Source organism: Lagenorhynchus albirostris, chromosome 13, assembly GCF_949774975.1.
Source record: "Lagenorhynchus albirostris chromosome 13, mLagAlb1.1, whole genome shotgun sequence".
NCBI lineage: Eukaryota > Metazoa > Chordata > Mammalia > Artiodactyla > Delphinidae > Lagenorhynchus > Lagenorhynchus albirostris.
Genome location: NC_083107.1, coordinates 50,614,839 through 50,903,196, shown reverse-complemented (window position 1 = coordinate 50,903,196; position 288,358 = coordinate 50,614,839). Strand labels below are relative to the sequence as shown.

Genomic DNA, 288,358 nt, shown 5'->3' with positions numbered 1-288,358 from the left:
GTTGGAGGGATTAAGGATGTCCACGTGTCTGGATCCCCACTGCTTTCTGGAATAGTCCTCACTCTCAGTTATCTGTGGGAATGAGGGGAGGGTGGGGAGAGGGATGAGGAAGGACAGGCCACCAACATGCAGAGAAACGTCATACCCAGTCTCGATCAGTTCAGCTTTCCTCTGAACCACATGTTGATCCTGATTGTTCCCCATCCTTTACATTAATGCTTTGAATTTTGGGTGGAGACAAAGAAGACAAAACACAAGGACCCAGGTCATAACCAGTGTGTGTACCACACCCAATAACCCAGAGGAGCCTAGTTCCATGTGTCGGCAGTGCCTGACGCAGCAGGCTGCCTTCCTACTCAAGACCTTCCTTGGCCTGATGACTCCCCTAGCCTCTGGGGTGAGGGCGAGGCCAGGTACCAGGAACTGGTGCAAATTTCTTTATGAGTCTCATCTGTAGGAGAGGAGGTTTTGCAACAAGGCCCCCCAGTGAGTTGAAGCCACCTGTGTGTCTGTGAGCAACCTGAAGGCAGTGGGCAGTGGGCAACTCCTCTGGCTTCCCAGAATGCCCTGTCCAGCACCGGGGCAGAGCAGCCAGGGCGGCTTGGGGTCTGAGCAGCACAGCCTCCAAGCCCTGGTCCAGGGGCTTAGCGGCCAAGGATACAGGAACAAAGAGGACCATCCTCTGGACCTGCTCAAGCTAAGGGTCCCAGGGCCCCTTTATGTGCCCTTGAAAATGTACTTTAATATCTAAAGTCCTATTCTCTTATTTAAAAAATTATTTTTTTAATTTCTCCTGGTTCTCCTCCCAACTTTATTTTTCCCAAATCAATTTTAATACTATTTTGGCCAAATTTAAAACACTGATTAGAGTGACACTGAATTAGATTTATTTAGGGAAAGATTTTCACTTTTACAAAATTGAGTCTTTCTATTCAAGAGTATGGGCATGTTTTGCCATTTAAATAAAGCCTTGCTATCCAAGGACTTTTAAAAACTCCACATTGGCTCTGTATTACCTCCCTTGAAGGCTCATTGCCAAAGGTCCTATAGACTGTTTCTCACCAAGGCGGTAATGCGTTACTTCATCCTTGGCACTGAGGTGAATTACACTCTAAAGAGAGCTTCCTGGGTGCCTTAACTGAAACCAAAGGCAATGGGACAAACGGCCACCTCAAGGTGTCTTGGCTCTGTGACCTCTAACAGAGATCCCCTCAGTTTGGATCCACTCGACACACAATCCCTACTCCAAGGCCAACAAAACTAAAACACCCCACACTTTCACCTGGTCAATGGTGAGCACCTCTGGGTCCCAGGAAGGAGACCTAAGGGAAAAAAGGCCCCTTCCTTTAAACCCAGGGTTGGTGGTTAACTTGTGAACAGGTGTTAGTACAGACTCTCCCCCCACTCACACTTTTCTTCAGTAACCCCTCTGTAGGGCCAGCTTCACGAGGGCGACCTTGTTGTTGCCCAGGGGCTGGTGGTTAGATGGACCCTGCGCTTGACTTAAGGCTATCCTGTCACAATCTTGGAATTCTTAATCATTTTGAATAAGGGACCCCACATTTCCACGTTGCACTGGCCCCAGAAGTTACATAACTTGTCCTGCTCCTCTGCAACACTTGCAGGCTCAGAGACGGTCAGGACCAGCCCAGGTCACACTTGGAGGTGGCTGGCATTCGAGCACAGGCCAGTCCAGGTGCTAAGCTGGGCCCCCGGGGCCAGGCTCTGTGTCCGGTCGCAGGCAAGTCCTCACTCCCACCTGTATATAGGCCTGGCTGATGGACTTTTAAGGGACACATCACAGGGGACTCGACGCTTCCTTCCTGGGCTCCTCCTCCCTGCCCGCCTCCCAGGGTCCGGGCTCTAACAGCCCACTTAGATAATCCTCGGCAAAACTTGCTGGCTGTCATCTGGACTGCTTCAGGCACGGGCCTGCTCAGTATTTCCAGAGTTTAGACCCCAGGAGCGAGTGAGCAGTCTGCGTTCTCTCTCCAGACTTCTGCCTCTCTCAAGACCTCCTGGGAGTCTGGGTCAGCAGGAGAGAGCACTTCCAGACCATTAGCAGGAGCACATCCGGTCTCCTGGGCCAGAGGAAGCCACTGCAGTGGGAAAGAGAAGGTCCAGAGCTCCTGGGACATAATCCATGAGGGTTACTCAGCCACCAGTCAGTGCAGCTGGGAAGGAGGATGAGGTGGGGCTCCAGCCTGGAAAGCTCGGGGTCACATGTGCCTGGGAACCCTAGGATCTCCCCTCCTTCAGATCCCTCAGCCAGGAGGATGGAGCTAGCTTGGGCAATGAAGGAGTCAGGGTACCACTGGGAGGGAAGAGGCTCAGGGAACTCCCCATGGACATGCACTTTTGAAGGAAGCCTTTCTTCCTGAGGCCCAGCCATGAGGATTCTGGCAGCAAGAGAAGGATTCGATTGTAACCTCCCAACTGGAGAGGTGGAAGGAAAATGTTTAAGTGTTTATTTAACTCCATCTCTCCATTTACACATTCATCCCTTCATTAATTTAGCACTTATGTGAATGCTTATTTAGGGATCAGTTGTGCCAAGTGCTATGAGGACTATCGACTCACACGGTGGAAAGAAGGCAAGAGTACTCTCTGGGGTCCCTTTTATAAGAGCACGAATTCCATGCATGAGGGCTCTATACTCATGACCCGCTTAATACTTCCCAAAGACCCCACCTCCTAATACCATCACATTGGGGGGTCAGGATGTCAACATATGAATTTGGGGGCAGACACAAACATTTCATAACAGATTATAAGCTCTGTGGGGTGGGGACCATGTCTGTCTTGCTCACTGCTGTATCCTCAGCCCTTGCCCAGAGGGTGGCACATAACTGGGGCTCAGTAAATACTTCTGGAATGAATGGATGAGAGATCTGACTGCTATTTGGAAGCTCTATAAGAATTCAGAGAACATCTATGTGGGCTGGAAGAGCTGGTGTTGACTTCATAGATGAGACATAAACACAGAAAAAGTTAAATAACGACACAAGACGACAGTACAATAAAGACGACAAGGCAGTATGTGACACACGTCAGGCAAACAGTGCAAATACTGTGCGTTAAAGCAAGGAGAGTGTATCAGCTATGTTTTTGTCAGCAAGTAACAAAAAACCTCAACTCAGACTGTCCTCAACTGCAAGGGGATTTATTACCCTTCATAGCGCAGGTTCAGAGGAAGGGCAGGCTCAGAGTGTTGACACCGCAGCTCACGGAGTCCTTTCCCTCCTGCTCTGCCATCCTCGAGTGGGCTTCATCCTCATGTTGGGTGGCAGGATGTCCACAGCAATTCTAGACATGGAAACATCCTACTGAAGCAGGACAAACTGTCTCTTCCCATGTCTCTTTCCCAGGAGCTTTCCAGCAATTTCTCCCTGCATCTCACTGGCCAGAGCTGGGCCACATGCCCAATCCCAGGCTGACTATTGGTGAGGGGAGTAGGATTCTGTGACGAGCACAGACCAGCCACAATCCGCTCTTGGAGCTGGGATGGGATAACTGTCCACTGAGTTTAAATGGAGGAGTAAATATCCCATAGAAATTAGAATCTGTTAGACATGAATAAATGGGAAGATGAATGTCGGCTAAAAATCAACAGTATCCACTGCAGCCCACCCCTTTGTATATCTAACATCTACTCGCACCATACAAAGAGGTCCCCCTGTGCCGAAATTGTCTAAAAAAGGCTTGATGGAGGAAATAAGATTAAGTTACGTCTTTACAAAAAAGGTAGGACTTGTACAGGTGGAGAACGGGCAACAAGAAATGCGAAGCTGGAGGTGAGAATTAGCCAAGATTGCACCCAGAAAATGCCCCCCCAAGAGACCAAGAGCTACTTAAACCCAGGCAATTCTGTGTAATGGAAAGAGCTGGACTTTGGTGGCAGAAAGGCTTAGGTTCACATTTTGGCTCTGCTACTTGAGTTTCTTAACGTCTTGGAATCTCCATTTCCCCCAGTGACGTAGGACTGGAGGGTCTGCCTCCCTGGAATGTGATCAGGATCACACCAGACTGTTCAGGACAGAATCTTGCACACAGAAAGTGCCCACCACATGTTTTTCTCCTACCTTCTCCTTCCTTGGAAAGGAAGGCTGTTCTAGAGAACACTGAGTTGCCAACACAAACTTCAGTCCTACTGTGAAACAGAGGCACCAGCCTGTGCTCTGATGCCAAGAATTGAAGCATGAGTTTTCACTTCTCACTTTAGTCTTAGATGAATGTTGGGCCTCTTCTCGCCTTCTTTATTTCTAACCCTTGGGCCCTTGTGGTATAAAATTTGACTGCAAAAATCCAGATGAGAAGCAGAGGACCTTATCTAGAGCCACGGAGGCAGAGATGGAAAGAAGGGTCCATCTAAGTGCCTTGGTTAACAAAGGATCTAGCTAAGGGCCTGACTGCCCAAGGAGGTTAGAGCTGTGCTTCAGGACCATTGGGGCCATCACACACCCACGAGAGAATCAGAGAATGTTGTAGACGCTCTTATCAGAGAAATGTACATATGTAAAAAGATTATTGTACATATATTATTACATATTATTGCATATAATTTCCACAGGTTCTGGGACACTCTAAAGTATCTCTTTAAACCCCAGAATGAGAAGTCCTGCATTAGTGAGTTTGTTTGGGATGGTCCAGGCCTGGTTTCTGCAAGCAAATGGGAGAAGAACTGGCTTTGCACCAGTATAATCCCACAGAGTGACCTGCAGCTTCAGGATGGGGACGCCGCTGCTGGCTCCTTTGTTCCTGGCTCCACACTCACACTGGCCTGAGCACAGTCTGGGGGATGGACTGTGCACCCGCCGACCCTTAGGGAGGGTTCGGGTGATGCTGACACTCTTGCTGACTTAAGAGAAACCAGCTCAATGTGTTTTGGATGACGGGTTCTTTGTCCTGAGAGTGATGATCACCTCCCTAAGAGCTCTTAAGAATACAGGGACAAAGAGGCAAAGCCGAAAAGACAAAGACGCAGATAGATAGATCAAAAATGGCACGGAGATTTCAGAACAAAAGCAAAAAACCATCGGGAGAGCTGCCTCGGAACTTGTCATTGTGGCGGCGGGGGAGGGGTAGCTAATCAGAGCCGGGGTCCGGGAAGGGGCAGGTGCGGGGTTTAGGGCTGCGGATCTGGACACCGTGAGCAGCACTTACGTAAGACTGAGAAAACATCGGTTGTCCGGATCAGAGAATGGGGGAGGGGTGCCTTCCGGAGTTTAAGAGGAGGCTGAAGCCGTCCCCGGCCTCCCACCGTTGGCGCCGCCTCTGCGGCTCCAGCTCTGCAGCCCCGCGGTCTACAGAGGCCCAAGGACGCCGGCCGCCCTGGCCGAGGGTTAGCTGCTGCGAAGATGGCAGCCGGGCCCCTAAATGGACCTCCCCAGGAGCCCAACTCGATCGGCTGCCTGCATTATTAATGCATTATGTCATCCTTCCTTGCACTCGCTCTCAGCTGCGGAAATTTTATAGAGCAGTATTATTAATTGAAGCAATTAGTGCGGGGGATATCAGCACAGCTACGTCAGAGGGCTGCGGACGTGCAAGGCCAGGATCTCTCCCTCCCTCTCTTTGTGCCCCGCTCTCCCTCTCTCCCACCTCCTCCCTGTGCCTCCCCAGCCCCTCCTCCCTTGTTTCTACCCGCCCCCACCTTCTTCTCTCCTGCTCTTCCAGTTCTCTCTCAATATCCCTCTGGGGAGACTCAGGGTACCCACCACCCTTCCCAGGCTGCAATCATTTCATCTCCAACCAGCACAGGCAGGCAGACAATGACAGCATCACCGTGGCTGACTCCTGGCCTAGTTGAATTAGGATGGAAGACCATCCCTCATGGTTCTTATCTTGGCTCAGAGCCCCTAGTGGGGGTGGCGGGTGGCAGGTAGAAAAAGGAGGGGCTCACTACCTGTCAGACCCATTCATTCATTCATTCATTTTTCCTCTGTGGGTACCCAGCCTTATAGTAGGTGCTGTGGGAAATAAAGAGGAGATAACAGAGCTTAGGCCCCGGAACTGAGGTTGTAACCAGAGAGACCAGACTGGCCACTGAAACAGAGCAAAATAGGGTGCAGCACAGGGTCTCAAGGGAGTGATCCCCGACGGGTTGATTGCCCAGCCCCGTGAAACACCCGCTGTGGCCCAGGAAGTGAGAAGTAAGGCCTAGGAAAGCAAAGGAGCCCTGAGAGGTGAGGAAAGCGAGCTACCGGCAGGCTGCAGGAGGGTGGGAGCAGATGCAACTGCAGCAGAAGGAAGGAAGGAAGGAAGGAAGGTGCAGGCTGAGCAGGTTCAGGGCAGAGCTTGGGAGGGACTCCAAGCTGTGCTCCCTGCCCCCACCGCCCACCCCCCCCCCCCCCCCCACCGCCCTATGATACTGAAGCTCTCACCAGCGGAGGCCGAGACCTAGAAGCAACTGGAAAACCTGGCCAGGGGCCAGGACACCAGGATACCAGGGCCCACACCCCAGATCCTTTCATCAGGAATCAGAGACACCTGAGAGGCCACAGGCTCAGGTTCCCTGTAAAATAAACAGATACCAGGATGGAAACATACAAGATGAACATTCACCCTCTGCCCCTCCCCACTCTCCCTGCTCCCCTCCAGGCTCATGGGAACAGGTGCACCTTGTGTTACCGAGAGAGACCTCCTTGGAAATCTGGGGGCAAGTGGTCTGCTTGGATATATTAAGTTTTAGTGGGAGAATGCTCTTAGCTTTTAAACTTGTTTTCTTATGGAAACTTTCAAGCATACACAGTGAGAGAAGAGACTAATGAACCTTCATATTAATATAGCTCAGCTTCAAAAATGATCACCTCATGGTCGGTCTTCTATCCACCTTCCCCCAACTTTTGCAGGGCAGGAGCACGCACTTTAAGGTAACATGCTCTTGTAAAAAGTGGTCTGCTCATTTTTCTTCTTTTTTTTTCTTTATTAAAAACAAATGCACGCATGCCCTCTCTGACAGACAGATTTTCATATACAGTGCTTATTTAAATGTGAGAAAAGGATCTATCATGGGTTAAACTCTCCCAGTGTGCCTGGGCAGGGGTAGGGTGTTAATTGTTTACTCCTCCCAACAGCTGGAGAAGTAGAGATAATTAAACGGTGAGAGGACCTTCACACACAGTAAATTACAGAGGCCCACAGGGTCCAAGACCCCTGCTGCTACCTTCTACTGCCCCCTATCTCCTTACTCTCCAAGGGCACCCCTGGAGAGGCTAAGGCCAAAATGGGGGGGGAAAAAGAAAGTTGTTGGGGAGTGAGGATATTGATGGCTACCCCTGTGATCTGACCTCAGTTCCCTGAGCTCTGTTTACTCCTTTTCCTGGCCTGGTGGTGCCCACTCCCCACCTTCCAGGACCCTCGTGCTGACCACTTTTACCCCATACCTCTACTGAGACCTATTCCAAGGAAAGGGGCTCAGATTAGTGAGTGAACTATAGTATCACCTACATCAGGGCTGCCCAACAGACTTTCTATGACGATGGAAATGTTCTATTCTGTGCTGTCCAATATGGCAACCACAAGCTACATGTGGTTGTTAAGCACTTGAAATGTGGCCCTACGTGGAAGGTCTTGAAGAAGGCAGGATTTTGTCCTCGGGGTGGTAGGAAATTTTAGGAGGTATCTGAGCAAAGGAATGTTTTATGGGAACAGGAAGGCTTTATGGTTTTATGTGCTTACTGGTTTGATTGCTACCGTTGACCCATCATGGCCTTCCAGGTGATGGACCCTGGTCTAAGCTCACGCACAATCTCATTTAATTCTCAAATACAGCCCTCTGAGGTTGATGTTTTACAGATGGAGAAACTGAAGCTCAGTTATGGTAAGTGTCATGTGATTACTGAGTGGCAGAAGACATGAACCCAAGTCTGTCTGATTCTGAAGCCTCAGAGCACTATGCAGCGCTGACTTTAAGAAAATTCAGCTGCCATCAGGACGTGAAAATGGACTGGAATAGGAGAGAGATGAAGTGCTCAGAAACAGCACCGGCACTCAGAGCGGCTAAGTGAATCCTTGCTCACTTAAATTGAATTGAGTGAAGGTTCTGGAAAGTCTTTAATCCCAACCAGGCTGCCAGGAACTAAATATGGCCCAGGCCTCTAAGAAACCAGTTTTCACCTGGCAAGCTGGGGCTCCACAGCCCTTATAGGCTCTCACACAATTACTGTCCATTAGAGAGGCTAACAAGAGAAGCCACTTGGCGGGCCTGTTCCTGGGGGCTGTGGCCAAGCCTAGGACCGCCTGAAGGGGACAGGTGTGAAGACTTGCTGTGTGAAGGTGGCATTTCCGCTGGCCCTATCCTAGGGCCCTGCCAGTCCCCAGGTCCTTTCCAGGGATATCTGAGCTAACCTCCCCAGCTGGGAAGAGGGCCCTGGACCAGGGGCCTGTAAGGCCCAAAGGCAAGGTCAAACGCAGAGATTCAGAGTTCAGGGAAGCAGGATCAAGAGGCTCTGATCTCCAGAAAATCACTTTAAGTGAAATTTGTCTTCACACCCTGGTTCAGCCCTGAGTCTTCTCCCAGCCCACCCTCAACCAGAACTTCAGTTTCTCATACCCCCGAGGTCCTCTTTTCAGAAAACTTTCTGCAAAACACATTTATCCTAAGATGTTAGGACATTATAATCATCTATTCCCCTTACAGGAAAGTTGTTCCATGGTGGAATTCCAGGTCCTCAGTTTGGGAGGATGGAATTTGAGTTAAGGTCTAACCTGTTTGTAGACAAGACCAGTCTGGCTGATATGGAAGCAACTGGGAGAGAGTTTCTGAGAAAACAAGTAGGCATAACTAGGCACATCAAATTAGATGAGGTAACTCCTTCAGTCTGCAAGTATTTCCTGAACGCCCCATCATATTCCAGGAGCTGAGAGGCAAACAGAACAGTGAAAGAGACAGCAGGTGAAAGAGCTTTGGACTTGGTGACAGAAGACATACCTGAGTTTTGAATTCGAGCTCTACCACTGATGAGCTGTGTGATCTTAAACAAATGGTTGGCTTCTCTGAGTCTCATTTCCAGTTTTCTTTGATTTGGTAGACAGAGCCGAGAGGTTAAGAGCTTAAGCTTTGGCAATAGACAGACGTAGGTTTGAATCCTAGTGTTGTCACTCACTGGTGGTGGGCCTTGGGAAAATTCCTTGATCTCTCTATGCCTCAGCTTCCTCATCTGGAAAATGGGGACAGCAGTTATACATTTCCTGGTTGTTGTAAGAATTAAATATAATAATAAATGTACAGTGCTTCATATACTGTCTCAGATAGAATCTCAATATGTTAATTATTATTATATTCATTGCGTGTTGCCCCAGGATTAGGTGCCAGACGAGGAGGAACAGGAAATGCTGGGAAACTGGGGGATGGATATCAGAAATGAAGCTGGGTCAGTGGGAGGATGAAGCCAAACAGAGATGGCCCAGGCTCAGGACCCAGGCAAACTTACTCCGAGTTGTGCGATCATGCACAAAGGTGATGGCTGAAGGTGGGGGTGGGGGCTGAAATCCCACCTAAACCCCACTCCCTAAACAAGCTTCGCCTGTGCTGGCAGCATCCTGCACAGGGCCAGGCAGGCAGTAGGACAAGACCTGCTCTAAGGGGTGGGAGCAGGCCAGCCTCTGGGAAAGGCAGAGGCAGAAGGAAGGCAGTCTCACAGCTGAAGGAGTCTGGTGGCAGCAGCTGGTGTTCCAGGGACAGGACTCAGCTGCAAAGACCTTGCATGAGAGGGAAGGGCACAACTCAGTTCCCAGAGCCTTTCAGGGCTGGTAGGAAACCAAGGCAGGTATTCACGCAAGGGGCTACACAAACATGATGGTCAGCAGGCACAAAGCAAATGGCTCTGATGATGGAACAGACTGCAAGGTCAGGCCGGGCCCGGGCACAAGGTTGACTCTCTCCTGGGTCACAGAGGATGAGCGACTGGGGCCTGAGTTTGCTGCTACTGATGATGCAATGGGCAGCTGTTGATGCTGGAGGGGGCAGGCTGTGGGGACAGGGAGCTGGGCAGATCTATACAAATTTTTTTCCAAACCCTTTGGCAATCGAATGCTCTTCACGATCTGTGAGGCTATGTGGTAGGATTTACCTCTTTCAGGAAGGGTGGCCTCCCTAATGAAATGGTGTTAGGAGCAGGGGGATATTCCTCTGCTCAGGAATATTGCCCTTATGGTTCTCTGTGCCAGTGTAATCTCTTTGGATAAAGTCAAAGGTCACAAGCTCAGAAGCTACAGGAGCCAGGCAGTGGCATAAATGGGAGAAGGAGATCAGACATAACGATAGGGAGCAGTAGGGAGTGGTAGGGACTGTGGCAAACCAGCAAGCGGATGTTTTAGTGAAGGTTTAAGGAAAGTAGCAGGTGCTCAGCACAACCAACTCTTGCCCAGTGGGAATATATGACCAGCACTTTCAGTTCTTCCAATTTTCCAAAAGAAGCCAGATTTTCCAAAAGAAGCCAATTTTCCAAAAGAATCCGCACACGTGGCCTCTGGTTTGGGAATTCCTCTCTCCAGGATCCCCTGGAGATGCAGCCCCCTCTGAGAGAGGTCTCACATTGGGTCCCTAATCTCTCCAGGAGGGAGTGCTACTTCAATGCACTCTTTCTTTCTCGCCCCTAGTGTGCTCCTTCTTCCTTTCCCCCTGTCAGAGATCACGGGGTAGTAAAGGAGGCGGGACTCGCCCCCTGAGCTTTGGCATTTGTTTTATTATACATTATGGTCAGGGTTACAGGCTCTGTCTCCCAGAGGTCCTTCCCCAACTTCTACCCCCTCCCCCAACTTCCAATTAGGAAGAGGGTTTGAGACCAGACTGCAGGCCTGTGCCGGGAGCTCTCTGGAGAATGCAAGAGAAATGCAAGATGAAGTCTTTCGGTCTGGCTGCTAAGAGGAGACACACGTAGAACACCACAGAAAGTCTCCATTGTTCCTTCCTTCCTTCCTTCCACGGGCATTGACTGGGCCCCAATTGTGTGGCCTGTAACCCACTGGGGAGAAAAGACTTTGACTCCACCATGCTAAAGCTGTAAGCATCTTTTTGGATCATCTACTTATGGTTAATCTGGAGTTTTCAATCTCTCTCCCTCTCTCTTTCTCTTTCAGCAGCATTTTAGAAGCCTGGTCCATTAATCAGGTTAAGGTGGGTTCTCTGATCAAAGCGGGTAGGGGAAATCCTGAAGTTCCTGTCCACTTGGTTTTCCTCCCCACCACCCAACCTCCCACCCCCAACCCCCAACGTCCAGCCTTCTGTGAAGTCTCTGAAAAACCCTCCTGAGAAAAACAGTTTGAAAAATCATTAATCCAGTCCAACCCCTGAAAATCCCAGTTTTGGAAACTGAGACTCTGAGAGGTTAAATTACTTGCCCAAGGTCATACAACTGCACCCGCTGATTGCACGCAGGTCTCTTTCTTTGGCCACCGTCCCATAGTAGTGTAAACTCAAAGTCTCCAGAAAGGGAAGGTAATTGGTGGGAAAGCTGGAAGGCAGACAGCTCATCATGGGCCTGCTCCCCTGTCAGGGAGGCAGGAAACTTGAGTGGAGGCCCTGCTGGGTGGTTGAGGGGGCAGAGGGTCAAGCAGGTGTTAAATTCCAGAAGCCTAGAGATAAGCAGTGTGAGGCCAGTGGAAAACTGGGATGGGGCTAGGATCAGGTTTGATGTAGAGGAAAGGCCTAGGGGGCAGGCTTTGGGTGGAGGTAGAGTTGGAAGATTGGGTTTTTTTCCCTCTCAGTTCACCCAGTTGAACCTGCTGATGGACCCCAAGCGTTTTCAACTTTGAAAGCACAACAGAAGGCTGCAAAGCCCAGGCAGACAGGCAGGCACACAGTCGAGTGAAAGTGGTGTATTAAGTAAGCCTTAGGGCGGCAGCTGGGTTGCATTAAAAATGAATCAAGAGGGCCTTCCCTGGTGGCGCAGTGGTTATGAGTCCGCCTGCCGATGTAGGGGACACGGGTTCGTGCCCCGGTCCGGGAAGATCCCACATGCCGCGGAGTGGCTGGGCCCGTGAGCCATGGCGGCTGAGCCTGCGCGTCCGGGGCCTGTGCTCCATGGCGGGAGGGGCCACGGCAGTGAGAGGCCCGCGTAACGCCAAAAAAAAAAAAAAAAAGAATCAAGATAATGTTTGAATGAAAACAAGAATGGAGTGCTGGGGAAAAGATGCTCTGAGGGCTCCCTATGGCCAGGGCTGGGCAAGGTTCCAAAGCAGGGCCAGGTCAGCCCCAGAAGCCAACTGGTGGCTCCCAGTGCAAACGAGACAGGAAAGGTGGAGGTAGGCTTGGAGAATGCCCCTTCCTGGGAGCTCCTGGGGACTTTCATTCTCTTACCCACAAAATGGACACAACCATCTCCACTCAGCCTTCATATTGGAGGCTGTTGTGAGAAGCAAATGACATCAAGTTGAGACCCACTGAAGGCTTTTACGAAGGCTAGGGTCGCGACTATACATGCCATCAGAGGTGGCGAAATGTGTGCAGTGACCCTGGAGTAAAATTAGCAGGGGTAGAGACTGGAGAGTGCTTGCCCTGCCCGAAGGCTTTCAGATGAAAGATTCTAAAGCCACATTCTGGCCAAATGAAATGCACCTGCCCCGCACCCTGTCCCCGGCATGCACTCCCTGAACTAAGGTTTTAACAGATGATTGCTTAAGGTCTGAGCCTCCCAGTGGGACATATATTCTAGAGAGTCCTCAAGAACTGCCCTGTCCCTGATAATAGCCACTAGCCCCATGTGGCAATTTACATTTAGATTCCAATTAATTAACATAAAAAATTTAGTCAATCACGCTAGCCAAATTTCAAGTGCTCCATAGCTACATGGAGCTAGTGGCTACCGAACTGGACAGCGCAGATATAGAACATTTTCATCAGCACAGCAAGTTCTGTGGGTCAGGGCTGCTCTAGGACTATAATCGGTGGAATGATAGGTATTGCAGAGGGAGGTTTCTTCCCTGGGGCTTCTCAATATAATACATCACATATTGGCTTCTTACTCAGCCTAAATTCAAGGTTAATCCTGGAGCCCTTCACTGCTTTCCCACTTCCTTTAAGCCCCAGGCTTTGTTAACTCACTAACTCCTAAGAGTGAAATCTTCATGCTCATTTTGCATCCGCTTAGGACACAAGGTCTACTGGGAGAGGGCAAGGGCGACAACTGCTGTTTTCCTCTTCTAGCCAGAGATCTTCTGAGGTTACCATGTCTTCCACTACATTAATGATTAAGAGCAGGAGTTTCTGAACCCTAAGGGAGATGGCAAGAATGACAGAACTGAGGGAGACATTCTGGGCCAGTTAGGACTGAATGGTACCCAAACAGCCTGGTGGATGTGGCCACCTGCTCTCCTACCAGGGAGGTAGGATAGCAAAGTCGTGACGAGCACATCCCAGCTCCTCCACTTACTAGCTGTGTGACTTGGCCTTTATATACGCTCTGAGTCTGTTTTTTCATGGATAAAATAGAAATGGTACTTACCTCAGAGGGCATTTTAAGGATTAAATGAGTTAATGGAAGGAAGGCACTTAGAACAGTATCTGGCCTGGAGTAAGCATTAGTAGTAGTAGTATTTGATTATTTGTATCATGGCCTTGACTGAGGTTATGAATAAGGCAAGTTCACATACTCAGTGCACTGGTATCCTCCCAACCCTCCCCACACACCTGCTAGATTTTTCCATCATGGCGCCTGTTGAATGCTTAATTACTTGTTTCTTCAATTTTAAGAGCCACTGCTGGGCCCCATCACCAAGGACTTACCCTGCCTTTGCCCCACCGTAGAGCTCCCTTGGTTTTTCCAACACTGCCTCTCCAGCACTCTGACTACTGCCCAGGCCAAGCAGTAGGCTGCCTCCCAGGCCCCAGGGCTCCTTCGGGAGAGCAGCACAGGCTTGTCCTTATGCATGGCAGTCGAGGGTTGGTCCTGAAGGTCCACGTGATCCAAAACCAGTGCATCCAGACACGGGTACCTCAAAAGGAGAGCAAGTGAAGCCAAAGACAGGTTGAGTCAATCAGATTCCTTCTCTCCAGAATTTGAATAAAGGAAGACCCAAAGACTGCACAGCTTGTTAGCAAGAAAGGCTGATGTTGGGGACTTCCCTGGTGGCACAGTGGTTAGAATCCGCCTGCCAATGCAGGGGACACGGGTTCGAGTCCTGGTCCGGGAAGATCCCACATGCCGTGGAGCAACTAAGCCCGTGAGCCACAACTACTGAGCCAGTGTGCCACAGCTACTGAAACCTGTGCGCCTAGAGCCCGTGCTCCGCAACAAGAGAAGCCATCGCGATGAGAAGCGTGTGCCACGATGAGAAGCCTGCGCACCACAACGAAGAGTAGCCCCCCACTCAACGCAACTAGAGAAAGCCCATGCACAGCAAAGAAGACCCAACGTAACCAAAATAAATAAATAAATAATTTTTAAAAAAGGCTGAAAAATGAGGGGACCACAGAAGTCCACGATGGTCAAATGAGAGCTGAGGGGAAGGGGCAACAAAAATTCCGTATGCAGGAAGAGAACCACACAGGACTCTGGGCTGGGAAAAGAAGATCTCTGGCTAGAAGAGGAAAACAGCAGTTGTCACCCTGTGCTCCACATGTGCTTCCTTGGCACTTGTCCAGAAATGTTGCTTCTTTTGCCTTCTTCTTCACTAGAAGCCTGGAAGGGACATGGAGTAACTATTAGCACAAAGGCTCCGTAAGCACCTTTAGGATGTGCTAGAACCACTAATAGAAAAAAGCAGCCACCATCAAAATAAACAATTTCTGGGTCAAAAATGTCAGTGCAAACACAGCACAGAGCACCCTCAACTGCCCAGCAGCTCCTTTCTGGTGGGCAGATGAGTGTCTGGACCCAGGGCCCATCAGAGTGATGACTGCTTTCTCCTCCTGGCTCGAGGGTGTCCCTCCATCCAAGAGAATTGGCTTCCTAGGTAAAGAGGCCACGCTTCAGTCAAGGGTCTGCCAATGTGATTTTTTTTGTAATATCCTCTGTATCTTTATTTTTTTATTGTTTTTTTTTTGCCAATGTGATTTGATGAACTCACAGTAGAGCAGTTCTCACCCAAAAAGACTCTTTGGATGAAAAGAGATGAGTCAGGGCTTCCCTGGTGGTGCAGTGGTTGAGAGTCCGCCTGCCGATGCAAGGGACAGGGGTTCGTGCCCAGGGGTTCGATCCCACATGCCGCAGAGCGGCTGGGCCCGTGAGCCATGGCCGCTGAGCCTGCGCGTCCGGAACCTGTGCTCCGCAACGGGAGGGGCCACAGCAGTGAGAGGCCCGTGTACCACAAAAAAAGAAAAAAAAAAGAGAGAGATGAGTCAACCCAGGTGGCAATGTTAACTCCTTGAGCAAGTCCATTTACCTTTCCGGGACGCAGGGAACTTGTCCGCAGAAGAGGAGGAGAGAATATGGAGTAGATGCATATCTGGGGCTCCTTGCATTTTATTCATTGATCCCAGGGACCCTCAAAAGACACATCTCCTACTTTAGCCTATCAGCCCTTGGCCTTCCTAGCAAGCTAATCACCTATTAAACAAACCACAGAAATCCTGCTCTTTCTTGTTTGTCTCCCCCTTTCCTTCCTCTGTCATAAGAAAGGTCTGTGTTGGGGATCCTCAGCTGGGCTGTAGGGTAAGAACAGTTAATGGGTAGAAGCGGTGACAGGGTCCCACTGAGCAGTGAGGCCTGGCGTCAGCCTTAGTTGTTATGTTGACACCCCACTTACATGGAAAACTGGGTGAGGCAGCCTGGCATGTTGTAGGTACCTCTGGGAAAACTGCGAAAGGAAAATTTTAAACACACACCCATAACAACCACCACTTCCTAGGCAGTCAGCGCCTCCTCTGCTTGTGAAAAGGAGCCTGGCCCTGTTTTGGGGGTGGAGGGGTGTGGGGAGAGTGTTAGGCCCTACCTACCTGGGCCCTGAGGCTCTGGGAACGCAGAGGCCATTTTCATCCAGCCTTCAGAAGTTTCCTTTTGTGGCATCGCGGGGATAAAAATATTCCTCCCTGAAGGTGCAACCGCGGCACAGCAGATGTCCCTGACTGAGCACTTGGGAAGGAGCTATTAAAAGGAATGTAATTAGGTTGTCATCCTGGGGCCTCCGAGCCAGGCTTCCGAACGCCATCTTTGTTGAAAGTTTTCCAGACGTCAAATATTTGCGGAACCCGATTTACCAAGAAGGTTGTCCTACACAATAGGACTGAGCGCAGCAAAAGCAAAATGACACGTCCGGTCAACGTTGGCCTCAGGCCCTAAGACTCCTTTGTCTGTGTCTTTTGCCCATTTTGGGTCCTGGCCTCTCTCCCTAATTTCCTCTCCCTTCCTCCACACACATAGCCTCCCATCACAATTTGCTCTTAGGAAAGGCTCTCTCAGTCGTTTACCCCTTAGCATGAATGAGGGTAACCCTCTGAGCACTTCTTCCCTCTCCAGGAACTTGGGATTCATGCCTGAGCTCTGTACACTTCAGGGAACAGAAGGCTTTGTCTCCTTTTGTAAAAGGGATGTGAGGCACTGGAGCCATGGTGGGGGGAGTGCCTTCCTAGTGACCCTGCAGTTGTGTCACAGGCAGCTACCTACTAGTCTGTGTCTGGACCCAGTCCTGATTCCAAGCTCCTTTCTTCCTTGGAGTCTGTTGTAATCAGTCCCCTCTGTTCTGCTTTTTTATCCTGCAGGTTCATCTCCCCATCCGTCTTCTTGGCCATTCATCTATCTACGCATCCGACAGTTATTGAGAGGAGCTGTGCTGGGTGGGAAAGAGAGGGGTGAGCACAGCACCCACGAGCCTTGTCATCATGGAGGGAGACAGCATAGAATCAGAAAGACATTCATCAGATAATTCCAGAAATAAGTGGAAACAAAGGAGAAGGAAGTCCATGGTGCTGTGAGGATGTGTTAGAGAGGAAACTGAGCTGTCAGGGACAGCGTGTGTGTGTGTGTGTGTGTGTGTGTGTGTGTGTGTGTGTGTGTGTGTGTGTGTGTGTGTGTGTGTGTGTGTGTGTGTGTGTGTGTGTGTGTGTGTGTGTGTGTGTGTGTTGAGGGGGATATGTGTTATGTGCTTGGTAATTGGTTCCTTCAATTGGAACAGCTTGTGCAAAGGCCCTGGCTGAGCCTGAGAGGAAATAACACAATTTTCACGAGATCTTTCTCCTACTGGACTTCAGGAAACATCAGGGATTGTGGTTATAAAATTTTAAAAGCAGGAAGAAGGAAGGAGAATCTGAAACCGGTTTCTGAAATCCTCTGCCGTAAACAAATTTCTTATAGGGAGTTGAGAGATGGCTCTACAAACAAACAGATTTTCTTTGGTGGCAAAGAGAGCTGGCCCTGACCTCCTCCTCCTCCCAGAGGCCTTTCCTGATATTTCAGCCAGCTTTTTACCCTTTAGCAATATATCACGGTATTTCCCCAGGTCAAGAAGTACTATTTTACAATAGGATTGTTAATGGCCACCTAATACTCCAGAGTAGAGAAAGCCACAGTTTGACTCAATGAAGCCCCTGTTGTTGGACATTTAGCTTGTTTCTAATGCTTTGCAACCCTAAGTAACTCTTCTATGAATGAACATGCTTGTATATCAACTTTGCCCATTCCTTGGACTTTTGCTCAGGATAAATTTTGCTACATAGTAACAAATAAGGGCCAGTTTTACTAAACACAAGTTTTCTTAACTGCTGAGCCTGTATACCTGATATACAGGTATACATATACGTAGTGCTCTTCCCACTCTGCAGGGATCCTGCTGGGTCCTCATCCATCCACTAAATTTGCAAGAAGGGATGGGAGGAGTCTCAGCAGGAAAGAACCTGAGTGGACAGTGGCTAAGGGCTGTGTGTGGGGGGGGATGATCAAGGGCTCAATCACCACTTACCTCTTTCTCCACCTGTTCTTCCCCAACGTAATGGACCCAGTTTGTCTATGCTGGTGGAGGGCTCTGCCCTGATGCTCAGCACTCCACCTGCGTAGACAGAGCCTGAGAGTGGGAGGGGCTAGGACCTCTAGCAGGGAGCTCTCTGCAGGAACTTTCTCCAGAAAGCTCTCAGCCCCGAGAAGAATTGTGGGGCTACATGGAACATATGCCAAAAGAGAGAGTCCCTGGCGGAGACAAGGCTGAGAAACAGGATACCAATCTGTGGTTTAGAGTTCGTTACAGATGTGTTGTGTAAATCACCTAATCTCTCTAGGCCTCTGTTTCTCCATCCATCACATGGAAGTAATCCTCTTTTATCCCTACTTGACCAGGATGATGCAAAGATGAAGTAAATGAATATATATCTACTTAAAATGAGCTACTGATCATGAAAGTATATGGGAATACACAGGCAGAAAAGAAACCAAGATTGAATAAAGCCATAGAGTATAAGTGGGCTTTGTGTTTTATCCCCAGGGCCTAGAACTGTGCCTGGCATATAATAGGCACTCAGTACCTATTTGTAAAATGAATGAAGAAACACATAAACATATACTCCATCCTAGACACATGCTAAGTGCTTCATAGGCATTTTCCCACTTAGCCCTCACAAACAGCTCTTTACCATGGAGGTATAAAATACTCCCATTTTGCAGATATAAAAGCTGAGGCTCAGACTGGTTAAGTAACTGCCAAGCATCATACAGCTAGTGTTTGACAGGATTTAAATTTAAATGTAAGTTCCTCTGATGCCATTCTCTCAACTCTTCCCACCTCTGTTATATGTTGCAGGAGAAAACTTGCTGTGATGTGTGCTCATGTCACTGTGCATTAAATGAGATAGTACTTGTTGAAAGCTGCAGCACCTGGCATGCAGTTAGTGCTCTACGAATATATTATAATACTCTACTCATTAATTTCTATTTTTTATCACTGCATTGTAAGCACCTCAAAGGCAGGGGTTATTCCTCTCCACAAGCAGGACAGAGTAGTTGCCTAACATACCAATTAACTAAAGCATTATTTTTGAATATCATAATGTGGAAGCAGGATTGTTTCCATTAAGGCAGGGCTTTGTGCTTTGTGGACAAAGCTAATCTGACCATGACTTTAATGGGAAGCCAGAGCAGGCCATGACTGTCCAGTGGCCTGGAAACCTGGTGGTCAATAAGGAAATGGGTAGAATCAGACACCAAGGAAAAGAACAGTAACCGTCAAACGGAACTCCCCCTCTGCCCCTCCATTGACACCAGGCGACCATTCTAACAGCCTCTGGCCCCACCCCTAGGGCCTGCAATCTGATAGGCTCAGCAAAGCAGAGGTGGGTGGGGCCTTGGAGAGACTCTGACCCAATCATCTGGCTCCACACTTGCTGCCTGGGACTAGGTGGTACAGGAGGTGACTGGACCCCGCAAGAGAAGTCAGGGGTCCTGGAAAACTTCCCTCCCCCCCAACCCAGAGACAATGCAGGAAAAGAGACTTAGTCTTTCAGTCTTTGGCTTTGCACTTTACTAGCACTGAGCCTCAGTGCCTTCATCTACAAAATGGAATAGTAATTCCTTTTCCATAGGGTTGTAACAATTAAATAAAATATAACATGGAAAATTGCTTAACATAGGTACCTAATTCATTTCAAGTGCTCAAAAAAAATCAGTTGCCTCTGGATACCAATGTGCCTGAGGGCAGGAACTATATTTGAATCACGGCTTGCCTGGGTGCCCTAGTACTTTTAATTGTTCATACAATGTTGAAGAATGAATGCCTGAATGGCTGGAATCCTCCATTCATGCTTCATCCCATCTGGTTAGCTTTGCCTGTTTTTAGTCTCTCAAAAAATCTCTAGAAGATTTAACACGTTAATTGTTTCCCCCACTCCCAGGAGGGCCTGGGTACAACATGAAGGCCTGGGTACCTGGGGAGGAAAAGGGGCACTTTCATAACAAAGACAACTTCATGGTGTGACTAGCCCCTCCCTGGCTGCTTGCACCCTCATTTTGGACCTTCTTGCTCCAGGATGCTAGGACAGTGGCTTTGACCCACTGCGGGCTATATGAAGGATATTAAAGATACATCAGGCTGACAGTGAGGATTTCAGAGGGGCTGAGTTGCCCTTAGGGGTGGAGTGCTGTGTTCCAGTTAGAATTAAGGAATGAACAATTTAGATGAGTGGTTAGAATTGGGGCATTAAGATTAGAGTTTGGAAGTCAACTGGAGTTAGGGTTTGGTTATTAGTTACCATTGAATTTCTGAATGAGAAATGGAGAGTTGCTAGTAGCCAGATATGGTGGGGGCCGTCTCTTTGTTCTAAAATTTAAAATGTTCGATTCCAAGGACCTGCCTCCTTCATTATGGGGAGCCAGAAATTTCTCTCTTCTGACTGGCTCCTCAACAGGCCTGAGTGTACCTGCAGACTGAGCAGGTTAAGCACCTACTACATCTCAGGTGTGTCGTCTAGCATATATGGTCCCCAAAGTGTCCAGGACACAGACCCCTATAATGAAGCTGAGGAGACCAGGATGTGAATGATCTGGTCTAGACCCACCCCTGCCATAGCCCAGTGACTTTGGAGGAAACGTAAATCTCCTAGCCTCACTTTTTCCATCTGGCAAATGGATGTAACCTCAGAGGTCTGTTTGGAAAACCTCAAGTGATCGTGGAGGAAGAACTTTGAAGTGAACATGCTCTCTGGCAGAGTAAGCTGTTCCAAAATGAACTATAAAGCAAAGTCTGGGTAACTTACCCTCAGGAAAGGCTGAAGATCCTCCTTCCCTCCATGAAATTCCAGGTTTTCCAGCCCTTGCCACACTCAACCAGTCTTTCCCAAGACCATTTCCGGCAGGGACTTATGCCTCTGAACAGGAACTGACAAAGAAGCAACTCACACCAAAAACTTTCCAGGCTCCTAGTCCTCCCCAACACACACACGCACGCACGCACGCACACACGCACACCAGCCAGCTCTGGGGCTGCAGTATGTATGACGAATCCTATGAGACACACGGATAAAGTGAGGACTCGACAAATATTTATCACATGAACGAATGAATGAATGAATGAGGGTGTGGGTGAGTAAGTGGCTGCATGAATGAGCAGACACACCCTTAGAGAATGAGATGGCTTCCTAATCCAGGATACTGAGTGCGCTCAAAGAATGTCATTTGGGGCTTTCCTAGTGAGCGCTCCACGACGGAGCCATACCCTCTTCTTTTCCTCGAGCCCCATATGTCTTATTTTCTCCCCAACTTCATTGTGGGGGACTATGTCCTAGACTCCTTTGGGACCAAATATGCTAGACTCAATATGTGGTATATAGTAGTTGCCCAATAAATGTGTGATGAACTGAAGTGGAAGATAAATAAGACTTGGACCCTTACACTTACACCCTCTCTCACTTACAATTTAGTGAGAGAGAAAATATAGGCATATAAGTACTATATGACAAAGCATCACAGGTAACTGGGACCAAAAAAGAGCCAAGGAGTATATGCTATAGGTCAGAGCTGAGAAAACTTACTATGGGTTGAAAAAGCAAGGGAATGCTTCATGAAGGAAGGGAATGAGGTTTAAAGGCTACACCCTGAAGGAAGAGAAAGATTCAGAGGCAAGGGAGAAGGTGACGCTGATAGGGGCAAAGGGCTGTGCCCAGGAGGAAGGCCAGTTCAGAAAACCTGAGTAGATATAGTGTAGCCGGACAGCAGATTCAAGCAGAAGAGTGCGGCATGTGCCACAAGTAGGTGGTGGCGACTGTAGGAGAAGGGATTTGGATCCGGAAGCTAGTGAGGGCGTTTGAGCAGTGGAAGAAGTGCAAGGAATGCTGTGAGGCGTGGAAAGATGATCTGGAGGAGACAGACAGGTAAGCAGCAAGGTGAGCTGCCAACCCTGCTGGGAGGTAACGTGCCAGCACAGGACTGGCCAGAGCCGAGTCTTGGGCAGAGAGACCACTTTCCGTTTCTTTCTTTCATTCATTCAGATATTGATTGCCCCCTAGCAGGCCCCGCACAGGTAAACAGAGCAGATGCCTTCCCGCCTTTCCCGGGCCTGGGTCTCCACTCTCGGCCCCCACCCGTGTGCCCAGCCCCAAGGCTTGGGGCCATACGGGCCAAGGGCGAGGGCTGGGTGTGGAGGTGCAATTGGCTCTGACCTCTCACCTGCAGCTTCTTTCCACGAAACCTCTAACCCCCACGGTCCGGGGTCCCAGGCCCACGTCCTCCTGATCATGCCCCACCCTGACCACCGCCGTCCCCCACCGGCCACACCTGAAAGGGAAGGAATTGCGGGAACGGGGGTTGGCCTGTGGACGAGGCAGCGCCACCAGAATACGGGCTGAGGCCGCGGGCCGGGGCAGGGGGCCGAGGGACGGCCTAGGAAGGCGCTTCCCGCAAACGGCCACACACGCCCAGAGGCTGGGTGGGGCCGTGAGGCGGTGGGGCGCGCAGCCGGCCGGGCGGGAGGAGGGGCGGGGGACGGGGAGCGGGGCTCCGGACGCGCCGAGCGGGTCCTCTGCGCCCCCTGCCGAGCGCCGGCCTCCACTGCACGTGCCGCCGCCGCCGCCGCCGCCCCTGCGCGCCAGGAGCGGGACCCGGCGGCGGGCACGCCCCGGGAACCCCGCCGCCGACTCCTGACCCCTCCCTACCGGTCCGCGGTCTCCGCGTTCCTCCCTGGGAGAAGGGAGGTGGGAATTGGAGGCTTTTTTGTAATGGAAATACAGGCGCTCGCGGAAGTCCCCTGGCCTAGAGCACTTTAGGAGCCGGCCTTACCAGGTGCTTGAAATTCCACCATTAGAGATACCATTCTTTGGAGGGGTGGAGTGGTGACGTCTTCAACTTTTATTGGATATTTTAACGGTGAGGACTTACCAGATATGCCTGGGAAGGGGCTTGGAAGGAGTAGGTAGGCAAAGTCGTTCATTCCTTCTCTCAGTCAAGCTTTTATTAGAGGTCATTTGCCAGGGCCATCCTGAAGGTAACTCAGAGCCAACAGTCATACTGTGGCAGTGCTGGGTTGTGAAAGGCTAGTTTCTCCTGTCACGTTTTGCCTTTTATTAATCACTGGATAATTGAGCCCCCCTACTCCGGGAAGTCTGCCTTGACTTTTGGGGTGTATGGTTACAGGCAAAGTCAGTATCTGTCAGTTTAGCAGGCCAGGTTCTCTGTTTATTTCCCACGAGTTCTGTCTGGTCTCTCCAGGCTCATTCGGTGACCAGGGACAGAAAATCCTCGTCAGCTGGGGCACTTCTCTAAGGGACAAGAATCAAAATATAGAGTACAAGGAGCCAACGCTCCCATTTCCTGTCCAATCAGGGATAAGCCCATGCTCTCCTCAAGAGCCATTTGCATCTGGTCCCACATTCCATATGACCTTCGTGAGCACCCAGCCTGGACAGTCTGTTCTCCAAAGAGAGCCAGGAAGTCACATAAGATCATGAATGCTCCTAAATTTAAGTTAGATCGCCTCTCTTCTCAAATCCCTGACATGGCTACCCGGCTCACTTGGAGTAAAAACTGAAGCTTCTACCTTGGCATGAAGGGTCAAAGTGCTCTGGCCCCTCTCCCACTGCTCTCCTATCGCTCACTCCTGTGACCATATCAGTCCCCTAACTGCTGTCCCTTGAATTCAACAGAGACACTTCCACCTCAGACTCTGGCACTTGCTGTTCCCTCTACCTGGAATGCTGTTTCCCCAGGTGCCCACGTGACCCACTCCCTCCCCTCCTTCAGGTCTATATTTAAATGCCACCTTATGGAGAGGGGCTTTCCCTGACCGTCCTGTCTGAAATAACACCATCATCCTCTGTGCCCTTAGCCCCCTCGATTTTTCTTCTAGCACTTATCACAACCTGACATGTTACTTATGTCTGCTTATTTGTATGTTGTCTGTCTTCCCAACAAGAATGTAAGCTCCAACGAGAACAGAGAACTTTATCCGTTTGTTCCTCATCCAGCACCTAGAAAACAGCCTGGCACACAGTCAGTGCTCAATAAATTTGTGAAATGACTGAATGAGTGTGTCAGGCACTAAGCCAAGTACGGGTACAGGCCATGAATAAGCCTGGGCTCTTGCCCTTGAAGAACAGATGGGCAGACAGGCAAATAATTACAAACCAGAGTGATGAGTATTCCATCCAAGTACAGATGTATGTAAAGTACACTCGAAGGCTCAAGGAAGGAAATAATTCACTCTGCCTGGAAATCAGAGGAAAGCACAAGGATGACATCATCGGGTGGAGGAGAGAGGGAAAAGGCATTCCAAGCCGAGAGAAGAGCGAGAGCAAAGGCAGAGGTGTGAAAATACGAGCTAGAGCAAAGGCAGAGGTGTGAAAATATTTCACTAGTTTGCGGGGGCGTAGCAAGTAGGCTGGCCTGGCTGGAATGCAGGATGCAAGGCAGGTGTGGCAGGGGATAAGTTTGGAAAGACAGATTGAGGATGTATTATTAAGGGCTTGTTAGAATGATGATGATTGACTCTCTAAATTTCAGAACCGTGCCAGGCCTGTGGGGACATTTCAGGGCAAAGAGCTTACTTCTAACCTCAGACAGGGCACCACAGGAACAGCCACGTCCTGCTGCTGGGAAAGGCCTGGGAACACAGTGGGGGTCTCCCCGGGGCCTCAGGCTAGGCTCTGAGGATCCATGGGAGCGATCTGGCAGCACTGCTTGCCTTCCTGTTTCTGATCTAAACAGGACCCTCAGTAAGGACTGTGCCCAGCTCCATGGAGCCCAAGAGTCCTGGGCTACATCACCAAGAGTCCAAGTTTCAAAATGTCCTTATTTTCCAATCTGACTCAAAAGGGTGGGGAGTGGAAAAATTATAGACAGCAGCCATCAAGGGACATTGGCTTAATATAACTGGTGACCTGGGAAACGAGAGAGGCAGAAAATAATTTCCCTCTCAGACTGAGGAGCAGAGAGGGCCTCTTACAGCTCACTCAAAATAAAGACTTTTCCATCAAGCAGAGGGAGAGCATTTGTGTGTTTGCAGGACAAGAAGATTCTTTTCTTTGGCTTCCTCCTTGGTTATGTTGTTCCTCCCCCCCCCACCCATCCCCTTCTCCTGCCGTCTCCGCCCTCAATCCTTCTCTCCTGACTTTTCCTTTCTTTTTCTCTTTTCCCGTGTCCTTCCACCCTGCCCACTTCCCTGCTCTCCTCTCCTCCCCTCCCTCCCTATTCCTTTAACTTAAGCAGGAGACAGCTATTTAAAACTGTTGAGGGATAATTATTTTAAATGGAAAACCATGACTCTTATGCAAATATAAAATGAACACGTGGCTTCTACTTCATTTAACTAATTAATTAATGAGGGAACCAGTAAGATGTTACAGTCAGTTCACAGAATCCAAAACACAGACCCATTTATATAGACAATCAAGGATGGGGGAGGGAACTTGCTAACTGATGCGGAGCTGGCATCTTCGTTTGCATTCCTATGAACAGGATCTTGTGCCTCTGCTGCAGCCCTCCATAAGTTAACATCCATCTCTACAGGGATGCAACATCATGAATGACAATAAAAGGCGCAGATCCCCATAGAATCAGACAACTCAGGAAGGGTCCTCTAGTCTAGACAACAGTCTAGACAACCCCTGACATTCCATTGAAAGGATGCCCAAGGACCTTTGCCCATTTCAAAGTCTTTCACCATTTTTCTTGACAAGACCTCAGAAGAGTACAGGAAAGAGAGGTGGGAGCTGGTTAATTTTCACAAGACTCCAAACTGGTCTCTGTTTAAGGGTGGAAATTGATTCTGGCCCTGGGGCTCAGGACCAGGGCAGAGGGGGGATGAGAAGAATGGTTGCCTGGCCCTGAGAAAAGCTGTGGGTGATGGGGCAGGTGACTGTTGGCCAACACTTCATAAACCTTCATTCCCTTCCTCCTGCCATCAACCTCAAACCTTGGAGACACAGGGAAGTTAAGGGCAAGGGTGGGGCAAATCCACCCCACATGAGGCCAGACCAGTGGAAGTAGTACTGGGCATGAAGGTGGCCATGGGCCTCCTCCGAGTCAGTCCCACTAATGTCCCTGCCATTTGGGTCTTCCCCTAGATGACAGCTTTCAGGACCACCTCACCAGGCTTTCGGGTGCATCTCCTGGGGTCTGTAGCAGTCGCTACACGGCTCATACCTTTGCACTGATCCTATTGCCCACTCCCAGACCTCACCCAAGTTCCCCCTGTCTCTTCCCAGATGTGGCCTTCCTGGACCTCTCTGTCATTATGCAGAGAACGACCAGGGACATGTCCAAGATGCACCTTCTAATGAGATATGTGAGCTTGGGAGCATGAAGCCGCCAGCGAACGTTCCCTGGAGGCCACTGGGTGAGCTGCTTGGCAGATGCTGGGGTGACGGTTGAGGAGGGGATGAGAGAGGGTGGCATTTGCAAAGAAGATGTGATCCCTGCTCTCAGAGAATTTCTAATCTAGCTTGGGAGGCCAAGTACCAAAGAAGCCCCAACAGCTGGTAGCCAGGGGCAGTGTGTGTGGAGAGAGGGATGTTGGGGGCAGGGAGGGAGGCTAGGGAAGCTCTGACCACAGAACCATCCCTAGAGCAGGACAAGGAGACCATCCCTCACCAGCAGAGTTCCTGCAGAATCCCTCATCCCCATGAAAGAAAGGCAGCTACCTTGCTTACCTGTACCCGGAACGGGTGTCTTCACAGCCATATACATAGGGCCTCATCCCCATCCCCCATTTCTTCTTTCCCACCCTTCCAGAAGAAAGAACTGTTTGGCCTGAAGGTAGAAACACCAGGTGGGTAATCAAATGATTAAAAGCATTTCTAGGATACAGAGGTAAGGCAGGTGATGAAACCTGTTCCACCAAACTCAGGGCCTTGAGGCAGGCTTTGAACCAGGTGGAAGACACCCAGGTTTAGTTCTTCTGGCTACTCAGGTAGCAGTGTGATTCAGAGCCAATAATTTCTCAGCTCATCTATCACCAAGGGGGTTGGACCCCCTAATTGATTGATTGACAATTAAATATTTTTATTGTGGCAAAATATTCATACTATAAAAATTTCCATTTTAACCTTCTTTTTTGTGTGTGTGGTATGCGGGCCTCTCACTGTTGTGGCCTCTCCCACTGCAGAGCACAGGCTCCGGACGAGCAGGCTCAGCGGCCATGGCTCACGGGCCCAGCCGCTCCGCGGCATGTGGGATCTTCCCGGACCGGGGCACGAACCCGTGTCCCCTGCATTGGCAGGCGGACTCTCAACCACTGCGCCACCAGGGAAGCCCAATTTTAACCATTTTTAAGTGTACAGTTCAGTAGCATTAAGTACTTCTACATTGCTGTGCAACCATCACCACAATCCATCTCTAGAATTTTTTCATCATCCCAAACGGAAATTCCATAACCATTTAAACAGTAACTCCTGGTTACTCCCCTCCCCCGACTCCCTAATAACCACTTCTCTACTCTGTCACTACATATTTGACTACTCTGGGGACTTCATCTAAGTGAAATCATACAATATTTGTCCTTTTGTGTTTGGCTTATTTCACACAACATAATGTTTTCAAGGTTCATCCATGTTGTAGCATGTGTCAGCGTTTCATTCCTTTGTAAGGCTGAATACAATTCCATTGCATGTATATACCACATCTTCTTTATCCATTCATCTATAAGTGGACACTTGGGTTGCTTCCAAATTCTGGCTATTGTGAATAATGCTACTATGAACATGGGTGTACAAATATCTCTTCCAGTTCCTGCTCTCGATTTTTATATATATATATATATATATATATATATATATATATATATATATATACCCCAAAGTGGAATTGCTGGTTGATAATTCTATGTTTGATTTTTTTGAGGACCCACCGTAGTGTTTTCCATAGTGGCTGCTCCATTGCTACATTCCCAAAGGTTCCAATTTTTCCACATCTGCACCAAAACTTGTTTTCTGGTTTTTTCTGACAATAGCCATCCTAAAGGGTGTGAAGTAGTATCTCATTGTAGTTTTGATTTGCATTTCCCTAATGATTAGTGATGTTAAATATCTTTTCATGTGCTTATTGGCCATTTGTATATCTTCTTTGGAGAAATATCTATTCTGGTCCTTTGCCCATTTTTGCATTGGGTTGTTTTGGTTTTGGTTATTACGGTTTAGGAGTTCTTTCTATATTCTGGATATTAATAACTTATTAAATATATGATGTGCAAATATTTTCTCCCATTCTGTGGGTTGCTTTTCAGTCTCTGTTGATGGTTTCCTTTGGTCCACAAAAGTTTTTAATTTTGATGAAGTCCAAATTGTCTATTTTTTATTTTGTTGCCTATGTCTTTGCTGTCCTATTCAAGAAATCATTGCCAAATCCAGTCTTAAAGCTTTTCACTTACGTTTTCTTCTAAGAGTTTTATAGTTCTAGCTCTTATGTTTACATTTAGTCCATTTTGAGTTAATTTCATTTATGGTCTTAGATAAAGGCCCAACTTCATTCTTTTGCTTGTGGAATCCAGTTTCCCCAGCACCATTTGCTCAATCCCTGATGTCTAAGATCCTGTATCAGTTAGGAATTTTGTTTAGCTTCAAGAAATAGAAGCTGCAGTAGCTTAAACACAGACATTTTTATTATTTCACATAGGAGAAGTCCATGGGTAGGCTGTGCTCAGCTACTGAGAAGGTTCCATGGGGATCTAGGCTTCTTCTATCTTTCTATTCCACCATGCATGACTCCCATTCTAGGTCCACTATGGCTGCTGGAACTCCAGCCAATGTCTGTGAGTTCCAGGCAGCAGGAAGGAGGAAGAGGGAGGGATAAATGAGTACCACTTCCTTTAAGGAGCCTAAGTCCTGAACAATTCCTTAAAATCTCATTGGCCAGGTCTTTTTTTTTCCCTCCAAAAGAGCAAAGTTTATTTCTCTGGTCACATTCCTTATAATGATGTACATTGCTACCAACTTCATTTCTTTGTTCTTTCTGTCTGTGTTCATTATAACAATGTGCCTATATTGCTTATTATGTTTCAGGCATTCATCTTGACATTTATGAATATTCTGCTTAATCGTCATAATAATTCTATAAGGGTAGGTACTATTATTTTTCCACTGTGTCGTTGGCCAGATCTTAATCACGCAGCTGCAAAGGAGTCTGGGAAATACAGACTTTTCTCTGGGTACAGTGCCATCTCAAATAAAATCAGGACACTCTTACCAAGGAAAAAAGGGAGAAGGAATGCTGGCTTAAATATTTAGAAGCCTCTGCTTTGGGCACCTCATCCATCTGTAATTCTGTGGCAATTTGTCTCTTGGAGAAGAAAATGAGAAAATGGTTGCAAAGTGCTCAACAAAATGCTTTGCTCAGGCTGTGTACTCAAAACATGCTAGCTGGGGCTTCTCTGATGGTGCAGTGGTTAAGAATCCACCTGCCAATGCAGGGGACACAGGTTCGATCCCTGGTCGGGGGAGATCCCACCTGCTGCAGAGCAACTAAGCCCGTGCTCCACAACCACTGAGCCTGTGCTCTAGAGCCCGCAAGCCACAACTACTGAGCCCATGAGCCACAACCACTGAAGCCCGCGTGCCTAGAGCCCATGCTCTGCAACAAGAGAAGCCACCGCAATGAGAAGCCCGCGCACCGCAACGAAGAGTAGCCCCTGCTCGCCGCAACTAGAGAAAGCCCGCGTGCAGCAACAAAGACCCAACGCAGACAAAAATAAATAAGTAAATTTATTTTTTTTTAAATGCTAACTATTATTTTCTTTTATTATTCTCTGATCTCAGGCCTTTCCAATATCTGTGCAGAACAGACAGTTCTCTGCTTTGGAGGTGAAAACTGCCCCCCAGGTATCTTCCGCACCAATGCCTTGAATATACCATTAGTGCTCTAAGTCTCTGTTTCTCTATTTAGGCCTTATTTTCAATCAAAAGGGGGTGAAGTAGGAGGGGCACAGGTAGCCTAAGGAATGACACACTCAGCCACTCTCAGCCTCTGTCTGTCTGATGCTTTTTTGCCAGGCTGCTGGCTGGGATCTGGGCTCCAGGGGAATTTGAGTCAGGAGGGGAGGGTCGTACACAGCCCAGAGGATACCAGATGAGTGTGACACTGTGGTGAGGATGAAAAGTGTAGGAAAGGGGCTGGATGGCTGCCTTTATATATGTGCAGAGGTGAGGGCATTTAAAGGTGGTGGAGGACGTGCTTTGCCCCTCTCTGCTGCTCCTGGGCTTATGTGGACACACTGTCAGGCACAGCCCGGTTAATCCCAGTGAAACAGGACAGGATGGGAAGGCCTGGAATCTGAACCAAAACCACCCTTCAGGTGTGTGGAGGTGCTGCAGAACCCAGAGAGAGTGCCAGAAGATGTAGCCAAGCCCAGACAGGGGTCGGCAGTATGGTTACAGAGACCTGAGTTCATTCAGGCCGTCTCCAGAGTGATTGGTCAGAGAGAGGAGGCCGCAGACAGCGCCATGCTGGGCTGCAAAAGTCCCTCCTGGGAAGACTGTTCGGACCTCTATCCTTGGGGCAAGGTGTCAGCAGGTACACACCGCCAGGGAGAGGAGTGCAGCTGGAGCTGGCCACGTCAGAAACTGGGCCACACGGGGCCCATTTAGTAGCAGAAGAGGGGACCAAAGTCAACTCCAGGAGCTGTGATACTCAGAGCATTGGATCACAGTATGGCCAGACTCCCACCAGTCAGGGCAGACACAGGCCTCAGAACTGGGGCAGGGTCCTGGAAGCCTCCTACTGGGCCAAGGGCCAACCCTTTACCTTGTGGATCATGGGAAGGTCCCGGGGGCTGTGGCACAGGGGCTGGGGGGCTGGGTTGGCAGAGGGCACTCAGGGGATCTGTGGCTGCAGTTCGTTACTCACTGATATTAACATATTTCAGTAGTTTAACCACTGGTACAACTGAAACCATTTATGAATCAGCCTTGACCCCAAGGGGACAATAAGTATTGACTTTCCTACAGTTTAGGGTCAGCGGGATGGACTTGCTCAGAGCTGAAAGAACAGTGGGCTCCTTCCACACACTCAGGCGCACACTCACCCCATTTTATTGGACCCCTCAGTGTAGGGGTCCTGGGTGGACCTTCGGATTTCTGTCTTGGCTGAATCAGCGCTCTGACTTGGGCCCAGGGACAGGTGTGCAGGTACCTGGGGCTGGTATTTGCTGGAGATACGTGAGCCAGAGGCAAGCAAAGGCCAGATTCTGAGGTAAGGTCAGCCGCCTGCAGGGTCAGCTTCCGGGGAGAAGACAGCACGAACAGGAACTGGGACAGAGCCAACAGCAGGGGACAGGCACCAGGGCCCGGGGACCTCCTGGTGGTGTGCAGGGGGTGACGCCTATGGCCACGTCTGGGGTGAGGGAGCTGTTTAGGCCTGACCTCCTGTTGGTGCTGCCAGACCCCAGGGGAGAGCTAGGAAGAGGCCACAAGAGTCCGTGCTGGCCAGGTCAAAGGCAACCCGTTCCGCTCAGTGGTGAGCAAACACGGCACTCCCCAGTTAGAAGCATAAATAGCTGTCAGACAGGGTCAATGGAAGCATGTTCTGGACGGATGATTGGGTGACCGTCAGGAATAACTTCAGGAAGACTTAGATTCCAGGGGACATGGTGGAAAGAGAATCTACATGGGACACAGGGGCTCCAGTTTCCTCTCTAAGCTCTGCCATTAACAGGCTGTGTGACCTCAGGTGAGTCACTGCCCAGCTCAGGGCCACATTTCCTCTACCCGCAAAATGAGGGCTCCAGCTTTGACCTCGCAAGGATCTCAGGGGGAGAGATCATGATCAGAGGAAGAGCCAACCCTGAGTGAGTTGAGGACCAGCCAGGGACTGCTCAGAGTATATCACAGTGGGATTTAGCTTCGCCATCTGGGAAGACTCCTGAAATTCCCAATCCAGAAAATGCAGGGGGGCAAATGTTGTTCGAAACTTGGCCTGCTTCCAGTGATGCTCAGATCTCAGACACACATCAAGTCCAGAAGCAAGAGGCAGGACTTCCCTGGTGGTGCAGTGGTTGAGAGTCCGCCTGCTGATGCAGGGGATACGGGTTCGTGCCCTGGTTCGGGAAGATCCCACATGCCGCGGAGCGGCTGGGCCCGTGAGCCATGGCCGCTGAGCCTGCGCGTCTGGAGCCTGTGCTCCGCAACGGGAGAGGCCACAACAGTGAGAGGCCCGCGTACCGCAAAAAAAAAAAACAAAAACAGAAGGAAGAGGCAGAATTATCTTGAAACCAAAGGAGCTTCAGCCTCCTCCACTTGCAAGGGCCCCTTTCAAGATCTTGGAGAGGCCCAGGCCATATGTTCACATTTTTTCCCTTACGGAGCATATCCCCAAATTGTATAAGGTTTAAGCCCCACAAAACCTGGCCCCAGCCCTGTCAGTTGCCCTGGGATTTGGAGCCATTATTATGGCAGGTGGAGCACGCTGACAAGCACCCATTCTAATCAGATGGGCAAGGCTCAGCAGCAGACAGCAGGCGGCCACACCCGTGGTGGCTTGACGTGACTTATTCACCTGTGTCTGACAAAAAAAAAAAAAAAAAAAACCATACACACCTATCCCACTTTCACCTTCATTATCACATTCAATCTTCCCCACAAGCCTGACCAGTCTTATCACCTGTGATTTAGATGATGAAACTGAGGCTCAGAGAAGCTAAGTTTGCAAGGCTGGCTGGAGACAGAAGCAGGATGCAAACCCAGGACTTTCTTAGGACCAGTCCAGGGCTCTTCAGTTTTCCGATTCAGGACCAGACACAGTCGTCCTAAAGCATAGCATAAAGACATTCACCCCAAATCTGCCTGGAGAGACTGCCAGTGGCACAGACATCTCCACCTTGGTTCTGGGGACAAAGGAGGCACACGTGGGGATAAAGAACATAACATGACTTAGAATCATAGGACCACAACCGTTCAAGAACTTCGGGAACGAGAGGGTTTTTCGATTTTCCCCTTATTTTCTTCCTGAACTTTGCATTCCTACTCAAAACACAAGTCATTTGGATCAGCTATATTTATACTAAATATAAACACAAATGTTCAAACATGGCAGTAATTCAGTTGGCAATAGTTTCTCTACAATATCAAGCCTGCAAACAACTAGAGGTTTAGGGGCCCAACATAAACACACACACACACAAGCACACACATGCCTCCCTGTGACAACTCGAGTCTCTCAAAGCCACACACCACATCAATAAAAGACAAAAACCACATGATCATCTCAATAGATGCAGAAAAAGCATTTGATAAAATTCAACATCCATCATGATAAAAACCCTTACAAAAGTGGATATAGAAGGAACATATCTCAACATAATGAAAGCTATTTATGACAAACCCACAGCCAATATAATACTCAATAGTGAAAAGCTGAAAGTCTTCCCACTAAAGTCTGGAACAAGATAAGGATGCCCACTCTCACCACTTATATTCAACATAGTATTGGAAGACATAGCCACAGCAATCAGACAAGAAAAAGAAATAAAAGATATTCAAATTGGTACGGAAGAGGTAAAATTGTCATTATAGGCAGATGACATGATACTATATATAGAAAACCCTAAAGACTCCACACCAAAACTACTAGAACTGATAGATGAATTCAGCAAGGGAGCAGGACAAGACTAACATACAGAACTCAGTTGCATTTCTTTACACTAACAATGAAATATCAGAAAGGGAATGTAAACGAACAATCCCTTTTAAAATCACATTTAAAAAAAAAAAAAAAAATCACATTTAAAAAAAGGAAAATACTTATGAATAAATCTCACCAAGAAGATGAAAGACTTTTATCCTGAGAACTACAAAACGTTAGTAAAGGAAACTGAAGATGATTCAAAGAAATGGAAAGATATCTCCTCCTCAAACCACAACTTTGTGGGAGAGGGAGGTCCAGCCTCCACCCCACATGTGAGCCAGATCTTTAGACTTGGTTTGGTCTAGTGCAACATCCCCACCCAGGAAACCTCATGACAAAACCCACCAACCAGAACAGCTGGCAAGGAAAACAGCTGCAGAGAGAGCTGCCCAGATCCCTCCAGTTGCTTTATTCTAATGAGGCCACCTGGGACCCCAGCCTAAATAGGGCCCAGTCTCAGGGGCACTTGAGAAACTATGCATGTGACCCCTCTAGGGCAGGATTCCAAACCTAGGGAGCTTGCCGAGGAGCAGTTTGTAGGAACCGTGCTGACCTTTTTGACCTCACCTCAGAAGGTGGTGTCTACATTCTCAACCCAGAGCACCCCAGCAGACTGGGATTCATTGGAAGGCAGCTTTGAATGTTCCTACAACTTTCTGGCTTTAAAAAGGGAACCCCTCTCCATTCTCCTGTAATTTGGCAAAATGGGATCTCTTCCAGCCCCCTTATATATTCCAATCCAGTTCTTTCTTTTTTTCTGATAGGTGAGTCTAAACCCTTCCTACACTATTCCTCAGTGGATTTTCCTCCCTCTGTCTAATCCCTGCTCATTCCTCTGGCTCTTCTGCCAACAGGTGCAATCTGCTCTTTTGAGGTGTCACAGCCAGGATTTAGGGTTGTGTTGAGAGACATAGAGGGAAATTCCCAGCTAATTCCATTGAAATGGCCCTTTATCTTATGGCTTATGTAGCAGTCAGCCTCCAAGGTGACCATACAATGGCTCTGCCCCTGACATTCACATCCTTGTATAGTCCCTTCCCACCATGGGCTGACCTGTGTGATCAACAGGGCATTGTGGACATGATGGAATGTAACTTCAGAAGCTAGGTCATAAAAGACGTTGCAGCCTTCACCTAGAATAACTACTAGAATAATTTGCCAGAGTTCCAAACAGTTCTCTGTCCTCTGTCCTCTGGGATCGCTTGCTCCGGCAGAAGCCAGCTGCTGTGTTGTGAGGACACTCAAGCTGCCCTATGGAGAAGTCCATGTGGTAATGAATTGAGGCTTTCTGCTAACAGCCAGCATGAACTTGCCACCCATGTGAGAGAGCCAGCGTGGAAGTGGATCCTCTAACCCCAATCATGGCTTCAGACAACTGCAGCCCTGACTGACATCTTGATCCTGCAACCTTATGAGAGACCCAGAGACAGAACTACCCAGCTATGCTACTCCCAAATTCCTGGCCAACAGAAAATGTGAGATAATAAGTGTTTACTGTTTATTATTATTATTATTATTAGTGTTTACTGTGTTAAATCAGTAAGTTTGGGGGTAATCTGTTACACAACATTAGATAACTAATACAATTAATAATATTATACACCAAAGCAAAAGGGGACAGAGTACAGAGGACTGCTTGGAACTCTGCCAAATTATGCTCGTTCTGGTGGGATGCCCAGGCCTCTGTGGTCCCAGTGATGGGCACGTGATCCCTGCTTGGCACATCGTACTCTGTCTCCTTGGCTCCTTTCTAACTGAAGCTTCTGGAAGTCTGAGTTGAACTTCTTTCTCTTGCAAATGAAAGAGACCTGAGATAAGAGGATCTCACATGGAGAAAAGCGGCACAAAGTAGAAAGATGAGGACAACGTTCAAGGGCTCTGTACTTCAGCTCAATCAAAGAGTAACAAGGAAAAAGTTCCTAGTAACTGGAATGTGCATTTCCTTAACTGTTTTTGGTATGAATTCCTATGCCTTACTCTTTTGAAGGGAGAGGGTGACACTATTTGCTTCCACCTATTTAATTAAATGGATCAAACTCAGTATTGGATTTTATGGAGCTGCATTTTTTTCTCCTACAATTAAGGAAAAGAGGAAAAAGTTTGTCTCCATGTTCTGCGTATGGAAATAGATAGCTAAGGGGGGCGGGGGCGCAAGAGTTGGAGAAAGTATGGTCCCTCTCTTTTAATAACTTACATCTAAATAGACAATCACCTCTACTGGGAAGAAATGCTACAATTGCTAGGGCACAAGGCACATGCCGTCACAGCTTCTGAAGTCAGCTGGCCAGACCTTCCAATCTGAGTCTGAAATAAACTCTGGCTGTAAACTTCTAGGGGAGGAACGCTGTAAAACCCACGCTTGCCAGCAACTTCTTAAATCAGTTGCCATTACCATGTTATTGAATGTTGAAAACCATGGTAGCATTCGAATATTTAGAAAACTGCAGCAGGAAACTCATGGTACTAGTGAATGGTTTTGATTTTTTTTTTTTTACAGTATTCCTTTTTCCTTTTTGAAAAACTTGAGATATAATTTACATACTATAAAACTCACCATTTAAAGTATACAATTCAGTGGTTTTTAGTACAACGTTGTGCGACCATCACCACGATCTAATTCCAGAACATTTTCATCACCCCCCAAAAAGCCCAGTAGCTCAAACTATGAGGTATAAAATAAGCTAGGATGTATTGTACAACACAGGGAATATTGCCAATATTTTATAATAACTATAAATGAAGTATAACCTTTTAAAAATTGTATATCACTATATTGTACACCTGTAACTTATATAATATTGTAATCAACTATACTTCAATTAAAAAAGAAGACAAATATAGGTATCTTACCTTTAACGTTGCATTTGTCCTAAATATTGGACTAAACCCAAAGAAGAGGTAGAAGACATCAAACAGCATTACTGATGCGATATCCAACTGTTGGAAGAACGCATTCACAATTATGTTGTGTTTCCATGCTTTTTTGGATGTGAATTAATTTATACCAATGTATGTATGTAAAACCTGACCAGTCACCATAAATTATTTGTTGTTTAATACAAAATTACGTTCAGTTAAATATGCACGGTGTCACTGAAAGTTGTATCAGCGCCATGAAAACAAGTATACTATTTCGTAGCCTGCTTCCAATGAATTTCATTTCCAACTGCATGCATCTGATCTCTCCTTAGGCACTGCATTTTCTGGGATTTTTGTTGAGCTGTCACATATATTTCAGAGATGGCATGGTTGCTAATGTTAAAATACATTTTAAACTTGGGGCTCTTGGACTGAAAATCAAATCCATTTTTTATTTTATTTGAAACCATTGGACATTCATTGCAGTGATATATTTTTATGTTTCAGTCAATTCTTCAGCGTTCAGGGCTGATTATATTGTTGGAGGTTCATCTAAGACACCTCAGTTCTTTCTACTGCTGTCTACTTTGGACCATATTGCTAACGATAAGCTGCTGTGAACGTGTCTGTCAGAGACTGTGCAGGCTAAGAGAGAGAAGAGGGAAGAAATCAGTCCCATTTACAATTAATCAGCAGCTCCAAGGGGAGAAGGTATTAAAAGTACTATTATAGGGCTTCCCTGGTGGCGCAGTGGTTGAGAGTCCGCCTGCCGATGCAGGGGACACGGGTTCGTGCCCCAGTCTGGGAAGATCCCACATGTCGCGGAGCGGCTGGGCCCGTGGGCCATGGCCGCTGAGCCTGTGCGTCCGGAGCCTGTGCTCTGCAAGGGGAGAGGCCACAACAGTGAGAGGCCCGCGTACTGCAAAAAAAAAAAAAAAAAAAGTACTATAATTTGTCATGTATTTAAATTATTCTGGCCTTCTATTACCCTGGTAATTGTGAAATGACAATGACACACTTGCATACTTTCCCAACTGCAATGATAACAATAAAAAATTCTTTTATGTAAAGAAAACAAAACCAAAAACCTGTACCTGCTAGAAGTCACTTCCATCCCTCCCTCCCTCCCCTCAGCCCCTGGCAACTGTTAATCTACCTTCTGTCTCTACAGATTTTTCTATTCTGGACATTTCATATAAATGGAATCATACAATATGTGGTGTTTTCTGACTGGCTCCTTTCATAGAACACGTTTTCAAGGTCCATCCACGTTGTAGGAGGGATTAGCACTTCGTTTCTTTTTGTTGCTGAACAAGATTTCCGTTACATGGATATACTACCTTGTGTTATCCGTTCATCAGCTGATGGACACTTGGGTTGTTTGCAGTGAACAGTTGAGGGAAGCCTGATCTACACTGAGTTCACAATGATTATAAATGGTATTTCCTGTCCCCTCTCTCCTTGCCATAGAACTCCCCCAGGAAGTGGTATACTCTGTTGCTGCAGTGCAGTGTTCAACACGTATATTGTGTTCTGTAAGCATGAAATCAGCTACATAGCTCTGCATTGATCACAGGAAGCCCCATGTCATGAAATTCCCCCACTGGGCATTTTTCTTGGTGTTCAGCCAGTGTAGCTATTATTGCAAGCCTACCCCAGTGAGCTTGTGAGAATTCCCTCCCAGCCCTGGGTCCTGCAGAGAAAGCCCTTGGCAACCTCCTGTTTCCAAACTTATTGATAGCAGATGTTTTGAACCCAGTTTTGAAAGCAAATGTTTTGAAAGCAAATGATTGCCCTGCCCCAGCATAGAGATGAAGTAGATGACCATCCTTGATTGGCTACATGTGGAGAGGAAGCAGAGTTGTGCGTGAGAAGGAGAGCAAAGATGATGACCAGGAAGGAGTTCTTTTAAGAAGCCACATTACTCATTCAGTCTGTAAGTATTCAGCCCTTCTGTGGTCCTGTCCCTGCACGAGGCACTGTTGGGGAGAGCACGTATCACTTCCTTTGAAAGACTTTATGACCTGGATAGGGAGGCTATGAAATATCGCAGTAAAAGATGACCAAGGGCTTCCCTGGTGGCGCAGTGGTTGAGAGTCTGCCTGCTAATGCAGGGGACACGGGTTCGAGCCTTGGTCTGGGAGGATCTCGCATGCCGCGGAGCAACTAGGCCTGTGAGCCACGGCTGCTGAGCCTGCACGTCTGGAGCCTGTGCTCCGCAACAACAGAGGCCGCGATAGTGAGAGGCCCGCGCACCGCGATGAGTGGCCGCCGCTTGCCACAACTAGAGAAAGCCCTCGCACAGAAACGAAGACCCAACACAGCCATAAATAAATAAATTAATTAATTTAAAAAAAAAGATGACCAAAAAGCCCCAGCTTCTATAATATAGACAGGAAAACTGCTTTGCGCACACACAGAAGTGAATACTATGCCAGCGAACCAAAAGTCTGAACCTTTGAAAGGGAAGATAACTGCTAATAAGAGAAGTATAAAGAAACTACAACTCTGCTTCATTTACTAGGTGATTATTAAGAAACTAGAAAAAGCTGGGTATGCCATTTATTAAGCTACTACCTCTCAGCTCCCCACCCAGCCTTTATACTCCACCTGTGATGCTGGCTGGGCTGTATACAAGCACTCTTCTTCTTAGCCATCTGCTCCTGATCGCCTCTACCAGTAGCGGGTAATTGCAGGCACCTGCAAGGCTGGAGCAGGGACATGGGATTTGCTCCTTCCTGTTTGCTACCTGTTCCTGACAGCGTCACCCCAGCAATGCATCTTCACCTGGCAGTGGCAGTTCCTTCCAAGGAGCAGCAGAGTCACCTTCATTGCACTCCCCTCAGAGGCACTGGCAGGGTTCGGACTGCAGCCCCTCCTCAGAGGCTAAGTTCCAGCTCCACAGAACCCCTCCTCCATGTTCTACGTTTTAGTAATCCCAACCTCTTTGCTCTGTCCCCTCAGCCCAGCGGTGGCAGGAGCTCCCCACAGTTCTTACATCTGTGATTAGTTGGTATTTTCTTTTTGCCTTGTCAGTTACCTTTTTACAACTAGTCAACAATGATTTATTCTGAACTCTGTTGAAATAAATGGGATGGTTTCCATCTCCCAATGACCTCTGAACCCTGACTGACAGAGTGGAACCAGAGAAGCTGAGACAGATGCTTTTGACCAGGGATGATAATTTGTCTAATCCATATAACCAGTATCAAAAAATTAGAAAGTCCAAATTAATTCGGCTTTCCAAAGAAAACAAAAAAAATAACCCCAAATCTTACCTAAAATGAGATGTACATTTACGTTACACTCCACATTGCGATAAAATCAGGATGAAGCATACAGCTGTTTTTAAACCAAATCAGTCTTATCTGTTCAAGGATTCACCTCTATTAAGGGTATTGGTGGGCTTCCCTGGTGGCGCAGTGGTTGAGAGTCCGCCTGCCGATGTAGGGGACATGGGTTCGTGCCCTGGTCCGGGAGGATCCCACATGCCGCGGAGCGGCTGGGCCCGTGAGCCATGGCCGCTGAGCCTGCGCATCCGGAGCCTGTGCTCCTCCCACGGCAGTGGGAGGCCCATGTACCGCAAAAAAAGAAAAAGAGTATTGGTGAATGTGGATCCAGGTATAATTCTGCATTCATGCATCAAATATTTAAAATACTTCATAGAAGTTTTCCTTAGTACTTTTTTTTTCTTAGTACTTTTTAAATGACTGTGTATTGACTATATTTTCTAATTTTCTGTATTAATATTCAAAATGCTTTGGCACTTGAGGCCTTGATCCTAGACAGACTGCCTCTCCCAGGACTAGCTAATTCCTAGAGAGCAAACACCCCCTCCTGCATTCACACCTTTGATATACAAATCAACCAGTCCAGAGCCCACACCCCCAACCATCTCTTTTATTCAATTGTCACACACCTAGTCAATATTATCCTGGCACTAAGTCACCTCAGGGTTAGATACCAGGCAACTAGGGACCACCTCTACAACCCAGAGCACACCAAAGTTGTTTATCTAATACTAAGCTTACTCAACATACCTACCCTGTTTCGCCCATTCCTTCCCATGAAAACCCCAATGAAGGCTCTGGGTCATGCTTCCTCCCTTCTGTCTCCTAATGGAGCCTGGGGCTTCCCCACCTGGCCCTGCATGTCATGCCCTGCCTCTAGCTTCTGTGAGTATAAACTTCTACCCATGACAATCATTGCCATGTTTGCCCGTCTTACCATACTTGATTGAAACAAAACCTCAGTGCATTTTTAGAACAGACTGCTAATTATTAGCTTGATACCTATTTGCATTTCTTTTCCTTCTCTTGAGATCCCTATAATGAGTACAAATGACAGATTCCTATCATCTGTTATCCCAGCTTCCCCTAATGAAGCCAACTACAGATATACAGGGCTACAATTACAAACAGATGGTCATAAATGGTCAATTCCTTTCCCTCTGTGGGGAGGGGCAAAGGTTTTTCTCATTTACAGATACACAAACAAGAACCACAAGTGTCAGTACTACAACTTCAGCCACGGGTCAAACACAAATACCAACACTGACACATATGCATTCAGGAAAAAACAAACAAAAATAAACTGCAGGTAAACAACCCTGAGAGTGCAGAGCTGGACAAAAAGAAAGCTGTAGGCTACTACCTTCTCCCCATCCACTCTGGGGATCTTTCATGGTTCCATCCCACAAAATTCCTTAAGCAAAGAAATGTTGACAGAAGCCTGCAAGCCCAGGTCTCTACTTCACCCTTCGAAGCTTCCACAGACTTTCCAGCACAAGCCATGGTACCACAGACCCTAACCCAGGCTTCTGTTAAGGAACCATTGGCTGAAACCGCCTGCCTTGGCCAGGCACGATGGTAACCACTTGCCTGAGTTGTCTCACACAGGAGGTCCTGATAAAGACCACGATGCTGCCACAGAAAACTAACCAGGAGAATTCCGGAGGGGCCAAAAGGAGGGAGGACATGTCAGCCCATAGTATGTCTTGTAAAACTAACCTGGAAGCATTCGGGAGGGGCCAAAAGGAGGAGGGAGAAGACCATATGTCCTGCCAACCTCCCAGAAACCCTCAGGAATCCAACTTGGCTGAGAGATGAACATGCCACCAGGAAGAACCGTGAGTCAGATGGCCAGAGACAACCCAGAAACTTACCCCATTACCATAAAGTCTGAGGCTGCGAGCCACGTGGCAGAGCAGGTCTCCTGGATTCCCTTACCCTGCTGCTCTCCGCCCGGTACCCCTTCCCGATAAAGTCTTTTGCTTTGTCAGTACGTGTCTCCTTGGACAATTCATTTCTGAGTGTTAGACAAGAGCCCATTTTTGGGCCCTGGGAGGGGTCCCCCTTCCTGCAACACTTCCAGTCTCTAAGCTGGAAGATAGGCGTTCAACGTCCAACCTCGTCTACCAGGCCTTTTCTCTGGTCAGCACTTCTGGGGCCCAGACCTTTCAGATTCTCCTCTGAGAGCCAATAACTAGGTCCTACAAGTTTCCAGTGGGCAGATACACATGACTTTGAAAACCACATTTTCTGTTTCTAATTTTTGAAAGACAGACATCTTAACCACAACAGACAGATAGGTACGATCATCAGACTTGGATGCATAAGAGCTATGAAAATGAGTCAAATACGCCTTATCCTGGCAAAAATTCACGGGTTGGTTAAAGCAACTCTGACACAAGAATGCTGGGGAGGAACAAAGGATCTCAAAATTATATTTTCTGTGGGTTCTTCATCTAGGGGCTGCTCTCTACTTTAGGGTGTTCTTGGGAGGCAATAGGACCTCCCAAAACTGTGAAATTGTTAAAATAACAATAACAATCAATTGTTCGTCAAATGCAGTTATATTTCTTCAGAGAATCTGCTGACCCTCAGCTGGGCCTATTAGGGCATATTCTCATATGATATTAAAGGTCACACAAATATCTCTCTGCTTTATTTCCAAGTTTTGTATTATTTTTTCCTGAACAAAACTTCCTTTCTGGAGAGTAGAAGCAGCAACCACAAGGAAAAGCAAGTTCAAGTGCTGGATTTTCTGGATCCTCAGAAATGAGAAAATATTAGCAGAAACATTAATAACATAGATGCTAAAAGTGTTCACAGGCTTTGAGTTCAAAATTCCACCTCTAAGAGCTTATTCTGTGGAAGTATTCAGAGCTACTTGTGCCTGAAACTTCATGCCCAAAGATGTTTATCTCAGTGCCTTTGACCATAAAGAAAAACTGGGGACAGCCTAAAGGGTTCACTGGTGATGTGTAGTAGAAGGCTTCGACTCCTTCAACGGGTTCAATTTTATCCTGACCCCACTCCTTACCGACTGACTACGTGCCCTCAACTCCTAGCATTTACTTCCTGGTCTATAAAGTCAGGACTAACAATGGTCAGGCTTGGATTACCCAATATACAGATATGTTCAGGCACTGGTAAAGCAGGGGCACCAGAGACAATGCTTTCGAAAAAATGTCATGTTTGATAGAAAGGGGAAAAAAACACTCAAATACTCAGAATAGGAAATGTACACTTTCGTACACTGATTTTGTGTTTTGTTTTTTAGTTTATGAATAATCTTTAGTTAGGTTATCTTAGGCTCAGATTTTGGGGGTCTGCGAATTAAACTGACAAAAGATAGATTAGCAAGAGAAAAGATGGATTTTAATCACGTTTGAATGGGAGTTCACAAAGAAGTGTGGTTCAAAGAAGCAATTAGAATTTGGGGCTTATATACCATCTGTCAATGAAAAAATTAATCAGTCGATCTAAGAAAGAAATGGAAAATTTTATTTGAGCCAAACTGAGAATTATAACCCAGGTACAGCCTCTCAGAAAGCTCTGAGAACTGCTCCACCCATTAGAGGTCGAAGCACAGTTATATACTTTTTTGAGATAGAGGACCGTGCCCTAAATGACATATTATTGACGGTTTATACAATCCAGAGCTACATGTCCAAGAGTAGTGGGTCATGGGTCATGTGGCCCCTTACAAGATTAAGAAGGTTATCCCCTAAAAAATATTGACTCTTGATGAGATTAAGAAGGGATGTTATATATACACTACCAAATGTAAAATAGATAGCTAGCAGGAAGCAGCCACATAGCACAGGGAGATCAGCTCGGTGGTTTGTGACCACCTAGAGGGTTGGGATAGGGAGGGTGGGAGGGAGGGAGACGCAAGAGGGAGGGAATGTGGGGATATATGTATACGTATAGCTGATTCACTTTGTTATACAGCAGAAACTAACACAACAATGTAAAGCAATTATACTCCAATAAAGATGTTAAAAAAAAACACTTTTAGGGCTTCCCTGGTGGCACAGTGGTTGAGAATCTGCCTGCCAATGCAGGGGACACGGGTTCGAGCCCTGGTCTGGGAAGATCCCACATGCCGCGGAGCAACTGGGCCCGTGAGCCATGGCCGCTGAGCCTGCGCGTCTGGAGCCTGTGCTCCGCAACAAGAGAGGCCGCGATGGTGAGAGGCCGGCGCACCGCGATGAAGAGTGGCCCCTGCTTGCCGCAACTAGAGAAAGCCCTCGCACAGTAAACGAAGACCCAACACAGCCAAAAATTTAAAAAAATTTAAAAATTAAAAAAAATTAAAAAATTAAAATAAAACACTTTTATACAGTAAAAAAATAAAAAATTTTAAAAATAAGAAGGAATGCTATTTCCTAAGGAGGTCTGGTTAATGCAGATGCACAGTATATACTACAGGGGAGGGAGGAGGCCCAAACGGGCAAAGAAAAATTGTATATTTAAATTTTTCTCGTCTTTATGAATTTTATTTCATCACATCTTAAGAGATGAAGGGGAGAGGAAGAAGGGCACCATATAAGAAAGATAAGTGGGCCCTTAAGGGTGGATGAGGGATACAATAGTTTTGTGACCATGTCTGTTTGGCCGTGGTGCTGACTTCTCTCAGATTAGAGTTGCTCTTAGAAAGGGGATTTATGACAATTGAGTTCTTTACAGTTCTTCTGGGAGGCTCTGCTTTTAGGCAGATAAGGGATTCAAGAACTCAAAATATTCCCCTTCTAACTCCAAAAAAAGTTTTATAACTTAGTTACAGAGGTTTAAAAGAGGACCCCATCCATCTTCTCATAGGCAGGCCTCCAGAGTCAGTGATTGGGTGTTACAGGGAAAATCTACTTCAGAATTTGGGAATGAGGAAACAAAGACTGTTCCAGATGTCGAACTGAAAACGCTGTGACTAATGGATCAGAGAACAGATGTCACCGAAAAGAGGCTCAGCTGGCCGGCAGGACTGGACTGCAACCTGATTAAGTATATTAACATATGGAAAGAAAGAGTCACTTGGAAGGAGGGCTGAGCTACTCCCCTACTGCTTGCCTTTAAAGCAGACTGCCCACAAATGTTTATGAATTTGAATTGGAACGGAAATACAATTTACCTCCATGTATTATCCATCAGATGCCAGACACCGTGCTAAAAGTCTTTAGTACATTATCTTATTTGAGTCTCATGATAGCTGAAGCCAAGATTATTAACCCATTTAACAACTGTAGAGAGATGCGAGTGTTGCCCAAGTGATACCTCCAAGCTGTCAGGTGGCAGAGCTAAGACCAGACCTCAGAATCCAAGCTCCTGTCTTCCACGCTGCCCTCGTCCAGTCTCCATCCCAGGTATCCTTCGCCTGGACCTCGAGTGGTTTGCTTGGATCCCCCCACCCAAACTTCTGCTCATTTTGACAGTGAACCAAAGAAGTGGGAAGTAAATTCAGCTTTCCTGCCCCCCATTTGGGTGACCCACAAGAACATAAATCTTGTAGGGTTTTTAACATCCAAGCTGCCTAAAACCTCAGACATGTCAAACCCGAGCATCGCTGTGGAAGAGAACCAGAAGGTCCCTGTCTGAGCCCTGATTCTGCAAGCGATTACCTGGGTGATATGAGACAAGTCGCTAAGCCTCTCTGGTCCTAATTTTCTCATTTTAAAATGAGAGCAGTAGACGTGCTCACGTCTGACCAGATCAGTATTATCATCCTGGGATTCTGTAGTTTGATAAAAGGGGTAAAAGTCTCCATAGAGGTAGAGGTTGCAAGGTGAGAGTCAGAATCCTCACTAAAGTGTTTCCAGTTCCAGTGATGGAGCTATTTTTAGATTTGATCTGGTTCTCTCATGCATGATACATGTCGTAGGATGGTTTTCTGGGTCAACCTTTCTCAAATAAACTGTCATGTAATCCATGACCGGGACAGTTGCCACGATACAGTAACAACTTTTCCCCACATTAGCACTGGCTGTTTTAAAATTGCTTTACCCCACTTACAGACCAGACTTCAAAGAACTGTGATGTAGGGGATCCAGTGTCTTGGTTTTGAAAGGGGTATCCTGGAGGGAGTGGTTCTAGTCTGTCATATGTGGAGTTTCTCCTCCAACCTTTATTCATGCATTCATTCAATAGTTTGTTTTTCTTGTGTGCCTACTTTGTGCCAGGAACTTAGAAAAGGATAGTGAGCAGAAATAGACAGAACCCCTACCACCAAGAAGCTTACACTGGGGGCGAAGACATTAATCAGATAATCATACAAATTTTAATTGTGACTGTAACATGTGCTACAAAGGAAAAGCACAGGATGCCCCGGAGGGCCTAAAACTGGGAGGTCAGAGAAGGCTTCCTCTGGGAGGTGCTGTTTGAACTGAGTTCTAAGGATGAGGAGTAGTTAATAGGTGGCAAGAGAAGGGAAAAGCATTCCTGGAAAAGGAAAGAGGTCTTTAGAAAGAGGAATTATGAGACTAAAAGGAAGCCTGTATAGTGGAGTACAGAGAAAAAGAGAGTGTCAGGGAGGAAAGACTCTTTGTCTACCCTCTTAGGATCTGTCATGGGGGGCTTGTGAACTAAACTAACAACCAGACAAAGAACAAGTTAGCAGGAGAAAAGAAACCACTCATATGCATGATGGAGATTACAAAAGAAATAGGTCAATAAATGGTTAAAGTTAGAGGCTTATGTTCCTAACTTAGTAGGGAAAAGGGAAGGGGAGAAAAGACCTCTATGGGAAATGGGTTTCTTTAGAAAAGACAAGGGTTTCTAGAAGAACAAATGGGATATAAAAAATGTTGTGATACCATACACAAAAATAAGCTCAAAATGGATTAAAGACCTAAATGTAAGGCCAGAAACTATCAAACTCTTAGAGGAAAACATAGGCAGGACACTCTATGACATAAATCACAGCAAGATCCTTTTTGACCCACCTCCTAGAGAAATGGAAATAAAAACAAAAATAAACAAATGGGACCTAATGAAACTTCAAAGCTTTTGCACAGCAAAGGAAACCATAAACAAGACCAAAAGACAATCCTCAGAATGGGAGAAAATATTTGCAGATGAAGCAACTGACAAAGGATTAATCTCCAAAATTTACAAGCAGCTCATGCAGCTCAATAACAAAAAACCAAACAACCCAATCCAAAAATGGGCAGAAGACCTAAAGAGACATTTCTCCAAAGAAGATATACAGACTGCCAACAAATAAATGAAAGAATGCTCAACATCATTGAACACTAGAGTAATGCAAATCAAAACTACAATGAGATATCATCTCACACCGGTCAGAATGGCCATCATCAAAAAATCTAGAAACAATAAATGCTGGAGAGGGTGTGGAGAAAAGGGAACACTCTTGCACTGCTGGTGGGAATGTGAATTGGTACAGCCACTATGGAGAACAGTAATGGAGGTTCCTTAAACAACTACAAATAGAACTACCATATGACCCAGCAATCCCACTACTGGGCATATACCCTGAGAAAACCATAATTCAAAAAGAGTCATGTACCAAAATGTTCATTGCAGCTCTATTTACAATAGCCAGGAGATGGAAGCAACCCAAGTGTCCATCATCGGATGAATGGATAAAGAAGATGTGGCAGATATATACAATGGAATATTACTCAGCCATAAAAAGAAACGAAATTGAGTTATTTGTAGTGAGGTGAATGGACCTAGAGTCTGTCATACAGAGTGAAGTAAGTCAGAAAGAGAAAGACAAATACCATATGCTAACACATATATATGGAACCTAAGCAAATAAAAAAAAAATGTCATGAAGAACCTAGGGGTAAGATGGGAATAAAGACACAGACCTACTAAAGAATGGACTTGAGGACATGAGGAGGGGGAAGGGTAAGCTGTGACAGAGTGAGAGAGTGGCATGGAAATATATACACTACCAAACGCAAAATAGATAGCTAGTGGGAAGCAGCCGCATAGCACAGGGAGATCAGCTCAGTGCTTTGTGACCACCTAGGGGGTGGGATAGGGAGGGTGGGAGGGAGGGAGACGCAAGAGGGAAGAGATATGGGAACATATGTATATGTATAACTGATTCACTTTGTTATAAAGCAGAAACTAACACACCATTGTAAGGCAATTATACTCCAATAAAGATGTTAAAAAAAAAAAGAGGTTGTGATAACGGTTGTTCATTCAGGTACAAGTGGTCTAACTTCTTCATGGTCATAAAACTCCCCCAGAGAGGGGATTATAGTAGGTTTACTCTTGGTCTCCTTCTTGGGAGTAAAGCCACCCTGAAGAAGGAATATGGGGCAGACTTATTTCCCAGAAGTTTCTGCTTTTAGTCAGAAAAGGGAAGCTCCGAGAAAGCTTCTTTCTACATCTGTTGAATCCCTAATGTCTTCACCTTAAAATAATCTTCATACCAACTCTGGGGTCCAAGCTGGGTCCCCACAGGAGACTGCTGCAAGGTTATGCCAGAGAGGTAGCAGGGGCTAGATAACACACAACAGGGTAGGCTATGTTAATTTCATCCTTTTCCTTGGAGCAGTGGGAAGAATTGAAGGATTATAAGCAGAGAAAACTACAGGATTAGATTTGCATTTGTTGAACTTGGGGTGCATTTAAGAACTCCAAGAATTGATGATGAATAGGCAGCTAGCTGTATGTACCAATTTGGAGCTCAGAGGAGAGCTCTAAAGACCTTTGTATGAGTCATCTACGTATAGATGGTAATTACAGACCAGTGTGTGGAGGAGATCACCTAAGGACAGAATGTATAGGAACATAATGTTCCTTCCCACCCCCCTGTAAACGAAAGAAAGAAAAAAGGTTAGGGGCGGGGGAAGGAGAGTGAGAGGAAGGAAGGAAGGAAAGGAAGAAGGAAGGAAGGAAGGAAGGAAAGAAAGAAAGAAAAGAAAGGGAAAGGAAAGGGAAGAAAAGAAAAAGGAAAAGTTGTAGGGAAAGAAGGCTAGGATGCAGGAAAGCAACCCATTTCTAGGTTTGCAGATAAGACCTCTGTGAAATTGTAACTAAATTATTACTATTACTTCATTGCAGCTTGGACCTTGGAGTTGTCTCTTTATCTGACAAATGGAATTAAAAATCTTTACTTCAGCTACTTTTAAATTTTTTTATTTTTTATTTTTTTGCGGTACGCGGGCCTCTCACTGTTGTGGCCTCTCCCATTGCAGAGCACAGGCTCCGGACGCGCAGGCTCAGCGGCCATGGCTCACGAGCCCAGCCGCTCCGCGGCATGTGGGATCCTCCCGGACTGGGGCACGAACCCGCGTCCCCTGCATCGGCAGGCAGACTCTCAACCACCGCGCCACCAGGGAAGCCCTACTTCAGCTACTTTTAAAGGGGCTGCTGGAACTCAGATGAATATGAAAAGTCTTCAAAGATACAAAGTATTATAATATTGCTATTGTTGCTGTTTTTCCTAATATTATTATCATATCATTGTTGGCTGAGAAGGGAAAAAAAGTGAAGCAGAGGAAAACAATTTATTGTAAGTTTACTTATATACTACACTGGGCCAGCCAATCTGCATTATTTTTTTTAATTTATTTATTTTATTTATTTATTATTTTTGGCTGCGCGTGGGCTTTCTCTAGTTGCAGCGAGCAGGGGCTACTCTTCGTTGCGGCGTGTGGAATTCTCACTGCAGTGGCTTCTCTTGTTGCGGAGCACCGGCTCTAGGCACACGGGCTTCAGTAGTTGTGGCTCGTGGGCTCTAGAGCACAGGCTCAGTAGTTGTGGCGCACGGGCTTAGTTGCTCCGCGGCATGCAGGATCTTCCTGGACCAGGGCTCGAACCTGTGTCCCCTGAATTGGCAGATGGATTCTTAACCACTGCGCCACCAGGGAAGCCCTCAATCTGCATTATTAATCCTCACTACAACCATAGCAAGGTAAGTACAATACCCCTTTTTATGGATGAGAAACTAAACTGAGGCTCAGCAAGGTAAAGAATTGCCTAAAATTTCATAGCTAGGACATAACAGAACTAAGATTCACACTCATATCTGACACCATTACCCATGCTTTTCCTTTTTAAAAATTTTTTCTCCCCTAGTTTGCAAACCATCCCCTCACTCCCAAACACACCTACCCCCACCACCCGGGACACACACACACAGATTTTTCAGCTCAAACAGTGTAATACAATCAAAGTAAGTATCGAATGTCACAGGGTCATAAGGTCCAGCCTGGGCCACTCCCCCAGCCTCCTCCAGAGGGGTAAAGCTGTTATTCTGACACTGAGGAAATGAAGAACAGGGTCACCCTGGGTCCCAGCTGCCTGCCATACAGTTTGACAAACAGTGTTACATTGTTTATCAACATATATATCATCACAGACTTTTTATATGAAGGATTGGCAGTTGTTTATCTAATCTAAAAGAGCTAGAAATTTATAAAATTCCCATCTCAGTGCCATGCTGATCAAATCCTATTACATCAAAGGTATTCCCAAACCTCAGCCAACCGTTTTTCCTTTAGTATAAGAACAACTCTCAATGGAACAGCAAGGAAAAATTTTGGACCGTATAGGTGGATAGTTATTCAACAAATATGCACTGAAAACCTTAAACACTATGGAGGATATATATATATATATATATATATATATATATATATATATATATATATATATATATATCTCCTGCCCTCAAAGAGCTTACACTCTATATATCATATAGCAGCCATCCTACTGGTCATTGCAAGTGAGAAACAGCTGCTCTCGCTTTAGTGACTAGGGAGGCTGAGGACAAATTCACAGGAGCAGAGCTGCTTGAGTTTTGAAGAAAAGGCAGGGTCCAGATGGGTTCATAGGGGAGCATTCCAGGCGGGGGGAACCACACCAACAAGGTACAAGGTTGGAACTAAGAAAGGGAGGGTTAGGGGGACTTCCCTCATGGTCCAGTAGTTAAGAATCTACCTTCCAGTGCAGGGGACGCAGGTTTGATCCCTGGTCAGGGAACTAAGATCCCACATTCCGCAGGGTAACTAAGCCCGCACGCAGCAACTACTGAGCCCTCACACTCTGAGCCCACGGCCCACAACTAGAGAGAAGCCAGTGTGCTGCAATGAAGATTCCATGTGCTGCAACTAAGACCCAACACAGCCACATAAATAGATAGATAAATAAATAAATAAATAAATATTTTTAAAAAAAGAAAGAAAGAAAAGGCAGTTAGGAATGGGGACAGGACCACCTGAGGGGAGCAGGAGTGCGTGGTGGGAGCCATGTCTGGACATGGAGGTGAGGGGCACACCACCACAGATGCATTGACTACTGAGTCAGCTTAACCCAGGGTTCCTCAGCCTTGGTACTGTTGATATTTTGGACCAGATTTTTCTTTCTGTGTAGGAGGTGAAGTTGGGGAGGATGGGAGCCTCCTGTGCATTGTAGGATGGTTAGCAGCACCTCTGGTTTCCACCCATTAGATACCAGTAGTACCCTCACCCCCCGTTGTCCCCTCCACTCACTTGTGACACACAAAAAATGTCTTCAGACATTGCCATATGTCCCTGGGGAACAAATCATTCACTAGGTTGAGAACTACTGAGTTAAGGCATTGTGATGGTGCACATGAGCTGTGTGTGGTATTTCTCAGAGTCAACACATTCTTCCATTCACCATCAGGGCTCCTGTCCTCAAGGTCGTGTGACGGCAACCTGCAGCCCATAGAGAATCTATCCCCCTGTTCGACTCTGGGATCCAGTTGTGGATGGTATCCTTGTTCACCAGCCCCTACTTCAACATGCCTAGAGAATGCCTCTAGGGGAGAAAGGACGGGTAAAAGGCAGAAAGCCAAGGTTAATAAGGGTGGCCTGGTATCCCAATGGAAATGAAACACCTAAAACAAAGATACTAGACAAAAACACATGAAAAGCTCTGAAGCAATTTAATATTAAGATCAAACCTCACACTCATCAGGGTGACTACTATCAAAAAAAAAAAGAAAGAAAAGAAAACAAGTGCTGGCAAGGATGTGGAGAAATTGGAACCCTTGTGCTGTTGGTAGGAATGCATAATGGTGCAGCCACTGTGGGAAACACTATGGAGGCTCCTCGGAAAATTTAAACTAGAGCTACCGTATCATCCAGCAATCCCACTAATGGGTATACACCCAAAAGCATTGAAAGCAGGGTCCTAAAGAGATATCTGTACACACGTGCTCATAACAGCATTATTCACATTAGCTAAAACATGGAAGCAGGGCTTCCCTGGTGGCGCAGTGGTTGAGAGTCCGCCTGCCGATGCAGGGGACACGGGTTCATGCCCCGGTCCGGGAAGATCCCACATGCCACGGAGCGGCTGGGCCCGTGAACCATGGCCGCTGAGCCTGAGCGTCCGGAGCCTGTGCTCTGCAACGGGAGAGGCCACAACAATGGGAGGCCCGAGTACCGCAAAAAAAACAAAAACAAAACGAACAAAAACCATGGAAGCAACCCAAGTGTTGATTGACCAATGAATGGATAAGGAAAATATGGTATATACCTACAATGGAATATTATTCAACCTTAAAAAGAAGGAAATTCTGCAGTATGCTACAACCTGGATGAACCTTGAGGACATTATGCTAAGTGAAATGAGACAGCCACAAAAAGATAGATACTGTATGACTTCACTTACATGAGGTATTTAGCGTAGTCAAAATCATAGAGACAGAAAGTAGAATGGTGGCTGCCAGGGGCTGGGGGGAGAGGGAAATGGGAAGTTATTTTTCAATGAGTATAGAGTTTCAGTTCTGTAAGATGGAAGAGTTATGGTGATGGACGGTGGTGATGGTTGCAAAACAATGTGAATAAATTTAATACCACTTAACTGTACACTTAAACATGGTAAAGATGGTACATATAATAGATAAGCAGCAAGGATTTACTGTATAGCGCAAGGAACTATATTCAATATCAATTTCCTATAATGGAAAATAATCTGAAATATATATATACTGTACACCTGAAACTAACCCAATATTGTAAATCAACTATACTTCAATTTCTAAAAGATGGTGGCGATGATCAATTTTATGCTATGTGTATTTTACCACAATAAAAAAAAGTGGAAAAAACTAACATCAAGAATGATGGGAAAATGTTCAATTTCCTTCTGAACACTGAGCTCTTTAGCAATAAAAGGACACATTGTGATTGTCCCAGAGTTGGGCAGTGAAATGCCATCCAATTAGACCTGGCATCAAGCCAACTAGAGCCCCTGATTAATGCCAGCTGGTTGCTTAGAGGTGGGTGTATTGTTTTCTTGCCCTCTGTGACAGGCAGGTTGTTGATAGGAGAACTCTGTGAAAATGTTTACCATTATTCTGCCTTTTCCAAATCAGAGTTTCTAGAACTCAAACTTTCCTCAGGGACTCTGACACGGGGAATGGAATGTCAAGGGCAGTGTAGGAACAGAGCTGGAGTGCAGCTGAGTGACCTCAGGGGGCCGAGTTCTCCATCTCCCACAGCCTTTCTGCAACTTGTTCCCTTCTGGTTTTGTTGGGAAAGAAAAGCTTGTAAAACAACTGTGGTGGAGCCCAGGGAAAATTTAGCAATTTCATTCTAGTACTGTTAGAATGAATATTTGAGAGACTAACTCTCCATTAAAATGATAGCTAGTATTTACAGAGTACAGGCACACCTCGCTTTTTGGAGCTTCGCAGATAATGCATTTTTTACAAATTGAAGGTTTGTGGCAACCCTGAGTCGAGCAAGTCTATCAGTGCCATTTTTGCAACAGCATTTGCTCACCTCATGTCTGTGTGTCACATTTTGGTAGTTCTCACAATATTTCCAACTTTCTCGTTATTCTTATATTTGTCATGGTGACCTGTGATCAGTGATCTTTTTTTTTTTGTTTTTGTTTTGTTTATTTTTGGCTGTGTTGGGTCTTCGTTTCTGTGTGAGGGCTTTCTCTAGCTGCGGCAAGCCACTCTTCATCGCGGTGCGCGTGCCTCTCACTATCGCGGCCTCTCTTCTTGCGGAGCACAGGCTCCAGACGCGCAGGCTCAGTAGTTGTGGCTCACGGGCCTAGTTACTCCGTGGCATGTGGGATCTTCCCAGACCAGGGCTCGAACCTGTGTACCCTGCATTGGCAGGCAGATTCTCAACCACTGCGCCATCAAGGAAGCCCAATCAGTGATCTTTGATGTTACTAGTGCAAAACGATTTGACTCACTGAAGTCTCAAATGATGGTTAGTATTTTTTTCCCATTGGTCATGAAATTTTTAAAAAATTTATTTTATTGAAGTATAGTTGATTTACAACGTTGTGTTAATTTCTGCCGTATGGCAAAATGACTCACTTATACGTATATACATTCTTTTTCATATCCGTTTCTATTATGGTTTATCACAGGATATTGAATATAGTTCCGTGTGCTATACAGTAGTACCTTGTTGTTTATCCATTCTATATACAATAGCTTGCATCTACTAATCCCAAACTCCCAATCCATCCCTCCCCACCCCACCCCCATTGGCAAGATGTTTAACATTTTTTACCAGTTAGGTATCTTTTTAATTGACGTACAGTTGATATACAATATTATATTAGTTTCAGGTGTACAGCATAGGGATTCGATATTTTTATCGATTATACTACACTTAAAGTTATCACAAAATACTGGCTATATTTTCCTGTACTGTACAATATATCCTTATTGCTTATCTATTTTATATATAGTAGTTTGTACCTCTTAATCCCATACCCCTAAGTATTTTTAAATTAAGGTATGTATGTTGCCTTTTTAGACATAATACTATTGCACACTTAATGTACTACAGTATAGTGTGCACATAATTTTTACATGCACCGTGAAACCAAAAAAAAAAATTCAGGTGACTCACTTTATTGTAATATTCGCTTTATTGTGGTGGTCTGGAACCAAACCCACAGTATCTCCGAGGTACGCCTGTATTTACCATCTGTAAAGGTGGTACCAGCCCAGCATGAGGAAGTTGAGGTTTGGAGATGATAAATGACCTACAAGGACACACAGATGGTAACTTGTACAGTGAGAATCTGAACCCAGTTCAAGTTCTGTGTCTCCTGGAACCCCCTGAAATTTCAAAAGACATTGATATTCAGCAGTCAGGCCTGTCTGCGTAGGAAGCTGACGCGTGTCTCCGACTGTCACAGAAAAACCTGTCTCCATTGATATGTGCTTTACATTAAGCCTGGGAAATGGCAACATCTTGTCTGAGTCCCCTACCTGACCGCTTTCACCTCGTAGCAACTGAGAACCCACCACTGTTCCCTTCCTGCTCTTAAAAAAAAAAAAAAAAAAGTTTCTTTTGGTTATTTATTCACTGTAAAAAATTAGAAAAATCCTGAAAAGCACAGGAGGCAAACTTTTTTTTTTTTTTTTAGGAGAAGGCAAACTTTAAAAAAAATCATCCATAATGACAAAACCTCGAGAAAATCCCCTTAAACAGCTTGACGTACTTCCTACATACAATGCATCTTTCAGAGGCCTGTTGATCCAGCCTCTGCGTGCGCTCCTGACTCCTGAGCGTTGGTAGTGTTCACAGGCAGGCCCAACCCAAGGAGCTGCTGACAGAAGGTCCAAGAAACGATAACCTAGCACACCCTACCTCATAGAAGTTTCTACCTTTACTCTCAGGGGTGAGGAGTTTTCCAAAGTGGCCCCCACAAAACTGAGTCCTGCTGACCTCAACTGACAGTCAGAATTCTGGAGACAACTTTTGGAGAAACTTGGAGAACTGATACTCAGAAATGGATACACCCTTTTTTCCCTGAACTTCTTATTCTGAGCGTAACGCTAATTCGGTTCAAATCTGAGCCTGGTACCTTTAGAAGGCAGGCACCCCACCCAGGCTAATATGGGGTATATAGTCACAGCCTTAGTAGTTATCCAGGTCATAAATCACCCGGTCCTTATCCCTCTATACTGTCCAATAGAAATATAATGCAAGCTGCATGCACAATTTAAAATGTTATAATGGTCACATAAAAAAGTAAAAAGGGGGACTTCCTTGGTCATCCAGTGGTTATGACTCCGCACTCCCAATGCAGGGGGCCTGGGTTCGATCCCTGGTCGGGGAACTAGATCCTGCACGCACGCTGCAACTAAGAGCCCGCGTGCCACCACTAAGACGTGGTGCAGCCAAAGAAATAAATAAATATTTTTTTAAAAAGGGAAAAAGGGGGCTTCCCTGGTGGCACAGTGGTTGAGAGTCCACCTGCTGTTGCAGGGGACGTGGGTTCGTGCCCCGGTCCAGGAGGATCCCACATGCCACGGAGCGGCTGGGCCCGTGAGCCATGGCCGCTCAGCCTGCACGTCCGGAGCCTGTGGAGGCCACAACAGTGAGAGGCCCGCGTACTGCAAAAAAAAAAAAAAAAAAAAAAATATATATATATATATATATCATTAATAATGTATTTTATATTCTTTTTTTGTGCTCAGCCTTCGACATCTGGTGTGTATTTTACCCTTAAATCACTTCTCAGTTTGCAGCAGTCACATTTCAAGGGCTCAGGAGCCTCAAGGGGCCAGTGGCTGCCATATTGGACAGCGTAGTTCCAGACCAACTTTAGCTCCATTCAGTGACCCGCAGCGGCCTCCCCGACCACATCCTCATTCTTGGGTCATTTCCCAGCTAGTCCTGAATGCTCCAAGGGTGGGAGAAATGAAGAAAGGGCCTTTTTGCACCCTGGAGAGGCCCTGCCCTCCATAGTAGGGGGCAGGAGACAAACTGATGAGAGTTTCTGCAGATCGGATGACGGTGGGTTCAGCATCATCTTCATATGTGAGCCCATATTGCCCTCAGGGAAGAAAGGAGAAGCAGAACCCACTCCCTTCTCAAAGCCCTCCCCAAGGCTTCCTACTGCAAACACAATAAAGTTTAAACTCTGTAGTCTCCCACCTGGCACTGATTTACCTACTCTCCAACTTTATTTCTCATGACTGCCCTATGGGACCTTAGCTCAAGCCAAGTCAAAGCAACCTGACACCCCACCAACATGCCCGGCATTTTCCTACCTCCACACCCTTGTGTATGCCGTATTTTCCCAGCTAGAATGTCCTCTCCTGCTGAATGAGGACCCAATTCTGAAGGCCCTATTCTCCATCTCTTCCCTGAAGCCTTCTTTAAGGCTTCTTTGTCCTCCTCTGATATCTACAGCACACTTATCAGCAATAACCAGGTCAGTGGTTCTATTTTAGGACGTGCCTTACTTACTTTTCACTTAAGGCTGTAAATACCTGAAGAGTTAGGGAGTCTTGGGTAATGATAATAATAAATGATGGTTAATGTCTACCGAGCATTTACTTTGTTTCAGTCACTGTACTAAGCATTTTACATTGAATCCTCACAACAATCCTGGAAAATTAGTCCCATTTTATAGGTGAGAAAACGGAGGCAAAGAGAGACACCTTATCCAGTCACAGAGCCAAGTGTGGCTTCAAAGCCAGGCAGTTTGAATGCAGAGCCTAATCACTTCCCAGCCAACCAATGCACTCGCCCGCCTCTCCTGCTGTGGTTGTTCCTTCCCTAACACGATGCTGTGAACTTGGTAGATAGTAAACACTCATTTAATTATACATCAACTACTTGGGGTTTTTCCAGAGCATCTAACAAAGTATTAGGCACATAATAGCGATATAACAGAGACTTAAAAATTAATGCTCTGAACCTGCTCAGCCACCAGGGGACCGGACATTGCTTGCACAGCCAGAGGGGCCCATTCCTCCGTCTCCTACCCCCTCCTCAGCACCTACGGCCTCAGGCTGTGCCCTCAAAGGCTGCCCTATAACTAGATGTCAGCTTTCTTCTCAGTCTGGGCGGCCTTGTGCAGCCGAAGATGCGGATCCGGAGAGTGGAGAGCAAAGACCATGCCCACGGAACACAAGGAAATCCTCCCCATTTTTATCAACCTTATCTGCTTACTTGGGGCTCTCATCTCTAAGAGATTTAATCCCCCCTCCTGGATCTAAAAGTCACATACCCATTCCCCAGGGAGCTGAGGTAATAAGAAAGCCCAACGTTTAGGATTACTCTTCGATAAGAGTCTTGTTTAAACAAGATCGCATATAAAAGCTGGGCTGATCTGCACACCCCTCTCTCCTTTCTTGCTCTCTTGCTTGGAAGATGGCAAGGTTGTGCAATCCGCTCCCCAGACCCACCGGGGCTCTGACAGACCTACTGCAAATTGCTTTCAAACACAACCTGTTTCCCAGCCCAGGGTGTCGTCCTCCGCTCCCCACGGCGCACCGGGCCGCAGCGCTCCGCCTCCCCGCTCCCTCCCTGAGAGTACCCGCTTGGGGCTCCCCTGGGGGCTGATCGCTTAGACCTTCTTTCTGGGCCCTTACTACTGGCACTTGCTAATTTACATTTTGAAACTAGGGCAAAGTTCGTGGGTGCTTGTCTTCCGCACCCTAGGAGTTGCCTAATCCCGTTTAGAAAAACACAGACAATAGCAACCTTGGGAAACTGCCCTCCGAAAATAGCACAGGCCCACAGTATTTTGGCAACACGTTTCTTTGTAGTGAGTCTCTGGCTTTGCCACGGTGGAAACACCCAGGGATTTAAATAGTAATGAGAAAAGGCCACTTGCGCCACTATTCGGTTTTGTGGTGGCAGGTTTTTTTATCCCCCCGACAAAGGGTCGGTGGTCTTTTTACTTTGTTTTGTTTAAACTGGAGGTGAAAGCGTTCACATCACGCGTTGAGGCCCTGGGGCCCTGCCCTTGAGCTGTGAGAGTCCCTTCCTTGCCCCCACTTTCAGTGCTCTAGCCCCTCTGTCTCAGCATTGTCCTCCCCCAGGTTCCCTTCTGAAGACCAGTCACACCAGCTGCAAAGTGGGGCTAACGCCACTGCAGCCTCAGGAGCTGGGAGCGTTGAACGAGGCGGCAAAGCTCCCGGCCTGGTGCCAAGCCTGCCTTGAGAGTCCACAGCATCTCGGCCACCCCCGCCGAGGCTGGGGTTGTGGCAGGAGGGCGTGGTGGCACGGTGGCAGGACTGGGGGACCCTCTTGGCCCTCCCCTCCATGCAGGTACACAGCAGGCTGGCCCAGCAGCTGGGTGGGGCCCTGGGGGCCTCAGGTGGAAGCAGCCCCCCTCTGATCCCCGTTTTCAGGATTCCAGGCCAGGCCTGGCAGCCCTTTGCACAGAACTTTTTGTACATTCCATGGCAACTGAAAGGGCTTTTGTTCCCACCCGGGAAGAACAAACGACAAAGGCAATTATGTGTCTCCTCCGCAGGCCGGCACAGCTTGGAAAGAGAAACTTCCTTCTCCAAGAAGCCGGCTCTACCTAAACGGCTGCAGCCTGCAGATGTGGTCACACAGCCTCGCAACTGGGGAGCTGGGTGGTCTGAGTTGCCATGGGTGTGGCAGGGGGTACATCACACGCACAGCACACACACTCACACACACACACAAACCCAGAAACCGCTCCTGGCCAGACTAGCAGGGTCGTGAGTCACAGATGGCCCAGCTGCAAGGGGCCTCGGGAGGGCATGCATAAACCAGGGGGCCCTATGACTTGTCACAGGTCACACTGTTCTTTCAGGCCTCACAGCCCATTCTCGGGAAGAACATTGGGCAGCATCAGAGAAAGATCTATAAAGTCTATCCTGGGGTCCCTTCAAACACATAGTTATTTATGGCCTATTTGAGAGGGTTGAAACTCCAGATAGCCCATGTGAGATCCATTACATGGAAGAACTAATTCTGACTGAGTGGGGGTGGATCTCTCCTTTTGCCATTTTCTCCCTTTTTATTTTCCCCTTTCTCCTGTAACAGCCATAACAGGGGAGTGAAGGTTTGGGAGGTTTTCAATTTTGTTTGTTAAAGGAAAAAGCTTTTCTTGTCAAATAAAATTATTATGCATCATTTTATTGCCCCCTTGAATGGAATCACCCAACTTGTTTTCCCTGCAGACGTGGCTGCCGGAATGTTCAGTGCTGAGTTTGGGGATCAGTTATGGTACTTAATTCATCCCAGGTGCATGTGGTACTCCTAACAGGTGTCTGCCCTGCTGTTTGCTTTTATGTTTTGTGTCTTGTTGTATCCCGAGTTTAAACATCAAAAACAATCTTCGTACTGTGCAAAAAACTTTCATCAACCTAGAGGGGTTGGTAAATTTCAGTGTTGTCTCTGGCTCTACCTGAGTGACCGACCAGTTCCAACTTGAGCAGGATGTCCCCTCTCTCTAGGCCTGATTTCCTCATTTCTGAAACACGAGGACTGACCTCTCTGTGTCTCTCAAGCTTGCCTGTTACAGAATCACCTGGGACTCTCATGCAGTTTCCCAGGCCCCTTCCCTGGATTAGACATGGGGGGAGGCTGGAATCTGTATCTTTAAATTAAGAATCCTAGTGGAGGGACTTCCCTGGAGGTCCAGTTAAGACTCTGCGCTTCCCACGCAGGCGCCATGGGTTCCTTCCGTGGCTGGGGAGATCCCGCATGCCAAAAATAAAAAAATAAATTTAAAAAAAAGGCACCCCAGTGGATTCTCATCTGCTGGCAAGTTTGGAAAACAGTGACACCAGATGATTGCTAAGGTTCAGCTCCAAGCTATGATCTATAAATTTAGATAAATAATTCTTTAGAAAGGTGAGGTATGATAATGATTTTGAAATATATTTACTGAATGTCATGTATTACGATCCTCAATTTTCATGTATATACACATGAGGGGCACACCTTGTATTTCCCTTTGCAAATAAAAACCCCACCCAGAGGCTGTTCCTCATGCAGCTTTCCTTTCCCTTGGATTTTTACAGGGGTCAGACCTCCCCATTCTTGCCCGAGGGGGCCGCTCTTCTTTTTAAATAATGAGCAGACTAATGTAAATGTGGTAGCTCTATTATTTTTCTAGTTGCTGTAGCAAATTATGTAGCAAAGACTCTTGCAGTCTTTGCAAGTACATTTTTTCTTTTCTTTTCTAAAACTTGTATCTGTTTTCCTTTGATGAACTACCATGTAGGTTGGCTCCATTATTACCTGTGTTCTAGAGATGAGAAGACTGAGGCACAGAGATGTTGAATGACATGTGACTGACATGAATTCACACAGGCAGTCTGCTCCAAACGCACCCTCCCCCATAACTTAGCCACTCAAGAGATAACAACATAAACCCTTCAACGCTTAAACTTCTGGTCTTTTTCCCTTACATGTGTATTTATTTTTACAGAATACGAATCAGCCTGCTTCCATCTCACTACATCTTCTTCAGCCCCATTTTTAGTGGCTGTGATCTTCCATCACCTGGAGGTCCATCACTCAGTGTTATCAGTCTTACATCTTTCAATTCTGCACACCTGTGTGTAGCCTTTCTCTGCAAAGCGCTGCTGTGTGAAGGACGAGAGATGAAAAAGCCAGGGTATCTCTCCTCCAGGAGCTCACCGGCTAGCGTGTGATGCTCAACCCAGGCTGCGAAGAGCTTTGAAAATACACCCAGCCACGCCGCCCCCTCTGACCAGCTACCTGACTCCCTGGAGCAGAGGCCTGGGCATCAGCGTTTTTAAAGCTCCCAGATGATTGCAGCGTCCAGTCAGGGCTGAGATCTCAGGGCCTGAGGACAGGGCCACTCCCACCAGATATGCTAACAGCTGCTCTCTCTGAAGCCCCCTTCCTGCCTCCTGGGCCTAGACTCCAGCTGCTTCCCTGGGTCTGCAGAATTAACCCTTTAGTTTCTGCACTTAGGCCTGGCTGACTTCAGCAGCAATAGCCACAGCCTCGGGGGCCTCCTCCCCACCGGGATCACCCTCTTCTTCCAGCTCTTCTCTCTGTGCCTTTAGGTGGAGAAAAGGGGTAGGATATTAGTAAGTGGTTCAGGAGAGACACCATAGGTCTGGGAATCAGAAGGCCTGGGCTTTAGTCCTCTCTTGGAGCCCATATGACTCTGGCCCAGTCACTTGACCTCTCTAGAAGATGGCAAAACTGTGAACTTGCTTCATCCAATACCTATAATCAGATGGGTCAGTTCCGCGTTTCAGGGAAATCCATAAACTTGTGACGTGACCACGGAAGCTGCCGGTCCGTACTGTGTCTTTGTACAAATTCAGGTGAATTCTGGATGTCAGCAGTCCCTCAGCTGCACACTCTTAAGCAAAGAACACCTTGAACAATTAAACCTGACCTGAAAGGAACTTACTTTAAATGAAATTTATCTGACAAAGAAAACACTGGACCTGGACCTTCGCTTGAGCTGAAATGAAGGGACTGCACATGGGAAAGGCTGGGGGAGACAGAGGAGGTTCCAGGAGCCTCTGCAGAAGCTCATGCAGCTTCAGATGACTTGTGAGCAAGGATGGGCCGGTCATGGGTCACGGGGCAGACCGCCAAGCGTGCCCACTCCCAGCGATCCAGCATGGCTGAGAGCTGGTTTGTAAACCACGCAACACAGGCTCCCTTGCCCACATTCACAGCTTTGCAAAGAGAGGGTATGAAATAAAAAAAGAAAATTAAACAGAATCATCGCAGATACAGATATTAACCTTCCTGAAATGGGGCAGAGCCCATCTGAACATCTGTGAAATTGGGCAACTTTGCTCTGAGATACTTCCGTCACTGTTTTGCTTTTTTCCCCCGTCTTTTGTGCTCACTGAACTTTTTTCCATGTCCAGTGCCCCTGGCTTCCTGCTTGCCATGCTCCCTCCCTCAATTATCCCACCCTCATCCCATTCCCAGGCTACCCTTCCTGTTAACTTGAAAAATTATTGGAGGGACTTCCCTGGTGGCTCAGTGGTTAAGAATCTGCCTTCAGTGCAGGGGACGCAGGTTCCATCCCTGTTCGGGGAACTAAGATCCCACATGCCGCAGGGCAGCTGAGCCCGCTTACCTCAACTAGAGAGCCTGTATGCCGCAAACTACAGAGCCCACGCACTCTGGAGCCTGCGTGCCACAACTAGAGAGAAGCCCACGGGCTGCAACCAAGACCCAACGCAGCCAAAAATAAATAAATAAAATATATTTTTTAAAAGGTATTGGAAAGACGACAGACTTTGCAATCATACAGATCTGGATTCAGTTCCCAGCGAACTGTGTGCACTTGGGTCAGATACAAAATCCACGCAAGCCTCAGCTTTCTCATCTATAAGATGGGGATAATGACACTTAGCTGATATAATAACACTTGGCTGATCAGGGTTGCTGTGATCATTATTTAAATTAAACAAAAATATACACAGAGTACCAGGCATGTAGTAGGTGCTCAATAAATGCAGATTCTACCATTTTTCTCTCTGCCCTCATTTATTTAAGTCCTAGTATAAATTTGAATCATATCTTCCTTTTCCTATGTGTCTGGATATTTACACTTTTTATTATTAAAAAACATCTTTTGTTACTACAACAGCAGTGCATGTTAATTTGCTAAAAACCCAGAGAAGCAAAAAGAAAACATAAAAAACACCACACCACCACCATCTGCACATTTACAATAGCAGCCACTTGAGCAATATAAGCAAGGCAGCTGCTAAGCCCATTTGAAAATTTAATCCTCACGACCCTATAAAATAGATGCTATCTAAATCTCCATTTAACAGATGATTAAACAGTCTCAGAGAGACCAGGTGTGCTGTCCAAGTTCACACAGCCAATAAAGAGCAGAGCTGGGACTTGCAAGGCTTTATTCCTTATTAAGAAACTTTCAGGTGGCAGAGAAGGTATTTGGGATCTGGGGAGCTTTTCAGGGACTCAGAAATCTCAGTTCTTCAGCAGCCTCCCACTCCGGAGTTCCTTGCCTGGTTCCGCTGTCCCTGGCCACACCCACCTGCCCACATGTGCGAGTTGCCATGGACGCTTCTTCTTTGCCAGCTGCAGCAGCCATGTCTTTGCATGTAACCCTTTTGGGGGTACTACAGAGCGTGGACAGAACTCTCGCTGGGAGGGCTGCTGACACAGAGCCAGAGGTCCTGCCCATCACTACCTTTCAGCGTAAACTTGGACAAGTCTCTTGAGAGTCCCCATCTCTTACAGTCAGTTTTTCCTGTGGCTCTAACGGAGGTAAAGTAGATAAGACCACCCAGATAGTTTAAATGCCATATAAAAGACAGTTTCTGAGATAACTGAAAGCAAAAATAATCTACATATAACGTCTTTACAATGTTCAAAGGGCATTTGATGAATTGAGATTGGGAGAAGCAGACCAACAAATATCAAAGTTGCCTTAGACATGGTATAGGAGTGGGCAAATGCATATTGATCAGAAAATTTACCTGACATGCAAACCCAGAACAGATAGGTTCAACGTGGCAGTGGATGGGGGGAGGCTGGAACCCTGAGGACGAGACTGAGATTGGGTGGAATCAGGCGAGTCTGGGCTGAGGAATCCCCATTTCTCATCTGATCCGGTGGGACCCTTCCTGGAAGAGGCTGAGTTCCATGATCCAGGTCAGCCTGGTTTAGAGAATTTCTGGAACCTAGGCTTTGTCTAAGGGTCATTTACATCCCTTTGAACTTCGGAATAAGAAGATTAAACTGAGAAATAGGAGGAGAGGGTGGGCTGAGCCTACCCTCGGATGCTCAGAACCCCAGCGGTGGGTCCTGCCGATGTCCGCGTCCGAGCATGGGCAGCCCAGCCAGTCCAATGTGCTCAAATCCAGTGACTTGTTGGTCAGACTCATGGCTTTCTTGGTCTAAAGCCCTGTGACTTTAGATGGCCAAAAAGGACATGAAAAGATGCTCAACATCACTAATTATTAGAGAAATGCAAATCAAAACTACAATGAGGTATCACCTTACACAGGTCAGAATGACCATCATCAAAAAATGTACAAATGATAAATGCTGGAGAGGGTGTGGGGAAAAGGGAACCCTCTTGCACTGTTGGTGGGAATGTAAATTGGTACAGCCACTATGGAGGTTCGTTTAAAAACTAAAAATAGAGCTACCATATAAGCCAGCAAACCCACTCCTGGGCATATATATGGAGAAAACCATAATCTGAAAAGATACATGCACCTCAGTGTTCATTGCATCACTATAGCCAGGGCATGGAAGCAATCCAAATGTCCATCGATTGATGAATGGATAAAGAAGATGTGGTACATATATACAATGGAATATTACTCAGCCACAAAAAAGAATGAAATAATGCCATTTGCAGCAATAGGGATGGACCTAGAGATGGTCATACTGAGTGAAGTAAGTCAGAGAAAGACAAATATAATATGATATCACTTATATATGAAATCTAAAAAAGTGGTACAGGGAATTCCCTTGTGGTCCAGTGGTTAGGACTCCTGGGTCTCACTGCTGAGGGCTGGGGTTCAATCCCTGGTCAGGGAACTAAGATCCCTCAAGCCGTGTGGCGTGACCAAAAAAAAGAAAAAAGGTACAAATGAACATATTTACAAAACAGAAATAGAGTCACAGATGTAGAAAACAAACTTATGGTTACCAAGGGGGAAAGGCGGGGGGAGGGATAAACTGGGAGATTGGGATTGACATATACACACTACTGTACATAAAATAGATAACCAATAAGGACGTACTGTATCGCACAGGGAACACTACTCAGTACTCTGTATTGACCTATATGGGGAAAGAATCTAAAAAAGAGTGGATATATGTATATACATAACTGATTCACTGTGCTGTACAGTAGAAACTAACACAACATTGTCAATCAACTATACTCCAATAAAAATTAATTAAAAAGAAACAAAGCCCTGTAGTTTTAAACCGTCAGCTTCTGCAACAGGAAGAAGAAAGTACTGTATTTCTTCTGGGCTTCAACAGGCTCTTAAAACAATGGTGTTTCTGTTTCAGACAATGATGCCCTGAAATAACCTGCCTGACCCTACAGCTTTGCACACACCCAGTCAAAAATTAATCGGCCAACTAGCATTCTTGGAGACGCCAGTAAAGACCTGGTGCTGTGTTGGGCCTGAGAAGATACTCAGAGGTTCACAACCCTACTCCTGCCCTCAAGGAGTTTAGCATCCAGATGGTGTTTGAATCACCTAGGAGCTCACCTTGGGCACAGGAGAAAAAACTGTACAGGAAATGCCTTCCTTAGCATCGGCTTGAGCAAAATACCACCCCTGATGACATTTGCCTGGGTCTGGAAATGTTTACCCAGGGATGGCCCTGTATGGAGCATTCATTATACATCTAAATTTGTCTTTGCAGGCTGCATTGTCCTTGCACGTTTCCCAGGGCTGAGAAAGGGAAGGCGAGGAATATTAATGAGTTGCTAGGCGAGTCAGCACTGTGGCAGCAGGTTTACAGGTGTCATTTCATCCCCACAACCACCTGGTGGGAAGTCTCATTGTTCCTGCTTGCATTGGGGAGACTGCAGCTCTGAGGGACACCGAGGTGCTTGGACTCAGGGGCTGGAGCTGAGGGTCCATGCTTGTGAGCGAGTCGGGGTGAGGGGGATTAAGAAAGGTTCCAGCTCATGAAGGAAAAACCCTGGGTTCTGGCTAAGGAATGGGCCTTTCTCCTGGAAGCTACAGGGGCCACTGAAGGACAGTAGTGAGAGAGGCATCTGATCAAATCTGCAGGAAAATTCTCTGGCAGCTGTGTGAGTGCTGGTGGGGCTAGAGGAAGAGGGATTGCAGAATGAGACCAGAAGAGAGGGCTCTGGAAGGGCAAATCTGTTTTCTCCCCCTCCCCAAGACACACGCAGAATAATGGTCTCTGGATTCAAATAAATCATTTTAATAACCCAATTTAAAATTTTACACCCCAGTCAGTGGTCCCTATGTTAATCCGGATAATCAAAATTGGCTAAATGGAATCAGCTGAGTGAGAGAAGTTTGTGCTGTGGGCAGCAGCCCTGGTAGGTGGCTGCTATGAGAACAAGCTTGACTGAGATTTGGCATCATGACCGAGGGAGTTCAGGTGGGTGTGAGGGGAGGGACGGGAAGGCCCTGGATTTTCGATTTGGGCAGGCTTGAGTTTGAATGCTGGCTCGACCATTGAAAAAGTCATTCAATCTCTCTGATACTGTTCACCTCTTTACCTTGTCTGTAAAATAGATTTCATCATCCCTCTCTTTCATGACTATGGAGTTAGAGCGTTCATAGTGCCTAGCACATCAGTGGTGCTCAGGAAATGCGAGGTAATGTCATCACTTTCACCTGGTTACTCCACTGGGGTCAGCTCCCGCCAACTTGGCTCTTCCCTGTGGAGCAACAGTGCCCCTTAGTGGCTAAATGGGGGAATGACAGGTCTGCCCAGTGCCAGGGCCCTGATCCTTCCCCACCCCATGTCCCACAGGTTAGAAGTCTCCTTAGTCCTACACTATCAGAGCTGACAACTCATGCCCACCCAGCACATGCCTCTCACGAGAGCCACCTTCTCATCCTGGCCAGCAAGTGACAGGCTCAGTTGTCCCCAGTACTGGAGGACCTCAAACCCAATGGGAACCGTGGGCTAGGAAGAAAACACAACACTGAGTAGCCTGGGAACAGTTTTCTAGACATGACCATGACCTCCAAGCCCTCCCACCCCACCCCCAAGAATTATGTGAGTTTTAAAGCAACATGCCAGCTTCACAGACAGGCAGCCCTCAGCAAAACAAGGAAGGAAGGAATTCATTCAACATGTAGCATAGAGGGCACCATCCAGGCCCCTGGCTCCAGACTGGGCTGCACATACAATGGCCAGCAAAAAACAAAAAACAAAAATTAAGCCCTGCCGTCAAGCAGCTGACTATTAAGTGAAGAAAGGACATTAACCAGACAATCACCCGGATACGTAATTATAGACTGTAACAGATATGAAGGAAAGGTTCAGGGTGCTGACTCCACCCAGGACAAGATATGTGTGTTCCTCGGTGCTGCCATGGGCCTCACAAGCATCCTGCTGGCCGAGGTGCTGCCCCTAGGCTCTGTGCACATAGCACACATTTAAATGTTCACAGCTTTTGAAGGTGGGCCCGTGTGGCTCTGGGCTGTCTACCCCTCCACCTGGTAGACAAGAGTCAGGGAAGTCGCCAAAGAATGAGTAGGCATTAATAAGTACTGTTGTTTGTTTGTTTGTTTTTTAAAAAGGGCATTCCCAGAAGCAGGAACAGCACGTTCAGAGTCCTGAGCTGGGATCTCATGCAGCATCTTTGGTGCACAGAAATCAAGAGCGATGGTGGTAACACTAGAGCAGTGGGCAGGAGCCAGGCACTGGGAGGCACTGGGAGCCATAGTCAGTAGTGTGGCCTTGACCAGAAGAACGGTGGAAAACCACATTCATTGCTCCTGCCTCCCTGCCACCCACCCACATACCCTGCCTGCCCCCGGGGACAAGCACCCTCTTGCTGCCCCCCTCCCCCCATCACTGCCCAAGGTACCTCCATCCAGTCTTTTCTGGACTCTATCCCTTTTCGCCTTCTCCCAGTAGCATCCTATCAAGCTGTGTCTGAGATTTGTTTTCCTTTCCTCCCCTCCTCCCTACTTTCCACAGTAAAATCCTATTAAATAAAAACTGACATTCAAAACCATACTCCCACTTCTAACTAAGCTGCAAGGGTTTCTTGCCAGCCGGTGTAACCAGCCCTATGGTAGCCTGGGCCTGGGGATGAAAGAGAATATATCCTCCTTCTTTACCCCAAAGGGACTTCGCGTCTTTTCCTGAAGCCAGAGACTGCCTCTCAGACAGAGGCACTCATATTCTGAGTCCTGTCAATGGAAACAACACTTATCAATCCTCTCTCTCTTTCTGAGTGTTCAGGTCCTCACACAGGAGTCACTCTGCTGGTCAGTCAGTTCATCTGGTTAATGGTTTGAGGTACACAAGCAAAGAACACTGGACCTGGAGTATAAAAACCTGGGTTTGGGGACTTCCCTGGTGGCACAGTGGTTAAGAATCCGCCTGCCAATGCAGGCGACACGGGTTCGAGCCCTGGTCCGGGAAGATCCCACATGCCATGGAGCAACTAAGCCCGTGCACACAACAACTGAGCCCACGCGCCTAGAGCCTGTGCTCTACAACAAGAGAAGCCACTGCCATGAGAAGCCTGTGCACTGCAACAAAGACCCAACACAGCCAAACATAAATCAATAAATTAATTAATTAAAAAAAATAAACAAAGCGTGGGTTTGTAACCTGGACCTGCCATTTTTTAACTGTGTGTCCTTAGACAAATTTCTTAACTTCTCTGGGCTTTGGTTTCTTCATTAATAAAGTAGCGGTTAATAAGACTTTCTCTGCCTACTTTGCCTACTTTATAAGGATCAAACGAGGCCCCACAGTGGTCCCAGATGAGGGTCCTGAGACACTTATCACCCATGGGGACGTTTTCACCAGACCACAGTGAGATGAGAAAAATAAGGAAAATGGAGGGAGGTTTTTACAAAGGGAGATTTATTCAACGTACAGGGTGGCCTGTATTCTGAGACTGTGTCCTTTACACTGAAATTACATTTACTTTTACTATTTTATGAAATGACTTTAGAAGATTTTTAAAATGTTTTTACATGACAAAATAAAAAATAACTACTCAATGTGAGGGGAGCTTACTGGTCTGTGAAACCCCAGATCCTCCTGAGTAAGGGAACCAGAAGGCCCTCTGCAACCCCAGGGACTGTCTTCCTTCACAACCCCACCACTTCTGGCCACAGCCTGGATCCTCGGCTTCTCATCTTGGCATTAAAAGCACAGATTCTGGAATCAGACTCTTAAGGTTTAACCACTGGCTATGCTGTCATTAAGCCGGGTATATCTTGGAGATGCTGCTCGTGGTCTCTGTGCTATAATGTGTGTCTTAACAGTGAAGAGTAAACCTGACTCATGTAGAACAGCATGTGGCACCAGGAGTACTCAGTGAATGCCAGCTGTGGTTCTTATATCATTTTCCTCCCAGCCCAGCTCACCAGCTCCCAGCTGCCTGTGTCATCTTAAGCCCTTATGCCCCCTGCTTCTCTTTCTCCATCTTCAAGGCCTTTTCAGATCTGCCTTTCGGGGCTAAGAAGCCATTGGCTTCTCTTGGAAAGTTCTTGGAAGGGAACCATACAGAAATGATCCTAATAAGCAGAAAGAAGAAGAGGGGCTTTACCTGCGCTTTTCTTTTTCACTTCAAAAATCTGCCCACTGACTCGCAAATGAGGAATTGCTTTCAGGTTCTCAGCAATTATTGGCCACAGCTAAGCCAGGGAGACAACTTGAAAGCCAAGAACCCGGGAGAATCACCTGTTGGTGGAGGCCAGGTTTTTTGGTTTGCTTGTTGTTATTTTCTTTAGTTTATTTATTTTTTATTTTTGGCTGCGTTGGGTCTTCGTTGCTGCACGCAGGCTTTCTCTAGGTGCAGCAAGTGGTGGCTACTCTTCCTTGTGGTGTGCGGACTTCTCATTGCGATGGCTTCTCTTGTTGCAAAGCACGGGCTGTAGGCGCGTAGGCTTCAATAGTTGTGGCTCGCGGGTTCTAGAGCGCAGGCTCAGTAGCTGTGGTGCACAGGCTTAGTTGCTCTGTGGCATGTGGGATCTTCCCGGACCAGGGCTGGAACCCATGTCCCCTGCATTTGGCAGGCAGATTCTTAACCACTGTGCCACCAGGGAAGCCCTGCTTGCTTTTTTTTTTTGAGAGGGGAACTTTTTCTACTTTAATATTCCTTCTTCGGGACCCAGACTCACAATCCCTCCCACTTGTGTCAGATACGTGCGCTCTCTGCCGTTTGCTAAGAAGACAGTGCTGCGCTGGTCTCTCTCGTGATTACAGAGCACAGGGAGCTGGACCGTGCACGTGTCCCGAAGGCTCTCCTTCCAGCTCGCACTCGCCCCTGGGTTAGCACAAGAAGACAATATGCTTAGCCCTGGGCTTCTAGAACAAGCTGAGAATGCCAGCTAGTTCCCACCTCCACTCTCCTGGGAGTCAGTGACTGACACCATCTGTAGAGACGGGCAGAGGTAATGTGCTTTTTCTCTTTCTTTTCAATTTTTAAAAATTGAGGTACAGTTGATTTACAGTATCGTGTTTGTTTCAGGTGTACAGCATAGTGATTCAGTATTTTTGCAGATTATATTCCATTATAGGTTACTATAGGATAATGGGTATACTTCCCTGTGCTGCACAGTAAGATCCTTGTTGCTTATCTATTTTACGTATAGTCGTTTGTATCTGTTAATACCATACCGCTAATTTGTCTCTCCCCACCTCCAATCCCCTTTGTGAACCACAAGTCTGTTTTCTATGTCTTTGAGTCTATTTCTGTTTTGTATATACATATGTTTGTATTATTTTTTTTAGATCCCACACATAAGTGGTATCATATAGTATTTGTCTTTCTCTGACTTATTTTACTAAGCATAATATTCTCTAGGTCATCCATGTTACTGCATAGGGCAGTATTTTATTCTTTTTTATGGCTGAGTAATATTCCATTGTGTGTGTGTGTGTGTGTGTGTGTGTGTGTGTGTGTGTGTGTGTGTGTGTATGACCTCTTTTTAATCCAATTGTCTGTCAATGGGCACTTGGGTTACTTCCACGTCTTGGCAACTGCAGTAAATAGTGCTGCTATGAACACTGGGGCACATGTATCTTTTTGAATTAGTGTTTTCATTTTTTTCCAGATATATGCCCAGGAGTGGGATTGCAGGATCATATGGTAACTCTAATTTTAGTTTTTTAAGGAACCTCCATACTGTTTTCCATAGTGGCTGTGCTAATTTACATTCTCACCAGTAGTGTAGGAGGGTTGCCTTTTCTCATGTGCTTTTGCTCTTGCTTATAGCTTGTGGTATCTGCATGATTGGAAGGTGGAAGTTTCTAAGCAAACGAGTTTCCATATTTCTTTTATACTTTGAATGATACAAATAATGGACTCCGGAGTGTTTTTGTTAGACTCCACTCTTTTCCCCCCTAAGCATCCTAAAAAGCATACAGAAGGTTTTGCCCTTCAGGGTTGCTTTAATCCAGGTCTGGCTCCCTTCATCTGTGGTTCCCTAGGTTCTACCCTCTTCCTGGGAGGAAATACCGGCACATTATGAGTCTCTGTTGATTTGTCTCCAAAAATCTCAAGCTATAATAATTCCAAGTTGCTCAGGGCACAGAGAGTGTGGCTGACATTTAATCAGAATGCCCCAGGGCATGCACGGAGTCCACACCCCACTGACTGCCCACTGACTCGCAAATGAGGAATTGCTTTCAGGTTCTCAGCAATTATTGGCCACATCAAGGCTCCCCTCATCACAGGGTCTTAATTGCTGTACGGTATGAATGTCTTCTAGACATCAGCATGAAAGCAGTGTGTGGGGAATTGTAGCAGACTGACCAGTCAAGGATCTGGACTGCCCAGAGCAGCCTCTGCAGTGGGATTCAGGAGCCGCCCTCCCCCCAGAGCCCTCAGGAGCTCTCTATGCCACAGATTTTTCCTGCTTAGCCTTTGCTTTCTGTTCTAAGGCCAACAACCCTACGGGGATTATAATTTGAGCCCATCACACATTTATGCCTTGTGGTTTTCCTTTGTTTGTTTTTTTCGTTCCTTTGTTTATCCAGCAATTTATTCAGCAAATATTTCTTCTCATTCATTATTCTCAGGTTGTCAGTGGCTACCTGTGTGACCCCCACCCCTAGAGAAGTTGATAAATCAGCTTTAATAAGGACACAGGAACTTCAGATGCCATATAGACAGAAACAGAAGGATGGTCCCTACCCTCTGCCACAGCCAGGGCCAGCTCCCTAACTGATGAATCCCGCTGCAAAGTGAAAATACAGGGTCCCTTGTTCAAAAAGCAGAGGAAAAGTGCCATTAAAGTCACTAAATATGAAACTTTTTTCTTTCTTCCATGGTCTCTCTCATCTTCTCATGGTGTTTCTTATTTGCTCTATAATGTTCTGCTTCTTCCTCGGACACAGGGATATTTGTAAAATGAGTGTAGACCCTCACAGGCACTGGGGTGGGGTGGGAGTGGCTGCCCCCTGATTGCTCCAGCTCTGGGATTCCTCCTCCAGCCACCAGACTGACATGCCCTGCCGTGGGTGGGAAAGCCCCAGAGGCTTAAATCTCTGTGCCAGGACATGCTTGGTACCTGGATCGGGGGTGGGTGAGAGGCTCACCTCTGCTGCTGCCTGTCAAATGCACTGTGGCACTGACAGCCCAGGGTAGAGAAGGCTGCCACTAAGCCCCTCCCCGAGGTACTGCAGGGCACACGTGCTCCACCGCAATTCTCCCTCTGCCTGTACCCAGGTGGAGGCAGCAGAGAGGAGGAAGCCAGACAGGACCCAGGGAGCCAGAGAGCAGGGAACAGACAGCCAAGGACCCGTCGCAGGGAGGCAGAGAGGCAGCAAGAAGCAGACCTTGCATGCATGAGGCTCCAAGCCCGGGCTCATTGGCGCATCAGACTTCACATGCAAAACATAAAATTCAAAGATAATGTCATTAAGAACGGTGAAAGTATTCTTAAAATTATCTTCTTTAATAATTCTTAAAGTGATTAAAGGTGAAAGCTTCAAGACAGTGGCCACAGAGCATTAACCCCAAGTGTGGGACCCCTTTGAGCCTGGAGCCCTTCTGAGCATGTGTTACTGTGACTGCAATGGTTACACACCCATGGCTACGGCTTTCAAGGCACACATCTTTCAGTTTGTGTTCTCAGCAAAGTCTCTTGCCCCACTTGCTCCTATCAGAGCTGAGATGGGTTCTGAGACTGGCATTAGGAGAGGCATGAAACTCCCCACTCTAATAATAAAACTTCAGCGACGGCCTGACGAGCTGTGGTCGAGCATCTTCACGCTCGGATCACTGCCACTTCCTCAGCTTCTTCCAGAGGCTAAACAGCACCTCAGGGTCTTGGGAGTTTGGGTTGTTTGTGTCACAAGTAATAACTTGCATTTATTTGCTTTTAGAAATTGGATATGCTTCCATTTGCCAGCCTTTGAAATCAGACCCCTGTTTCATGTTTCCCAGTGTGCTTTGAGAAAGCTCTATAAACCATACATACTTTCTGTTTTTCTCCCCAAGGTGAAAATTTTTTTTTTTTTCGGTACGCCGGCCTACACGTAGGCTCAGCGGCCATGGCTCACGGGCCCAGCTGCTCCGCGGCATGTGGGATCTTCCCAGACCGGGGCACGAACCCATGTCCCCCGCATCGGCAGGCGGACTCTCAACCACTGCGCCACCAGGGAAGCCCCCCAAGGTGAAATTTAACCCTAGTACTTAACGCCACTGATTACTGGAGAGCCCTGCTGGGAACATCTTTTCTTTTAGGCTCCATTTCTCAACCTAAGGGATTTGATGTATAGCATCCACTCTTCATTATGGAAAGTTCTGAAGAAAAGAAAAGCAGATTTTCAGTTAAACATTACAAAGAAATAGAAAATACTAGGGACGTTTTCACTGTGATTTCAGAATTGATTTGTGGGAAATTCCCAAGAATGAAAGAAAGCCCCTAAGCATGGAGGCTTAATACCCAAACATAACACCAGGCAAATGAGAGCATTTAAGTTGAGTTATTTAGTCATACAAGTATATCTGAATAAATCCCAAGTCTCTGCTGGGCCCCTTCTTCCTATGTCTGCACAGAAACTGGCACCAGCCGGAATGGAGCTGTGGCGGAGCGGAGAATCAGCAGTGCCTGTGCCCCAGTCAGTGGTGTAGCAGGAAAGTCCCTTCAAAGGGCTTAACTGGCCAAGAGGCTTTGTAGAGCCAGGAGCCAGCGAGAAGGGCACGGCGGACTCTCCCTGGTGCCCACAGCCCCAGACCATGTGTCTCTAGCCCCTGAGAGCACTGCCGAGGCTCTGAGGGAGGCTTTGGGAGGTGGCCAAGACCCTGCAATCAGGGGGGTGGGGTTTGGAGCCACTGTTGTTTGAACATTTATACCAATGTGACCTATTTTGCTAAGCACAGGCTGGAGAAGCTAGATATACCTGTTTAAATGCAAACCCAAAAAACACTAAGGGGTGATTTCTAAGGGGGCGTGGTGATGGGAAAACCATTCCACATTTGATTTCTCTCCCACCTCATGTGGAGGGTCAATGCATCAGTCTTCCCTAGATTGTGGGAAAAGGACTTGGGAGTCATCTTTGGGATTTTTTTGTTTTGTTTTGTTTTTTTGCGGTACTCGGGCCTCTCACTGTTTTGGCCTCTCCCGTTGCGGAGCACAGGCTCTGGACGCGCAGGTTCAGCGGCCATGGCTCACGGGCCCAGCCGCTCCGCGGCATGTGGGATCTTCCTGGACCGGGACACGAACCCATGTTCCCTGCATCGGCGGGCGGACTCTCAACCACTGCGCCACCAGGGAAGCCCTCATCTTTGGTTTTGATGAGCTATACCCACTGTAGCCAGCAGGGGGAGTACTACGTTTCAAAGGGGCAGTCTGAGAACTATTAAAGAATTTAGACGAAGAATTTGAGTCCCTTCCTCACTCCCCACCCCCCTCACATTCTTAGTTACTTGTGTAAAAGAAAAGGCCTTATTTTCTTCTGTTTCCCAGTTCTCGGAAACCTTAAAGAAATTCTGGAACGATTCTGTGGCTGTCATGAGGGAAAAAACTTTTCTTCGTTGGATGGCCTTGAGCAAAATTATACCATCCTACACACCTCCATCACCAACCCCCTGCCGTGCCAGGCCAGGGCGAACTGGACTTTCTTTGTCCCCTTCAATGTCATGTATACCCTCTCTTCTTTCTCCTCTCACAGTCATTTTCAGCTTGCTCTTTAGTTCTGTAATGCAAGTCTTAGCTCCCTGTTAAAAGGAATGTCAGGAGTCGGTGAGCAAGTGGGGAAAACATTTCAGGGGACAGAGAGCTTTCCCAGCACACCTGACGTCAATCATACCTTGAAGGCAGGTCAAGCTAAGTAGAGTCTGAATCTGAATCTCTGGTCCCTGAAGCACCTGCTGCTCTAACCTGAGGTCCTGCCTCCTAGCTCCGGACCCAGCTTTCCAGGGGGGTGACAGTCGTGGCTTCCAAACTCTTTCTTAATCATGTCTGTAACTAAACGTAATGTGTTCACATTGTAACAAGGGGAAAATACACAAAGGAATTAAAGTCTAAAAGTGGGAATCCTAGCTTTGGGCAGAGACATATTTAAGTGGAGGAGACCACCACATAGGTAGCTGCCTCTTCACCCCTCACTGAAGCCAACCTTGAATCTAACCAGATAATACAGGGCCAGACACACCCAGCCAGGTTTGGAAAGCCACCACCTCTGCCAAATACTGTCTCTTTCACAGAACCCCAGGTGATCTCATCGCGGAGGCTGCATTCCCTGTTGTCTGTTCTGAGCACAGAATCACCTCTGATAACCTTTGCAAGTGATCCTGAGCTCATTCTATCCAGAGCAGCTCCAGTATATTCCACACTGGGCTAAACTCTGAAGAGGGGACAGTCAAAGAACCCATGCCTTGTGAAGCTTTCCACCCCCTCCTCCCAGGAGCTACCTTCCCTCTCCATGTTTTTCTCCTGAACTTTTTTTTTTTTTTTTTTTGCGCGGTACACGGGCCTCTCACTGTTGTGGCCTCTCCTATTGCGGAGCACAGGCTCCAGACGCGCAGGCTCAGCGGCCATGGCTCACGGGCCCAGCCGCTCCGTGGCATGTGGGATCCTCCTGGACCAGGGCACGAACACGTGTCCCCTGCATCAGCAGACGGACTCTCAACCAGCGCGCCACCAGGGAAGCCCTGTCATGAACTTTTAATGGGCCACTTCAATAGTCCCAGTCCACTGAGCAACACTGCATGCTTGAAAGGGTGATCCCAGACTTTATGACACACTCCCATTCAAACTTCAGCTGTAATATTTACATCTGCACTGGCTCTCACCAAGGAGGTCAAAGCCATTTATGGACCTGTCTCATTAGGTCCCACAGCAGCCCTGAAGGCAGAAGAGCAGATTCATTCTATCTGGGAACAAACAGGCTGGAAGAAACTTGCAGGCCTTCTCTGGTATAAGAAAAGAGTTAATCATGGCCATCAATCTGTGCTTTGGAGAAACATTGTGAGTTGATAATTCTAGGGCCATTTTGTGAAACTTGCATGTGCAGGATGATAAGCCTCACTCAGGAGCCAATGTTTTCCTATCAAGTTAATGAGGCCAATTAGAACATTGTGAATTCTGTGGCAGGGGTCAGCATAAGGACCAAGGCTTAATAGCCTGCCTGGATGGCCATCCAGACATAAGCGTTGCAAGCCCTAGGGGATTAGTCTCAGGTTGAAAACAGAAATTAGGGCTTCCCTGGTGGCGCAGTGGTTGAGAGTCCGCCTGCCGGTGCAGGGGACATGGGTTCGTGCCCCGGTCCGGGAAGATCCCACATGCCGCGGAGCGGCTGGGCCCGTGAGCCATGGCCGCTGAGCCTGCGCGTCCGGAGCCTGTGCTCCGCAACGGGAGAGGCCACAACAGCTTAGAGGCCCGCGTACCGCAAAAAAAAAACAGAAATTAGAACAACCTAGACATTTTTATTAGAATGGCAATTCGTTCTACAGACACACGGGGAAAGGTAAGAACCCAGATGCGCGATGGCATATTTAGGGAAATGACAACAGGACAGTGTGTGGCCGGGAGACTGAGGGCAAGTGCAGTGTGAGAGGTGGCTGGAGAACCAGGTGGAGGCCAAACCGTACATACCCTGTGACTTTCAGACTTTCTAATGGTTCTCTAAAGAGTTTGAATAGGAAGGAGACCTAATTAGGTTTGCGTTTTGAAAGACTCTCTTGGCCTACGAGGAGAAGAATAAGTTAGACCAGAGTAGGTGCAGGGAAACCAGGCAGAGGACAGTCCCCTGTACCGGAAGGGTGGCACGGGAGGCAAAGAAAGTCGACGGATTTGGCAGCTCTGTAAGAGAGAACATCCTGAGGGAGATGCGGAGAGAAACGACTCGATACTAGAAATTGGATTTCCCGGCATAAACTTTGGCATCTCTTACAGTTCTACAGCCCTTGAGCGTCCAGGTATCAGGGAGGATAATAAAGGGGGACTCTAACACCTGAATTCTCAGATTCCTACTATGTGCCAGGCACTGCCTCAAGCTCTTGTAACCCATAGGTTAATATGGACTTTGAAATAAGAAGGGTTCCAGTTCTGCCTTTATCACGTATTTGACCGTGGACAATTTACTTAAACTTTCTCATCTATGTAATGGGGTTAATAATGTCTTTCATTCAGAGTTGTTGTGAAGTTCAAATATATGTGAGATACATAATATGAGTTACTTAGAGTGAGGCCCGGCACATACTAAACACTCTGCAAACGGCAGCTACTACTCTAAGCATGTATTATCTCATTTAATCTTCATATTATCTCTGCGATATACAAATCATTGGCTCTGTTCTATAGAAGAAGAAACTTGGGCTCAGAGAGGTTAAGTAATTTACCCAGAACTTTCACTTCTGGCCCACGGTGGAGTTACAGGAATCAGAATTACCCTCTCACTGTAAACAACCAGAAAACTAGACAAAAATATATAAGACAAATGTTGTTAGACATTGGACGACAGGCAGCACAAGTCTGTGATCCCTAAGAGAAGGAAACAAAGGAAGTGAGACCTACCATTGCCCTGGTTCTGCCTGGAGGCACATTCTAGACCATGGCACAGGGAGAGCCCAGTGGTCTTGCTGAGTTGAGGAGAGAATCAGAGTTCAGGGGCCGGGGATTGAGGGTAGCTGGAATTAGTGGGGCTGAATTCCAGGGAAGGTGGGGTTACAAAGGAGAAAGGGTTTGGGGATCCCCTTGAATCTTTGCTGAGCAGTAGGATATACATGAGGAGTGAAACTCCATGAAAACATGAACACACAGAAGAGAAATGGAAGATACTTTTAAAAAACCCAAATGGGGGACTTCCCTGGTGGTCCAGTGGTTAAGATTTTGCCTTCCAATTGCAGGGGGTGTGGGTTTGATCCCTGGTCAGGGAGCTAAGATCCCACATGCTTCGGGGGCCAAAAAAATCAAAACATAAAACAGAACAATATTGTAACAAATTCAAGACTTTAAAAGTGGTCCACATCAAAAAAATCTTTAAAAAAAACCAAAAACAAATGGAACTTCTAGAGATGGAACTAACAGTAGACTATATACTACAAAAGAAAAAAACAAACAAACAAGATTACTGAACTTGAGACACAGAAAAAGAAACCAGTGAAAGTGGAACAGAGGGAAAAAAAAGACTTTAAAAACTGAACAGAGCCTAAGTGATCTGTGGGACAATATCAAGTGATCTAACATAATTGGAGCCTCCCCAAAACAAGAGAAGGCACAAAAAAAAATTGAAGAAGGGAATCGCCATTGTAAATCAACTATACTCTAATATAAAATAAAATTTAAAAAACACTGCTATATATAAAACAGATAATCAACAAGGACCCACTGTAGAGCACAGAAACTCTACTCAATATTCTGTAATAACCTATGTGGGAAAAGAATCTGAAAAAGAATGGACATATGTATGTGTATAACTGATTCACTTTGCTGTACACCTGAAACTAACACAACATTGTAAATCAACTATAATATAAAATAAAATTTAAAAAAAAAGAATCACCAAAATGTTCCCAAGTTTGATACTATTTGAAGTAAAAAATAATAACAATGTCTTATGGGGTTTATAACATATGTCGAAGTAAAATGTGTGATCACACTAGCTTAAAGGATGGGAGAGAAGAAATGGAAATACTTTGTTGTGAGGTACTTACATTTTACATGGAGGTGTATAGTAACATTTGAAAGTATTCCAGGATACGTGGTTTAGCCAAGGTTGCACATATGGAACTGGGATTCAAATCATGGGTTCTAGCTGGCAAAGCCTCACATGGAGAGAGAAGATGGGAGAACAAACTCACATAGACTTAGAGCCATACATGCTCCAAGACAGAGTTTTACCAAAGGCTGTGGGAATTAAGCTCTTTTATCCCTGTAATGGGTAGAATTATGTCCCCTAAAAAGATACGTTCAAGTTCTAACCCCCCTGGACCTGTGAATGTGACCTTATTTGGAAATAGGGTTTTCACAGGTGTAAACAAGTTAAGATGAGGTCAGACTAGATTAGGGCGGGCCCTAAATCCAGTGACCGGTGTCCTTATAAAAAGAGGGAAATTTGGACATGCAGGGAAAATGCCATGTGACAGTGGAGGCAGAGAGTGGAGTGTTTACATCTATAAGCCAAGGAACACCAAGGGTTGCCAGCACTACAGAAGCTGGAGGAGGTCGGGAGGGACCCTCCCCTATGATCCTCAGAGGGAGCGTGGCCCTGCCCACACCTTGATTTTGGACTTCTAGCCTCCAGAACCACGAGAGAATATATTTCTATTTTTTTTCTTCTTTTTGAGTTGAAGTATAGTTGATTCGCAACGTTTCAGGTATATTATAAGATAGTGAATATGGTTCCCTGGGCTATACTGTAGGTCCTTGTTGATTATCTATATTATATATAGTAGTGTATATCTGCTAATCCCAAATTCCCAGTTTTTCCTTACCCCTCCCCTTCCCCTTGGTAACCACAAGTTTGTTTTCTGTCTGTGAGTCTATTTCTGTTTTGTAAATACGTATCATTTTTTTTAGATTCCACATATGTGATGTCATATGATATTTGTCTTTCTCTGCATTTCTATTATTTTAAGTCTCCAAGTTTGTGATACTTTGTACAGCAGCCCTAGGAAACTAATATAATCTCTAAAACTTTCTTTTCCCTGACGTCCCCAGTCTTTTTTTTTTAACATTAAAATTTTTTTTAAATACATTTTTTTTTTTTTTTTTTGCGGTATGCGGGCCTCTCACTGTTGTGGCCTCTCCTATTGCGGAGCACAGGCTCCGGACGTGCAGGCCCAGCAGCCATGGCTCACAAGCCCAGCCGCTCTGCGGCATGTGGGATCCTCCCAGACCGGGGCACGAACCTGGGTCCCCTGCATCGGCAGGTGGACTCTCAACCACTGTGCCACCAGGGAAGCCCCATTTTCTTTTTTTTTAATTAATTAATTAATTTATTTATTTTTGGCTGTGTTGGGTCTTTGTTGCTGTGCGTGGTCTTTGTTGCAGCGAGCGGGGCCATTCTTTGTTGCGGTGTGCGGGCTTCTCATTGTAGTGGCTTCTCTTGTTGTGGAGCACAGGCTCTAGGCGTGAGGGCTTCAGTAGTTGCAGCACATGGGCTCAGTAGTTGTGGCTCGCAGGCTCTACAGCACAGGCTCAGTAGTTGTGGCACACGGGCTTAGTTGCTCCGCGGCATGTGGGATCTTCCCAGACCAGGGCTCGAACCCGTGTCCCCTGCATTGGCAGGCAGATTCTAACCACTGTACCAGCAGGGAAGTCCAGTCCCCAGTCTTTATAAGCTTAAAAAGCTCTGCGGGCCCAGGTGTGAAGAGAATGCTGAAAGCAGGGCTCTAAGCTGACAAAATAAATCAGCCTTAGGATATAAGAGCCATGAAGGAGGGAACAGGTTGGACTGGTTTTCCCATAAAACTCAGTGACTTTAATCCCCACCAGGTCGAATTTTAAAGTTAACTGATTCAGTGAGTGGGCCTGAGCAGCTGTGTGTGAGGCCCTGTGCTAGGCCCACTGGGGAAAAGCAGGAGAAGTCACATGCCCTCTGTCTGTGAGGAGCTCTTTCTAACAGGACTCGTCTGAGTGCAAGGTGTAATGGAATCCATGAGTGATTAATCAAAGTGTGACTAACAGGCTGTAGAGGCTCCAAATCAAGAGAGTGATTCATTCCACCTGGAAGATGATCAGCCAGCCCCTCCTCAGAGGGGGAGGAGGGGGTGGAAGAGATGTCACCAAATAATGCCTGACTGTGGAGTCCACAGCCCAGAGGAGATACCAGTCTTATGAGGTGATCAGAGACCAACAGGGGAAAGCAAATCTGCCAGGAATGCTGGTGTTTTTCCGGGGAGTGTTTCACCACCAATTAGGTAGTGTTGTCCGCTCTGTGGAGAGGAATAAAGCTGTCCAGCCCCTGCTTGATCGGGGGCAATTCTTTGGGCTCTTAGAATCTTCTCTTCTTTTTCTACCTGGTTTTCCACTCAAAGTCAATGTTCCTCACCATCTTCTGCAGAGGACGAGGAAGGTGGCGAAGTGGAGAAGGTATGGGGGGATGTGCAACTGCTAATGAATGATCCCTTAACTACTACGTTTTCTTCGAGAGATGGTGGTGTAAGAAGGAGGGGACAGGCCCTTGTCTGACATTTGCAGTTTCCAGGGTGAAAATACAGCCTGCTTGTCCGAGCTCTATCCACACTGCCAATAAGTGACACTCCTTGGCCCCAGGTGGGCCTCTTCAGTAGCATGGCCCACAGGTCTGGAAAAGGGACCCAGAGAAGAGACCATGTCATCCTTGAAAGCAGACTTGACCGTTTTGAGAAAGGAATTTTGACATGCCAGAACGTGGTCCGGAAGCGAGGCGAAGGCTCCAGTGGGCATATTCCCTTGGCCCTGTTGGTCCCTTGTCCCATGGGAAGGGACATGGCTGGGATAGGCCTAGAGCAGGACCCTCTAAAGCCTAGGACCCCAAGCTGACTGACCCTTAGATTTATCTAAGGTAAAACTGGGCAGGAACACTCTTAAACTCAGCATGTACTGACATTAAGTTTCTTGGTTTTGTTCTGGTAGCTGGTTGAACTAACACCCATCATCACAATAGACTCTATGAAGAATTTCACTGAAGGTAACTTGTCTGAGGCAGTGGCTCTCAACTGGGGGCAATTTTGCCATCGAGGGACATTTGGCAATGTCAAGAGACATTTGGATTGTCACGTTTGGGGGATGCTACTGGCATCTAGTGGCTAGAGGCCAGGATGTTGCAAAATCTCCTACTACCCTACAATCCTACAGAACAGCCCCCCTGCAACAGTGATCCAGCTCCAAATATCAATAAGGCTGAGTGTTTGATAAAGTGAATTTTAATATCTTGAGCCTGTGCATTCGGACCTGCCTGCTGCAGGATGCTGCCGCGCCTGGAAAGTGTAAGATCACAGGCAGTCAGGGCTCCTAAAGAAGGACCCGGAGTGACTGCTTCCAGAAAAAAAAAAAATGGGTCAGTATCAGCAGAAAAGCAACTCGATGGCGCACTTGGAACTGTACTATCAGCCTCAACAAGTGCACTCGAGGCCCAGCAATTGGCCATGCCAAGCTCCCATGAGACCAACCAGTCCTGAACCACGGATCCCTCTTCTTTGTGCAACTTTGCAGCATTGCCCCCCACCCCCAATCCCCTTGTCTTTGGTCTTCACAGGAGCAGCTCTCATTCAACCAAATCTCCAAGGTTGAAACGAATTGGCTGAGTTTTCTTTACAGCTTAACACCATGCCCCACAGCGTCTACTTTTCCTTTATCAGACTCTACACCTCAGGACACAGACAGAATTTGGACTTAGGTCTGTGTGGTCAACAGAGCAACCAGTACTATCTCCCCAGAGCAGCCAGGAGTCTGGGAGAGATGCTTTGGGCAACATTTTATCAAATGTTTCTGTCTTCCCTCTTGCCCATAGCAGAAAGTGGTGGTCAGGACTGGTTGGGTTCTAAACTCCAAGCCCCCTTTACCCCTTCCCCAGGTTGATGACAACTTTTTAAGGTGAGAATACTGCAGCCATTTAATTCTTCTAGACATAAAATAATCAGTAGCTGTGTCCACTCTGAGCCTGTGAGCAGGATGGACCAAGGTCAATACCACTGCCTTGTCTGCACTGTAAGGCCTGGGATCCCAGCAGTTCTGGGGTCTAAAGGCTTTTCAGTTTCCTAAAACTTCCTCTATGTCCAGTAATATTTTTCTCTGAAAATTTCCCCAGTAATTAGCTAGGCGAAAAGGAAAAGGTGTACCTTTATTGACACTCAATTCTTTTTTTTTTTTTTTTTTTTTTGCGGTACACGGGCCTCTCACTGCTGTGGCCTCTCCCGTTGCAGCCCAATACTCAATTCTTGATTAGGAGGAATCCTCCCATTTTAGATATCACCAGCTTCCTCTTTTGTTCCACTGTTCTTCATTCATTCATAAATATTTATCTGACATCTCCCAGGTCCCTTAGCACAGGGGTGTACAGCGGTGAAGGGTCATTTTCCTGTATAAAATTACCCAGGCTGACTCTAAGATTTGACATCTCAGTCATGAAAAGGGGAAAAAGTTTTAATGAAATACGTGTCATGCAACTTCACCAGTGTAAAAACAACATCCCAGGGAGATAATTCTTTATACCTCAGTTATTTGGGTGATATATGAAGGTGACTTAAAAATAGTGATATCATCCTAGAAAGGGAAGGGAAGGATCCTGAGTGACTGGTTGTTTTTTAAAAGCACCTTGATCTCATGCATTTCCTACAAGTAAACAGGCGCCCATCTTTCAAGATCTGAGAACTACTAGCGAGTGGCAGTTTTATGCAGAAATAGAACTAAGCTTGCTTTCTGCAGTAAGGATAGATTAGCTTGATGTTGCTTTTTAAAAAAAGTTTCCACTGACCTTAAAAACACTGAAATCTACGAAATTGGATACTGGAGGGTGAGGGAATCCCAGGGTTGTGGACACAGAGCCACATCGACGAAAAAACAAAAGGAAAATGACAAAAGGGGGCTGCTGCCTGAAAGACTAGGAATCCTGGTCTCTGCAGGGATCCCAGGGGACTGCGAGGCACACGGCTCCATTTGTGCCACGTGACCCTTCTCTCAGCCTCCCCGGGGCCTGGAGACAAAGGAGACGGGAGGAGACTTGAGGACAAAGAGCTGTAGAAACCAGCCCTCGGGTGAGAGTTTCTGCCTTTGTTTTTGATCTCACCCCAAGGAAGTTAAAAATTAACCCAAGCTGGTAAGAGGACTCGAGTCTGTAAAGGCTGTGAGGATCCTTAAGGGTCCCTGCTCCTCCAGTCTGTTCGCCGTTCTGAGACCAGAGAGCGGACGAGAAAGACTTTCGTGACAAGCTCGAGCCTCGCCCCTCCCTTCCGGTCTCTCCTACCCTCAGGGTCTCCCCTCCCACCCGCCCGGGAGCTCTGAGCAAACCTCCGCTCCCTGCCACCATCTGAGCGCTTGTGCCTTACGTTCCCTGTGCCCCGGCCGACTGGTTACAGAAGAGAAACTGTGCAAATGAGTGTCAACCGAAAAGCCAAGTGGTGGGAAAGGAGATCTTTTATTTGTTATTTGATGTTGTTCAGAAAAATGCAAACATCATGATAATGAGGCCAGACTAGAACAGGTCGGGAAAGCGGGACTGAGATTCAGGTCCCTGCATGGACGTGGAATCCATTTCCTCTGGGTATGGTGAAACTATTTCCTCTAGCTTCAAATTGATGACGATATTCATTACTTGGAGTGTTTGTGAGTTTCTCCTCACTCTCTTCTCCCCCTGCCCCCTCCCGGCCGCCCCCCACCCACGCATACTGAGAGCAAGATGCAGTTTAGAAATCATATCTCTGTTGAACAGACTATGAAATTAAATTTTGGAGAAAAGGAATAAAAATCCCAGTTCTACAGCTCGATGTTGAGTTTATCTGCCTAGTCTTTTTATTAGTGGTTTTGTCTTGGGTTCCCATCTGCTCTCTTCCCCTCTGATTTATCTTCTGGCCGATGGAGAGGAATCTTGGAGTTGCAGGCTCTTCTAATCCTTTTCCAATCTTAGAGTGAGGATGTCCATTGATGAGGTCAGGTTCTCGAAAGCGGCCCGGTAGGCAGATATAAGGAAACGGCACGTCATATGTTTTCTTTAGTTGCTCATTAGTCTGTCATTAGCTCTAAGGACGCCATTTTCCTTTACTTTTCACTTTTTTGAAATTGAGATACAATTTACAAACAATAAAATGCACAGATCTTAGGAGTAAGGTTCAGGGAGGTTTTTTTGTTTTGTTTTGTTTAAGCATCTTTATTGTGGTATAATCTACACACCATAAATTAACTTAAGCATACATTTCAATGAGTTTTAGTAAGTTTATGGAGTTACAACCATCACCACTATCTAATTTTAGGACATTTCTCTCATCCCAAATCTGTCAACGTATTTTTTTTTAAATAAATTTATTTATGGCTGCGTTGGGTCTTCATTGCTGTGTGTGGGCTTTCTCTAGTTGCAGAGAGCGGGGGCTACTCTTTTTTGCATTGTGCGGGCTTCTCATTGCGGGGGCTTCTCTTGTTGCGGAGCACGGGCTCTAGGCGCGTGGGCTTCAGTAGTTGTGGCACGTGGTCCCAATAGTTGTGGCTCGTGGGCTCTAGAGTGCCGGCTCAGTAGTTGTGGCGCACAGGCTTAGTTGCTCTGCGGCATGCGGGATCTTCCCAGACCAGGGCTTGAACCCGTGTCCCCTGCATTGGCAGGCAGATTCTTAACCACTGTGCCACCAGGGAAGTCCCAGTTCAGGGAGTTTTGACAAATGCATACAGTAGTGTAACTCACACCTCTATCAAAATAAAGAACATTTCCATTACCCACCCCCACCCAAATTTCCTTGTGCCCTTTCCGAGTCACTCCCCTCCCAATCCCATCCCTGTCCAAGGCAACTTTGTTCTGATTTCTATCACTTTAGATTGATTTTGCCTGTACTAGAATTCCATGTAAAGGGAATCATACAGTATGTCCTGTTTTAATCTGGCTTTTACTGCTTAGTATAATATTCTTGAGATGCATCCATGTTTTTGCCGTTATCTGTAGTTTGTTTTAAAGGTACTTTGATAACAAAAGCCCACAATTTACTGGGCACCCTCTGTGTGGAGGCTGATCTCAGGCACTGTGCTTGGTGTTGAGAGCATGTATGGCTTTGTTTTGTGTCAACTTAGCTGAGTTGGAACTATGGTTCCCAGAATTCCCTTCCCTGTACATTCTAGGTATGTGTTGGCTACAAGAGAAATCTGTGTGGTATTTGGAAGATGTATATGGAGCAGCAGCCATGTTTTTCATCCTCTGAAGGCAGGTGTGGGGCACCAGGCACTGAGGCAGTTCACATGCTCTGCTAGTAGTTCATAGGCATGAGGCAACATCCAGTCCGCAGCTTTGCCAGCTCCCGCCAGATCTCCCTTAGCTTCTCCACGGTCCGGGTCAAGTGCGTGTGGCTCCAGGTGAAGGTGACAACATCTCTGGCAGGGCACCCGTAGCATCAAGATTGGAAGTTGTGAACATCAGGCCTGGGTTTTAGTTTGTCCTCATGAGTTCCCGTTGTCCTTGCTCTCATTCAAGTCCAGCTCTCTTTTCTGACGGTCAGTATGGTGACCCATAGAGCCTGAAGGCTAAACACTAGATACACTGGCAACAGCCTTGCTGTCTTCCACCAGTTTCCACAATTATGTAATTCTATATAATACTTATAATACATTGCCTATTCTGTATCACTCATAAAGTTTCAATTTCTCTGTTCAAATCTTGACTGATTCAGGAAGAACTAGAAGTCAATATTCCTTGTAGGCAGTAGGCAGTGCATCCAACATAAAACCTAGCCTCCTAGCTCCTTAGATTTAAAACCCAGCAGTCCTGGACTCTGAAAACCCCTGGAACTGCTCCACCTCTACATCTCCCAGCACAAATGCTCTTACTTACCTTCCCCTCACTACATCTGCTCCTGGACCCGATCTAGACTGTCTGCCCTTGACTGCTCCTTTTTTTCTCAGTCCATAGCCTTCTTCTGGCTTCCCTTTATCTCTTCTCCAGTCTGCATCTCATAGAAGACCGCCTGAATGACTTTCTTGCCAGCAGCTTCAATGCCGTTAAAAAACAATTTCCAAACTTGGAGACTAGGCAAGAGGATGACTACATGTCCTTTCCATGTTAAGCATGGTTTAACAGGCTTACCCATGATTATTTAGTTATCTAGAAGAAAAAATCCAAGATTGACTTTGCTATTTACTATTGATTACATCCCAGGCACTGTGAAGTTACACGTTAACTTACACTTAAGTGAAGTTACACTTAACTTAGATTGTTGTCCAATAGAGATGCAAATGATTTCTGTCCAGTGGGAAAGATAAACTATGGGTTTGTTGCCCTGTTGGCCATCAACCACTTTTGTATCTAACTTAGCAAACATATTCTAGCATTTTGTTTGTTCGTTTGTTTATAAATACCCAGTTTCTCAGTGTTCTTAGAACAATCTTTACCATCTCACTGGTTCATTCATTAATTGATGAACCTTTGACACGTGTTTGTTTCATATTTGTGTCAGAATCATGTTTTTAAATTTTGAAAATTTTACTTTTTAAAAAAAGAATTTATTTATTTGGCTGCACCGGGTCTCAGTTGCGGCACACGGAATCTTCGTTGCAGCGTGTGGGATCTTCAGCTGTGGCATGTGAACTCTTAATTGCGGCATGTGGGATCTAGTTCCCTGACCAGGGATCAAAACTGAGTCCCCTGCATCGGGAGCGTGGAGTCTTAGCCACTGGACCACCAGGGAAGTCCCCCAAATTTTACTTTGACAATATCTTCACTCCTGTCCATTTGAAACATCAGGTCTATAAACCACCAACCCTGTGTGCATCCAGCCATTTGCACCAAACTGTTCTGGGATGTGGTTTTCCTCCAGCAGTGTCCAGCAAGGCCAGATGTGGATAAGGCAGTTATGGTTACTCTGCAGTAGCTGCATTAACCACCACTCTTTCCTATATCTTCCCCTTCTTCCTCCACTCCTCCCCCTCAGCCACCAAATATGCTCAAATTTCGCCTATCTTGAAAAAATATCACTCTTGACCTGAGAGCAAACACCATGGTTGTTGCTGGGGTTATCACACTCTTGAATCACTGACCTTTCCTCTCTTGGAGTGGGATGAGCCAAGGTTTAGGTAAGAAATTAGCAGGGAAGGAGGAAAGACAGGCCTGTTTTGATTCTTGACTTGAGGTTACCCTGACCCCAAGCAAAAGTAGTTCTTCATATTTTCTGTCTTTGCTTACTGGATCTTCCTAGAACCTGAATTTCGAGGCCAAAGTCTCACTTATAACACTGGATTCCTTTGCTAGCCACATACCTTTCCGTGTGTATTTCTTATGAGGACCCTCGTTCATTCATCACATATTTATTGTCTACATAAATAATGCACTGCACTAATTGCTGGTCCTTGCATCACAGAACCCATGGTCTGCTGTGAGAGATGGACGTTATTCAAATAATCCCCCAGTACAGAACTACATCTGTAAAAAGTACAATAAAGGAGAGCTACTTAGGACTCTAGGAGGATCTGACCTATTTGGTAGGATCAGTCAGGGTTCCTTTGAGGAAACCATGATTGTGCTGATGTCTGAAGGATAAGTAGGTACTAATTAGACAAAACTGAGGAGCCAGGATGTTTTGGACAGGGAACAGAGCACTGGCAAAGCCCTGCAGAATTGGGGAGGGCCAAGGGAGAGCACAGCGTGCAAGGGAGGAGCAGAGAGAAGACTAGAATGACAGGGGCTCCACGAGGCTGGACAGGCAGGCAGGACCAAACCACGAGGCACTTAGGAATTCGGATTTCATTCTTAGAGCAATGGAAGGCCAATGGAATGGAGGTGGGGCAATCAGATTTGTGTTTTGTAAGATTACTCTGGTTGTTGTGTACAGAAAGAGTCTAACGGGTACATGAGTGGATATAGGAAGGGGTGGCTAGAGGAGACCAGGATACAGCTTGATGCCGGGTCCCTTCACTAAGGGACCTTCGTCTCACACCAAGCACTCCCACACACCTTCAACCTCTTCTCTGTTCCTCCTTGGAGGTCTCCATTACCCTATTTCTCCCTCTACCCCAGCTTTTATAAAAGTGTATAATTATTGTCTCTTTCACTAGCATGAGCACTTTTCAATGGCAACGACTGTGCCCATCACTCTCTCCCTTCCTCACCCTCCCGGTGTTTGTAGCCTGATGATAGATGCATAGTAGGCTCTCAAATAAATGTCTGTAGACCTAAAGTGTATCTTCCTCCAGTTTTCACTCCAAGGTCAGGGAAAGGCTGTACTCGCTGCCACCGCCCTTCCTCTCCCATTCATTTCCACCTCCTCTACGTTCTGCCTCCAACACTCCAGTGAAACTTCTCTTGCTAAGATCACCGCAACCTCTGGGGGTGGCCAAACACGATGGACAATTTTAGTTCTTGTTTTAGCTTGAACTCTGCCCATTAGTTTCTTTCAACTGTTCCTCCCTTTCGAAAACTTCTCTGCCCAAGTTTCTACAACACCACTCTCTTCTGGTACTTTATTTATTTATTTATTTTTAATGTTTTTTGCCGTGCCTGACGAGGATTGTGAAATTTCACTCGGCAGTGAAAGCACAGAGTCCCAACCACTGGACTGCCAGGGAACTCCCTGTTCTGGTACTTTAATCCTCTGATTGTTTCTTCTCAATAATCTTTTTTTTTTTTTAATGGAGTTTCTTTCTTTCTTTTTTTTTTTGGCTCTGTTCCGTCTTCATTGCTGCACACAGGCTTTCTCTAGTTGCAGCGAGTGGGGGTTACTCTTCGTTGTGGTGTGCAGGCTTTTCTCATTGCTGTGGATTCTCTTGTTGCAGAGCATGGGGTCTAGGCACACAGGCTTCAGTAGTTGTGGCTCACAGGCTCTAGAGCGCAGGCTCAGTAGTTGTGGCACACGGGCTTAGTTGCTCTGCGGCATGTGGGATCTTCCCGGACCAGGGCTTGAACCCGTGTCCCCTGCATGGCAGGCAGATTCTTAACCACTACGCCACCAAGGAAGCCCTCAGTAATCTTTTAAGAACTCTGGTTCTTCCATCTGTCCCTCAAATTGATGTTCCTAGAGATCCAGTCTCAGCTTTCTTTTCTTCTCTTCCTGGCTGATTAATTCATACAAACTTACAATTTCAATTATGACCTTAGGTATTGATGACTCTAATATCTATCCATATATCCATCCGAAAACTTTCTTCTTAGCTCCAAACGTGTATTTAGAACAGTGCTCTAAATAGCTGTACCTCGATGTACAACAAACAACTCAGACTCAAATATGAACTCATCCTCTTCTTAGAACCCACCTCCAAACCTGCTCCCTCCCCTTCACTCCTTGATTCTGTAAATGACACAGCCATTTCCCTTGTCACCAAGTCTAGAAAACTAGACTCATCCTAAACTGCTGTCTTGTTCTTATCTCCTACATCCTGTTGACTCTATCTCCCAGGCACCTCATAGGTCTGTACCCTCTTCTCTGGGACTTTCTCCCCGTCAGTATCAGTTCAAGCCCTTGTTTGCTCTACGCTTTTTTATGGTCTCCCTGCCTTAGTCCTCTGTCCCTCCAATCTATCCTCTGTAGCACTACCAAAGGAATTTTTCCACGCATCTGACCTCACCACTCTCAGGATTAGTCATCACTTAGATAAAATCAAACTCCCTTAACATCTGGCCTTTACTTCATCCATCTCTCATCATCTCCCTGTATGCACCTTTTACTCAGTTTGGGAAGCTAAACTACTATTAGCTTCCCAAATTTGTCACACAGTTTCCCCATCTTTAGACCTTTGTAGAGCTGTTCCTTCTGTTCCGAACGCCCTTTCCCCACTTGTTGACCTGACAAATTCCTGTTCATCTTCAGGACAATTTGAGCACCCTCTCCTTTGTAAAGCCTTCACTGTGCTCTCATAGCACCTTCACATTTGTAAACCACACTACTTACCTTCTACTGTAGTCATCTTGACCTGCCTTCATCCTGACTATGAAGTCTTTGAGCAGGTTGACCATGTTTTGTCCATCTTAAGATCCCCAGTGCCCAGCACTGTGGTGAATCCAGTAAACGTTGATTGGAAAGACAGATGATTATGTGAAAAGAAAACCTCTTCAGTCAAGAATTTTACTATTGGATAAAAATAGCTAGTATATAAATAAAAATGCAAAAGGAATGTAGAGTTATATTCAAGTGAATGGAAATTAGTAAAATGCCATTAGACTAAGACCAGAACTTACTAATAAGACAAGCATCATGAGTCTCTTGGAATGAAATGGGTAATTCATTTAATGATATTGGAAATATATTTTATTTTAAAAATATATTAATTTAAGGTCTTGACCTCATGCCATGCCGCAAGATTAAGTTCATATGAGTTAAAGAATTACTGCAAATAATAAAATCATTTTTATACTATTATTATTTTTAAAAACTTTTTTTAAAATCATTTTTTAAAACTAGGAGAAAAATTCATCAAATAGTTATTTGTTTTCTGAATAGGAAATCTCTTTCTAAGCATAACAGTAATAGAAGAAAAAAAACCTGAAATGGCTGATAGATGTGATCACATGAAAATATAAATCTTCTGTAAATAAAAAAATCATAAATTACAAGTCAAACAATAAACTGGGAAGAACACTTGTCTATAAATATGACAAAGAGTTTTCACCTAAGTGCTTACAAATTTTTTTCTTCCAGGTTTATTGAGATGTAATTGACATACAGCACTGTATAAGTTTAAGGTATAAGCATGATTTGACTTACATATATCATTAAATGATTACCACAATAAGTTTAGTGACCATCCATCACTTTATATGATACAAAATAAGAGAAAAAATATTTTCCTTGTGATGAGAAATCTTAGGATTTACTCTCTTAACTTTCATATATAACATAGACCAGTATTAATTATATTAATCATGTTGTAATTATATACCTAGTACTTATTTATCTTATAACGGTTACCCAGCTTGGGTCTGCTCACCTGATGCACAGTAGAGCCAATCTACTGACACCAGGTTGTGGTAAAGGAAAGTACAGCGTTTATTGCAGGGTGCCAAGCAAGGAGAACAGGTAGCTTATGCTCAGGAGACCCAAACTTCCCAGTGGCTTTTAGGGAAGGATTTTTAAAGACAGTATGAGAGGACTTCCCTGGTGGTGCATTGGTTAAGGATCACCCGCCAATGCAGGGGACACAGGTTCAAGCCCTGGTCCAGGAAGATCCCATATGCCATGGAGCAACTAAACCCATGCGCCACAACTACTGAGCCTGCGCTCTAGAGCCCACAACCCACAGCTACTGAGCCCGTGTGCCACAACTACTGAAGCCCGCGCACCTAGAGCCCGTGCTCTGCAACAAGAAAAGCCACCACAATGAGAAGCCCGTGCAACTCAATGAAGAGTAGCCCCCACTCTCTGCAACTAGAGAAAGCCCGTGCATAGCAGCGAAGACCCAATGCAGCCATAAATAAATAAATTTATAAAAAAAGAAAAATAAAGACAGTATGAGGGAGAGGGTTGAGGTGTATGTGATCAGCTTGTGCACAGTTCTCTGACTGGTTGATGGTGAAGTAACAGGGTTATGTTTCAGTAATCTCAATCATCAACCTTCTGGCTCCAATTTGTCTAGGGTCTACGTGCTGGTGGTTAGCATGCAGTTAATTTCTTCCACCTGGTGGGGGTTTTAGTATCTGCAAAACAACTCAAGGATATGTCTCAGAAAATTATCTGTAGCCCCTGAGGAGGAACTAAAGGTCCCTGACTTTGTTTTATGGCTACACTATTACTATTTTGTCTCACTTAACTGTTTTCCTTTGTTTCTGCATTTTCTCATGTCTCTGATTAAATCTGCTGTTTGGAATTTGGGGAAAGCCTAGGAGGCTAAAGCTCTTCTACAAACAAGAGGTAGGGGATACGGGGGGTGGTCCCTCCCCAGGAAGACCCTACAGGGTACTGCTCAGTTTCATAACTGGAATTTTGTACCTTTTGACCACCTGCATCCAATTCCCCCTCCTTCACCCAGTGCTTATAAAAATTTATTTTAAAAACCACTAAGATTTCAACAGAAAATATACAAAGTACACCTACACATAGTATAAAAAAAAGAAAGTGTAATAGTTAATAAATTAACATCATTTGTTATCAAAAAATACAAATTAAAACAGTGATTAGGTACTATTTTTTTGCCTATCAAATTGGCAAAGATTTAAAAGATGGTAATAGTCAGACTTCCCTGGTGGCACAGTGGTTAAGAATCCACCTGCCAATGCAGGCGACATTGGTTCGAGCCCTGGTCCAGGAAGATACCACATGCCGTGAACAACTAAGCCCATGCGCCACAACTACTGAGCCTGTGTGCCACAACTACTGAAGCCCGCACATCTAGAGCCCATGCTCCGCAATAAGCCACCGCAATGAGATGCCCGCGCACCACAACGAAGAGTAGCCCCCGCTCACCGCTACTAGAGAAAGCCCGCATGCAGCAACGAAGACCCAGCGCAGCCAAAAATAAACAAATTTATTTTAAAAAATAGTATATACATTAAAAAAAAAAAGATGGTAATAGTCAGTGAAAATGAGGGTCCAATGAATCACACACTCATGCCCAGCAGGAAGAAGCTTAAATAGAATAACTTTCAGAAAAGCAATTTGTAAATAAGTATCAAGGGGCTAAAAATGCTCTCACCCTCTTACTCACTAATTCCATTTCAAGAATCCATCCTATGAAGAAAAGAGAAATATATGTAAAGGTTTATATGCAAATATATTTGTCTTGCCATCTCATACTGAAAAAAAAAAGAAGCAACCTAAATGTCTAAGAATAAGGAAGTTATTGCTTAATTATAGCATATTCATACAATGGAAGATTATGCAATAATTTTTTAAAATCATGTTTTTGAAGAATAATTAATGGCATGGAAAATATTTATGATATAATGTTAAATATTCAGTGTATAAAACTATATACCAGGGCTTCCCTGGTGTTGCAGTGGTTAAGAATCTGCCTCCCAATGCAGGGGACACAGGTTTGAGCCCTTGTTTGGGAAGATACCACATGCCATGGAGCAAGATGCCACATGCCACGGAGTGCACCACAACTACTGAGCCTGCGCTCTATAGAGCCCATGAGCCACAACTACTGAGCCTGCGTGCCACAACTACTGAAGCCCACGCACCTAGAGCCCGTGCTCCACCAACAAGAGAAGCCACTGCAATGAGAAGCCTGCACACCACAAGGAAGACTAAATAAAAAAAATAAACACTATATACCATGTGATCTAATTTTTTAAATTACATGTTCTATAGCATTCTAAATATGAATACAAGCAAATATTCTAGAAAAAAGTATATGTGGATTTATGAGTGATTATGGTTTTCTTCTTTTTTAATGATTTTCTTCTTTATGCTTTTATATATTCCTCCAAGCATGTGTTATTTTCATAATTATAAATCAGTTTGGAGTTTTTTTAACATCTGATTATCAATATATTAAAAAGGTTGGTTTAAGCATCTGCAATGGTGACTTCAGCCTCGACTCCTGGCTCAATACTGATGGAAGTAATCTGCTTGTCAATCTTAGAAGGACTATGCAAGTTAATGAGTCGCTTGTGGATCCTCAACTGAAAACGATCCCAAGTCTTAGAACATTTACCACAAGGAGTTTTCCTTGTAGTTATTCTCAGAGTCTTGGTAGGCATCCGAATGGGTCCTTTCACTTTGAGATTGTTTCTCTTTGCACCTCTGATCAGGTTAGCACAGACCTTCTCCAAAGACTTCACATTGCAGCTGGTTAGAATAATTTTAATTCGGTGAATTCTCCACCTCTGGCTCCACCGGACTCTTTCTGGTATCTTTAAAAGCCAAGGCTTTGGCGAGGCTTCCTGACCAACTCCTTGTGCGAGAGCGAACAGCGGTGAGTCAGAGAAGCGGGCAGTCCGGGGCTCCGTTGCAGCAGTGATGGGTGATCGTGTCTTCCTCAAAGAGCCAGTTTTGTTTTTTGTTTTTTGGGGGTTTTTTGACCCACATAGGTTTGAGGGGAAGCTGAAGTCCATGTGGAGGTGAGATCCATCAAGTAAAGCTGACTGCCCAGCAGGCGGCTGATGCCACCTTCACCTCTAGTCTTCCCATCTACTGGAGATGCATAAGTTAGCAGCATCAGTTAGGAAACTGTGCTTCTACCAGCCAGTCATCTATCTTGGGCAGAGTTAGCTCATGGGGAAGTGGTGTAGTTCCCTGGGTTCCAGCCTGGCTCTGCTATGCTCTACCACTCTCTCTACTCTTGGGAAGCTACCTGACTGCCCTGCATGCATTTATAAAATGGAGGCAGTAATGGTAACACTTAACACCCATTTCAAAGAAGGAAGGTCCCCTGTAAAGATGAGCATTCAATTACAAGCTTCTTTTGGAATCAGCCGGAAGTTAGTAAGTGCCAAAGTTTATCTGATACACAAATAAACATTTCTTTTTTTAAAATATTTATTTTATTTATTTGGCTGTGCTGGGTCTTAGTTGCAGCAGGCTGCTCCTTAGTTGTGGCACGTGTGCTCCTTGGTTGCGGTTGGCGGGCTTCTTAGTTGTAGCATGCAAAATCTGAGCTGTGGCATGCAAACTCTTAGTGGCGGCACGCATGTGGGATCTAGTTCCCTGACCAGGGATCGAACCTGGGCCCTCTGCACTGGGAGCACAGAGTCTTCTTAACCACTGCGCCACCAGGGAATTCCCACAAATAAACATTTCTGTTAGTCTTCATGACTTAGACATAAACTTTAGGGTTGACATCTGCATTCAGTGGGTTAATGCATATATCCAATCAATGATTTCACAAATTATTGAAATATTGTAGCTTAAGGTCTAAATTGTTACAATTTCTTAAAACTGGACTTGCATGAGAAATTAAAATATAATAATATGGTACTTAATTATTAACCAAAATGCTCTCTCAGCTGAAATGCTTACCCATTGGTCTGCCATGAATGTGTTCAAATAAGAATCATTCTCTTTGCTGTAAAGGAGAAGGTCAGTATCCAGACTGAACTTTGGAGCCCTGAAAGAAAAGCAATTAAGTTCTCCTGAAAGATTCTTCTGGAAATTAGTTCATGAACTCCCCAGACCTCAGTCTCATGATGGATTTGGGTACCGCAATGTATCTTTCTTCTGGAAAGCTTAATGTTGTACGCTAGTATTATTGTCTGGTGTTAATATGCAGCTCTTTAGTTTTTAACTTCACGTGTGTCTGATCTCTCCCAGCTGGGCTGGAGGTTCTTGAGAAAAGGCTCTTTTTCTTTTTCTTCCTACTCCTTGGATGCCATTAAAGCTTAGTACAGTGTTGTATAACTTAAATAATTTAAGTACTTAGTATATATGTATTAAGTAAACAAGTTACAATTTAATGCCAAGCCAGCCCTGTGCTTCAGGGCAGCGATTTGACAGGTACGGAAAAACCGTGCTACCTCAAACACCTCCCTCAAAGACATGCTTCTATGCCTAAGATTCCTATCATCACTTGCCTCTTTTGGATAACAATTGCCTCCAGAAGGCCTGAATTAAAATGTAAATATCTAACCTTGGAGATGTCACTCACTAGCACATTGTCTTTAATAGTTTCCTAGCAGGGAGCTTGGGCCTAGGATTGTGTCCAGGGAAAGAGTCAGAGAACCTAACATCCAACTTTGGGGTGCAGATTACATGGAGTACCCCAACCACGTCTGTGACAGAGGAGGGGTGGAGCATAGAGCAGGAGTCCACTGGGCTGGGCACCGGTGGGGTGGGGCCGGGAATGCCTAACGGGGCCAAAGTGCATCTCCCGAATGGAGCTATAGCAGAGAGCCTTGGCAAAGTAACACAGCGCTGCTGGGTATGAACCAAGTATTAGAGTGAATTCCCATCTGACCAAGAGGCACAAATGACTGGTCCAAGAGCGTTGTCTGAGTGGTGACTAGAAGCTGGGTCAGTGCTCTTTGCAGGCTGTTCTACTTTCAGAAATAAGTGCTGATTTCATTGCAATTGCAAAGAGAACCAAAGCAGGAGAGCAGAGGAGAAACAATTTAGGAGGGAACCAGGGGGCTTTATTAACTCAAGCCCTCAAGAGTCATGGGGAGATGGGTCGATGTGGTGTGGCCCTTGACCCACAACCAATATAGCTTCTGAATTCTCAGCCATGTGTTCATAAACATACATGCCCATGTGCAACATACCTATGCTCAAGTGCCTCCACATATATAATTCCAATTTTTTTTTTTTCTATAAGTTTCCTGCTAGGGTGGGGTAGGAGTCAGAAGTCGGCAGCCTCCCAAAGTCAGTGGGAAGACCATGGCTAACAAACAGGGTCCTCTCTCCTCTACCAACCCCCAGCAGGAAGCAGACAGGGAGGGTTCCAATGGTTGTAAGGGCTTGGCTGCTTTATTATGTTCATTCTTATGGGCGTTTTTACAAGAAATAAGCAAAGTACAAAATATTGTATAGCCTCTCAGTTAGAAAGTATGACATCTTGTTTTAAAGAATGAAGGCCCCCTGTAAAGATGAACACCTGACTACAAGCTCCTTTGGGAATTAATCCAAAGTTATGAAGTGCCCGAGCTTATCTGATACACAAATGTTTATTTCTCTAAGTTTTGACAACCAAGACATAAGTTTTGGGGTTGATAGCACTGAAGCTACATGACGTGGGGAAAGAGTATAGGTTTTGGTGTCACAGATCTAGGGTCAAGCCAGCCGTGGCATCACCATTCATTAAGGAGATTTGGGGCATTATTTAACTTTGTTTAACCAGTTCTCTCACTTGTAAAATGGAAATAAGTGATACAGTCTCTGTGAAGATTAAATAAGGTAATGTGAAGAACGCATCTTTTGAGTGTGTACCGAATGTTCATTTTCTCTTCTCTTCCTTTCTAAATGGTCAGCTGAATTAACAAACCACTAAGGAAGATTTCTGACCAGGAGCCAAATAAGGCTCTGAAAACTTTTGAGGGTAAGAAGAATCCAAAAAAAATAAGCTGAAAAAGAGAAAACAGCCTGTTTCAGTAACATTTACAATGATCTAGAACTGGGTAGTAGCCAGACCAATCCAGATCCTATTAATTCTACACACTGGAGTTATCGGTGTGGGTTTATGTCTCACCACTGAAGCTGGAAACTCATCGACTGAGAACCCTAAGAATTCTGTCTTACTGAAACAGGATCTCCACAGAAGCAGAATGGAGACCCACAGTTTGATTGTTGATTAAAACAGAATCATTTTAATCTCCCCTCCAATTGGTTCTGAATCATTTTAATCTCCCCTCCCCTCCCCTCCAATTGGTTCTGAAATATCATTAGGTCATTTTGGATCCCCTTAAGGCTTACTCATTGGCCAGCTTTCGCATTTTTGCCCCCACTTTATGCCTCCAAATGAATTTACCTATGCTTTCAGATGGACCTATTTCTACGGGGTGAACTAGCTTGGATGGCATATAAGCTGAGCTACAGCTGTGTCCTTATCCATACTTGTGAAATTCCACTGGTTAGCGATCTCCATTCAACACACCTGCAGCTTTCTCCTACAAAGCCCTTTGGACCTAAGGATAGAAGCAGAGTGTGATGTCCTCCATGTTCACATGGCTTACTAACCCTTCATCAGTCTGAGATATTCTTTGAACTATTGGCAGCATTTAGACCCGCATGCTATTTTTTCCGGGCTGTCTTTTTGACCAAAGAGGAGATAAAAATTGGTCCCTAACAGTACTCCAACTGTGTGACTTAACTCACCACGCATTAGCCCCTAGCTGTATTCCAGCAAGTTCTGTCAGCAGCTGACCACAGGGGAAAATGCTAACTGTAGATTTGTTCTCTACAGGACTTTGTATCATCACCATCATCACACCACCCCTATTATAACCTACTGCTTGTTCACCTAACAAATCTTTTGTGGAAATGATAATGTGGTCATTACTTTATCACAAGACTTCCCTACAAACTCCTGGCAGTTCCCCTTCTTTTTTTTTTTACAAACAGGGAACCAACAAAGAGATGACATGCCCTCCCTCCCCTCTCCTCTATCCACATTAGTTGTTTCCTCCTCTCACTTCCTTCTACCAGTTCAAGGCCATCATTCTCCCTCTTACTCAGTCCTCAGTGACTGCTGATCCTTAGCACTAGGACAGGGGACAGCCCAGACTCCCTGGTACATTATCAAACCGAGTACATTCTGAGTCAGTACTATATGCAGTGATGTGTGTTGTATGTGGTTCAGCTGGACTGTGACACTTGGTAATTCACTCATCCTGAGTAGAAGTACCAATGAAATTAAGTTTGTGACATTTAGTTCATTCTTATCACACATCTTGGTTTTCTAGGGACATCTCAGGAGTCCCTATTGGGACATACAGATAATTCCAGAAAGGAAAGCAATCTAAGTGTGCATTTTTATCCTTTGTTGTTTCCTTATCATGCTTTGTAAACTGCCAATGCATTCATTCTCAACCAGCAACATGAGAACACGGGGCCACTATCTTGTTGGGCCCTGTCTAGTTACCAGGACAGGGAACTTCCTCAGAATTGCGTATGTATACTTGGTTGCTTCAGAGATGTCATTAAACATAAACACTGAAAAAAGCTCTCAGGTTTCATCAAGGCTGTTGCCAACACCATAAATGACCCATCATAAAGACCCCACCCCTCTCTGATACGGATAAGGCAAAGGTTAAGGTCCATCTCTGTTTGTTACACTCTTATTTCCTTCTGTCTAGGCCAGAATACAATTTCTGGAACCAACTGATTCCTCTCTCAGCTGTCTTTAAGAACACTGTATTCTTTTTACACTGTTGAATTTACTCATACACAAAGTAAATGCCCAATATTTGTTAATGATCATGACTCAATCATTCAGGTGGTTATGAGCTAAGACTGGTCACTCCATAGCCCCTATGTTACCATACTCTCCAAGAGACCACAGCCACCCCTCCCCATAAGACTGTCACCACCACTACACTCTGCGGGCGTGGGCAGTCATCCTGAAGCTCCTGGACCTTCCTACTAAGTATCCAAAATCCACACATCTCTGGGCTGATTTCCCATCTCCCTCCAAGAGCCTGTCAGGTTAATCCTGTCATGCTTTATATCTCATTTGACTCAGTCACTGCCAGGAAAACAAGCCCTCTAGGCGACCCAGCATCAACACCGGACACTCATCCCAGAATCCCTGAGTTCATCACTTAATCTGATCCAACCCTTCCCTGCCCTCCCTGAACTCTTCCACTGTTCCCTTTGCAACTCCAGATCCGTCCCCATCAAACATCCTGGTAATCTCCTCTTCTTTGAACATTCCCTCCATCTCCTGGCAGTAAGTGAAACTGGTGGTCCCTGATTATCCCATCTCCCGAGCAGCCCTCTCAGTAGGAGGTACTCATGTCCCAGGCACCTAAGGGCCAGCGGGTATAGTAGGTGTGCTGCTTGCCATTCCCAAATTCTTTCTTTCCTCTCCTCCTTCTAAACATCCAGCTCCTTTGAAGTCCCTCCTATCACCTCCTGTCCTTCCACATCACTTACTCAAGAGCTCCCATTGTCACAGCCCTTCAACCTTGTCTGGTAGCTGCTTTTCTCTCCTCTCGTCTTCACTTCCAAATCCTGCTTAGGTCCCATGGCCCAGCATTTTCATCCCACTTCTGCAAACATCTTCCCTAACAATCTTGTCCTTCTCTCTTCTGTCATATCCCATTCTCTTTGAACCCAACTTCCTACCTTCTCAGAGCCTGCACCCAAGCAGCTGGTCATTGCTGGAGGAAATCACACAAAGTAGTTGATAGATTTCACTTTGAGTTGGTGATCATGAACCTCAAATGGACACTGCACACTGCCTGGCAAATACTATCAAGTTTTCCGGGAAAGTTCACTTTCCCACTCTAAAATGACTTTCTCCGTTTTTCCTCAAAATCTCCCACATTGCAAAGTTTTAAGGAAAAATAGAATGTTTACATAACCTCAAAGTATCTCCCCCAGAATATCTATTAAAATTCTGATGGTTTCAGGGAACTCCCTGGTGGTCCTGTGGTTAGGACTAGGTGCTTTCACTGCTGGTTTGGGCCCTTGTCAGGGAACTAAGATCCCGAAAGCCACATGGCATGGCCACCCCCGACCAAAAAAAAAAAAAAAAAAAAAGCAAACAAAAACCCCTAACTCTGATGTTTTAAATTAATTAATTTAATTTATTAATTTATTTTTTGTCTGCGTTGGGTCTTTGTTGCTGCACGGGCTTTCTCTAGTTGCCGCGAGCGGGGCTACTCTTTGTTGCAGTGCACAGGCTTCTCATTGCAGTGGCTTCTCTTGTTGCACAGCACGGGCTCTAGGCACGCGGGCTTCAGTAGTTGTGCCACACGGGCCAGTAGCTGTGGCTCACGGGCTCTAGAGCGCAGTCCCAGTAGTCGTGGTGCACAGGCTTAGTTGCTCCGTGGCATGTGGGATCTTCCCGGACCAGGGCTCGAACCCTTGTTCCCTGCATTGGCAGGTGGATTCTTAACCACTGTGCCACCAGGGAAGCCCTGATGGTTTTAACATCTGTCCACAGTTTCTTTTATACTTCATCATTCAGGAGGTGATACTTAACTTTCCTCCCCTTGAGTGTGGGCTGGATAGAGTGACTCGAATAGAGTATGAAAATGGAAATGTAGCAACTTCACAGTGGGAAAACCTGGCAGACACCACCTTATACAAATGATCCAAGTAATAAATCATGTTGATATCTTGTACCCCCGATATGATTCAATGTGTAACACCTCTGTGGCATTCTTCCCCCAAACACATAACCTCTGACTACTCATGAGAAAACCTCAGACAAACCCCAACTGAGGGACATTCCACAAAACTGTACTATACAAAATACTCTTCACAAGTGTCAAGGCCATGAGAGAAAAGGAAAGACTGAGAAGTTGTCACAGATTGGTAGACACTAAGGAGATATGATGCCTTAATGAAATATGGGACCTTAGATTGGTTCCTGGAACAGTAAAAGATCATTAGTGGAAAAACTGGGAAATTCCCAATAAAGTCAACAGTTTAGTCAATAATATTGTACCAATGTTAACTTCTTATGGTTATGTGAGATGCTAACACTAGGGGATACTGGGTAAAGGACATATGGGAACTCTATACCATATTTTCATCTCTTTCACAAAATCTAAAATTATTTCAAAATAAAATTTAAAATAACTCATATCTCCTCATCCTCATACCCTTCTTGCAGCTGGTGACCTCACCTCATACATCCTTGATAAAATAAAATGGTCAGAACAGTTTCATTCTCCACCACATTAGTTAGTATATCTGCATCTGCCTCCATCCTTCTGTTACGGTAGGAAACCTGTCCCTGCTCTTCTCAAGGGCTCACCCCTCCACTCTGGGTCCCATCCTCTCTCCTCTCTCCCTTTCTCTATGTTGTCCCTCCTCTGGTTATTCCACATCTCCCCTATTTCGTCAATCTCCCCTCTCTCCTGGACCACTTCCATCACCATAGAAACATGTTATATTATCCCTCGGATTAATAAGACCCTTCCTTGAGCCCTCATGTCTCTCAGGTTACTACCTTATTTCTCTCATTGCCTTGGCTACATAATTTCCAGGGCCCGGTACAAAATGAAAATATGGGTTCCTTATTAAAATATTAAGAATTTCAATATTGTTACAGTAGAGCATTATACCAAGTATGGGGCCCTTCTAAGCATGGGGTCCTATGTGACCGAGCAGGTTGTATACCCATGAAGCTGGCCTTAAGTGCTAGACTAGGCAAACTAATTTATGGTGGAAAAAATCAGAATTAGGATTGCATCTGAAAGGAGCAGGGATTGATTTGAAAGAGAAAAATAGAACTTTCTGAAAATGATGGTTATATTTATCTTGATAAGAGTCCATATCACAGGTGCATGAATTTGTCAAACTCATTTAATGTTACACTTACATTTTTTTTCTCCTTATTCTTTCACCACACCAAAAAACCCTCTAAGCAAACACTGATCTCTACATAATGATACACGTACTGAAGTAGTTAGAGAAAAATGTGTAATGAAGCCTGCAGTTGACTTGGAAATGCATCAAAATAATAAGACAGATGAGTAGATAAATGGATAGCTATGTGATAAAGCAAGTACAGTAACACATTAATGGTATAATCTAAGGCTGGATCTCTTCTCTCAACAACTGATAGAAGTAGACACAAAATCAAAAGGAATTTACAAGACCTGAAAAATACCATCAACCAACCTGAACACTCCACCTCACAAAATTGTTATTCTTTTCAAGTGCACATGGAACATTCACCAAGACAGACCATATGCTGGGGATGAAAGACACCTTAAGAAAGTGGTTGCCTCTGGAGGAACAAGAATCAGGACAGGAAGGAAGCTCTTATTTTTCAAACTTTATAGTACTACTTGACTTTTATACAATGTACATGCATTTCTTTGATAAAAGTAAAACTTTACTGTATTATTTTAATTATAATAGATATCACTTAATAAGCATGTACATATTGATATTAATGTACTAAATAGTATACTAAGTGCTTATTATGTGGTGCTTTGTATTTTATAAAATAATTTCAGGGGTAGAAAGATATGAAAAGGGTTTTTTCATAGTAGGGGTTAGGCATTTTGCTTTGGAGACAAAGTTTACTTTAATGACAAACATAATGACACTTGATAAAAAATTATGCACACATGTGCATACGTATTAAGGTGGACTCTGAATATACAGACTATTTTTATAAACCTAAACCAAACTAAATAATATCTCCCACTCTGCAGAGAGTACATCCTATGTAACCAGGTTCTTTAGGATATGTGAGAAGTAATGAACAAGTAGTATGAATACCAAACTGTTAACAAGGATTATCTAGGAGAGAGGGGTTTGCTGAATAGTGGTCAAAAAGAGCTTTCGTTCTTCATTCTATATAATGTACTTTTGTTTTCTACTAATGTATTATTCATGAAATAACTAAAATTTTAAGAACTAGTAGCCCTTTATAGCAAATGTTTACACATTACACTCTCCTCTAGCCATCTGCAAGAATAACATTCATCCCATTTAAGGTTTCATTAAATTTTACATATTACACACATATACACACACACATACTCTAAAATCTATGTGAAGATACTATACTATAGAATATTAAATAAGTAATTTTCTTAAATAGTACCCCTAATTGTTTCTTTTTAAGGAACATGATACTTAACTTTTCTCCAATACTATTTATATTTAACATGTTATCTTTTTGATTTAGAAGTATCTCTTAACGTTCAAGAGAAAGTCACAACCAAAATCCCTAACCTAGCAATACTTTGCACTACCCATTATATCTTTTCTTAACTAGTTTCTTTCCTTTTCTATCCATTCTTTAGCTTTGATGTTGGTTTTCTAATTGGGTTCTTAACTGACGGACTGCAAGAGTTTGGTCAGAAAAGTTTAAATACAATTTTTAGTAGTGTCATATTTTTTCTTAGTCAAATATATATCAAACTGACTACTGTGAAAATTAAAAAGCAACACCTGTAAATTTTAAGAACAATTTAAAGAATATACTTAGATAGGAAATCTTACCAAGATTTTATGAAATGTTCTTAAATATGGCACTGGAACTAAAAAAGATTCACAAAGCATAAAATGAGAGCAATTTTGAGCAGTGACAAATTGAGAAGGTGTTAAAGAGCTATCAAAATAAATAATATCTTGGATGTATACTCAGATACTATGAGTCAGATTAGTGTGGCGTTTTGTCATTTATTTAATAATCATGTTTTTTCAATTCACATTATTGAAATGAACCATTTAATAAACAGCTGTCAAGTTATAAAAAGATGAGGTTTTTCTTGATTAGGTAGGTAACAGATTTAGACCTGGCAAAGGAACATTTTGCAAATAAAGCCACAATAACCAGTTTTATTCTTGGGAAAAGTGTGTGCAGTTTGGGGGCTGGCAGTGTGTAACTTCTTGAAAACATCCAAAATGCAGAAGATAACAAAAATCTGGTTGATAGTTGTTCCTGACTTGATAGTACTATTCTTTTCATTTAAAGAAATTTTTGAACAGATCACCAAGCTCCAGAACTAGGTCTAGCTCAGATTTAAAATACTGATAGGATTTCCTTAATGTGTCAATAATCAAATAGTTAAATAACTTATTTAACGTCCAACTAAAATTCACATTATACTGGTATTTACTGCAACAAAGTTATTATTTACATTAATCAACTGGCAATAGGCGGATACAACACGCTTAAATTATTGCCCAATAAAAGCATAATCCATGACTTGATATATATTTATAGAAATTAATTATATATTTATAGAAATTAATCAAATTTAGTTGAATCTTTAAATTGAATCTTTAAATTTAAATCTTTAAATTAAAAATCACTTTTCCTCTTTTGAACTCTTTTTCCGATGATTTAAACTGAAAAAAAAAAAGACTTTTAAAAACAGGTCATAATAATATTACAGCTAACAAAAATACCATTAAAAACACTTAATACTTTTAATAATTATTAAAAGCTTCAAGTCACTACTTAAGAGTGTAACAACAGCGTGTTGTAATTTGAATTCATTTGCACTGAAATAAATTATTGTCCTTCGTTTCTACTTCTATTTTCGAAGTACTCATCAACATTGTTCTCTAATATGAATCGACCCTGGTAATCTCAGTTTCCAGCATTTCGCTCTATGGGAACACCTTCAAGCGCTAAAAAGGCTTATAAAAAAAAAGAAAAGAATTATTGAGAATAATTATAAAGATCACATGAGTTTGTCATCCCGAGAGCTAGGGAGATTCTCCTTTCTTTCTAGTTTCAAAGGAGTACAATTAAACGTACAGGTAAAGGTCGAAGGTCTTTTTTTTTTATTGTGCGTGGGACGGTCTTCCGCTTCTCTTTGTATTCCATTTTACCTTCAGCCTTCATCCTCCCGGCCCCCTCACTCTTTCCTCCAGGTCCAATTTCTTCGAGGTTTCAGAGCCGTGCTCCCTCCGGTAAAAAGGAAGTCTCGGTATTTTCAAACTTTCTCCGTGGCCACCCAGGCTCCCACCCTCCCCGCCCCTACCGGCCGCAGGAGCAACCACCTGGCGAACCCGGCGCGCACCTGGGGGGGGATGGTATCCCAACGGCCTCGTTCCGAGTGGGGGAGGGGAGGGGAGTCTGTTCCCTCCCCCCGCCTCCCGGCGGTGACTCATAGCCGAGAACTGGCCGGCAGAGGTGAGCAGCCGCGGGCAGGGGCCGGGGGCGGGGCCGCCAGGTCTGGAAGGTCTGCTCCGCCCCGCCGAGCATCCAAAGCGCGCAGCCCGTCGGCCAGCTCGCACCGTGCTCCTGGCCCCGGGGCACCTCGCTGTCGTCCTCCCGACGCGGACCCGCGCGTCCCAGGTCTCGCGCCTTCCCGCCGGCCAGCGGGCTCCCGGCGGCCTACCCTGTCCGCGCGTCCTCCCGCGAGCCCCCGGCCCGCCTCGAGCCCCTCGCGCCCTTGTCCTCGGCGCGCGCAACATGGCGCCCCCCCACGTCCTTGCGTTCGGGCTCCTGCTCGCCGCTGCGACGGCGGCGGTGGCCGCGGCCCAGGAAGGTGAGGAGCGGAGTTGCGGGGTTAGGAGGACCAAGGGGTGGCGGCCCTCGGCGCCCTAGACGTAACCTGCGGGGACTGGGCGGGCGGCCGCGCTTCTCCGCCCGGAGACGGACGGCGCGGGGCTGCCTAGGCTCTGTGCGGGTGGGAGGCAGCGGGAAGGCGCCCACTCGCGCGGGCCGGAGGGAGCAGCCTCGCCTGGCGCTCTGCGCGCCTCTCTTGGGATATGGACCGGGGCAGGGGCGGAGGGGCAGGCGGGGAGCGGGGCAGGTGGGGAGCAGAGCGGCTGCGGCCGCCTCGACGCGCCCACCTTCTTCGACCCCTGCGCACTGGGGTTTTGGCGAAGTGGAAACCTGCCCGGGCCGGGAGGGGACTCTGCGACTGCGACCTGCGGCCCCGCCCCTCCCCGGGCACCTGCGGTGGGCCCCGGATGTGGGTCTCGGGCGGGGACTAGCGGCTGTGGTGAGGCCTCTTGGGCCGCTACGCACCTGTGCGCGGGGAGGAGGGCCTTAACTACGAGGTGTGTGGATGTTTTCTCTTCAAGGATCATATAAATAATGCCAAGTTTATTATAGGGAACCCAGATATATCAATAATCGTAAAAAGTAAAAAAAAGTCATATTGGGGCTTCCCTGGTGGCGCAGTGGTTGAGAGTCCGCCTGCCGATGCAGGGGACACGGGTTCGTGCCCCGGTCCGGGAAGATCCCACATGCCGCGGAGCGGCTGGGCCCGTGAGCCGTGGCGGCTGAGCCTGCACGTCCGGAGCCTGTGCTCCACAACGGGAGAGGCCACAACAGTTAGAGGCCCGCGTACCGCAAAAAAAAAAAAAAAAAAAAAAAGTCATATTGGAACCACGTTAAGAGAATCCCATAATTAATAATTGGGTATTTTTTTCTTTTAGATATTGCTCTAAACATTACCCTAAACCTAAACACATTGTTTTATGTCTTCATTTTTTTCCGCCTACATAATATCCAGAGTTTTCCATTTCCTTTAGTCTTGAAAAGCATGATTTAAATGGTGCAAAACAGTCTATAGCCTGGAAGGTCGCACCATTATCCTAATGTTGGACATGTAGTTTGATTCCAGTTTTTCTTACTCTGGAATAAACATCTTGGCTGCCATCTCTTGATTTATTTGTAAGGTCGTGGCTAGCAGTGAAGTGTCAGCCACAGTTTTGTGGAAAGGCTTTTGTAGTCTCACCAGCAGGGCTCAGCCTAATTCACTACACTTTCAAAATAATGCAGTTTAATCAACTCATGTTTTTTCAACTTCAGTCTGAGGCCAAATACTTAATTTTAAATTGCTTTAAAATGATGATAGCTGCTGTAGGAGTATGTTCAGAAAGTCTGATTGGTCTCTTTTAAATTTCACATTGTTTAGGCATAAATATGTGCTCTGAGCAGGTATAGCGTAGTGCTGCATAAGATTTTAACTTCTTGAGGACCGCTCTATACTTTATCCTTTTATGACCCCGATACTGAGTTTAGCGCTGGACAGATTATATAGGTGGTTCGTATTGATTATAATTTAAACAGGGAAAAACTAAAGCCAACTTGAGATATGAAGGAGCAATATATAAATTCTTTGGTCTGTTGTAATTAGTTTTTGTTTTTAAAGATTGCACTCTCTTAGCTAGACGAAGAAATTAGATGTGCTTGCCATTTGAAGTTAAAATGAACTTTTGAGGGCTTCCCTGGTGGCACAGTGGTTGAGAGTCCGCCTGCCGATGCAGGGGACACGGGTTCGTGCCCCGGTCCGGGAAGATCCCACATGCCGCGGAGCGGCTGGGCCCGTGAGCCATGGCCGCTGAGCCTGTGCGTCCGGAGCCTGTGCTCCGCAACGGGAGAGGCCACAACAGTGAGAGGCCCACGTACCGCAAAAAAAAAAAAAAAAAAGAACTTTTGAGATAGTCGAAGATATAACTATTAAATTGACATCAATATCCAGGATGGGCTGCTTAATAGCACTTTCAAAATCAGGTTCTAGAATTTAATTTAGTTAGGAAACACACATCCGGAGGTACCTCCAAATTCAATTGAAAGTATAATTTTTCTAAGATACGAAATTGTCCAAGGGTTGAATATGTTCCCATTAAGTCTCAAGAAACATCTCTTATTAAGAAAATGAGGTGGGAAGAGGGAGGTAATGTGAGTTATTCACTGATCATAGAATTGGTACTTTTTTAAAGTTAATTTTTATTATATATTGGGATCTAGTTGATTTTACAATGTGTTTCAGGTGTACAGCAAAATGGTTCAGTTATACATATATCCATTCTTTTTCAGATTCTTTTCCCATATAGGTTATTATAGAATATTGAGTGGAGTTCCCTGTGCTATACAGCAGGTCCGTGTTATCTATTTTATTTTATTTTACTTTTTAAATTAAAAGAATTTTTGGCCACGCCGTGTGGCATGTGGAATCTTAGTTCCCCGACCAGGGATCAAACCCACGGCCCCTGTACTGGAAGTGTGGAGTCTTAACCACTGGACCGCCAGGGAAGTCCCTTGGTTATCTATTTTATGTATACTAGTGTGTTGTTGATTTTGGGGAAAAGACTCCGTGACCGACAGACAAATGTTTATCTAGCAGGACAGGAGGAGGGAAGAAGCTGAGTCTGGGAGTATCATGAAGGCAAAGCTGAATCTGGTGTTTGGAGGGTTTATTCTTGGTTTAAAACACAAAAATTGGAATGCATGCAAATTAGACTGTCTATATAATATGTACAAACTATTTAGCATAGTGTCAGCCACTCCAATTATAGCTGAAAAATGACACATTCAGGACCACTTTTTAAGGCTGTATGTTCCTGTAACTTGGGCATTATTGTCAGAACGTAATTTAGCTGATCCACCATCAGAGTTGACAGTTGGATCCTCTTTTTTTTTTTTTTTTTTTTGCGGTACGCGGGCCTCTCACTGTTGTGGCCTCTCCCGTTGCGGAGCACAGGCTCCGTACGCGCAGGCTTATCGGCCATGGCTCACGGGCCCAGCCGCTCCGTGGCATGTGGGATCTTCCCGGACCGGGGCACGAACCTGCGTCCCCTGCATCGGCAGGCGGACTCTCAACCACTGCGCCACCAGGGAAGCCCTGGATCCTCATTTTTAAAGTGGATTTTTTTCCCCTGCAGGATGTGTGTGTGAAAACTACAAACTGACCACAAACTGCTCTGTGAATGCACATGGTCAGTGCCAGTGTACTTCAATTGGTACACAGCATTCCGTCATTTGCACAAAATGTGAGTAGAATATCCTCATTACCTTTAAGTTTTATTTTGACTTATACTTCTCTAATTGATTTGTCTTGAGTCGGGAAGCGTTTAATTGGCTTAAATCTGAGTCATGTTATTTTGTCAACATTATCTCATCTCTGAAGTTTCTTATGATTTAGAAAGTAAACCTGGGAACTTATAAGTCTACGGTAATCTTTGGCCCTGGAAGTTTGGAGTAAATTAAATTTTTTCCTTAAGCATACAACAGCAGTTATTTTTCACTTTGACGTGATGCTTTCTTTTCAGTGGCTTCCAAATGTTTGGTGATGAAGGCAGAAATGAGTGGCTCCAAGGCTGGGAGAAGAGTGAAACCAGAGGGCGCTATCCAGAATAATGACGGGCTCTATGATCCCGAGTGTGACGACAAGGGGCTCTTTAAAGCCAAGCAGTGCAATGGCACCTCCACGTGCTGGTGTGTGAACACTGCTGGGGTCAGAAGAACCGATAAGGACAGTGAAATATCCTGCTCGGAGCCAGTGAGGACCTTGTGAGTTGGGCTGCCTATAAATTACTTGTTTTCATGCTTTTCGGATTTGTTTAATTAAATTTAGTTTTGAACATGTAATATGATTTTGTGATTTAGAATTCAAAAGATAGAAGAGAGTGGACAGTGACAGGCCCCCATCCCATCTCAATCCCCCATGTACTCAGTTTACTTCCGTAGAACAGATGTCATCAGTTTATGCCATAACCTTCCAGATATCTTCTGTGAATTTACTAGCAATGTAGTTTTTCTTATTTTTAAATTTTTTTCTTATGGTAGCATACTAAACATAATTTTCCTTAATTTATTTTTACTTAACACTTCAGTATTTTAAAGTACGATTAGTGTTAAATGTATATGAATGATTTAAGTTATGTATATATTTGCTCATTTATTGTGTCTTACAGCGAGGTATGATTGTTTCAGGGATTAGGTAATGGAAAGGAATGGAAACACACTGCAGCTAGCTGAAGCCAAAAAGATTTTATTGGAAAGGACTAGAAAGACCAAGGCAGACACTCTCTCCACTTCTGTCTTCTGGAGCCTTGTGGCCACTTTTCTGTTTCTCTCAGTGCCTTTTTGTCTCTTCCCATGAACGTGACCCAACATGACCAACTAAGCCTTAGCTGCCTATATGTTATTTGTTTTCTTGCTTTTTGGATTCATTTAATTAAATTTAGTTTTGAATATGTAATATGTGGTCTTGAGTGTGGTGACCAGAGGCCAGAGGGTCCATGTTAGAAAGCCTGAGTTCTTTATGAATGATGTGTGTGAGGGCCAAGGAAGAAATGAAGGGCATATCTTTTGTATAGATCCTTTTTCTGTTAATTCTCCTGTAATTCCACTTGGGAATTTGGGTATTAGCATATTAAGAAAATAATATAAAAGGCTGAGTTGTTATGGTCGATCAATACTGTCTTTTTACTTTATAGCTGGATCATCATTGAACTAAAACACAAGACAAGAGAAAAACCTTATGATGTTCAAAGTTTGCAGGCGTAAGTGCTATTAAATGCATTATGTTTGCACAGTTGGTACTCAGAACTTCCATCCTACGCCATTAGATAAACTAAAACAAGTCTCAATGCATTTTCATATTTCTGAAAAATAAAATACTGTAAATAATATTTTTAACTTTTAAAAAAAATAGAGGTGCAAGAATTGTATAGATTCCTGTAGTACCCTTCGCTCAGATTTATCAGTAAACATTTTGCCACATTTTCTTTTTATATGTGTATGCATATGTGTGTGTACTTTCTATATCTGTGGTGTATCTTTTCCTAGGAGCAAAAGGCATTCTCTTACATAACCACTATACAGTTATCAAATTCAGGAAATTTAATGTTAAACCACATCGTGCCAGTTTTCCTGGTGTCCCTTGTGGCAATTTTTTCCCCTCTGACCCAGGACCCAGTCTAAGACCACGCATTTGGTTGTTATGACTGTTCAGTGTCTTTAAATATGGAACATTGCTTTGGCATTTCTTTGTCCTGTTTTTCCAATAAAATTTAAATTTTTAATATTTGAATTATAAACCATGACATTGATATTTTTGAAGAGTATGGCAAATTGTTTTATAGAATGTCCCTCAATTTTGGATTTGTCTCATGTTTCCTCATAATTAAATACAGGTAATTCATTTTTGACAGGAAAGCTACTTAAAGTGATCTTGTGTCCGTCTCAGTACTTCACATTGGGAGGCACACAACATCAGCTTGTCCCTTTACTAGTAATGTTAACTGGTCAGGGTGGTGTCCACCAGGTTTCTCTGCTATGGAGTTACCACTTTCCTTTTTGTAATTAATAAGTATAACCTGTGGGTAGATACTTGGATACTGTGTAAATATCCTGTTTCTAGTCAAACTAGAACTCAACAGTTTTTGTATCAATTATTATGATGATAGTTGCAAAATGGCATAAAATTTTTTATTTACAGTGCACTCAAGGAGGTAATCACAAGTCGTTATCAACTGGATCCAAAATATATCACAAATATTCTGGTAAGTTTTTTAGCAAGTGAGCTTTAACAGAAAATTGGTCGGATAGTTTGGTTTGGGTATGATTTTTGATAGTGGTTAAACTGCATTTGAATAACAGTTTAAGCCCTGGGCACTTAATCCTGCAAATCCCCTGTTATTGTTTTCCTTCCGTAGTCTTTGAAAACCTCAGTTTACCCTTAAAGAAAATGTAGTATCTCTTACTATTCCTAACACATGCCAGTCTTCACACCTTGGAAAACCTCTCTCTGTGGTTGTTTTTGGCAATACTTAGGATGCTACGTAGTCCTGTTTTCTCTGGTTTCAGGAGCTAGTCTTTAACCAGTTAGCCCTTCCTTAACTCTTTCAACTTTGGTTGAAAAATGCTTGAATAGTGTGATGGAACTCTTTCAAGGCAGAAAATTGCTGTCATTTTTTAAAAGAGTTTTTGGTAGGGACAGACTTTTTTCCTTCCTAAAAACAGAACATGGTAAATGCCACTGTGTTTTGGATTGCATTTCTTTAGCATTTTAGCATTAAAGTAGTTCTAACCAAATAAGGTACTTTAATATCTTGTTTAAAATCTTTTAAAAATTCTCTTTTGAAAAGAAAATTATAATTATCTTTGGTTGCATTGCTATTTTAATTCCTTTGGATAGATTTTTAAAACCTCCCAAAGATTTTGAAATTATTAGTGATAAACCCAATTATCCACTAATGGCAAGAAACACTGATACATGCAGATTACAGAAAATCAAACACTGAACATTCTGATTATTGAACAATGATATTTTCATACAGTTTTGGTTACAGTAATATTAATTTGTATTTTTCAATTTTTCCCCCAGTATGAGAATGATGTTATCGTTATTGACCTGGTACAAAATTCTTCTCAGAAAACTCAGAATGATGTGGACATAGCTGATGTGGCTTATTATTTTGAAAAAGATGTGAGTATAATCTTCCTCATTTTATTCCTGTGTTTAGAAATGTAATGTTGTCTATCACGCCTCAGTGGATTCAAGATCTTTCACCTGTTTCTCTACTTTTAGATCAACTGTATGAATAACTGTTCTCCAACTGGTTCTCATGCTGCAATTAATTTTGTCCTCCTTGTCGTTCATACTCACCTTTCTTATACCCCTTTCTTACTTGCTTGTATATTTATGCCTTTTTATCACATTGTTCTGCCTAGAATATCTTCTCTCCTATGATTCTTACTACCTCCCTGGCAGTTATTTAGTTTGTGAGTGTAGCCTTCCCCTACTATAATTTCCATTAACAAGAGACTATGTAAAAAATGCTGTGTGGGGCTTCCCTGGTGGTGCAGTGGTGGAGAGTCCGCCTGCTGATGCAGGGGACACAGGTTCATGCCCCGGTCCGGGAGGATCCCGCATGCCGCGGAGCGGCTGGGCCCTTGAGCCATGGCCGCTGAGCCTGTGCGTCCGGAGCCTGTGCTCCTCGGCGGGAGAGGCCACAACAGTGAGAGGCCCGTGTACCGCAAAAAAAAAAAAAAAAAAAAAAGCTGTGTAACTGGTGTGATTAAAATGTTTGTTTAAACTTTAATATACTGAAGTGAGCTATTTTCTTTTTTTTTTTTTTCCTGAGCCCATCTCCTGGAATTTCAGTTACGTGTATGTTAGACCACTTGATAGTAACCACAGGGGCACTGAGGCTTTGTTCTTTTTTAAAAAGTTTTTTTGGCTGTGCTGTACAGCATGGGAGATCTTAGTTCCCTGACCAGAGATCGAACCCATGCCCCCTGAAATGGAAGCATGGAGTGTTAACCACTGGACCACCAGGGAAGTCCCTTAAGGGAATTATTTCCTGATGAAATCTGGGATTCACTTCAAAATAACAAGGCCAAGGAATTCCCTGGCAGTCCAGTGGTTAGGACTCTGCGATTTCACTGCCAAGGGCTTGAGTTCGATCCCTGGTCAGGGAACTAAGATCCCGGAAGCCAAGCGATGCAGCAAAACAAAACAAAATAAAACCCCACAAAACAAACAAACAAAACAAAAAACCAGGCTGGGAGAGGCTGGGGGGGGTGGGGATAGAAGGAAGAGTAGATAAAATAAGGTTGGCCATGTGTTTATGTTATTGAATCTGAGTTAGCAGGTACATGGGATCTCATTATTCTATTCTTTCTACTTTTGTATATGTTTGAAATTTTCCTGTCATTAAAGTGGTATTTTTTGTTTTTTCTTCCTTATGTTTCAATGGATGAGATTGTTATCACCGAAACCGTAAAGGTTCTTGGCAGCAGTTCTTTTGGTACATAATTGGCACGTAATTCTATGTGGCCGTGGTAGGTTTTCTTAACTATTTTAAATTGCTTTTCTCCTTCTCAATGTAGGTTAAAGATGAATCCTTGTTCCAGTCCAACAGGATGGACCTGAGAGTAAATGGGGAACTACTGGATCTGGATCCCAGTCGAACTTCAATTTACTATGTTGATGAAAAACCACCTGAATTTTCAATGCAGGGTCTACAAGCTGGTATAATTGCTGTCATTGTGGTTGTGGCAGTAGCAATTACTGCTGGAATTGCTGTGCTGGTGAGCATAGGACAAGTAAAATTTCATTTCAGGGTCTCTTCTTTGAAGAAAAGGTGATAATATGAAAAAGCCACAACGGTGTGCCAAAACAAGTTAATGAAACCAAGTCTTCATTTTTTGTAATCCTTTATGCTGAATGAACCTATTGCATTTCCGGTCCCTTTTTATAAAATAGTCAACCTTATGAAGCAAGAAAGGATACTGATCTGAGAAAAGCTTGTAGCTGAGCACCTCACAGGTTGGTTACATTGCTGTCAAATAGCAAACGTCCTTCAGCTGTCCTCACTGCACACAGGAGTGCAGTTCAACACTGTTGCCAGGGTTAGTGCAAAGTAACCTGAATTCCCAAACCATTCAGTGAGATGAAACTACAGAACACAAATTAATGTTAGCATAAAAAAGAATTAAAAGGGATAAGTGTGAAGCAACAGTTCAAAATAAAAGATTTAATGTAAACTGAACTTAGCAGTGCTTCAGAAGAAGACTGTATCACCTGAACAAGCAGCATCGGTTCTAGACATGTAAGGGTACTTCAGCATCAGGAAATTTTACCAACACAACAAATTCAGAAATAGATTTGATGGTATATGAGAAGTTATATTTTCAGTTCAGCAGCATTATCACACTTGGCTGTCCATCTGGAAGAAAACAAAAGTTGGATTCCTGTTTCACCCCACCAGGGCTGGCCGTATTGCTCAACTGTGTGTGAATAGCACGTTTTGGAGCACAGCAGCGTGAAAGGAGTTGGGCAGTATACCCATGTTCAAACACAAATTGTAGACGGGTTATAGTTCAAAATGTTAAAGAATAAAGTAAGTCTCAAAATTAATTTAGGAGATGTTGTACAACCTTGTGATAAAAGAAACCAAGTAAGGTGGGAAATCTGGAATCCGTGAAGGAAGAAGTATATATTTGACTTCATTGAAATTAAATATTTTGTATGGCAGAGATACTGTAAAGTGAAAAAAATGTCAATGATAGGCTCGGGGAAAATACTCACTATGCATAAAACAAAAGATTATTATGCATACTATATAAAGGGTTCTTAGAAAATGATGAGGAAACTAAAGAAAGAGTGGTAACAGGTGTGAATAGACAATTTACAGAAAAAGAATTCCAGATGGCAGATAAACACATGAAAGGTTCATCATAGAAACCTAATTGTCCTACAGAAATGAAAGCACAAGTACATAAGGAAGCATGGTCAAAGTCATGAATTCCAGCGTTGCTAGTAAGGTGAATCTGGAAACAACCTGAGTGTACATCCAGCGGAGGATGGATGAGTAAACTGTGGGGTATCCGTGCCATGGAATAAAGTGGCTATTAAAAAGAACGAGTTCAAAAAAAAAAGGAGTTGTTCAATCTCTAGCTTTTGATCTGGAAGGATTCCTGTGATGTGGATACAGGCTGTGCAAAGAGGGAAATGATACTCTGCATGATCCCATTTGTTTTTTGAGACACCCTAAAACTTATATGCATATGTTCATATATTTGTGTTAGGATGGAAAAAGATGTGGAAGAATGCCCACTACGCTGTTATATTTCACTCAAGATTATTCATTGTTTTCTCAGTGCATTTGAGAAACAATGTCTACGGATAGATTTTAAAATTAAATTTGTTCATATCAGAATTGTGTTCATTAAAAGCATATGTGTCAGTTTAGACTAACTTTTTGTTTGGGTAGCAGTCCTCAAATAGTAATCATTTTTCTTCCATATAGGTTGTTTCCAGAAAGAAAAGAATGGCAAAATATGAGAAAGCTGAGGTAAGTGGATTATTTAATTAAAAGGCCCTTGTTTTAATCTCTTACTCCTAATAATCCCTATACCTTCCAGACACTGACAGGTCTCAATTACACTTGAGTCCCTTTATAGTATAGTCCTTAGGGTCTTAGGGAGAGTCTCACAATGCTAAATTTTCTTGCACGAGTTCCATAGCAGATAGCAGACCAGATTATATTGAATTCTGACCACTTATTGGCTAGGCAAGTCATTTAACTTCCCTTAAGCCTCCATGTTTCCTTTATCTGTAAAACGAGGATAATAGTACAGACCCATTGTAAGGATTTAATAAAGTAATCTGTGTAAAGTGCCGATCCCATGCTTGCCGCACAGCAAGATGTTTGCCATCCGTAGTAGTTGTCATCTTGTCTCGGTTCTGCCTATAATTAACTGTGTGATCTCAGACAAATCATTTAATTCTAAACTTCAATTTCCTCACCCATAAAGTAAAAGATTCAAAATAGAAAATGAATTAGTTCTTCCTATATTTAAAAATGGTATACATTTAACAAAAATAATACCCATTCTTAAAGATTTAGCTTACCTGCTACTTCTCTCTGTCACTTTGGCCATCTTATCTCTAAAAAGCAATTTGGATCATGTACTTAATGTGTGTTTCCTTGTAATATACCTTTTTTAAAAAAAATTTAAATAAGTCATAAATGTGGAAGAGAATTTTCTTGCGTTCCTTTTTGTTTTTTAAGCTATTTCCAGAATAAACAAAAGACTGGGTGCAAAATTATTTTAATTTTTTCTTTTTCCCTCTATTTCAGATAAAGGAGATGGGTGAAATGCATAGGGAACTCAATGCATAACACTAATTTGAAGAGTAACTATAAGAAGGGAAATTAGCAAACAGACTCAGATTACAAACGTATGAACATGGGGCAAAGAGAAGATCTTTGAAGACCACTATTGTGTTAGTTAACATCATATATTTGTAAGTTAAACCTGTACTCAAAATATAAGCAGTTTGAAATTGACTTTACTAATCTTAAAGTTTGACCACAAGTATCATATATATGCAGATCTGATATAAAACCCAGAATTTGAACTGCATAGTTTGAATTATTTATGCCTAACATTGAAGGGTATGCATTAAATATGCTTCCACAGTAGAGTCTGAGTGACTACTGTCTCGTCTGTTTGTGATTAAATAGCTGCCTTTCTGTCTGCTTTGAGTCTTGTACATATAAATGTTTTTTATGAACTATGAAATAAAAGATTTAAAAAATGACTTTCCTAACTTCATTTCAATCATATTGAATCAAATTTCATAGTATACAAATAATAGGTTAAGAAATGCTCTGAATCCTAGCTACAAATTAGAATTTGCATGAGTCCTTATAATCATGTATATTCAATATAAAATTTATAACCTGTAGTGTGTAACTTTTTTTTTTAATAACATCTTTCTTAAAAAAATATTTATTTTGGCTGCGCCAGGTCTTCGTTGCGGCACGCAGGCTCTTTAGCTGTGGCATGTGGACTTCTTAGCGGCATGCAGGATCTAGTTCCCCCACCAGGGATTGAACCTGGGCCCCCTGCATTGGGAGCATGGAGTCTTACCCACTGGAGCACCAGGGAAGTCCCTGTAGTGTGTAACATCTACACAGAAAAACCAAACAATTTTATTCTGCATGCATCTAAGATTCTATTTTAGTCAAAGTGACATTTTGACAGACACTTAATAGAATTGATGGAGAATGTTGTGAACCATGAATTCCATGGTTGGTTGAATTAGAAGCACCATTTTTTTCAACTGAATAATTACGGTACAAACACATTTTATATGAAGTTAAAGTATCCTGAAATGTTTTGCTTTTCTTAGGAGATTTTTAAAAACACTATGAAAAGAACATTAAAGAAAATATAAAAACTAGATTTAAACATTGGGATATGTTTTTTAACATATGTTTAACATATGTTTAACATTTTTTAACATTATGTTTTAAACAAGGGATATGATTTTTATCCCTTCCGTAGTAGGCAAATCCTAGGATGGCCCCTAAGATTTCTTACCCATGATGTATATGCTCTATGTAATTTCTTCCCTTAGAGTGTAGGCAAGATCTGTGAATATGATAGGCTATCACCCCTGAAATTGTTATATGGCAAAGGTGAAGGGATTTTGTAGATGCAGTTACGATCCCTCATCACTTGACTCAATTAAAAGGGAGATTATAAAAGACTGCCTAAAAGTAAGAGACGAAAAAGAGAAATAGACGTGCTCTCCTGTTAACCTTAAAGCAAACTGCCGTGTTTTGGAGAGAGTCACCTATCAGGAAATGGCAGGCCGACCCTAGTGGCTGAGGGCATCAGTCCCTCAACCATGGAAGTGAATTCTGTCAACAACCAGTGAGCTCAGAAGAGGACCTCAGCTCCTGATGAGAGCAACCCTGGTGACATTTTCACTGCAGTCTCGAGACCCTGAGGAAAAGACCCAGTGACGCTTTGCTTGGACTCCAGACCTATAGAAAGTGAGGTGATAAATGTTTATTGTCTTAAGATGCTAAATTTGTGGTAATTTGTTACACAGCAACAAAAATTCGTAGTAGAAAGTAATGAGAACTTTAAAGACAATAGCAGATACAGGGAACAGCCACCACCCCAGGGCTGAGACAGTACCCAGAGAAGAGACCCTCTACTTCCGCCAAGCCCCACACCCTGGACTGGAATCCTAGACCTTATGGGAGGGGGCATTATGGTTTGATAAAGAGCAGAGAAGTTGCTGTGGTGCTGCACTGGCAGAACTTTTTGAAAATCTCTCTTGTGGAACTTACTGGAAAAATTTGCTCTTAAGGGCAGGAGTCATCAAACTATAACCTGCAGCCTGGTCTGCCATCTGTTTTTAAACAGGGGAGTTACGGATGGTTTTTGCATTTTAAATGGTTGAAAAAATTTAAAGAACATTTCATGATATGTGAAAATTACATGGAATAAAAATCTGTGTGCATAAAGTTTTATTGGAGCACAGCTACACTCATTTGTTTATGTGTTGTGTGTGGCTGATTTGCACTACAAGGGCAGTTGAGTAATTGTAACAGACCGGGCCAATGGAATGCAAAGCCTAACTATTACTCTGGTCCTTGACAGAAAAAGTTTGCTGACGCCTGCTCTAGGGTGCTGAGGGATAGCTCCTCATAGGGAGGTGTCCTGCCCGACACCTACGGCACTGTATAAAGCTGCCTTCTATAGCTGGGGTGTAGCAGCTGGTGCTCCGGGAAGCTGCCATCTGCTGTCCAGGGCTGCAGAAGCCCTGGGTGCTGCAGGAGCTGGACACTGGGGAAGCAGCAGGTGCCACAGGGAAAACAATACCCTTTCTTCTTGCAGTGTCTCTCCAGCGCCCTCTACCGACAAAGCTTCAGAGCATGCACAAAGGGTGAATTTGGAGCTAAGAGGTAATAATAAATCAGTAACTCTTCAACCCAGTGCCCTCTAGTTTCTGTTCTACCTCTTCTGAAGCTACTCCTGCCAAAAGTCAACACTGACCAGCTAATTGCCAGTTTCCCCGGTATTGAATCATTTGATCTCTCCACAGCTTATCACCACAATGACTGCCCCATATCCTACCCCAGTATGTTGCCTACAGATTTTCTTCTTTGGCTTCGCTGGCATTACTCTCCTCTGTTTTGTTTTCTCTTCTGCTGACTCTGAAATACTGATGTTCCCAGGATTTATCCTTTCTTCTATTTTTTCCTCTCTTTTTCTTACGGGAGGATTTCATCATTCCCTTGCTTTAGTTACCATCCAAGTCCTGATGATAACAGAAATACCATCTCCATTCTTTTTTACAAAAAATTTATTTATTTTTGGCTGTGTTGGGTCTTCGTTTCTGTGTGAGGGCTTTCTCTAGTTGCAGCGAGCGGGGCCACTCTTCATCGCGGTGCGCGGGCCTCTCACTGTTGCGGCCTCTCTTGTTGCGGAGCACAAGCTCCAGACGCGCAGGCTCAGTAGTTGTGGCTCACGGACCCAGTTGCTCTGTGGCATGTGGGATCTTCCCAGACCAGGGCTCGAACCTGTGTCCCCTGCATTGGCAGGCAGATTCTCAACCACTGCGCCACCAGGGAAGCCCCAGTCTCCATTCTTGTAATTCACCCTGAGTTCTACACTAAACTACGTTTCACTTAACTAGCCTTTAATGACCTCATCATCTTCCTCCAAAAACCTAGTGAACTCTTATATTCTCAGAATCAGTTAATGGCATTGTCACCAGGTACCAAGTCCCAAGTTCTTTTTTCTCTCTTAACTTCTCCATTTTTTTAGTCATCAGGCCCTGAGATTCTCCCTCAGGAATAAATCTGCCTCTAATTTGCCTCTCTTACACATTTTCACTGATCTCTTCACCACCAATCTATTCCCTTTCTAAACCAAATCCCACGTTGCTCCCAGAATTATTTGCCTAAAGTTGATCATAGCACTTTTCTGCCTTCCCCCTGCTAGTCTGGCCCTGCACTGGGTGCTTTTTCCCCTTTTGGCTGCCCAGCTTCCCATCTCCTCTTCCATTTGGGGAGAATCCTCCTGTGTGTGGTATTGGCAGCCAGTTCTCCAACTCCCTCTGCAGAAATTTAAGGGTGGTTATCCTCCCTCTGCTCTGAGCATCAGGGTACAGGCACCTCCACCTAGGACTTGGAATCTTGTGATGAAAACAAAGAATAGTTGAGAAAACTCTCAAGGGCAGCGATGGGGTGAGACCAATGGCAGCCACAGGAGTGTTCCATGAGTGGGATCCCAGCCCTCTAGCTATGGTCACTCTGCCTGGCCTTTCTTGGTTCCTCCTTTGTCTCCAGTGCCAATACCCTGCTCCAAAACTTTACCACTTGCCTAGATGTAATTTCTGGCTTCCTTCCTCTTCGCTCTCAATCCTTCCTGTGTATTATTCCCAGAACAATGAAAATGGTCACAATCTACCTTATTTCCCATTATACTTCAATATATCCAACTTTGCTGCATTCAAGATTTTCCTTCCCATTCCTCAAATTTTCCTGTTCCCCAGTCTTTTTATACTTTGCTTGGGCTTGACCATGCCTTTGCTTATGTTCTTTCTTTTCTTTCTTTTTTTTTTTTTTGCGGTACGCGGGCCTCTCACTGTTGTGGCCTCTCCCATTGCAGAGCACTGGCTCCGGACGCGCGGGCCCAGCGGCCATGGCTCACGGGCCCAGCCGCTCCGTGGCATGTGGGATCTTCCCGGACCGGGGCACGAACCCGTGTCCCTTGCATTGGCAGGCGGACTCTCAACCACTGCGCCACCAGGGAAGCCCTTTTTTCTTTTTTTTTTAAATTGAGGTATGGTTGATGTACAATGTTATATAAGTTTCAGGTGTACAACATAGTGATTCACAATTTTTAAAGTTTATATATTTTTTAACATGTTTATTGGAGTATAATTGCTTTACAATGGTGTGTGAAAGGTTATATTCTTATATTCTTTCTTACATCTGGAATATCCTCTACTTAGTCAAGGCCCAGCTTAAGATTCCCTTTCATGAAGCCTTTCTTAACACTTTAGTCTCAGCTCTTTCTACTTCTTTCAACATGAAGGGGATCAGGATATGCTACCCCCAAATATGCCACTTTGGCATAAGGATTTTTTTGAGCTAAAGGCAATTGAGAATCAACAGATGCAGAAAGAGTTCTCTGCCCTCCACTTATCTGCCTAAAATCAGGGCATAAATTCCCTTTGTGAAGGTGTTTTCCCCCGACCCATCACCAGAGAGAGAGAGTTGACACTGAGATGAGTTTGCATAACTAGACCTTACTACAACAGCCCTTATCTTCCATTAGTTCTCCCATATATTTCCTGGTTATTTCCCCACAATTGTCATCTCTGGAAGCCCAAAGCCTCTTTCCTTTGTTAAGAGGATATATGAGACCCTGAGTCTAACCGATTCTTTGATATTTACTTTTCTGTGAACTCCTGTGCATGTATATATTAATAAAAATTGTGCCTTTCCCCCCATTGATCTGTCTTTTATTAGTTTAATTCACATACTACTAGTAACTGAACTTAAGAGAGTAGAGAAAAAGTTTTCCCTCCTTAATAAACACAGCGGTTTCTGTAGATACAACATAATTTCAGTTATTTCCCATCATCCTAAAACATGGCCCCCCAACCCCTCTAAAAATTCCCACTGACCTTGCTTCCCTAACAAGCTGCCATTTCTATCTCTTTCCCTTTCTTAACAAACCTCTTAAATAGAACTAACACATTTTGTTTTCAGAATGAAAATTTCAATCCATAGAGCTTCTGTTGCCCACATCAACCAACCAAAGAGCTTTCTCAAAAACCAATGACTTCTTCAGATCATTTGCCCACTTTTAAATTGGGTTATTTATCTTTCTATTATTGAGATGTAAGATGTCTTTATGTATTCTGAATACAAGTCCTTTGTCAGATATATAATTTGCAAATATTTTCTCAGAAGAACATACAGAGCACATGAAAAGATACTCAATATCATTAGTCATTAGGGAAATGAAAATCAAAACCACAATAAGATACCATTCATACCCACTAAGATGGCTAGAATCAAAAAGACAGGGGCTTCCCTGGTGGCGCAGTGGTTGAGAGTCCGCCTGCCGATGCAGGGGACACGGGTTCGTGCCCCGGTCCGGGAAGATCCCACATGCCGCGGAGCGGCTGGGCCCGTGAGCCATGGCCGCTGAGCCTGCGCGTCCGGAGTCTGTGCTCCGCAACGGGAGAGGCCACAACAGTGAGAGGCCCGCGTACCGCAAAAAAAAAAAAAAAAAAAAAAAAAAGACAGACAGCAACAAGTGTGGGTGAGGATGTGGAAAAGCTGGAACACTTATACATTGCTAAAGAGAATGTAAAATGTTGCAGGCATTTTGGAAAAGTTTTACAATTCCTCAAAATGTTAAACATAGCATGTTAAACATATGGGTTATAGTTTAACATGAGGACTACAGCTAAACATATATTAAAAGTATGATACAGTAGTCCCACTTCTAGGTATATATCGAAGAGAAATAAAAACATTTGTCCATATAAGAACTTGTAAATGAACGTTCATAGCAGCATTGTTCGTGATGGCCAAAAGTGGAAACAATCCAAATGTCTACCAACTGATGAATGAATAGATAAAATGTGGTATAGCCATTCAATAATACATTATTTGGTAATAAAAAGGAGTGAAGTATTACACATATTATGACGTGAATGAAATTTAAAAACATTACGCTTAGTGAAAGAATCCAGTCACTAAACACCCTATATTGTATGATTCCATTTATATGAAATGCCCAGAAAAGGCAAATTTATAGAGACAGAAAGTTGATCTGTGGTTGCCAGGAAATAGGGGGAGTAGGAAATAGGGAGTGACTGCTAATTTGTATGGAGTTTCTTTTTGGAGTGACAAAATGTTCTAAAATTAGATTGTTGTGATGGTTATACAACCCTGTTAATATACCAAAAATCATTGAGTTACATACTTTAAATGGATGAATTATGCAGTATGTAAATTATATCTCCATAAAGCTGTTTAAAAAAGAAAAAGATGTCTTAATACTCAGCTCCAGGGGCCATTTTTAGTCGTCCTTTCTCTGAAACTGCAGCTTCTGACATTGTTGACAGCACTTATTGTCATTTTTTAATAATGGAATAATACAACCAAATTACAAAAATTTGAGAAACTAAAAAGTGGTGGCAAAATTAGTGTTGAATATGAATTTCTCATGGGCATATTATCATAGAAAACTGAGATAACAATAATTTATTTATTTTTATAAATTTATTTATTTATTTTATTTTTGGCTGCATTGGGTCTTCATTGCTGCGCCCGGGCTTACTATAGTTGCGGCGAGCGGGGGCTGCTCTTTGTTGTGGTGCATGGGCTTCTCATTGCGGTGGCTTCTCTTGTGGCCAAGCATAGAATCTAGGTGCGTGGGCTTCAGTAGTTGTGGCACGTGGGGTCACTAGTTGTGGCTCGCAGGCTCTAGAGTGCAGGCTCAGTAGTTGTGGCACTCGGACTCAGTAGTTGTGGCACACGGACTTAGTTGCTCCGCGGCTTGTGGGATCTTCCCAGACCAGGGCTTGAACCCGTGTCCCCTGCATTGGCAGGTGGATTCTTAACCACTGTACCACCAAGGAAGTCCCTGAGCTAGCAATAATTTATTTTTAAGATTAAGTTAAGATGCAAGAGGGAGGAGATATGGGAATATATGTATATGTATAGCTGATTCACTTTGTTCTAAAGCAGAAAATAGCACACCGTTGTAAAGCAATTATACTCCAATAAAGATGTTACAGAAAAAACGATTAAGTTAAACACTTTAAAATTTACTAAACACTTCTATTTTTGGTTGTTTAAAAATCTTAATTATTACTTCTTTGAAGAGTCTCTTTGTTAGGTACATGTGCCTTTTTGCCCAATACTTACTTACTCTGATTATAAGTAGGTAACAGTCATTATGAATTTGGAAAATATGAGAAAATTAAAACCCATTTGGTGGTAATGATTTTATTGCACCCTATCAATAATATTGTACCATGTCTTCCAGTTATATTTTTGCAAAATCCCTCTTTTCTGTTATTTTTAGAAATTCATAGTTTCCTCTGTAGGACTAGAAAATATAAAAAATTTCTATAAGCCAACTATTTGACATAACTTTCGAAATCATAAACATTTAATATGTGCACATGGCTTTAAAGAAAAGATATATATATATTTTAAATGAATTTATTTATTTATTTTTGGCTGTGTTGGGTCTTCGTTTCTGTGCGAGGGCTTTCTCTAGTTGCGGTGAGCGAGGGCCACTCTTCATCGCGGTGCGCGGGCCTCTCACTGTCGCGGCCTTCTCTTGTTGCGGAGCACAGGCTCCAGACGCGCAGGCTCAGTAGCTGTGGTGTGCGGGCTTAGTTGTTCCGTGGCATGTAGGATTTTCCCAGACCAGGACTCGAACCCGTGTCCCCTGCATTGGCAGGCAGATTCTTAACCACTGCGCCACCAGGGAAGTCCCTGAACATATATTTCTAAAACAATGCAGCAAATATAATAGAGATATTAACAAAATCATACTCCAGAAGATAATCCAACTAATTACACCTGGGGGAACTGGGCATACTTCAGGCCTGAGGACTGAAGAGTGACCAGTAGTTTGCTACACAAAGGGCAGGGCAAGCCCTTTCCAGAGCACAGGGACAGGTTTGTGTTAGAGCCACAGGTATTGAAAGGTAAGGGGAAGTTTATGGCTCCAGATCACAGAGCTGGGGTGAGAGGAGGGAGCACTACAGGAAGTGGGAGATGTAGTCAGCAGTCAGATGGTTCAAACTTTCTGCTTCTGAAACTATTTGAATTAAGTGGTTTCTAAACTGAGCTGATTGTCAGGAATGTCCAGGGAGCTTTCTTACAGATCCCAAGATCCCACCTTCAGAAATTCCAACCCATTATGTATGGGTGGGGCCCAGGAACACCTTTGAAAAGCCCTCGGGGTAATTCTGCCAGTTGAATCAGGGTTTGGGGCTGCTTTTATGGGGGAAGGGTGAGCAAACAGGAGAGTGCAATACCTTTTGTAAGGCAGGTAACTGTGCAGGACGTATCCTGACCTCCTTCAAGTCTTTGCTCAACATTGAAAAAAAAAAATCACCCCCCCCATCTTTTTTACCTAAACACTTATCTTCTAGCAGTTTACTTACTCTAAGTTTACTTAGGATATTATCTGAATCCATTCATTAGAATGTAAGTTCAACAAAGGCAGTGGTTTTTCTCTTCTTTACTAGTGATCCTCAGATCCTAGAAGTCTGGCGCATAGCAGGCCTTCTGTTTTTGAATGTATGAATCAATCAAGGAGTTGACGATACGAGAATTTGGCCAGGACGGGGGCTGTGGAGAAGAAACGTGTAAGCTTGATGCAGGCAATTTGCTTAAAAACGAAAACTGAGGCAGTTGGAGAGAGAGGGGCACAGGTTAAACAAATACTGTGATAGGGAGGAAGGCTAGTTTTTCCTTGTTTTCAAGTTTCTTTCTGATTGCACTCTCTTGCTTCCGGGTACATAACAAACTCAAAACCTGCCAGAACTTTCCACCTGGTCACCTAAACTAGCTAACCATACACCTGGGACCCACACCAGTGCAGCCGAGAAAACCCGGATAACTGTATTCTTTCAAGGACGGGTGTCTGCCGCGGCGGCCTGCGACCTAGGCTCAAGCATGCGCAATAGACAGAGTCACCAGCGTGCGCGGGAAGCTCGGCCGCGTCCGATTATGATTGGCTGTCGCGGCGCACTCCCACCCACCGAAACGCAGCGCTGGATGCTGATTGGGTGTCTCCTCAGAGGCCGGACGCCTCACGGGGGGCGAGGGAGGGGAGGCGGGAAACAGCTTAGTGGGTGCGGGGTCGCGCAGTTCCATCAGGCAGGCGGCGGAGAGGTTCCGAAATGGCGGTGCAGCCGAAAGAGACGCTGCAGCTGGAGAGTGCGGCCGAGGTCGGCTTCGTGCGCTTCTTCCAGGGCATGCCGGAGAAGCCGACCACCACGGTGCGCCTCTTCGACCGGGGCGACTTCTACACGGCGCACCGGGAGGACGCGCTGCTGGCCGCCCGGGAGGTGTTCAAGACCCAGGGGGTGGTCAAATACATGGGACCGGCAGGTGAGGGCGGGGACGGTGCGGGCTCAGGGGAGGACCCCGCGGAGTTGGCTTCTCTCAGGAAGTGGGAGGGTGTCGGGCAGGGAGACACGGGGGCGGGGACGCTGGTGCCTCGTGGGGCCACTGCGCGTGCTCCGGCCCCTGCCTGGCCGAATGGGGCGCCACCCGCCCCCTGCCCTGCCTCCATCCTGAGTCTGTCCCTCCGGAGCTGCCCCGGATCAGACCTAATAGCGATCGCTTCGTGCGAGGCGTTTTAACACATTGTTCTATTTAATTTTGCTGCAGTCCGCGTGGGTGTCTGCTTCTCGCTCCAGCCTTGGCGCTGTGGATATCATCACAAACGCCGCCAGACCTCTTTATCACAAACGCCAGTCCAGGATTGAGATTTAGAATAGAAGGGGGTTAGGGAGACCGATTTATGTCGCCAGCGTGATTTTGCCTGTTTAGCGAACGTCATTTATACCGCTGTTCAGCGCAGGGACCTATAGTGTCTACTGTTAATAGGCAGTATTGCCAAGTGGTCAGGACCTCGAACTGGAGCCAGATTGCCTGGCTTCAAGGCGCAGCCCCTCCACTTACCAGCTGTGTGGCCTTGAGCTAGTCATGTATGTCTGCCTCAACTCGGCATTCAGTGCCCTCGGTAACCCATCCCCATCTCTCTAGCATCATCTCTCCCTGGAAAGCTACAAACTTCTCACCCTCTTGTAGTTAGATGTTCTGAACATCGAGTTTTATGTTAATCTCTTTTATCCTTGGCTCCTAGGAATGAACATAATAGAAGGAGTAAGGAGTTGTGGATTTTAGTCCTGCCTCTGCCATATGGAGATGGAAGGTTACTGACAAAAGCTGTTTCATTCATTAGATAGACATTTATTGAGTGCTGCCTTGTCGGGCAGGGTTATGGACACTGGGAGTACATAGATCAAAAGGCAGTATCCCAGGGCTTCCCTGGTGGCGCAGTGGTTGCGAGTCCGCCTGCCGACACAGGGGACACGGGTTCGTGCCCCGGTCCGGGAAGATCCCACATGCCGCGGAGCGGCTGGGCCCGTGAGCCATGGCCGCTGAGCCTGTGCGTCCGGAGCCTGTGCTCCGCAACGGGAGAGGCCACAACAGTGAGAGGCCCGCGTACTGTTAAAAAAAAAAAAAAAAAGGCAGTATCCCCACCTTCACAGAGCTCCCCCTTGTGGAGAGCAAGGCAGAAGTAATTCCAATTCCAGGTGAAGACCTATGGAGGATGCTCCATAACAAGTTGCCAAAGAGGCAGAGGCAGGATTGCCAAAGACTGGAGCCATCAGAAGAGGCATTATAAGAGAGGTTAAAGTTCACTTGAGTCTTGAGAAACCCTGTACCCATTAGCAGGGTACAGGGTTTCCCCTGAGTCCTCCCAAACCCAGGCAACTGCTAATCTGCTTTCTCTCTCTAGATTTGCTTATAACATTGGTCTTCTGTGACTGATCTCTTTCACTTAACATTTTAAGGTTCATCTGTGTTAATCAGTACTTCATTTCTTTTTATTGCCAAATATTCCGTTGTATGGATATACAATATTTTGTTTAATCCATTCGTTAGTTGATGGACATTTGGGCTGTTTCTTTTATTTATTATTTTTTTTTGGGCTGTTTCTTGAACCAATACTTTTAATGTCATCTGTACCCATTCTCTCCTTCCCTGTTGTGCCAGTGAAGAGATGAGCCTTTTGCTGTGGTCTGGATCCCCTCTCCTCGTCTCACAGATGGCTTTGCTGTTGATCATTTCTTCTCTCTTTGGCTCATTCTTTTGGCATTTAGACTTATTCATATCCTTTTAGCTACTTTTCTCTTACTTTTCAACAACTATCAAAACATTATTATAGGGGCTTCCCTGGTGGCGCAGTGGTTGAGAGTCCGCCTGCCGATGCAGGGGACACAGGTTCGTGCACCGGTCTGGGAAGATCCCACATGCCGCGGAGCGGCTGGGCCCGTGAGCCATGGCCGCTGAGCCTGCGCGTCCGGAGGCTGTGCTCTGCAACGGGAGAGGCCACAACAGTGAGAGGCCTGCGTACCGCAAAAAAAAAGAAAAAAAGAAAAAAATTATTATAATAAAGCTCTGTGAGGTGGGTTAGTACCTAGCTTCAATTTATAGATAGGAATCTGAGTCCCTAAAAAAGGAAGTTCCTTATCTTTTGCCTCTTTTGCTGTCAGAACTCAGCTTAGAAGCATCTCCTCTTGGAAGCCTTTCTTAACTCCCATCTTAAGGCTGCCTGGTTAGCTGCCCCTCTCATGTGTTCCTTGCCCTAGGACCTTCTCCTTACCTTAGACACAGCATTTATTTTACTCTATGCCAATATACTGAAAGCTCCCAGAGGGCAGGAACTCTGTCTTAACCAGTCTCTGCCTTAGAATCCCAGCACCTGGCACAGTGCCCACATGTAAGCAGACACATTATCAGCTGAATGAAGATGGGGGCTCCAAATTATTCTTGAAGAGGAGAATCTTGTATCAATCTGAGGTTTTTTTTCTGCACCATGTGGAGGCTGGGTAGCTTTCTCTTCCAGTTCCCCTTCAGTCTTACTTCTCAGCTTTCAGACTTAAAGCATACAGCCAGGCTCTTCACCAGGAACATCCAGTGTGTCACAAACAGTCCTTTGAGAGAAATAGTATCTTCGGAGGATAACCTTTTTTTTAAATATAAATTTATTTATTTTATTTATTTTTATTTTTGGCTGCGTTGGGTCTTTGTTGCTGTGCGTGGACTTTCTCTGGTTGCGGTGAGCGGGGCCTACTCTTTGTTGCGGTGCGCGGGCTTCTCATTGTGGTGGCTTCTCTTGTGGAGCACGGGCTCTAGGCATGCAGGCTTCAGTAGTTGCAGCACGTGGGCTCTAGAGTGCAGGCTCAGTAGTTGTGGCACACAGGCAGCAGGGATTCTTGTCCACTACTTATAACTAGTGAACTGATATTGAAAGTATCAGCTGCGTTTTGCTGTACAAAACAATTGTATTATGTCATTTAATTAATCTTTATGCTTATTTGTATTTGATATTTGTACTTGATATGATCTATTGTTAAATTTAGGTTAAATCTTTCATAAGATCCAGAATTGTCAGAATAATCTACACGTATAATCTGAATTACCTTTAAGTGAATAATTTGTATTACCTATATTATATGAAAATTGAACTTTAATTCCATTTGATGATGTGGGTGATTTTATTTTGTAAAGAAATTGTTATTTACAAATCAGAACTAAGGTGAGACACTATATTCCATCTAAGACAATTTTTTAGCCTTGGCACTATTCATATTTTGGACCGAAGAATTAATTTGTTACTGTGAGGGGCTATCCTGTGCACATTTAACAACATCCCTGCCTCTTCCTACTAGATTCTGTTATTATTCCCTTTCCCCAGTTGTAACAACCTAAATGCCCCCCAGGCATTGACAATTGTCCGCTAAGGGAGCAAGATCTTCCCTTTTGAGAACCAGTGATGTAAGATGGAGGCCAGGAAGTTCGAAAACTCAGTTGACTGGATAGGGGAAATAGGTGCACTCATACTTTACGGGTGGTAGTGTTAATTGGTACAGCCAACCAAGAGGGATAGTCTGCAATATTTATAAAAATCACACATATCATCCTTTGATAAAATCCAGTTTTAGGACTTTGTCTCACAGATACACTCAGATATTTGGAGAGTGAAGCACATACAAGGTTATTCATGCAACACTGTTTCAATAACAAAGATTGGAAACAACCCATAGGGAAGAGGCTAAATTATAGAAATTCCTTAGGTTCATTGGAACGTTTGCAGCTGTAAACAGAAAGAAGCTGATTATGTACTGATGGAACAATCTCCAAAATACTATATCAAAGTTAAAAAAAAAGATACAGTACAGTGTGTATAGTGTGCAATTATTTATGTAAAAGAGGAAAAAAGCAATGCCTTATATTTGCTTGTGTGTGCCTAGACTATGTTTGGAAATATATTCTATAAAGTGATAACTTGGGTGGTGAACTGGATGTGTAGGGGACAGTGGTGGAATGCAAGTCTCCTTTTTGATGTACCTTTTTGAGCCTTCGTTTTTTTTTCTTTTTTTTTGATGTGGACGATTTTTTTTTTTTTTTTTGCGGTACTTGGGCCTCTCACTGTTGTGGCCTCTCCTGTTGCGGAGCACAGGCTCCGGACGCGCAGGCTCAGCGGCCATGGCTCAAGGGCCCAGCCTCTCTGCGGCATGTGGGATCTTCCCAGACCGGGGCAGGAGCCCGTGTCCCCTGCATTGGCAGGCGGACTCTCAACCACTGCGCCACCAGGGAAGCCCTAAAGTCTTTATTGAATTTGTTACAATATTGTTTCTGTTCCGTATTTTGGCTTTTTGGCCGCAAGCCATGTGGGATCCCACCTCCCTGACCAGGGATCGAACCCACACCCCCTGCATTGGAAGGCCAAGTCCCAGCCACTGGGCCGCCAGAGAAGTCCCTGAACCTTCAAGTTTTGAACTATGTTACCTAGAACATTTTATAATGAATAATAACTAATTTATTTTTATAGACCTTTTGAAAAAAATCCTATACAAATACTATTGTAGTTATTACATAAGAGTTTTATTCAAACTTGTGAAAAACAAATGATAAAAAAGGACAAGTAGGATTAGCTGTATGTATATTGACTCATTCTTTTGTCTTTGTGTCTTCTCAATTTTTTATTTTGATGTGTAGGCTCCACAGGTGCAGGGGGTTATGCCTATCCACCATTTTATACCCTTCATCTGCTAAAGTATCTAGGACATGTAATAGGTGCTTGATAAATAGTTTATTGAGTGAATGAATTACTGGGAAAACAACATAGCTTGGGGGGAGGCATTGTGTTAGGTCTTCAACACTTATGACTTCAAATCCTCAAATCCGTAACATGTATTTTTAATATTTTTCTTTAGGAGCAAAGACTGTGGAGAGTGTTGTACTTAGTAAAATGAATTTTGAGTCTTTTGTAAAAGATCTTCTTCTAGTTCGTCAGTACAGAGTTGAAGTTTATAAGAACAGAGCTGGAAGTAAGGCCTCCAAGGAGAATGATTGGTATTTGGCATTTAAGGTAATTATCTTCCATTTAAATTTAGTTGTGTTTAAGAGTAGACAAAATAAAAACATGAGAGAATTCTGTGTTGGTTTAATATTTTAGCCAGGTTGTGATAGTAAAATGCTGTGAGAAGCTTTAATATTCTTTAGCATGTGGTTTTTAACATAACAGTTTAATAGCAATTCAGAAATTCAGTAAATCCTTATTATGAGTATGAATACTCTGAGCTTTGTCACTGTCCCTAAAACCTAAATAATAAATAGCCTTTACATAAAGTTGAATACCAGCATTAAAGAATATTTGATTTTACTGTTTCTGAAGTAATATCACGCAAATTTACATATCCCAAATATCTATTTATACACGTTTGTAATGTGTTTGGATATTTGTATGTTCCTTTCTCTTTCATTAGACTGTAACGTTTTTAGAAGTGTGGAACTTTGTTTAATGCTGATCATATTCCTAGGTGTGCCTAGAAGGGCTTATTGACGTGCTTCTAATGCCTTCATGGAGATGGGGGTACTATTTTGTTTTATTTAAGGACTATCTTTATTTTTAGTCTGTAAAATCATGTTTCTGTTTGTTCACACACAATACCTTCACATAAATATTGGATAATGGTTAAAATGTTGGGGAGGTGAGATTTATCCTTGAAAGGGAATAAATGTGTGGTAAGGCGGGACAGTGTTCTGGCCTTGTATTTGGCTGATCTCATTTCTCCTCTGTCCCTCTGCATGACCTTGGCAAATTTTCCAGCCTTCTCCTGTATCTGTTTCTCTTTAAACAGTAAAATTAGAAGGTTTTTAAGATGTTTTCTGACCTGAAAGGCCTGTGAAAGTTTTTTTGTGAGGTTTAATACAACATTTCAACATTTGATGTTGGTGTTGCCCCAAATAGAATATTCTTCAGTATTCCTTCCATATTGCCTGCTGTCACCACCCCCCGCCTTTGTAAATGTTGACGTTTACTGAAGATTATATCTGAGATCATTTATTCTTTATTATGAAATTTCCTCGGAATTTTCATTGCTACTTTACTGAGAAAAGTGGGACTTACAGTTTTATCCTACATTTTGAAAGATTTTAATAGAAAATTGAGGGTACCGCAAAGTGATGTTTTTCTATCTCATTCTTCACAGAGCTCAGTTAGTAACAACACCAAAATGTGGGATCATGAGTTCAGCTGATTAACTGGATTATCAGCCCATCACACCTCACTCCTTTGTGTCATCAGAATCCTTTGAGATGCATTGTTTTTAACCCCCTACCTTTTAGGTCAGGCGGAAAAAAATCTTCAAATATGTATCTTTATCAGGTTAAAAGATAGTATCTTCATCCTGATATTTATTTTAAGAAGTTCAGATCTAAAACTGCTAAAACTGATTTATCTTTTAATTTTTAGCTTATTGATTCTATTGTAAAGTATTAGTGATATTTAGGATAGTTGACCTCTATAATTGACTTTTTGTTTGTTTAATTTTTGGTCTTGCTGTGCGGCTTGTGGGATCTTACTTGATAAGCTAGCTACTAGTTCACTTCTGAGGGTTTTTTTAAGGTGTGCATAACCTGTGCGTGTAAATCCAAAGCATGTATGTGAAAATATGATGTTCATATTTGTGATTGAATCAGTGCTTTTTAAATTTGAGTATCAGGTAATACTAGCTTTCCATTTTTTTTTTTTTTGGTCACAGGGATTGAACCCAAGCCCCCTGCAGTGGAAGTGCAAAGTCTTGACTGCTAGACCGCCAGGGAACTTCCTCCATTTCATTTTTGATCCAGATTTTAATCAATAATCCATACATAGTTACAGGATATTCAGAACCATATTGAGAAAACATAAATGATTATCATGATTATGATGCTAAAGACATTTGAGAACTATTGATGGCTACTGGTTGCTTAAATTTGGCTTGTCACTGTGCTCATTTGGACTATTTCTGACTATCTCATGTTTCATACTGTGGTCCATCAGTTGCCCCAGAAATGCCTCACGTTAACAGCAACCTGTTAGCTTCTGATCATGTTGAAGTACTGTTACCCACCAGCTTGACACAGGTGGCGCCAAAAGCAAAGAAACTTGACCCTTTACTTACTTTGTACAGTCTTAAAGAGATTTCTAATCTTTTTGAAATTTTGAAAATAGGTCAGGAACTTCTCTGGTGGTCCAGTGGTTAAGACGCCTCACTCTCAATGCAGGGGGCCCGGGTTCGATCCCTGGTCAGGTAACTAGATCCCACCTGCCACAACTAAAGATCCCGCATGCCGCAACTAAAAGATCCCGCATGCCTCAACTAAAGATCCTGTATGCCTCAACAAAGATCCTGCATGTGGCAACAAAGATCCCGTGTGCTGCAACTAAGACCCGGCACAGCCCCCCCAAAAAAAAAAAATTTGTCAAAGACCCTTTATTTGGAAATCATTGATCTAGAAGAATCTTTGCATTTTACAAATAAATACATTGATATAGAGAGATGTCTATCCAAGGTTAATATTTAAGCTAATAATACTGTTTTTCTATGTGGTATAACTACTCAGTGAAAATTCTGATATGTGCAACCAGTAGGTAGTTTGGCAGAGTGTAGAGATTTAGGCATACCATTGAGAGGGTTATCACCTTGGGTACCTCAGTGATTGTGTGAGTGAGTGTAAACTTAGATGCCAAATTTCAAACTGAAAATCGCTTTTGATACTGTTATTTTTAGATGTGCCCAAGTGTTCTGAAATTAATTGGAAAAGTAGAGAGGATACTTTATAGAAAGTGTGGTAATATTAATTGGACTATATGGTTATAAGTAATTTTTTTGGTAAGAAAACGTTTCATTAATAAAATTCATCTAGGTTGGGTAATTTCTGTTGGTTAGTAAAATTTTAAAGTACATTCAACAGTTTCTTAAAATTTTTCTTTATTTTTGCTTAGGCTTCTCCAGGTAATCTTGCTCAGTTTGAAGACATTCTCTTTGGTAACAACGATATGTCAGCTTCCATTGGTGTTGTGGGTGTTAAAATGTCTACAGTTGATGGCCAAAGACAGGTTGGAGTTGGGTATGTTGACTCCATACAGAGGAAGCTAGGACTGTGTGAGTTTCCTGATAATGATCAATTCTCCAATCTGGAGGCTCTCCTGATTCAGATTGGACCAAAGGAATGTGTTTTACCAGGAGGAGAGACTGCTGGAGACGTGGGAAAACTGAGGCAGGTAAGGAAATGGAGTGTAGAGATAGAGGAGGATCCAAGGCTAGGAATGGCTCTAAATTAACATAATACTGTTTTACTGAAGGAAAAAAAATTTAAAGGCAAAACCTTTTAAATCTAATCACAACAGGATTTTGAGGAATGTCTTGATGTTTATCTTTGATAGAAACTTTGTATCTTTAATAGGACTTCAGAAGGAGCTGTTTCTTGTTTAAGACTTGTTCTACCTCAGATCATCCCCCCTCCCCCCACCTCCCGAAAGAGTAACTCAGTGCCATTTTAAAGAGATCACAATTGATAAAAGGAGTGCTTTCACAGTTGGGGGGTGCAGGGTGGGGAAGAGGTGATTTAGGGCCATTAAAGAAAAAAAAACTATGACTGTATTTAGCCTGGATATATCAAATAAGTTGCAGTTCTTCAGGATTAATTTTTAATAGTTCAAGTGGAACTTTAGCCTATTATTATTATTATTTTAATTAATTTTTGACTGCGTTGGGTCTTTGTTGCGGTGCTCTGGCTTCTCATCGTGGTGGCTTCTCTTGCTGTGAAGCACGGGCTCTAGGCACACAGGCTTCGGTAGTTGTGGTATGCAGCCTCAGTAGTTGTGGCTCGCAGGCTCCAGAGTGCAAGTGCAGCAGTTGTGGCTCACGGGCTTATTGCTTTGCGGCATGTGGGATCCTCCCGGACCAGGGCTCGAACCCATGTCCCCTGCATTGGCAGGTAGATTCTTAACCATTGTGCCACCAGGGAAGCCCTAGCCTCTTATTATTTTACTGATTCTTTTATTTTAACAAAGTTCGATTTTGCTATTTGTATAGATATATGGTTTATTATTTAGATGTTTAAGGGGTGTTGTATTCCCCCCAAGGATTCTTTTCTTCTCATGAGCCTCAAATACAATAAGAACTACTTGAGAGTTAGCATATCTGTGATGGGCATTTTTAGCATAAATAGTATTTAGGCAACTTTCCACAAGTATTATTCTGTTAAGAGTTTTTACTATTTAGACTATTTTTTGAAAGCTTTATGTGAGCCTAATTTTAAATTTCCATGAAAATTTCATTTACAGATTTTAAAAATACATGTTAATACATATATTACCAGTGTCTTCTTGCATGTTGTATAAAAATTTAATGTGGGTTAATAATTTGTTAAGCTGTTGTCACTTTATATTTGTCAGTGATACAGCATTCCTTATTGCTTTTCTTGTTCCTTTTCTCCTAGTAATTTAAAATATTTCTTGTAAAATAGGTTATTCAGAGAGGAGGAATTCTGATCACAGAAAGAAAAAAAGCTGACTTTTCCACAAAAGATATTTATCAGGACCTCAACCGGTTGTTGAAAGGCAAAAAGGGAGAACAGGTGAATAGTGCTGTGTTGCCAGAAATGGAGAATCAGGTATGTGGATTACAAATGTGAATTTACCATTAAATAGTGACTTTTTAGAAGGCTGCTTCTGTCATCTGTATCTCAAAGCCTAAACTAGATCACTGATATTTAAGCTTATTTTAATCTGTGAAGAAGCTTGTGAAAAACTCAAGGACTGACTAGAAAAATTTAAACATAACCTTAAATATAATTTCATTATATTTACACAATATGTATCCTTGGGGTAAGGAAGAGTTTATTGTTTTATTGGTTTCACCTGAAAGAGCCTGATTACTGTCACCTAAGTAGGTGAGGTAGCTTAGTTGTTTAGGGGGAAAAAGACCTATCAAAGTTTTATAATGTATGAGCTGTGGGGTTTTTAATAAATTACTTCAGTTTCATTATCTGTCTTAAAGGATCGTTGTGGAGATTAGGAAGTAATAAGGGTGAAAGTATATACAGTGCATAATAATTGCATAATAAATGTTACATTTAAACAATTCAAAAATTGGCACTGGTTATGTATGTTCAGTGTAGAAATGAATATGCAAACAATGTAACTTCTTATAGGATTTTTCAGTGGTTGAAGTTTATCTTCAGTTTTTCAAATCTTTGAGGCAAGTATGGTTTGAGGGATGTATTTTCATGATAAAATATTAGAAACTCTTGACAGGTTATTTGTGGATCACTGATAAGTAAAATGAAGAATTGTATATTTAAATAAGAGCAAGCTCTAGCTTATAATTTTGAAAATTGATTTCAAACTACAATAAACAGACTATTATTACTATCATGATTTTGCAGTGATTGCTTATCACATGATAGTTTGATCCTTATAAGTTTACCTGTTTTACTTTTCTTGTGTGACAGAATCAGAAGCAGTTGTGTATGAGCAATAATCCCAATATAGACGTTCCCTGACTTATGATGGTTGAACTTACAATTTTTTTTTTACTTTACAATGGTGCGAAAGTGATATGCATTCAGAAGAATCTATACTTCGCATTTTGACCTTTTCCTGGGCTAACAATACCAGTGCAATTCTCTCATGATGCTGGGCAGGGCAGCGTGCAGCAGCTCCCAATCAGCCACGCAATCACAGGTTAAATGGCCGATACACTTACAACCATGCTGTCCCCATAGAACCATTCTGTTTTTCACTTTCAGCACAATATTCAATAAATTTTGAGTTATTCAACTTTATTATAAAATAGGCTTTCTGTTAGATGATTTTGCCCAACTATAGGCTAATGTAATTCTCTGAGCACATTTAAGGTAGGTGAGGCTAAGCTACAATGTTCAGTAGGTTAGGTGTATTAAATGCATTTTACATTTATGATGCGTTTATTGGGATGTAACCCCATCATAAGTCAAGGCAGATCTGTATTAGAGAAACTTACTTCAGCGTTGAAAATGGGAAGAAGTTTTTAGGGCTACTAAAAGGTGTTATCATCTGTGCCTTGTGGTGACGTAGCAGGAGATTCTTGTGACAACCTTATATATTTGTTAGAGTTTGGCAGAGGCAGATAGATGACTGTGTTATCAATTAGGAAATATATGCACATTCACAATGAATCTGGTATCGAGTATAAGTAGAACTTGTCATTGGGCTATCAGTTTGATGTCCTTAGCTTCTTTATTTTATGTAGTAGTAATATAGGCAGTTTATTTAAACATTTTATTTAAATACACATATAGGAAAGTGCATATATCATAAGTGTATAACTAAATTTTCATAAATTATAAGTACCCACATGACCAGCACCCATGAAACAGAATAGTATCAGGATCGTAAAGACCCTTTTTGTTTTCTTCCAGTTGTTACCTCCACCGGGGGTAACCCTGCTTCTTACCTGACAGTATGGATTAGTTTGGTCTATTTTTGTAGTTTATATAAATGGACTCATACAGTTCATGCTCTTGTGTTTGATTTGTTCAGTATTGTGTTTGTGAGATTTATCTATATTGTCGCATGTTGTTGTGGATTGTTTGTGCTTATATCTGTTGTTGTGTGTAGTATTCCACAATGTGAACATGCCAGGCTGTATCCATTTTACTCTTGGTGGACATTTGCATAATTTCTACTTTGGCTATTATAAATAATGTTGCTGTTACAGTAAATTTTCACTTTCTGAAAATCATTTTTTAGTCTTAGGTTTATTTAAACTTTGATTTTCTTGCTTTGGATTGGGAAAGAACAGGGAAAATGATAGTGTTTGAAATTTATTTTCATCTTGCTATCTGTTTTTTTAAAAAATCTCTGGAATTCTGGTGATAGTCATTTTTTATTTTAAATTCTTAATCTTAGGTTGCAGTTTCTTCATTGTGTGCAGTAATCAAGTTTCTAGAACTCTTATCAGATGATTCAAACTTTGGACAGTTTGAACTGACTACTTTTGACTTCAGCCAGTACATGAAATTGGATATTGCAGCAGTCAGAGCCCTTAACCTTTTCCAGGTAAGAAAAAAATACATGGGTTAAAAATATTGAGTGGTTAAAAATGTTTCTCTCTCTCTCTCTCTCTCTCTCTCTATATATATATATATATATAAGACTCTTACTAAGGAGCTTAAATATTTAAAAATATTATACTTAAAAGAGATAGTTTTGAATTACTGTATTTTTCTGATTGCAAGCTATATAAATAGTATTTGTCCTGGTTTTATGAATAATTTTGTGTATTAATAGCAGTTTTTAAAAATTACATTCTAAGAAGTTTTATGTCTAGAACTGCAATAATTTTGTGGTTTTGGTTTGGGGAAAAATATACAGCAGAAAATCAGATTAACAGGTTGAAAGTTTGATTTTCGGATGAGGAACCTTTGTGTACATTTCTATTTAATATTTGAAGAATGTTAAGTGTTTTTTGTTTGTTTGTTTTTACAAGTTTGGGGAGTGTAGGGGTTGGTTATTTTTAAATTTTTTTTGGCTGTGTGGCTTGTGGGATTTTAGTTCTCCGACCAAGGATCAAACCCAGGCCCTCGGCAGTGTTGGCACAGAGTCCTAACCACTGGACTGCCAGGGAATTCCCAGTGTTAAGTGTTCTTGTTCCCCAAATTACTTAATCATTATTCATGGCATAGTAAAGTTTTCACTAATGAGCATGCCATTTTTCTATTTTATTTTTTGTTCACTAGGGTTCCGTTGAAGATACTACTGGCTCTCAGTCTCTGGCTGCATTGCTGAATAAATGCAAAACCCCTCAAGGACAAAGACTGGTTAACCAATGGATTAAGCAGCCTCTCATGGACAAGAACAGAATAGAAGAGAGGTATATTACTAGTATATTCTTTTGTAAGCTCTGAGTAACTTCCAGTCACTCCATATGATTATACCACTTATTGTAACATGCAATTTTGCACCTATATTTTAGCATCTAGCTGCACAGAAAGCTAATAAAGTAATAGAGTAGTAATGATTTAGATTGATTAAATAACTTATTTTCTTAATTATTTTTTTTTCCTCCACTATGAAAAAGTAAAATTTTATTAGGGAGGTGCTATGGATAATGTCTCAGCATGAGCTTGGGAGCCGGATGACCTTGGTTCATGTTAAGGCTCTACCACTTAGGAGCTGTGTTATATTGGGTGTTATTCAACCTCTGTGTGGCAGTTTCTTCCCTTTTGAAATGACAGTAATAACACACCTACTTCTTAGGGTTGTTATGAGGATTTGATGATTTTCTGAGGATTAGATGATCTAATGTGTATAAAGTACTTTGAACAAGGTCTGGCACGTAGGAAGCACTTATGCTTTATTATTCTAGAAAGGATTTAAGGCAGCCTAAATGTATTTCAGAAAATCTTCAAAATTGAGGAAGTAAAAGTTATATAATGCTGCTGTCCTACTATAATTAGCATTGGAGTAGGTTTTATTTTTATCTTTTGTTTTAGATACAAGTTTTAAAACTTAAATGAAGTATACTGTGCATAAGAGCACAACTCCTAAATGTGCAGTTTGATGGATTTTCACGAAGTGAACACATTGATAATAACACAAGTCAAGAAACAACATAACTAGCATCCCAGAAACTCCCCTCAATTATCCTGATAGTTACTACCTCTCCTCATTTCAAGAGTAATTACTGTCCTTCTAACATCATAGATTAATTAGTTTTGCCTGTTTTTGAACTGCATATAAATAAAATAATTTTCTATAGTCACTCTTATGTTTGATAGTCTTTTTAAAAACATAATTGTAATCCTGATATAGTTTTGTGCCCTTGTTTTTTCCCACTTGTGCTTACATTATCATAAGCATTTTTTAGTGTTGTTTTATGTTCATATTCAGCATTTTTAATAAGTACATAATTTATTGACTGGATATACTTTACCTTTTTCAGTAATTAGGTTATTTCATGTGCCCTTATTGTATACCTGATTTTTAAAAAAAATTTAATTAATTAATTAATTTATATTTCTTTTTGGCTACTTTGGATCTTCGTTGCTGCGTGCGGGCTTTCTCTAGTTGTGGCGAGCAGGGGCTACTCTTCCTTGCGGTGCGCGGGTTTCTCATTGCGGTGGCTTCTCGTTGCAGAGCACGGGCTCTAGGCACGCAGGCTTCAGTAGTTGTGGCGCACAGGCTTAGTTGCTCCGCGGCATGTGGGATCTTCCTGGACCAGGGCTCAAACCTGTGTGCCCTGCATTGGCAGGCGGATTCTTAACCCCTGTGCCACCAGGGAAGTCCCTATACCTAATGTTTTCGATTTGGTAAATTAAGATATATTGCCAGGATAGGTAAAAGAGAGTCAGTATTTTTATGGATTTTGTGTTGTCAAATTGTTCAAGAATTTGTTGAATATCTACTGAATTCTGATGGTATAAAGCATGGTGATCACTTGACTATTTGGGACTCTGTGTATGCCAGGCAAACGTAAAATAGTTGATCAGTATCATAAGACACCCTGCAGATAACTACCAAGCTAAGTGTTGATCCTGTGGATTCTCAAGGGTCTTACAATAAAAATAACTTATGAAGTCAGTGATTCGTGGGTATGTTGATACATCATTGAAAATGCAAAAATGGAAATGCTAAGGCAACTTTCTGAAGGTAGTTTTGTTGGGGAAGAAAAGTGAAATTTAGTAACTTAAAATAAGAAATAGGGCTTCCCTGGTGGCACAGTGGTTGAGAGTCCGCCTGCCAATGCAGGGGACGCGGGTTCGTGCCCCGGTCCGGGAAGATCCCACATGCCGCGGTGCGGCTGGGCCCATGAGCCGTTGCCGCTGGGCCTGCGCATCCGGAGCCTGTGCTCCGCAACGGGAGAGGCCACAGCAGTGAGAGGCTTGCATATCACAAAAAAAATAAAATAAAATAAAATAAGAAATAGGAAGGATTGGATATTTGCAAGTAATTAAGGCAGTTTACAATTTTTTATTTTAATTATTTGTGAGTAAGTAACTACATTAACGTGTGTCAAAAGTCCAACAGAACAGAAGGATATACAGTGATGAGTCTCTTACTCTTGTCTTCCAGTTTCTCAGTACTCTTTTCTCAGGGCCTCTGCACAGCTCCAGGGACACATTTCTTATTGTACTCTCTGTGAATTGCCAACACCTGCCCTGGGAGCAACTGGTCTTAATCAGTTTCTTGAGTATCCTACCATGGAAAGCCTGTGCCTAAACAAGTAAAAGTTTATGTCCGTTCTCTCTCATCTTTTAGTTGTTTCTTAAAAGAAATATTAGGTAATTTAAATAATTCCCAAGGTCTAGGTCATTGGTTTTATTTTTAACTTTGGGCTTGTGGGAACAGGGCACCTGTCAGTGGTCCTCTTCCGGCTTAACAACTAGAGCCTGCATGTATTTAAACCCTTCAAAAACCTTACATACTGTTACCAGAATAACAAATTATTTAGAAGACAAGATATCAAAATTAATTTTTTTGACTGTAAGTAAAGGTTATTTTCATAGGACATAGCAATAATTTCCAAAATCTGGTGGCCTTATAAGACTTATTAATTAGAAATAACGTTTGCGAGAAAGGCTTTATTAGTCAAAATATGATCTACTAAGATAAGAGGAAATATTTTCCCCTTTTTATCTTGGGGAGAATTTTTTTTTTAACCAGCAGTTACTAAGGCCTGTGGTTTTCAAAGCCAAATGCTGAAATTCCATAGACCAGGAAGAAAAAGTTATACTCCTTAAGGCAGACTTTCATTGGAACAGTCTCTTTTTTTTTTTTTTTTTTTTGCGGTACGTGGGCCTCTCACTGTTGTGGCCTCTCCCGTTGCGGAGCACAGGCTCCGTGCGCAGGCTCAGCGGCCATGGCTCACGGGCCCAGCCGCTCAGCGGCATGTGGGATCTTCCCAGACCGGGGCACGAACCCGTGTCCCCTGCATCGGCAGGCGGACTCTGAACCACTGTGCCACCAGGGAAGCCCCAGTCTCTTTTTTTTTTATCACCGTTTCTCAATTCCACCTGCTGTGATACCTCATGCTTTTTAGTTAATGCCTTCCTGGGGTTCTCAGGGCAAGTCTATTAACTCCCTCTCTAAACATTTAAGATTGATCTTCAGGATTACACACTGAATCAAGTTTTTTCTTTTTTAATATTTATTTATTTTTTGGCTGCGTCGGGTCTTAGTTGTGGCATGCGGACTTAGTTGCCCTGTGGCATGTGGGATCTTAGTTCCCTGACCAGGGATCGAACCGGCGTTCCCTGCATTGCAGGACGGCTTCTTAACCAGTGGACCACCAGGGGAGTCCCCAGTTTTTTCTGTTTTTTACTGTCATTGTTTTGGGATGATTTTCTAACAGAGAAAGTGGTGGAAATCTCTACTCCACCCTCTTAAACAGTAAGTGAGGAGTTAATTTTAAAGTGTGTGGCTGTGCGGTGAATTCTGTTAAGGAAAGGAAAGATTTCTCTTTTTCTTCTATTTTTATTAGAGCAGACATAGGGACAGTTATGGCTAGATCTTTGAGTTTGATGCATACATCTTGTCCAGGACTATAGCCCAGTGCTAGGTTCAGGAACAATGATGAAAATAGGATTATTTTAAGTTACTGTCAGGCTCTTAGGAGGAAGAGAAGACAGGTTGCCTGGCACTGTGCTAAGCATCTCATGTTCATTAGCTGTGTGGTGATGGAGGCTCGCTTTAAAGCCAGGCTGGCCTGACTCCAGAGCCCATGCCCTTAAACGCTGTACTGTATTTCTTTTTTTTATATAAATTTATTTTATTTATTTACTTTTGGCTGCGTTGGGTCTTCGTTGCTGCATGCAGGCTTTCTCTAGTTGCGGCGAGCGGGGGCTGCTCTTTGTTGCGGTGCTCAGGCTTCTCATTGTGGTGACTTCTTGTTGCAGAGCACGGGCTCTAGGTGTGCGGGCTTCAGTAGTCGCAGCGCGTGGCTCAGTAGTTGTGGCTCGTGGGCTTTAGAGCTCAGGCTCAGTAGTTGTGGCGCATGGGCTTAGTTGCTCCATGGCGTGTGGGATCTTCCCAGACCATTAGCAGGTGGATTCTTAACCAGTGCGCCACCAGGGAAGTCCCTGTACTGTATTTCTTGTTTCTGTCAATTGTATTTAATTTGATCCAAGTTGGATTAACATCAGAAGTGAAATGTACTATTTTGGCTTTTATTTAAGTTATATCCATGGAATTGCGTTGTGTGTTCTAATGCTCATTTTTCCATTCATTAAAACCTATTTGCACTGAGACTACAAATACTTTTTAGCTAATGGCTTAAATACTTTAATCTCCAAAGAGAATTGATACGTTATTACCTTTTAGAAGTGAGTTTCTGGGTATTTCTTCCTTTTGTGCTTTATCTAACAATCAAATTAGGAATTATAAGAACACTGTCCATATTACTATTTTTGCACTTATTTTCTGATAGGTCCAAAGAGTCCTCATGTTTGCACATACACTAGGACTGTTACTGTTACTTTTAATCTTCTGGGATTGTTTTTGTTTTTGTTTTTTAGTCTTTCCATAGATTCATCTGAAGCCTTGGTAATTTTCCCATGTTTTTTCAAAGTTACAATTCTTTAAAGAACATTGAATATATGTTAGCATATGAAATAGTTCACTTGTGAAATTGCTGATGATATCATTTGCATATGTTGAATTTGGTATTCTTATTGCCTTCTAGTTTAAAACTAAGTATTTCTTTTCTTTTTTTTTTTTAATCAGGGGTGATATTATTATTTATTTATTTATTTATGGCTGTGTTGGGTCTTCGTTTCTGTGCGAGGGCTTTCTCTAGTTGTGGCAAGGGGGGGCCACTCTTCATCGCGGTGCGCAGGCCTTTCACTATCGCGGCCTCTATTGTTGCGGAGCACAGGCTCCAGACGCGCAGGCTCAGTAATTGTGGCTCACGGGCCCAGTTTCTCTGCAGCTTGTGGGATCTTCCCAGACCAGGGCGCGAACCCGCGTCCCCTGCATTGGCAGGCAGACTCCCAACCACTGCGCCACCAGGGAAGCCCAAAACTAAGTATTTCTTTTTCTATGACATTTAATATGATTAATGTAGCAATCTTATTAGAAATATATATCTCCAAATAAAAGTGGTTCTGGGCTTCCCTGGTGGCACAGTGGTTGAGAATCCGCCTGCCAATGCAGGGGACACGGGTTCGAGCCCTGGTCCAGGAAGATCCCACATGCCACGGAGCAACTAAGCCTGTGCACCACAACTACTGAGCCTGTGCTCTAGAGCCTGCAAGCTGCAACTACTGAAGCCCACATGCCTAGAGCCTGTGCTGCACAACAAGAGAAGCCACCACAATGAGAAGCCCGCGCACTGCAACGAAGAGTAGCCCCCCCTCGCCGCAACTAGAGAAAGCCCGTGTGCAGCAACGAAGACCCAACACAGCCAAAAATAATAAATAAAATAAATAAATTTATTTTAAAAAAAAGTGGTTCCTATAAATGTAGAAATGGTGGTGGTGCTTATGTGATAATATATCATGCTTCTTGAGGCAGTGTACTTCCAGGGTTATATTAAGACTTAGACCTAGACTTCTTTCCAGGTTATATTAAGTATCCTTTTGTGCAAGGATGTCTTTAGTTAGTAGTCTGTATTCTGTAGAAACAGAGAGGTCTGGAGGTCATACAGTGAGTGCAGTTTCTTTAAAACAGCAAAGCATTGCTCTGGCCTCAGAGGAAGAACAGGAGGGCTATCACTCTACTGCTTTTCCACCATTTTCTCTGCTTCCAAATCGAGTTTAGTGGAAACCCCTTTTTTCTGGTCTCTGGGCTGATCTGCTAGTCCCTTTGAATTTTATTTGCCTTCCTGTCCAGTCTGCACGACAAAGGCAACCCTCTTTCCAGTGCTTTCATGGGGGCCATAGAATTTCTTGCCCCATTGGTTCTTTGTCATACTGGCCCCTCTCTCCTTAGCTTTCTTTCTCAATTAAAAGTTTCTGGGGCTTCCCTGATGGCGCAGTGGTTGAGAGTCCGCCTGCCGATGCAGGGGACACGGGTTCGTGCCGCGGTCCGGGAAGATCCCACATGCTGCGGAGCGGCTGGGTCCGTGAGCCATGGCCACTGAGCCTGCGCGTCTGGAGCCTGTGCTCCGCAACGGGAGAGGCCACAACAGTGAGAGGCCCGCGTACCGCCAAAAAAAAAAAAAAAAAAAAAAAAAAAAGGTTCCACTGTACTTTCAAGCTATCTAGTTTTCACTGCTGCCTGGTATTACTTTTGTTACATGACTCATTTCAGTGACCAATGACCAACATTTTTTATTTTCCCTTCAGCTGCCTCCTACATGTAAGCAGATGATCTCCTCCCTGATTCTTACAATCTCAAAATGTACCTGTATTTTCAGTCTTTTACTCCCTGGCTCTTTCTCAGAAGAGGAAATAATGCTTTCCTTTCCAAAGGCAACCTTTCCATTTTGCCTTGGTTATAGTTTTTTTCCCTATTCCTTCTCTGCTTCAGTTTTCTTCCAGTGCATCCTGTACTGTTCTCTCTTCAAGTCTCTGCTCTTGCTGCTCCACCCTTCCCACCCAAGCATTTTCCTCAAGATCCTATCTCTTTAAATCCCAACTATTTAGAATATAGGCAAATGAAATACCCCAAAATGAGGTTCCCCAGCTCCCATAGGAATTCTCTGCTTTCTTACTTGTATCACATTTCATTGCATTTTGTATCTTGGTTGTTACTCAGCACTAACTGTAAGATGCAACATGTCCTTCTCCTCCACTAGATTGAAAATTCCTTGAAAGCATGTTCCTTTCTCTTATATTTTGCCATACTCTTTTTTCTTTTTTAATTTTCTGAAGCCTATGTAGCAGATTATCTGCTATTTAATGTATCAAATGAGTGGTTCTGTCTGCGTTAAACCATGTGAAGAACAGATAAAGAAGAGGCTCAAAAACTTGTATTTAGGTACCAGATTTGTTCTCAGTCATATAAATAAGCTGTCATGAAATTCCAGTCAACTGTTTTTACAGTGAGAGATCAGAAGTGCTGGTTTTAAAGAACACAATGGTGATTTTAAAATATCAAAAATTTCATGACTAATTTTATAATTTATTCTTTTGGAATTTTAGAGATTAACTGACCCTAAAAATTATCTTGTATTCCAGTCAACTTTTGCATTAATGTATCAAATTGTGACAGCTGAGTAATTTTGAGTAGAATTGACAGGTATACTCTGTTTTGCCAACACTAACTTTGGTACTTCTGAAGTTGTGATTTGAAAGTGGGATTGTCATGGAAACAGTAGAGCAGTCTTTTTTTAAAAAAACCTCTGTTAGCCAGAGCACAAACTAATACTGTAATTATTTCTGAAATGGCATGTCGAATAGACTTGTGAAACTAGCAATTTATTAGACTTTTTAAAAAAATAAATTTATTTATTTTTGGCTGCATTGGGTCTTCGTTGCTGCACACGGGCTTTCTCTAGTTGCGGTGAGCAGGGGCTACTCTTCACTGCGGTGCACGGGCTTCTTATTGCAGTGGCTTCTCATTGCAAAGGACGGGCTCTACCTGCGCGGGCTTCAGTAGTTAGTTGTGGCATGTGGGCTCAGTAGTTGTGGCGCACGGGGGCTTAGTTGCTTCGTGGCATGTGGAATCTTCCCGGACCAGGGCTCGAACCCATGTTGCCTGCATTGTCAGGCGGATTCCTAACCACTGCGCCCCCAGGGAAGTCCATTATTAGACTTTTAATGATATCCAGACCAAAGACTGAGGGGGCTGTGTATCTTGCCTTGTGCTATGTGTTTTAGAAGCTTTTTCATTCCCTTGCTGTTTTACTTAATACTCTTTCTGGAACTTTATGCTCTTTTTTTTTTAAATTAAAGTATAGTTGATTTATAATGTGTTGATTTCTGCTGTACAGCAAGGTGATTCAGTTATATATATGTATATACATTCTTTTTTTATATTCTTTTCCATTACGGTTTCTCATAGGATATCGAATATAGTTCCATTTGCTATACAGTAGGACCTTGTTGTTTATCCGTTCTATATATAATAGCTTACATCTGCTAACTCCAACCTCCCACTCAATCCCTCTTGCCCTTGGCAACCACAAGTCTGTTCTGTATGTCCATGAGTCTGTTGCTGTTTTGTAGATAGATTCATTTGTGTCATATTTTAGATTCCACATATAAGTGATATCATACAGTATTTGTCTTTCTCTTTCTAACTGACTTAGTACGGTAATCTCTAGTTGCATCCATGTTGCTGCAAATGGCTTTATTTCATTCTTTTTCATGCCTGAGTATTATTCCATTATATATATGTACTACATCTTCTTTATTCATTCATCCATCAATGGACATTAGGTTGCTTCCATGTTTTGGCTCTTGTGAATAGTGCTGCTGTGAACATAGGGGGTGCATGTATCTTTTTGAATTATAGTTTTGTCTGGGTATATGCCCAGGAATGGGATTGCTGGATTATATGGTAATTCCATTTTTAGTTTTCTGGGGAACCTCCATACTGTTTTCCAAGTGGCTGCACCAACTTTCATTCCCACCTTTTCTCCACACCCTCTCCAACATTTGTTACTTATAGACTTTTTTAGTGATGGCCATTCTGACTGGTGTAAGGTGATACCTCATTGTAGTTTTGATTTGCATTTCTCTAATGATTAGTGATGTTGAGCATCTTTGCATGTGCTTATTGGGCATCTGTATGTCTTCTTTGGAGAAATGTCTATTTAGGTATTCTGCCCATTTTTCGATTGGGTTGTTTGTTTTTTTGTTGTTGAGTTGTATAAGCTGTTTGTATATTTTGGAAATTAAGCCCTTGTCAGTCACATTGTTTGCAAATATTTTCTCCCAATCTGTAGGTTGTCTTTTCGTTTTGTTTGTGGCTTCCTTTGCTGTGCAAAAGCTTCTAAGTTTGATTAGGTCCCATTTGTTATTTTTGTTTTTATTTCTATTGTCTTGGGAGACTGAGCTAAGAAAACATTGGTAGGATTTATGTCAGAGAATGTTTTACAAAATTATTATCTCTTCTAGGAGTTTTATGGCATCATGTCTTATGTTTAAGTCTTTAAGCTATTTTTTTTTTCTTTCTTTTTGTGGTACGCGGGCCTCTCACTGCTGTGGCCTCTCCCGTTGCGGAGCACAGGCTCCGGACGCGCAGACTCAGCGGCTATGGCTCACGGGCCCAGCCGCTCCGCAGCATGTGGGATCTTCCCGGACCAGGGCATGAACCTGTGTCCCCTGCATCGGCAGGCGGACTCTCCACCACTGCGCCACCAGGGAAGCCCTTTTAAGCTATTTTGAGTTTATTTTTGTGTGTGGTGTGAGGCTGTTTTAACTTCTTTGATGTACATGTGGCTGTCCCAACTTTCCTAACACCACTTGCTGAAGAGACCGTCTTTTTCTCATTGTATATTCTTGCCTCCTTGGTTGAAGATTAATTGACCGTAGGTGTGTGGGTTTATTTCTGGGCTCTCTATTCTGTGGAACTTTATGCTCTTGAACAATGTTGGTTACTTATGATTCTGTGGTCAGCTTGAGAGGAAACAGTGATAAGATACTTGGTGGAACAGGAAAGAAGCATAGGGAGATTCTAGATCAGAGATGTCTTCTCTGTGAATACTTACCATTTATGGAGAGTGGCCTAAGGAGTTTTAGGAAAAGAAGAGGAAAAGAAAGATGAGGTAGGTGAAGCCAACATCAGGTTTCTTTCATCCTTTTCCTGACCCCCTTAAACTTCTCTTCCTGTTTTATCATGAGAACTCAGAAATTTCTTGTGATTGTTAGAACTCACTTTTTTAAACTGTTCTGGGCCGAAGAATCACTTGAGAAGCTCATTGCAATTTCACAGGTGGGCCCCAACCTTGGGGATTCTGTATTCCACCTCCAAGTGATTTTAATATGGGTAATCTTGGATCAAACTTGGAGAAGCCCAGTTAGAGCCAGAGGATTAGCTAGGAAGGCCCAAATTTGCTGTGATTTGGCTGCATCCCTGACTCAGTTTTGTTTGCTTTGTTTTTAAAATCTAGAGTACAAGCCATAGAAATATTTTCTGGAGCAGTGAGTGCCTGAATAATTGCTTGTTTATATAGCCTGTGACTGGTTCGTAATACAAGCTTGGTAGCAGATTATTTCCCCACTAATTTGGCATTTGCTACAACAAATATATCTACTACCAACTCCCTGAATATTATCTTGACATTCTATAGAGTTTGTTATTTTTCTCTTTACTTTCATCTTTTAAAGTGATTCAAGGTCCTTTAAACCAGTGGCCTAGCCTGGGGCTGTCCTCCCCTCCCCCGCCGCCTCTGGGACCTTTGGCAGTGTCTGGAGACATTTTGGGTTGTTACTCTGGAAAGAGTATAGTGGGTGGAATTCAGGGATGCTGTTAAACAGCACAGAACAACCCCTCACAGCAAAGAATTATCTAGCCTAAATGTCAGTATTGCCAAGGTTGCAAAATCTTTTTTTTTTTTAACTTTTTACTTTATATCGGAGTATAGCTGATTAACAATATTGTGATAGTTTCAGGTGCACAGCAAAGCGACTCAGCCATACATAAACATGTATCCATTCTCCCTCAGGCTCCCCTCCCATCCAGGCTGCCACGTACCAAGGTTGCAAAATCTTGCTTTAATATTTGTAGTCATTATATGATAACTACAGGGACAGCATATTTTTCCCTTCATATGACATGCTAGATGAACATTATGATGATGCAGGAATTGTAAATGCTGATGAAGAGATCAGTAAATAGTTAAGAAATTTAGAAAGCTGATTTGGCTCCTTTTCCTGTTCCTGTGCAATTTGAGGATTAATTTACTACTCATATAATTTACAAATGTAAGGAAAATGGTTGTTCATCTGATAGCGTTCTAAACCTAGGATCGTCTTCTGTGCCCACGCCATTTCCCCTACCTTTGAATGTTAAAGTTTACCTTTCAGCTATTACTTCAATACCATCTACTACATAGTTTTTCATAGTGCATGTTGTGACCCAGTGGTGGGTTGTGAAGTTAGTGTAGCAGGTGATAACTAGCATTTTTGAAAAGTTAAATACAAGAGAAAAATAAAAGAGTGCACCACATATAGTAAGAGTTAACTTTTGTCTTGCAAAACCTATTTTAATTATATGTTGTCAGGGAGGAAAGTTTCTTTTTCCTACTACTCTCCTAGTTCTTTGGCTGTGGCCCTATGAATTGGACTGACAAAAGACAGATTAACAAGAGAAAAAACAAACATGTTTATGCTTACATGTGGGAGCGCTCAGAGATGAGTAACTCTAGGGTTAGTTGGAACTTGGGCTTATATAGCATCTTAGCAAAAGAACAATAAATTTTCAGAGAAGTGACAAGACAAAGGAAAGGGACTTTGAGTTCCTAGGGCTACAAATTGTGGGAAGGGAAATGTATGGAAACTAAAGGTAGAGAAAGGCTAGCTGGTAGGGTTATGTACGTTCCTCTGTTGCCATCTCCAGGCTGTTAAGGGTCTAAAGTTGAGATTAATTGTTGTCCTTCCTGGTAAAGAAGGAAGGGGGAGCACCTTCGTAAATTTATGTCCTGCTTTTGGGCAAATAGGGAGAAGGCAAAGAGCTTTCCTTCATTCTGCTCCTTCTCAATTGTCCTCAACTAAAAATAGTCCTTAAGGACCAAAGTAGTCCTTATGGACACTAGAGTGGCATGTTTTGAGGTGGCTTATTTTGCCCGCTACAGTATCTGTGCATGTGTGTGCTGGGTCATGATGTAAAACTATATTTCTTGCTGTGGATTACAGGGAAAAAAATGGAAAGCCACTGATTCCAATAAATTACAAAAGCAATATAAACTGTGTGTTTTATAGTTCTTGAAACAAGCTAAGATTTTATTTACTGATTTTGTGAAGCAATAAACTTATTTCAGTTTTTAGAAAATTTTGGCTTTTACTATCATGAGGTAATTTTAGAATGCATTTTGAATTTATAAGACTTTCTGATAGAATAAGTACTGAATTTGGCAACATTCTTGAATTGTAATTCTGTTTCGTTAAAGATGTTTCATTAAAGATCATTTTGGCTTTGTACTATCATGAGGTAATTTTAGAATACATTTTGAACTTATAAGACTTTCTGATAGAATAAGTATTGAATTTGGCAACATTCTTGAATTGTAATTCTGTTTCATTAAAGATCATTGTTTCCATGTGCAATAATGTGTCAATATCAACAGTCCCAATAATGAGATTCCTCTATTTAAGAAATGTCAATTTGATGAAAGGCAAACAAAATTGGGTATATTTCAGTATCATATGATACTACTTAACTAAACATTAATTTGGTTATTAACTAATCACAAACTGCTTACATCACAGTGTTATGGAGCTTTCAAAAAATGTTAGTTACAAAAAACTAACATTTCAGAATAGATTCAAGCTTCTTACATGGAGTTTTTGAGTTGAGACATGCACCTAGTTGCCAAATTTTAGTTTCACACTAAAATATTTAAGATTAATTCTAGTATAATTTATTTCAGATTAAATTTAGTCGAAGCTTTTGTAGAAGATGCAGAATTGAGGCAGAGTTTACAAGAAGATTTACTTCGTCGATTTCCAGATCTTAACCGACTTGCCAAGAAATTTCAAAGACAAGCAGCAAACTTACAAGATTGTTATCGACTCTATCAGGGTATAAATCAACTCCCTAATGTTATTCAGGCTCTGGAAAAATATGAAGGTAATAAAATGATTTTGTTTTTGTTTTCCTTCACTCTCAATATACTTAGCAAATGTTCTGTCCTTTTAAAGTTGGTTCTGGTGACTCATCTTTACGTTTTTCTAATAGGTTTGTGTTGCCCTCTGGCTGTATCACAGACAGAAGTCATGAGACAATTTAGAATTTTTGTTTTTTAGAAATGAATATTAGGATTACGAGGTTTATTAATAGGTGTCTTGCTCTAACAGTGGCAGTTAAACAAGGTTTGATTGCTAAAGACTCACAGGACCCGAAATGACAGTGCTTACAAACACATGGTTTATTACTGGAAAAGGATACAGTCTAGCAGCCGCACTAAAGTAAGGATAATGCATCACAGCGAAAGGCTGTCACAACAAGGGGGCCGGGGAGGTCAGGTGCAGGTACCTATAAAAAGGTCCTTGGTGAGGTGCACCTTCTCCTATCAGGGACCATTATTGTATACAGAACACCCTGGAACCAGGGAGCCTAAAACAGTCTTGCTGGGCTTCTTAATATTTTGCTGGTCTTGTGGGCGTATTCCTGTTCTGTAACTAGTTTCTACAGCAGAGCCCTCTTGGGGCCTCAGTGAGACCGGGTGCAAATCATCGATCACATGGTGCTAAGCTGAATGAACCACCTTGAATCTCCTCGGACGAGAGATTACAAAACAACACGATTAGTATGTTTCATGCCTTGACCAGGGGTCATTGCCATGCAGGAACTTGAAGAAAACACCGGAGGCTAATTCCAGGCCTGCTGGAATTAACCTTTCCAGTACACCTATGAAAGAAAGTTAAGACAGAAGGTCTTGGTGGTAACAGTTGAAGTCAGAGGGTAGTTACTACAATAAAGTAAGCAAAGTCATATATTAGTTAATCAATATAGTATTGGTGGATAAAATCAACTTGCTCTTACAAGCATAGTTTTTAACTTTAAGTGAACATTAGTTTCTACAACAAATATTTTAGTAAGTACAAAGTTATATGTCTAATACATAAAGCATTTTAAGTTTCAGAGTTAAAAATCAACATCTCTTGGAGCTATGGAAAACAACCCCTTCAATATTATGAGAAAGCTTTATGAATTTTTTTGTAGGCAGACTTAAAAAGCTATGATGACTGGTACAAAATAAGTATAGATTTAATTTAAATTTTATGGTAACCTTCCCTCTTATTTATCTAACAGAGTGTAAAAGAAGAGCTAACTGCTTATCGTTTCAGAGTACCACTGTATGAAAAGTATTGCTATTCTAGTCAAGGCTCCTCATTAGACTGATGAGGCTTAAATGCCCTAGATTTTAATTTAGTCCCACCAAAGTGGAATTAAAGAAAATGGGTCTTTAATCTTTTCTGTTTCACATTTCTTTAATGTGGCTTAATTTCCCTCCTTTGTGCCTCAATTTCCTCATCCTGTAAATGAATATCTTCTACTGCTACCATTTTCTGATTGTCTCCTCTGGCCTCATTCCAACAGGATCAGTTGGAAGCACAAGGGGATTGACAGGTGTTAGGGATGTAATCATGGAGATAGGCTCTCTAAACAATTTACTCTTACCACTTAACATCAGCTGTTTTAAACATATCTCTCACATCTCTTCCCTCATGAGGTAAAAAAGCCATCCTTGTCCCTGTGTCCTCCTCTTGTACCTGTACTCAGTGAAGTTTCTGAAAGCCTACATTTCCATATTCCATTCACTCCACTGGCTTTAGCCCTGACCACTGTACTGAAATGGCATCTGCTAAGTGACTTACTTGTTGCTAAATTCAGTGAACACAGTCCGGTCCTTATCTTACTAGGTTTCACTGGTGAGTGTGACAGGCTTTTTTTCCTCCCAGTTTTACTGAGATATAATTGACATATAACATTGTATAAATTTAGATGTACAACACGATTTGATATGTATATATATACTACGTAACTGATCACCACAATAAGTTAACATCGTCACCTCACTTAGTTTTTTTTCTTATGATGAGACCTTTTAAAGTCTAATCTCTTAGCAGCTTTTTGAATATACAATACAGTTTTTGTTTTTTGTTTTTATTTTTTTTGCGGTACGCGGGCCTCTCACTGTTGTGGCCTCTCCCGTTGCGGGGCACAGGCTCCGGACGCACAGGCTCAGTGGCCATGGCTCACGGGCCCAGCCGCTCCGCAGCATGTGGGATCTTCCCGGACCCAGGCACGAACCCATGTCCCCTGCATCGTCAGGCGGACTCTCAACCACTGCGCCACCAGGGAAGCCCTTATTTTTGTTTTTTAATTACAGTCACCATGTTGTACATTACCTTGCCAGGACTTAAATCTTATAACTTGAAATTTGTACCTTTTGCCCACCTTCACCCATTTCCTCCACCCCCTGCCTCTCGCAACCACCAGTCTCTTCTGTGTTTATGAGTTTGGTTTTATTAGATTCCACATATAAGTGAGATCACAAAGTATTTGACTTTCCCTGTCTCACTCTTTTCACTTGACATAATGCCCTCAAGGTCCATTCATGTTGTTGCAGATGGCAGGATTTCTTTCTTTATGGTTGAAGGATACTCCGTTGTACATATGTATCACAGTTTCTTTATCCATTCCTTCGCTGGTGGACACTTAGGTTGTTTCCGTGTCTTGGCTGTTGTAAATGATGCTGCAGTGAATGTGGGGGGTGCAGATATTTCTTCGAGATAACGATTTTGTTTCTTTTAGATATATACCCAGAACTGGAATTGCTAGGTCCTTATATTTTTTGCCATCCTCTTCAGTGTAGTCACCCCATGCCCACCTCACAATCCCCAGTTGTATTTTTGGGCCCCTTTTCACTCAGTACCTGAAACTTTAAACCTGGGATTTTTGAATGCGTTCTTGAAAGTATCCTGAAATTTTATGCAAAATTTTGTGTATATGTATTTTTGGAGGGGTAAAGGATCTGCAAGTTTCATCAGATATTCAAAAGTATATGTAAACCACCACCACCCCCCAAAAAATGTAAGAAATATTGCTCTGCATATTCTCTGGGGAATCTTTCTTATTCCCTGAGATAAGCATGGAAGTTAGGAATTGGATTTGAAAGGCTTGGCTCTCTTCATGAACCTCTCTGCATATGTGTAGATTAATGTACTTGAGAGTTTTCAACAAGTTAGTAATTCCCTACTTTTTTTGGTGTTACACTTAGTATAAGTCCTGTGAGATATCATACCATTAGACATCATCACATATAGACCTGTGAGATATCATAACATTATGTAAATCAAATGCTTTACATTATCAGTTTGATAACTGATGTCCAGTTAAGGTATTTGAAATCACCCAGCCTAGAAAATATTAAAGGAGGAAGACTGTTCCAAGTTTCGTGGTGCTTAGAGGTGTGTATTTTCTTTCAATAACATGGAATACTGGAGAATCTAGATATATCCTAGTCACTGGGAACCTAACTAATCTCTCTTGAGTTGATTTACAATATTAGTTTCAGGTGTACAACATAGTGATTCAGTATTTTTATAGATTATACTCCATTTAAAGTTATTATAAAATACTGGCTATATTCCCTATGCTGTACAATATATCCTTGTAACTTATTTTACCCATAGTAGTTTGTACCTCTTAATCCCCTACCCCTGTGTTGCCCCTCCCCCCTTCTCTCTCCCCACTGGTAACCACTAGCTTGTGCTCTATATCTGTGCATCTGTTTGTTTTATTATATTCATTTGTTTGTTTTATTTTTTAGATTCTGCATATAAATGATAACATACAGTATTAGGCTTTCTCTGTCTGACTTCATTAAGCATCATACCCTCCAGGTCCATCCATGTTGTTGGAAATGGCAAAAATTTCATCCTTTTTTATGGCTGAGTAATATTCCATATATATATATATTTTTATATATGTATGTATATGTACACACACACACACACACACACACACATCTTCTCTGCCCATTAATCTGTTGATGGACACAGGTCCCTTCCATATCTTGGCAATTGTAAATAATGCTGATAGGATTATTGGGATTTGTGTATCTTTTTGAATTAGTGTTTTCATTTTCTTCGGATATATACCCAGGAGTGGAATTGCTGGATCACATGGTAGTTCTGTGTTTAGTTATTTTTTTTCCATACTGTTTTTCACAGTGGCTGCACCAGTTTACACTCCCACCAACAGTTTATGAGGGTTCCCTTTTTTCTACATCCTTGCCAACAATTTCTTATTTGTGGTCTTTTTAATGATAGCCATTCTGACAGGTGTGAGGTGATGTCTCATTGTGGTTTTGATTTGCATTTTTCTGATGATTAGCGATGTTGAGCATCTTTTCATGTGCCTCTCTTGAGTTTAAAATGGCATTTTGCAGAGTTCAGCATAGCTCCTTAGCCTACTGACTTCATGGAGAAAGTCAAAACTGAGGCTAATTTATGAGGAAAAACCAGATGCACTCTCCTTAAAAGTAAAATCATTAAAAGATTTTAAAAATATATTTGTATATTACTAGAAATTGAGTGTATTCTGCCATCTTGTGATATTTTGGTTTTGATTAAATCTAGGTTTAATGTTATTTTAATGTTATTCCTGGGGAAAAAATGAAAAAAAGTAAATTCAGTGACAGCAGAGGGCAGCAACAGTTTAGAAAGTAGATTTGCATTGAGTGATAAAAGCTCTACTCTAAATTATCTTTCTCCTGTTAAAAAAAAAAAAGGCTATGTGAAAAATGTACTTGGCCTCCCTTATTCCTTATCTTTTAAAATTGAAAAGTTGAGACACACATTTGCAGCAACATGGATGGATCCAGAGTTTATCAAACTAAGCGAAGTAAGTCAGAAAGAGAAAGACAAATACCATATAATATCATTTATATATGGAATCTAAAATACGACGTAAATTAACCTATCTACAAAACAGAAACAGATTCATAGACATAGAGAACAGACTTGTGGTTGCCAAGGGGGAAGGAGGTCGGGGAGGGAAGGATTGGGAGTTTGGAGTTAGCAGATGCAATCTATTATATATAGAATGGATAAAAAATGAGGTCCTACTATATAGCAAAGGGAACTATATTCAATATCCTGTGATAAACCATAATGCAAAAGAATATGAAAAAGAATATATACATGTAACTGAGTCATTTTGCTGTATAACAGAAATTAATACAACATTGTAAATTAACTATAGTTCAATAAAATTTTTTTTAAAAATGGAGGCACAACCTAAAACAGTGGTATTCTGCATTTGGAGCAAATTTCTGATAGTGCTTAAAACAACTCTAAGTATCTAGATTTTGTTGATGAATTTTATTGTAACAGCTATCACACTGAGGTATGTAACCCTTCCTTCTGCCCACATCCAAGTAATCATCCTTTTCTGTTTCAGTATATTTAAAAACCTTACATGTGCTATTTTCCCTCCCCTGGTCATTGCATCCTCCTCAGTGAACCCATAGTAATCTTTCTTAGCACGTCTGATCATATCATTTCTTCACTTTTGGTTATGAACACATTAATTTGCTTCCCATAACCTACCAGAAGAAGCCCCATTCCTGTGCCTGGCTGGCTGTTACTTCTCAGTCAGCCTCCCTTATACTCCCTCACCTACTCTTCTCCTCACTGTACTGGTTCTCCAGACTGCTCTGATTTTTTATGCTTTTCCCCATGTTTTTCCTTTGTCTTAAATGCCCTTCACTACCTTGTCCACGTGATGGAACCCTACTAATATTTAAGATTGAGCTCAAATATCACCCTTTCTGTGAAGCTTTCTCTGCCCTCCTCATGCAGTTTTCTGGTTTCCATAGCACCTTCTGCTTATCTCCATTGCTTTTTAACCCTAAATAACATAGTAAGTTAGTCTAATAATAATCCCCCCTTTTAACCTGATTGCTCAGTTTCCTTCTAAATAGAAGATAATATGAAAGCAATTTGGCATTTCTGAAAAGGAATCTGCTTTACTAATGTAGCACTTTTTAAACTTTAGCCTATAAAGTTGCAATTTAAGATCTGGTTGGATTTTGTATTTTGGAGATATTTTCTTTAAATTTCGTCTTTATCAGTTTATAAAAGCAAGGTAAACTCTTTGTAGTAATTATTCTACCATCCAGAGGTAACCATTATTAATATTTTGCTTTATGTTGTTTCATTCTTTAAGCAAAATTGTAGAAGGTCAGTTATGCTTAACACTTTCTTTGACAAGGAAGACTTGTTGTAATGTAGTTCATATATTAGGAAACAATTTGAGCATAATGTGAATTTTTTGTTGCTTATGCACATTTTGCCCATGGGAAACACTGGGTGAATGCAGAAAATTGCACCCAGCTGAACTGAGCAGTGTAGGCATACACAAAATGTACACAGACACACACCTCCAACATCCACCATGTGTTCATGAGCCACACTCATTTGCATGTGGTGTTACAGCTTTGCACTCACTGCACTTCAGAGGACTCACCATTTCACAGTAACTTACAAGCTGCAGCCTTTTGGAAGTCCACCTCCACAAGCAAACTTCAAGTCTTTTGTGAGGTAAAATGCATTATTTATTGTAGTATTTTTGTATTTCCTATACATTTAACTTAATTTAACATGTGTAAAACTGCCCTTTAAATTTTTTTTTGTTTTTTATCTCTTTTCTTAATTTTATTTATTTTTTCATGGAAGTATAATTGACTTACCCAGTTAGTGTCAAGTCATAGAGGTTAAATTATGGCAACTAACAATTAGTACTATTTTTACTATTGTAAAATCAGTACTATTTATTTATTAAATGTATAATTAGAACATTTTTATCCCAATATATTCTGTTACACTTTTGCATACAGCCAGTTCTGTTATAATGCAACATATGCATCCCTGTGCAAAACTGTGCAATAAAAACTAGTTTACGAGATAAAAGAGGTCAAGGCACAACACTCAGAAACTTCATCAGTTACATTTCTGGTCACCAAATGTGTGGAGGTTTTGCCCCACACCAAGTGATTTCCTGTGACACTAACTGGGTGTTCTGCAGTTTAACTCAGTTGTGACACTGTCTCCCATCAGATACCATAGGTTAAGGGTTCAATCCCACAAGCCTGGTACCCTGCAACCTCTCTACCCAGTCTCAAGCCCAGGGTATTACCTGTACTTCTGACCAACCAGTTACAGATGAGGTCCCAATGACCCCCTTCTTGGGTTTAATCAATTTGCTAAAACAGCTCACTGAACTCAGGGAAACACTTATTTACACTTAACAGTTTATTGATAAAGGATGCAGATGAACAGCCAGATGAAGAGATACGACAAGTCTGGGGCGGGGGCGGGTCCTGAGCACAGGAGCTTCTGTCCTGTAGAGTTGAGTTGCGTCACCCTGCTGGTGGACGTGTTTGCCCTCCTGAAAGCTCTCTGGACCGAACATGCCCCCTGCCACCACTACTGGGGTTTTAGGAAGCTTCCTCACGTAGGCATGATCAATTATGAACTCCATTTCCAGCCCCTTTCCCCTCTCTGGATGATAGGGGAGTGGGGGTAGAGCTAAAAATTCCAAGCTCCTAATCATGGCTTGGTCTTTCTGGTGACCAGCCCCCATTCAAGAGCTCATCTCGGGTCACCTTATTAGAACAAGAGATGCTCCTAGTGCTCTTGTCACTTAGGAAATTACAAGGGTTTTAGGAACTCTGTGTCAGGAACCAGGAGCAGAGACCAGTACATTTTCTCTTATCTCACAGAGACTAGCATGGTGTAAAATGATACTCATAACTAATCAGTGGAATCAGAAAAGAAAGTCAGCATAGGAAAGAAAATTACTGTTTTGTCAAAATGACAGTAGTAAGAAAGGAAAATGAGGTATATTGTCAGGGAAAGTATTACCTGCAAATGAAGGAACGGAAACAGGTGGCTGTGCTCAACAAAAGGGGTGACGTGACCCGAGAATCTGAAAAGGAAGAGAGGGCGGGGTCCATGAGGGAGGATAAGAGGCCAAAACTATAGGGCGGCTTGTTGGTGGTGGAGGAATAACGGAGATGCCCTTGTGCTAAAGGTTGTTATTCAGAGCGATTGAATTATTTTGATCTTTTACCATGATGGACTGCATTTCAACTGTTGGCTTCTTTGCTAATTTGGTAATGTTTTGGCTCCAGCCTCATATTTGTGTGAATACTGTAAACTTTCATTAGCAGCATCTTGCTAGCCTTTTTTCCACTTACATGAATTTTTAAATCCATTTCATAAATATGTTTAAAGGGTCAGATAAAATTTAATTGTACTTCATAAAACTTCTAGGTTGGAGTTAAGGAAATTACGTTATATTAGTCAAGGGAACGTGGGCATAGAATAAATTTTTAAATCTTTGTTAATTGAAACTCATGTCTTTTTATTATCATTTACCAAAATATTTACTAGAACAAGGATGTTAATACTAACTTGATAATTAATTTAGACTTTAGGTTGGTTTTTCCAGTCATATTCTATTTGGAAAGTCTGATTCAGCAGATTTGTGACTAGTGGTAGGCCTTGGACCTGAGTTAGTGTCTGGAGGACACATGTAGGGAGGCACCTCATATCTGTTACCCAGAACTCTCCTATAGTTCATTTTGATTTTAGTGTTACTTGCTCATTTAACTTGATTAGAAAATCTTAGTGTCTTTTTCTTAATTATTTTGCCAGCCGTTTCCAGTTACTTCTCAGTTACATTAAATAAAATGTAAATGATTTGAGAGAGAAGACGTTTACCAGTGAGTATCAATAATTTAGGTGCAATTACAGCCAATTTACCCAGCAACCTCAATTTTGTCAGACACAGATCTGGGAAAGTCTTCTCGTGGTGGGAAGTTGGGGGCCTGTGGTGTGGTTGGTGTCTGCCTGTGGTGAATAAGACCAGGCATTGCAAGCTCGTGCCTGAAGGGGCCCGTCAGTTTACAGATAATGAGGCAGAATGGCGGGCTGATATTCTGATGAGCTGGGGAAGTCATGGTCTGACTAAAGTGGACCGCTGCTGGTTGGACTACCTGATTATCACTGAATGGGAATTCTGACTGAGGATTTCTCATATGGACACATGTTTCAAAGTCTACTCTGAATTCCTCCCTCTAAACTCTGCTTTTGGTGTTCTCTCTCTCAGTAAATGGCCCCATTATCTACCCAGTGGTCTAAGCCTTGGGAATCAGCCTTAACTGTTGCCTCTCCCATTTTGCATTCACTCAGTCACCAAGTCCTGTTGGTATCGCATCATATAGATTCTTCACCTCAGACACCTTTCCATCCCACTGCCAGCACCCTAGTCCAGGCTATAGCATTTCTTACCTGAATTAATTGTCAGCCTCCTAATGCTTTTACTGTCTCTTGTCTTGGCTCTTTCTAATCCTTTCTCTTTGCTTCAGCCAGCTGTTTTTCTCAATATGTAAATATATTTATAAATAAAAATATAAATGTCTTGTTAACCCTTCAGGGGTTTTTCACTGCCTTTATATATTTACTGCCCTTATATTTCACTGCCTTATATTTTTGTGCGATTACTTGTCTAATGTCTGTTTCCCTCACGTGCTATAAGGGCAGAGACAGGGCTGTTTTGGGGTTTGACAGGCCCCTCATAAATTGTTGCCTCTGCCTATCTGTCTATCCTTTCCCTCCTAGGACTCATTGCCAAAGTTTCTCAGACTTTTTTGACCATGTCTCACAGTAAGATACACATTTTCATTTGACTTAGTGCATACCCATGGGTGTGTCTATGCAGTGTTAAAAAACAGAATTCAACTGAGTGAATTTTAAAGATCTTATTGGCTTTATTGAACAGTTCATGAATTGGGCAGCATCCCATCCAGGAGATAGAAAGGAGCTTCCTAGAGCTGTACAAAATGAAAGACTTTCATAGGCAGAAGGGAGCTGAAACAAGGAAGTTATAAAAAGCAGGTTGGTTATTGTAAGATTACTTTCCTTTAGGGTATTGTAGGGGTCTGTCAGGTGTATTACCTAACTGGTGCTGATCAGGTGATTCCTGATTGGCTGGTTTAAGATTCCATTTCTGGGAGAGCCGAAACTGTAATTAAGGTAAGCCTTGATTTGGGGACATGAGGCCTAGCATAAGCGACTCCATTTGGGGCCTGTTGTCTGTTTTAACAACATGTATACTTGGTATATATAAAAACTGAAATAATTATATAATAAATTGTATAAGCTGAAATAATATGTAAAACTGAAACAACAATACAGTGTACTTTGACATTTTTCAATGAAAAATGCTAAGATTTATTAAATTTATGATGGAGAAAAGTCTGCAATTTGAAAGAACAAACTGCATTTGTTTTTTGCATCTGTTCAAGTGAACTTGAACATCCTCCGGATCTCAAATATACTGCACACTCTTTGGCCTTTGTATGTGCTGTTCCTTTAGAATCAGACATTTATCCCTTCCTGTCTCACCTGGCTTTGTTGTCTTCATCTTTAGATTTTCACCTTCAAAGTCATTTCTTTGGCTAGACCTACATTTGAGTACACTCCTGTCCTAGTTATGCGTTTCCAAAGCACCCTGTATTTCCCTGTCATTATACTTGCCATCCTTCTTAGTAATTAGTTTAATGACTGTGTCATCTCTCCCCGACACCTGAGTGTATGGTATGTCCCCAGGGAACAAGTATTCCAGCCCAACTTCTGACATGTAATAGCCCTTCAGAAACTTCTTTTGGGAGAATGAGAAAATACCACTTAGTGTAGGAGAGAGAATGTGTCAGAAAGGAAACTGAAAAGCAGTAAAAGAATGGGAAAGTACTTAGTGATGAATGGTTGTGCTAGGGGTTCAAGATGCTTTGTCTTGCCATTGTTATTTAAGAGGGCCTGAAAGCTTACGGTGTTCTTTATTTTACTTTAGTGTCTATACTAATAAAGGTATGTTAGCAAAAATTGATTAATTCATTGCTTATATCATAACAAAGGACTGGTACCCAGAGGTTGTTAGGGCAGATAAGGGAGAAGCAGAAACAGCGAGAAGGTTTACCAAACACTTGGAGTACTCACTGTGTTCCTGACACTGCTAGCTGCTGAGGCTGTGATAGGACCCCAAAACAGTCTCTGCCCTTATAGCATGTGAGGGAAACAGACATTAGACCTGTCACACAAAAATATAATTTTGATAGATGTCATAAAAGGAGAATTCTAAAGTGGTATATCAAGAAAGTGCAACATTTTATTTTGGGGCAGTGCACATGCCAAAGTGGTTTTCATTGGTGTTTTTGCCACTTGATAAGTAGCCGTGCGGTTTGCGGGCTCCTAGTTCCCTGACCAGGGATTGAACCCGGGCCCCAGGAGTGAAAGCGCTGAGTCCTAACCACTGGACCGCCAGGGAATTCCCCTGAAAATTAGCCTTTCTAAATTCACTAAGGATAGTTTCCATAGTATTTCTCTCAATCGATGATTAAGTAGCATGAACATAGGCAAGATGGAGAAAACAAGTCCCCAAACTGGTGTTAATACACCAGTTAAGGCTTAGATTTAAAGCTGGCCAGGACATCATTCCAGGAGTATATTTAATGAACCACTTACCTTTTATTTTTTTTTTTTTAGTATTTAAATATTTATTTATTTATTTATTTTTGGCTGCATTGGGTCTTAGTTGCTGCACGCGGATTCTTCGTTGCGGCATGCGGGATATTTCCTTGCGGTGCGTGGGCTTCTCTCTAGTTGTGGCGTGCAGGCTCAGTAGTTGCGGCGCATGAGCTCAGTAGTTGTGGCTCATGTGCTCAGTTACCCCACAGCATGTGGGATCCTAGTTCCCTGACCAGGGATCAAACCTGCGTCCCCTGCATTGGAAGGCAGATTCTTAACCACTGGACCACCAGGGAAGTCCCTGAACCACTTACTCTTGATAGACTTATGGGCTTTCAGGTTATCCTGAAATTTGTTATAATTTTTATCATAGTAAATGGTGATGAAATGTTTGATAGTGATTAAATTATGCTTTGGGTTGTTACAGAATTGTAAGTACTTATGCTTATTGACCTAAACATTGCAGCAGTTTCTGAGGCACATAACAGCATTCTTTTAAAATTTTTCCTTGTGATGAGAATTCTGAGGATTTACTTACTCTCTTAACAGTTTTCATACGTATCATACAGCAGTGTTAACTGTAGTCATCATGCTGTACATTATATACTCAGTGCTTATTCATCTTGTAACTAGAAGTTTGTAGCTTTTGACCACCTTCCTCCAGTCCCCCTCCCCTCCCAGCCACAAATCTGATCCCTTTAACTATGAGTTGTTTTTGTTGTTGTTGTTGTTTTAAGATTTCATGTATAAGTGAGATCATAAAGTATTTGTCTTTCTGGAGTTCCCTGGTGGTGCAGTGGTTAAGAATCCGCCTGCCAGTGCAGCGGACACGGGTTTGAGCCCCGGTCCAGGAAGATCCCACATGCTGTGGAGCAACTAAGCCCAAGCACCACAACTACTGAGCCTGCGCCCTAGAGCCCACAAGCCACAACTACTGAGCCCGGGGCCACAACCACTGAAGCCCACACGCCTAGAGCCCGTGCTCTGCAACAAGAGAAGCCACTGCAATGAGAAGCCCGCACACCACAACAAAGAGTAGCCCCTGCTCACCGCAACTAGAGAAAGCCTGCGTGCAGCAATGAAAGCCCAATGCAGCCCAAATTAAATAAATAAATAAATATATGAAAAAAAAATAAAGTGTTTGCCTTTCTCTGACTTATTTCACTTAGCATAATGCCCTCCAGGTCCATTCATGTTGTTGTAAACGGCAGTATTTCCTTTTTTTTTTAATGGCTGAATAATATTCCATTGTGTGTGTGTGTGTGTGTGTGTGTGTGCGCACACGCCACATTTTCTTTATCCCTTTATCCATCGATGGATACTTAGGTTGTTTCCATATCTTGGCTATTGTAAAGAATGCTGCTATGAACATGGGAGGTGCAGATACCTTTTCCGATTAGTGTTTTGGGTTTCTTTGGTTATATTCCCAGGAGTGGAATTTCTGGATCATATGGCAGTTCTATTTTTGATTTTTTGAGGATCCTCCATACACAGTTTTCCATAGTGGCTGTACCAGTTTACAGTCCCACCAAGAGTGCTCAAGTGTTCCCTTTTCTCTACATCCTCACCAGCATTTGTTCTCTTGTCTTTTTGATGATGACCATTCTAACAGGCATGAAGTGTTACCTCATTGTGGTTTTGATTTGCATTTCCCTAATGTTGAGCATCTCTTCATGTACCTGTTGGCCATTCATATATCTTCTTTAGAAAAATGTCTATTCATGTCTTTTGCCCGTTTTTAAATTGGATTAATTGGGTTTTTTTGCTCTTGAGTTGTGTTGTTAGTTTTTTATCTATTTTGGATATTAGTGCCTTATCAGATAAATGTTTTGCAAATATTTTCTCCCCTTCCATAGGTTGGCTTTTCACTTTGTTAATTGTTTCTTTTGCTGTGCAGAAGCTGTTTGGTTTGATGTAGTCCCACTCGTTTATTTTTAATTTTATTACTTGTGCTTTGGGTATTATATCCAAAAAATTATTGCCAAGACCCATGTCAAGGAGCTTCTCCCCCATGTTTTCTTTTTTCTAAAAAAAAAATTATTTATTTATTTATTGGCTGTGTTGGGTCTTAGTTGTGTCATGCAGCACCTTCACTGTGGCATGTGGGATCTTTCATTGCCGTGCATGGGTTCTTTGTTGTGGCACGTGGGCTCTAGAGTGCACAGGCTTTAGTTGCCCTGCGGCATGTGGGATCTTAGTTCCCCCACCAGGGATCGAACCCACGTCGCCTGCATTGGAAGATGGATTCTTAACTACTGGACCTCCAGGGAAGTCTCTCCCCCATGTTTTCTTCTAGGAGTTTCATGTTTTCAGGTCTTAACAAATTTAAGTATTTAATCCATTTCAAGTCAATTTTTTGTAAGTGGTGTAAGATAAGGGTCTAGTTTCATTCTTTTACATGTGAATATCCAATCTTCCCAGCACTGTTTATTGAAGAAGAATGTCTTTTCTCCATTGAATATTCAGCAGCATTCTCAAAAATGAAATCTTCAGCGAGTTATAAATGAATCTTTAGGGGCTGACAATGAATCTAGAGTTCTTAGTGAAATTATTGAATTTGATTGCTTAGATATTCCCCATTTTGATGCATTTAAGGAGTTAACAGGGACTTCCTTAGCAGTCCAGTGGTTAAGACTCTGTGCTTCCACTGCAGGTTCAATCCGTGGTCAGGGAGCTAAGATCCTGCATGCCAGGGCCAAAAAATAAAAATTATTAAAAAAAAAAAAAGCAGCAGCAGCTAACAGTTATTTCCCAGTGTGATCTTTTGTATTTTTCCTAGGTGACTGTTGCATGTATCAGAACTAATGACCAGTGATTGGTTGCTTCATAAGCCCCTTGCTCCCTTCATAATGTCATTCATTCAGCATAGAGTTATCCATTGCCTACTTTGTGCCAGGCATTGTTCCGGGAACTACAATGGTAGATATGACAGATAAGGTCCCTCTTCTTATGGAGGTTCAGTAACAGTGGAAGGGTAGAGAGAGATAAATAAATGAGCAAGAATTTCAAAGAGTAGTAAGTACAACAAAGAAAGCATAATATTTTGATGTGACAGAGTGACTTGACTGGGCTAGGAAGATGCTGGACATGGTGGTCAAGGATGGCCTCTCTATGGAATTGCTGTCTCAGGTGAATCTCAAATGATGACAGAGAGCTCACTGTTAAGATCTAGGGGAGGCTAGTGGGGCCAGCTAGTATAAGTACCTATAGCTTGACTTGTTGAAGGAGTTAAGGGAAGCTAGGGTTGTCAAGCATAGCGATAGAGAATAAGGGCGCGCTTGTTAGGAGGTGAGGCCTATCCAAGGTTCTTAACATTTTCCATGCTGTGGACCCTTTTGGCTTCTAATAAAGTCTGTGAACCACTTGTCAGAATAGTGTTTTTAAATGCGTAAAATAAAACACATAGAGTTAAATAGGAAGCCAATTATATTGAAATACATTTATCAAAATATAAAAGAAATTCTTGAGAAATAAGTCCTTTTTATTAATGCATCAAATAACATGATCTGAGTGAAGTTCGAACTTCTTTAATTTTGAGCTAATGAGTTTAAATGTTAAAGTTATCTCCAAAAAACTATAATATGATATGAAAATATATCTGGAATTTTAACTGATGACAAAGACACAAGTACTGATGATACTACAGTGGTTTATTACTTACATTAACAATGGAAGAAAATGCTTGATTCCAGTTAGAGGTTAGAGAAAATGAAGATGGGATTTACTTCTCTTCTTTGTTTATGTACTATGTTGAATTCAAGGATCTATGGACCTTTGTTTAAGACCCTGGGATAGATCATGTAAGGCTTTTTAGGTTGTGGTAACTAGTGGAAGATGGAGTTTATCAAAACCCAATGGTGATGCTCGCTTTGGCAGCACATACACTAAAATTGGAACGATACAGAGAAGGTTAGCATGGCCACTGCGCAAGGATGACATGCAAATTCGTGAAGCGTTCCATATTTTTAGGTAATAGTGTTAAGATTTTATTTTAGTTTCTGTACTTCTGTAATTGAAAACAATCGTACTGAAAAGTATGTTATTTTGTTACTAGAAGTAAACCAAAAATGATTTTTAAAAAAACAACAACAACCCAATGGTGCCCATCAATTGATGAATGAATAAATAAAATGTGGCATATCCATACAATGGAAGATTGTTCCTCAGTCAAAAGTAACGAAGTACTGGTGCATGATACAACATGGATGAACCCTGAAAACATTATGCTGAGTGAAAAAAAGCCGTCACAGTATAATGTGATCCATTTATATGAAAAGACCAGAATAGGCAAATTTATAGATTCAGAAGGTGGATTAGTGATTGCCTAGGCTTGGAGGAATGGCAGGAGGTTGGAAGGAAATCGTAAGTTACTGCTAATGGGTACAGGGTTCCTTGTTTCTTTTGAGGGTAGTGACAGAGTTTGAAAATTGATTGTGGTGATGGTTGCACAAATCTGTGAATATACTAAAAACCATTGAATCATACACTTTAAAATGGAGAATTGTTTGGTATATGATTTATATCTCAATAGAGCTGTTATTTTTAATTAAAACCATAACCAATTGGGGGAAGAAAAACCCAGTTGGAAATTGCCAAGTGGGGCTCAGTACAAATTACAAGTAGGGGAAGGAATTCAAGATGCTAGTGAAGGCTTTGCAGGATATGGAACAAGTGAGCAGAGGAAGGGACTTTAACTCTGAGAAGAGCTGCAGCAAGGTGTGAGGGGCTAGAGGACATATTCTGAAGTTTATACAGGTACTTCTGTAATAATACCACTTGTGTTTTCTTGGAAAACCTTACCTTCTTCGAAGTCCTGTGCTAGAAAACAGAACTTACAGAAAAAAATAGAGATAAGGTAGACCTCAAAATATGAAAAATTTTAAGTGATTAATAACAAAAGCATTAACCTTTAATAAAAGCAATAGCCTGCGTAAATCTCCATTGCATTTGTAGCCAGCATCAAGTGACACCTGCAGCTTTAAAGTCTGGGGCTCATTTCCTCCTTCGAGATGCCCTTTGAGGGCATTTGCTTCAAATGTCAGTTTCAGCAAAGTTAAAAATCTGAACCGGGGGACTTCCCTGGTGGCACAGTGGTTAAGAATCTACCTGCCAATGCAGGGGACACGGGTTCAAGCCCTGGTCCGGGAAGATCCCACATGCTGCGGAGCAGCTAAGCCCAGGCGCCACAGCTATGGAGCCTGCGCTCTGCAGCCCACGAGCTCACAGCTACTGAGCCCACATGCCACAACTAAAGCCCGCGCGCGCCTAGAGCCTGTGCTCCGCAACAAGAGGAGGCCCTGCTCTCTGCAACTAGAGAAAGCCTGCACGCAGCAACGAAGACCCAACGCAGCCAACGTTAAAAATAAATAAATAAATAAAGTTATTAAAAAAAAAAATCTGAACCGGGTATATAGAATTCAGTTGAATAAAAAATTTCTTTTTAAACAGTGGCAAATGTTTTTGTACTCTTCATCTATACTCAGCCTTTCCACATACCTTAACATAGTGGAAAGTATAATGGTCATTAAGCCAGCTACTCTGAGGTCTTTGTATGTTGCTAAGCTTACTCTTAATTGTGTGAAAGCTTTCCCTTGATCTCTTCAAGACATTAATGGGCTGGGGGAAAAATCATTCGTGAACCAGTGCCACCACCATGTTTTGCTGCCATCATTCCCCTCTTTACCAATAGCATATGAGCTAATTCAGAATAAAGAACCAGGCATTGTAGCACAACAGACATTATGTGGGCAAAGTTGTTTATAGACTGTCTAATGTTTCACACATATGTACTATTTTCTAAGTATGTCTAGATGCTGTTGTGATTAATAATAAAATATGAATTCTCTCAATAGTTTTACTGATTGCCATCATAACGTTTTCATCATTTTCTCAATCAAGAGCTACCAATACGTCTGGAAAATGTTGGGAATTGTTGCTTTGGAGTGAAATGCAGTATGGTAGAGATTACTTGCAGCATTCTCCTAAGGGAATTTATTGGAGATCAGAAGAAAATCCTTGTGTTATAACCAATAATAATGCGTGGTAACTATTACTGAGCTTCTGTTGTGTCAACTACTGTATATATACTAAGCATAGTTGTCTTATTTATTCATCTTCTAGGTAGCTGTTGTTATTACTCCCATTGTAATAGACAAGGAAAAGGAGGCTCCAGATCACAGAGCCATAGATACCAGAGCAGGGATTGGCTTCCAGGTCTCTCTACTCATGCCTTTCACACTGTAGACCCTGTTGCTTCACTTACTTCTCCTCACATAATTCCCCAGCATGTGCTCTTGAACAGCATCAAGCGAAGTTCCATTTACTTGTGGCTTGATTTAACCTCTGTTAATTGGAGCACTGTATTATTAATGGAAATTAGGGATTTATAAGGTAAGTTAGATATTTTATTTTAATGACTTCAACTTTGGGTTATTAAATCTAAAAAGAAACGCTATTCATTTGGTTGTAATTAATGTCACGTTTCTGCATCTATAGTACCTCTTCTGAAGGCGATTAACAGACATGCAGGGCAGGCAGTGTTTTATTAGTAGGAAACTTTGAGTGCCAGATCATCTCCCTTACTATATAAGTACTAAACACATTTGAATTAAGATACCTGAGTGAGTAGTAACTTCAGAGATCTGCTACACAGTTTGTGCTTTGGGGATCAAAGGCTGCTCATTATTGCAAATTTTCATGATTTGTAGTTTTGTATTTTTAATATAGGACCTATTTATTTATTTATTTACTTTTTGCTTTCTTTTAGGAAAACATCAGGCATTGTTGTTGGCAGTTTTTGTGACTCCTCTTATTGATCTTCGTTCTGATTTCTCCAAGTTTCAGGAAATGATAGAAACAACTTTAGATATGGATCAGGTATGCAATATACTCTTTAAAACAAGCGGCAGAATAGTTTCGAAAAGCAAAGGCACATCAGAAAACTTTCCAGATTTCTCTTTTTAATATTTAATTTTGACACTTTTGTAAGGCACCTTTGAGACAGTGGATGTAAGATTAAGTGATGGGAAAAGGTTTTTAAACTTTTTTTTAATAACAATCATTTCAGTGGACGAAAATTAAGAAAGATTAACAGAGGAAGTGAATGTTGGGCATAAGTGGCCTGGTTAAAGGAAATTTCATAAATAAAAGATTTCACATGTGCAAGCTGAGTTTTGTTTTAATTCCAAGAAAGAAGGAAAGTTATAGTCACTGGAAAAGGGAAAGGTATAGAGGTAAACATAGAACGTAAGAGAAGTCAGCTTCTCTTGTTTTTTTTTCCACGTAGAGAAGGTCTTTGGGGGAGGAGGTTAGAGTATGGGTGTATCTCCTGAGTGGTTGTATACTAGAAAGTTAACCATGACTCTAAATACTAATACTTTGAAATTTTTTACACTAACTTTCCTGTTAAATATAATCATGCAGGAAATATGTGCTTACATTATTCTTATTAAAGAATAGTTAGATTCTTTGCATTCTTCTTGATAACTGGATTAAGTGGAGTTAACATTTGCCATATATGATATTGATTTATTTTGTTTTTACTGGATCATTAACTGAGATTTAAAGAAATTAAACCTCGTTTACTCTGTGCTCTTTGGATATTAGAAGCACGTGTGTGTGTGTGTGTGTGTGTGTGTGTGTGTGTGTGTGTGTGTGTGTGTGTGTGTGTGTGTGTGTGTGTGTGTATAAATGCTCTTTTCTGGTAATTTGTCAGTGATAGGGCAATCTTTTCCATTTACTTGTAGGTTAAACAGTCAGAAAACTTGCATCATTCATCCTTTGTTTAGGAAAACTTGTGTTTTAGCTCTTGTTTCCTCTGTAAGGTTGCTGTTAGTGGAATGATTTTAGGTGCCCAACTTTTAGGTCATTGGGAGCTCAGCAATCTGTTTTAACAAGCCCACCAGGTGATTCTGATACATGATTAAGTTTGAGACCCACAATATTAAGGCATGGAGATAGCAACTTAGAAGTTTCTAATAAAGCTGGCCACAAAGGGCAAAATCAACTGCAGCATTTCATCAGAGCTTTGCCTGGCCTCGGGGTTCCTTCAAGTGTGTAAATAGGTGTAATGACATGGAAAAGTTCAATTCTTGCTTTCCCACCTGGATTTTAGTCAGAGTTTTTGTTGACCATCAAGAGCTACACATTTACTTGCTTTCATTTAAAGGAATGTTTACAAATATCCAACTCTGCCCAGTCACAGGTAAGGCCACATCCTCACCTGTTGGGAAGAAGGGGGCAGCAGTATCCAGATGTTTAAAATCTTTGGATTTTAGAAGCACATGAATGTGTGTGAGCGCGTGTGTTTGTGTGTGTGTGTCGTCTGTGTGTGTGTAGGTATAAATGCTTCTTTTCTGGTAATATTTTGTCAGTGATAGGGCAGTCTTTTTCATTTACTTGTAGGTTAGTGTGCTTGTGGGTAGTTTTCCAGAAAGAGATTTAAAATACCAGGATATAAATTTTTAAACTGTTTTTCTTTATTTAGTGCATTTCTACTTATAAATGGAACATATAGTATTAGAACAAGTGAAACAAAATGATGGAAAGAAATACAGAGTCAAAAATGACCGTCCTTGATTTTTCTCCTTCCCTCTTTTCAGATGAACAATGTTAACAGCCTGGTGTGCTTTCTTCAGCTCCATTGTATTATCCTTATTGTGGGTTAAGGATTTTTACTTTGCTCTGAAATACTTGACACATATCTGTTAAACTAGAATTTGCTGTGACTGTAAAATAGTAGTCAGTGTTCACTCTTGAATGACGCTATGGGATTAGAGCGTTATAAGATTTTATAAATGTCTGGGAAGAGTGGATTGCGAAGGTAAGCAGTGCAATAATTGGTTGGATATAGACTGCAAAAGAAGAGGTCATTTGTCCTCATTTCATTGCTGTCACTTTAGATACGACAAGCCCCAGTTTTTAAATCTGAAAGTAGAATATTAAGTAGTTAACTTTGTAGGGGAAGAAAACTTTTCCTGTCCTTTCTTAGGTTCATTGTTTGGGGGACTGGTAATTAAACTGACCAAAAAAAAAAAAAATTTAGCAAGAGAACAGACTTGGAGTTCACAGAAAAATGTGACTCAAGGAAGCTGTTAGAATTTGGGAATATTAGGGGAAGGGGAGTGGGAGAAAAGGCACTTATTGTAAAACAAATGGCTTTTAGGAAAGATAAATGAGCTCTTTGGAGAACAGATGGAAGATATGATAGTTTTGACTTCCCTGGTTGTGAATCTCCCTGGGAAAGGACTTAACGACAATTGAGTTCTTTGGGGAGGCTCTGCTTTTAGGGAGATAAGAGAGTTCAGAAACAAAGTCTACTCTCATGCTTTCATCTCAATATAATTTTTATGCCACAGTGACATGTTGTGGACCCCTTCAACATTAAGTACTGTGCCAGTAAGATGTGAGTTATGGGTTTGCTTTTTTAAAATTTTCTGAGTAGATTATTTGTGGTTAAACTTAATATCAGATAGGACTCTTTATTTTTGCAGGTAATCTAAACTCTCAATATACCTTGGCTCATGAAATTCTAAGTCTAGAGATACGGTAGGCTTTATTTAGAGTCGCTTTATTCAGCAGCTCTGTGAGGCCATCCAAAGGACCTAATTTCTTGATCTCTTCTATTTTTTTATGATTTAAATTTTGACCTAAGGCTGGTTCCTCTTTTGGCTCTAGGATGGCTACCTACCAGTAGCAGTTCATGCCATATTCCAAGAAAGAGTCCTGAAGTTTGCCTTGATGGGACTATTTAAGCAATGATTGTGGCCAGAGAAATAGAATGGGATGTTTGGCCTAAGATACAAGGGGTAGGTTATTTCTCTAGTTGGAGATACACAAAGTAAGAGCACTACTGGGAAGGGAGAAGGAGGGAAATAACTGTTGTAAGACCACCAGGAGTGTCTCCTAAGATTCTGTCTTTATTCTCAGTTACAAACTTTTAAACTTAGCTCAGGTTATGAGGTGAATTCAAACCTTCACTGTCATTGTAGATATTTGTAGTGAATTTAGGTATTTCAGTTACGTGACTCAGAACCACTTTGAGAAAACCTCAAGAGGATATCAATCATTTCATGTATGATTTCATATTTTCTACCTGTGCACTTAAGAATTCATGTGATGAGAGGAGCAGTCATTTATATGAGTGGTTGGGTTAATTTTTGTTTTTTCCTAGGCTTAGCTTTTTATATAAATGTGTTGGGTGTTTTTTGTGGCTGCTTTCCATAAATCTTATAGAAAGGTTTTTTTTGGGTTTTTTTTTGTGGTACGCGGGCCTCTCACTGCTGTGGCCTCTCCCATTGTGGAGCACAGGCTCCGGACGCTCAGGCTCAGCGGCCATGGCTCACGGGCCCAGCCGCTCCGCGGCATGTGGGATCTTCCCGGACCGGGGCACGGACCCGTGTCCCCTGCATCGGTAGGTGGACTCTCAACCACTGCGCCACCAGGGAAGCCCCGGGTTTTCCATTTTTGAAGTAAATGTAGAGCAAAACTACCCCAAGACAGGGTTCAAAAAAAACAATGATTTTTCACAAAAATGTAAACAATATTTGTTTATTGGGTGATTCAGTGAGATGTATTAAATTTTTAAACCTTTCTGTATGTATTTGGACCATTTTATCTTTGAATCTTAGTTTTTACATACACTTATTACTGATAATTCATCTACTATTGGAAAAGTAATGACTTTAGATAAATTTTTATTGAAAATACTGGGACAGAAGAAATTGAAATAGTTTTTAAAAAACCACAATTAAATAATCCTCATACAACTATATCATTATTGTATAAGTATATGTAAGTTATAAAGATACTTTATAACTTTAAATTAACTATAACTTTAAATTAAATATAAATACTTTAAAGTTTTTGTACTCGGAAACGAAAAAGAAATACAAAACACGGAAGTATTCATATTCTTCCATCTAGAATTAACTGTCAAAATGTTGGCATTTTTTCTTATTGTTGTCCTATAAAAAACAAAACACTGTTTTTGTAAAACTGATACCTATATAAAATAGCATTCACACAATGCAGAAAGGTAGAGAGATGGTAGTTAAAAATATCCTCCACATCTACCACCCAGAAATAACTGTTAACTAACATTTAGTCTTTTCTCAAGTATGGGCAGTATTGAAGGTTTAGAGGACAGATGTTGAAATTTTGTGTTTTAGTCCCTTACAATAAAGTATTGTCCCACTCAAAATCCTAGTAGTGCCTCCATTGAGACACAGCTAATGGTACAGCTAATGGTCTTTTTATGGTTATGTACAGACAGATGCATAGATAGAGAAATGAGCTTATACTATAGACGTAACTTCTAATTTTAAGAGGGTCCAACCTAATGGTTTTCAGTGTAACAGAAAAAAAAAATTATGGGAGGGAATTGTTGAACTTCAGATGAATAATTTTTTACCATAAGAGAGGGAAAATAATCTAAAACATAGGTTAAAGAAACTTATATTAGGAAAAATATGAGGAGATTGGAGATTTCTTTGAAGGACATATTTCAATTTTGGAGTATTAATTACCTGCTCTGAAAGTTGAGCAGTTAACCACTCTTGTATGTGCTTCTGTAGAACTCCCTTCATACCTCTTGGTATTTATTAATAGTTATATTTTTACACTGGCCAGGGCTAAAATATGCACAACATGTCTGTAGCCTTAATTCCAGTTTCCAGGCTGTTTAATGTTCATGTTTATATGTAAATGGATTCAGTGCTTACCATGTCCTTTTACCATGGCTTCTTCATTCCTGGCCTTAAAATGCTTGATTCCACTTTTATTTGGCTAGATCTGTTTTTCAGGTGTTATGGGTTTTTTAAAAAGAAAGGTTGATGGATATTATAGTCCTTGAATTATTTCATGCTTGATAAGCATATCTGTCTTTTAGCTTTATTCTCGAGCAAATCTTTATTATTATAGTTACAGCTTTCCTAAACTTTAATGGTGATGCACCAGTATCTTCTGACATTCAGTGTCAATGAAATGTCTGTTATCACTTTGATTTACTACCGCCCTGTCCTCCCATCCGCCTCCCCATCCCCGCATTCCAGGTAATCTGCTCTGCCTGGATGCCTGAAGAATTCTTCGTTCCTGTTCCCTTTCCTTCACCCCTTTATCTTTCCCCACTTTCACCTTCCCCTTTTCCTCTGTCTGGCCCCCTCTGGGCCTTGACCTCTTTTTCTTTCCTTCTTTCTTCCCACCCCTTTTCCTTCCTTTCCCCTTCTTTCTATCCACATTCTTTCTCCTGTTAATTTCTCCAGCCACTTTCCCCCTTTTTGAGGTATTTAAAAGTTTAAAATTTTGATTATAAAATACTTGTCGGGCTTCCCTGGTGGCGCAGTGGTTGAGAGTCCGCCTGCTGATGCAGGGGACGCAGGTTCGTGCCCCGGTCCGGGAGGATCCCACGTGCCGCGGAGCGGCTGGGCCCGTGAGCCATGGCCGCTGAGCCTGCGCGTCTGGAGCCTGCGCTCCGCAACGGGAGAGGCCACAGCAGTGAGAGGCCCGTGTACCGCAAAAAAAAAAAAAAAAAAAAAAATACTTGTCATACTAATATAATCAACATTTGTATGCACACTATAAAGTCCTGTTTGCATACATCCCTCCACAGAATTGCATGCTATCCTGAAATTGGTGTTTATTATAATTTTCATGCATTTCATTAATGTTAATATTTTCATCATATCATTAATATGTGCTATTGGTTATTTCTAAACTTTATAAATAATATTGTCTTAAGTATTTTGATTAAAATTGCATTTAATTTAATGATTAACTTAGGGGAGAATCAACATCATTACAACATTGAGTCTTTTTTAAAATTAATTAGTTAATTAATTTAACATCTTCATTGGAGTATAATTGCTTTACAATGGTGTGTTAGTTTCTGCTTTATAACAAAGTGGATCAGCTGTACGTATACATATATCCCCATATCTCCTCCCTCTCAGCATTGAGTCTTTCTATCCATAAATATATTTTTTCTTTTTTTTTTCTTTCCAATGATTACATTTTTTGGAGGGGAATTTACATAAAATTAACCAATTTAAAGCGTGTTATTCATTGGTATTTAGTACATTTACACTGTTGTGCAACCACTACCAGTTAGTTCTAAAATATTTTCATTACCACCGAAAGAAAACCCATACCCATTAGCAGTTACTTACTTTTCCCAATTTCCCTAGATGCTGGCAACCACTAATTACTTTTCATCTCTGTGGACTTGACAATTCTTGACATTTTTTGTAAATGGAATCATACAATATGTGACCTTTTGTGACTGGCTTCTTTTATGACTCAGTAATATTCCATTATATGTATATACTACATTTTGTTTATCTAGTCACTTGTTGATGGACTTAAAGGTTGTTTCTACTCTTTGGCTATTATGAATAGTACTGCTTTGAACAGTCATGTACAAGTAATTTGTTCAGTTCTTTTAGGTATATACCTAGGAGTGAAATTGCTGAGTCATATGGTAATTTTATGTTTAACTTTTTGAGGAATCACTACACTGTTTTCCATAGTCCCTGCACCATTTATCATTCCCACCAGCAATATATGAGGATTCCAGTTTCTCCACATTCTTGCTAATACTTGTTATTTTCTGTGGTTTTTGTTTGTTTTGTTTTGTTGTTTTAATAGCCATCCTAGTTGGTATGAAGTTGTATTTGATTGTGGTTTTGAATTGCATTTCCCTGGTGTCTAATGATAAGTATCTTTTCATGTATTTGTTGATCATTTTATTTTATTTTTAAATTTTATTGATTGATTTTTGGCTGCGTTGGATTTCCGTTGCTGTGCACGGGTTTTCTCTAGTTGTGGTAAGGGGGGGCTACTCTTCGTTGTGGTGCATGGGCTTCTTATTGCTGTGGCTTCTCTTGTTGTGGAGCATGGGCTCTAGGCGTGTGGGCTTCAGTAGTTGCAGCATGCGGGCTCAGTAGTTGTGGTTCGCAGGCTCTACAGCGCAGGCTCAGTAGTTGTGGCGCACGGGCTAAGTTGCTCTGCGGCATGTGGGATCTTCCCAGACCAGGGCTCGACCCTGTGTCCCCTGCATTGGCAGGTGGATTCTTAACTACTGCACCGCCAGGGAAGTACCTGTTGATCATTTTATATCTTTGGAGAAATGTCTCTTCAGATCCTTTGCTCATTTTTTAAAAATTTTTATTTATTTTTTTGCGGTACGCGGGCCTCTCACTGCTGCGGCCCCTCCCGTTGCGGAGCACAGGCTCCGGACGTGCAGGCTCAGCGGCCATGGCTCACGGGCCCAGCCGCTCCGAGGCACGTGGGATCCTCCCGGACCCGGGCACGAACCCGCATGCCCTGCATCGGCAGGCGGACTCTCAACCACTGCGCCACCAGCGCAGCCCTGCTCATTTTTAAATTGTGTTGTCTTTCTGTTGTTGAGTTGTAAGTGTTCTATTTATATTCTGAATATATTTCTAGTAGATATATATTTCTGAGTTTTCCAATTGCTGAAAGTTGTTCATAGTGATTGCTTATTATTTTTAAAAGGACTGCTGTATTTGCAGATAGATTTCCTGTTTATTTTTAATATAATTTGTTTGTGCCTTCCTTGACACTTCTTCCTTTCCATAGTTTGTCTGTTTTTTAGAGAATCAACTTGTCTAAATCGACCTTTAAAATCCTTTTTTGTATCTTTGGGTTTTTTTTTTTTCCCATTAATTTCCATTCTTACATATATATTTCATCTAAATTTGGTCTCTTTTCAGCCTCTTTAGTTGAGCGTTCACTACTTTTCCAGCCTTTTCTTTCTTAGTAAGCACTTAAGATTATACTTTCCTTTCATTGTGTTGTTTTAGCTGACTGAATCCTATACGTTTTGAGAGGTACAATTTCTTACTTAGTTTTAAGTCCTTTATTCCATTATCATTTATTTGTTCTTTGGTTTGTCATTTGTTTAGAAGTAAGTTTTTGTTTAGAAGTAAGTTTTTAAATTTCCAAGCTTGGTGTGTGTCAGTTTCATAAAACTTCTCCATGTGTGTGTGGATTATGAGTGCTCCCTAATTTTGGTTGCAGAGTTCTCTATATGTCCATTAGATAAAGCTTTAGTTGTTTTGTTCACATTGTCTGGATACTTGCTAATTTTAATCTGCTGAGTTACTGAGAGAAATGTGGATGTCTTCATAAATTCAGTACATTTTTGCTTCATATGTTTTCAAGGCACAGAGCTGTCATTTTGTGTGTGTGGGCAATTGAACCTTTATCATTCTTAGGGATATTTAAATAATAGTAATGCTATTATTATGTAATGCTTTTTGCCTCAGATTTATTTTGTCTGATCATAAGAAAGCAGTGCCAGAGTCCTTCTTTTTTGTTTTTTACATGGTATATCTTTTCCCATCCTTCGTGAGTTTTTTTGGTTTAGGTAAAAACTTATAGCTGGATTTTATTTATTTTAAAATTTTATTTGAGGGCTTCCCTGGTGGCACAGTGGTTGAGAATCTGCCTGCCAGTGCGGGGGACATGGGTTCGAGCCCTGGTCTGGGAGGATCCCACGTGCCGTGGAGCAACTAAGCCCGTGTGCCATGACTGCTGAGCCTGTACTCTAGAGCCCACGAGCCACAACTACTGAGCCCGTGTGCCACAACTACTGAAGCCCGCGTGCCACAACTACTGAAGCCCGCATGCCGCAACAGGAGGGGCCACCGTGGTGAGATGCCTGTGTACCTCAGCAAGGAGTAGCCCCCGCTTGCTGCAACTGGAGGGGGCCCGTGGCAGCAACAAAGACCCAACACAGCCAAAAATAAATAAATAAAATAAATAAATTTTTAAAAAATTAAAAAAAATTTAATTTGATAGGGACTTCTCTGGTGGTGCATTGGTTAAGAATCTGCCTGGCGGTGGGTTTAATCCCTGGTGTGGGAAGATCCCACATGCCGTGGAGCAACTAGGCCCATGAGCTACAACTGCTGAAGCCCGCGTGCCTGGATCCTGTGCTCTGCAACAAGAGAAGCCAGCGCAGTGAGAAGCCTGTGCACTGCATCGAAGAGTGGCTCAGCTCGCCGCAACTAGAGAAAGCCTGCACGCAGCAACGAAGACCCATAGCAGCCAAAAAAAAAAAGAAAGTTTAATTTGATAATCTCTTTTTTTAAAGTGGCAATTTGGATTTATTTCTACCGAATTATTTTGTGATTCTTATCGTTCCTGGTTCCCCTTACCTGTTCTTTCTTAATTTTATGTTGATTGGGTTTTAAAAATTCCCATTTTCCCTCTTATGCTCCTCCTCTATCCTATCACACATGCACTGGTTTGAAGTTCTTCACAAATTTTTTTAAAAAATGTGTATACATAACTCATCAAAGTCAAAAACGTTATCAGCATCTTCTTACTTCTCCCCCAGAATACTAGGACCTTAGAATACCTTAGATCAGATTATATTTCTTCATTACTGGTTGATATTTTAGTTCTATCTTTTTTACCCCTTAGATTTCTCTATAGTCAGTGTTAAGATTTGCCCATCTGCTTACCATTTTCTTTGCTGTTCATTTCTTCTTCCTGGATATTCTTTAGGAGTTCCTTTATTGGTGGGGGGGAGTCTGTTAGTCAGATTTTGTTTGTTGGAAAATGTCTGTATTTCACCCTTGTTCTTTTTTTTATTGGGGTATAGTTGTTTTTACAATGTTGTGTTAGTTTCTACTGTACGGTGGAGTGAAGTAGAATTCCCTGTGCTATATAGCAGGTTCTTATTAGCTATCTATTTTATACATATTAGTGTATATATGTCAATCCCAATCTCCCAATTCATCCCACCCCCGAACCCCTGCTTGGTGTCACACTTGTTCTTGAAGGATATTTTATCTGAGTGTACAATTCCACATTGACAGCTACTTTTCCTTAGTACCTGTAAGATGGTGTTGCATTGTCTGCTGGCTTGCACTATTATTATTGACAAGTTTTGATCCCAGATATTGGTTCCTTTTACTACACTGGGCCCAAAAGTGGATTTCTTTTTTATTTTTCATATTTGGATTTGCTGTGTTTTCTTAATCAGAGAATTCATGTCTTTTATTAGTTCTGGAAAATTATTAGTCATTATCTCTTTGACTATTGTGTTTACTCTTTTTTTCTAAAGCTATGATTAGACATGTGTCAGACTTTTGCATTCTTTTTCTGCCACTTGTCTGTGCTGCTCTCTTTGTGATTATTTCAGATGGTCTCATTCTTCAGCTCTAATATGTTGTTTAACAATCCCATTGGGTTTTTTAAAATAAATTTATTTTATTTATATTTATTTTTGGCTATGTCGGGTCTTCGTTGCTGCGCGTGGACTTTCTCTAGTTGTGGCGAGCAGGGGCTACTCTTCGTTGCGGTGCACAGGCTTCTCATTGTGGTGGCTTCTCTTGTTGCAGAGCACAGGCTCTAGGCGGGTGGGCTTCAGTAGTTGCAGCACGTGGGCTCAGTAGTTGTGGTGCAGGCTCTAGAGCACAGGCTCAGTAGTTGTGGCCCATGGGCTTAGTTGCTCCGTGGCATGTTCCTGGGCCAGGGCTCGAACCCATATCCCCTACATTGGCAGGCGGATTCTTAACCACTGCCCCACCAGAGAAGCCCGGGTTTTGTTTTTTTTTAATGATTATATTTTTCATTTATAGAGGTTGTTTGGTTCATTTCTAAGTCTGCCTAGTCTTTTTTTTTTTTAAGTAGTAGCTTGTTCTTTGCTCAGGTGTTCCATTCCCATTCTTAATATTCCATCTCGAAAATTTCTTGCATTTAAATCTGTTCCTTCTTTCTGCTGAGTCTTACCGTTTTTTTTTTTTTTTTGACTCTCTTACTCGTGGTGGCTTGTTTCCTTGTCTGTTATGTATGTTTAGATTATGAATTCTCATTTATCTGGGTTCCTTCTGTGCAAATCATATATCCTCTCAGATAAAATTTGCTTTTGCCTTATACCCTACAAATGTAATTAACCCAATAACACATTTATTTCTCAGCCTGTAGCTTTCTACATTTGTTAGGGCAAAGATTTACCTGTTGAAAAAGAAACCTCAAATAAATCGATAACAGTGGCTTAAACAGGAATAGGGGTTTCATTTTCTATCACGACAGTGTAGGCATAGCAGCACAGAGCTGGCAGGGCAGCCCCACTGTCTCTGCACCCTGTCTCCCCTTTACTTCTCTAGCATCCTTAGGGTGTTGCCTTCATCTTCAAGGTCCAGGATGGCTTACTACCTTATCTTTATTCCAGCCAATGGGAGAGGACTAAAGGGGAAGATGAGGACACATTCTGGAAATGGTACACATCATTCCTGCTCACATTCTGTTGGTCAGAATTTAGTTACATGCCCACACCAGCTGCAAGCAAAGCTGGAAAATGTAGTCTTTGTTCTTAGTAGCTACGTGTCTCATGAAAAATTGTCAGTTCTGTCACTGTAGAAGGAGGGGATAATAGAAATGGCCATACCCAGCAGCCTTTTTCACTGCTGAGACATACAGCAGACATTTGAAATCCCAACTCCAGTGAAGGCAGGCTTTTATTTATTTATTTAAAATTAATTTTTATTGGAGTATAGTTGATATCCAGTGTTGTGTTAGTTTCTGCTGTACAGCAAAGTGAATCAGTTATACATATACATATATCCACTCTTTGTTAGATTCTTTTCCCATATAGGTCATTACAGAGTACTGAGTAGAGTTTCCTGTGCTAGACAGTAGGTTCTTATTAGTTATCTATTTTATATATAGTAAAGGCTGGCTTTTAGTCACACATTGTCAGAGAGGAGATTCTGCCCCTGCCTTCCTTTTTCCAGGGGCCCAGGCTGATAGAGGCACGTTTCCCTAATTGTTACCATATCTCATGAGGTAGGTTTTTAACATGGTCCCCCAGCCTTGCTCTATGCTGGGGACTCTCCACTTTGCAGGAGCTCAGACATAGTTTTCCCTAACTCAACTATACACTTATTTGAAAAAGTGCTTATAATATTTTATCTAGTATTTCTAGGATAGTGGAGTTTTTGAAGATTTCTAGTATCTTCCATACTTACTTTCTCCTCTCTAATTACTTTAATCTCTTTCATGTGAATTCTCTCTGATTATATCAAGTCTTTTCTACTATGTCAGTACAGGTAATTTGATTCAACAGTATCTCTCCTCTTCTTTGTTATGTTGTATTTATTTGTATTTTAATGATATTGCTAGGATCTAACTTCCCTTCCTTATTCTTTTTATCTTGCTTCTTGATTTCATTATCCCGTTTTGGAGTTCTAAGCCTGGGTTTATTTTGTTCCATTTCCTTTGTGTAGTCTGGTGTAATGGGTGTGTGTGTTTCTGGAGCTAGGTGGGTGATAATCTGAAAGACAACTCGTAGAGGTCATTATGTTGTGTTTGTTAGAATACCTCAGTTCTAGGTTAGAACACTCAGTTGGGTGGTATATTTTCTTATCCATTGTTTGGGAGGAGTAAGGCATTAATGAAGGATACTCCATTTGGTGTGTGACCTAAGAGTGTTTACTAAGCTCAGTCATCACTTTCCCTTGCTTCACTGGGGTCTCCCAGCAGCATTTTCAGAATAGTATTCCCCCATCTGCGGAAGCAAACTGTAAGGGCACCCCTCAACTTTCTACTCTCCAGGTTGGGATTCTTAGTGAGATTTCTCAGGGTTTTGTTGACTCACCAGAGGTTTTCTGGAAGGTGGGAGTGAGGATGGGAACTAAGCCTGGCTCAGCCTCACTTCTCTTTAAGTTTCATTGGAAGAAGGCAGTTCTGTAACACTGTCAATCCACCATTGTAGCATTATTTTTTTCCTTGGATTATCATAAGTCTTGGTCCTTGTTTCTAGATCATCTTCATTGTTTGTTTAAATAACTGTATAATATTCTAGTGATGTATGATTGTGCAAATATTGTGATGTTCTGTTATTTCCAGGTCTTGTTGTAACAGATAAATCTGTAGAGATTTTATTCATCCCTGTGTTGTTTGCTTCTGTTGCATTATTTCCTTAGATTGAATTCCCAGGAGTAGAATTGCTATGTCAGAGTATAACAAATATCTCTGAGTCTTGTCTCATATTGCTTTTTCTTTTTTAAAGGTTATAACAACTTAGATTCTCACCAGAAATGAATGAGTATACTAATTTCACTATAGCCTCATTAGTATTTGGTGATAGGGTTTTTCTTTTTCCTTAAAAAAAATATCTATAGGCTTCCCTGGTGGCACAGTGGTTGAGAGTCCGCCTGCCGATGCTGGGGACACGGGTTTGTGCCCCGGTCTGGGAAGATCCCACATGCCGCGGAGCGGCTGGGCCCATGAGCCGTGGCCTCTGAGCCTGCACGTCCGGAGCCTGTGCTCTGCAGCGGGAGAGGCCACAACAGTGAGAGGCCCGCGTACCGCAAAAAAAAAAAAAGCTATAGAATAATATCTTAAGGTTGCTTAAATATTCATGTGTTTTATTATTATGGAGCTTTAGCAGTTTTCTGTGGCTTTAGTTTACTACTTATTTTCTCATCTGTGAGTTGTGTGTTTTTATGCCTGCCCATTTAATGACTTGATGTTTTTCTCATACATGCAAACAAGTGCCGTTTTGTAAAAGAAAATGTCAACCTTTACATTTTTATATTTTGCAAAGCTATTTTTACAAATCTTTTGCCTTTTAAAAAATTAGGTTTATTTGAAATTTTAAATTTTAGTGTATTATATAATTAAATCTTTTGTTGGTTTAAATTGAGAAAGTTATTTGATTAACGTTTTATTCTCTTTTTTTTGCTAGCTTTCTGTATTGTGATTTTATTTCCCTATTGTGGTGTTGTGTTCAATTTTGGTATGTGAAGGTGTGCTCTGATTAAGTGAATAGTGATTGGGAGGAATTTATATCAATCTCACTTACTGAAGTTTTAAAAATTTTGTTTTAGAAAACTGACTCATATTTTTACATAAAATTAGGTCTTTTCAATAGTTCTTAATGTCTATAAGGATAGGATTCATTCTTTTTAAAAAATATTCTTTCATAATTTGTCTGTTCAAGTTTTAGTCATTTTGTTTCAAAAAGGGATTTCAAGAGCTAACTTTTCGAGATTCCTAAGATGGATCCTTGATTTGGGCAAAAACTACACATTCTGTTACAGTCTTTAAATATTGCTTAGGGAAAAATAAAAATAAAGAATACTGTTAGGGACAAAATTATCATCAGCACTATGTTTCATATGAATAATTTTTCTATATCCAGAGACCTAAGCTCCTAATAAACAGAACTCTTTATATCTGTTAATATATAGAAACTCCTTATAGTGTGACTGAGTAACTTATGGATAGTGAATCATTTAACTCAAAACATTAGTGAATTTTAAATTAAGCAAAATACTTTCATGACTTCCATCTTTACCCATCATTGATAAAATTTAGCTACTCTTCGTTCTGTCTCTAGGTGGAAAACCATGAATTCCTTGTAAAACCTTCATTTGATCCTAACTTGAGTGAATTAAGAGAAATAATGGATGACTTAGAAAAGAAGATGCAGTCAACATTAATAAGTGCAGCTAGAGAACTAGGTAAGAATGGGTTCTTGGAAGTTTGAATAATTCTTTTGTCTACACAGTATCCATACTGGAGCCGGAATTGCTTTCCTAGAAGACACAATTGATCATGCCACTTCCTTGTTTCTACTGAATAAAATTACAGTCCCATAAAGTCTACATACAGGGTTCTTTACATCTGGAGCCTGGCCTCCCCTTCAGATTCTTCTCTTACTAATTTCCCTAATCCCACGTTCCTGCCAGACAAATCACCCTACATGCCCTTGCATCGTGTCTTTTAAATAAGACCTGTTTTAAATGTTACCTCCTCTGTAAGCCTAATTCTACTAGGAATAGTTCATTGATTTGGCTTTGGGGTTCCCAAGCACTTCATTAATATCAACTTAAAAAAAATTATTAGATTTAAATTCCCTGGATTATCGGTTCCCTAATTAGTCTCACACTGTTTTGTCCTCTTTTGCTCTGAATTTATAAACCTCTTTGTTCTGAGCCTCTCTCACATGTATGTTGAACAGATAAATCTTAGCATAGTAAAAGACCCCTCAGAGCAGCAGTACTCTTGTATATGCCCATACCAATATATATAAAAATTTTTACAAATAGTTTCCTTGGAGAGTCCTTATATGAACTAGATCCTAGATTTAAGAATCTTTGCCTTGAAGGATATTGAAATTTACCCTCCTCATTTCATAGCTCTCTCCACGTTCTCTCTATGTCTCTTTCCTCTCTGGTCAAGTGAGGTCTGTCTTTAGTTGTTTGCTGCTTCTAACATTCCATAGTCATGCTTTAGCAAATAAATTTGTAGACAGTATCTCTCTCTTCTGGTTTGGGGTCTAAAGATCACAATGATGAATGAGATTATGAGGACAGGACAAACATAAAAACTCAAAAATCTTAGGTGCATGAAGTCTAGCTGATTGGTCATTGCTTGTTTTGTGAAGCTTCCTACACTTAACATGAAGTATATGTCCTAGTTTTTCTAGGGCTTCATTGTCAGAGTCTCAAGTTTTTGTTTGGAAAGTATATTTGTTTTCTTTAATTATACTCTATATTAGTTCCAGAGAAATGCTTTGGTTAACTAAAGAACCCTCAGCAGAACTCCTCAAGGACAGTGACCATTTCTTATCTACCCTCATGCCCACAGCATCTTAGAACAGTGTGTGCCACCCACTGCTGGTGCTCTGCAGCCTTGGTTGGGTTTACCTAGAAAGGCCTCCGCATCAGAAGCTAACATTAATAAGGGGGTTTAAGTATTTTCATGTAGTTTTTTGAGTGAAGTAAGTAAAGTAGGATGTGCATCTTTCCCAGTTGGATAATATTAATAATTTCCAGTATGCTGTCATGTAATAAAAGGGTATTTTTCACTATTTAGATTTAAGTGTTTTAAACACTTACATTGAAAATGGCTGTAGATATCTATGACATACTTTTTCTTTTTTTTCCTGATCATGAAGGCTTGGATCCTGGCAAACAGATTAAACTGGATTCCAACACACAATTTGGATATTATTTTCGCGTAACATGCAAGGAAGAAAAAGTCCTTCGTAATAATAAAAATTTCAGTACAGTAGATATCCAGAAGAATGGTGTTAAATTTACGAACAGGTTTGTAAGCCTATGTTAAATTAAGTCTTTACTAGCCCCATGAAACTATTCTGTGATGAAATGTGAATGTTCTATGGTAAGGAAGTTTTACCGTATTTATTGTTAATATAAGGCATAAGATAAGATTGAAGCTTTTTTTCCCTTACAAGAGGTTGGTCAGATATCCCAACACCACTTGTTAAGTAATTCATTTTTTCCTCATTGACTGAAATGGCACTTTGGGTCTATTTTTAAGATTATTCTTTCATGTATGTCTCTTACCATCCTTTTATCAGTATGAAATACATTGTATTACATTTATTTTATGTTTCCATATCTATTACAGTTAGTTCCCCTTCATATCTCTGTTAGTTATTTTCACATTTATTTTTTCTAAGAAAACTTTGTTATCCTTGATCATTAAATTCTTCTTGTATATCGGTTGTATCATTTAGTTTAGGGAGATGTCTACCAGCCTTAATAAGGCCATTCATTAGACTACAGCTTTTTTTTTTAAAAAAAAATGTGTTCCATGTTGTAAAAAATCTTACCAGTTTTTTTCTGCGTTTTCTCTTGCTGATGTTAGGAAGTTCCTGAGGCAGATTATTCATGGGTGAAAAAAGAATTATTTAAAAATAAATCTTCTGTGACTGGTAGAGTGAGGGCATTTATCCTTTCTCTTCGGTAATGTTCTAGAACTTATGGCCAGCCTTACTCCCACCCTCCTGAATATTCTTAGTATTTACAGCTAACTTTTGTATATATGATCCTCTTTCCATTTATTTAGTAAGTGTTTTGAGTGTCTGTTACATGTAGACATTATTCTAGGTGTTCAGACAACCTAGTAATGAAAACAGTCGGTCTGTTTAGTTTGTTTCTCATAACAGCTCTCTGAGATAAACAGAACACGTTAAAGTTCTCTCACTTTTTAGATGGAGAAACTGAAACTCCAGTTCCCCAGGATTGGACAGCTAGTAACAATAGATACTCTAACCTGGATCTTCTGTTGCCAAATTTATTAGTTGCTTTTCTCAATCACACTATATCCCTGATTCAAGAAATTTATATATGTTATAATTAACCAATGGGTGACTGGAAGATGATTATAACACCTCAAAAGTTCAGTCTTACCTAAGCCAAAATATATATAGAGGTTGAACTGACCACAGTGGTTCCAAAAGTTGTGAAAAATTCATTCGTTCATTCATTCATTGCTTGTTGTCAACAGATTGCTTGCTGTGGATCTGACTCTGAGATCATATAATTGTCCTTCTTAAAAACCTCCAGTGTCTGTCATCCAGAAAAATTTTAAATCTTTACTATAACCCGTACAATCTGATTCCTGCCCACCTCTTCTTTTCTCTCTGTCAGCTCTCCCCGTCACACAGCAGTCTCACTTTTATAATGTCTTTGCTTCTTTCTTTTCTTCCTTTAATTCTTTCCAGTTGCCTGTTTCATAGTCTTTTTGTGCCAATGTACTGTTCTCAAGCTGTATATGCATGTTATGGCATTCGCTGGTTCCATCATGTTCACAGTTATTGCCTTGATTGACTAATACCGCCCTCCTTCTGATAAGTACTTCCCCCTCTTTCTTGTATCCTCTGTGACCCCCTCATCTTGTCTTTTTGTTTTTTTTTTTGTCTTTTTGTTTTTAATTTCATTCCCTTCCTTTGATACCAGTGAATATTTTTTCTCTATTCTCATCTTCAGCAATTTTTATTTCAACCTTTAATTTTCATTTACTCTTCAAATTGCTCAGTAAGATTGTTTTCAAAACATTTACCTTACTTCGACAACTTTCAGTATCAAAGACCGTTTCCTACAGTAATGAGAGAAACTGTGTGTGGAGGTGTGTGTTATTTATTTTTTAATCGAAGTATAGCTGATTTACAATATCATATTAGTTTCAGGAATACAGCATAGTGATTCAGTATTTTTATAGTTTATACTCCATTAAAAGTTATTATGAGATAATGGCTATAATTCCCTGTACTGTACAATATATCCTTGTTGCCTTATCTATTTTATACATAGTAGTTTCTATCTCTTAATCCTATATCCCTAATTTCCCCCTCTCCCCACTGGTAACCACTAGTTTGTTTTCTATATCTGTGTCTGTTTCTGTTTTGCTGTATACATTCATTTGTTTTATTTTTTAGGTTCCATTTAAATATTTTAGAAAAGGTCACAGACCAGAATTTTACTCAAGGGAATAATTGTTATAGCAAGAATACTATTGGTGCCATTGGGCCATTCCAAACAGCATAAATGTTAATACACTGAATTCTAGCCACATCCACCCCTAATGAGTTGCCCATCTTCTACTGATATTTCGATTTTAATTGTTTTGATGCTTTATAGGATAATACTCTGGATATATTTTATATAGTGCACATTATCTCCAGTAGATGTTTTAATATTTTTAATAATACCATTATCTTGATTTACAGTAAATTGACTTCTCTCAATGAAGAGTATACCAAAAATAAAACCGAATATGAGGAAGCCCAGGATGCCATTGTTAAAGAAATTGTCAATATTTCTTCAGGTAAATTTAATAGAACCAATACATTAAATGTTGAAGGTTTGTGGCAACCCTACCTTGTCAAATGATGGTTAGCATTTTTTAGCAATAAAGTATTTTTTAATTTAAGGTATATACTTTTTTTGTTATTGCTTATAGACTACAGTATAGTGTAAATGTAACTTTTATGTGCACTGTGAAACCAGAACATTTGTGTGTTGCTTTATTGTGATATTCCCTTTATTGCGGTGGTCTGGAACTGAACGTGCAGTATCTCCAAGGTATACCTGTAGTAGTCTTGAAAAAAAATGTTTAACCTGGGGCTTCCCCGGTGGTGCAGTGGTTGAGAGTCCGCCTGCCGATGCAGGGGATATGGGTTCGTGCCCGGTCCGGGAAGATCCCACATGCCGTGGAGCGGCTGGGCCCGAGAGTCATGGCCGCTGAGCCTGCGCCTCTGGAGCCTGTGCTCCGCAACGGGAGAGGCCACAACAGTGAGAGGCCCGCGTACCGCAGAAAAAAGAAAAAAGAAAAAAAAATGTTTAACCTGAATAGTAACAAGAAGAAAAAAAATTGGATAAATTTAGATTGTGGCACATACTTTTTAAGGCCTGCACTCTTTAAAAATGTCAGTGTCATGGAAGCAAAGAAGGAATGGGCAGGTTCTGTTCCAGATTAAAGGATACTTAAAGTGACAGAACAGTCAAAGGCAGAGGATGATCCTTGATTGGATCTAGTACTAGGGGTTGGAATTGGGGACTAGCTATAAAGGACAGTATTGGGACAAATTGGCAAAGTTTAATATGAGATAATATGATATTGGTGTCACATTTCTTGGGTGTGCATAGTGATTAAGTAGGAAGATGTCCTTGTTCTCAGGTTATGTGTGCTGGATTATTTAGGGGTAGCAAGTCATTTAAAAAGTATAAGCATGTATAATTCTGTAAATTGTTTTACTATTATGAATTTTTATAGTAAATCAGAAAGAAACATAAAACTTTTAAAGGGTTTTAGTATACTTTATATATTTGTGTTGAGATGAATGAGATTTGTAAAGATTACATTTTTGCTTGGTGGTATCAGATTGCTGTAGCATGGTAATCTTCTAGTTGAATTATGTTCCTAGCCTAGATTGCATTTGTAAGGACCCTAAAAAACACTACATATATTCAAACCCAAAATAATATTAACTAATATTCATTAAATACCTAGTAGGTTAAAGCTGCTAGATTTTAACATTTAAATTGAAGGTTTTGTATTTGGATTCACCTTGAATTTAAATGAAACCTCTTCTTGGTCTAATATACACATTATAAACTATCTTTATTAAAAATGTAATAGATCATTTTTGTAATTTATCTTGCGCTTAAACCAGAAAAGGTGATGCTGTGAAGAGCCAGGTGTTGTGAGATACCAAATATAGACTCTTGATTAAGAGGCTTTTGGTTTTCTTTTATTATAAACCTATTCTTGTTGGTATGTTAGAAATTTTATGAGTTAAAGTAATTATGTAAGTACTCCACTAATATTTAAGTAATTCTCACAGGTTCCTATTGCTATATGGTAGGGTAGTATGATAAACTCTCCCCCTCCTCCCCCTTTTTAATATGTTAGGTAAAACAGGAATAAATTTAAAAGTGGTTTAAATTCATAAGTTAATTTTTATTTTCAAAAAATATTTTATCACTTTTATGGGGAACAAGGGAATCAGAGATTAGTCAGATTTTCTGCCATTTGATTAAACTCATAATGTTGTATTTTTCTAAAACTAAACAGTGTTCTCTTGATTGTCTTTTGAAGCTTTTGACACATTGATGTCCATGTGATAGTTCTGTGTGAGCCATGTGTCTGTTATACCAGCCCCTCCGACCTATTAAAATTTTAGAATCTATTCTGAAAATTTTGACCATATTTATTGCCTAATCATGCTTTGCTTAGCATGTGTCAGGGACTGTTTAATAGCTTTTAGTTTTACTGCTCTAGCAGAGTGGAATCTTGTTGAAAGTGTTTTAAGAAACAGTTATGGAACTAAATTTATGCTAAAATTTAACTGCATGGGAGAAAAACCTCAAGTAACAATCTTGACAGTCACATTATATCTTATTACCTAGTGTTTGCACGTTTCTTAGGATAATTGTGAAATGCCATCCTGGTTTCAGACTGTTAAAATTTAGAATTGTGCCTCACATATCACTGCACCCTGCTTTTCTTACCTTATCAATATATCATGAAAGCTTTTCCATAGAAGCTTTTTCTTGTTAGTTTTTTTTTTAACCTCTACCTCATTTCCTTATATAAGCAGCTATGCACTTTTTTTTTTTTGAGAACAGGCCATTTATTTTGTAGAACATTTCTCAGTTTGAGTTTGTCTGATGTTTCCTCATGATTGTTTTCAGGTGATACAGTTTTGTCTGGAATACGCAGACGTTACTGTTGTCTGTGGATTCATATTAAGGGGCACATGATGTCTTTTGCCGTATCATTGGTGATGTTGACTTTTGCTGCGTGTGGGTTTCTCTAGTTGCCGTGAGCTGGGGGCTACTCTTCGTTGCAGTGTGCAGCCTTCTCGTTGTGGTGGCTTCTCTTGTTGCGGAGCACGGGCTCTAGGCACGCCGCCTTTGGTAGTTGTGGAACATGGGCTTAGTTGCTCTGCGGCATGTGGGATCTTCCTGGACCAGGGATTGAACGGTGTCCCGGCATTGGCAGGCCGTTTCTTAACCACTGCACCACCAGGGAAGTCCACGCATCTATGCACTTTTATATTTTAATGGATCTTGGTAAGGGAGGGCATCATACTCTATTTTTGAAATCTGTTCATAGTAAGGGAAAATGTGACAACACATTTTAACCTCATGTTAAGTTTTAGGTGTTCCTTTCATGTTTAGTTATGGCAAACCTCGGTTAGTTTTTAAAAATGATATAAATTAGGAAATGGTTTTTGAATTCCCAAATGGAGGAGGGTTGAATTTATTCTTACAGCTGCTTATATGTATTTTTTCTTATCCAATATTCCTGTGTACCTTTTCTGTTTTTATATAGGCTATGTAGAACCGATGCAGACACTAAATGATGTGTTAGCTCAGCTAGATGCTGTTGTCAGCTTTGCTCACGTGTCCAATGGAGCACCTGTTCCATATGTACGGCCGGTCATTTTGGAGAAAGGACAAGGGAGAATTATACTGAAAGCATCCAGACATGCTTGTGTTGAAGTTCAAGATGAAGTTGCATTTATTCCTAATGATGTTCACTTTGAAAAAGATAAACAGGTGTTCCACATCATTACTGGTAAAAAGACCTAGTTTATGGGCTTTTTGTGGGTAATGTTTCCCATTTATTATGTTGTAATGGAAATATATTTTAAGTTGATGAAGAAAATCCTAGTCCTTGATGTTAGAAAAAGAACGTTGTTCATTCTAGTTAGTAGTATATTAATAATATATGAATGAATGAATGAATGAATATATGTGAACAGAATGAAACCCCTGTTCCAGGGGTTCAGTGCATTTAAAAATGAACATCTCTTCATCCTCCAAGCTTACCTTTGGGCCAAACCTTTCAATAGTGAGGTCATTGAAAGTCAAACAGAATTAGGTGCTGGAATGACCTCAGCTTAGGGTAGCAATTCTTTAAAAGACATGATACTATATTCATGTGAAACTCGAAAAAAGTAGACTTGTATATAGACTAAGGTAGCTTGTCTCAAACTAAAGGGTTTTGAGAGATCTTAACGAGATTCCAGAAAATAAAAGTGTTAGGGTGCAGGGGTGATAGGAGTCTTTGGGCACATGTGTTTGTGAAACAGTCAGTGATTGTATTTTATTTCCCCAAATGGATTTTCAAGTTGTTCATATAATCTAACACCATTAGTTGGTAAATTGCACATTTTCCAAAAGTAGGGTCATGTCTTTGGGTTTTAGTGTGGAATTTACTTGATTTGAAGGATTTGATCATACTGATTCATTCTCTGATAGATGCATTTATTAATGAATTATAATGTTTAGTTAATTAATCAGTTAGGCCTGTACTGTTTTCTGAATGTCATAAAATTATCCTTCAGGCAGCTTTGTGAGCTGTGGGGAAGTGGTCTGTATGTTCTTTCTAGACCATAGTCAAATTATAGGTAAGATATATTTTTCATGGGTCCTCTTGAAGAAGGGCACAGCTTAGGCTTGTCTGAAGAGAAAATAGCATTGTTTCAGGGACTAGTATAAGGCAGGAACTCTGTTCATGCCTTTGGGCAGCCTGTGGTCTGCTTCTTGTATGTCATGTCACATGACCTAGGTAATTAGTCACCGATGTGCAATTTAGGAGTAATATTCAATTTATTAGTAGCAAAAATAAGTTAATAATCTTGCTTGTTGATATCATGTTTTGTAGGTCCCAACATGGGAGGTAAATCAACATATATTCGCCAGACTGGGGTGGTAGTTCTCATGGCCCAGATTGGGTGTTTTGTGCCATGTGAGTCAGCAGAAGTGTCTATCGTGGACTGCATCTTGGCCCGGGTAGGGGCTGGTGACAGTCAGTTGAAAGGAGTCTCCACATTCATGGCTGAAATGTTAGAAACTGCTTCTATTCTCAGGTGAGTTCATTTCCCAGTCTCCTGAAAATGGAAATGGATGTCTCTGTCCTTTGAAAAGTGAATTTGCAGGTTCATCTATAAAACATCTGTGATCTTTTATCTAGTTTAATAGTTTTCCTGTGAGCTTTATGCACTTTATATTATCTTAAAAGGGTGACTGGCGATAGTTGTGGAAAGCTTCTTTGATTTTTAATGTTGTCTTCTTAAGGTTTCTGGTAGTTGTTCACCTTATGAATCTCCCCACTGCCATGCTTTTGCTTACGCTGTTCACACTACCCGGAATGGTCCTTCCCTGCTGTTTACCCAAGTCCTTTCTATTCTTTACAGGCCCGTAATGACAGAAATTCTACTTCTCTGATGACTTTCCTTGTCACATGTGCCTAAGGTCATGGGTGTTTCTTCGAACTCTTTGACATGCCTGTAATTTATTAGCTTTTAATTTTAGAGTTTATGAAATCTCTTGTCTTTATTTCATTTTTAGGAGCTTCTTTGAAGACAGGGAGGCTATGCCTTCTATTCCTTGGAGTCTTCTAAAGTACTTTGCATATAGTAGATCCTTAATAAATTATGCTTTGATTATTGTTTGTGGGGAATTATAGAAGCAATACAAATGTTCAGTAATTAGTCAATAAGTTAATATGCATAACTTAAAAAATTAAATAAGCAAAAGGTGTCATTGGCATTTCATGGAGAAAGAAAGAAATGACCAATAAGCACATGAAGAACTGTCAAATTCTCTAATTAAAAAAAAGTTCCCCTCCTTTCATTTGGTTAAAGAGAAAATAAAATGCTAATATCTGGTGCTGGTAGGGCTGTGGCAGGCACACAGATTCACGTGACCACCAGCCGTGTATGCGAGTGTTCGTGTCACCACACCCTTGTCCCATCTTCTTGTGGTATTATTTTTTTTAATCTTGACTGATTTGATTGTTAAGAAATGAATGATAGCTGCTTTATTTGGAAATTCTTAGATTACAGCTAATGAGATTGGTAATTTTAAAAATATTTATTCACCATTTGTTTCCTCTTATGTTAGTTGTTTGTTCATGTCCATGCCCATTTTCTTACTGAAGTTTTAGTGCTTTTCATTGACCTTATTGAATTTTTGTATATATTAAGATAATTAATCTGTTAAATTTGTGGCACATCTTTCCCATTGTATTGCCTTAATTTTGTTGTTTGCATTACCACATGCTATATCATGGGAAATTTTCATATAATTATGTGTTTCAGGTCTGCAACCAAAGATTCTTTAATAATCATAGATGAATTGGGAAGAGGAACCTCTACCTATGACGGATTTGGGTTAGCGTGGGCTATATCAGAGTACATTGCAACAAGGATCCGTGCTTTTTGCATGTTTGCAACCCATTTTCATGAACTTACTGCGTTGGCCAATCAGATACCAACTGTTAATAATCTACATGTCACAGCACTAACTACTGAAGAGACCTTAACTATGCTTTATCAGGTGAAGAAAGGTGAGTGCATACCACTGGTGTACTGTAAATTCGGTGTTCCTATCCTTGGAATCATTAGTAATTGCCTTATTCTGCATTAGGATGAATTATTGATGTTTTTACAGAACACATTTACCTCTTAATTTACAGACTGGGGACAGGGACATGGTATGTTATCTATATTTCTATGTGTCATGGTAGAACCACTCATTTTAAAAAGGTCACAGAAAGAATGATCTGCACTTTTGAACATCGTCACAGGGGTTTTGTTCTACCTCCCATGGCAGCATGTTTTCTTGTCAAATTAGCTACTTGATAGTAACAATAAGCTTTGAAGTTCTGAGGCTCTAGCTGTTACTGTTTAATAAACTGTCATAATCATCTGATTATATTTTTAAGAATGTGTTATATAACAGGTTCATTTAAAGCTGGGGTCTCCAGAAACCTTGAAATTGTTAGTAGTTATCAGGTAAGGAATGACTTACTTGTTGGCATTTCATCCTTTGAGAAAAGTTTGTCATTAGTGGACCTGGCAGCTAATCAGATGACTGCGTTGATGAGATTAACATACTGTAAAGTTTTTATTGCTTTAATATTTCACCAGTCATCAGAATAGCTTTTTCAGATGGCTCTCTGATTTTCCATGAATGCATTTTTCTGCATCAGTTGGTTGCACATAAATGAGATTATTTTTGATTCTTTGTTGCTTATGCTTCTTAGGAATCCTTCTGAGTTACTGTTTGCATTGTTGTTGATAGAGAATATAGATACTCTTGGTTGGACATGGCATTTAGCATGAAGTTGAGGTTTTGCTTTTAAAAGGTGTTTTGTATGAGAAAGAAATGGGTTCAGGGCTTCCCTGGTGGCACAGTGGTTGGGAGTCCGCCTGCTGATGCGGGGGACACGGGTTCGTGCCCTGGTCCGGGAGGATCCCACATGCCGCGGAGCGGCTAGGCCCGTGAGTCATGGCCCCTGAGCCTGCGCGTCCGGAGCCTGTGCTCCACAACGGGAGAGGCCACAACAGTGAGAGGCCCGCATACAAAAAAAAAAAGAAAGAAAAAAGAAATCGGTTCAAAGTATTAAAAAAGACCAGGTGAAATTTGGAGACGATAGGAACAGGTTCCTCCTTCACTGTGGATGTTTATCAAGCACTTGCTTCTATTTTATTTTTGTTTCTCTAAGCTGTGCTCCAGAATGCATGGGATATATAACTAGGCTAAAGGAAAATTTACGGTTGAGGCAAAAATGGGAGCTCCATGATAACACTGTGAGCATCACTGGTATTTAACATTTGGAAGGAATGTCTTAAGTCAGTTTATTTTCTGCAAATGTGGGTGAAGTTAACATACCTAGTCTAAAAATTTACTAGACTAGATTTGGGTCAAAAATTTCATTGTCATTTGAAATACATTTTGAATTAAATACTCCTCCTAATTAGTGACACTTTACATTTACATTTACATTGACACTTTACATTTACAGTACTTTAGTTCCTCCCTTATGAAATGAGAAAACCTCAGAGATACTGTGTTGATTAACTTTTCTTCCGATTCAGATATTTGTCTAGGCTTTTGAGGACTATCTGTCAAGGCTTTTCTCTGCTATTTTTATTTTTCCTACTACATTTGTCGAGGATAAAATATAGCACTGTGTGCCAAGTCATAACCACTTTTCATTGGAGGCTTAATTAAAATTTCCTTAAGTTACTCTGAAACATTTGGCTAATGTATTTGAAATAATACAAAGTTAAGTTTCCTAATGACAAAGTGAGGAAGTAAGTTCCATTTGCATAAATTGCTGTCTCTTCCTACCCTGCCCCTCACATGCCTCAAATTTCTTACAGGTGTCTGTGATCAGAGTTTTGGGATTCATGTTGCCGAGCTTGCTAATTTCCCCAGGCATGTAATAGAGTGTGCTAAACAAAAAGCCCTGGAACTAGAGGAATTTCAGAATATTGGGAAACCACAGGAATATGATGAAATGGAACCAGCAGCAAAGAGGTGCTATCTGGAAAGAGAGGTTTGTCAAATTATTTCTGTAGTTGTTTTTTTCCTGTATGATTCTAATGCTTACTTATTGAACATTCATTATTGGTTTCCACTTACATTTCTTTGCACTGTAAAGAATCCATCTGTATCATTTTGGTTTCACCACTGCATACATCTGCACAATTGAAAGATAGCATTTCAAGTACCAGATTTCAAAAGTAGGAGGATAGGAATATTAGTATAGGTTAAAATACATAATTCAAAGGAGTTATAGAGGTCCATGCACATCTTTGATTACTTGTAAACAAATAGATCGAGTTCAGTTAAATTACATATTTACTCAGTGCTTAGCTAAGATGATGAAGAAATGAACACAGTTCCTTCCCTCCAGTTGTTTAGAAACTAGTTGGGGAGGTAGTAATAGTAAGCATGTCATAGAGAATTATGACAAATGTTTACTCAGGAAAGCTCTCTGTGGGTAGGATGTTTCAGTTCTTGTGGGAGCAGTGGATCTTAAGTTAGGCCTTCTGAGTGGTGGGTGAAATTTAGATGTTCACACAGAAAGGTATAAGCATATGCCCAGTGGATTTTTTAAAAATTAAAGGATTATTAGTTTCTTGTAATAACGAAAATAAAAGAATCTTAATTTACATCTAGGTCCTGGCAGCACTTACTGTGATTATGCATTGTGACAACCTCTTGTCACATTGTTAGCTTTTTTTTTTTTTTTTTTTTTCTGTACGCGGGCCTCTCACTGTTGTGGCCTCTCCCATTGCGGAGCACAGGCTCCGGATGCGCAGGCTCAGTGGCCATGGCTCACGGGCCTAGCTGCTCTGCGGCATGTGGGATCTTCCCGGACCGGGGCACGAACCCGTGTCCCCTGCATCGTCAGGCGGACTCTCAACCACTGTGCCACCAGGGAAGCCCACATTGTTAGCTTTTACCTGGTGAATTTTTTGTTGTTCTTACTTGAAGGATAGATGATGTTACAATAATAGATGATGTGTATGATTTGGGGGCTTAAAAGATAAGGTTTTATCTGTTGTACCTATACAAGCAGGAGATATGTATTATAACTTGTTAATAGTTTTAAGTAGGGAAGGTTGCCATCCCGGATATGAAACGGTCTTGGTATCAGCCCCACAGCTATCCATGATCCAGGATTAGGTAGGCTCCTTTATGTAAATGATTCCCAATTAGAATAGAAGTCATATACCATTGATAATATTAATTACAATGAATTTTTTAAAAATTTTAAGCTAAGGGAGACATATAACAGAATTATCGATGTTACTCAATCTAGATTTTATTTTTTGGGAAAAAGAGGCACTTGTTATTTAATAGAGATGTGTTTCTTCTCTATCTTATCATTTGGATTATCTACCTTTCACCTCTAAAGTACATATTACTAACTGGCTCCCTGGTAAAAAGCAGACTTTTCAGTTCAGCTTCACATGCAGTAATAAACATTATATCCTTTGTCAGGCACTGTTCTTAGCACTTTGCACGCTTTAACTCTTTAATTCTCACAACAGCCCTGTGTGGTTGGTAATATTATTGTCCCCATTTTACGGATGAGGAATGTGTGTTAAGGAATTAGCCCACGGGTCACATAGCAAGTAATAACCACGTTATTTAGAATGGCAATAACTAGGCAGTAAAATAAACAAAGAAGAAACATCCCATGTGTGTATGAGTATTAAATTTTCAGTGACTGTTTATACCTTATAGTGTTTGTAAACCTTGAGTTCTTTTTCCCCCAGAAGGTTAAGTTTATATATCAGTTATAAAAGCTGCGGGATTTGGGAACTACTAAAATATTCAGTTTCTTTGGCATTAGCAGCTGAAAATATATTTATAAATATCCTTTTAATGACTTGCTATGAAGAAATACAGTCAACTAAGGCCTTTGCTATAAATTCTAGATGGTGCACACTTAAAACTTAAAGAATGTTGTTTAAATATTGGGTGGAGTGTTTAGATTGAAATTATAATGGGACAATTCATTACTATTTAATGTGACTTTTAGAAAAGTCATTTTAAAGGCTAATGAAACGTTCACATGTTTTTCAGCAAGGTGAAAAAATTATTCAAGAGTTTTTATCCAAGGTGAAGCAAGTGCCCTTTACTGAAATGTCAGAAGAAAACATCATAATGAAGTTAAAACAGCTGAAAGCTGAAGTGATAGCAAAGAATAATCGTTTTGTAAATGAAATAATTTCAAGAATAAAGGTAACTACATGAGTAAATTCCACTAATGGAATGAAGATAGTATTGATAAGCTGTTGTCTGTAATGCTTTTGTACTGTTTTATATTAACCCTTTTTCCATAGTGTTAGCAATTGATGTCCATGGGATATCAAGTTAATAAAATATTTAGTATACCTTGCTCTACCTGAGTATATTTTCAAAGATCTTTATTTTGAAAAATGAGAGCTGTAAGTGAGGAATACTTAAATGGACATGGGCAATAGTAGGCAATATGTTGAATTTTATAAATAAAATCATGTAGTTTTTAGAATTTGATATGTGTTGTATTTCTTTGTGATAAGACTTTTCCACATATTCCCGAATGGTATGGAAGAAACAAGTAGCCCAGAGACTTTGTAAAAAAGTAAGGGATCTTAAAGCTAGAAGGAAGCATGGAACCCATTTCCAGTGATTCCCCACAGTGTCCATCTGTTGGCACGAGCCAGGTTGGTTGCATATGCGTTAGCCAAGGAACTTACTATAAATCCAGGGTCCTAGTGTGATCCTCCAGCCCATCTGCCATTCTCCCACCCCAAGTTTGTGATGAGATTTAGAAATCTGGGTTTTAACAAAATCTTTCAGATTGAGAATGCTGATTTAGTCTACCTTTTTTTTTTTTTTTTTTTTTTTTGCGGTACGCGGGCCTCTCACTGTTGTGGCCTCTCCTGTTGCGGAGCACAGGCTCCGACACGCAGGCTCAGCAGCCATGGCTCACAGGCCCAGCCGCTCTGCGGCATGTGGGATCTTCCTGGACCGGGGCACGAACCTGTGTCCCCTGCATCGGCAGGCGGACTCTCAACCACTACGCCACCAGGGAAGCCCTGATTTAGTCTACTTTTATTTTACAGGGAGATGGAGAGGTTAAGAGTGTAGTGGCTGGTCCTGCTGAACATGGGAGGAAAAGGATAGCCTTTTTAATAAATGGTGATGGGATGATAGGGTATTCATATAGGAACAAAATGAGATTGGATCCCTATTCCATATCGTATAGAAAAATCAACTCCAGTGAATTTTTTACCTAAATGTACAAAGCAACACTACCAAGGTTTTAGTGTTTGTAGTTCTGTAGAAAATAAAATAGAGAAATATTTTTATGACTATAAAAATATAGGAAATATGAAGTTGGTTTTGGGAAAGATAGTTCTTAAGTCACAAACACCATTCATAAAGTTTGACACACTTAGCAATATTGAAATTAGGAACTTATTTTCATAAAAAGGCATCACAAAGTTCTAAGAGTACAGTTGACCCTTGAACAGCGAGCAGTCTGGGGCACTGACCCCCTGCACAGTCGAAAATCCACATATAACTTTACAGTCCCTTCATATACACAGTTCTGCATCTATAGATTCAAAACAAATGTGGATCATGTAGTATTGCAGTATGTATTGAAAAAAATCCAAGTATAAATGGACCCACAGAGTTCAGACCGGTGTTGGTCAAGGGTCAACTGTAGATCCATAATGGGAGAACACATTGGTACCACATAAAATATCAAAGAATTTATATCCATGATATAGAAAGAACTATAAAAATTACTAAACAGACACGATTCTTAATACAACTCATTAACAAAAAGACAACCCAGTTAAAAGGCAAAGGATCTGAATAGATAATTTTCCAAGGAAGATACGCAAATAGCCAATAGGCAAATGAAAAGATGCAAGATGTTATCAGGGAAATGCACATAAAAACCACAGTGAGCTACTACTTCACACCCATTAGGATACTAAAATCAAATCAGTTAAACCAGTATTGAGGATATGGAGGAATTGGAACTCTCCTACACTGCTATGAAAACGTAAAATGGTGCAGTCACTTTTGGAAAAGTCTGGCATTTCCTCAGTTAAACATATGAGTTACCAGATGACCCAGTATTTCCATTCCTAGATACATATCCAAGAGAAACATGTTTACACAGAAACGTATGCACAAATGTTTATAGCAGAGTTATTATTTTTTTAATTAATTTTTACTTTGGCTGTGTTGGGTCTTCGTTGCTGTGCGCGGGCTTTCTCTAATTGCGGCGAGTGGGGGCTACTCTGTTGTGGTGGGCGGGCTTCTCATTGCAGTGGCTTCTCTTGTCGCAGAGCACGGGCTCTTAGGCACGAGGACCCCTTAGTTGCGGCACCCGGGCTTAGTTGCTCCGCGACATGTCGTATCTTCCCAGACCAGGGCTTGAATCCGTGTCCCCTGCATTGGCAGGTGGATTCTTAACCCCTGTGCCACCAGGGAAGCCACATACAATGAACTATTAATTGGCCATAAAAGGAATGAAGGACTGATACATGCTAAAGCTAGGATGAGCCTTGGAAACATTAGTGAAGAAGCCAGGCACAAGAGCCGACGTAATATATAATTCCGTTCTTGTGAAAGTCCAGAATAGGAAAAGGTATAGAAACAAGGTAGATTAGCATAGGGCTGGCAGGCAGGGCATGGATGGCTAGGGAGGTGATAGCTAAAGGATATAGGGTTTCTTTTTCAGATGAAAATGTTCTAAAATTGGTGATGGTTGCACATATCTGTGAATGTACCTAAAAACCATTGAAGTATACACTTTAAATGGGTGCACTGTACAATGTAAATTATATTTCAAACTTTTTTTAATTTTAAAATTTTTATTGAAGTATAGTTGATTTATAATGTTGTGTTAGTTTCTAGTATACAGCAAAGTGATTGAGTTTTTTATATATATATATCTCCACTCAAACAGAATATTTATATATTCTGTTTTATATTCTTTTCCATTATGGTTTATTACAGGATATTGAATTTAGTTCCCTGTGCTATACAGTAGGGGCCTTGTTGTTTGTGTATTTTATATACAGTAGTTTGTAACTGCTAATCCCAAACTCCTAATTTACCCCTCCCCCATGCCCTTTCCCCTCTGGTAACCATAAGTTTGTTTTCTGTGTCTGTGAGTCTGTTTGTGTTTTGTAAATAATTTCATTTGTATCATATTTTAGATTTTACATGTAAGTGATATATGATATTTGTCTTTGTCTGACTTCACTTAGTATGATAATCTCTAGGTCCATCCATATTGCTTCAAATGACATTATTTCATTCTTTTTTATGGTTAGGTAGTATTCCATTGTATATACAACACCTTTATCCATTCATCTGTCGTTGGACATTTAGGTTGTTTCCATGTCTTGGCACTTGTAAGTAGTGCTGCTATGAGCATAGGGGTGCAGGTATGTTTTTGAATTATAGTTTTCCCTGGATATATGCCCAGGAGTGGGATTGCTGGATCATATGGTAACTCTATTTTTAGCTTTTTAAGGAATCTCCATACTGTTTTCCTTAATGGTTGCACCAATTTACATTCCCACCAACAGTGTAGGGAAGAGTTCCCTTTTCTCCAACAAAACTTGTTTTAAAAGAAGTTCAGGCACTTTACCCAAGAGGAAATATAAATGATCCATACACATGAAAAGGTCTTCAATCACCAGTCAGAATAATGAAAATGAAAACTATTCTGGGTTACACCCTCCTGACTCTGCCCTCCCCATCAGATTGACAGTCCTTTAAAATGTGACAATACCAACTATTGGTGGTATTTGTTGATGTGGCACAACACTGCTGGTGAGAATAATTAGCTCGTAAAGTTGAAAACAGACATATGGCCCAGCAATTTTGCTCCTAGGTGCATACTGTGGAGATACGTATACACACTGTACAATGATGGTATACGAGAATATTTGTGATAGACCCAAACTGGAAACAACCCAGCTATGAAAACAAACTATAGCTACACAAAATAACATAGATGGAATCTTAAAAACAGTAAGCAAAAGAAATGACGGATAACAAATAATACCATTTTTCTCCCAATCATATGAAGTTGAAGAATAGGTAAAATATTGTTTAATGGTACATTCATGGGGGTGAGACGATAAAGAAAAGCAAGAACTTGACTATGTAAGTCGGGAGAGTGGTTGGCGGTACTGATGCGGAGGGGCTTCTAGAGGGCTTCTGGGGTGCTACAGCATTCTGGGTATTGACCTGAGTGGTGGTTATGCAGGTGCTTGCTTTATGATTATTGCTAAACTCTGCAATTATGTGTTAAGCGCTTAATTTGGTATGAGAACAAATGAAAATTTAATGCCAATAAACCCTTTAAAATGCTCATCTTGATTTACCATACTCTTTTTCATCATTGATAATTTAGAGTAAGATACATCAGCTTTTCTTTTCTGGCTATCGAATGCTTGGGTAGAAGGCAGACTTAACAGAAAAAATTTAAATGTGGACATTTTTATTGGTTTAACAAAATCATGTAGCTGCTTATAAGCGGAAGACTTTTTTATATAATTCAAAAGGCAATTTTAAAATTCTAGTAGAATATTTTATCCCCTGGTTAGCTATGAGCGCGTGTTTTTAGATTGCTGTACAAAAGCATGTATAAAATGGAGATCAGCCCATGGTTTTAGTTGTTAGGGCTACGAGAAATGGAGGGGGGGAGCTGTTGATTCTAAGAAAACATGTAGTCTCTCAAGCTCTGATAAATCAGGCTGCTTTCATTTCTCTAAAAGAGACTTAATGTTTAGTTCTAAGATGTTTTTGAAAGTGAAAAAAACATAATAGACCCGTTGTTTAAGATGTTTCAGACTTAAACTGTGCTTATTACATGAATATGCTAATGAAGCAACCGGCCTCCTTCCTTTTGGAGTGGTAGATGTAAAGCAAAAGATAAACTAATTTCTGACCTGTCAAAAGACAGTTGCATTTTAAAATTCTTAATTGCAGTGTGGCTTGGTTTTCCTTCTCCACTCAAACATGAACTTGGATAATACCAGAATAAAGCCGAATCTATAAATATTATCCAAGATTTAGAACTCAGCCATACTGTTACCATGAAATCTGTTGGCCACATAACCACGTTTCTGAGAAAATACATGGCGTTTTTGCATTTTAAAAAAGTTAGCACTAAGAATCCATCCAAGATGCAATTGTTTTTGTAGTTAGATTTTTTTTCCTTAAAATACTCTTTTGAGGGTAAAAATTAGAACAGAAGGAAGATGTTTTAGGATATATTTAAAGGATAACTTTTTCCCTGTAAAATCTCAGTGTTCCACATACTAAGCACATCCTGTTAGACTTCATGAGTATTAAATGCATCTTCTATCCTTAGTCTTTCTGCATTTAGCTTTTTTGGGAAGTATGTTTTTACCCACAGCATATGGTATGAGCTGCTGATTCAGTGCTGAGCGGTTCTTTAAGCTTGTTAGTTACATTCTGTTGATTAAGATGGTGTGCAGAATAGTCAGAAGGAAAACCAGTGCCTGGTCTGAAATAAATTAAACCATGTTAATCAGCTTATGGGGAAGAACAAATGGGTAAAGAGAATTTTCATATACAAAGGAAATCTCTATTATTGCCTTCCTAGGGTCGGTCAGTGTGTTTGGGATAAGGAGATAGGGTGTGGCCGGGAGAGATGACGAAAGTGCCCAGAATGCTGCACATATTTTCTGACTAAAACTGGAAGTGGAGCCCAACTTAAAATAATAGTTTCCTGCCTGATGTTCTCCCCACTCCGCTTCCCTTGATAGACAGAGCCACTGCTTTCTCTTATTATTCTGCTCCAGAATTTTTACCTATTTGGCCAGCTTTCAGGTGTCTGTGAACATTGTGGTACAGAGCCAGGGTATCCAGAGGAAGTAGTCCCTTGCAGACACTGTCTCATTGCAGGTAACAATGCCTCCTGTTCTTTGAGGAGGAAAATGGGGAGCCCTCGCCTTGCCTTTGACACAGCAGCTTTCCCACGGTCCTGGAAGCAACAGTGTTTCCTGTGTCAGACCACATTCAGAACATGATCCAAATTCAATGTATGTTAGCATATTTTTGCTTTGGCGTGTGGTTTGTCCAAACAAGTGCCCACACACTTCTTTCATCCAGCTATGTGGGGAACTCAGCAGTGGCATGAATGATACTGGATGCTGGGTGGCCTTCACTGGACCATTCCCATCCTATTTCTAGACTTGGTAAATAGAAGACCAGACTGCTGCTGCCTTTGCTTCACCTCAAAGAGATAAAATTATAAACTCCCTAAACTTGTTAAATTTAGAAGAAAGGATAATTCTGTCAGTGGACAATTTCTTATTCTAGCAAAAGAACAATGGCAGTGAATTCCTCAGTGTTCAGAATCAACCAGTAAATGAGACCATAGGGATTAACCTGTATTATCACAATATTACTATTGCATTTATTTCCTAGAATTTTGTTGACACTTATCTGTTATAATTAGCAGTCAGTTTAATTTTATGAATAATCTTAATACGTTTTAAAAACCAGATTAAGTATAGTTACATCTAATTAAGGCAGTGCAACTACTTTCAGTTCAGCCACTAATCTGAAATTTTATGGTGCATTGCCCATCTAGCAAGGTGTGTTTTATCAATTTTTTCTTCACATAATGATCAGAACTTCATGTTTATTATCAATTCTAATGTGATGTTTTGTTGCTAAACATTGTTTGGCTCAGCCAAATCCATCATGAAAATGACTTTCCGCATTGAATCCTTAATATTACAAAGTAGATGCGCGATTTGGCAACATTAAATACTTTGTGAATATCTGAAAATGGCAAGGTGCTGTGCTGGGCTCCTCAAAAGACTCGTCCTCTTCAGCAATACTGAAAGGTGGGTACTTCTATTACCTGCGCTTCACAGATGAGAACGTGGAGGCCCAGAGGTTGAGTAACTTGCCCCGGGCACCCAGCCAGTAAGTGGCAGAGCTGTGTGTCTCCAAAATCCGTACCTTTTTTCTTTGCATTTAAAGGCGTAAAATATTGTTAGGAATCTGAGATGCGCATGTGACAAATTTAATCTTTCTAAATATTATTTAGTGTCAGAATGAGTGATGTCGGCAGTGCAACAGGAGTTAAGGAAGACGGGAGCTGTGGTGCAGACATTAAGAAGTACTATTTCTGTTCTCTTGTGGAAGCCGGTTCTCCCGTGGAAGGCTTCTCTCTCGGGGCTGTGGACACAGCAAGGAGCATCCACCGGGGGCCCTGGCACCCGTCTGGTTCATGGCAACTACATGGCTGCTCTCTGGGGCTTGATACCCCAAAGGAAACAGGAGCTAAGCAGCTGCATTCTTTCAGAAGTTCACCAGTCACCAAATGCCAACATCTGTCTGGCCAAGGGATTACACTGAACCGTTTGGACAAAGGATTATGTTTAAATGAGAATAGAGACAGTCGGCCAGAAGCTTGCAAAATGAGGAGACGGAATTAAATGTCAACAGTGTTTGGAGCAGGACACCGAATCTGGCACACCCAGATATTCGGATCGCTTAACTTGGAGGTTATGTATGTTCTCTCTTGAGCCAGGAAAGTTTTATCCAGCCTGTGGGGAATAACCCCGGAGGTTTTCTCCACCGCTGTGCTCTGAATTCGTGCCTAATGAGTGAAGTGCTGAGTAAGCCTGCACAGGTCACGATATGGGTGAGTTAAAGTGAGCGGCAATGTGGCGCATCAGGAAGGCTGCTTGAGTTGGATTAGCCCTTGCTTGGCCACTTAGCTGTGTGACTAGAAACTGCCCCTCCTTGGATTTCCCCTCTTTTGTAATTTAAGGGGGTTGGGTTTTTAGAGTTCTCAAATGCCACACCTTCAGGGCCAGGCAGGTGCAGAGTACAGAGAATAGTAGGGTTAAGGTGAATGCCCCAACCTAAAAACAAATGATTTTTTTCATAGGTACTATAAAAGGGCTTAAGCCTTGGTTGCAGTTAGTCTAAGCCAGCATCCAAAGAGCCACCCTGAGGTGATACCCGCTCTCCTCAAAGTGCCATGTCAGTCATCTAGCTCGTAATTCTCTAATCAGCAACAGAGCGCTTTGCTGCTTTATTTTTTATTATTTTTAGCTGTGATCTTAGCATACAAGTACGTTGAGGCCTAGAAATATTCATTGATAATGCTTTTCCCTGAAACCCTTTTGGTGGCCCTTTCACTAGAATCAGACATGGAGAAAAAAGGTCCAATGAATTCCAAGCAAATAGAATGGGGGAGTCTGGTTACCTGAGAAGGGAAAGAAAGGCAGGGTGGTCAGACCATAGTGGCACTTCCAAGCCTCTTTCAGCTCCGTGAGCTTAAGTCTAGGTTTTGGGGGCAATGGGGATGAGATAAAGCAGGCTGTTGCCTTCAGAATTGGCTATGACTGAAGTAACTTTCAAGATTGAAAAATAGTAGCTTGAAGTAAGTCCATAAAGCAACCAGGTCGAGGACGGGAATCCCCAGAAGTATGGACTCGAGGAAGAAATGCGACGAGTGGACCTGCCGTGTTTGAGTGCAGTGAGGGGAGCGTGGGGGTGAGTTAATAATAGCTGCAAAGGAAGAGCGATTGAGAAGAAAGGGGGCGGGATTATTAACTCCAGGAATATCAAAACCGTATCATGATAGTACACTGCCTATCCTAACTACGAATTTTACTCATTTAGTGATAAACACCGACAAGTGATTTAAGAAAAATAGTAAAACAAACAAACTATATTTGGGATGAAGGGTGTAAGAGAATAAATCTGCCACTCTTTCTGTAAGATAATATCTAAAATTGGAAAATAAAGAAATAGCATTATAAGCATGTTAAAAATATGGAGATAAATGCTAGAGGATTCTAAGAGAACTGAAAGTGAGCAGGGCAGCTTTGAGAGGGGAGACTGGTATTTTTTATTATAAACCTCATGATGCTCCAATTTGATCTTTTAAAACTATATTGCTTTGGTAAAATCAATATTAAATTGAAAATGACTGTCTTATCTTAAATCAAGGGCTATCTAATATTACAGAATATCTTCAAGCACCCTTAAAATTGTGACTAAAGAGAATTTACTATTAAAAACAAAACATACCTAGGGCTGGGGAAGCAGAGGCAGAAATGGGGAGTGACTGATAATGGTACAAGCTTTCTTTAGGGGATGATAAAAATGTTCTAAAATGAGATCATGGTGATAATTGAAGAACTCTATAAGTATGCTGAGTTGAATACTTTACACAGGCAAACTGGTATGTAAGTTTATATATCAATAAAGCTGTTAAAAATGGTAGCTTCAATAAGATGTAATAATAGCTATGTGTCTGGCACCCAGTTTATTCTCAACCTGTTAGGTAAATACTATTCATTTTAGAAATGAGGAAGCTGGGGTGTAGAGAAGATAAGCGACTCGCCAAAGATCATCAGACATGAGTAGATGAGGGTGGAAGTTATTTTTCTTTCATGTGAAAGAAATCTGGAGGGAGGAAGACTAGGTAAGGTGGCTCTATGAGCATCAGGGACCCTGATTCTTCAAGCTTGTGTCTCTACTGTGCTTGGCTTCTCTTCCCAAGGTCCCCTCATGGCCCAAGGTGACTGCTGGGGCTCCATCCAGTGCATCCACATTTCAGGCAGCAGGAAGGAGGAATGTGTAAGGATGCTGTTCCTAGTCTTAAGAAATCGTGGACATTGTACACATTGCTTCCACTTACATCTTCTTGGCCAGAATCAAGTCATGTGTCCACACAGAGAAAGCCAGGAAATGGAGTCTTGGCTGTCCTCCCTACCTCATAGGGGGAAGTTGGACCAAACTCATTTTGAAAAGTGTGTTTTGGGAACGGCAAGGATGTGGTGCTTTGGGATGCTGATGTTTCTTTCCTCTTCAGCCTACCATCTTCAAAGCCCCACCCTGTCTAAATGTTAATTTATTACTATTATTTAATTTGTTTTTTCTCAAAGCATGTCTTGGCTTCTGTTCTTTCCTTCTCTTTCCCAAATAATAGCTTCTTTGGACTCCACTATGTTCTGTAATCCTGTTTCCACTGAACCCAGCTAAACTAAAAACTCAGGACCTCAGCACAGCAGGCATGGAGTAGTTTCTTAGGAAAGACTTGTGCACAGAGCGTGAGCTCCCTGGGGACTTGGTTCACTGACACCATGGAGCAGGGACTCTAATGTGGCCCCATGCAGACACTTCTCCCTCTGTGCTGTCGTGAAGGGTAGCGGAGCACTTGAACATTGGCACAGATGAACAAGATCACCCTCCACAGGATGCAGAGGGCGGGTGATGTGCCGATGACCTCATGGCTGGTTGGTGGCAGAGCCGTCCTGGAGGGTGAGCCTCCTGGCCCTCCAGCACCTCTGACCACAGAGCTTCTCAATCAGACACTGAGTTCCAGGTGGAGCCACTTCACACAGGGTCATTAAGTAAAAGAGAAATGGATGATAAATTCTTATGTATTCAGAAATTGTTTCTCTCCTCCCCTCCTCCTGGGATTGATTAACTTAGTTGGAAATAATGAACCTGAACTGATTTTGGAGCACCAGGTCTAAGTGGAAATTACTTGTACCTTGTTTGCAGACTTTCCAGAGACCGTAATACTTGCTAAGATGATCCTTTTCTCTCCCCTACTCTCCCAGTTTTCCCCTTGGTGTGAGAACTGACAAGCCAGAAAATAAATGAGCTGGAAAAAAGAATAGTTTCATTTTTCTAGGAGTTGCGTCCTTTTTCTAAAGGGCAGCGCTGGAAGTACCATCCTCCCTTTGGGGAAGCCATCATGCTTCAAGGACACTCACTGGTGGGCAGGCTCCAGGGCAGAGTGGCCAGTTCAGGACCTACAGTCATTGGCCAGACTCCTTCCTTCCCACAGTCTTGCTGACGGAGGCCGCAGGGTCACCTCCAAGGGTGTTTTGAGGCCATTTCTGCTTTCTTCTAACTTTTCTCAGTAGATTTTTGTGGCTCTCTTAATGATATTGTCTCTCAAGACCACTTGGAATCAACCCACATCTGTCTCTTGGTTCCTCCTTATGTGAAGTCGACTCCTATTCTCAACTGGCTTCACGGGTTTTAAAGGCAGCCCTTTCTCCGAGGCTCAGGGGTTGGTGGGCAATTCTGTCTACCTAGCGAGGGACATGGAGGCATCACAGTCTCCCCTGGAGCTAGTCCGATGGTGACTCCTGCCCAGATTCTGTGGTCACCAGAGGTCCCAGGTGACAACTCAGAGAGGTCACCATCCCCTGGGAGCCCTGGGGACTCCGCCTCTCATTAGCTTGAAGATGTTCTCTGTACTTCTCACCTGGGCCCTGGCAGCACAACAGCCAAGTAAGAAGAGGCCCAACCTCCTTGGTCTGAAGCTGAGTTGCTTCCTCTATACATGTAGCTTTTACCCTCTCTGGTTCCTTCCTGGAGCTTCCAGATCCTTGCCATCCCGGCCCCACATTCTCCCCAATAGTCCAGGCAGACTGAGGACCGAGTTCCTGGAGCACCTTCACCACTTCCAACAGTCTGACGCCAGTTCTTCCTCACCCACAAGCAGTTTGATCTTCCAGTGATGCCAAGCCCAGCTGCTTCCTGATCTTTGCTCTGCGAGGGCTGGCCTCCGGTCCTGGCTTTGGCCCTTTCCCCCGCCTTTGGCCAGCCTCCCGCTTTAGCTACTTTAGCACCAGCTCCTGCACAGTTTGGGGCTCAGGCTGTGGCAGGGATCCCTTTCCCAGGAGGGCTTCATGTCTTGTCACTGTGACAGTCCTTGGAAGATCAGCGCTGGGAGGGTCTTCAGACAACTCTGCCAAGTTCAAACGCTGGATTTAGATATGAGGAAACCAAGGAACCGAGGCCACACAGGTGGTATGAAGTGGAATTGCTAGGAATGGAGATGGTAAGCAGCTGTGTGCCCCCATCCCAGGGTGTTGTTGTGGGGAGGCTGGACTGGACGTCCTCCACTGAGCCTTCCACAAACTCTGATCCACTTTGACAGTGAGGCGATGTCATGTTTTGTCTGTTCACCATCCCCTCCCTCCCCACCTTTCTTGGTGAAGCCCCTCTATGTAGTTCAAAAGGGGCTGCCAGTCACAGGACCCATTTTCCTGGCCACAGAGGTGGGCCAATGAGCCAAGCTTCCTACTAGAGTTTATACACAGATTTGGGGAGTGAGAAGCTCTCCTTCCTCCAAGATGGTTTGGGATGTTGCTTACCCAGAACTGTCTATGGGCATGCCCCTCCCCTCCCTTCATCTTCCCTCACCCACCCAGCCATCGTCACATGGAGCCCAGCAGCAGCAGGAAAAATTGAGTCAACATCCAAAGAGAGGAGATCTCTTAGATGTTGGTGGGGGAAAGGTGCAAAAGCAGGCTGACCATGTTGTGGTCCCTGGGGTTTCTGAGGGGAGCTCCACCCCTGGGCTCCGAGTCACCAAGCCAACCAATTCCCTTTTGGCTAAGTTACTTTGAGTGCAGTTTCTGTTGCTGGTGACCAAAGGGTCCCTGGATGATTCAGGCACAGATTTCGTTCTGAGCCAGAGTGAAAACCCATGACAGCCAACTCCTAATGGGCCTCAAAAGAGACATAAGAGACTCATGCTTCTGTGAATTATTCAGGCATCCACTGTTTAGGGCAACTCTGCTGTGAGTTGTTTTGCAGCATCATGCAGACCGTAAATATGGCTTTGCATACGTGGATTTGAATAAAGTGGGGCTATATCAGTAACGTGTGACTGCATCTCTTCCCTAGGCTGTTACTTCTAAGAGAAGAACAACCCTTTCTCCACTGTTGTATTTGCACAGCATCCAGTGTATGGCCACATTGGGCACTCATTTAGAATGAAACATATTCATGCAAAAATCTTTGCTCTGCCTCTGGACCTCAGAACCGTAACCTCATCTTCCACTTCTCTAAATTGAGGATAATAATAGAATTTATCTAATATACCTATCTACGAATAATCAGAACTTTTTTGCTTTCAGGTGAGAGAAAGCCAATCTATGCCAATTTATACAAAAAGAGACATCTGGGGTTGGAGCTGCTGGAAACTGGAGCAGTGCGGGCTGGCCTCCCTCCTTCCCTCATCCCTGCCTGTCTGGGTGTTGGCCTCGTCCTCAGGTTCCTTCATGTGACGGGGAGGACATGGCCACCAGCAAACAGCAACAGGGTCATACCCTTACAGCTCTCAATCCAGAGAAAAGAGGGCCTCTCTCTTTAGGGTCCACATGTGAAGTCCCAGGAAGGATTTCAATCACCTTGACATGAGGCAAAGGCTACCAGGGCAGACCCCCAGAACCATGCAGCATGGGGGAGGGGCTTCTTAGAGGAAATGGGGGGCAGTACCATGATGCAAGGAAGTGAAGAAGGGGTGCTGGGCTGAAGAAAAGGGCACATGTCCACACACTTCTTTTTGGAGGCTTGCGAGGATCAGAAGAGACATGACTCGGGAAAAGCGGAGCACAGCGTGTCTGGCTCCCGGCGAGCCCTCAATGAGTGTCAGCTGCCGCTAACATGGCCACTGGAGGGAGGGAGGGGAGGGGGAAGGGGAGAAAGCGCAAGGAACAGGAACAGTGATGTGGCAGCTCTGCGCCTTGCATGGGGGTGGCCAGCTCGTGGCTGAGGGGGCGATACTGCAGCCTCACTCCACCAGTCGCCCTGGTCTGGCCTTTATCTGCTCAGAGGGGCGTCTGGTTCTCATTACCACAAAGGCCTCTGAGGAGAAGGGGATCTCTTTGTGCTGAGGCACAAAGAATGAAAGTGATTCTCAAGTCTGGTAAAGGATGCTGAACTGGGGCATGAATTGGTGGCTGGTGGTGCAGTGAAAGGAGAAAGGGTTTCAGAAAATCATTTTCTAGGAGCCGTAAGCTACTGAGCCTGGCTTGGTTTCCAAGTGGAAGTCATCCTAAGGCCTCAGAGGTGTTAGTCAAGGAGGGGGGGCACCAGAGAGTGTTTGCTTGGCCTCAGCATTCGGGATCCAGGGGAACCCTGTGCCTCCTGTTCTAGGCTGAGGGGACTCCGCTAAGTGTAGACAGCAAAGACGGGGGTGGGGGGGAAGGGGGCGGGGGAAGGGAACAAAAACCAATGAGCACCTGGCGTGCGCCACGCGTCTCATTTAAAATCCACACGCAAACCTGTAATCTACACAAACACGGAAGCGGAGGCTCAGGAAAGGGATGCTACTTGCCCAAGGTCACTGAGCTCACGAGAGATGGGAGGGCGGTCCCCACCATGCCTCCCGCCCCGGTGAGCTGGCGCCCGGAGAGAGCTCCGTCGCAAGCAAGGCGGCCGGCTGATGGAGGCGAGGTGAGTGCTTTTCCTACTTACCCGCTAGTAAATGGATATTCAGAGAGGTGAAGGGCCTTGCCCAAACTCACACGGCTGGTAAGTGGCAGAACTGGGTCTTCTGTCTCTAAATCTGCAAACCCTAAACAACCCCACTAGCCGCATTTGGTAGCATTTTCTCAGCAATGTCTCTGCAGGAATCTTGCGATCAAATTCCTGGTGGGTAGTGGCCTGCGGAGATGATGGGGTGTTTCGTTCATCATGTTGATGGGTCCTTGTTTCTCACTGTGGCAACAAAATTTGTAAGATTTTCCTCTTTTATCAGCTGAGAAATGCTGCCCCACGCTGTTTATCAGGCACTTCTGTAGGGAGGTACTTTTCCCCTAATTCTTCCAGGGGTTGACTTAAGTTTGGGCAGAACTCAGGTGGCGAGGAGAAGTTTGTTTGTTTGTTTTTAACATCTTTATTGGAGTATAATTGCTTTACAGTGGTAAAAGTGTTGCTTTACAACAAAGTGAATCAGTTATACATACACATATGTTCCCATATCTCTTCCCTCTTGCGTCTCCCTCCCTCCCACCCTCCCCATCCCACCCCTCTAGGTGGTCACAAACCACCGAGCTGATCTCCCTGTGCTATGTGGCTGCTTCCCACTAGCTATCTGTTTTACGTTTGGTAGTGTATATATGTCCATGCCACTCTCTCACTTTGTCACAGCTTACCCTTCCCCCTCCCCATATCCTCAAGTCCATTCTCCAGCAGGTCTGCCTCCTTATTCCCATCTTACCCCTAGGTTCTTCATGACCTTTTTTTTTTTCTTAGATTCCATATATATGTGTTAGCATACGGTATTTGTTTTTCTCTTTCTGACTTACTTCACTCTGTATGACAGACTCTAGGTCCATCCACCTCACTACAAATAACTCAATTTCGTTTCTTTTTATGGCTGAGTAATATTCCATTGTATATATGTGCCACATCTTCTTTATCCATTCATCTGTTGATGGACACTTAGGTTGCTTCCACGTCCTGGCTATTGTAAATAGAGCTGCAATGAACATTTTGGTACATGACTCTTTTTGAATTATGGTTTTCTCAGGGTATATGCCCAGTAGTGGGATTGCTGGGTCATATGGTAGTTCTATTTGTAATTGTTTAAGGAACCTCCATACTGTTCTCCATAGTGGCTGTATCAATTTACATTCCCACCAACAGTGCAAGAGGGTTCCCTTTTCTCCACACCCTCTCCAGCATTTGTTTCTAGATGTTTTGATGATGGCCATTCTGACTGGTGTGAGGTGATACCTCATTGTAGTTTTGATTTGCATTTCTCTAATGATTAGTGATGTTGAGCATCCTTTCATGTGTTTGTTGGCAGTCTGTATATCTTCTTTGGAGAAATGTCTAGCGGGGAGAAGTTTTTAAGGAGGTGGAGGCTGGCTGCAGGTGCTGCAAAGCCCTCACTTAATGGACTCTCTGGCAGGCTGTTGTGTAAGGAATGCCTAGCCTGAGGCAGCTGTCTTTAATGTATCCTTCATCTCCTCATTTAGCTCGTGGTAGTTTCAAATTCCCTCATGGGCGGTCCAATAAAAATCTTGGAAGGAATCTGGACTCTGTACACTGTCCTCAGTGGAGCAACTGAGAGCTGAACACAGTAAACTGAAAGCCGAGACAAAGCCAGGGCCCAGGTTAGGAAAATGAGACTCTGAGGCTTCTTCCTTGTGCAGGAGGAGAAAAATGTCCTAGTGGTGTCCATTAGAGAAGGAATTGTTTTATGAAATCAGATGTAATCCTGGCAATTGCCTTCTATTGGAGCTTGAAGAGAGGTCTGGGAATGTTTAATCTCCCAACAGTTTCTCTGTACCTCCCTTAAGACACTTTTCATTTTCTGCCAAGTCATTTGTATCTTGGTCTTAATATTTAATTTTCGCTTCTAGGTTGTATATTACTATATCTACTTCTGTGGACAACTTGCAGTGGCTTGTACGTAGAAGGTGCTCAAAAAATGATGTAATATAGATACATGGATGGATGGGTAGATGGATGAATAGATTGATAGGTAGATGGATGGGTAGATGGGTGGAACAGTGAATGGCTGGATGAATGGTTGGTTGGGTAGCCCCTTATAGTCAGGTTGGCACAGGAAAAGTAGAATTTGTGGATTGATAAAGGAAGATAAGAAGGGAACTGTGTCTGTGCTAAACACTGTGTCTGGTACTTTATAATATCATTTCACACCAATGCAGTAAGGTAGGTTTGTTTTTCCATTTCAAGATGTTGAAACTGATGCTAAGAGAGGTTAAGGAATTTGCTTAATGGGACCCTCATCCAGGTCAGTCTGAATAGAAAATCACACCACACTCTAGAAGTCAACCCAGCACCAAGTAGACACCAAAAGTTGATTTTTATGATGTTGTTTACTCAGAGCATTGACTCAGAAAGCATGTGGGTGCTGGATTAAAGTGGAGTAGGCTCGGGCTTGACTGAGGGTCTGCCGTAGGGGCTGAGGGAAGAGCTGCCCTCTCCCTCCCTCCTCCCCACCTCAAGAGCTGCCTTGAGGTGACTCAAGTGTCAGCCTCAGAAGACTATTCTCCTCCTTGGTTTGAGAGGAGTCTGAGGACAGGTGTGGCCTCAACAGACCTGTCCTGGAATGCTGTGTGCTGGAACAGGTGGGGCCCAGGCCAAGGCCAGCTGACCCTGCCTATCTTGGTCCTTCTCCCCTCCCATGTCCCCCAGCCCTGCCTTCCCCCAGGCAGGCAGCAGATCAGCCCCTTCTCAGTGCTTATTCCAGAGTGTTAAAGCTGAGAGCAGGTGTCACCTGAATGGACAGGCCTCAGAAGAGGACTGAGATGAGGTCTCATTGCGGGAGCTGGGGACTGCCCAGGAACAATGTTTGCCAGGCCTGGTGTCACTCCCAGAGGAGATGGGGCCGGCTGGGAGCCAGTGGGCAGAGCGGTTTGGGAGCCCAGCCTGTGGATTCGGTTCTGGAGACTGAATCCTTGGTGTGACAGCCCAGCATGATTGTGGTTTGACCCCAAAGCCTACCGCCACCCTGGCTGTGGGCCCGTCCCTCCCAGAAGCCCAGTCTAGGTGACGTGTGGGGTGAGGCTCCGTCAGCAGGCCCACGCTTGATGGAACCGTCTGCCGTGACTGCCCTGTCTCTGAGGCTGGGCTTCTGAGCTGCTGACAAACCAACCACAAAGCTGCTGGACCTTTGTGCCCTCCCACCCCCTCCCCACCCCCAGCCCCTCGTGGTACCAGTGAGGCCTGCTATTTCTGCCTTTAGCTCTGCCATAAACAGCCCCATGCAAGGGTTCTATTGTCAGTCATCTATTTGTGTGGTAGTATAAGTGGAAATCACAGTATCTCCTTTCTCCCTGGTTATTTACACTTCAGGTCATATTGTGGAGAAAAAGTTTCTGTCAGCAAAAGAATAGTAATCCTCCTCATTTCTATTCATAAGGCCTCCAACGGTAGACATAATTTTTCTCATATGTCATCTTTTGGGCATGGGGTATTATAACCCTGTTTTACTTGCATCCCTGTGGAGGGCTCATTTGCTTATGTGGCAGCTCTGGCAGGCCCAGGCAGTATTGGCATATCTTTGTACAGGGATCGGGGGTCCCTGTGGCCTTTGGAGTTGGCGGGGGGGGGGGGAAAACAGCCCCAAGATGGAGGAAAGAGATCGCCCCCTCCGTCCACCAGGATGTTGACAAGGTAGAGAAGAAACTCCTCGTGAGGTTGCAAAGACTTAAGGCACTTGCACTGGGCCTTGGAATTCTGTGGGGAGAGGTACTTTTGGGTGTGACACTGTGGAGTGCCACGTGAGTACCCTTTGATATGGATTGTCCATGGTTCCTTGAGTGAGAGAGCTATAGGAAAAAGAGACAGCCGGGCCTGCTCTTGGGGACATTACTAGGGGCTGTAACACTGGTAGAGAACTTCTACCTTCCAGAAGAGCTGAAAACGGGACGTGTGTGAAAGTGATACAGCGGAGTGATGTCACCAGTGGGCGTGTGAGAGGAGCATGTCAGGGTCCTTCCCACTCACGTGGAGAGTCAGGAGGTAGAAGGGATAAGGGTCACCTCTGATGGCCGCAGCAGGACAATTTTAATGGCCACCAAAGAGAACACATCAGCCCCTCAGGTCCCTGTTCGGGGAAGAGAGGGTCTTTGGGGCTGGGATCTGGTGCTGATTCTGCTGGGAGGGGCCGTGGAGCCGAGCCCAGCTGTGCTTTCAGTGCTCTTTTTGCCCATTTTGGCCGCTGGCCTCTGCTGGCATGACCCAGGGAGGCAGAGTCCACCTTCCAATGAAGAACTGGGCCCAGGTGCAGGTGTGTGCAGGAAAGGGTCTACTCTGCAGGTTGGGGGTGCTCACATCTGCAGGTTCTCAAGGCCTGGCCCTTAGCTGCTCTGGGGAGGTAACCTCTGAGCCCTTGGAAGATCCTGCCTGATAGCAGTGTCTTTTCACACCTGGAAACTCGAGCCACGCTACATAGTTTACACTAACAGTGTGATTCGTGGTGATCACCTGGGCCCTGGACAGTGCTGTGTTGGTTTGCTTTCTGGAGGGGCTGAAGGCTGAGTAGCTAAGGTCAGTCCGTGGGTGCTCCCTGCCTGCGTGACTGACCCTCATGAAAACCCTGGACCCCAAGTCTCAGGTGAGCAGCCCTTGTTGGCAAATACTTCGTACATGTTGTCACACATGGTTACTGGGAGAATTAAGTGCTGTTCATGTGGTTCTGCTGGGAGAGGATGCCTGAGTACTTGCACCTGGTTTCTCCTGGATTCTTGCTGATTTTAATCTGTATCCTTTCACTGTAATAACCCACAGATGTGAGTAGAGTAGATTGTCTGAGTTCTGTGAGTCCTTCTAGTGAATCATTGGACCTGAGGGTGGTCTTGGGGACCCCTGACCAAAGGAGCCGGGGTCTGAGCCTCATGTTTGTTTCCAAAGTCCTACAGCAGGTGGTCTTGCCAATTTTCAGCACCAAGATGCTGGTGGGGGAGGATTGTTTTTTCTTCAAATGGTACCGTTGGTGAAACTGGGGAAGAGATGCCTGAAATCTCAACCCAGAGGCAGCTGCTGACTTGCCTGGGGGTTGCACCTTTTCTTGAATGTCTCAGTTGGTGTGCTGGTCACTTCATTTTCAGTGAGCAGCAAGTAAGCACTGGTGGGGACTGGGCCCTGACATGGGCACTGGGGCAGATGGGGTCGGGGGTTGATGATGGAGAAATGGGGAGTAAAGAGATTTTATACTTGTGCTGTTTCCAAGCTATGTCTCTTTTTATTTTCACAAAATCCCTAAGAGATGTGGACTAACATTTTAAACTCTACTTTATGGTTGAGAAAAGCAATCCCCAACAAGGCTGTGACTTGTCCAAGTAAACAGTAAAAGGGGGGACAATTTGGCCTTGTTCTTGGGGGAGATCATGAGCTCCTGGAGCAGGTGGGGACATACACTCAACCATGATGAGAACAACTATAGAGGAACAAGTGTGTACCGGTCAGGATAAGCAATGCGAAGCTGCAGTAACAAACAATCCCCACATTTCAGTGGCTTGACATTTCAGAGGTGTATTTCTTGTTCATACAAAGTCTTCTGTGGATCTGGAGGACTCTCCGGGCAACTGTCTGGGGGACTCTCCAGGTGGGCTGGGGTCACCTGGGGTTAGACCTTGAAGGCCTTGAAGTGAGAAATGTTAGAAGAGAGGGAGCCTGTAAGCAGCAGAGGAGAGCATCTCCTTGGGGGTATGGGTCAAGGCCATGTTCTCCCATGTTCTCCCTGGCTATGGCTTGACATCATGGAAAAAGCAGAGGCTCTGTGCCAGAGATGCCAACAGATGTGCTTTTGGTCCAGGCTTTTCCCACATACAACCAAGAGACTCTGGCCAAGTCACTTCTCTCCACCTAGGCTCCTCATCTGTAACACAGGAGGGTCAGACTAAAGCATGGTGGGCTACGCAGGCATCCGTAGTTTGGGAGGATTTCTTGGATCTCCCTTCCAGAAGAGAGGTGGCCAGCCCAGGCTGGAATCTGGCCTCATCCACAACCTGTGTGGCTCTGAGCAGTTTCCCCAGTGTGCAGTGGGTGAGCTGGAGCAGCAGTAAGATGGCAGTGATGCTTGTCTTGCTCGTTCTGTGGTCAGATGGCTGATTTCACCACTGCCTCTAAGCGGGCACTGAAATTGGTGGCAAATCTCTCTGGAGTTTCTGCAGCAGGAGTGAAGCTCCTCCATTGCATCAATGATGGAGCAGCGGGTGTAAGACCAGCCTGGAGTCCACGTGCGGTCCCCCCAGTCACGGTGCAGAGAGGATGGGGCACTCACTGCGTGAGGCTGTGGGAGGAGGGAGGGGGTCTTGCTGCCTTCAGGAAAAGGTTGAGGGGGACTGTAACATCCAGGAGAAGGCTGCACCCTAGGACATCTCCGGGCCAGAAAGCTTGACTCTGCCTCCAGCATTTTGCATCATTTTCATTAACTTGTTTAGGATGAATAAAATTGCAATAGTAATAATTTTCCCCTTTCTATTATTTCAATTTTTAACCAATGAAAAAGAAAATTCCTTGTTAGGGAGAGTGGGGTGAGAATTGGAGGGCTGGGGAGAGGCAGACCTTCCAAGTTTCTGGAACAGAGATGCTCCGGGCTTTCTAGCCAGAAGGAATCTCCCTCCTGCCGCCCTCTTGCCCCAAGCTCTGGATGCTCAGAAGAGAATCTGGGGAAGTTGGAACATGGAAGAGAGAGACAGATTGAGAGATTCCTGCAAATGTTGGGGTGTTTGGTTAATAGAATTAGAAGCCGGGCTGGCAGAGACCCTGTCACATAAACATTAAGTCAACACAGGAGACTGAGCATTTGTTAGAAATGTAACAGGATGGCTGGAAATTTTGTGTGTGTGTGTGGTACGCAGGTCTCTCACTGTTGTGGCCTCTCCCGTTGCAGAGCACAGGCTCCAGATGCGCAGGCTCAGCGGCCATGGCTCACGGGCCCAGCCGCTCCGCGGCATGTGGGATCTTCCCGGACCGGGGCACGAACCCGTGTCCCCTACATCGGCAGGCAGACTCGTAACCACCGTGCCACCAGGGAAGCCCTGGAAATTTGTTTTTTAAGGGAAGGAGTGTTAGGGCTTCTATTCAGTTTCAGTTCTCTGAAGCCTGAGTCAGCAAGGTTGATCCATGATGCCTTCAAATGGCCTTTTCTGTGGCCTTTATTGGATCAGTAGAGCTCCCATCTCCATATGCCAGGAGCCAGGGCTTTTCCCTCCCTCTGCTCCATCAGAACCTGGTCTCAGGAGAGGCTCCACTGTCAGTCATTTACACTTTAGTGTGAAGTGTTATTGTACTCACTCTCCCAGAGCGAGTCTGCATTCCAAGACTGAACTTTCCTATGAAAGTAGCTATCTCTGTAAAAGGCGTTTCAGCCCTCAGAACACAGGGAAGGAGTTAATCTGGGGTAAAGAGACAGTGTTAGCCCAAATTTTTTTGGTTGCAGGGTAACCTAACTCAGCCCACAGGCAAAGGGGGAAGTTACAGGTTTACACTGGTAAAGAAAGGCTGAGGAGGCTCCCAGATTTGAAGAAAGAACTGCAGGCACTAGGCCTCAGGGAGCACAGCTGGGCTCAGGCAGGCGGCTAGGCCAGCCTCTGCTTCCTCTGCACGGTGGCTTCCCTCTCCTCCTGTAGGCAGACCCTCCATGTGGCAGAGGAGGGGGTTGAGCGCTGGCTGACAGCTCCTGCAGGCAGGATGTGGCAGACAGGCATTCAGCATCTATTCCACCCTCCTCGAAGCAGGCTGCCCTGTACTGCAGAGGCTAGAAGGCTGAACACTACACTTCCCAGACTCTCTTGCAGCTACCATTCTGGATGAGATTCCAAATGTTAGATGCACTTGCACAAGATTGGAGGTAGAGCCCATGCTTCTGCTGTTTTCTGTTGGCAAGCGGGTGTATCTGGTTTTTGGGGAGTTGCTTCTTGTTCATGGTGGGCTTCATGAAAAGGGCTGCTTCCTGGTCATAAGAGAGATAGCACCACCCTGTGGGTGTGTCTCTCCTGAGAGTTGGTCCTGAGAGCCCAACCTAGAGTCTTTTCAGCTTTCCCAGTGATGGGCCATTTAACAGCCCAGGTTAAATTAAAAAATGAAGTCCATCAGAGACCAAAAGTAGAGTGCTGAGTGAAAAAGTTGTCTGCCAAGCAGGAAACCTGACCCAGGACAGGGTCTAGGAAGGCCGTGAAGGCCGTTTCGATGAGGATCTTTTTTTTTTTTTTTTTCCTGGCCGCACCCTGTGGCTTGTGGGATCTTAGTTCCCCAACCAGGGATTGAACCTGGTCCCACAGCAGTGAAAGCACCGAGTCTTAACCACTGGACCACCGGGGAATTCCCTGGATGAGGTTCTTGAGGAGGAGAATTGGTGTAGGTCTTTTAAAACCAGAAGACTGCTGTAATGCATGGTGACTACAGTTAATAATACTATATTTCCTAGTGGAAAGTTGCTAAGAGAGTAGATCTTAAAAGTTCTCATCACAAGAAAAAAAATCTTGTAACTTTGTATGGTGACAGCTGGTAACGAGAATTATCGTGGTGATCATTTTGCAGTGTATACAAATATCAAATTATTATGTTATACATCTGAAATTAATATAATGTTATATGTCAGTTATACCTCAGTTTAAAAAAAAAAGGCTGCAAATTCCCTCACTGTCCCATAGTAGGAAAGCAAAATCTCTGAGTGATATTGGCTAGATGTGTTGGCTCTGTAAGCATTTGGGGAATGGTGGTGGCCTGTTGTGTACGAGTGGTGCCTGTCTCAGGATTACGGTGTCCAGATGTCTCTCCTAAGCACATAAGACCCTGCCTGGGGACTATGGCATCAGGGCCCTGTCACATGCCTGGGTCGTAGTATGTAACTCTGTCAGGTTGTCAGTGTCAGTGGGCTGAGTGGCCAGGTCAGTTTATCACCTACAATAAATTTTTTCTGCTTAAACCAGCTGAACTGAATTCTGTTGTATTAACTTTACCCTGACTGGTGTACTAGGCCTAACTTGTATTCCAAGAGAAGAAAGGGCCACTCTATCACCTCCAGTCCTTGTAAGGCCAGGGAGCTGCTTGCCTGGCTGGGGGCATGTGCCCTTCCTTAGACCAATGATTGTGTCTTTAAGGCTGTGGGACCATGATTGATCCAGCCTAGAGGGGAGGGTGGCAGGGACCGTAGGTGGTCTTACTCCACACCATCCCAGTCCCCTTGCCCTTGCTGTTCTCCTGTATAGAGGATTGAAAGCAAAATGCACCATCTCCTGGCCTCCCCTGTAGGTAGTGGTGACCATGGGACATTCTTCTGATTAATAAGATGCCAGCAGAAAGTCCCTAGGGAAGCCTGGGAAAAGGCTCGCTAGGAATTCTCCCTTCCTACTTCTTGCTGCTGGTAACATGGATGTGAGACTTGGAGGTGTAGCTACTGAAGTCACAAGCATGAGGACCAAAGCCAGCATGCTAAGGACCCCAGGGCAGAAGAGAGGAGGAGCTAGCTGTACGGCGGGCATCACCGAGACACGCACCACCCCACACCACCTGCCTCCAGACTTCTGATTATCGTCATCAAATAAACTGCTGTTGGGCTTCCCTGGTGGCACAGTGGTTAAGAATCCGCCTGCCAATGCAGGGGACATGGGTTCGAGCCCTGGTCCGGGAAGATCCCACATGCCGTGGAGCAACTAAGCCCGTGGGCCACGACCACTGAGCCTGCGCTCTAGAGCCCTCGTGCCACAACTACTGCAGCCCATGTGCCTAGAGCCCGTGCTCCGCAACAAGAGAAGCCACTGCAATGAGAAGCCCGTGCACCGCAATAAAGAGTAGACCCTGCTCGCCGCAACTAGAGAAAGCCCGCACACAGCAATGAAGACCCAACACAGCCAAAAAAAAAAAAAGCCCTGTTTCTCCTTCTTTAATCTACTCTCTGTTGGGCTGTCTGTTAATTGCAGCTGAATGCATTGGTAAGTAACACAGGAGGGCACCCTGTGATCCACAGGCCTGCTAGACCACAGGGAGATGGGCTGGAGTTTTTCGCAAAGGATGGAGCAACAGGGATACTGTTCCCATAAGAAGGAAACAGGAGAGCATCCTGGGCAGACAAAGACAAAGGCTGTAGGATCTACTTTGACAGGCCTTCTCAACACACCTGAAGTCTTACCTGCAGACAGCTATGATTCCAACTACGAACAAGCCCCACAATCATGGTTTGTGCCTACTGAGTGCAACTCAGTAGTACTGCGACCTGGGTGTGAGAAGGTCTTTAAGAACCTGGAGCAATTTTAGGTGGAGGAGCAAAAAGGTTGGGGTGTGGGTAGAAGAGGTCTCTAAACTCTGGTGTTAACTGGCTGCTGACATTTTGATAAATGAAGAATGTATCTTGTTCTTTGCCAGGTGGAAAGTAGATGAGGAATGGGGAGCCACAGGACTAGAGCTGGGGTGAAGTACAGAGCCACCCAGTGCTGGGCGTGGGGCTCAACCCCAAGCCCTGGCTGTACCTCCTTCTGTGGTCACCCACCACCATGTCATAGCTGCTCGACCACAGTGGGCGGGATTCATGTCTTATTGACCATAACTGCTCTAGGGCTTAGCACAAAGCATACATGCAGTAGGTGCTCATATGTGTTTGTTGAATGAATGAACACAGGACCAGGCAAATGGGCTGGACAGAGCTGTGGGCCAAGCAGAAAGGCCATCTGGCTGCTGCTGGAGATTGGCTAGTGAATTGCTGTGTGAGCTTCCCCTTGCTGGGCCTCGTTTTCCTCCATCTGCAGAATCAAGCAAGTGCTCCTTTTTTGTTCCCTCTCTGCCAGAACATTCCTCAATGAATGTTCAGATCAAAGGGAACAGCTCTATGAAGTTTTGCTTCATGTCTTACTTGCAGCAATTCCTGGAACTAGGCCTTTAATAGAAATGTTTGTGTGCCCGTGCATACACATATGTATTTGGACCAAGGGCTGTCATGTGTGAGGACACTCATCCCGAAGAAATCTACCCATAGCCCCAACATCTATGGGGGCTGTGGTGGGAGAGGCTCCCATTTTACCAATGTGGATGTCACCCACAGTGGTATAAAGTCCTAAAGGAGGCCTCAAGGGGTAACCAAGGGGTGGGGGAGGGGTGGGCGCCCCACGGTGAACAGCAGCAGGAGGGCTTTCCCTAGGGACAACGGAGAAGAGGCCACTTGGAGGTGGAGGAGACCACAATGGGGCCTGGTGGTTGGGGAAGAGCTTCCACTTCCACTTCTGCCAGCCCCAGCCGCAGATCCCCCATGGGGTTCAAGCTTTCTGATTGCAGAGCTCCTCTAGAGCAGCACTGCAGCACAGACCTCGCTGCGGTGAAAGAACTATTCTGCGTCTTTGCTGGCCAGTATGGTAGCCATGAGCCACATGTGGTTCCTGAGCACTTGAAGTGTGGTTGATGCAGCTGCAGAGCTGAATTTTTAATTCCACTTAATTTAAATTCATTTAAAATTACAGAACTGTGCGTGGCTGGCAGCCACTGCATCGGACAGCACAGCTGTAGAGAATGGTACAAATGAGAACCAGGACCCGGCGCTGGCGGAGGTTCTTACAGGGTTGTGGGTGTGCTGGAGCCGCAGCTTTCAGCAGGAAGCTGGCCAGCCCTCAGGGGGCACAGTTCCTTCCCTCCTGCATCCAGAGGGCCGGTCCTGCTCAGCCCAGTCCATAGGCAAAGAAGAACAGGGACAAATTGTTGAAGCTGGGTTGGGCACACGGCTGAGGTTAGCTAACGGTGGTTCTTGATGAGAATCCCTGTGGCACTCTCACATTTCTCCTCCCAGACCTCAGAGTTACAGAGCTGAGAGGCCAGCCCCTCAGGTTGCTGACATGGAAAGGAACCCTAGGGAGGGGAGGAGATCTGCTCACAATTGGCCAGATAGGCAGAAGCCAGAGAGGCAGAGGTGAGCTCTCATCACTGGGCGTTCGTTGCCTTATGGTTAAACCTTTCTTCAGCGATTCCACCAACATCCCTTCTGTGAACATTTCTCTCAGAATGGAGTAGGAAGGGGCCTTGAAAGTAGTTTTCTTTGCCGGGACTCCACTTCTTCCAGTCAAGGAAGCACTGTGCAGGCTCCAGGCCCACAGGAGTGCACACAGTTCCCGTCTCTGTCTTCTCACATAGGGCTCCTTCTGCCTGGGACACCTGTGCCCCGCTGCAGCTGGCTCACCGTGGCCCGTCTCGGGCTCAGCTTGGACAGCCTGCCTCTGAGAGCCTCCCCTGACTGCCTGGCGGGCTGGTTGCCTCTCTGTGGGTGCCCCTGGCGGCCCAGACTGCCCGCGGATGTGGAGTACTCATCCTGCAGAACTGCGGGGCCCCGTCCGCTGTCAGCTTCCCACAAGCCTGGAGTAAGGGCTATACTGTCCTTCTCACTTTGTCTCTCCAGCCCCTAACATGGCAGGGGCGTCCTGGCCCCAAACTAAACAAATTACTTATCCCCTCTGACCCAGGACAAAATGAAGGGGAAGTACCAAATTCCCAAGGTTGGTAGGAGATTAAGTGAGAAAAAATATGCAAATCTCTTGTCCAAGTAAATGTAAGTTTTTTTTTTTCTTCTCATCAGGAGAACAGAAAGGTAACTGACCAACTGATCATAAAAGGGAGAGGGTTGGCAATCCATCCAGGATGGCTGGCTGGGGATCTAAAATGTCATAGGAATCATAGGCCTTAGCGCTTGAAAGGAAGGTAAGGACCACTTCATGCAGCTAAAACACCCACCTGAATTGATTACACAGCTGGGGCATGAGACCAAAGAGAGAGGAAGACTGATGGGTGAGCAGAGCCCAGGCCTGGCCACTGGCACGGCTAGCTTGTGGGTCTCAGCTGGAAGCAGGGTAAGAGAAAGGCCGCTTTCCAGAAACACCACAGGCTAGAGTTTTTCAAACTGCTGGGTATAATTCCTAGGCAGATCAGGAAATCAATGTGATAGCTTTGACCAGCACTGAAACAAAACCAAACCAAAAAACCAGAATGGGAAATAGTACCCTGTGTATCACTGCAGCTGTATGAAATCTCTGGGGCTGGGGGGAGCCAGAGGGTGATTTTGCAGATTGAGGCGGACAGGGCCTGCACTTGAGTGACCTGTCGATTACTTCTCATCTCTAGGGCAAACTGAAGGAAAAAGATGACCTGGGGAGGGGGCTGTGGAGGAGAGAGGAAGTCTCAGTGGAGTTTGGCGGTAGTGATTAAAGAGGTGCCAAAAAGGAGAGGGTTGCACAGGCATCGTGGGCAGAAGCGATGATCTGGCTGCAGCCTTCTCCCCCAGCTGGCGCCACAGAAAGGACCCCCTGCGGAAGCAATAGGGGCTGCCTGGTCTCTTATCATGAAACGCCTCTATAACAGTGATACTGTATTTGTGGAGCATTTATACTTTTTGGAGTTCCCAGCCTCCTGCGAGGTGATGGTGAGGTGGTGGTGGGGGCGTGCGGGGGGTGGGGGGGGAATGAGATCATTCTCCCATTTTAGAGGTGGGGAAACTGAGGATCTGATGAAGCCGACTGCCAGATGCGGAGCTAGAATCCGGACCTCCTAGCTTCTGAATGCTTGCCCTTTCCATACCACAGTGTGAGTGCTCTGTGTTTAGAGTGTACGTTTCAGAACCTGGTTGCCCTTTAATTAATTCATTCATTATTATTTTTTTTTGGCTGTGCCGCGAGGCATGCGGGATCTTAGTTCCCCGACCAGGGATCAAACCCATGTCCCCTGCAGTGGAAATGCGGAGTCTTAACCACTGGACCGCCAGGGAAGTCCCCCTGGTTGCCAATCACCTGGGCAGCTGCCACAAAATTCCATTGCCTGCCTGCTCCCCTCATGGAGACGGAAATCAGAACTGGGGAGTGGGCGCGGGGCCAGGCCATCAATATCTTTCAAAGCTCCCTTCAGAGAACCTAGTTCACAGCCAGGCTTGGAAACCACGGCCACAGTTGGGGTCATTTCCCCCAGTGCTGGGTTCCTCATGCCCCTACCTTCTTTCCAGCCCTGGCCAGCAGAATCTGCCTTGGCCCAGTCTGGCCAGGCTGCCTGCAAGGTCCATTGGTGCCCTTAGCTCAGATGGATTTCACTGTTGTTTTGTAAAGTAACTCCCCTGGGACGCTGCCACCCTGGCCCCATCCTCATCCTCTGAGCTGACGTCTCTTGGGCCCACCCCCCGCCCCCAGAGGAGGTGTGATTAGGGAGATGGGGAGGCAGGCGGCTTTGACAGACGAAAAGCAAACAGCTCAAAGGGGTGGCAGGCTGCATTTTATTCATTGTTAATTTAAACACCCCTCAAGCCCTCTCTTGGAGTGCTGCTCGGAAAAATAAATGTATTGTCTAAGAAACCCTGCAGGCTTGCCCCGCATGCTCTAACCCCCTCCTGAGAGAATGGGTAGCATAGAAAATGATTTATAAAGCAAGGGGGGAAGCTTCCCTAGGAGGTGGGGGGAGGCTGACAGAAAGGGGAAGGGGGTCTTGGGCCAGGTGGGTGCAGAAACCTCACCGCTTCAGTGATGAGACTGGCTGGGTTCGGTACCTGCAGGTGTCAGAGCTGCTCCAGGGACGAGAGTCCGGGCCCTGAGTCCATGCCGATGAGCCCGTCCTGGGGGTCAGGGGTGGTGTCAGCAGCCCTCCCCCGCCCCAGAGTGGAACCTTCGGTGGCACCAACCAGCACATTTTATAACAACTGTTCCAACAAGAAAACGGGCCCCAGCCAGCGCGTCTTCTGGACTCAGAAGTGCCTCAAGCCGTCTGTCTGAATGTGCTTTCCAGACAGTGTGCGTGTGGAATTGTGCTTTTTGTTTGTGAAGAATGTAAAAAGTTACAGTAAGGTGGAGCCACCTGGCCCACGGCTCCTGTGGTCTCCGCCTCTGTGGGCTGCCGTGGCCAGGAGGGCTCGGGGGCCCCTCACCCAGGGCGCAGGAAGAGGGATCTGCTAGGAGGCCTGTCCGAGAGGCGGAGGAGCCTGTGTACATTCAGCAGCTGTTTTCCAGGGTTTGGCTTGGGTTTGGTCGCTGGCGTCTGTGTAAAACACAGATACATGCAAAGTGTCCATGAAACTCCCCCAAGACAGGGAGGAATTTTCCAGGCCCCTGCAGATCTCCAGGGAGTTAAAAATGCAAAATCCTTCTCCTTAAAGTGGCCCAGACCAGGATTTCTTTTCCGTGGGGAAAGGGGCTAGTAGCTCTTTCTAAGGCTGACGTGTGTGTGTGTGTGTACACGCATGTGTGTGCATGATGCTGTGATGTGTGACACTCCTGGCAAAGCCCAGGACTTCGTGGCATTTTCCACAAGCTGAAGGCCTGCGGCTGCCTGAGCCTTCCGACTCCTTCGCCAGGCCCGGAGGTGCTGGCTTCGGTCAGAGGACACAGGGCCCTGACCACCTAGCCTTCTTAGAGAGCAAGGGCACCAAGGGCGGCTCCTTCCCTGCCTGCTCAGCTCTGAGAAGGCCTGGCTGCAGTCTAAGGTCCTGGCCTCTGTGTGACCACAGCCGAGTGACAAGAGCCCATGCTGCCTTTACGGGAGCCCCAGAGCCCCAGCACAAGAGGGGTGAGTGTGGGCCTCAGGTTAGCAAGCAACTCGTGGAGCCTGGGGACGTTGTGATTACAGCAAGCTACCAGCTATGGGTCAGACTGGAGACCCCTGCGTGGTGGGAGAGGCCACAGCATCTAAGAGGAAGGAGCCCTTTCTTAGCCTGAGGTTCAGAAGAATCTGCACCAAAGAAAGGGGTCCCTATCATTGTCTATAATCCTGAAACGATGGGAGGACCCCATCCCAGCTTGTCAAGCAGGTCTGGTTCTCTATGCTCGCCCTCAAGCAGGATGTCAAACAAGCCCTTTAGGCATGGGTCTAGGCTCCAACAAACCCCCTGACCTTGGGAGCCCGGCTTTTCCCAGCAGCCCCTGGCATCTGGGGGACTGAGCCCTTTGGCCTGAGGTAAAGGACAATGATGATTGAAAAGGGCGGCAGCAGGGGGGAACCAGGGGAACATGGACAAAAATATGTGCATACCACTGAGTCCTGGGCTACCATCGTACACTAGAGGACGGGCGTTTCTCTGGGAGGTTGCTGAGCAGGAAGGGTCCCTTTCCTAGCTCCCCTGAACCATGCTTTCGATTCCTTCAGCAGCGTGCTCAAGCTGCCTGCAGTTGCCTCCTTCCAAAGCCAAAGCATAGGAAAAGAAGTGAAAACAGCTAAGGCTGCAGCATGAGCAACTCAGAATAGACTTTAGGAAGCAGTGGTGACAGAGAAGACTGCCAGAGAAGGTTATGAGCTTGCCTTCTCCGGAGGCAGGTCCTGTTCCCGCCTGTGGGGATGGGATTCTTTGCAGTCCTGCGTGCTGGTCAGCAGATTGCCTGGATGCCTTTTTGGCCTGTCTAGCTCAAGGAGCCATGGTGACTGTGTCTTAAGCCTCCCGTTCTCTTCCTGGGGCTCACTTTCTCTGAGGTGCCTGCTGTTTTGCCTGCTATTAAGTCCTCATGGTCTAGACGTCTCTGTCATGGGGATGTCTCCTTTCCCCTCTGGATAGCTCAGATCCCCAAATTATTTCCTGTTGCCTAGGTGACACCTCTAACTGGATGCCTTATCATCTTTCCTTCTTTTAAAGGGATAAACCTGATACTTTATTTCTAGGTCCTGTTAGAGGACTCTGCCCTAAACAATGCGTGCCTCTCTGAGCACAGTGTGACCGCAGCCATTGCTCAGATGGGGGAAGGGTGGCAGTGTTGGGGAGGCTCATGGAGCTGGCCTGGCTGACGTCACAGTGCATCCTGGAAGCGTGGCTCTCTGGAAGCCTACCCTTCAGGAACTGGCAAGACTGACTTCTGTCCTGGCCAGCTCCTCCTCACTGGCTTCACCCCCAGCTTACAGTCTGTGTTTAAAAACCAATCCCAATCCAAATGAGAAATTATCCCTCACCCCCCAAAAAAGAAATTACCCAAAGTAGCTGGAGAGTTACTCAGATCTTAACTTGTTTCTTCCTTCCTGCCATGAACTGGAAGGGGCGAGGGGAGGCTGACATTCAAGTGTGACTCTTAATGCTGTGCGTGCGTGCGTGCGTGTGTGTGTGTGTGTGTGTGTGTGTGTGTGTGTTTGAGTGTTCCAGGCACATATGCTTCCTTCACTGCCAGGGAGGGAGATTTTACGGCTTTTTGATGCCTCTCGGGCGACGGTGTGAGATGTCCTGGTGCTTTCCTAAGACTTCCGGTCAGAAGCTGTATGTATATTGGTGGGTCACACTGTGTCTGACTAGACTCTGGTATTTGTCCTTGGGATCGTCATCTTTTTGGATGAGAAAAAATGGGCCAAAAGAGTACTGTTCCTTTACAGTCCAAGACCCCCATCTCTTCAATGAAGGCTGGGTATCTGGCCTTCCTCCAGGTCAGTGACCTCCTAGGAGGTAGAGGGTGAGTCTGGGAGAAACTGTCCTTCACCTTGAGGATCATCCAGGGCAAAACTTTAATCCTAAAATTGCTTCCATCCACCAGCTCTCTCCCTCCTGCCTTCCTCCACCTCCAGGACAGACTGTGTGTGTGGAAAAAACACATTCACTTGAATATTAGTGGGGGCCAACCAGGGTGTTGGCCTGAATGGGATGTGTCCCAAACACATGGCTCTGGAGTCAAATTCTGACACCTGCAGGATGACTGCTTTGGTTCCTGGTGCTGCAGGCCCTGGTGCCCACCAGTGTGGCTGGCAGAGCCCTGATGCAGAGGAGGGGCAGCTGGAGGGGGTACTGCGCTCTGCACCCCCGGGCTCTCTAAAAGGGAAAAAAAGATAAGAAAAAATCCACACCAACAAAGAAAAATCTTGTCTGAGAAGACTCAGACATTCCTGGTTAATAACGAAAAGCATTCCCGTGGACGATGCTGGTGAAAGGAAGGAGCGTTGAGGGGATTCAGAGATGTGCCCTGAGCCTCAGAGATCAGCCAGCTGAAGCAGAGCTGGGCTCCTGCAGCCTGAGTGCTCCCGGCCCTGCCGGCCACTCCAGGCTTTCCCTCTTTAAAAGGAGTTGCCCTGTGCGCTGTGCTGAGTGGACTAACTCCAGGCTGAGAAAGGCCTGCTAAGCCCCTTACCACTGCAATTCCCACATCTCTGGGAAATGCCACAGTCCGCAAGTTGGTGCTGTGTTTCATCCCATTGCATAATACTACGCCATTCTCTGTGTGTAGCGGCTGTACTATATATATACATCAGGAGGCAACATATGGCTCTCCCCATCCCCACCTGTCATAACTGTGACTATATCACTTCTGACGACCAGAAGGAAGCTGCTGGGCTGGGCCAGGATTCTAAATGCTGCGGAGGTAATTCAGAGCCATGAAAAGTTGCACCATATGCTTTGGGGTTGCCAGCTGCTTACGTGCATCGAGACGGGGTTTAGTGCCAGTCTGCAAAACCCAGGGGTGGCACTCTTCTCACTGCCGTGTGCACCGGGCGAGGGTCTGGGGTGCCACTTTTTCTCTCCCTGGAGGAGAATCTGCTGGGGACCACAGTTCTCCAAGAGGGAGCCCATAAGGAAAACAGGCTCCCCCAAAACCTGCCCTTGATAACATCAGGCCTGGCCAAATAGTATTTCTTTAAAAAAAAAATTTTTTTTTTTGGTTTCATTTTATTGGATAAAGGTTAAGAAAGCGCCAGCGTCTGAGAGAAGGAAAGCAAACGCCGCCCGGCTGCACCCCAGCCTGGTGAGGGTCCGTGGCGCGGCGAGGCACGCGTCTACCTGGAGGCGCTCGTCTCGGCCAGGCGGTTGTTCATGATGCCCAGCGCGCCCACGCCGCCTGAGAAGCCGTTCTGGCGCGTGTTGACGCACACGCTGCGCGGGTAGCCGTTGGCCGTTTCGGACAGCTGCTTCTGCAGCAGCGCCAGCGACACCTTGTTGGAGGCCGTGAGGTCGCGCATGGAGATGAGCTCGCCCGACAGGCGGCGGCCCTCTGCGTCGCTGTCGCGGGCCGCGGGGTCGGCGCCGAGCGCGGCCAGGCGGCGGCGCAGCCGGGAGCCCGGGGTGATGGCGTTGCGCCGGGCCAGGGGCGCGCCGGGCGCCGGGCAGCAGCGCGTGCAGCAGCGGCAGCTCAGCTTGCGCAGCATCCAGTTGAGCACCTGCTTGATGAGGATGGAGATGACGTTGAAGAGCGAGTAGATGCAGCACACGCCGAGCAGGATGAAGAGGAAGTTGCCCAGGCGGTAGAGCCCCTGGTTCCGGTAGGCGGCGTGCTGGCTGCTCACCAGGTCCCCGAAGCCGATGGTGCTGAAGGTGACGAAGCAGAAGTAGAGCGAGTCCACGTAGTCCCAGCCCTCCACGCTGGTGTACATGGCCGAGGCGCAGCAAGACAGCAGCACGGCGAACAGACCCAGGATCAGCAGCACGTGGTACACCGAGGGCTTCCAGCCCGCCAGGCAGTCGGCTTCCGAGAGCGCCGAGCCGCGGCGGAAGGTGGCGGGCAGCAGGCCGCTGCGGCGCAGCTGGCGCTCCCGACAGGCGCGCATGATGAAGGCCAGCAGCGAGATGATGCGCTCCAGGAAGAGGTTGAAGAACAGGATGGTGCCGGCACAGCCGAACAGCCCGTAGGCGATGAGGAAGGCCTTCCCGCCCACCGTTGCGGGGGTGGTCATGCCGAAACCTGTGGAGACCAGAGCAGGGATCAGCGAGGTCCTGGCTGAGCGGGTGGTCCCCACCCTGTGCGGGGCAGGCATGTGCAGGTGCTGACATGGCTCCTATGCTGAGTGGCATCGCTCAAGTGGTATTTAGACATTTCTCTGCCTTGGTGGCACTAGATATGGTTCCTAATCTGGGCAACCCCTAAACTGATGGAGAAGACATGGCCCCTCGTCTGGGGTGGGGGATCTATAAATCAATACGGGTGAGGCAAGATGGTCACTAGGAGGGACCCATCAGGAAACACAAAACAGAAGCCACTGCACAGATGCAAACTACTGTGAAGCCCACAAACTGAACAAGTGTCACCTGGTCTCCCATCCCTCAAATTGTTTTTAATGTACCAGTGGCACACCTGGGCCTTGTTAGGACAGACTTCCATAAAGGCTTCATTTTATGGGATTGCTGGGGACCAGGTAGGGTGTGTTCAGTCCAGGTAGCTATATTTGATGGTCTCTGAAAAGGGAGAGTTTTGTCAGTTTATGAAACCGACAAATGGATTGTTTGAGAATGAGTCCACAACCTTCAGAGAGTAAGCGTGGCTCTGCCATTGGACATCAGCTCCTTCTCACCCAAGGACCACCATCACCCTTGCTCACACTTGTAGCCAAGGGAAAGGTTTTGGCCGCGCTGGGTCCTGTGCTGCCGGGTGTCTGGAGTGGCTTTTATCCTGAGAGGTCTGCTCTGTGCCAGGGCAGCTGCTCAGTGCTTTGACTCTTGTAATTAAGTCTTAATTTACCCATTCGTTCAAAGCACCGTCTTTAAGGGAGCTTCCTTATCAACTGATCTCTGCAGAAGGCTTGGCTTCCCGCCAGGATGCTCGGCCCCTGTCATCCAGGGCAGTGCAGAGTGGCAGCTCTGCTCCTCCAGCCTGAGCTCTCAGCCAGCTGCCGGTTGTGATGTCCTTGTGGGACCCATGCTGCCTGCCTCTGGTTATGGGAGGGGATGTAATCCCTTAGCATGAAGATCCACTGCTGCCTGGAGTCTGAGCAGAAAATGCATCATCTGTCTGAGTGGCACAGTAGCACCTGTCAACACCTCTGTAGCAGAAGTTCAGGGGCATCCCTGTTTAATGCATGCCCGACGTCAGGAGATCTACCTGTGCACTGTTAAGTGGGGGTGGCGCCAGCTCTGGGAAGGGTGTGGCTTACCATTTCCCTAAAAAGGCCAGAGAAAGTTTTTTTCAGAATGATCCCTTAAACTTGTATGCTAATCATTTTCTAGATTCCTTGGAGGAAATGCCCAATTGCCTGACATTGTCTCCATCTTATGCTTAATGACTCAAGTTAGGAGAAAACCTTATCATGATACCTCTGTTGAGGAAGATGGATTATGTCCTTAGATTCAGAATTTGGCCGTAAGAGTGTGAAAAAAGCCAAACTAGCAGTATAACCAGGGACTCAATAGAGGGATTTTGCTACACTTTAAAGCCAAACTCAAGTTCTTGAATTCATGAAGAAATCAGCTCTGAATCGATATGACTATACGTGGAGTGGGAGTGTTTGTGTTTGTGTGTGTGTATTTACAAAAAGTCCTAGGTTGATGACCCAAGTGTCCAACAGCCTAATTCATGGTCTGTTCATACAAGGAAATACTGTACAGCAAGGAAAAAGCACAAACCACTGCTACTTGCAACAGCATGAATGAATCTCACAAAAAGAATGTTAAACAAAAGAAACTGGACACAGAAGAAGTATTCCATTTGCATAAAATTCAAAACCAGGCAAAACCAAGCTACAGTGTCTTTTTAGGGATGCATACTTGGCTGGCAAAATTATAAGGGAAATCGAGGAAGTAATTTTGATAAAAGTCAGAATTGGGGTTTCCTCTGGGGATGGCAGGGTGTGGTGACTGGAAGGGGACCCAGGGGGACTCTGGGGTGCTGGAAATCTTCTGTTGACCTGGGTGGTGGTTACATGGGTGTTTATTGTATAATAACTTTCAAATTGTATGTTTTATGATTTTTTTGTACTGTCATGATAAGAAACACTTCAAAATGCCTAGACCGTTAGAACTGTGAACTTAATTCTGGTCTGCCCCTCGCTGTATAGGTGAGGGAGAAGGGGCAGAGGGGACACGACCTACAGCTTGTGGGGGACAGATGCCACACATGTGTCCTGGCTTCTAGCTTCGTGCTTAGACCATCATACACAGCACTGCTGCTACTCATGAAGGGAAAACAACACCTCTCGTAGGGGGATCACTTGGCTAAATTCCTAAAGAAATGAAAAATCCTGAGCCTGGAATATTAATACTATGCCTAAGAGGATATTGAATGGGATTTTCCTATTTTTGAGAATTTTCAGCTAAAGTCTTAAAGCTAAGAGTGACGTGTAATATGTTAGCCCTCATTCTGAAGAGAAGTTTTAGATACCTCTATGTCATATCGATTAAAATAGCAAAATGGGTCTGGTGACTAGTAACCCCTACTACCCACTTCCAGGCTGTACAGAAAGGTTAGAAATTATCCAGGGATAATGGGAGACGGTCCTGAAGTAGGAGGGGCGCTGTGGCACCCGCAGGTCTAGAGATGGCGGTGGTGGTGATGGTGAAGAGAACGTCAGGCTGCAGCAAGGGCAGCCTGGCAGCTCATTTCCCAGTGGATGCTGGCTGAGCTGCAGACACTTGAAAGCTTACCCAGGAGCACTGGAGTGGAGCATGGTGAGGGTTTCGGGAGAGCCAGAGGTGTCTCCTGGAGTCTGACGCTGTGCTCGATAGTTCTCTGGGTCAGAGGCTGACCGGAGCAGCCCACACAGGCAGGGACAGGAAGAGGGCATCAGTGGGAGCAGTCTGTACTCCCAGGGCACCTTGCACCAAGGATGGGGGAGAGTGACGTGGGTCAAGCAGACTCTGCAGACGGCAGCCACATCTGAAGAGACGCTGCCCGGGAGGGCTGCCTGCTGGATCAAGGGTGCCTGAGGGGCGGAGGGCAGGGGACAGCATGCGATGTAGTCACAGGAAGCACCACCCACTTAGGGAAAGGTGCAGGGCAGTGGTCCCTGTATTGGGGGGGAAGGGGGGAATCTCCAAAGACCCAATGGGCTTCACGGAAGGGTATGTCTGTCCTAGCCGTGGGCATTGTGATGCCACCAGCAAAAGCTGAGAAAGGATGATAGTGGCACCAGTGATGTAAGACCAAGAGGAAACAAACAGATGACCCCTCCCACACTGCAGGTCCCTGAGCCGGGGGCCAGGCCAGAGCTGGAGGGAGAGGCTGAGCTTTGATTAGAAGTGAATTTGAAGATGGGATTTAGATTGGGTTGGACATCTGAGAATGGGTCTCAATTTTAAAACTGGTAATACTTAAAAAAATATTATTTGGAAAACTCTAGCATCTATCCAAGACGTTGTTAAGGAATCCAAAGGAGAACAGATAGATGAAGACAAAGCCATTTCCCATGCCAGCCCATTTAATAAACTGGTTCCAAAGGCCCACCACTCACAGTGCCAGCCCCGCAGGTCTCGTTTCGCTCCATCTCTACAACCTGTGAGGGAGGCACACCCCTGTTTAGCAGATGAGGAGACCTCGGGTCAAGGGGCTAAGTAGTTGCCCAGAAATGGTGGGGCTGAGCCTGAAACCCAGGTTGGCTGGTGTCTAACATCCACCTTCTCTCTGCCACCCTAGACTGTCTTCTGAGGGCACCACAGGGCCTCCATGCCTCTTAGAAAACCAAGAGGGCTGGCAGCTGGGAGAGCACTTTCATGTGGGCAGGGTGGCTGACCCTCAGTCACAACTCCTGTCCCCAAGAGTCCACTCTCCTCTTGTGGCTCTCTCTCCACTGACTGTTGCTGGGGAGGGGGGCCACTCCTCCCCCCTTAATGTCTTCACCAAGGTGGACTCATCCCCCTTCCCGTGGCACAGTTAAGACAGCGGGGCAATTCAAACCAGACTCAACCCAGGGCTTGGGGACAGCAGGAGGACTGAGGCACAGAAGGGACCGCTGCTTCTGGCCCACAGTCCAGCCGGTTGCCCCCAGGCAGGGCACTCGTCTGCCTGCTGGGCTCCTGACAGGACTGCCCCTGCCTGACCTACCCCCGAGTCAAAAGCCATCTCCACTCTCGAGGAGCATCTTCAGATTCCTCCCAACTCCTCCATGACTGGACTCCTGGCTTCTGCCCCAGCACCCCCTTTAGAGTCTGGGTTTCTTGCTGAGGATCTGCCTCTCCCCTGGATGACAGAACCCAGAATGAGACTTATTTTTCCACCCACGCTTCTCCTTCCCCACAGGGCTGTGGCCTTTGCCAGGGCCTCTACACAACAGCACCACCAGATATGCACCTGGAGCACCGTCATCCACCCGCTCATTCCTTTTTCCAGCAAACACTTACTGAAGACCTGGTTTGGCAGGCCTCGGGCGGCGCTCAGGGCTGTGGTGGAAAACCAGGCAGACACCCGCACAGAGGATCCGGGCTGCCTTCTTAGAGGTTTTGCACAGCTCCCCACCCCTCTGCTGCCAGTGGCTCAGCCCTGGGCCAGGGCACAGCTTTACCCTGCTGCCCCCATGCAGGGGCTGGGCCGGACCTGTCCTGAGGTGTCCTCACGGCTGTGACTCCAGGCCCAAAATGATGCCAAGTGCTTGGCTGGCTGTGGCACTCTCTGCCCAGAATGAAGGGGACAGGCAGGTCAGGAGTTCTCTGTCCAGCACAGAGGGCACCCAACACAAGTGTCCCTCTCACTGCCCCGATTCCTGAGGTCTGGCTCCTGTGCCCACTCCACTTCCCTTTGCTTTCCTACAGACCCACGTCGGCTCAGCTCCAGAGGCAGGGCGGAGGGGGCACAGTCTACCCTCCTGCCCCATCAACGCCGAGAGGCTCAGAGATCCGGGCTGCTGAGACCCCGGGGCCGGACCTCTTGCCGAGGGCAGTAGGGTCCGTGCCCGGTGCTGCTGCCTAGCCAGATGCTTCCCAGGGTGGAAGAACAGTCCCCTAAGCTCTGGGGAGCCAGGCTGGCTCTGGAGAGGGGCCTTGAAGCTTCAGCCAGAGAAAAGGCAAACCCTGCCACCCCGAAAATCCCCCTTTCCCCCACTCACACCCCGCGGAGGCGGGCGTAATCTGTCCCCGGGTTCGCACCAAGCCTCGATTTTGTTTATGCCACAATTGATCTGCCATCCCCGTTTGCAAAGAGCAGGCACTTGGGGGCTTTATTATGCCACTTTGACAAAAGCTGTGAAGCTCATTCCCACAGCCTGTCTGGTGCCGCCTTCGCAAATGGGGCCCTGGTGACAGGGCCTCCGGAGTTCAGCTCCGAGAGCCTGGAAGGGAGATGGAGAGACCGGCACTGGTCTGAATCAGGCCCTGGGTGGCAGCCTCTGTGCTGGACACTGGACGCATGTCCCCTCATCCAGTCCCTCCAACCACCCTGAGAGGGACGCATCATCAACCCCAACAATGCAGGCAAGGACGTGGGCCAAAGGAACCGAAGATACTCGGCTGAGTTTCCGTTTGTGAGTGGCTGAGCTGACCCTGAAGTCCTTTCCACTGCGCCAGATGGGAAGCCTGAGCTCATCACCTTGGGGACTTTTTCCCACTGGCTCTGCAGTATCAACTTGGTGGAGGGGAAATATAATTTATAATCCAATCTGGGATACTTTTGAGAGCAAATAATTAGCCCAGGACAGCAGGTGTAAACCAGAGTTGATCCAAGCAACTGGGCTGCATGATTAAAATGCAGATTCCAAGGCAGGTCCCACTCCAGAGGCTTATTTAGAGGGACCCAGGAATCTACATTTTAACAAATGTCCCCTGATGATTCTAATGTGAATGGGCTAAAGCCCTTCCTTTAAGAAACAATATTATGCTGTATCCCTGATGACCCTACTGGTTGGAATCTGCCCAATTTCAAATATTTTGATTTAAATTTCTTTTAAAAAAATTTTCAGCTTCATTGAGTTACAGTTGACATATAAAACTGTAAGATATTTAAAATATACATCATGATGATTTGTTGGTTTAAATTTCAAGGGACCTAACACCCTTGTTGTGGACATTGCAGCTGCCTCCTTAACCATCACCCCCCCCCAACCTAAAGTGTAGCAGCCAGGCCCCTTGGAGAACTGACCCAACGGCCAGGGGTGGGCTCCATTAGTCTAGGCCAATCAGGAAAATCCGGTCCCTTACCACGACTGGCTCAAGGATGGATAGGCCTAAGCCAATCAGTGCAGGCCATTTTCACGGCTACAGAGACTTGCTCAGGAATGGGCATGTGACCCCATTCAGGCCAATCAGATGAGAGGAGAGTTTCTCTGATAGTTTCTGGGTAAAATGCATCTCACTTTTTAAAAAAATACTTGTTTATTTTATTTATTCATTTTATTTATTTTTGGCTGCATTGGGTCTTAGTTGCAGCGCGTGGGATGTTCATTGAGGCACGAGGGATCTTTCGTTGCGGCGCACGGGCTTCTCCCTCTCTAGTTGTGGCATGCAGGGTTTTCTTCTCTCTGTCTCTCTAGTTCAGGCCCACGGGCTTAGTTGCCCTGTGGTGTGTGGGATCTTAGTTCCCCGACCAGGGATCGAACCCATGTCCCCTGCATTGGAAGGCAGATTCTTTACCACTGGACCACCAGGGAAGTCCCTAAATGCTTCTCACCTTTAAGAGCTGCCCTGGGTGTGGAGGGAGCAGGAGGTGGCCCCAGGAGTGGTTGGCGGCCACCTGTGGCCATGAGGAGCGAGCCTTAGACGAAGCTGACACTGCAGAAGGCTGTCCGAGTATCCTGAAAACCTAATGAGCTGTCCAAGCTGCAGGCTGCCTGACCTACCCTTGGACTTCCAGTTACATGAGCCCATAAATCTCTTTTCCTGCCTAAGCCTTCTGTGACAGGCGACCAAACACACTCCAGCTGGTGCCGATGGTTAAGGGCCTGGTTAGACATCCCAGGGTCAAGGAAATGGTATCAGACTTGAACTCAAAGCTTTGCCTGCTGTTGTAGCTTCTTATGAGCCAAGTGATCGAAGCAAGTCACTCTAACTCCTCTGAGCCTCTATTTCTTCACCTGTAGAACGTCGACCTCCCGATGCGAGCCCTCTCTGTGAACTGTAATACAACCTGCCAGTGGGTGTTCCTCAAGATGAGACAGTAGACTTGATGCGAGGTGGAGAGAATGCCCATGATTAAGAAAAAGAAATTTTAAGTAAAGTGAAACACGTTTATTTACTGCGGGACTTTTTAGAGCACGCACCGTGTTAATGTGATTTATGAAACCACCAGGGCTATGCTAACACTACCCAGTGTTCCCCAAACTAATCTGACCATCGAATGTATTTAGTCACCTCAGGTGACTCGAGTATTTCAAAGAGTAATATTTGTGAAATGCCATACTCTATCCTCATGAAGAATTAAGGATGAGGCATTTAAAAATATTCTCGAGGATTTCCCACGTTTTAAAAAGTCACTGCAACACTGCAATGCCTTTTCAGTGCCTGGCATGTAGAAGGTGTTGGGCCACGTCAGCTGAGTGAATGAACAGACTGTCACTCTACTTGTTTGGAGCAGTGATTCTCAAACTCGATTATCTAGGACCCAGCTGGGGATCTTGTTAGCTTCTGGGGTGGGGCTCACAATTCAGAATTTCTAACCTGGTCCCAGGTGAGGCCCCTGCAGCTGGTCAGTGAACCTTATTTTGAGTACCAAGCACAGATGACTTATAGTATTAATTACCTTCAGGGGCCTGTCTCCTGAAGAGAGATTGGGAACCCCTTGGGAGTAGGGACCAAATTATATTGGCTATTTGGAACTATAGGTTATATGGGCTGCTCAGGTTTGAATCCTAGCTCCACTACTCCCTAGCTGCGTGTCTTTGAGCAAATTACTTGACCTTTCTGTGCCTCATTTTTCTTATCTGTAAAGTGGAGATGATAATATTTGTATTTTTGTACTCAACTGGCTCAATATGGGCAAAACACTTAGAATAGTGCCTAGCACATTAATAAGCCCTTAATAAAGTCGTCTTCATCTTTCTGTTCTCCACAGTGAGCAAGGGAATCATGTATAAATTAGGCACTGATAGTTATTTGTTGACTGAAGATAAAAGTTTCAAGAACATCTCAAGGGTGAGAGTTAAATGTCAGGGAGAGTGAGAAAGCTGAGGTGTGGGGTTGGTGGGCAGAGGAGGGGAAAGGACCCATTAGGACTCATCAGATAAAATACAGGACTCCCAAATAAATACGAATTTCAGATAAACAAATCACTTTTTTTTTTTTTTTTTTTCTGTACGCGGGCCTCTCACTGTTGTGGCCTCCCCCGTTGTGGAGCACAGGCTCCGGACGCGCAGGCTCAGCGGCCATGGCTCACGGGCCCAGCCGCTCCGCGGCATGTGGGATCTTCCCGGACCGGGGCACGAACCCGTGTCCCCTGCATCGGCAGGTGGACTCTCAACCACTGTGCCACCAGGGAAGCCCACAAATCACTTTTTAATGTAAGTACATCCCAAACATTGCACAGGCCATATTTACACTAAAAAATGCTTCGTTGTTTTTCTGAAATTCATATTTGACTGGGAGTCCTGTATTTTTATCTGCTAAACCTGGCAGCCCTACCCATGGCCCTACTTGTCTGCTGGGCACTCTACTTTGGGGAGCGTCTCCTAACATCCCCCTCTCCCGGCATCCTTCCTGACTGGCTGGAGGAGGGATAACAGGCTCACTTTAACAGTCAAGGAGCCTAAAGGTCACACAGAACTGGGCCTTGCGCACCCGAGGCCAGGCCAGCAGCCTGGTCTTCCAGCGCCTCTCCCTCTCCAAACAGGGAACAGTGGGAGATGTGGAGTGGGCTGTGGTCAGAGGGTGGGGCTGCCACCGGGCTGCTCTGTGGTTGGAGCTGAGACACAGACTCTTGGGGAGAAGGAGGGAAGCTCCTGGCCATGTTCCGTGGAGGGGGGCTGGACGCTTGAGAGGAGACTGGAGCCCCAGGCCTGGAACCTCAAGGCTGCCCGTGTCATCCTTCTCCAAGTCCCTTCCCTGAGGAGGACAACTGAGTAGCCTGGCCAAACCTTTTGGGAGGGCTGGGAATGAAAGGAAGACTGGAAGAACTTTAGTGACGAATGGAAACGCGGAGGGGATAATAATAGCTGAAACGTGTTGAGCCCTCACTATTTCCGGGCACTGTGCCAAAGCTTCAGGCGTATCAATGCATATTCTGTCCTCACAGCTCTGTCAGGCACTGGGTAGCATTCATTCTAAGTCACGGCCTTTTTCCTGAAATTTTAACAGCCCTGAAATCAGGATGCATCTTACGGTCAATGACTCGACATAGTGTATTTGGCAGCATCCTAAATTCTCAATGGTACACGTTATTGGTACATTTATAATTGATGGTGTCTTAGATTTGATGAACTACAATGGGAACTATTATCATTCCCATTTGTGAGATTAGAAAACTGAGTCACACTTAATAAAGACACTTAGGTTAAATAACCTGCCCAGATCACAGAGCAAGCAAGTGGCAGAGCCCAGGTGTGAAACTAGAGGAGGGAGCTTGCGACGTGATAAGGGAAAAAGTTAAATGCACAAGAGTTCGGAGGAAAGAGACATAGGTTGCTTTTGGTTGGAGCAGCAGTTCTTAACTCTGGCTCCATAATGGAATCGCCTGGGAAATTTAAATTAGTCCCCAGACCAGCTTAGGTTAGAAGCAGGGCTGACGCTCTCCTGGTGCAGTGGCTGGGAGAGTCTTATGGAGGAAGAGGTATCTGTGTTCAGTCTTGTAGGGTGGATGGGATTTCGAGAGGGAGGAAGTAGAGGCCTGGGCTTGAGAAAGGTGTGCCCTGCTGGGAGAGCGCCGTGCACAGGGCCGGGGTAAGGGGCTGGGTTCAGCCTGGCTGGTTCCCACGTGCAGCTTGGTGTCTAGCCCACAGACGTTTAGTAACTCTTGCCGATGGAGTGGATGAACCTGTGGCAGAAGGAGAAGGACAAGGCTGGGAGACCCTCCTATCCACGTTGTACTCAGGCTGAACTTGCAGGAGCACTGTGGCTGTGAGAGTGTCACCTGACACCGCAAGAAGCTTCTTCGTCATCTGGGCCTGGCATCCAGCAACATGTCTGGCCTTGCAGAGACTTACAGACCCTGGAAGCATCAAGCTGCAGAAGATAAACTCGGAGTCTCCCCTCCTGCAGGCTCGGGAAGGGCCGGCATCAGCTTTCTTGGAGAGTTGAGAGCAGAGGCTGTGGCGTCAGGCTCTGGCGCCTCCACTTGCTGATGGGCCAATGGGGACACGTTATTTCTCCCCCTAAAAGGGGCCTGATGACTGCCTACTTCGTAAGGTTGCTGTGAGGAGTAAACGAGGAGGTGGCTCCCTGGTGCGCTCAAGAAGCAGCAAGTGTAGCTGGGAAACGCCCCGGCGAGGCCCCAGCCCTCACAGCGCAGCTGAAGAGCCAAAGGTGGAGCAAGGAACGGGCGAACCACGGACTAGGAGTTTCGGCGGAAAGGACAACCCCCCTGTACACACACCTAAGACGACTCTACCGCTAACTTGCTGTCCCTGCGTCTCGCCGGGCCTCTGTGTCCTCGGCGGTCCCCGGTGAGTGGCAGCGTCCCCTCTGGGATGGCTTCAGGCTCTGGTCCCTGCACCAAGGGGGTGGGGTGGGGAGGCCCCACCTTTTCCAATCCTGAAATCAAGGGTGGCAATGGGGGAGGGGGACGCCGGAGAGTGGGCCTGTGGTGGGAAAGCTGAGACCGGACTGCGACGTTTGCTGCCGCTGGAGGGTTTGTCTAAATTGTAACCGAGATGGGCAGCTCTCTGAGGGCGCAGTGCTGGGTTCCTTCCCACCACGGCCAGGTGGGGGCTGGGCTCGTGCTGGATGCTCCCTGACTCAGGACAAAGAGGCAACAGAAAAACACAAGTCACGTGGAGGAAGCGGACCCTTCCATTCTCCTGTTCAATTTTGCTTGTTCTCTGGGGGCCTTTGGGATGATCCTTGTTTGCTGAGAGCAGGGGGTGTGTGGGGATGGCTGAGAGGGCAGAGGGGCTAGGAAAAGAAGGCTGAACCCCGCAGGCTGCAGGTCGGGGATTTTTAACATTAGGAAAGTTTCGGTAATTTAGGAGTGATGGGCAAGTGACCCCAAGAATCAACTTCGAACCTCGGCACTGTTTTCCTCACCAGTGGGGCTGATTGAACCTGCCCCGCCGCGCGCTTCATCTGTGGGATTCAGGTTTTCTCTCCTCACCAGAAATCATTCAGCAAAATGAGTTATTAAAAGCCAGCTAACTACTCCTGCCTCCAGGAAGCTCCCGCTTACCAATCTCTCCCGGGGCCCGAGCTGGAGCAGCTGTCAAGCTCGGGCCCTCGGAGCTGGAGGGAAGATGACTCATTTACATAGAGCCCGTCCTCCGTCCTGCCCCCCAGATCTGTCCCCGTCTCTCTGATGACTAATCCTTTCCAGGGATGAGCTCACCGCCCCTCCTGCCCACCACGAAAGGAGCAGAGCCTTAGCCTCAGCCCAGAATTTGGGGAGAAGACTGGCTCCAAGGCCAGGGGAGGCAGGGACGGTCCCTGATGGGACAGAAGTCTGGCCATCGAGAGCCCGCACTGGGGCAGTGAGATGAGGAAAGCCCTGAAGCCCGCCCAGCCCTGGCCTTTGCTCCCTCCACCTTAGGGTCCCACACGCACACAGGGCTGTGGTGAGGCACAGGCCATCTCTCAGAAGGGCAGACACACCTGCTGTGGGGAGAAAGCAGGTCCACCAACCCGGAAGTGTCAATATGATGTCAACTGAATCACATTTCATCTCAAATCCTAGATCAGAGAGGAGCAGATTTTGAAGAGGGAATCTGCGGTGGTTCCCGTCAAGCAAAGGCCCCTGCTCTCACGTGCTCAGTTCCAATTCCTCTCAGTTCATTCAGTTTTTATCCACCTGGCGAAGCACGGGCTCATCGCTGCCCACGCAGCTGTGAACCACATTTGAAGGAGGGCCTCTGCGCCCAGGCTGAGGGGAGACGCGACGAAAGAGGCCAGTGCCCTGGAGGCTCGTGCCTCGGGGCCGCTCCTCAGGGCTCCGAGTCCATCCCGCTGACTCGGCCTTGGTGCCGGCCGCCTCGCCATACCTCTTCTCACAGAGCCGGTTTGGCTGGCTGCACTTTAAGCTGCAGCCAGGGGAGCGCTGTGGAGGGTCCCGGGGAACCCTGGGCGTGGCCTGCTGACGGGGCCCCTAGCCCGACAGGCTGGTAAGCCAGCACAAAGGGCTCCGTTAGGGCCTGGCTGGGTCAGCACGGCCTAGACTGGTGCCCTTGGACTGAGGCTGAGGGCTGAGGGCGCCTCCTTCTGCAAAGGGGGCGGCGGCTCTTCCTACCACACGGTCTGCTCCCAGCGCCCCTGCGGGGAAGGGAGATTGGTCACTGGCTTACAGGGAGGGAGGGGCGGAGGGGCTGGACGGCTAGAGCCTTCGGCTATGCGCCGCACTCTGCTGGTGTGTTCACAGAGGGATCCCCGGAGCTGCTCCCGGAGGCTGCGGCAGTGTGTGGCTCCTGGTCACTATTGAGGAATGGAAACCGAGGCTCAGAGAAGTGAAATGACCAGTGAGAGAACACCACCAGCATTCAGCTCCCAAGCCCCACATTCATGGCTCTTTCCATTCCACGTCTTAAGGCCTGACAGAGCCTTTGGTTCAGAGATCGTGGCTGTGATTTTCTGGGTTTTGCTGTTTTTTAAATTAATTATTTATGGTGGCGTTGGGTCTTCGTTGCTGCGCGCCGGGCTTTCTCTAGTTGTGGCCAGCGGGGGCTACGCTTTTTTGTGGTGCGTGGGCTTCTCATTGCAGTGGCTTCTCTTGTTGCGGAGCACGGGCTCTAGGCGTGTGGGCTTCAGTAGTTGTGGCACACAGGCTCAGTAGTTGTGGCTCACGGGCTCTAGAGCACAGGCTCAGTAGTTGTGGCGCACGGGCTTAGTCTCTCCACGGCATGTGGGATCTTCCCAGACCAGGGCTTGAAGCCGTGTCCCCTGCATTGGCAGGTGGATTCTCAACCACTGCGCCACCAGGGAAGACCCTGTGATTTTGTTTTGAAACATGCAAACAACTGTACCTTGCAGGAGGACTTGCTGTGGCCAAAATGCCTGCCCTGGGCCTATGGCATGAGTCTGTACCAGATCCCAAGCAACAGGAGATGGAGGCTAGGGCTCAGAGGTGTTAAGGACCTTGTCCAAGGTCCCAGAAATTCCAACTCAGGTCTGCTGACTCCAAATCCCACATTCCTTCCACCTCATGGTGATGACCTTGCCTTTAATCCCCTTCCCCCATTTGCACAGAGGCCCTGATGACTTGGGACCCAGATTCCTCGTTTTCTGAAAACATTCTTTCTCCTTCTGCACATTGTCCCAGATCGATTGCATTGAAGCATGGCTCTGCCCAGATCTCTCTCCTGCTCCCTCCACAATGAGCTCCCAAGTGACAGGAAGATCCAGAATTTCTTAGACTGGGATTCAAGGCCCCAACTTTTCTAGCATCATCTCCTCTCTTTGAACCTTCTTATTCAGGGCCACGAGTCCCCTCACTGATCCATACACACACATATTCATCCTCCACGTAGTTACTGAAAGCCTGCTCTGTGTCAGGCACTGTGGGGATATGAGGTGAGCAGGACAGGCAGAATCCCAGCCTGAAAGAACCTAGTGCCCTGCAAGCATACCACGAATATTCCCTCCTCCGTGCCTTTGCACCCGCCGTTCCCCATCTCTCAAAGTCTGTGACAACTTCTTTCCTTTTCTGTTCACCTACCTGAATTGCATTTGTCACCTGACAGCACTTAGAGTTCATCAGGCATTTAATTATGTGCTGCTCACAATGGCCCCTGTACTACTGACTGTGGTCCCACAGGATTATTTAACCTTGTGTGTTTCTGTGTGCCTTGCCAATGAGGACATGACTCGTGTCTTATGTTTCCTGTCACACTTTATAATGCAGGAGTTCAAGGAACAGCTGCTAACTTCCTGGCAGAACCAGTGGTTTGTGTAGCGACCACCAGCATGTTCCGTACCAGAAATGTGGTTTCCATCTTAGTTTTAGTTAATTTATCTAACATGTTTTTGAGAACTGCTGTGTGCCAGGCATGGGGGGGGGGGGAATACTCAGATGTACAATATTGTCCATACCCTGCTGCCAGAGGCCACCAGGTACACACCTGCAGGTGAACAAAATTGAGTCTACTGACTCACTTTAACAAGGGAGACTGTCCACCATGGGGGGCATTGCCGTCAGCAGGTATCAGAAAGGACTCATTCAGGATTTGGGCTTGAGTTAGGTGACTTGGGGGCGGGCTCAAGAAAGCAGGGCTTTGCTCTGAATTGGACGCTACCAAAGCAGGGAGCAGGGGTAATTCTAGGATTGGGTGTTTTAATAACTCTTACCTAGAAGGGGGAATGATGGGGCAAGGCCAAAGCTGGGATTGGTAAAGAAGCAGCAGTCGCTCATGTTAACCACATGGGGGTGTTTGGTCATTTTTGTGGTTTGGATGATGTTATTATTTGGTCTCTGTTCAGACATGATTACCGGTGAGTGGTTTGGTTTTTACTCTCACTCCACCCTGGTCCCAAGGTGGCCTCATGTGATGTAGATGTCCTGGGAAATTGCTTATGTTCAAGGTCAGAACCCCAACCCCACACTTCCTGTTGCCTAGCTGTGAGTGCTGGGCCAGCTCCTGGCTCTCAGAGGTTGCTTTTGTCTTTCTGAAGACAGTTCTGCACTTAGCGTTCCATAAGATGCTATTCACTATTTCTTTTTAAAGAAATTCCCTCCAAGTCTTCCAGTTTATTTGGCTATATATATGGGAGACATCATGGAATGCCAGGAAACAAGAGAAGAGGTCTGGGTGGGCTTCCTAGAGGAGGTGCCGCTGGCTGAATAGTAAAGATGCCTTGCCCAAGCAGGTGGAGGCAGTGGGAGAGAGTCTTGGAGGTCTGGGCTGGAACTTGGGTTCAAGGGTCATGTGGATAAGACGTCCCAGGAAGCATGTACAGTATGAGAATGGGGGCCCCTGGGGAACCCCAGCATTTAAAGAGCAGAAGAGGAGCCTGTGAAGGAGGCTTTCATTCACTCAACATATAGTTACTGAGGGCCCACTATCTACCAGGCCCTTGGGAGTCATGAGTGATCAAGACAAAGTTCTCTCACGAGGCTTACATTTCAGCATGGGAGATGGATAATAAACTACAAACATAATGTGCAAGTAAACTACATGGCATATTGGAAAGTGGCAAGTGTTACGGAAGAAGAAGAAGGAAAAGAAGGGGAAGAAGGAGAGGAAGAGGAAGGAGAAGGAGAACAATAAGAGGAAGAGGAGGAAGAGGAAGAAGGAGAAGGAAGAGGAAGGAGGAGGAGGGGGGAAGGAGGGGGGAAGAAGGAGAAGGAAGAGGAAGGAGGAGGAGGAGGCTTCCCTGGTGGCGCAGTGGTTAAGAATCCGCCTGCCAATGCAGGGGACACGGGTTTGAGCCCTGGTCCAGGAAGATCCCACATGCCGCGGAGCAGCTAAGCCCTTATGCCACAACTACTGAGCTTGCACTCTAGAACCCACGAGCCACAACTACTGAGCCTGTGAGCCACAACTTCTGAAGCCCAGGCGCCTAGAGCCCATGCTTCGCAACAAGAGAAGCCACTGCAACGAGAAGCCTGTGCACAGCAACAAAGAGTAGCCCCTGCTCGCCGCAACTAGAGAAAGACCGCGCACAACAAAAAAGACCCAATGCAGTCAAAAATAAATAAACAAATAAAAATTTTTAGAGAAGAAGAAGAAGTAAAAAGAGTTGGTTGAGGGGGTGGGGAGAGCCTGGGGAAGGGAGGGGGCAAGTTGCAGTATTAAGTGGGTGGGTCAGGACAGGCCTCATTGAGGAAGTAACATCTGATGAAGGACTGGAAGGAGGTGACATCTAGAGGAAGGGTATTCCAGGCCAATCAGCAGCCAGAGCAAAGGCCCTGAGGCAGGGAGATGGAGGTGTGGGAGAAGAGAAGAGGGAAAAATAGAGGAAACACTGGACAAAGAGTTGGTCAGCAGATCTCTTATGGACACTCTCAGGGCAAAGTTTAAGTTACACAAATGCCCCAGAATATGAATAAAACCGAGGAAACTTCCACAGGCCTCTTAGATAGCCTCATCATGAGAGGGCAGACAGCAGAAGCAAGAAGAACTACAGTCCTGCAGCCTGTGGAACAAAAACCACATTCACAGAAAGATAGACAAGATGAAAAGGCAGAGGGCTATGTACCAGATGAAGGAACAAGATAAAACCCCAGAAAAACAACTAAATGAAATGGAGATAGGCAATTTTCCAGAAAAAGAATTCAGAATAATGATAGTGAACATGATCCAGGACCTCGGAAAAAGAATGGAGACAAAGATCAAGAAGATGCAAGAAATGTTTAACAAAGATCTAGAAGAATTAAAGAACAAACAAACAGAGATGAACAATACAATAACTGAAATGACAAATACACTAGAAGGAATCAATAGCAGAATAACTGAGGCAGAAGAACGGATAAGTGGCCTGGAAGACAGAATGGTGGAATTCACTGCTGCGGAACAGAATAAAGAAAAAAGAATGAAAAGAAATGAAGACAGCCTAAGAGACCTCTGGGACAACATTAAACGCAACAACATTCGCATTAGAGGGGTCCCAGAAGGAGAAGAGAGAGAGAAAGGACCCAAGAAAATATTTGAAGAGATTATAGTCAAAAACTTCCCTAACATGGGCAAGGAAATAGCCACCCAAGTCCAGGAAGGCAGAGAGTCCCATACAGGATAAACCCAAGGAGAAACACGGCAAGACACATAGTAATCAAGTTGGCAAAAATTAAAGACAAAGAAAAATTATTGAAAGTAGCAAGAAAAACAACAAATAACATACAAGGGAACTCCCATAAGGTTAACAGCTGATTTCTCAGCAGAAACTCTACAAGCCAGAAGGGGGTGGCATGATATACTTAAAGTGATGAAAGGGAAGAAGCTACAACCAAGATTACTCTACCTGGCAAGAATCTCATTCAGATTCTATGGAGAAATCAAAAGCTTTACAGACAAGCAAAAGCGAAGAGAATTCAGCACCACCAAACCAGCTCTACAACAAATGCTAAAGGAACTTCTCTAAGTGGGAAACACAAGAGAAGAAAAGGACCCACAAAAACAAACCCATAACAATTAAGGAAATTGTAATAGGAACACCCATATAGATAATTACCTTAAATGTGAATGGATTAAATGCTCCAACCAAAAGACACAGGCTTGCTGAATGGATACAAAAACAAGACCCATATATATGCTGTCTACAAGAGACTTCAGACCTAGGGACACATACAGACTGAAAGTGAGGAGATGGAAAAAGATATTCCATGCAAATGGAAATCAAAAAAAAGCTGGTGTAGCAATACTCATATCAGATAAACTAGACTTTAAAATAAAGAATGTTACAAGAGACAAGGAAGGACACTACATAATGATCAAGGGATCAATTCAAGAAGAAGATATAACAATTATAAATATATATGGACCCAACATAGGAGCACCTCAATACATAAGGCAACTGCTAACAGCTCTAAAAGAGGAAATCGACAATAACACAATAATAGTGGGGGACTTTAACACCTCACTTACACCAATGGACAGATCATCCAAACAGAAAATTAATAAGGAAACACAAGCTTTAAATGAAACAATAGACCAGATAGATTTAATTGACATTTATAGGACATTCCATCCAAAAACAGCAGATTACAGTTTCTTCTCAAGTGCGCATGGGACATTCTCCAGGATAGATCACATCTTGGGTCACAAATCAAGCCTCAGTAAATTTAAGAAAATTGAAATCATATCAAGCATCTTTTCTGACCACAATGCTATGAGATTAGAAATCAATTACAGGGAAAAAAACGTAAAAAATACAAACACATGGAGGCTAAACAATACGTTACTAAATAACCAAGAGATCACTGAAGAAATCAAAGAGGAAATCAAAAAATACCTAGAGACAAGACAATGAAAACATGATGATCCAAAACCTATGGGGTGCAGCAAAAGCAGATCTCAGAGGGAAGTTTATAGCCATACAAGCCTACCTCAAGAAACAAGAAAAATCTCAAATAAACAATCTAATGTTACACCTAAAGGAACTAGAGAAAGAAGAACAAACAAAACCCAAAATTAGCAGAAGGAAAGAAATCATGAAGATCAGAGCAGAAATAAATGAACTAGAAACAAAGAAAACAATAGCAAAGATCAATAAAACTAAAAGCTGGTTCTTGGAGAAGATAAACAAAATTGATAAACCATTAGCCAGACTCAACAAGAAAAAGAGGGCTAGGACACAAATCAATAAAATTAGAAATGAAAAAGGAGAAGTTACAGCAGACACCACAGAAATACAAAGCATCCTAAGAGACTATGACAAGCAACTCTATGCCAATAAAATGGACAACCTGGAAGAAATGGACAAATTCTTAGAAAGGTATAACCTTCCAAGACTGAACCAGGAAGAAATAGAAAGTATGAACTCATCAATCGCAAGTAAAGAAATTGAAACTGTGATTAAAAATCTTCCAACAAACAAGAGTCCAGGACCAGATGGCTTCACAGGTGAATTCTATCAAACATTTAGAGAAGAGCTAACACCCATCCTTCTCAAACTCTTCCAAAAAACTGCAGAGGAAGGAACACTCCCAAACTCATTCTATGAGGCCACCATCACCCTGATACCAAAACCAGACAAAGATACTACAAAAAAAGAAAATTACAGACCCATATCACTGATGAATATAGATGCAAAAATCCTCAACAAAATACTAGCAAACAGAATCCAACAACACATTAAAAGGATCATACCCCATGATGCAAGGATTCTTCGATATATACAAATCAATCAATGTGATACACCATATTAACAAACTGAAGAATAAAAACCATATGATCATCTCAATAGATGCAGAAAAAGCTTTTGACAAAATTCAACACCCATTTATGATAAACCCACAGCAAACATCATCCTCAATGGTGAAAAACTGAAAGCATTTCCTCTAAGATCAGGAACAAGACAAGGGTGTCCACTCTTGCCACTATTATTCAACATAGTGTTGGAAGTCCTAGCCATGGCAATCAGAGAAGAAAAAGAAATAAAAGGAATACAAATTGGAAAAGAAGAAGTAAAACTGTCACTGTTTGCAGATGACGTGATACTATACATAGAGAATCTTAAAGATGCCACCAGAAAACTACTAGACCTAATCAATGAATTTGGTAAAGTTGCAGGATACAAAATTAATTCACAGAAATCTCTTGCATTCGTATACACTAGTGATGAAAAATCTGAAAGAGAAATTAAGGAAATATTCCATTTACCACTGCAACAAAAAGAATAAAATACCTAGGAATAAACCTGCCTAGGGAGACAAAAGACCTGTATGCAGAAAACTATAAGACCCTGATGAAAGAAATTAAAGATGATACCAACAGATGGAGAGCCATACCATGTTCTTGGATTGGAAGAATCAATATTGTGAAAATGACTATACTACCCAAAGCAATCTACAGATTCAATACAATCCCTATCAAATTACCAATGGCATTTTTTACAGAACTAGAACAAAAAATCTTAAAATTTGTATGGAGACAAAAAAGACCCTGAATAGCCAAAGCAGTCTTGAGGGGAAAAAACGGAGCTGGAGGAATCAGACTCCCTGACTTCAGACTATACTACAAAGCTACAGTAATCAAGACAGTATGGTACTGGCACAAAAACAGAAATATAGATCAATGGAACAGGATAGAAAACCCAGAGATAAACCCACGCACCTATGGTCAACTAATCTATGACAAAGGAGGCAAGGATATACAATTGAGAAAAGACAGTCTCTTCAATAAGTGGTGCTGGGAAAACTGGACAGCTACATGTAAAAGAATGAAATTAGAACAGTCCCTAACACCATACACAAAAATAAACTCAAAATATATTAGAGACCTAAATGTAAGACCAGACACTATAAAACTCTTAGAGGAAAACATAGGAAGACATAAATCACAGCAAGATGTTTCATTTTTTTTTTTTTAGCAAGATCTTTTTTGATCCACCTCCTAGAGTAATGGAAATAAAAACAAAAATAAACAAATGGGACCTAATGAAACTTCAAAGCTTTTGCACAGCAAAGGAAACCATGAACAAGATGAAAAGACAACCCTCAGAATGAGAGAAAACATTTGCAAATGAATCATCAGACAAAGGATTAATCTCCAAAATATATAAACAGCTCATGCAGCTCAATATTAAAAAAACAAACAACCCAATCCAAAAATGGGCAGAAGACCTAAATAGACATTTCTCCACAGAAGTCATACGGATGGCTAAGAAGCACATGAAAAGCTTCTCAACATCACTAATTATTAGAGAAATGCAAATCAAAACTACAATGAGGTATCACCTCACACCAGTTAGAATGGGCATCATCAGAAAATCTACAAACAACAAATGCTGGAGAGAGTGTGGAGAAAAGGGAACCCTCTTGCACTGTTGGCAGGAATGTAAATTGCTACAGCCACTATGGAGAACAGTATGGAAGTTCCTTAAAGAACTAAAAGTAGAATTACCATATGACCCAGCAATCCCACTACTGGGCATATACCCAGAGGAAACTGTAATTCAAAAAGACACATGCACCCCAATTTTCACTGCAGCACTGTTTACAATAGCCAGGTCATGGACGCAACCTAAATGCCCATCAACCGACGAATGGGTAAAGATGTGGTACATATATACAATGGAATATTACTCAGCCATAAAAAGGAACGAAATTGGGTCATTTGTGGAGATGTGGATGCGTCTAGAGACTGCCATATAGAGTGAAGTCAGAAAGAGAAAAACAAATATTGTATATTAACGCATATATGTGGAACCTAGAAAATGGTACAGATGAACCGGTTTGCAGAGCAGAGATTGAGACACAGAAGTAGAGAAAAAAAGTATGAACACCAAGGGGGGAAAGTGGCGGAGGGTGGTGGTGGTGGTGGGATGAATTGGGAGATTGGGATTGATATGTGTACACTGATGTGTATAAAATGGATGACTAATAAGAAAAAAAAAATAATAATAATTAGAAAAGAAGAAAACCTAACACTCTCTTTTGATTTTAACATGAGGGACAAACAGATAAACAAGTGGTTTTATAAAAAGAGGAAGAAATATAATAAATATTCAAGTGGATTTCAAAGGACAGCTGAGATACTGAATATAGCTGTTTTTTTCCTCTATGATCAGAATCTCCTGCCAGTTTAGAAGGTATTAAGATGATAAGAATAACCATCAACAGTTTTTAATATCTCTGGACAATGAATAGAGCAAACTTTTACATCTTATCTCATTTGATCATCACCATAACCCAGGAAAAAGAATGTCATCATTGTCCCATTTTATAGATGAAAATATTGAATCCATGGGAGATAATGTGACATAAGTGGCATCTGACTTCCTCGAGTCTGAGCCCCTCTCCTCTCTCTCAACCTCATCTCTCAAGCCTATAATCTTTTTTTTTTTTTTTTTTGCGGTACGTGGGCCTCTCACCATTGTGGCCTCTCCCGTTGTGGAGCACAGGCTCCGGACGCGCAGGCTCAGCGGCCATGGCTCATGGGCCCAGCCGCTCCGCGGCATGTGGGATCTTCCCGGACCGGGGCCCAAACCCGTGTCCCCTGCATCGGCAGGCAGACTCTCAACCACTGCGCCACCAGGGAAACCCAAGCCTATAATATTTCAGTGATAACAAGGGAAATGTTTGAGGGCATATCAGTTTGTATTTTGTATACAGTGTTAATATACACTCAATCAATGTGTATCTACTAAAAATTTTACATGACAGTAATAAAAAAAAAAGGCCAGTCTCTCTGGTTGCTGTGCTGAGGACACCTGAAGGGGTGGGTCAGGGAGTCTAATTCAGAGGCTGCGGCATCGAAGAGGTGGGGTTGCCCAGAGCAGGGCGTTAGCTGGAAGGGGACTGAGGAAGGGACACCAAAGGGAGGGCACAGACACAGGAGAGAATGAAGTCACTGACGCTAGAGGAGGAAGCAGGAACGAGGGGGGGGATCAGAAACTTCTAGAAGGGTCTAGTAAGTTGGGACCCTAACTGTTCCCCTGGGATTTGGGGAGGAAGCTGGCTGTAGACGTAAGGGGAGGGAGCACATCCTCATGGATGCCAGACTGCAGGGGGCTGCAGAGGTGCCGAAAGGGGAAGAAATGAATGGGTGTGGGGGACTGCCTTTGAAGCAGCTTATGGGGAAAGCTGGGACACCCCCACCTGGGAAGGCCAGAGCCAAGACAGGCACTTCACTTACTTTACCTCAGGGAGTATTATGGACTGAATGTGTCCCCCCAAAATTCAGAGCTCAAAATTCTAACCTCCAATGTGATGGTACTAGGAGGTACTAGTGAGAGGTGATTAGATGAGGGTGGAGCCCTCATGCATGGGATTAGTGCCCTCGTAAAAGCGGCCCAGAGAGCTCCCTTTCTCTCTTTCCACTATGTGAGGACACAGCGAGAAGGTGGCCATCTGGAAACCAGGAAGCGGGCCCTCACCAGACACCAGATCTGCTAGCACCTTTATCTTGGACTTTCCAGCTTCCAGAACTGTGAGAAAGAAATAATGTTTAAACCACTTAGTCTGTGGCATATTTGTCATAGCAGCCTGAACAGACTAACACAGGAAGGTTGAGTCAATTGCTGGAGTATCAGAGTACAGTGGTTAAAATCCCTGGCCCTGGAGTCAGAGATTTGGGTTGCATTCAGCCCCCAGCACTCACTCAGAGCTACTGGCCAAGGCTTCATGTCCTCATCTATCAAATGGAGACAGTATTACCTCCCAGGATGGCTGCAAGGGTTACATGGGGCGGCTCCTGTGCTTGGCACAGAGTGGACACTCAGTAAACATGCTCCTCACTCAGGTTACACACCTTGCAGAGGTCAGAGAAGGGAGAATGCCTAGCTGGGCAGACCTCTGTCTTGGAGAAAATACCTAACGTTTCATAACTGCATGTCAAGTGTCAGATCTTGCTTTGAAGCCATTCACTTCCTGTCTTAGTCCATTTGGGCTGCTATAACACAATTCCACAGACTAGATAGCTTATAAACACAGAAATTTATATCTGACAGTTCTGGAGGCTGAATCCTGGAGGAAGGGGTAAGGGAGCTCTCTCAGGTTTCTCTTTTTTTAAATTTTTTTATTTGAATTTTTGAATTGTATTTTATTTATTTTTTATACAGCAGTTCTTATTAGTTATCTATTTTATACATATTGGTGTATATATGTCAATCCCAATCTCCCAATTCATCCCACCACCACCTCCACCCACCGCCACTTTCCCCCTTGGTGTCCATATGTTTGTTCTCTACATCTGTGTCTCTATTTCTGCCCTGCAAACCGGTTCATCTGTACCATTTTTCTAGGTTCCACATATATGCGTTAATATACAATATTTGTTTTTCTCTTTCTGACTTACTTCACTCTGTATGACAGTCTCTAGGTCCATCCACGTCTCTAAAAATGACCCAATTTCGTTCCTTTTTATGGCTGAGTAATATTCCATTGTATATATGTACCAACTTGGGTTTCTTTTATAAAGGCACTAATCCGAGTCATAAGGGCCCTGCCCTCATGACCTACTCACTTACCAAAGTCCCCACCTCCTAATAACAACACCGTGGGGGTTAGGTTTCAACATATGAATTTTGGGGGGACACAAATATTTAGACCATAGCATTCCCTCACATGTGCACTCACCTGTCCACTCACTCTGTAGCATCATGAAGTGCCTACTGTGTGCCAGCCATGAGGTGTGTCTGCTGTACCAAGGGGCTTAGTGTCTGGCCTGGGAAGTGGGAGGGCACAGGCTCACCCCATAAGGGGCTTGAACGAGCCCAGAGACCCTAAGCAGTAAGTCCCCTCTTGTGGGAACTCCAAATGCCATCTCTGCATTAGGTCAGGTCATCAGAAAATAGCAACCGTGGACCATATTACCTGCTCCCCACAGAAATGCCTTCACTGTGATTTAATGTTTTACCTCATGTCTTTAGGAAGGGGTGGTAGAAACAACCCTCTGAGGGCCACGTCTGTATCTTTTGCAACACCAAAGAAAAAAATAGCATTGCCCAGGCCCCTTATTTAAGACTTGTGAGATGTGTTTCTCCTTGAATTCAGGATCCAAAGTGCTGGTTTCCTAGGGGCACTCGTTCACTAGCTCCCTTTTAGTGAACGCTGAGCACCCATCTGCCGGCTCAGTAGAAGCTCAGAGCCAGTGCAGTGAGCAGTTGCTGTAGGATGGTGTCTAGCACGTGGCACATCTCTCATCAATTCTTAATTATTTTCAGCTCCCTTCCTCCCTCCCTCGTCCTCTTCCTCCTGTCCACAGGATCTGTTGAGCGCCTGCTAGAGGCAAGCACCGTGCTAGGATACAGTCCTGCCCTCTTAGAACGTACAGTTCAGCTTATTTTTGTTTTTTCACCTCAATTTGTTCAGATCCTTTGTGGAAGTAAGCTGGCTTTTAGTCGTGTATAATAAGCAACAGAAATCTCCAAGTCATAGTAGTCCCACCAAATACATGGACCCTCTAAGGTGGTCTTTAAAATGCAGACCGACTCTCTGTCACCCAGGGGAGTCCTGACATGTTTCAGTTTGAAGGCAGGGGAATGGCCTCGATGACCTCTTGTCTCCCCAAAATTCATATATTGAAGCCTCTAGTATCTCGGGATGTGACTGTATTTGTAGATAGGGTCTTTAGAGAGGTAATTAAGGTAAAATGAGGTCATATAAGTAGGCCCTAATCCAACATGCCTGATGTCCTTATAAGAGATTAGGACCCAGACACACACCAAGGGAAGACCATCTGAGGACACAGTGAAAAGGCAGCTATCTACATGCCAAGGAGAGAGGTCTCAAAAGAAACCAGCCCTTCTGATGACCTTGATCTTGGACCTCTGGCCTCCAGAATTGTGAGAAAAGTAATTTCTGCTGGTTAAGACACCCAGCCTGTGATACTTTGTTTCCGCACCCCAAGCCCCTGTTTGCTGGGCTGCAGAAGCCCTGCATTGCTGCACCCTTGCTCGTTCTGTTTCTGCAGCAGCCGAGGCTGCAGGGAGCTCAGATGCAAAGCTCAGTTTCTAAGCCCAGATCGGGAAGGAGGCTGTGTTTATATTTATCCTGCTAACTGCAGGGGACTGTTTCTACCCAGAGCAATAACCTCCCCGGGGAGATGGGGGCATCCAAGGAAACAGCTGCCTCTGTCGACCGGCTGGGTTCCTCTAGCAGGGCCCACACGCTCAGGCCCCACGCTTCCCAGCTTCCTCCTCCCTTCAAGCTCTTTGATGCCTGACTCTCCTAACCCCTCCATGGGGCTCGGGGTCCCAGGCCAGAGTCTAGTCTACCTGGCACACACAGATTGTGAGGAGGAGGACTGCTCTCACAGCCTCTCCAGAACGTGCCCAGACCGAGGACTGGTGCTTTTGCAAACAAGTCCTGATGCTAATCTCACTTAGCCCATTTGACTACAGATCAGAAGGTTCTATCCATTGCACCACTGGCCCCTCCGAAGATGCTAATCTCACTTAGATTCACCACAATACCAGGTACTTAGTAGGTGCTCAAAAACCAGAATAAAAAGTGGGGTTTTGTTTTGTTTAAAAAATTTAGTCTAGATTCATACCTTCATAAACTGTAAAGCGCTTCTGCCACCTGTCCTCCTGGGAGCTCTGAGGGGATGGTCTCCTGGGAGTGGGTCCCAGCAACCCTGGGCTGTTTTGGGCTCCTGCGGCCAGCCAGGAGCCTACAGGAGGTTTCAGCTGGACCCTGGCCACATTGTATAGGTTCTTGTTTTATCAGAGAAATCGCTGCTGCACTGGGACCCTTGAGGTCCTCAGGGATAGCGTGAGGTGAGAGTACCAAAGCCAGGGGGAGGCGCCCAGGCTGCTGCTGCTGTGGAGAGCTCAAGCCTTCAGGAAGCCAGGACGCCGCAGGGACAGGCAAGAAAAGGCAGGGAGAAGCTTACGGGTTTTCAGTGCTGGCTATGGAAACACTTTCTACTCCTGGTGGATAAATACATGGGTCAGTCTATGTGCCGACATGTGAATGCGTGCTCTTTAAAGGAATTATCTAAGGTGGGAACTTTAGTTTCCTTGAGCAGGGGTGTCCATGGAACTATGAAAGAAAGATCCGCCAGGGCCTTACGCAGCAGACCCCGTCACCACCACAAATAGCTACAACCCCACTACAACAGCATGCATGACAACCGCTGTTTTTTTTAGCTCTTATCACTGCACTGCATCACTTTCCTTACGAGGCTTCTGCGGGGTTTATGGTTTTAGAGGTCATTTTCCCACAGTTTATGTACCTTTCCCTCAAGCATCTATGATGTGGCATATACACCTATACATGGCATATACAAGCACCTGTAGCTCTTCTGTTTTCAGACGCACAATCTGAGGCTCAGAAAGGCATGGTCTAAGGCAAGTAAGTGGTGGAGGTGGTGTCAGAAATCGGGTCAGTGACCCCACGGTGGCTGGCCCTCCCCTGGCGGGTCTGTGACAACACTGTCTGGGGCTTTCAGAGCAGAAACCCGTGGGAAGCTCAGCTGTTCCTCTGGGTACTCCTGCCACCTGGCTGGACAGATACCCCGGAAGGCAATAGGGTGCATTCCCCCAGGCGTGTGCCCTGTTGGCTCTTTGACAGAAAGGATGGTCAGGAGGTCCTGGATGCTGCTCCCGGACTGGTCTTCTGGGAGCTGGGCCAGCAAGCTGGGGTGCGGAATGGCTCATCCCTCCTCTCGCCCTGCCGCTGTGATTCTGTTGATCTAGAGAAGGATGTTCCACATTTTTAAAGTCTCTGTTTCCCATCCCTCTGCCAAGGAGTGAGGCATGGTACACCGGCTTCAGTTCTCATAGCTATTCTGCCACTGATGGGAGGAGGGCAGAGATTCTTTCCAGCAAGGAGCCAGGAGGATGCCCCATCACTGCTCCTGGGAGCAGATGTGGTGCTGAGTCCCCAGGGCCTGCCCTCCCTCGGCTCTTGGTGGCAGCAAAAGGCCAAGTAACATTCTTGAAACCCCCAATTTCACCTCTTCTTTTCAGACTGACTCCACTATCTCAGAGGAAACCGACCTTGACCCTGACGCTGGAGGCACAGACATGCCCGAACCCCCCCCTTTGCTGCCCCATCCCCTGCCTCCCCCTTGACATACACATGGTGTCTCAGGGATAAAACAGACCAAAGGAGTTCTCATCGTATCAGTTCCTAGTGCAGTCTCAGCCTGTCTCTCAAGGCCTCATAGCTCAGGGGAGCCCCGCATCTCTCAGTGTGGAGCGCTCGCCACGTCCGCTCCAAAGGACAGGGCTTGCTTACGGACAGCAGCACGTAGGAAAGCCTCTCTCTTTCAAACCCTACCTTCCCAGGCCTTCAGGATGGCTAGCACCATTGTTCTCCATGTTCTTACTAAAATGCATCACCCCTGTGTGCTTTCCTGTCTGAGTAACTCATAGGTTGCAAAAACTGTAATTTCCTGGGATCTGTTTTAAATGCCCTTTGCTGGCAGATGTGGGCTCAGCAGGAGTTCTCTGTAATTTTCCAGCCTCCTAAATGGCCCCCCTGTAGCTAACATGTACCACGCACCGAACATAACTCACCCGCTTTCCACCCCGCCCCAGACGACCCAATTACTCACTCACAGTGTCTTCAGCAGGGCCCTCCTGGGGGTCCCTGGCTAGGTCCTGGGCGGGGGGTGGGTGGATGCAGTCATGCTTCTGACAAACTACAGCACATCCTCTCCAAGCAACCCTACGTATCCAACAACAGGGATGCCTGAAAAGTTTATTTCTACATCCTATATCAGTATATAAAAAGCAGGACCCCAAATTTTTGTCTAGAAAAAGGCTTGTAGTGATTCTATTTTAGTGGTGAAAATGTGGGGATTTTTTTTCCCCTTTCACTTCTTTTTCAAGAATTCTAATGAACATGTATTATCTTAATGAATTACAGACAGCTCATTTTGGGGTGTGTGTGTGTGTGTGTGTGTGTGTGTGTGTGTGTGTGTGTGTGTGTGTGTGTGTGTGTGTGTGTGTGTGTGTGTGTGTGTACATGCAGAGCTGGCTTTTATTTCCTTCAATGAGTTGTTCATTGTTTTCAAAATTTTGCTCAATGAACATATATATATATATATATATTTTACATCTTTATTGGAGTATAATTGCTTTACATGTCATTATTTTTTAAAGTCAGGGTTGGACAGCATGGTGGGGCAGGAAGTCACACAGCTGTGAGAGGATAAGGCAGTGAGGGGTCGGGCGGGTGGTCAGATGATCATAGGCAGAAGTGAAGTGAAGAAAGAGGGTTGGTGAAGCCTGCATTACCAGGGTGGGCTCTGCAGAGGAGGTGGCCCTCGGATAGCATGTGGACTTGGGGGAAGTGCAGGGGGATGGATGGGAGAGGGTATTCTGGGCAGAGGTAACGTAATGAGGACCCGGAGGTATTCGGTACCTGGTCTAGCTTGGCTACAGCTGGTGCAGCAAGGGGAAGATTAACTCCCTTGGGCTTGGAGGGGTTGGGCCAGTTTGTAGAACCCTGAACTGTCAAGGAGGTTTCCCTGGAGGAAACCAGGGAGGCTGCTGCCAGAGGATGGACCCTTTGGGAGGTCTGGATACAGGCCAATGTCTTTCCCCAATTCAGTCCTTTTTTTTTTTTTTTTTTTTGCCATGCCACACAGCTTGCAGGATCTTAGTTCCCCCACCAGGGATTGAACCCGGGTTCCACTGGACCATCAGGGAAGTCCCTCAGTCATTTATTAAGTACCTTTCATGTCTCTGAATTCCTCATCATTCAAGCAGCACCAACTTTGCCGCGCAGGGCAGGGTGGGATGGCAGAGGCGGTAGGGCCACCTGGGTTAGGATCTCCGTTTGGTCACTTGCTAGCTCTTTGATCTGAGAAAGCCATTTGACTTCTCTTGGCCTCGGTTTCTTCTGTAGAGTGTGGGCATGAATGGTACCTACTTCCACAGGAGGTGATGAGGATTGCAGGAGATAAAGTGTGAAAAGCACTTAGCATGGGCCTTAGAAATGTTGACCATTTGCGCTGTTAGAGAACAAGGAACAGAGTTTCTAAAGATAGGGTGTCAGGAAGAATAGAGAAGAGGAAGGTGGGGAAATGAGTACAACCCCAGACTGAATTTCACTAAGCTCCTTTTGTTCTCTTTGGGGAATTAATTTGTTCAGGAGGCCAGCTGGCATTACCTATGTGCTCTTTTGGGGAAGAATCCACCCCCACATTAATCTCCCAGAGAAAGAGACAACTACAGACTAGACCAGATGGGGAAAAGCTGTAAAGCAAGTAGCACTTAAGGGCCCCCGGAACAGCCCTTCCCCCATTCAAAAACTTCCAGTGGCTTCCCAGGGCCTAGACCCATGGGTCCCAGCCATCTGACTTGGATGCCTATGACTCTGCAATTATGGCAAAGGCGTCTGGATTGATTTGTTCAAGCGAGTCTTGTTCTCAGCTGTCATAACTTTCTACATCCTCGTGCTGTCCAAACATATGTAAATGGTTTTACGATGACGAAAAGATGCGTTTAAAAGTGGTATTGAATTAGTTCAGAGGAATTTGTGTGTCAATATATATTTTCCCTATTAATGAATGGATACTGGAAGTATATGTGACTCCTGTCAGACAGGTTCTGTAAAAATATCTCTAGCTTTCAAAGTGATCCTCACACTTCAAAAGGCTGGGAGACTTCTGATTTAAAATGATCGTCTAATCACCTGATCGTATCTACTCTCCCTCCCAAGAATCTATGAAAATGATGGTAAAGGGATGTAAAGGCTCAAACACTGAGAAGGGGGAGGGAGATTTCCAGCGGATGAGGAATTTAAACAGACTTTGTTCGGGAAGGTGCACGGCAGGTGAGCATGGTGACCGGTGAAGGTGACTGCAGCTCAGAGAGGACGATAGCCAAGGAGGGGAGGGAGATGAACTGTCCCAAAGAGCCCTGGGGAGACTTGGGTCTGGGCAACACCACACAGATAATGGCTGGCTGCTCACCCTCTGACCTATAGAGAGGCTGGAGTCCATAAGCCCCACCCGTGCACAGTGAGTTTCCAGTCAGAGTTTCGATTCTAATTCTTAAATGTGGGTGGACAGCCACAGTTCCGACATCTGAGGAAAGCCTGGGACCTCTCCCTCTAGCTCAGTCCTTCCTTCACCTTCAAGACCAGTAAGCCTCCATCTTCTCTTCTGGGTCCCACGAGCATGCCCTAGGACTCCGTGGTTCCAACCCTGGCTGTATATTGGAGTTACCTGAGGAGTTTAACAAACTATGAATTCCTAAGCCCCACCCCCGGAGAGTATGATGCAGTTGAATTGGCGGGGTGTGTGTGGCGCGTGATCGAGCCTTTTAAAAGCTCCCCAGGTAATTTTAATATGCAGCCAGGGTCGCGAACACTGTCCTAGTTGATATTTGGTAGGGCTTTAAATAACACTTAGAAGAGTGGTTCTCATCCCCGCCTGTACATTAGAATCACTTGAAGAACTTTTAAAAATATCAATTTCCAGGCCTGACCCCAGAGATTCTGATTGAATTGGCCTAAGGTCAGGTCTGAACATTGATTTTTTTTTTTTAAAGTTTCTTAAGTGACTTTAATATTGCTGCAGGCAGCGTTAAGAACCGGTGGTCCATAGACTCACAAATCCTAAATCTGCATCAGTCCCAACTGCCTAACTGACATCCAATTTGACGTCTGAGAGACATCTCAAATATTTTTAAAACTGAGCTCTTCTCATCTCCCTCCCAACCACCCCCTCCTTAGTTCTATTAAAGCTTCCCTTATCTCAGTAAATGACAAGTCCATCCTTCCAGTTGTTAAGGTCAAAAATCTTAGAGTCCTTTTTGATTCTTTTCTTTATCTCATACTGTACATCTGATCCATTAGCAAATCCTACTGCTCTACCTTCAGAATATATCCAGAATCACTGGTTTTTGCTTCAGGCCATGAGGGAATAACTGGATCCAGATTTCTTTCCCAACATAAACAACTAGGAAACTAAATTTATGACATAATTATTTTCAGACACTGGAAAAGAGGTAGTACAAGGTTGTGGTTCCTGAGAGAGGGAAACAAACAAGGTGAGACCTTTGATTGCCCTGGTTTTCTGCCTGGAGGCAATTTTCAGACAACAGTAGAGGAAGGGGAGACCCAGAACCCAGCAGTCTCCTGCAATTGAGGAAACAGAGATTTGAGTTCAAGGAGGACAAGGCAGCTTCAAAAAAAGGCAGACTTGCAGGGTAGCATACGGGAGCGGAAGGAACTACCAAGAGAAAGAGCTCCAGAAATCTGTGCAGGGGTTCCCCTGAGTATTCGGCTGAATAACAGTCTGTGCACGTATAGGGTGAAACCAAGGGAGAAAAAAAAAAAACAACTTCCAGGAAAGAACAATTGCCCAAGAGCTGTAAGCCAAATAATTCCCAGAATTCTCATAGAGCCAGGAATCACCTGAGTTCCCATCAGCCAGGGTGGAGAGGTTTCAGTGAACACACAAAGCATTCCAGAGAGCCCCAGAAAGGTCATGCTGTGGCTAAATTAGTCCCAGAGAAAAGGCTCTTTTAGATCTGACTTTAAAAAGCTTAAAAACAAGTCTGGAAAAGATCATACTTATCTATAAGAAGCTTAACTGTCTGCCATAACAGAGTCCAGCCCTGTTTAAAGGAAGACAACATAATCAAGCATCAAAAACTCACAATGTTCTGGTCTCTAATAAAAAAGTATCAGACATGCAAAGAAGAAGGAACATGTAATCCACAAACAAGAGAAAAATCTGTCAACAGAACCAGGAATGGCAGAGATTAGGGAATGAGCAAAGATATTTAAACAGCTGTTATAAATATATTAACTATGCTCAAAGATTTGAAGAAAAAGATGAACATAGCGAGGAGAGAAATAGAAAAAAAGTTTAAAAGAACTAAGTGCAACTTCTAGAGATAAAGAATATAATATGTGAAATAAAAATTTCACTGGATAGGATTTACAGTAGATTAGACATTGCAGGAAAAAAAGATTGAACTTGAAGACCTAGCAATAAAAACTATTCAAAATGAAGCACAGTGAGGGGAAAAAAGACTGAAAAACAAAAAAGAAATCAAAGGTAAGAGCCTCAGTTACCTGTGAAACAATATCGGTGGTCTAACATATGTGTAACTGGAGTCCGAACAAGAGATGGTGAGGGGTTAAAAAAAAAAAAGACTATTTGAAGAAATAATGGTCAAAATTTTTTCAAAGTTAATAAAATTTATAAACGCACAGCTCCAAGAAGTTCAATAAGCCCCAAGTAGGATAAACACATGCACAAAAACTGTACTGAGGCACATCAAAATCAAATTGCCGAGGGAACTACCTGGAGGTCCAGTGGTTAGGACTCCACTCTTCTACCGCAAGGGGGTGCAGGTTTGATCCCTGGTTGGGGAACTAAGATCCCACAAGCCATGCTGCATGGCTAAATAAATAAATAAATATTTTAAAAAGGAAAAAAAAACAAACAAAAAAACCCCAAACCAAATTGCTGAAAATCAGTGAATGAAGAGAAAATCTTAAAAGCAGCCAGAGGAAAAAAGGCATGTTACTTAACGTAAACAAAGATAAAAATCACAGACTTCTTGTCAGAAACTGTGCAAGCCAGGAAACAACCTTCTAAATGCTGTAATTAAAACAAAAAAACAAGGGACATCCCTGGCAGTCCAGTGGTTAAGACTCCGTGCTTTCACTGCAGGGGGCATGGTTTGATCCCTGGTCAGGGAACTAAGATCCTGCATGCCATGCAGCACAGCCAAAAAAAACCCCCAAAACAAAACAAAAAACAAAACAGCCATTCCACCTAGATTTCTACACCCAGTGAATATATGTTTTCTGAAAGATATTCTGAAAGATCTAATCACTTTTCTCTGACGCTGCTCATCACACTCTTGTCCAAGTCACCATGATGTCTCACCTGAAATATTTCAAGCCTCCTAACTTGTTTACATGCTTCTACACTTGCTCCCCTACACATATAAGGTCATCTTACTCCTCTTCTCACAACCTTCTAATGGCTCCCATTTTACTCAGAGTAAAATCTGAAGGCCTGGCCATGGACCACAGACCCTACGTGATGTAGTCCTTGACTATTGTTCTGACTTCACATTCTAACACTCTCCCACTTGACCTTCCTTCAAACACTACTCCAGCCACACTGGACTCCTTGCTGCTCCTCCAGTAAACCATGCAAGCTCCTACTTAAGGACCTTGCACTTGCTGGAATACTCTTCCTCCAAGGAGCCACATGGCTTGCTCCCTTGCTTCACTCCATGTCTTTGCTCAAGAGTCATGTCATCAGAGACCCTTTTAGATTACCCTATCAAAAAAAGCACCCCGTCTTCCATCACTCTTCATTCTGTTACCTTTTTCTTTCAGTAGCATTTATCACTGTCTGACACTTATTTGTTGACTGACTGCCTTCCCCAACTACAATGTTAGCTCCATATAGCAGGGACTTTGTCTGCTTATTCACTTTTGTACACAAAATGTGAAATCAGTGACACACACATATACACACACGCACTGCAGCCATACCTCAAGTTTGTTCTAGACTCCTTGATGCATAAAAACATTTCGGTGCCAGTTCAGGGGAAGGCAAGCCATGGGTTGAAAGTTCAACTCTAACCACAGGCTGCCCTGCACATAGCTCAAAGGGGCTGGGAGGAGCTCTAAATGACATGTGTGTCACTTCAGTAGCACCACTCTGTGGCTGGAAACCCTGGAAAAATTACAAGGGAGAAGAGCCAGGGCCTTGCAGATGCTGGCTCATTCATTCACACAGAGAATTGGGCCTCTCTCTGCTGGGTCTGTATCAGCTCTTTCCTCTCTGCTCAGCCCTGGGGCGAGGGGAGGGTCAGGAGCTGGGATAGATTTAATCCGAGTACTCAGCACCAAGTTGAAGCTAGAGTGCCCTTCAGCCATAAACAGCTATAAAAGAAGAAAAATTTTATGGAAAACATTAAAAAAGATATAAACCAGGTTTTTAGAAGAAGGTGAAGGTGATTTCTAGGGACAAAGATGACATGAATTAAGGTCATTGCTACACCCCAACCTCCAGTGCATTCAGGCCATCCTCCCCCAGTGTCTTTCTCACCTGCGGAGCACAGGGGGCTGCCCTCAGCAACCTCTGAGCAGGGAGGGGAGGGCTTCCCTGCTGAACTCAGCTTTGGAGGAGGGGCTTTCTCCCCAGCCTCAGCCTGACTTCACTTCCCACCTCCTGTGCACCTGCAGCATCCTCATCCCCCTTCCTCCCATCATTAGATGTGCACACAAATCTCTGGATGCATCATAGAGATGCCCAGGCCCATGGTCAGCCCCTTTCCCTGGATCTTCGTGTGTGATCTTGATGTCAAGAAATGGGGGAGGAACAGAGAGTGAGAACCGAGATTAGTGGGGGTCATATTGAGTCATGTTGAGCGCTGGTCACTAGATCCTGCCGTTTGGCTCCTGAAAACATCTCTCGCACCTTCTCTTCTCCTTTCCAAAGGCCACAGGATCCCCGGCCCCTATCCCTAGCCCTCTCCACCCAAATCACTCTGCACACAAATATTCAGCATAAACACACATAAACAAAACAACGAACATTCACTGACCCTTGGCCTATTATGTGGGGTCCTCCCCACAGCCCCATGAGGCAGACATCATTGCGAGAAAGATGTGTACACGGCTGCTAAGTCAAGTGTGCCAAATTCTGCTCTTTGTTCAAAGTGTGTACACCGCTGGCTGTAAACTTAGAGCTGTCAAATACCATGAGCCGCTCAGAGCTCACGAAGGAACAGTATGCATTGGCAATCCTTTGAATGAGTTTGGAATCACACAGCGGTTCAGAGATGCTATTACAAACTCAAGGATTTGCCACCTGTAGAGAAGATACATACGCTCCCCATAAAATGAAGGGGGACAGCTCGAGTGGGTTGATTTAAATGTTCAAAGTGAACAGCCAAAACAGGGGACTTCAAATTCGCTGGTTGTTTCCAGGCAGTCTAGAGGCCGGCAATTTACGCTAACTAGATTGCCTGATTTAATGGCATAACTGTATAGTGACTAATCAGCCAGAATCCTCTTCTCAGACACTTAGCATCATCAAGAACATGTAATGGCTCCTTATTGCTCCCCAGGCCAAGTCTAAGACGTTTCTGCCCAGCTTTCAAGACCCTCTGATATGACCTAAACCTATTAAAGCAGTTTTACCTGTTGTTGGTCCTAAGGCAGGCTGGTCCTGACCTCACTCACACTGCTCCCCCAGGCCTACCCTGCAACCTGAGAGGTGACCTCAGACACGCTGGAATGAGCAAAGGATTTGGGGTCCAGCTTTACCGCTCACTGTGTGACCTCAGCCAAATTATTAATAAAAACACTAGCTCATATTAGAGTGCTTATTAAATGCCATGGCCAGATGAGGCACCTACATCCATGGTCTCGTACAATTCTCCCAACAACCGTGTGAGATAGGCACAGCTTTATTCCCATTTTATAGATGTTAAAACAGAAGCTTTGGAAGTTTGTTCATTTGTTCAACAAACACCAAGTGCTGTGCTGTGCGCTGGGAATATAACAGTGGGTGAGAAGACGAGACCCCTGTTCTCGTGGAGCAGGGAGTGGCTAGAGGTCAGGCAACAAACAAGTAAATACAGGAACTGGATGATTTAGGAATGTGGTACATGCTCTAATAAGACCGTAGTGTGATGGACAGAGGCTGGGGGTGAGTGGGGGACACTATTATAGTCAGGTAGTTAAAGAAGGCTCCTCAAGGGGTGACATTTTAGTTTTAGATATTGAGGCTTGAATGTGGTTGAGAAGTCAGCCATACCAAGACCCAGGGAGCTGGACTCCCAGGAGCAGGAACAGCAAATGCAAATGCCCTGAGGTCTAATAAGTCCAGTCTGGACACCATAATGAGTTGAGCAAAGGGGAGAGCAGTACCCGTGAGGCTGAGAGGAGGCAGGGCCAGGTCACACAGGGCCTTGCATGTCATGGTGAGGAGTCAGATTTCCTGCAATGGGGAATCACTGGCGGGTTTCAAATAAGGGAAGAGCTTGACTGATGTATACTTTTAACGGCCTCTTTGGCTGCTGTGTGGAGAAGAGGTTGTCAAGAAGCAGAAAGGAAGCTGGAGGATTGGTTAGGGGACTGATTTAGTTGCCCCAGCAACATACAGTGGTTGTGATCAGAGTAGACCAGTAGTGATGGGCACAGAGACAGGGGATGAAATTGGAATGTATTTTACAGATTGAGCTGACAGGATTTGATGATGAATATGGAAAATTAGAGAGAAAGAGGCGTCAGGACAGCTCTTCCTGATGGTACCATTTATTGAGGTGAGGAAGACTGGAACAAAGCAGGAATCAACAGTTCTAGTTTGGTCTTTTTTAAGTTTTAATACATATTAGACTTCCACGTGGAAATGTCAGGCTGGCCCTTGGACCTGTGGTCTTGAAGCATAGTGTGGAAGATTGGGGTTATTCTTCTGGAAGTCATCAGCAGATAGGTGGGCTTTAAAGCCATGGGGTGTGAAGGGGATCAGAGGAGGTGACCCCAAAATATGCAACTTTGGCATAAGGATTACTTTGAGCTGGAGGCCATAGAGAAACAGCAGACTCAGGAAAAGCTCTCTAAACTTCCCCTATCTGCCCAAAGGTAGGGCATAAATTTTCCTTTGTGAAGGTGTCCCCCCCCCCGCCCCGCTCTCCTCAACTATACCAGGAAAGAAGAACAACTCTTAATAACCAGAGACACTTCTCACCCCAAGACTGCACAAATTGGAGTCTGCACAACAAACCTTACTAAAATAACCCTTACCTTCCTTTCCCCCATATATTTACCTTCTCACAAGTTACCACTCCTAGAAGCCCAGACCCTTTTGCCTTTGCCTTATCGCTTCTCCACAATTTACTGCTCTTTGTTAAAATGGTATGTAAGCCTCAGGCTTAACTGCTTCTTTGGATGTCAGTTCTTTTCTATGAAGCCCTCCATATGCATACATAATAAGACTTTTCTCATGTTAATCTGTCTTTTGTCAGTTTAATTTGCAGTACTCCAGGTATAAAACCTAAGGGCATAGAGGAAAAAAGGTTTCTTCCCCTACAGGTTAAGTGACATTGTCTGGAGAGAGAATCCAGGGAGAAAGGTCTAAGGACTGAATGTGGGGTCCTCTAACAATGAGAGATCACACAAAGGAGGGGATTCAGTGAAGGAGACAGGATAGCAGCCAGTGAGGGTCAAGGAGAGCACGATGTCTCAGAAGCCGAGAGAAAAGAGGATTTCAAGGAGGAATGGCCAGTGGTGTCAACTATTGCTGAGTTGCTGAGTAAGATGAAGACAGGGAAGTCATCACTGGATTAGCAGAAAGGAGGCCATGGGGGATCTTATAAGAGCAGACTCAGTGGAAACATGGGGTAGATTCTGGATCGATGTGGATCCAGGGGAGGAAGGGAGATGTTGACTACTCTTTGGAGAAGTTTTCCCGTAAAGAGGAGCAGAGAAGTGGGGAGGTAGCTGGAAGGTGATGCAGGGGTCAAGGGAGGGGTCTATTAAGAAGGAAGAAAAGACAGCATTTTTGCATGCCAATGGAGGACACACTGACCATGTATGGGGCGGGTCATGGCAGAAACAAGTCTTTGAGAAAGTTGGAGGGGATGAGACCCAGTCAAGCAGGCATTTGAAAGTGGACAATCTGTCTGCCATCATAAGGAAGAAGCAGCTCCCCATGATGAATGGATCAGCGGTTGTAAAGATGAGAGTCCCTGTCTGATGACTTGTATTTTCTCAGGGAAGTGTGAGCAGAGAGTGAGGGCCATGGGAGGCTGGAGGTGGGAAGAAGAGGGATAAGTGGTGAACTGACACAATAGGAAGGTAGTAGGAGGGTCTGCCAGCATGGAGTGTCCGGCTGGTCCCCAGGGTCACTAATTTAAAGTTGGACCAGTCAGCATGTTTGCATGGTTTTCTCCAGCCATGTGTAGCGGCTTGGGTACAGGTAAGGAATAGGTGGAAAGCTGGCATTTTGATGGTACCAAGTTGGGGACAGGGACACAATGCAGGGAGAGAGAGAGAGGCAAGGAAGTTAAGGGTGCTTGCAGAGGGAAGCACCTCTGAATCTAAGTTGGATTAGAAAAGAAATGAGGGCCCAGAAAAGATGATGGAAACATAGTAGGGGACTGCCCGTTTGGGGGTCCAAGGAATACTATATTGGGGCAACAGTGGATGAGAGCTGGAAGGATGGGAGGTGGTGATCTGAAGGTGAGCTTTGAAGGCAGTGCAGTTCACTGGTCATCGCAAGGACATGGGTAGAACAGAGTACCTGCCAGAGTGGGACAGAGAAAAACATTGCTGTGGGTGAGATGGTCAAGGAACGTGAGGCCCAGGTCTTGGATGGATCATGCCTGGGAGACCGGAGAGGAAGGCAGTGAGCCAGACTTGTTCAGTGAACGAGCAGGAGATGTTCCCTGGCAACCCCACCAGTGAATGACGGAGCTGAAATCCTAACCCAGGCCAGGGCCCTCAGCACTTGCGCCTAGCCACTACACTGCACTGCAAACCGTCTCTTGGTGTTGCAGATTTCTTCATTCTTAACATGGAGACACGTACAATGCCCAAATGCCCACCTGCCTGACTGAACAATGCACATCGAGGAGCCTTATGAGGCACTTTGCGTACGTTGGGCATATGCTCCGTCGGCTGGACGGCTCCAGTGGACCTGGGCAGCTCGTCAGTACAAGACACACCACCCGCCTTAGCTCTTGAAACACACACTTCTGAATTGCCCACTGGGTCACGTGTATTGCTCACTAATTCGACCAGAAGCCCTTGACTGTAGGCACTGGGCTGCCTCAGGGATTTGGGCTTTGTGTGAAGGTGGCAATGGCAGTAAAGGGGACTTGGTGTGGCTCTGGGTTCCTGACATACTGGCCGCACGTTGCGTCTCACTGTAAATGCACTGGTGTACCTGGAGAAGCCCCGGAGTGAAGACCTTTGCAAATTGAAGCTTTTCTTCTACAAAGTGAATCATCGTCTGATTTGTAAGTGGAGATTTTCGTATTTTACTTTTCCTTCAACTGGTGCCTAGGTAGAGTTGAGAATCTTGGAAACGGCCAATTATTCAAATTTATGTTCTTTCCACAAATATTCCTGGAGCCCCTCCCATGTGCCAAGCCTGGTGCTAGGCACTGGGTGATGGAGCAGAGAACAGGAGAGACAGGCTCCTGGGTGCTGGGGGGATCAGGCCCCGCAGTTTCACTCAACGTGGGCAGAGTTTTGTGTTTTCCTTTCCCCCTCCGGCCTGGGCTGTCCCTGAAGCTTCTCTGGCAGGTCCTGGTGTGAGCAGCTCACCACGAGGTGCTCAGAATTCCGCACACTTGGCAGCAAGGGAATGAGGTCGGGGCCATTTGGAAAGCATTAGGGAAGAGTCACGCGGAGTGCGATTCAGGGCTTGTGTTTATCTCAACTGTAACTTTCCAGAAAGCTGGGACACCCCATTCCAATAAAAGCTTCCCCAAGTATTTTTAGAGGCATTGTGATGGTGCTGGGCTGTGTGGATAGGGGTGGTTTTCTGGATTTGTGGAATTGCATTTAGTTACTGATAAAACTTCTGTCCAATTTGTGAGCCAACATCTGGTTTCTAAGGGGTGTGCCATGGGCTGGTGATGGAAAAGGTAGAACTATTGAGCCGAGAGGCAGAACTCAGCAGGGCTTCCTTGTGGCTGGAAGCTGCGGCCAAGGCCAGGGCCAGATGGGGCATCTGGGTTGGTGGGAGAGCTGGGGCCAAGGAGCCTGGCCTCCTTGTTCAGAATTGAACTTTTCCCACCACTCCTGGGGCTCTGGGGGCTGAGGCTCAGAACTGTCTGGTTTGGTATCAATCCAGCGATTCTGCCGGGCCCCAGGCAGGGTAGGACAAGGACCCAGCTGACTCAGAGAGCCACGGAGACAGCACTGTCCGCCAGGGGAGCCCCAGCCAGAATGAGCTAGCTGTCTCCTGCACACCTGCCAGGCGGGGAGGGAGACGGGGGTGCTGGGAGGTTCCTGGAGCCCAGCCTGGGCCCAGGTTTTTCTACTCTCTTTTTATTATTTCCAGCAGTCCAAGGTTTTCAGTTACTCACACTCATTTATTCATTCCATCCATTCAACATTGATTAATCACCTACTTTGTGCCAAGCACTCTGCTCCATGATTTGCAGAAACTACCTCTTTGCTTTTCAATTATCCCCATCTCCAGACACGGTGCCCACTTTACAGTAGTCATTCAATGCATGGCTGCTGCCATATGGCTATTACTGTCATTAACTGTAGCAGTGACAAGCACTACTAAGACAGAGCTCCTGACCTGGAGGAAGGAGAAAGGATACCTACGATGTTCTGGGTCCGGTACCAGCCTTTACCATACCTTACCCCACCGAACAGAGGCTGGTATTATTGCCAGGGAAACTGGCATAGAAACAGGTAATGACCACGTGTCTGGGGGCAGTGAGAGGGGCTCCAAGAAGGTCCCGCTTTAGTGGCCTCGTTTGAGCTGCGCCTTGAAGTCCAAGTTCACTTGGTGGAAAATGGAGAGAAAGGGGAAAACATTCCCGGTGGAGAAAACAGCCTGAGCGATGGCCTGGAGGCGGAATGTGCCTGGGGTTCAGGGTGGGGTGCAGGAGGGATGGCCAGAAGTTAAGAGTGGCTAGAGCTGGGGCTGCACCAGCAGGTGCTTGGTTTCATGCCTTCCCTCAATGTCTGGGTGGGTTTGCCTCCAGGACATGACCTTGGACAGTCCTGAGCTGGCCGTGTGCCCAGACGTTCCTGGCTGATGTGCTCAAGTGCGGACCTTCCGGTTATTTGCTTGTCTGGTCCCGCCGCTCTGTGACCACTGCTGCCATCCCAGGTGCAAGGCTGAGGGCCCTCAGCTCATGAGGTCCTTTCTCTGGGCAAGAGCTTGGTGTAGTTGGCCCCCAAAGTTCCCATCAACAGCTCCCAGAGTTGTAGTGAGCTCTGCGTGAAGCACCGTGCTTTGCCTGCCTGCAGCCTCCCTCAAAAGGGGCGCAGCGTTGTGTAGGATGGAAAGCTCAGTGTAGCCATGGGGGCTACAAGGAGCATAGCACAGCCAAATCCAAACCCCTAAACTGTGCTTGAGCCCTTGCTGACACCACCTCATATTCACCTCTTCTGCCCCCACCGCCCCCAGACCCCAGACTGGGCTGTGACTCTTCTCTCTCTGTGGTCGTGCATGGCTCAGGGGCAACAGAAAGGATGCCATACAGTCAGGAGGCCTGAATCCTCTGTCCTGCCATTGACTCCCTGCCGTGTGAACCCAGGCAAATCGCTTAACCTCTCTGAGCCTGTCTCTTCGTCTGTGAAATGGGATAATAGCATCCTCTTTGCTGTCCTAGGCTTTGGGGGAGGTTCCTGAATAAACATGGGTAAAAACACAGTAAACGGGCAAGCACGACGTGTGTGTGCGTGCGTGTGTGTGCGTGTGTGTGCGTGTGTGTGCGTGTGGGGGGGGGGTGACAATCAGTGAGACCAGCGATGTTGCGGTTACCCTCTTTCTCCCCGGAACAAAGGCCCTGGCTGCTGGCATGGTGGAGTCTGGAGAGGGAAGATGCTGGCAGGCCCTGCAGCCTCCCCTGTCCTGCCCTAGGACAGGGAATGCTTTTCCTACCCAGCCGGGGAGCTGAGTAGCCCCAGGGTGAAGGGTACAGAGTAAGGTTTGGGCCTGGGGACCTGAAGCAGCACCCTGGCTCCCACCCAAAGTGGGGCTGTTCACCTCAGTGCCGTCCTGCAGCCTCCTCCACCCGCAGTCCCAACACCAGAGTCGCCTCAGAGAAGCGTAGCGAGGCCTGGCCTCAGCCCCATCTGGCCTCTCTGCTGGTCTCAGCTCCATGACCTCCCCCTAAGCCCAAGCACTGCCAGGAGGCCTCAGCCCACTAAACCAGGATGGTGGGCAGGGGTGTGGCTCCCCAGGGCTCTGCTCTGGGGGTGAGAAGCAGAGACGTACCGGGGGACAATGGTCTAAACCACCGCTCAGTCACTTGTTCAGTTATTCACCAAACAGCTTCTTTAAAAAGATCAAAGAGCACACACGTGAGGAATTATTAACACATTCTAGTTGAGGAACCAAAGAAAATGCATTTTAAAAAGCACCCTCCCAGGCCAGTTATGTAACGGCGCAGGACAGCAACATGCCCCAGAGACAGCGGCCGATGAGAGGGTGGCAGATGCCACAGTGCAGGGGCAGCTGAGACCCAGAGGGCTGTACGCAGAGTGGTGGGTCGGCGATGAACTGGGCCTCGGTTTCCCCCCGTGCAGGATGGCAGCCCAGGGCTCACCCAGGAGGCTTGCCCAGTTCTGAGGAGCTGATGCTTTCCAAGGGTTTGCCAGGCACTGCACACGTGGATGAGCTCATTCAACCCTTGGAGGTGCCCGTGGGGTAGGGAACATTGTTATCCTCACTTTACAGAGGAGGGAACTGAGGTAAGAAGAGGCACATCCTCTCACTGGGAGCACATGGCTTGTCAGTGGCAGAACTGGGACTGGGACCCAGTCTGCAGAGTTGGTGCATTTAGTCTGCACTAAACTGCACCAGAGGATGTGAGCGAATAGCCTTCCCAGATATGAGAACATCAGAGCTGGAAGGGACCCACGTGACCCCGGCACTCCCTGCTTTTAGGAATGAAGCCACTGAGGCCCTGCGTGGTGTCGTGTCCTGCCCACAGCCGTGCAGCCAGTGAGGGGCAGAGTGGGTCCAAGCTGCCAGTTCCTGACTCACTGCTGCTTCTCTCTTCCCATGCTATGCCCAGTGCAGTCTGGGAACCAAGAATATGGGCGTCACTGGGAGCTAATGAGGAATGCAGTCTCAGGTCCCACACAGACCTACCGAACAGAAAGTGTTCTTGTACTTTGACGAGAGCCTGGTGATTTGCATGCACTTTACTGATTGAGAGGCCCTGCTCTGTGCTGCCCTGCCTTCCTGGTCGGCAATATCTGTTACTGTGAGAATAATGACATTGTATCCAGACACTGTAAAACTTCAAATTACAAGATACCGGAAGCTCCATCCTGGAGTCACCTGGGATCTGGGGGAAGTGACAGAGTGGGTCCCCCAGAGCTTAATCCTTCATAGGGCCCTGCACACCCATCCTGCTAGTGAGCTTGGGAGCTTAGTCCTGAGCTGGGCTTGCCCAAGCCCAGGGAGGAGGTGACACTCAGAGCATCCTCACCAGAGCCACTGGCTGCTACGGTCCCCCAAGAATTAGAGCTGGCGGTTGGCTAGGGAATGGCCTGGTTTAGGACAGAACTTCCTGGGGCCAGAGCCTGACAGCTGTGGTGGCAGCTGCCAGGAGCTGGCTTGGGGTGAGCCAGGGGGCCTCGGTTCTCTCTCACTCTCTACCAGCACCTCTCCTGTACCGTCTCAGTCCCATGGAAAGTCCTTTGTCCTCAGAGCCTCAAGACCCTATGCCTCCCCAAACTTCACCTCGTAGAAACCCTGCCACTGACCCCAGGTGAGATCAGAGCCTGAGACTGCCCAGCGCGCCCACCTCAGCCCCACATTCTGGTTGGCTGGCTGGCAGCCCCTGGCCAAGCCCTGGATCCTGGGAAGGTCAGTGGAGCTGGGCAGAAGCAAGGGGAGGGCTAGGAAACTAGGGAAGACCCTGGGCTGGAGCTGTGAACAGAAACACAGTGGCTTTTTGCTCCGTCTCACCTCCTCTGAATCTGAGGCCACCACGCAAGGGCACGGAGAGTCCCACTGTAGCTGACGGGGGTGGGAGCCCTGAGCTCCACCTTCGAACACAGACCTAAGGCTCCCCCACAGCCTTCAGATGCAGCAGGAGCTTCTCCCTGGAGGACCCTCCAAGGCACTCGACTTACTTTGCTGCTCCTCAGATGCCCTACCCGCCTCCCTCCAAGCTCTTCCCCTTTGTCTTTGATGTACTGTTCAACTTTCACCCCTTCTGGGAAGACTGGTATCTGCTCAGAAGAGCCATGGCGGGATCTGGTTCTGTACTTGTCCCATCATTTGCAGGGTGTGTGTGTGTGTTTGTGTGTGTGTGTGTGAGAGCGAGCGAGAGAGAGGGAGAGAGACAGACAGAGAGATCTTCAGCAGTATTCAGGAAACTTTTCCAAGGCGGCATGAGAGCTCAAGGACCTCAGAGTCCACACAGGCAGGTCCTGGGTCAGCACCGGCTCTCAGCAAATGCCCCTCTGACTTGCTGTGCAACCTTGAACACCCTCTCTCCTTCTCTGAACCTACGTAAAATGAGGAACAAGGCCAACCTAACCCTCTTCAGTTGGTCTTGGAGGAGCACCAGGGCTCCTCAGAGAAGCTTTCAGGGAGTACATGGCATCTAAGGGGAGGCCTGACGGCTGGGGCTCCAGCTCCCCTGTTTTCTGTAATAGGCTGCTTGTTGGCTTTTGTTGACAAAATGGTATAAATGCCTGGCGAAAGTTCTGGAGGATTTCTATGGTGCTCTCCAGCTGGAATACTCTAGAGGTAGGTGTCTGCTCCATGTGGCACAATTCTGGGCCAGTCCAGGCTGGGGTCCTTGGGCACAGTCAGGACCAAAGGGAAGAACCCTCTCCCTCAACTGGCTTGGCCCAGGAGTGGTGGCAGACATCCCGGGAATGCAGGGGACAGGAAGGAAGAAGGTCCAGGTACCCCGTCTCTGTCTTTGATGGCCAGGCAGCTGCTCCTGTTCTCCTTCCTGCCCTTCTCCACCCACCCAGAATGTCCCAGAGGAAGTGGCTCTCATTAAAGCAAGGGAGGCTGAAGATGCTTTAGTCACTGACTTGTTCAGGGGTCAGCTCAGCCCCTGGGAGTGAGTGCAATCCTGGAGTAAACCAAGTGAATCTGTGGCCTGTTTCCATGGGGCAATTTGCTGGGTAACTGTCCAGTCTCTTCTAGGCTTTGTAGAGGTTGTAGGCTCAGCTCAGGAGAGATGAGACAGTCCTTCACTCCAGAGGGACTGGCCCCAGGAGCCATGAAGATGGTAGTGTGCCCTGACTATCAATTTCACTGCTGGGAATTCAACTGAAGGAGATATTGCATAAAGAAAAGGCCATCTTCATAAAGATGATGACTGTGGCATTACTCACAACAGCCCCCAAATTGGGAACCACACCCAGCTACACAGCAATAGGGGTAGTAAATTACAGAACATCAGTTACATAGAATATTACGCACCCATTAAACTTAGTATGTAGAAACATGGAAACAACACTGATAAAAAAATGTTACCAAAAGCAGCTCAGCACTTGTCAAGTAGTTCCCTTTCCTTTTCCTACAAAAGGTGACAAAGAACTGCAGGGGAACTTGCAAAAATGAAAACAGTTATGTTAGGGCAGAGTATTAGGAGTTATTATAATTATTGACTATTTACAATGTGCTGGGTTCAGTGCTGGGTGCTGAGGACAGAGCAGTGAATTAGAATGTATTTCCTTGCTCTCCAACTACAGCTTCAAATCTAATGATGGATTTTTTTTCCCCTAAATGTCCTTCAGAGTTGTCATAGCATCATCTTCCAATAAAAAATAGCTGATGAGAGAAATAAGCGAGGAAAGGTACTCCTCTCCTTCTGGGTAATGTATTTCATTCCCGGCATCAGAGCCGCCTCCAGCTGGATTACATACATGTCAGAAGAAAACCGAATGTAAATGTGGTAGTGACATTTCGGACTCATAATGTCTTAGTTTCCTTTGAAGCAAAAACATTTTTAAAACTCCATGTTAAAAAAGAAGTAAAAAGTTAGGACTTGAAAATTAAGTATGCCTAATTCTGAAAGTAGCAAGCTAAATTATGCAGTGCCAAAAGTGACATCTCTTATACCTACACCATCCCGGCTACAGCGGCATGGTTTTAGCTTTATAGCTAAAATATGCTGCCAGAAAACCTAATAAAAGGAAGCAAAAATATTTCTGTTTATATCAAGCTGCCATTTGAGAGAGACTTTGAAATATGTTCTTCTCTATGTGTAAATCTGACAGCAGTTGCATAATTAAAACCCCAGTGGAGAGTTTCCTTTTAATCTTTTCAAAGTAAACCAATAAAACATCCTTTAGGATGTGAAATGATGGATTAATACTCTTTGGATTGCTTGAATATCTCTGAGCTAGGGCCTGACTCCAAGAATACTATTTAGTACTAAAAGAACACCAGCCAGTGTCTTTCTCTTTAGGAGTTCATGTAATCACGGGAGATGCAGATGACATGCCAAAGGCGACACATGCACGGTTATGAGTTCTGCTTGTCTTGGATTTTGTTAAATGGAGGGATGAATAAATGGATGTATTTACATTAAAACAAACTTGATTTCAATCCCCTGGGAATATGTCATGTAGCATAAATGGCAGAAATAATAACTGCCCAGGATTTCAGTTCAGTGTAAGGAATCAATATGAATAATTTAGACCACGAAGTGGATTTTCATTTTGCTTAAGCTATTCAGACTGACTTTCTATTCAGCCTCAACTACCACTGAACAGCCACTGGCAAATCTTCCCACTGGGTCTATGTTGTACGAACAGTTGCAAATTACCTAGCTCCGGATATGGGCCTTGTTCAAGCCAAATGTCAGGACAAGTATTCTACCTCATCATGGTGTTTCATCTAACATGAGTACACACAACCACACCTGAATTTTTCTTCTGTGTCTCCCTCTAGCTGAAGGCCCATTCCTGCCCCTTCTTCCCCTCCCCTACACATACACACACACACACACACACACACACACACACGCACACGTGCAAAAGAAGGCAGAGAGAAAGTGGCTGCTGTCCTTGGACCAGAATTTACCCGAATGTCTCCTACTTGCTAGCATTTCTGTCTCTAACCTTCTTGGTACTGGCTCTTGCCTTCCCAGCTGTCTAAGACTAACCAGATGCTTCTAGTCTATCTGACCTCTAAGATGTGTCTGATCCTTCAAGTTTTCTCTGGACTTAATCAACTGTTGGCCTGACCAACAGACCAGTCCTTTTGCTCAGCCCTGCTGTGGTGTCTGTCAGACATACACACAGACACAGACACACACACACACACACACACACACACACGTTATTAAATACTTCAGCCTCAAACAGGAATGTGCCCACCAATTGTATCAATGAAACTGGGAGAATAAACACTGCATAACTTGGATTCTGGACCCAGCTGAATACGTAATTAACTGTGACCTGAGACACGTCCCTTAACACTCTGAGCCACATGGGATTGGACCAAAGGACCCCTCCTTGTTCCAATCATCATTAGTGAGGCTAGCCAAGATGTGGCGCCCATGAACACTGCAATCCAACTGCCCATGTTGGAATATGCTTCCACCTTTGTCTTGTAGAATAAGCTTTAACCTTTCAACATATTAGCACTTGGGGCCTGATATACACAATATATCATATTTATGGGATGAATGAAGAAAGGGTTTTCTACACTAAAGTCTAGATGAATCATTTAGTTGGGTCTATACAATACAAGAAAATGTCCACACTGCTGCCTGGACCATACACACTGTGATATTCAAATAAAACCGAGTGCATGCTAATTTTCCTCTTCGCTGGATGAGGTGTCAGATAGAGAATACTGACTGCCCATTTTGGATTCGGCTTTGGTTCCCTGAGCTGCAGAATCCATAAAAGCACCAGTAATAATAATTGTCTCTGAAGACTCAGGGCATTTAAGGGAAAGGAACTACATAAACAGAAGTGAAACTGACGTAGGTAGGTCTTTACTTAAATCTCATCCAAGTACATTTTGCAAGAGAAGCCTGAAATAAAAATCATGCTACTTCAGGATTCAGCAGAACTTATGTGACAGAAGTGACCAATTTGAACCACTGCCCCAGACCACGTCAGCAGGTGGATAACTGATAGAGACCCTGCTACTTGTGTGGCTTTCTTGGCACCTCTGCAAAGGGGCTAGTTCAATGCCGAGCTGTCCACTGGCTGGTTCTGGTCCTGAGTGCAGCTCTTCTCAGAGATAAATATCTCCCTGCAGCAGATTTTGGAAACAATGTGCTGGGTCATTTGTAACATAGCCACCAGCTTCAGCATAGCCTCCTACAATGCTTGCCTACATCCCCAAACACAAATCAAGAAAGAGAACATAGTTTCTTTCTGCTTAACTAAAGAACAGCCAATCCTGCTCGTAGATTAAGGGCTCGGGCTTGGAACAATTTACCAACACGCTGACTTGATTTTGTGCAAAGAACTGACAGAAGCTGTAGAAGCCATGGCTGGGCGGTGAATGAAGGCATTGATGGGAGCTCATCAGAAAGGCACAGAGACCACAGGTCACTGGAATGAGGCCCCATTTGGATAGGCTCATGGCCTGTAGGGGAAGGGGACACTGCTCCCACCTTTCCCTTAACCTGTGGGCTCCATTAGGAAGCCAAGGTCAGAGCACACCGCTGGGAAAGAAAGGCTGTGGCTGCCCAACTTGTGCACAGGTTGCCTCTAGGTGAAAGCAAAAGGGTGTGTTTACAAGAGGAAGAGCATAAATCAATAATGAGCTATGAACACATGATGTCATCTTCCAGGACTAAGCATCTTTGGTACTTTTAAAGCACTTAAAAAAAAAAGAAAAAAAAACTCTAGTTGCTATAGCAACTTGATGCAGCTCTTAAAAGGGGATTTTTTTTAAGGGGGTCATTTTATATCTTCAATCACCATAACAACATGATATAGCTTTTAAATAGTATTTTTATCCAATTTGTGTGTACTTTGGACTTGGGCCACATTTGCCTTTTCTATTTAAAGTCATCAGATCAAACATGACACATGAAAATTCATTGAAAGGAAGCCCTTTCGTAGACTATACATATACACTCAGAGAGCCATCTCTAGCTGCTCATATCCTGCACATGGACGCAGTCTTTCTCTCTGCCTCCCAGCAGCCACCTACAATGGCTTACGCTGGCCAGTTAGTCCATTCCCCCGTCTCTAAGCTGGCATACCAATCCAGCCCAGAACCCACCCACAGAAGGCGGGCCGGTGCAATCCCTCACCTCTCAGCCCAGTGAATCCAGTCCCCTCCTCCAAAACTACCACCGGGGGATAGTGCTTTGGTGTGACTAGAGGCATGACCAACCAAGGGCCTTCTTCCACCCTGGGACTGGAAGCAGGAGGAGATGAGACACAAAGTCTTGCCAAAGTGAAAATCTTGTATTTATTCTGCACTCTATACAGTAACGGGAAGAGGTCTGTTTCACGTGACACCCAGGGCCCAGGGAAAGTGGGGGAGGGATGGGGAAAGTGGGTGAGAGGAGAATAAAGAGAGGGACAGGGTGGAGTGGGGAGCAGTGATGGCTCCACAATCTCTACAAGAGAGGCTCAGAGGAGGGGCGAAAGAAACAGGGGGGCTTCGAGGAATAGTTACACAGCATTTTTTGTACAGTTGCAAAATCATGAACTATTTTACCAAAAATAAGAGGAAGGGATGATGGAAAGTATAGAGAAACTACCCCCTGCACCCAAGCTACCCCCTTGGGGCCACTATTGGTTGGACAAGATAGCAAGGTAACAAAGAAGAGAGGTCAAGAAATTGGAGGGGAAGCTGGAAGAGGGGAGGGGGGAAGTAAGAGGAGAAAACCAGAACCAGAGCGGCTGCAGTCCTATTCTCCAAGTCTAATGGGGTGGTGTAGACTGTAAAAAAAAAAAAAAAAAAAGCGAAGGAGATCTAGGGATTCGTCTGGGGAAATGGTCGCCTTCCCCAGGGTAAAAGGGCTGGAGGACTCTGAGGGAAAACGCGTGTAAAAGAAGAAAGGAGCAGAGAAGGGAGGTAACAACGCTGTGAGTGGAGAGAGGAAGGGTTTTCCAAATCACCTGGATGAGGAAACCGAGGACTAGGGGGCGTGAGAAATAAGAAGGAAGCAGCAGGCCCCTGATACATGTTCTCCCAAGTCCTTTTTTAGAAGCCGAAACTGAGGCACAAGCGGTTAGGTCACGCAGTTGGCAAGTGCTGGAGCGCGGGCGGCCCCCCGTCTGCCCAGCGCCCGGGTGAGGGTTCTCCCCGTTTGGCCTCTTTGCCAGGCAGTCACCGCTGGGTGCGCGCCAGAGATGGGCCTCTCAGGCCACCTCCCGCGCCGAAAGCCAGTAAAGAGGGAGACCGAGCAGGAGGAGGGGGACGGGTGGGGAGGAGAGGGCGAAATGAAAGTAGGCAGCGGGGCCTCAGAAGGGAAGAGGGAGCCGAGGGACGCAGCTCGAGCCCCGAGCAGTGGAAAGGGCGGCACGTGAAAGACGCGGAGAGGAAAGTCGCCCGCTGGGCGCGCCGCTCACCTATGGTCGACACCACGGTGCCCACGAAGTAGAAGGCGCCGGGGAAGTCCCAGCGCGGGCGCAGCGCGTCGGCTCGGACGCCGGCTGCCAGCGCGGCCTCGTAGTGCCGGAGGAAGGCGCGCAGCTCCGGCTCGGCCACTCCGTGCGCCGCGCTGAAGTTGCGCAGCGTGGCGCCCCAGCGCGCCCGCGCCTCCGCCTCGCCCGGGCTCTCGAGCGCCGAGAAGACTGTGGCGCCAGCCACCAGGTAGAGGCCGATGAGCGCTGCCAGCAGCACGAAGCGACCCGTGTCCTCGTTGAGGTGCGAGCGGCGGCAGCAGCAGCAGCAGCAGGAGGGGCGCGGCAGGCGGCGGCGGCAGCGGCGGGGCGGGGGCCGGGGGCTGCGGGAGGACATGGTCCGGAGCTCAGCCCCGGGGCCGGGGCGGCGCTCGGGGCCCGGGCCGCGACATCCCCCCCGCGGGAGCAGAAACGTGAGGATGGTGACCAGGGGTCGGGGGCCGCCGCGGAGCCCCTCGCCGCCTCCTCCAGAGCCCGGACGGCGGGGCGCCTCCGCCTCCTCCTCGGCGCTCAGGCCGCACACGGGTCCCGCGGCCCTTCGGGCGCCGGAGCTGGGGCGCTCCTTTCTGCGCGCCGACGCCTGGCCGGCTGCCGCGGCTCCTCACCCACCGCCCTCGGGCGCGGGGGTCTCAAGGTAGGCCCCTGCCGCCTTGTGGCCGGCGTCCACGGGGCCCCGGGCCTCATACTCCTCTCCAGACAGGCCGCGGGCTGCGGGCGGGGCGGGCTGTAGAGCCCGGGCGCCTAGGACAGGGACGGGAGAGCAGGGCACGAAGAGAGACCCCGGGCGCGTCCCATGAGACGTTCCCGGCTCAGCGGCTCCCCAGCGCAGGCTCCGTGGGCAGTCCAGCTCCCGCCCCCGGGCTTGAGCTGGCGGCGTCGGCTTCGGAGCCTCGGAACCGAGCTGAGTCCGGGGAAGCGCTCCCTTTCCAGCTCCAGCCGGAGAGCCGCCCGGCACGGAGAGGCGGAGTCACCGGCGCCCGGGGCGGGGTGTTGGGGGGTGGGGAGTAAGGAAGGGAGAGAAGGGGTGGGGAGTTGGGCTGCTGCGACGCCTCCCTGTCGTTCTGGCTGCACTAATGCGGGGCACCGAAGCAGGTGTCCGGACTGCGGTGCTGGCTACCACGCCGCCAGGGAATACCGTCCAGCCCCTCCCTGCGCTTCGGCTCCGGAATCCCTCCCTTCTGTCCAAGCCGTCGTCAAACTTTGCTCAACTTGATGTTGTCCTGTGGTCTCAGGTGCTGGAGGCCGAAAGACGGTAATGCCCTGACACTGGGCTCTCCAGCTCCAGTCCGAAGTTTAAGTTCCCTGTCGCTCGCGTCTTCTTCCTGCATCCATCCACAGCGCCAGGTCTCGGAGGGTTCCTTTGGGGAAAAGATTCCGCTTAGGAGCGGAGAAAGGGCCACTCGACTCGGGGCGACCGGAGAATGAGGGCGTCTCCTCCCCCTCCCGACCGAGCGGGTGGCCGGCGTCAGCACCGCGGACAGCGCATCGGTGCCGCAGCCGCCGGGCGGGCGGCTCTGGGGCTGTGGGGACCCGCGGCGCGGGACGAGCCGGTCACCCTGCTGCGCTGTGCTTCCCCAAACCCCCGGTTTCCCTTTCTACCTCCCTTGTGTCCCCTCAACCCCTAAGGCAGGTGCGGTCGCGGAAGCGGAGAGCTGACAGGGAGGGGACGCTGCGGAATAGAGACGGGGGAGGAGTCAAGAGCGAGTAGAGGACCAAGGTGCCACGGGAGGAGGAGGCCTTCGGGCCCACCGGCTGCTGGATCTCCCTTCGTCACCCCAACCCTCTGACCCTCCGGTCCAGGGCGGGGAACGCTGGATAAGAACCTGGCTGCGGCAGGGTGGGTAGAGGAGGTGCAGGGAGAGCCCACTAGCCGGCTGCCCCGAGGCCGGCGGCGGGAAGGCTGGGTTCTTGAGCGCTGAGGAGGGTGTGTGTGTGGGGGTACATCGTCGCCCCCTCCGCCGCGTGGCAACAGGGAAACACGGCGGGGGGCTCGGCCCCAGCGTGGGAGCTTCTCCGCCCTCCGCGGGCCGCCTTTGCCGGGATCTCTAAGTTCTGTGTCGAGGAACGTCCTTGGTACGGATAGAAAACCGTCCTCTTCTGGCAGCCAGCCCCTTCTCCGTCCGTCCCGCTTCCACGGGAGAGGGGGACCCTGATGATGATGAGACGATACAGATAACAGAAAATGAAGATAATTATGGAGGCTGTGCTTAGCTACCCTAGGTGGGTGAACCGTGACTAAATACAAAACTAGCCCCCCACCCCAAGTCTCGGGCGGTCTGGTCTCCACAGCAGAAAACACTCAAGCTAAGGCCGACCCAAAGTAGTGGCATTGTCAGTCCCCTAAGCGTCCAGGGACTCAAAGTCGTCCACAGGCAGGGGGTAGGGGTGGGGTTTGGGCAAGAGAGCTGTCCAGAAGCTGAAAGGCATCTGACTTCAGATGTTGCTTTACCCAAACCAGGGCACATCGGAGGCTTGGATCTTCCTAGAAGTTCTCCTCCAGTTTATGGGTGGAGCCAACTATACTCCCCTTTGTGTTAGGGGAGGGGCCAATGGGAGAGGATCCACCACTAGCATAGTCAGAACCAGCCTTACTGGTACTGGATGGCATGTGGTTAACTTCGCAGTGGTCTTCTGAGAAAGGGGCAAGGGGAACCTTTGTGTGAGGGGGAGAACATCTCATCCACTGAGAATATAGAGCCCTCTCCTCCTTTTTCTGGAGCACAGTGGGAGCCTTATGTAAACACACATTTTTGCCATTGCAGACTATTTTTACTATTGGCAAAATGCACTTCAACTACTCTCTTCAAGCCTTTGCCTCCCGTGGGCTCACCACTGGTGTCACCCCAGCCTGTTCCCCCATCCCTACCATACCCCCATCTCTACAAGCTTCTGCAGGCAGGGAGGACAGCCTAGCTGTGGGCCTCCAGGGCTGGATTCCACTTGACTGGTCAGCTCTGACAGAAGTGTCACTCCTGGAGTTGGCCCTGGAGTCTCCAGATGCAGCTGAAGGGCATTGCCAGATCTCTCAGTGGTTTCCTTTGCCCAGACTCCCAGGTCAGGGACAGAGTGCTTTGCTGCAGTGTTCCGTGCCTCTGGACCTGCTCCTTGCCCAGCTGGCAAAGGGCCTGCCTTGTCCTCCCGCTTGTTATTCTAGCTTGATTAGTAGCAAACCCCTGGCATCAATCTCAACTGTGAATGACCTAATCAATTTATATAATAGGGAAATGATCAGTTCCCTGAACATAGGCTCGGGTTCTTTGGGGAACCAGTGCCATGATGAATGCTGTTTTTTTGCCCACTGAATCCATATAAGTCACTGGCTTCCAGCTGGCTACCCTCAAAGCTTTTACCTCAGCCCTGAATTGCTGCAACAGCCTCCAAATAATGGGGGCTTGCTATCACAGATGCGTCCGTGCTTCGGTCTATCCTGCCTGCACCTGCCCATCATTGCCCTGACCGTGTCCATTTGATCTGATCATGTGACTGATGTCCATAGACGACAGTCTCCAATGGTTCCTTCAAAACTATAAAAATTTAGTCTCAAACACTTGTGGCTGCTATTCAAAGTCCTTGATGATGTGATTCCCAACAAATCATTCTAACCTCACCTTCTACTACTTGCTGCTTATCCCTCAAGTACTCTGTACTCAGCCCAATCACCAGCACTTTGCTTATGCTATGGCCCTGCTGGAGTGTCTTCTTCCTTCTCTTCTTCTCCAGCTCTTCATACATGCAGCTCAACTCAGGTCAGACCTTTTTTCTTCCAGAAAACTTTTTCTTTGTAGGATATTTTGACCCAATCACTTTGACTGCCATCATTTCAGCTGTAGATCATTTGATTCTGAAGGTCCTCAAGAACTTCAGACAAGACACCAGAGCAGGTACAGCCTCTCTGCGTCTCTGCCTGTCTCTGTCTCTCTCTCTGTCTTTCTGTATTTCGTAAAAGAAAACACAATGGCAGGAGTGTTAATCAGGAAAATTAGGTAAGGTCAAGTGCGATCAATTGACGATTCCACTCCTAGGTATATGTCCAAGATAAATGAAAACATACATTCATGCAAAAGCTTGTGTGTGTACGTTCATAGCAGCATTAATCGTAAAAG

The 288,358-nt window shown here is 44.5% G+C and overlaps 3 protein-coding genes, 1 long non-coding RNA gene, 1 other non-coding gene and 1 pseudogene across 8 annotated transcripts; 4 read left to right on the top strand and 2 right to left on the bottom strand.

Annotated features, from left to right (window-relative positions):
- The first annotated feature begins 21,662 nt into the window (after window positions 1-21,662).
- Window positions 21,663-34,907, top strand: LOC132531123 (uncharacterized). Its single transcript, XR_009544021.1, has 3 exons — window positions 21,663-21,727; window positions 26,054-26,184; window positions 34,757-34,907. It is a non-coding gene; the product is annotated as an uncharacterized LOC132531123 (long non-coding RNA).
- Window positions 34,908-94,506: 59,599 nt separating this feature from the next.
- On the bottom strand, window positions 94,507-98,364 carry LOC132531273 (small ribosomal subunit protein uS10-like; annotated as a pseudogene).
- Window positions 98,365-106,216: 7,852 nt separating this feature from the next.
- On the top strand, window positions 106,217-117,820 carry EPCAM (epithelial cell adhesion molecule). Its single transcript, XM_060169003.1, has 9 exons — window positions 106,217-106,569; window positions 109,700-109,807; window positions 110,087-110,327; window positions 111,257-111,322; window positions 112,261-112,324; window positions 113,149-113,250; window positions 114,657-114,857; window positions 116,579-116,623; window positions 117,413-117,820. The coding sequence occupies exons 1-9, from the start codon at window positions 106,494-106,496 to the stop codon at window positions 117,452-117,454; spliced, it is 945 nt and encodes a 314-aa protein (XP_060024986.1). The 5' UTR covers window positions 106,217-106,493; the 3' UTR covers window positions 117,455-117,820.
- Window positions 117,821-126,974: 9,154 nt separating this feature from the next.
- MSH2 (mutS homolog 2) lies at window positions 126,975-200,533 on the top strand. 4 transcript variants are annotated; one of them, XM_060169292.1, is made up of 16 exons: window positions 126,979-127,243; window positions 132,148-132,302; window positions 135,204-135,482; window positions 136,730-136,876; window positions 139,155-139,304; window positions 139,985-140,118; window positions 152,722-152,921; window positions 171,162-171,271; window positions 185,769-185,892; window positions 187,332-187,482; window positions 189,912-190,009; window positions 193,022-193,267; window positions 194,360-194,564; window positions 195,798-196,045; window positions 197,868-198,043; window positions 200,086-200,533. In XM_060169292.1, the coding sequence occupies exons 1-16, from the start codon at window positions 127,033-127,035 to the stop codon at window positions 200,254-200,256; spliced, it is 2,805 nt and encodes a 934-aa protein (XP_060025275.1). In that variant the 5' UTR covers window positions 126,979-127,032; the 3' UTR covers window positions 200,257-200,533. The 4 variants fall into 4 exon arrangements, with proteins under 4 accessions (XP_060025277.1, XP_060025275.1, XP_060025276.1 ...); XM_060169293.1 differs by having other exon boundaries at window positions 127,027-127,131; XM_060169294.1 differs by lacking the exons at window positions 197,868-198,043; window positions 200,086-200,533 and adding an exon at window positions 194,892-194,949 and having other exon boundaries at window positions 126,975-127,243; window positions 195,798-195,913.
- Window positions 168,256-168,362, top strand: LOC132532019 (U6 spliceosomal RNA). The gene has a single exon (XR_009544281.1). It is a non-coding gene; the product is annotated as a U6 spliceosomal RNA (small nuclear RNA).
- A 32,457-nt stretch (window positions 200,534-232,990) lies between the features above and the next one.
- Window positions 232,991-284,592, bottom strand: KCNK12 (potassium two pore domain channel subfamily K member 12). Its single transcript, XM_060169681.1, has 2 exons — window positions 284,202-284,592; window positions 232,991-233,903 (listed from the first exon to the last, which is right to left on the bottom strand). Exons 1-2 carry the CDS (start codon window positions 284,590-284,592, stop codon window positions 233,002-233,004), a joined length of 1,293 nt encoding a protein of 430 aa, XP_060025664.1. The 3' UTR covers window positions 232,991-233,001.
- Window positions 284,593-288,358: the final 3,766 nt, after the last annotated feature.

Excerpts from the sequence above, each read along its gene's own strand:
- MSH2 (XM_060169292.1), top strand. The coding sequence starts at position 127,033 with ATGGCGGTGCAGCCGAAAGAGACGCTGCAGCTGGAGAGTGCGGCCGAG. Across the intron at positions 136,877-139,154 it reads TGCCAGAAATGGAGAATCAG|GTTGCAGTTTCTTCATTGTG; the intron begins GTATGTGGATTA and ends TCTTAATCTTAG. Across the intron at positions 171,272-185,768 it reads CAACTTTAGATATGGATCAG|GTGGAAAACCATGAATTCCT; the intron begins GTATGCAATATA and ends TTCTGTCTCTAG.
- KCNK12 (XM_060169681.1), bottom strand. The coding sequence starts at position 284,592 with ATGTCCTCCCGCAGCCCCCGGCCCCCGCCCCGCCGCTGCCGCCGCCGC. Across the intron at positions 233,904-284,201 it reads CACCGTGGTGTCGACCATAG|GTTTCGGCATGACCACCCCC; the intron begins GTGAGCGGCGCG and ends TGGTCTCCACAG.
- EPCAM (XM_060169003.1), top strand. The coding sequence starts at position 106,494 with ATGGCGCCCCCCCACGTCCTTGCGTTCGGGCTCCTGCTCGCCGCTGCG. Across the intron at positions 106,570-109,699 it reads GGTGGCCGCGGCCCAGGAAG|GATGTGTGTGTGAAAACTAC; the intron begins GTGAGGAGCGGA and ends TTTCCCCTGCAG. Across the intron at positions 116,624-117,412 it reads CAAAATATGAGAAAGCTGAG|ATAAAGGAGATGGGTGAAAT; the intron begins GTAAGTGGATTA and ends CCTCTATTTCAG.